The sequence below is a fragment of the Lithobates pipiens genome, unplaced genomic scaffold (genome assembly GCF_037356315.1).
Source record: "Lithobates pipiens isolate NorthernLeopardFrog02 unplaced genomic scaffold, aLitPip1_a1.2 Scaffold_30, whole genome shotgun sequence".
NCBI classification, from domain to species: Eukaryota; Metazoa; Chordata; class Amphibia; order Anura; family Ranidae; genus Lithobates; species Lithobates pipiens.
Genome location: NW_027507791.1, coordinates 16,380,135 through 16,668,492, shown reverse-complemented (window position 1 = coordinate 16,668,492; position 288,358 = coordinate 16,380,135). Strand labels below are relative to the sequence as shown.

At 44.6% G+C, this 288,358-nt stretch overlaps 1 protein-coding gene across 1 annotated transcript; it reads right to left on the bottom strand.

Annotated features, from left to right (window-relative positions):
- Positions 1–149,386: 149,386 nt before the first annotated feature.
- FLRT2 (fibronectin leucine rich transmembrane protein 2) lies at positions 149,387–251,593 on the bottom strand. Its single transcript, XM_077463728.1, has 2 exons — positions 250,905–251,593; positions 149,387–152,151 (listed from the first exon to the last, which is right to left on the bottom strand). Exon 2 carries the CDS (start codon positions 151,733–151,735, stop codon positions 149,738–149,740), a length of 1,998 nt encoding a protein of 665 aa, XP_077319854.1. The 5' UTR covers positions 151,736–152,151; positions 250,905–251,593; the 3' UTR covers positions 149,387–149,737.
- Positions 251,594–288,358: the final 36,765 nt, after the last annotated feature.

The window sequence follows — 288,358 nt, the reverse complement described above, 5'->3', positions numbered from 1 at the left end:
TGTGTGAGCATGCTTGTATGTGCGTGTGTGTGAGCATGCTTGTATGTGCGTGTGAGCATGCTTGTGTGTGCATGTGAGCATGCTTGTGTGTGTGTGAGCATGCTTGTATGTGCGTGTGTGTGAGCATGCTTGTATGTGCGTGTGTGTGTGTGAGCATGCTTGTATGTGTGTGTGTGTGAGCATGCTTGTATGTGTGTGTGTGTGTGTGTGTGTGTGAGCATGTGTGTGTGTGTGTGTGTGTGAGCATGCGTGTGTGTGTGTGAGCATGCATGTGTGCGTGTGTGTGAGCATGCATGTATGTGTGTGTGAGCATGCCTGTATGTGTGTGCGTGAGCATGCTTGTGTGTGTGTGTGAGCATGCATGTATGTGTGTGTGTGAGCATTAATGTATGTGTGTGTGAGCATGCTTGTGTGTGTGAGCATGCTTGTATGTGTGTGAGCATGCATGTATGTGTGTGTGTGTGTGTGTGTGAGCATTCGTTTATGTGTGTGTGTGTGAGCATGCTTGTGTGTGTGTGAGCATGCTCGTGTGTGTGTGTGAGCATGCTCGTGTGTGTGTGTGAGCATGCTTGTATGTGTGCGTGTGAGCATGCTTGTATATGTGTGTGAGCATGCTTGTATGTATGTGTGTGTGTGTGTTCATATATGTATGTGTATGTATGCATGTGTGTGTGCATGTGTTTATCAGTGGCGGTGCATCCAAAAGGGTGCACAGGTTCCACCCCCTCTATGACCAATGGATAGATTCATGCATAGCATAGCAGGAATCTATCCATGGCCACCGCTGCCACCCCCATATTTAGGTGTCTGGTCCCTTTTGGGGTGCAGGGTGCCTGAATTACAGCGGCGGGGGGTGTTTTTGCAGCACCTGATTAGAGCCATGGGCTCTAATAGGCTTCAAAATAGGTGAACTGCGAGCGCCATGCTTGACGCTCACAGTCTACCCAGGTGTGTTAGAAAAGTGAATTAATATTCACTTTCCTAACACTGAACCACCTCTCCACCAATCAGGTGTGCGGGTCTTTTACCCATCACCAGATTGGCTGAAACGATAGGTGCAGCTATTGGACGCCCATCAGGAGGAGAGGACAGGGAGATGAGGATGGCAGTAGCTGCATGGAGGACCCCGCTCATGGCCGTTACCCGCTGCCCCACCAAGACAGGGTAAGTGGCGGGCAGACAGTGAGCGGGTGGTGGGGATTCACAGTGGCAGCATTTGATTGGCACAGTAGCAGCATTTGATGGGTACACTGGCAGCATTTGATGGGCACAGCGGTGGCATTTGATGGGCACATCGGCAGAGTTTGATGGGCACAGTAGTGACATTTGATGGTACAGTGGTGGCATTAGATGGTACAGTGGTGGCGTTTGATGGGCACAGTGGCTGTAATTGATGTTTTTTAAATCGGTTCCTTTATATGCAGCCACCCACTTGGGACTGGGCCCTGGTGTTCCACCATCGGGCTCGGAGAAAAGAGCCCTGTCCGGAGGTCGGGGGGGGGGGGGGGGGGCCCGCCATGGTTTCCTGCATCGGGGCCCTGAAGGTTCTAGTTACGCCACTACCTGTCAGTCTTGAAACAGAAGTAAGGCACCCCCCTGGTAAACCATTGTGCTCAGGGCAGTTTCCCATCCTGCCCAACGCTTGTCCCGACCCTGGGTACAGAAGAAGATGTTTGGAGACTGCAGACATGATACACACATGGTACACACGAGAAGAATGTCCGACAGAAAAAATCAGATGGGAGCTTTTCAATCGTATATTCAGATCGTCTGTGTGTCCCATGGGACTTTTTACATCGAAAATTCTGATGGTCCTAGAAAGAGAACATGTTCTAAATTTTTCCGACTGAACCAATTCCTATCAGGAAAAATCATTTGTCTGTATGCTGTTCCGACCAAAAGCGACGCATGCTCTGAAGCAAGTACGAGATGGAAGCTATTGGCTACTGGCTACATGTTGTACGTCACCGCATTCTCGACGGTCGGACTTTGGTGTGATCGTGTGTACGCAAGACAGTTTCAGTGGAATTCCGTCTGAAAAGCCTTCAGAGTTTATTCCAACCGGAAAACTGGTTGTGTGTACAGGGCATGACAGTTACAAGCAAGACTCCCACAGGCAGCGGCATGATGGGACTTGCAGTTTTGCAACAGCTGGAGGGCCACCAGTTTGAGACCACTGGGAGGAATAGTGTAACACTATAATAATTTGATATCATGAACTACTTTTCTTGGGCTAACTTTATCTTAGCCTAAATGCTTCTTCATAAGCTAACTATGTGCAAACCAAAAAATTTTGTTTTCATTTAGTTCCAGATTTATTTGTTAGATTGATATTTTGTTTCTTTGTATTTGCTTACTTTCTTAGGGATTTGTTTCATATATTTGTTATACCAGATGGACTCAAAAAGTTTTCATAATTCATTATTTTATTTTTGGATCTGAATTTGTTGTGAATAATAGTTTGCGGTTAAAGAGAGGGCAGCCACCGCACACTTAACAACCATGGTTCATCTGCTGTCGGCGGAAGTGGTGGCTGGTGTTTTTTTTGGGGGGGGGGTGGCAAACAAACACCCATCCCCACCTCCCCGCTGTTTTCCGTTAGGTCCGACACTTACCCCATTATGGCGGGTGGCAGGCAGCGTGGTGAAGCAGCTCGGCTCCAAGTCCGCTCCTCCATGGCGTCCAATAGGATCGCCTGTCATTTCAGGCAATCAGGTGACCGGTGTCAAAACCTGCTTCCTGGTTGGCCGAGAGGAGGATCAGTGTTACAACACCGAATATTCATGCGCTGTTGTAACACACCTGGGTGGGCTCGGAGCGCATTCTCTGCAACTCGGGCCCACCCTCTATTAAAGCCTATTAGATCCTCTGGCTCTAATCAGTGCTTCAAAAAAACAGCCCCCCGCATTGGAATCCATGCAGTGGTGTCCTGAAATGGGCAGGACGCATGGATAGGGGAGGCGGTGATGGACAGGGGGAGCGGTGCCTGTGCACCCTTAATGGACGGGCCGCCCTTGGGATTCCCCGTTCACAGCAGAATGTAAACAAAACAGGTGACAGTTACATTTTTTTATTCAGTGTGGGGCTCCCTCCCCAATCTATACCAGGCCCTTCAAGTCTGGTATGGATTTTGAGGGGAACCCTACGCCAAAATTAAAAAAAAAATTGAACAGGGCCCTCCCCAAAATCCATACCAGACCCTTGTATGGACTTCAAGAGGAAGTAAACCCTGATGGATTTTACTTCCTCTTTGTTTCCCTGCAAAGGTAAAGCATAATGGGCTATGCATCCCCTCTTCCACGAAGCGTCCATCTTCCTTCCGGTATCGTTGGCCGGAGCCACAATGACGTCACTCCCGTGCATGTGAGCAATGGTACGCTCAGTGCGCCTGTGCGCTGCTGTCTACGGCACATGTGCCATAGACAGCGGTGCCTGGCTTTTGCAAATATCTCCTAAACCGTGTAGGTTTAGGAGATATTTCTTGCACCTACAGGTAAGCCTTAACCACTTGCCAACCAGCGCACGACAATGTACATCGACAGAATGGCACGGGCAGGCAAATGGGCGTACATGTACGTCCCTTTAAATTTGCCGCCCTGCCATCGGGAGCGCGTCGCCGGCGGCGTGCTCCCGCGCTGGTCAGGACCCCCGTGAGTCCGGTCGCGGGACCCGCGGACTCGATCGCCGCGGGCATCCCCGCGATCGTCTCACGGAGCGGCCGAATGGAGAAGTGCCGTTGTAAACAACATTTCTCCATTCTGCCTAGCAACTAGTGACGCTGATCTCTGCTCCATGTGATTGGAGCAGAGATCAGTGTTCACTAAATGAAAGCCCAACATCCCCACAGTTAGTAACACACCCCTAGGAACACTTAACCCCTACACTGCCACCCACTGGTTAACCCCTTCACTGCCAGTGTCATTTACACAGGAATCACTGCATTTATATAGCAGTGATTACTGTATAAATGACAATGGTCCCAAAAATGTGTCAAAAATGTCCGATGGGTCCCCCACAATGTCGCAGTCACAATAAAAATTGCTGATCGCCGCCATTACTAGTAAAAAAAAATAATAAAAAATTATTAATAAAAATGCTATAAAACTATCCCTATTTTGTAAACGCTATAACTTTTGCGCAAACCAATCAATAATCGCTTATTGCGATATTTTTTACCAAAAATATGTAGAAGAATACGTATCGGCCTAAACTGAGGGAAAAAAATGTTTTTTTATATATTTTTGGGGATATTTATTATAACAAAAAGTAAAAAATAATGCGTTTTTTTCAAAATTGTCGCTCTATTTTTGTTTATAGCGCAAAAAATAAAAACCGCAGGGGTGATCAAATACCACCAAAAGAAAGCTCTATTTGTGGGAAAAAAAGGACGTCAATTTTGTTTGGGAGCCACGTCGCACGACCGCGCAATTGTCAGTTAAAGCAACGCAGTGCCGAATCGCAAAAAGTGGTCTGGTCTTTGACCAGCAAATTGGTCCGGTCTGAAAGTGGTTAATCTAGGCTTACCTGTAGGTAAAAGTGGTCTGTAAGGGTTTACAACCACTTTCAAGGGGAATGACACGCCAAAATGTTTTTAAAAATGGCATGGGGCCCCCCCTAAAATCCATACCACTGCATGTATGGGTACACGGCTGGCTTGCCAATGTTATGCATGTATAGTTCATGTCAGTAATGGGACAACCATCAATTCTGCACATAAAACTATTAAATCGAACTCTTGAGGAGCAACATCAAAAATGCAAAAGACCGTTACGCATTTCTCTCCATCCAGTGCTTATTCATAGAGAATCTTAGCATGTATCTGTTTTTCTAATATGAACATTATAGAAAACCCTTTATCAGTTCTCACAGCAATTAATCCTCTTTCGGATTCAATTTTCCTAAACTCAGCATTTCCTATCGGTAGCCTTAGCTATCGGCGCAGACCGGCACACTGTATCAGAGCAGAGTACCTGTAGCTGCCAATGAAACAAATACTATGCGGCATCAAAACCTGATTTCATCCCACCCCAGGAAACGCGCTCTAATTAATCATGATGAATGTCTATTTGGAACGCCAGCCAGGTCTCCATTAATTCGCACACATTGAACAGAAGCCCTAATTGAAGGCCGCCCATTCCGCAGACCGCTCCGAAGTTTGGAAAGTAATTATAAGATTAAAATAAATTAGGAAGGGAATGTAATGAAGGAAGAAAATCCGATTCAACGCAGAACCGCGCTACGAGCTCCTGCCGCTCAAATGGGACTTGAAAATACATTTATAAAGCTTTAGGGAAAACAAAAACAAAAACTGACACAAAGCAATTATGTTTTATTCTTTACTATAGGGATGTAATTAGTAATTTTTTAATGATTTTTATATTTTTTTTTTTACAAAAAAGGCAAATTTGTGGGTGGACTGAATAAAAATTCCCTTACATAATGTAGTATTTATAAGGAAGATGCATAGTTCTTCATCCACTTAAACTGCAAGTAAATTCGTTTTGTAACAATTAGGCAAAATCAAAGTTCTCTCTACCACTTTCCTGCAAGGTAGAGGTCTCCACGTAGGGGGCCACGAAGTATATTTTACATATATTTGTTAGCTGAAAAAAAATCAGTTTTAAAAATAAACTAGTTCCCCTTTACATCAGGATCCCCATCAGAGTCCCCCCTTACACCAGGGTCCCCATCAGGGTCTCCACTTATATCAGCGTCCACATCAGAGCCCGCTTATATCAAGGTCCCCATCAGACTCCCCATCAGTGCCCCTTTTATATCAGAGTCCCCCTCAGAGCCCCCTTACATCAGGGTCTCTTTCAGTGTTCCCCTTACATCAAGACCCTTATCAGAAACCTCCTTAAATCAGAGTCTATCCTTACATCAGGGTCCTCATTACTTCAGGGTCTCCATCAGAATCCCCCCTTACATGAAGCTCCCCATCAGAAACTCCCTTTTACATCAGTTTTCCCATCAGTGTCCCCCTTATAGCAAGACCCTCATCAAAGTCCCCCTTACATTAGGGTCCCCATCAGAATCCCCCTTATATCAGGGTTCCCATCAGAATACTCTCTTACATCGAGGCCCCAATCAGATTCCCCCTTTTACATCAGGGTTCCCATCAGTGTCCCCCTTATATCAAGACCCTCATCAATGCCCCCCCTTACTTCAAAGTTTCCTCTTATGTTAGGGTTCCTATCAGAGTCCCCCTTACATCAGGGTCCCCATCAGTCTGCCCTTACATGAGAGTCCCAATCAGAGTTCCCCCTTACATCAAGAAACCAATCAAGGTCCTCATCGGAGTTCTACGTGCATTCTAATCAGAGCAACCCATACATTAGGGTCCCTATTACAGTCCCCCTTACATTAGGGTCCCCATCAGAATCCCCCTTACAACAGGGTTCCCATCAGAATACTCTCTTACATTGGGGCCCCCATCAGAATCCTCCTTTTACATCAGGGGTTCCCATCAGTGTCCCCCTTATGTCAAGACCCTCATCAACAGCCCTTACATCAAAATTTCCCCTTACGTTAGGGTTCCCATCAGAGTCCATCTTACATCAGGGTCCCCATCAGAGTCTGCCCTTACATGAGAGTCCCAATCAGAGTCCCCCCTTACATCAAGAAACCAATCAAGTTCCTCATCAGAGTTCTACTTGCATTCCAATCAGAGCAACCCATACATCAGGGTCCCTATTAGAGTCCCCCCTTACATCAGGGTCCTCACCAGAGCTCCGTTAGATCAGAGTCCTAATCAGAATCCTTCCTTACATCAGGGTCCTCATCAGTGTTTTCCCTATATCAAAGCCCTTATCAGAGTCTCCCCTTACATCAGGATCCTCATCAGAGCCTTCCTTACATCAGGATCCCCTTCAGAATACCCCCGTGCAGCAGGGTCCCCATCAATGACCCCCTAATATCAAGGTCCTCATCAGAGTCCTCCTTATATCAAGGTCCTCATCAAAGTACCTATTTCCATCAGGTTGAAGCCAGCCTCTGATGACCTGAATCCCCAGTCTGTGCACATTGAGGATATACCACCAACCCTAGCTGCAGGCCACATAAAATCTTGTAGCGGGCTGGATCCGGCCCACAGGCTGTAGATTGGAGACCCCTGCTCTAAGCAATGTAGCAGATTTCATTTGATTTCAATGTAGCAGATTTCAGTTTGTGATCATTGGTAGAATGTTGAGATCCATGAGCGATATAAGATGCCGCTTCGTCATCGCACCTGCCAACGACCACACAAAGCCGCAAAAAGTGTCTTGAATTTATCCGGCCCATGATACAGAGGAGATGACACATAGCTCTGGTTTATGTCTTGTATGGGGTCACCGAGGAGTTCAGCTGTATCTCCACTCGCCCTTTTTTAATATTTTTTGAGTCGCTGTCTGACAAACGGACAAAAGGAGCGCAAGGGTAACGAGCGTCTGTCCGCACAATGAAATAAAGAAGGAATGTGACAGCCGATCTATCTCCCCTTCATGTCGATGTGACGGATAATTTCCAGGAAGACTCTTCATAATAATACTGCAGAGGAGACAGCTACAGCGGAGATATGACACTCCGTCAGATCCACATATTAGATAAGGCTGGAGCCGGGGAGCCATCACCATGTCCTCTGACTAATGACTTCTTGTAAAATGAACAGACACATCCGATTAGATGACATCAAATGGCCACTGCAGACGGTTCGGAGCGCGCTGTGCGGGCGCCATTACTACGTGCGTGGTGCAGGTTTTTGAGGCAAAGGGGGAAAGTCACAAAGAACCTCATTACCACCATTCCAATGCTTCCATCTTTATTTAGTAATTGTGTCAAAGTTACAATGACATCACACACTTTCACCCCAGTTCTAGTTTTTTTTTGTGCATAGGACATGGAAACAATGTTAAGCTACTCAACTATGCAGGAAAACCTAGGAACTGGGGTGCAGAAAAGTGGCAGCAGGTGCTCTGGACTAATGAATCAAAATGTGAAATATGTGGCTGTAGCAGGAGGGCTGGAGAGCGGTACAATAATATGTGCCTGCAGGCAACTGTGAAGCATGGTGTAGGTTCCTTGCAAGTCTGGGGCTACATTTCTGAAAATGGAATTGGAGATTTGGTCAGGATCAATGGTGTCCTCAATGCTCAGAAATACAGGCAGATACTTCTCCATCATGCCATACATCAGGAAGAAGTGTGATTGGCCCCAAATTTATTCTGCAGCAGGGTAATGACCCCAAACATACAGACAATGGGGGTTATTTACGAAAGGCAAATCCACTTTGCACTGTAAGTACACTTGGAATTGCAGTTGCTCTAAATCTAAGGGGTAGATCTGAAATGAGGGGAAGCTCTGCTGATTTTATCATCCAATCATGTGCAATCTAAAATGCTGTTTTTTATTTTCCTTGCATGTCCCCCTCGGATCTACAGCGACTTTACTTCTAAGTGCACTTGCAGTGCAAAGTGGATTTACCTTTAGTAAATAACCCCCAATGTCATTAGGAACTATCTTCAGCATTAAGGAGAAAAAGGAGTCCTAGAAATGATGGTTTGACCCTACAGAGCCCTGATCTCAGCATCATGGAGTCTGCCCGGGATGATATGAAGGGGGTGAGGCAGTCAGCATTCAGAGAAGATCTCTGGTTTGTTCTCCAAGATGTTTAAAATAGCCTACCTGTCCAGTTCCTTGAAAAACTGTGTGCAAGTGTACAGGGCCGTCTTTAACATTGATTGGACCCTGGGCAAAAATTTTCTTAGGGCCCCCCTCCTCCCATGCAATTTCGCTCTCCATCTTCTCTGAGACATACAATAAATAGCAGCTAGACTTAAAATCAGTTGACTGTATCAGGTCAGGCAGTGATTGCGATCGGTTGCCAGAGGTTACAGCATATTATTACTGCTTACTGACTGGTTGCTAGAGGTTACAGCACTCCTTAAGGCTCACTGATTAGTTGCTAGAGGTTACAGCACATTTCTGCTTGTTGATTGGCTGCTAGAGATTGCTTACAGTAATACTGCTCACTGGTTGCTATAGGTTACAGCACATCTTCTTCTCCCCACAGAGGGGCATGATATACCTATGAATGCTGCCTTTATTTACATATCAATGCAGTTGGCCTCAGCTATTTACATATGAATGCCACTATTTACATGTAAACACAGGTCTGCAGGTGAGTCATCTGTACACAACAATAGGGCAGAGCTGGGCAGCATTAGTAGCAGCACAGGACTAAAACTTCAAGGGACAAGGGAATGTAAACTGGGATAGTTGGCAAATATGAGGCAGCTGCTTTGGGCCCCACAACAATGACAGGGCCCAGGGCAGCTGCCCCTTTTGCCTTGCCTTAAAGACAGCCCTGCAAGTGTACCTAGAAGAATTGATGTTGGTTTGAAGGCAAAGGGTGGTCACACCAAATATTGACTTGATTTGGATTTATTTTCTGTTCATTTACTTACCATTTTGGTAATTTATAAAAATAAATGGTTAACACTTTTATTTATAAAAGCAATCCTAATTTACAGCATTGTTTTTACACCTGCCTAAAATTTTTGCACAGTACTGTATATATAGATAATCTGGAGTGCCCGAGACCCTCAGCCAGCCAGGGAACAGATTTTATTGCACTTTCAAACTCTGCAAAATAAACAGCTGTACTTCAATGTAGGTAACATAAACAGTCCACCATCCAGGTACAAAGCAAGAAAATAGTTCACCGCCAGTACACTAGTCCCACACTGGGGTTTAGGGATCCTGTCTGCTTCAAAGGTACCACAAATGTAGCGGTCCCCTCATAAGGGCTTCTGGTAGTTGTGGTCTGCCTCTAACCCTGCGCAGCCAAGCACACAAATCTTCAGACACTCAGTAGTCAAGAAGCTGTCCTTGTACTTTGTTTTATTGAGGGGATTGTAAGTTGGATGGGTAGATATGGGATGCCCAGTTATGCCCAGATATATAGATATATAGGGTAGATATGGGATGCCCAGTTGATTGTAAATGCAATATAGGGACTGAGAACCATATACACCTCCGGTATATATAAATTCCTCTCTTCCTCCAGCACAAACTTGCTTGAAGCCTATCACTCCCATGACCAGATAGCACTGAATTGGAGGCCTGACACTGAAACAGTCAGGTCCAAAGCAAAAAATGCCCTTTGCAGGCAGGTTTCCGTGGGCCCCTTTGGAGTAGCAAAAATGGTAGCCTTAGTGCTAGTTTCCCACGTGGCTACTGATCCCAGTACCACATCTTCAGGCCCTGCCAGCCCTCCTGGCTACAGTTGCCTCTTTCCACTGCCCGTGCCACCACAGTCCTCTCCACTGGCTCTGCACCCACCCCAGACTGCTTGCACCCAGTCCTCTCAGGCATGCCTCCTAGACTTCCTGACTGTGTGTCACTCACCAGCCCTCTTGGCTGCACCTCCAGCACCAGGTTGCTCCTCCTGGAGACTTGCCTGGCAGTGTTCTCCTGCTGTCCTCTCCTTGTTCCCATACCTCCTGTCCAGGACACCTCTGTGTGTCTTGAGAGGGTCCTGTCTGCACCTGAGCCCAGGCCCAAGGTAACCCCCCCCCCCCCAAACTGAGGAGCTTCCTCAAAGGCCAACGACAGCCTAACACTCCATCTCCAGCTTCCCCCCAAACAAACTCCTCCCCAGTTGGGCTGACCCTGAGTATTTGAGGAGGCCTACCCCCTGCCAATCCAAGTTGGGGATTGGTCAGAGCCTTCAGAATACTCCAGACAGTTCCACTTCACCTCTCCTCCTATCTTTCCAGAAGGTACCATCATGTTCTGGAAATAAATGGGCGGCCTCAGTGATGCTGCTTTGAATCATTCAGCTCTCCCTGGATTTCTGCCAACCCAGAAACAAAAACAAGCAGGCCTAGCTGACAAAAACCTATCTCTCACACCTATCACACTAGAGGGTGCAACACGAAGATATTGAAAGGAGGCATCCAAATATCCAAGGACATTAATGAGGACAGACTGGAGTGAGAGATCCTTAAGACTTTGTGCTGCTGCTATCCCTCGGGTGCTAAACTCAGCGTTGCTCAAGGGGACATAGGGGTTGATTTACCAAAGGCAAATAGACTGTGCACTATGCAAAGTGCGGTTGCTCCAGAGCTTAGTAAATTAGATGAATCTTCACTTTGCAAAGAGTACCCAATCACGTGCAAGGAAAATTAAAAAGTCAGCAGAGCTTCTGCTCATGTTCTAAGCTTTGGAGCAACTGCACCTGCAAAGTGCACACAGCCGATTTGCCTTTAGTAAATCAACCCCATTGTGTCTGGTGTCTTAGGGTATAGCTCAGTCCACTAATTGCTTGTGCAAGAACTCTGCTCAGAACAATAGGAGAACGATTTTTTGTCCTAAAGTCGCTGCTAAAGTTACTGGAGTAGTTACCCTCCCCCTATTCAAGTTCAAGTTCTCCAATAAAGCATCAGACAAGCAAAACTCTAGACTGTTAGGGTCCTTTTACACGGGGCGGATCAGTTCTGATCCGCCCCGTGGATATCCGTTTGCTCAGCGGGGATCACTCCGCCGATCCCCGCTGAGCAGGAATATGACAGGTCTGTCTCTGCACACTGCGCAGGGACGGACCTGTCACAGCGCCGCTCTCCCCTATGGGAGATCGGATGACGACGGACCGCAGTGGCCGTCGTCACCCGATCCGATCCGCAGACGGATGGAAAAATAGCTTTTTCCTCCGTTACACTTTTTCGGATCGGAGCGGGTCGGATGTCAGCGGACATGTCACCGCTGACATCCGACGCTCCATAGAGCTCTATGGAGCACCCGTTCAGGTCCGCCTGAAAAACTGACAGGCGGGCCTGAACGGGACGTTAGTGTGAAAGAGGCCTTAGTTAAGCTAAAGCAGTGACTGCAACTGCATTTAATCACCTCTGCGTTTTTTATTTTTTGCACTATAAACAAAAAAAATAATGTCAATTTTGAAAAAACAAAACAAAAAAAAAACAATATTTTTTACTTTCTGATATAAAACATATCCAATAAAAAATTGTAAAAAATCAAATGTATTCATCTGTTTAGGCCAATATGTATTCTGCTACATATTTTTGGTAAAAAAATAAATAAATCCCAATACACGTAGATATTGATTGGTTTGTGCAAAAATTAAAGTGTCTACAAACTATGGGATATATTTATGGAATTTTTATTTTTTAATTTTTTTTTAGTAGTAATGGCAGTGATCAATCACTTATAGGGGGACTGCGGTGGACAAATTGGACAAAACTGACACTTTTTGGGAACTAGTAAAGCTAATACGATGATCAGTGATAAAAATATGCACTGTCACTGTATTAACTGGCAGGGAAGGGGTTAACATCAGGGGCGATGGGTTAATGGTGTGCCTAGCCAGTGTTTAGGGTAGTGTGGGAGGTGATTTTACTAGGGGAAGGCATGGATCCTAGTCCCTGCTTTACAGAAACACAGGATTTATAGTATAAACAGAAAAGTCAGTGCTACTACCCATACACTACATAGATAGCAGAGCTCCCAGGTGCTCGATCCACAGTCGCTGGCTGAGTAGAGTAATGTAGAAAAAAAATGATCCGCACTCTGGTTATTGCTCATAAAATGTCTTCATTTTATTGAATAGGCACAGTGAACAAACGCAGATTAAATCAGTTGACGCGTTTCAGCCTATAAGGCCTTAGTCATAACCATCACAGGAACCATGCCTCCCTTACTGATAGAACAGCAATCTGCCTTGTTTACATAGACAGACTGCTGTTCTGCCTGTGTACAGAGTGAGCATCAAGTCTCGGTGATCAGCTCCCGCTGTGTAGAATCACAGCGGGAGCAAACCGGTGGTGGCACGCACTTGACCCGCTACCCAGCAGTGCAGGATCAGCCGCCCTGTAGCAGTAAAATTAGTGTAGCACCCTCTAGTTAAGTAGGTGCTAGGATGAGGGTATTCTAGCAGAGTAGGACAATTTAGGCAGGCCTAGCTGGTGGCTAGGCCTGTTTGTTTTTATTCTGGGCTGAGAGGGCTCACAGGTAGCACCACTGTCCCCTCCCTCTTCTTTCTAGAAGGTGCTAGAAGGAGAGGAGCGGTGGAGCTGCCTGGGGTATTTTTAGGAGCCTTGACCAATCCCCAACCTGGATTGGAAGGGGGCAGGCCTCCTTAAATACCCAGGGTCAGCCTAGCTGGGGAGGAGTTGTCGGGTGGAAGAGCTGGAGTGAGAGTGTGGAGGCTGTTGGGGCTCACAGGTAGCTCCCCAGTTTGGGGGGGGAGGGGGGTGTGACCTTGGGTGTAGGCTCGGGTGCATCCAGGAGGAGAGAAGAGATCCTGGAAGAGAGGCACTTGAGAGAGCAAGGAGAGGACAGCAGGAGAGAATACTTCTAAGCCCTTGTACACACGGTCGGACATTCCGACAACCAAATCTGTCGGATTTTGTCCGAAACTGTTGCATACACACGGTCGGACAAAGTTGTCAGAAAATCCGATCGTACTTAACGTGATGGCGTTATTTCATTAGGACGGGACTACGTTCAGGCTAGTAGCCAATAGCTTTGGTCTAGGAATTTGATCTGAGCATGCGTGGCACTTTGTCCGATCGGAATTCTCTACACACGATCGGCCAAAGTCCGATCGGATCATGTTGTCGGAAAATTTTATAGCCCAGCTGGAAAACTTAGTCCGTCGGATATTCCGACGGAAACAGTCCGATGGAGCCCACACACTGTCGGATTATACGACAACATGGTCCTATCGGACATCTGGAGGCGCACCTAACAGTAACCGTCTGCATTAAGTGAAGTGCTGGAGGAGTGAAGGGAAAGAGGTCTTAAGCAAGAGTTGTGCTGGAGAGAAGACTGGAGTGTATATAGAAGTCCCAAGCAAGTTGCACTGAATCTTTTTGGGCATCCCATCATTCCCATTTCCCATCCAAGTTTAATCCCCTCAAATAAAAAAACAAACAAACAAAGCTTATGGACTGTTCTATGTCTCTGAATCCCTGAGAGATGAATTCCAGGCTGGACAGGGTGACAGATCCACCACTACATTCAGAAACTCCTAAGGGGGCATGGCTACACTGCTATAGGGTGGTTAGCAACTGATTATTAAAACCAATTTCAAATAAAATACGCTCACAATGCTTTGAGCATTTATTCTCAGTGTACACAACATAACTTATACAGCCACTGATATGTTATCATATATGGCCGCTATAGTACATACAACCACCGGTGCTAAAAATATGCACTGTCACTGTACTAATGACACTGGGTGGGAAGGGGTTAACATTGGGGTGATCAAAGGGTTAACTGTGTCCCTAGCTTAGAGATGGCAAACCTTGGCACCCTAGCTGTTTTCAAACTACATTTCCAATGATGCTCCACTACACTGCCGAGTGCATGAGCATCATGGGAAATATAGTTCCAAAACATCTGGGGGGCAAAGGTTCACCATCACTGGCCCTAGCTGGTGTTTCAGTGCAGTGGGGGAGGCACTTTTACTAATGAAAGGGATGGATTGGTGTTTCTGCTTTACAGGAACACAGGATCCATGCCTTCTGTACTGACAGAACGGCAATCTGAATGGTTTACACAAGCAGACTGCCATTTTGCCTGTGTACAGAACGATCAGAGGGCTCGGGCGGGCATTGCTGATAAGCATCACTGATAAGCTCCCGCTGTGTACATTCACAACAAGAGCGAGCCGGTGGCGGCAGACAATCACGCTGATACCCGGCAGTGCAGGATCATGTACAGTATCTCACAAAAGTGAGTACACCCCTCACATTTTTGTAAATATTTTATTATAACTTTTCATGTGACAACACTGAAGAAATGACACTTTGCTACAATGTAAAGTAGTGAGTGTACAGCTTGTATAACAGTGTAAATTTGCTGTCCCCTAAAAATAACTCAACACACAGCCATTAATGTCTAAACCGCTGGCAACAAAAGTGAGTATACCCCTAAGTGAAAATGTCCAAATTGGGCCCAAAGTGTCAATATTTTGTGTGGCCACCATTATTTTCCAGCACTGCCTTAACCCTCTTGGGTATGGAGATCACCAGAGCTTCACAGGTTGTCACTGGAGTCCTCTTCCCCTCCTCCATGATGACATCACAGAGCTGGTGGATTTTAGAGACCTTGCGCTCCTCCACCTTTCATTTGAGGATGCCCCGCAGATGCTCAATAGGGTTTAGGTCTGGAGACATGCTTGGTCAGTCCATCACCTTTACCCTTTAGCTCCTTTAGCAAGGCAGTGGTCGTCTTGGAGGTGTGTTTGGGGTCGTTATCATGTTGGAATACGGCCCTGCAGCCCAGTCTCCAAAGGGAAGGGATCATGCTCTGCTTCAGTATGTCACAAGCACATTTGTGAGGTCAGGCACTGATGATGTTGGACGAGAAGGCCTGGCTCACAGTCTCCTCTCTAATTCATCCCAAAGGTGTTCTATCAGGTTGAGGTCAGGACTCTGTGGGCTTTGTGGAATTGGTGGAGGGGGGATTATGGTGTGGGGTTGTTTTTCAGCAGTTGCGCTTGGCCCTCTAGTTCCAGGGAAGGGATCTCTTAGACCCCATTCACACCACACCGCCCTTTGCGTCGGCGGTAAAACGGCGCTATTTTTAGCGGCGTTTTACCGCCAGATTTGTGGCGGATTTGCGGCGCATTTCGGCTGCTAGCGGGGAGCTTTTACCCCCCACTAGTGGCCGCCAAATGGTTAAAACCGCTGGCAATACGCCGCAATAGCGGCATTTTGCCGGCGACATTACAGCGCTGCCCCATTGATTTCAATGGGGAGCAGCGGTGGAGGAGCGGTAAACACACCGCTCCTTCACCGCTCCAAAGAAGCTGCTGGTAGGACTTTTTTCTGGCATCCTGCCAGCGCACCGCTGTAGTGTAAAAGCCCTCGGGGCTTTCACACTACAAACAATGGTGCAGCTTCTTTAGGGCGGATTGCAGGCGCTATTTCTAACGCTATAGCGCCTGCAAAACGCCCTGGTGTAAAAGGGGTGTTAAGGCATCAGCATACCAAGACATTTTGGACAATTCCATGCTGCCAACTTTCCAGCACTGCCTTAACTCTCTTGGGCATGGAGTTCACCAGAGCTTCACAGGTTGCCACTGAAGTCCTCTTCCACTCCTCCATGATGACATCATGGAGTTGGTGGATGTTAGAGACCTTGTGCTCCTCCAACTTCACCACCCACGGATGCTCAATAGGGTTTAGGTCTGGAGACATGCTTGGCCACTCCATCACCTTTACCCTCAGCTTCTTTAGCAAGGCAGTGGTCGTCTTGGAGGTGTGTTTGGGGTTATCATGTTGGAATACTGCTCCGCGGTCCAGTCTCCGAAGGGAGGGGATCATGCTCTGCTTCAGTATGTCACAGTACATATTGGCATTCCTGGTTCCCTCAATGAACTGTAGCTCCCCAGTGTCGGCAGCACTTATGCAACCCCAGACCATGAACTCCCACCACCATGCTTGACTGTAGACAAGACACACTTGTCTTTGTACTCCTCACCTGATTGCCGCCACACACGCTGGACACCATCTGAACCAAATAAGTTTACCTTGGTCTCACTTTTGAGAGATACTGTATATATATATATATATATATATATATATATATATATATATATATATATACAGTGCCTTGTGAAAGTATTCGGCCCCCTTGAACTTTTCAACCTTTTGCCACATTTCAGGCTTCAAACATAAAGATATAAAATTTTTATTTTTTGTGAAGAATCACCAACAAGTGGGACACAATTGTGAAGTGGAACGAAATCTATCGGATTTTTTTAACTTTTTTAACTAATAAAAAAATGAAAAGTGGGGCGTGCAAAATTATTCGGCCCCCTTGTGTTAATACTTTGTAGAGCCACCGTTTGCTGCGATTACAGCTGCAAGTCGCTTGGGGTATGTCTCTATCAGTTTTGCACATCGAGAGACTGAAATTTTTGCCCATTCTTCCTTGCAAAACAGCTCGAGCTCAGTGAGGTTGGATGGAGAGCGTTTGTGAACAGCAGTCTTTCCACAGATTCCGATAGGATTCAGGTCTGGACTTTGACTTGGCCATTCTAACATTCTGGATACGTTTATTTGTGAACCATTCCTTTGTAGATTTTGCTGTATGTTTGGGATCATTGTCTTGTTGGAAGATAAATCTCCGTCCCAGTTTCAGGTCTTTTGCAGACTCCAACAGGTTTTTATCCAGAATGGTCCTGTATTTGGCTGCATCCATCTTCCCCTCAATTTTAACCATCTTCCCTGTCCCTGCTGAAGAAAAGCAGGCCCAAACCATGATGCTGCCACCACCATGTTTGACAGTGGGGATGGTGTGTTGAGGGTGATGAGCTGTGTTGCTTTTACGCCAAACATATCGTTTTGCATTGTGGGCAAAAAGTTGGATTTTGGTTTCATCTGACCAGAGCACCTTCTTCCACATGTTTGGTGTGTCTCCCAGGTGGCTTGTGGCAAACTTTAGACGAGACTTTTTATGGATATCTTTGAGAAATGTCTTTCTTCTTGCCACTCTTCCATAAAGGCCAGATTTGTGCAGTGTACGACTGATTGTTGTCCTATGGGCAGACTCTCCCACCTCAGCTGTAGTTCTCTGCAGTTCATCCAGAGTGATCATGGGCCTCTTGGCTGCATCTCTGATCAGTCTTCTCCTTGTCTGAGCTGAAAGTTTAGAGGGACGGCCAGGTCTTGGTAGATTTGCAGTGGTCGGATACTCCTTCCATTTCAAAATGATCGCTTGCACAGTGCTCCTTGGGATGTTTAAAGCTTGGGAAATCTTTTTGTATTCAAATCCGGCTTTAAACTTCTCCACAACAGTATTACGGACCTGCCTGGTGTGTTCCTTGGTCTTCATGATGCTCTCTGCGCTTTCAACAGAACCCTGAGACTATCACAGAGCAGGTGCATTTATACAGAGACTTGATTACACACAGGTGGATTCTATTTATCACCATCAGCCATTTAGGACAACATTGGATCATTCAGAGATCCTCGCTGAACTTCTGGAGTGAGTTTGCTGCACTGAAAGTAAAGGGGCCGAATAATTTTGCACGCAACACTTTTCAGTTTTTTATTTGCTAAAAAAGTTTAAAATATCCAATAGATTTCGTTCCACTTCACAATTGTGTCCCACTTGTTGGTGATTCTTCACAATAAAATTTTATATCTTTATGTTTGAAGCCTGAAATATGGCAAAAGGTTGAAAAGTTCAAGGGGGCCGAATACTTTCGCAAAGGGACTGTGTATATATATATATATATATATATATATATATATATATATATATATATATATATATATGTGTATGTGTGTGTGTGTGTGTGTGTGTGATCCTGCGCAGCGCGGCCGTCCTGTAGCAGTAAATGTGCTATAGGGCGGTTGGCAAGCCGTTATGCTGAACAGGACAATGCTTTGCTGTTTGATTTATTACAAAATTTGCTGTAATTTTCTTCATTTATTATGTTATTTTTAATATCAGCCTTTCATAGGGAACAGAGCTTCTGAAAAGTCCACCTCATACCGTTAGATTAAACATCTGCTCTGCACTTCAAGGTATGTTCAATAGATTAATAGACTTACTAAAGAAATTAAAAATTATGCCTTGTACTGCTTCCAAATGTGCTGGGATTTTGGCTGTAATAAAGGAACTTCATTTCCTGGTGATGACCTTGTTTAATGTAGCAGATATAAATAATCCGCAGCTTTTTAATTAACTGGAGAGTTGATAAAAATGAGGGAGAGAATTTGCAGTGACTTGTTGACAGGACGCGGCGAGGTATACAAGAATTACGCAGTGGATTATTGGAAGAATGGATGAATATCGTGTCGGAATTGTGGTTCTTATGTACGGTAGGTCATATTTTCTGAGGTCTACGGTGTGAAAATTTATGTGGCCATTGCTGCCAAGTTTTTGGAGTGTTCTTAATATCTGTGAGAGTGCGGCTTGTCTATTCACCCCCCAACTGGTGGCACCACTAAGATAAAAGACGAGGGCTGTAATAAGTGGGACAATGATCGTTTCGGATGGAAATAGCTAATAATTAATATCTCAGGCAGAACTTCAGTCCGAGGCTTTGAAGGTTGAGTGTGAAGTTTGTTGTAACGGAGACGTCCAAACTTTCTAGGTCATCATCCATTCTGAGAATCGAGCCATCCAATTTTTCCTCTTACTATAAAAGATCAGGTTAAAAAAAATATTCATAAATTATATTATTAATAACTGGAGTCCGTCTGTAGTCTTCATAGCATACGTAGGGGAACTACTGTGATGAGCAAATTCAAATTGGTTTGAAAACCAGCCAAAGCAAATTTCAGAGTTCTGTATTTACATGTGGAATTGTGTGAATGGCAGAGAACCATACATTTGGAGGGGGGCATTAGAGTGTAAGCTCCTCTGGTCCAGAGACTGATGTGACTGGCTCAGTGTTTTCTGTAGAACACTATGGAATATGTCAGAGCTATATAAATACAGGATAGTGTGTGACTGTTGTGGGACATTGGAATGTAAGCTCCTCCAGTGCAGAGACTAATGTGGCTGGCTCAGTGTTCTCTGTACAGCACTATGTACATAGGTGTGTGCACAGGGTGTGCCAGGTGTGCCTGGGCACACCCTATTGACTCTGTGCAGCACAGATTTCCCCTGCTGCTTGGCTGCAGATAAAGGGACTGGGGATTCTCTGTCCTCAGTCCTTTTTCTCTGTCTCAAAAGTGAGACATCAGGGGTCTGATATTTCACCAAAGCCCCCCAATGGGGCTCCATAAAAAATAACTGTAAAAAGAAACTATTGTAAAAAACTATTGTAAAAATAAAAAAATAATTAAAAGAAGTATTTTTTTTCAAAAATTTTACTTATCTAGATGGATGCTGCATCTTTCCACCGTGCCTTTGCACTGAGAACTGAGCGATCAAACATCGTCAATGGCTCGGTTCTCTCAGCTACCTGAGCAGAGAGCTGCTGACAGTCACTCAGCAGCTCTCCCGCTCTGCTCCCACCCCTGCACTCACTGGAACGCTGAGCTGTGGAGGGGGCGGGGAGCGGCCATCGCAGGCTCTCAGCAGCTCCCGAGAGGCTAAGATGGGTATCAGTCCAGGCAGCTGGCGAATTCAGACTTTATTGTCGGAATGACGCAGTGCCTGATTCCTGTGATGTCAGCAGAGGGAGGACTTCAGCCCATTCTCTGCCGAAAACAGGTCAGCCAATGGAGCTCAGGCTGGACTTCTCCTTTAAATACTAACTACTAACACCAATCTCTGCCCTACTGACACCATCCATTGCTCTACTTCCACATATACACTATGTCACCAAAAGTATTGGGGCGCCTGCCTTTACATGCACATTAACTTTAATGGCATCCCAGTGTATCGCTGACCCCGTTTGCTACGTGTTACAGCATCTACACATTTCCCCCTGCTCCCAGACATCCATTGGACACACTTCTCAGACAATGAACAGTCTCTTGCTTGTTTTTGTTGTTTTTATTAGGGGATTGAACTTGGTTGGGGAAAAGGGACATGCCCATAGGATGAATATTACTTGGCAGAATAAAAGTAGCTGCGCACTTCTCAGCAGAGTAAGGCCGCGTACACACGCGGGGACTGTTCGCTCAACTTTGTCCGTCAAACAGTTTCAGCAAACAGTCCGCTCAAAATTAGCATGGACGGACTTGCCCACACACGACGAACGAACAGTTTGCTGAAACCGTGCGCGATGACGTGAACGGCACGTACGACGGGACGGAAAATACAACGTCCTATACACTGCATTACAACTTTCGGCGTGTAAATCCTTTCTGAGCATGCGCGGAACTTAGTTTGACGAACAAGCCTACACACGAGGGGACTGTTCGCTGAAACCAAGTTTCAGCGGACAGTTTTTCGGAAATTCCGAAAAACCTTGTTCAGCAAACTGTTCGCTGAAACTGTCCGCTGAAAGCCCACACACGGGCGGACTGTCCGCCGAAACACTGTTCAGCGGACAAAGTTGGGCGAACAGTCCCCGCGTGTGTACGCGGCCTAAAAGTAACTGCTCATATACTTCTTAGTAGAACAAAAGATGGTTGACTCTAAACTTGACAGTCCTTTCCTCAGCACACTTGCTCCAGCACGCTACTTAGGATCATTTACTTCACTGTCCAACTTTAGTCTCCTGTCACACCATCAGCACATGACAAGGCCTCACTCTGAATAAGTCCCAGTGTCTTTACTTGATAGCACTTTGCAGGCCGGGGTCTGCAGTACCCCTTTTTGGTAGCAACCGATTTGATTGAGAAGAATAAATGTACTTGATGGACTAATGATCCCAGCAAGTCCGATTTGCAAATCCTGCCCACCCTCCTGGCTGCAGCGACTTGACACAAAACTCCCACAGTCTCTCCCTCTGGCTCTACACCCAGCTCTTCTGGCATGTCTCTTCCAGAGCTTTCCACTCATCGACACCTGCCCTGGATCCCTCCTGAATGACTTTACTCCGAACATGCTGACCAACTGTCCTTCCAGCTCCTGTTCCAGGACACAAAATTCCCACAGTCTCTCCCTCTGGCTCTACATCCAGATCCTCTGGCATGTCTCTTCCAGAGCTTTCCACTGTGCTTTCCACTCACTGACACCTGCCCTGGATCCCTTCTGAATGACTCTACTCCAGACATGCTGACCAACTGTCCTTCCAGCTCCTGTTCCAGGACACCTCTCCATTACTATGTAAAGAGAGGCTCCCTCCCAGCTCCCGAGCTCCCCGCCTGAGGTACACCCCCCCCCCCCCAGAAAGGGGGTTCCTTCAGACATGACAGTCTAACCCTCCATCATCCAGTTCACCCAGCTGACAACTCCTCCTCCAGCAGGCTGACCCTAGGTATATAAGTAGGAGGCCTGCCCCCTGCCAATCCTAGTTGGGGATTGGACAGGGCTCCCACATGCACCCCATGCCACTCCAGCTCTCTGCCCTGCCCCTTTTCCAGAACCTTCTCTTTAGAAACAGAGGAGGTGCCCAAGAGCTGAGGCACATGTCAGTCACCTACTGCTATACTAAACCACTCCTCTGCCCCCAGATCAAAACAAAAAGGCCTAGCTCACAGCATAGGCCTGCCTAAATTTACCTGCACTGGCAGCTTACACAAAACTTACACCTAGCACCTACCTAGGGTAGTCTTAGTCCATATTGGGTTGGCCCACTCTTTGCAGCTATAACAGCTTCAACTCTTCTGGGAAGGCTGTCCACAAGGTTTAGGAGTGTGTTTATGGGAATGTTTGACCATTCTTCCAGAGGCACATTTGTGAGGTCAGGCACTGATGTGGACGAGAAAGGACACTAATTCATCCCAATGGTGTTCTAAGCTCCTCTGGTGCAGAAATAGATGTGGCTGGCTTAGTGTTCTCTGTACAGCACTGTGGAATATGTCAGAGCTATATAAATGTATATTTGTAATAATAGTGCGTGAATGTTGTTGGACAATAGAGTGTAAGCTTCTCTGATGCAGAGACTGATGTAACTGGTTTACGCCAGATGAAGAAAATAATAGACATAAAATTATTAAGGATTTATGTGTGGCAATGTTGGATTTTTTTGTTTTCATGACAGGTTCCCTTTATTATTCCTCCATTACCCCTTTCAGAGACGGGCTGCATCACTAGAGAAGACCGGGCCTGTGGTTCAGCCTGGCTTTGTCAGGGTAATACAGACTCCTGAATAAACAGGAATGACTTCCTGGGTGCTGTGCATACTAATCACGTCTATACGATCCTCCTGGTGTATGTTTTATGGGCCAGTCTGGATCCATGCACTCCCTCCATAATTAATCGCTTGCTGCAAAGGTCACCATTAATAAAAATGAACTTACAGCTTATTAAGACCCTGGCAGAAGTCATTAGAGCTTCTTTGTCGTGCTGGTGATGTACAATATTCGGGAGGGAGAACCTTCCCCATCTCCTTGTCGGGAAGAAGGACCTTCATAACTTACAGCCATTTATCGCTGAGCGTCAGCCGCACAGAACCCGCCATTACAAGAGGCACGGATTGTCCTGGCGTTCCAGAGGACAAGGCGCTCATTCTGAGGGATGGGGGGGGGGGGGGGATTCTGGGAAAATGAGCTGCCTTCATTTTTGATGCTGGAAGCCCAAGGTGGCGGTTTTTGATGTAAAACACAAATCTTGCTTAGAGTTTAAGCTCTCATGAGCAGGGTCCTCCTAACCCTTTTGTATTGTAACTGCACCGTCCCTTTATATTGTAAAGCGTTGCTGAAGCTGTTGCAACTATATAAATCCTGTGCAATAATAACAACAAATGGAAATAAAAAGTGTATGTGTCCAGGCTGGTTGGACAACAGTTAGAGGATCCCCCCATAACCACTGACCTTGTCTTCAGGTCTCCAACACGAAGACAGGTGCCACATTATGCTTAGGGGCCCCTGCAACTGGATGACTCAGAGTTCCAGTACCACACCGCAGTTCCTGCCGGTGAGAAGGTCCGTTCCAGGCTGGTTGGACAAAAGGTGCAGGATACCTCATGACCGCTGCTCTTGACCCACACAACAAGGCCAATCGCCAACCTCACTCTAACATCTAGGGGTGGATTCAGTGCCAGGACACGGTCACCTAGCACCCAGGGGCAAAGTAGCCAACCTCCCTCCCCCTCATACCAAAATATATTAACATTATGCATCAGCAAAAATCCTCTTCCTCCTCCCAAAAAATATTCAAGCACTAGTCTTCATTCTTACCCCTAAGCATAAATTCCCTTTGCAAGCCAAAATTCTCCCCTTAAAATAATGTCCCTTCTTCCAGTAAAAATCTCCCCTCCCAGCACAAATCCTCCAAATGTGGTGGAGCTTTACTTTGTAATGAATACCCAATCAGGGGCAGGGGTAATAAAAAAAACAGCATATTTGCTTGCACATGATTGGATGATGGAAATTAGCAGAACTTCACCACATTTACTAAGCTCTGGGGGAAATTAGTGCAATTGAACTTGCAGAGTGTGCAGTCTATTTGTCTAGTAAATCTGCCTTTTTAACCAGCAGAAATGGCCCTCCTCAAACAAGATATTGGGCTAAATGTGTAGGTAAATAAGAGGGCCAGAAGCTTTCCTGAGTGGGTTGGATAATAAAACTGGCAGTGCCAACACCCAGGTCAGGGCCTCAGTGAACAGAGAGGACTCCCTTTGTGAAAAAATAATCAGTAGTCTAACAATCTAAGTGGGAGCATAAGAACTACTGCAATCAGCATATAACATTAACCGTAAGTATATAGATGTACACCGATATAGAAATATTTCGAACATTACATAAGAAAAGATTCATAAAAGTACATACATCCAACACACAAACAGGTATTTTCAACAAAGGGCCCAATAGGAGTCCTGGTGTAATTGTGCATTTAAACCTAGGCATATATAGGTATTAATAGAGACACATTCAGTTGCAGATGCCCCTGAGGATAATGTGGCATCTGTCTTTGTGTTAAGGACCTGAAGACAAGATCAATGGTCATGGTCGTATCCTCCAACTGTTGTCCAACTATACTGGAATGGAGCTTTTCACCATCAGGTACTGTGGTGTTGCAGTGAAACCCAGAGTCAGTCAGTTGTAGGGACCCCTATGGATGATATAGTGTCTATTTTTTGTGTTGGAGACCTGAAGACAAGATCAGCAGTCATGGAGGTATCCCCCATCTGTTGTCCAATCAGCCTGGAATGTAGTTTCTCACCGACAGGAACTGTGGTGTACCGCCAGAACCCAGAGTCAGGCAGTTGCAGGGCCTCTGAAGATGACGTGGCATCTGTTTTTATGTTGGAGACCTGAAGACAAGATCAGAGGTCATGAGAACATTATCCGTGTATTGTCCAACATGCCTGGAACAGAGATTCTCACCAGCAGAAACTGTGGTATGGCACTGGAACCCAAAGTCACCCAGTTGCAGGGGCCCCTGAGGATGTGTCTGTCTTTGTGTTGGAGACCTTAAGACAAGATCAGTGATCACGGGGGGTAGCCTCCAACTGTTGTCTAACCAGCCTAGAATGGTGCTTCTCACTGGCAGGAACTGTAGTGTGGCACTGGAACTCAGAGTTAGCTTGTTTCAGGGACCCCTGAGGACGACATGGTGTCTGTTTTTTTTGTTGGAGACCTGAAGACAAAATCAGAGGTCATGGGGTTATCCTCATTCTCACCAGCAGGAACCGTAATGTGGCACTGGAACCCAAAGTCAGCTTGTTGCAGGGGCCCCTGATGAGGTGTCTGTCTTTGTGTTGGAGACCTAAAGACAAGATCAGTGGTCATGGGGTATCTTCCAACTGTTGTCCAACCAGCCTGGAATGGAGCTTCTCACCAGCAGGAACTGTGGTGTGGCACTGGAACTCAGAGCTAGCCTATCTACTTTGCACTTTAGCCCCTCCCTAGTAGTTTATAATAGTCTCTTCTGGCTTGAAGCAAGGTTGAGACTTTCTCACTCTCCTTCCATTTCCTGCTTCTGGGGTTTCAAAGCCAACAACTCAGGGGCAGGAAGTGCCTACATAATAGGGTTGCCACCTTTTCTTCAAGTCAAACCCGAACACTTTAGCGGTGCACAGCAATTTTTTTTATAGTATAAACTATACATATATTTTGCTACTAAATAACATTTCTAATCATATGAAGTTAATAACAAGTTCCCTGTTACATCAGAGACCACAGAGTTCCTCTTTACATCTGAATTCGCAGAGTTCCCTTTCACTGTAAGCGGGGGGGGGGGGCTCTGCAGACTCTGATGTAAGGGAGAACTCTGGGGACTCTGACATAAGGGATGCGCTGGGAACCCTGATCTAAGGGGGAACACTGAGAACTGTGGCCTCTGGTTAAAGGGGAACTCTGATATAAGGGGTGCTCTGAGAACCCTGATTTGCCTTAGTGTACTTACTCAGAGGCAAGAGAGTGAAGGGGGGAGACTTCAATCACAGATAGATGGATGGTGAGATGGATGGTGAGCTCACTCACCTCTTGACAGTCAACACCTCTCATCCAGTTGGATCTGAGGCTGCTGGACTTCAAATTTCTGGCCCAAATTTCCCTTTTCTGAGGCACAGTGCCAGGGATTGGAGTGTGGGCAGACAAAGAGGGGTAGGGGTGGGGGGGGGGGAAGAGGTGCAGATCGAGCCCTCTCTCCTCTCCCGTCTGTATGTGTTTGGGGGGGGTTGTTAATGTTGGCTTTGGGGAGTGTGAAAGAGAGTAACAGACACTCTCAGGTTAGACAACTGCAGCCAGCAAACCTGCTGGGAAGCCATAGGCCAGTCTAAATAATGTGTCCGGGTTGCAGACAGTCTGAAACCCGGACACATGATTCCAAACCCGAACTGTCCGGGTGAATCCTGGACAGGTGGAAACCCTACTACATAATATATTTACAGGCATTTACAAATTCAAAGAGTAGAGGGCAACAGATCCCTACACATGTAACCTAATATTAACCCCTTGATGACCAGAGATCAATGATTCATAGATACCCAGATCAAATTTATCAGAAGCAGTTAAAGAATGAGTAAACCCAACATTTCATATTCCTGATATGTGCCTGCTGTACCATGTACTTGTATGAGAAAGTTTCCTGCTCTCTTTGTATTGCTTCCTTTCTCTGAAATCCCTGGTGTTCCTGCAAGTCCCTCTGCTTATCCTAACAATAACTGCCCACCCTAGGCATGAGAGCACAGCATGGTCAGTTCTCACACTGTGCTGAAACTTAGTGTGAGCTCTCTCATCCAATGATTAGACTCCCCTTCCCCTACACAGCCATTCACTGGGAAGATCAGTGTCATCCCTGAGCTCCTTGTTCAAATGAGAACATAGGATATATGGCCCATGTATATAAAAGGGGGAAAAAATCTAAGTATAATTTTTTTTTTATATCTATACACAAAAGTTTGTCTTTCATTTCTATTTTAAACTGAACGTTGCTGCACAAGGTGAGGGTTCACATAAACTTTAACAATAACTCTCCGCTATGGTTTCATCACTAATAAGGCTTGCAATACTGCTGGAGGCACAGCAGGGTGGTTAAGATGCATTTAATGATATACAGTATGTGCTATAATAGACTACTTTCCAATTTATAGGCCCTATTTTATGATAATTTTATAATAATACTCAGAAATGATATACTTCTGTCTGTTTAATTCTGCTGTTTTATTAATAGTCCTGAATAGAATGATTATTAATACATGATCATCTCCGTAAATGTATTGTTTACAATAATTGGGTAAAGGAAAATCAATATATTGATAACTTTTATACCATGTCAGTGTTTGTGTGTGTATATATACACAGTATCTCACAAAAATGAGTACACCCCTCACATATTTGTAAATTTGAAAATACCTTTTCATGTGACAACACTGAAGAAATGACACTTTGCTACAATGTAAAGTAGTGATTGTACAGCTTGTATAACAGTGTAAATATGCTGTCCCCTCAAAATAACTCAACACACAGCCATTAATGTCTAAACCGCTGGCAGCAAAAGTGAGTACACCCCTATGTGAAAATGTCCAAATTGAGCCCAACGTGTCAATATTTTGTGTGGCCACCATTATTTTCCAGCACTGCCTTAACCCTCTTGGGCATGGAGTTCACTAGAGCTTCACAGGTTGCCACTGGAGTCCTCTTCCCCTCCTCCATGATGATATCACAGAGCTGGTGGATGTGAGAGACCTTGGACTCCTCCATCTTCTGTTTGAGGATGCCCCACAGATGCCCAATAGGGTTTAGATCTGGAGACATGCTTGGCAAGTCCATCACCTTTACCCTCAGCTTCTTTAGCAAGGCAGTTTTAGTCTCGGAGGTGTGTTTGGGGTCGTTGGAATACTGCCCTTTGGCCCAGTCTCCAAAGAGAAGGGATCATGCTCGGCTTCAGTATGTCACAGTACATGTTGGCATTCATGGTTCCCTCAATGATCTGTAGCTCCCCAGTGCCGGCAGCACTCATGCAGCCCCAGACCATGATACTCCCACCACCATGCTTGACTGTAGGCAAGACACACTTGTCTTTGTACTCCTCACCTGGTTGCCGCCACACACGCTTGACACCATCTGAACCAAATACGTTCATCTTGGTCTCATCAGACCACAGGACATGGTTCCAGTAATCCATGATCTTAGTCTGCTTTTTTTCAGCAAACCATTTGCTGGCTTTTTTGTGCATCGTTTTTAGAAGAGGTTTCCTTCTTGGCAGCCATGCAGACCAATTTGATGCAGTGTGTGGTGTATGGTCTGAGCGCTGACAGGCTGACCCCCGACCCCTTCAACCTCTGCAGCAATGCTGGCAGCACTCATATGTCTATTTCCCAAAGACAACCTCTGGATATGACGCTGAGCGCGTGCACTCATTTCTTTGGTTGACCATGGCGAGGCCTGTTCTGAGTAGAACCTGTCCTGTTAAACTGCTGTGTGGTCTTGGGCACCGTGCTGCAGCTCAGTTTCAGGGTCTTGGCAATCTTCTTATAGCTTAGGCCACCTTTATGTAGAGCAAAAATTCTTTTTTTCCTATCCTCAGAGAGTTCTTTGCCATGAGGTGCCATGTTGAACTTCCAGTGACCAGTATGAGAGAGTGAGAGCGATAACACCAAATTTAACACACCTGCTCCCCATTCACATCTAAAACTTTGTAACACTAACGAGTCACATGACACCGGGGAGGGAAAATGGCTAATTGTGCCCAATGTGGACATTTTCACTTAGGGGTGTACTCACTTTTGTTGCCAACGATTTAGACATTAATGGCTGTGTGTTGAGTTATTTTGAGGGGACAGCAAATTTACACTGTTATACAAGCTGTACACTCACTACTTTACATTGTAGCAAAGCGTCATTTCTTCAGTGTTGTCACATGAAAAGATAGAATAAAATATTTACAAATATGTGAGGGGTGTACTCATTTTTGTGAGATATTGTGTATATATATATATATAAGTTGGGAGCATGAAATTGTCGAAAATGTCTTGGTATGCTGACGCCTTAAGAGATCCTTTCACTGGAACTAAAGGACCCAAGCCCAACACCTGAAAATCAACCCCACACCATAATCCCCCCTCCACCAATTCCACAAAGCAAGGTCCATAAAGACATGAATGAGCAAGTTTGGGGTGGGGGAACTTGACTGGCCTGCACAGAGTCCTGACCTCAACCCGATAGAACACCTTTGGGATGAATTAGAGTGGAGACTGCGAGCCAGGCCTTCTCATCCAACATCAGTGCCTGACCTCACAAATGTGCTTCTGGAAGAATTGTCAAACATTCCCATAGACACATTCCTATACCTTGTGGACGGCCTTCCCAAAAGAGTTGAAGCTGTTATAGGTGCAAAGGGTGGGCCAACTCGATATTGAACCCTACAGACTAGGACTGGGATGTTATTAACCACTTGCTGGCGGTGATCCCGAGTCTGGCTCGGGTTGGGATTTCAGTACCATAAGTGGTAACCCCGAGCCAGACTCGGGATCGCATCGCTGGATACAGGGAGAGTTACTTACCTTGTCCCCTGGATCCAGCGATGTCCTCCGCGCTGTGTGATCGAGCTGTCCTCCGCTCTGTTTTTTCTGCCTGGAATTTGGAGATTGTCCATAGCAACCAAAAAGTGTACCTTTATGTGAAAAGTGATTTTAGACCAACTAGAAAACAGCCATAATAAATTATAATCACTTGCAGAACTGAGCGATAGCGATTTGTGGGGAAATTCGTCATCAAACACGAAATCTAATGACAGCGACAATTCTGCAAATGAGCAAATTTCTGTGTTTTTGGATTTGATTACATTATTGAATAATTTTTATTATTATTTATTATATTATAAACTTTTTCATACCCGGGATGTCTACTAGACTCTGGTTTGAACAGATTTAAGAGAGTTATTCCTAAGAATTACAGGACTAAAATATAAAACGCCAAATTTCCATGCAAAATAATTTTACCGCTTTCAGCGCCTAAAATCAGAACTAATCATACCGCCAGGGAGGTTAATGTACCTGTACGTTGCCCCTTAAGACGTGGCATTGTGGGCACGAGCATGCTGGCGGCGGCGTGTTCACACGCGTTGCTGGCGGCCCATGCGCGTGCGTTGCCATCGGCGCGTTTGCGTGCCCCCCGCAAGCTCCGTGAGTGTGATCGCGGGTCCCCCCGACTCAATGTCCACTGGGATACCCGCGATCGTCTCATGGAGAGGAAGAACGGGGAAATGCTGATGTAAACAAGCATCTCCCCATTCTTCCTAGTGACAGGACACTGATCACAGCTCCCTGTGATCGGGAGCAGTGATCAGTGTCGTGACACACGTAGCCCATCCCCCTACAGTTAGAACACATCCCTAGGACACACTTATCCCCTTCAGTGCCCCTCCTCCTTAACCCCTTCACTGGCAGTCACATTTACACAGTAATCAATGCATTTTTAATTGTACTGATTGCTGTATAAATGTGAATGGTCCCAAAAAAGCGCCAAAAGCGTCTGATGTGTCTGCCATAATGTCGCAGTCACGATAAAAATCACAGATCACCACCATCGCTAGTAAAAAAATAATATTAATAAAAATGCCATAAAACTATTCCCTATTTTGTAAACGCTATAACGTTTGCACAAACCAATCAATAAACACTTATTGCGGTTTTTTTTACCAAAAATATGTAGAACAATATGTATCAGCCTAAACTGAGGGGAAAAAAATTATATATTTTTTGGGGATATTTAATATAGCAAAAAGTAAAAAACAAAGCGTTTTCTTCAAAATTGTCGCTATTTTTTTTGTTTATAGCGTAAAAAATAAAAACCACAGAGGTGATCAAATAGCACCAAAAGAAAGTTCTATTTGTGGGAAAAAAAGTACGTGAATTTTGTTTGGGAGTTACGTCGCATGACCGTCAGTTAAATCGACGCAGCGCTCTGGTCTTTGGCCAGCCAAATGGCCGGGGCTGAAGTGATCAAAGTTCATATGCGTTTAAAGGGAGGTGTCCCAATACTTTTGGTAATATATTGCACACACACATATATATATATATATATATATATATATAGATAGATAGATAGATAGATAGATAGATATTATATACAGTACATACTGTATATAATTCATGTGCTTGGATCTATTATATTAAAATGCTTGTTCAGGAATCCAGCGCTGTTCTCACCCAGGCCTGTTCTTCACTGGTCTTCGGGTCCTTGATTCCACCATGCTATCTGTTAGACATGTGCGATTAGTTTCATACAAATTTCCGTAAATTCGTACATTCGGGAGGATCCGAAATACGAATTGCTATGCTTCAGAATTTTGTACGAAACACGAAATTAAATTTCAAATTTCGGATCCAAATTCCATTACAACGGAAACGTGACTGGTGTTTTGTTGACCAATCAGAGGTTTTCTTCTGCTGCAGAGTGAGGGTTGGGAAAATGACCTTTTTTAACCACTTCAATACCGGGCACTTAAACACCTTCCTGCCCAGACCAATTTTGAGCTTTCAGCGCTGTCGCACTTTGAATGACAACTGCGCGGTCATGCTACACTGTACCCAAATGACATTTTTATCATTTTTTTCCCACAAATAGAGCTTTCTTTGGTGGTATTTGATCACCTCTGCGGTTTTTATTTTTTGCTAAACAAATAAAAAAATACCGAAAATTTTGAAAAAAAAATGTTTTTTTTTTGTTTCGGTTTCAAAACTTTGCAAATAAGTAAGTTTTCTCCTTCACTGATGGGCACTGATGGGGTTACACTGATGGGCAATGATAAGGCGGCACTGATGGGCACCGATGAGGTGGCACCAATGAAGTGGCACTGATGAGGTGGCATTGATGGACACCGATATGTGGCACTGATAGGCGGCACTGATGGGTGGCACTGATGGGCGACACGGATGGGCACTGATAGGTGGCACAAATTGGCATGGATAGGTGGCACAGGTGGGCATGGGTTAGGCGGCACAGGTGGGCATGGGTAGGCGGCACAGGTGGGCATGGGTTAGGCGGCACAGGTGGGCATGGGTAGGTGGCACAGGTGGGCATGGGTAGGCGGCACAGGTGGGCATGGGTAGGCACTGATAGGCGGCACAGATGGGAACTGATAGGCGGCATTGTATTATAATATATTGTACAAATGGATGCCAATCAGTGCCAATCAATAATGCATGCCAATCAGTGATGCCCATTGTGGGCACTGATTGGCATCCATTATGGGCACTGATTGGCATCCATTGTGGCACTAATTGGAATCCCTGGTGGTCTAGGGTGGCATACCTTGTCCTTGGCATCCCTGGTGGTCTGGTGGCGTCCCTGGTGGTCCAGTGTGGGCATCCTCGGGGGGCTGTGCTGATAATCGATCAGCACAGACCCCCCCTGTCAGAGGAGCAGCCGATCGGCTCTCCTCTACTCGCGTCTGACAGACGCGAGTGAGGAAAAGCCGATCACCGGCTTTTCCTATTTACACTGTGATCAGCCGTGATTGGACACGGCTGATCACGTGGTAAAGAGTCTCCGTCGGAGACTCTTTACCGAGATCGTAGTTGCCGGGTGTCAGACTGACACCCCGCAACAACGATCGCCGCGATGCGCGCCCCCGGCTCATAATCCTGATCACGTCATATGACGTCCGGTCAGGATTATGAAACCACTTTGCCGCCGTCTATTTGCTATAGGGCGGGCGGCAAGTGGTTAATATGGGAGTGGGAGACCGGTACTGGTAGTCGATGGGAGATTCAGAATCGGACAAAATAAGAATGTCCGTTAATTCCGATTATTCGTTATGATGCAGTTAAAAACCCAGGAAATCAGCACAGCACAGGGATGGTGGGAGCCCCTCATAATGATAAATTCATCATAACGAAGGTTTATAATTGTTAGCTATGAGTAAGCGCTAATTTTAGCGTGAAACGCGTCAGTATTTTTGTTCTGTATTTTTCCCTTTGCTGCTGTGATTTGTGTGATGTGAGGTTATTCATTTGAGAAAATAAAGGCACAATTTACTTTATTCGATCAGGAGTGCGGCTGTCCAGAGTTCTTCCGTTTTCTATCCATTTTGTTACGAAAAGTTAACGAACCTAACGATAATTTGCATTTCGTACGAATCCAAATTTAATTTCGGACACGAATTCCAAAATACAAATTAACGGCTAATCCAAAACGCAACGTAAAGAAACAAAAAAAGTTGGCGCACATGTTGATTTCCCCCCCCCCACAAAAAATCCCCCCCCCCCACAAAAATGTGACTCCTTGATCCCCCCCCATAAAAAATAAAAAAAAATCCCTTTAGGTGTGAAGTTGCGCTTGTGATTACTAAAATTCTGTTAATTTTTTAATTACAAATTGATAGCTTATATTATAATTTATTAAAAGATCAACTCCAAATCATAAAAAATAAAAAATAAAAATTAGGAATTTTGTTGAAAGCAGTCAGACTTTCTAGTTCAGTTTGGGCAATTTTAAATCTCCTTGTGGACCATAAACCTTATTTATTTTCAGTTTTGTTAAAAAAAGAATCAAAAGCTTGATGAATTATATAAATTAAAATAAAATACATTTATTATATACATAAATAATTATATTACTTAATATTAAAATATATTTATATAACATTATAAAATAATATACATGTATTATATACTTACAGTATATAATTCTATTAATTAAAGAAATCTTAATATAACATTATAAAATAAAATACATTTATTATATAATTAGAATTATACTGCTTAAAATTAAAATATATTTCCATAACATTATAAAATAAAATACAATTTTTGTATACTTATAAATTATAATTATATTACTTAAAATTAAAATATATTTATATTACATTATAAAATAAAATTAAATACATGTATTATTTACTAATATAATTTTAATTATATTACTTAAAATTAAAATATATTTATATTACATTACAATTATACAGTAATTATAGAAATCTATAAAATAAATGTATCAAATTCAGTTTAATTTGCAGAGCTTGGGATTTTACCTTGGCAACATTGTATCTACTCCAAGTTGTCGCATCAGATGACTCAATGCACAGATAGCTGAGCCTAGGAATCTTTTTATGCTGCTCTACCTGACTGCCACATACTGTCCAGATTATGGCTCAGTTTATTGTAATGATTAAATACTTTAAATGTGACCTCCGGTGGCTTGCACAGCTGTACGGGCTCCTTTCCTGGACTGACTTACTCAGATTTCACTGCACACTGTGAGCTTCTCACAATGTGCATTAGAAGCTGCAACGAGTATTATACAGCCCACCTCATTTTCTGGCTGGAGGACATCCAGCATTATCTTGCCCTTTCCTCCCCAGCTTGTCCCTGGCCCGCCCCTTTTAGTCATTGGATGAGCACTACATATATATATATATATATATATATATATATATATATACACACTCTGCATCCAGTGTAGCCTATATCTACAGTGCATTCCATGGTGTACTGTTTCTAATACACTTCAGGCGGTGTATTAATATGTATATACAGTCTTGCTAGCACTGCAGCTGCTGTCTTTTCAGCTGGTAGACTCTGCCCCCTTTTGTGAATTTGTGGAATGTGCTGTACCTCAGTGGCAGGTTCCAAAATGCCATTTGCCATTTCTTTTCACGGAAGGCCATTCCAGCTCTCTACCCGCATTTAGAAGGCAATGTTTTGGCCTCGCTGGACAGGGCACTCAGGAGTAAGGTGCATATTACTGCTGACTCATGGTCCAGCAGGCATACCTTTCCTTTACCTTTCCTTCACAGTGAACTGGGTAACTCTGCTGGCAGCTGGGAAGAATGCAGGACAGGGTTCATATTGTTGAAGCTTGTTCTGCCACACGCCTCCAAAATGCTAGTGGTAATTCTGCCACAGCTCTCCCCTCCACTCCCTCCTCTTTTTCTTCCTCTATGGCCTCTTCTGCACATTTGTCCTCTAAACCAGCGGTGCTCCATAAGCATTCAAGGGGCTACGCAAGCAGTCAGGCAAAAAGATGCCATGCAGTGCTTGAGTTGGTCTGCTTAGGGGACAGGAGCCACACTGGGGCAAAGATTCTGTGAGCTCTGCAGGGGCAGGCTCATAGGTGGTTGACGCCACGCCAGCTTCAGCCAGGAATGGTTGTATGCGACAATGGCACCAACATTCTCTCCGCCCTCCGACAGGGACACTTGACCCATATCAGAGGGCGGTTCTTGAGCAGGTACCCAGGCTTAAGGGATCTCCTGAGGCAGGCCAGAAAAGTCTGGTAATTTCCGCCAGTCATACAATGCCAGTCCTTGGCTGGCTGACATTCAAAGGGAATGCAACCTGCCCACCGACCACCTAATTTGTGACATTCCCACCAGGTGGAACTCAATGTTAGCAATGCTGCAACAGCTGCATGTGCAGCAGAGGGCCATCATTGAGTACCTGTGCGAGTATGGCACACGTTTCGCCACACCAGTGGATACTGATCAAGGATGCATGCACTGTCCTGTCACCATTTGAGGAGGCCAAGAAAATGGTGAGCAGCGACAATGCACGCATCAGTGACACTGTCCCTTTTGTCTTCCTGTTGGAGCACACGCTTTGCGGAATTGACAGGGCACTTGTTCCTAGAACATCGGGAGGAAGAGGAGGTCTTCCTTACCTCTCAAGCAGTGGTGGCCCGTGCATTGTGGGCGCATGGGCGCCACCTGCCCTTACACCTCCGCCACGCTTCATATTCATGTGTCCGGCGTCCACATGAAATACTATGGTGGGGATAGGCTGGAGGTGTGTATTTTGAAGCACGTGATTAGAGCCAGAGGCTCTAATAGGCTTCAAAATAGGGTGGGCTTGTCCCAAACCCACCCTGTTGTGTGGTATAGAGAATGAATTTTTGCTATTTTTATACTAACATTTCTCCCTGCCAATCAGCAGCCAGGTCAGTGATTCCTGTCTCCCGATTGGCCAAAGCATTAGGTGATCCTATTGGATGCATAATGCTTTGGCAGTAGAGGAGGCGAGCAGACACAGGAGCTGCAGCCACCGCTTCCCGCTGAGGGGGAGAGCCGCCGAGGAAGAGATGAGAGCCGCCGAGGAAGAGACCTGCCAAGGAGAAGAGCTGCCAAGGAGAAGAGCAGCCGAGGAGAAGAGCCTTCGAGGAGGAGAGCCACCGGTTCCTGCCGAGGAGGAGAGCCCCACCACTCCAGGAGAGGAGCAGTAAGTGCCACCGGATCGGCCCGGGCGTGGGGGGGTTAGTGAAGTGACAGCCGAGCCTGACTGGATTTGATGGTCACAAGTGGGTGCATTTGACAGGCACCAGTGGCTGCATTTGATGGGCACAAGTGGCTGCATATGATGGGGCACATGTGGCTATGTATGATGGGCACAGTGGTTGCATTTGATGGGCACAATGGCTGCATTTGATGGGCACAGTGAGGCTGCAATTGATGGGGGGTTCAGTATTTTTCAGTTTGTCTGTGTCTCCCCAAACATTTTGAGCACCAGCAGATAGTATTCCTGTGGGCCCGCCAAACGCAGAGGATGTAGAGGAGAAGGAGGAGGATTGTGCCAGCATGAACGTGGAGGATAACACTCAGCAGCAACCTTCAAGGGATGGTTTTCAGTCCCCAGAAACCCAAGGAGTTGTACGTGGCTGGGAAGAGGTTGTTACGGATCATGTGATCTTTAGTGACCCAGAGGATTCAGAATCGAATGCCTCTGCAAACTTACACTGCATGGCTTCCCTGATTCTGCAAAGCCTGTGAAAGGACCGTAGGATTCATGGTATCAAGGAGAGGGATCATTACTGGCTGGCAACCCTTTTTGATCCACAAGGTTGCAGAAATCATCCTGCCTTTGCAGAGGGAGCAGAGGAAGAAACATCTTCAGGAGGCCTTGAAGAAAGGTTTGTGCAATGCATTTGCAGACCCTGGGAGGTTACAATTTCCTGGTGCTGGACAACGTGTTGCTGAGGCTTCATTCAGTCAGAGGAAGAGTGGTGGAGAAGGTGGTCGGCTGACCGATGCCTTTAAACTATTTTTCAGTCCTTAACGCCAAGGTCTGATCAGTTTAAGCAACCATCACCAGCGTCTGCATTACATCGTGCAGGAATATCTAGGAGCAAGAGCAGACCTGGAGATCTTTCCAACAGAGCATCCACTGAGTTACTGGGTCTTGAGGATGGACCACTGGCCAGAACTTGCTCAATATGCAGTTGAGCTGGTCAGTAAACTTTTTTTTTTTCCCGTCAGACTAATTAGTCACAGTGTTAACCACATCAGCCTCCAATACATGACTCCGCCTCAAGAGATGATTTTCTCGGCTCTTTGATGGTTGGGTTCATTACTCTTCACATTCTGATGTTGGAGGTCTCGGTCCCGAAAGGTTTCCTCTCTTTAATCCACCTATCAAAACAACAGTTTAATTAGGTTAAGCTGTCTGGCTCTGTGAGACGGTTTATCGGCCTTCTTGCACCTGACACCAAAATTATTAGTCCGACCGACTCTTAAGACAAGTTTTTCTTTTTTTCTTTCTTTCTTTTTAAGTTATGATTTTTTTTTTTCATCTCAATTAAAAACATTTTAAGAAGTGAAAGTCGGAGGCACTCGTAAACCTTTGTGTCTAGGTGCGGGGATTCGTCATTATCTTGAGATTTTTCTACTTCTACTTACAAGGCGGAAAACATAAACTTTTGTAAAGTGCCACGTCCCCGGGGACAGGACCACTTAAACTGCGCGGCTCACCAGTGAGATCGCTGGGACATGTTTGTTAGAAAAGAAAGCAAGCAATTATTTTACAGTCTAACCCAGGGCAATGTTCTTGGTGATCAAAAAAGGAAAAAAAAGCGTGGTGGATTTAATGAGCGGCGTCATTTTTAAAGGGACTCTGGTCTACCAGATCTTCAACAAATATAATACAAAGTATCATTGTGTGTATAAGGCACGGGGACTGAATTACAATTCACAAAGGTCGGGTCAGTAACATCTTCTTCCTGCAGAGGTCCGAATCTCATTTCTGTTCTGTGACTCAGATCCCTTGCATCACGGCTCTGCCCCCCCCCCCCCTTTACATTAGTAGTGTCTGCAGTCTTCTCCTTCACATCACGGCCCCCCTCCTCACATCTCAGCCCTCCTCCTCAAATCGCAGCCCCCCTCCCTTACATCACAGCCCCCCTCCTCACATCACAGCTCCATTACCTCACATCATGGCCCCCCTCCTCAGATCACAGCCCCTTAGCCCCCCTCCCTTACATCACAGCCTCCCTCCCTTACATTGCAGCCCTCCTCCTCAAATCACTGCCCCCTCCCTTACATCACAACCCCCCTCCTCACATCACAGTCACCCCCTACATCACAACTCCCCCCCCCCCCATATCACAGCTTCCCAATTACATCACAGCCTCCCTCCCTTAAATTGCAGCCCTCCTCCTCAAATCACAGCCCCCCTCTCTTACATCACAGCCCTCCTTCTCAAATCACAGCCCCCTCCCTTACATCACAACCCCCCTCCTCACATCACAGTCACCCCCTACATCACAACTCCCCCCCCATATCACAGCTTCCCAATTACATCACAGCCCCTCTCGTATCAAATCCCCCCTTACCTCATCACAGTGCCCTCTACTTCACAGTTTCCCCCTTACATTACAACTCCCTCCTTTAGATCACAGTCCCAACTCATATCAAAGTTTCCCCCTCCTCACATCACAGCTCCCCCTACATCCCCTCTCACATCTCAACCTCTCTCCCTTACATCACAGTCCCCCCTCACATCACAACTCCCCCTCCTCACATCAAAGCCCCCCTCCCCTATATCATAGCTACCCCCTTACATCACAGTGTCCCCCTTACATCACACCCCCACCCTCTCTTTACATCATAGTCTCCCCTCACATCACAGCTTCCCCCTTAAATCACAGCTCCCCTCCTTTACATTACAGTTCCCCTTACATCACAGTACCCCTCATTTTAAAGTTTCCCCCTCCTCACATCACAGCTTCCCCACTTACATCACAACTCCCCTCCCTCACATCACAACCCTCCATCTCACATCACTGCCCCCCTCCCCTATATCATAGCTACCCCCTTACATCACAAACCCCTCCCTTACATCACAGTGTTCCCCTTACATCAAAACCCACCCTCCTTTACATCATAGTCTCCCCTCACATCACAGCTTCCTCCTTAAATCACAGCTTCCCTCCTTTACATCACAGTCCCACTCATTTTAAAGTTTCCCCCTCCTCACATCACAGCTTCCCCACTTACAATACAACTCCCCTCCCTTACACCACGGTTGTCCTCACATCACAACCCTCTATCTCACATCACAACCCCCCCCCTACATCACAGCTCCCCACTTACATCACCCCCCCCCTTATATTACAGTCCCCCTTCACATCACAACTCCATGCCTTACATCACAACCCACCTCACATCACAACTTTCCCCTCCTCACATGAAAACCCCCCTCCTTTACATCATGGTCCCCCCTCACATCACAGATTCCCCCCTTAAATCACTGCTCCCTTCCTTTATATCACAGTTTCCCTCATATCAAAGTTTCCCCCTCCTCACATCACAACTCCTACCTTTCATCTCCACCCCCCTCTCTTACATCACAGCTCTCCCCTTACATCACATTCCCCCTCCCCCTTACATGACAACTCCCCTCCCTTCTATCGCAGTCATCCTCACATAACAACCCCCCTCCCTTACATCAGTCTTCCCTCACATCACAACCCCCCATCTCACATCACAGCACCCCTACATCAAAGCTCCCCCCTTACATCCCAGCCCCCCTCCCTTACATCACAGTCCCCCCTCAAATCAAAGTTTCCACCCTCCGCACATTACAGCTCCTACTACATCACAGCTGCCCCCTTTCATCACAACCCCCTCTCTTACATCACAGTCCCCCCTCACATCACAACTCCCCCCTCCTCACATCACAGCCACCCCCATTACACGGCTTCCCTCTTGTTTCCCCCCTCCTCACATACATCACCCATGCCATCACAGACACCCCCCCCCCCCTTCATCTTACAGCTACACCCCCCTCTTCACATCACTGTTCCCCATTAAAACACCATCCCCCTTGCAATTATGGGTCCCCCCTCCCTTATCAAGGGGCAGGAGATATGGCAGGTCTGTACAAAGGGCAGGAGCTTCCCAACTCTTTATGTTAACCTTGCGTCCTAGTAACCCATCACCCGCTTGTTAATTTGAAAAGTTGGGCAGCTCCTTCTCTCTGTGTATACCTGCCGTAGATTTACCTAACAGCCTAGCTATGGGGGTTCTACACTGAGGGGTTATCTACTAAAGGCAAATAGACTGTGCACTCTGTAAGAGCAGTTGCTCCAGAGCATAGTAAATTAGAAAAAGCTCTGCTGACTTCCATCATCCAATCATGTGCAAGCAAAAAATTAATTTTTGTTTTTTTCCCTTGCATGTGATTGGGTATTCCTTGCAAAGTGGAGAGTTACCTCATGTACTAATCTCTGGAGCCTCTGCACTTGCAAAGTACACAGTCTAGTTGTCTTTAGTAAATTAACCCCAGAATCAATGTGAGTATAAATTGGTAAATGGCTAAGTATGTCTGGACCGCAGCCCAAAAAGGTTGAATTTTTCTTGAACTTAAAGCGTACCTTCCCCCTTTTCATCCCTCTTATCTATTGTGTTGGGTTCTCTTAAAAAACAGACTCATCTGCTCAGAGGATCCAGCATTGTCCTGCAGTGTTCCGCTGTTTGGATGTCAAAGTCTTTATCTCGTACTGCGATCTTGGTCCTCTGTAACTAGCTAGCCTTTCCTGGTCACTGATGACTTGGCAGCTCTGCCTCTGTCCACTCTATGAATGGGCTACCAAAACCTTCTTGGTGACAAGGTTATCTCAGGGGACTGCTGGAGCATGGTATTTCTTTCAGGCCTAGGCCAGCATGGCAGCAAGGTGCAGCAGACGTCATATGGACAAAACACGTTGGGCGGATCTACACTTGTGACATCATATCTGGTGACATCACTTCTGTTACAGTGGAACACATAGCCATATTGGTCAGGAAGTGGTGGTGCCAATGGAAAACTGAAAGGCTAATCTCCATATAAATCGATGTAGGTCTGCAATTGATGTTTTTGAAATTGTTAAGAAAGCATTTTTACTCTGGTTGCATACTTGCAATTTGGAGCTTTCCAATTTTGTGACCGCTGTGACAGCCAACCACAGCGGTCACATGACCCGAATGCCCATCTCCACCTCATGAGTTTTAGGGCTCTTAAAGGACTGGGTGGCGCTCGGTGCAAATGGGTTAATAAGGGGGTCACACCGCATCTGATGAGTGTTACTCTGATGATTTGTTATCTCAGCCCCCCAGCCACTCTGTCTATCACGTGTTCAATATATCTTCTATATCTTTTTAAGCACTAAACTAAAAGACAAAAAATGCAAAGTTGCAGTAAGCAGAGGAAATTGATTGTGTTGTCCAAATGAGTTTACAATCTAAGTGATATAATGGAGAGCAGTGACAGCAATTCCAAATAAACCAAATAGCCTGCAAGATATGCAGTGCCAACAAACAGTGTATGTATTTCATTCCTTACATAAGCAGGACTTAAGGAAACTGCAAATATTTTCCTTAAAGATCCGTTCCTGCTCAATTATCCAGTTCCGTGAGGATTTGCAACAATCGGAGATGTGGCTACAACCTTTCTATTTGCAGCAGCTTTAGATTTGTTTGAACAGAATTACAGGCAGCTGAGATTATTGATAGTCTCGTTAGATGATCGATGTGGCTGAGGGAGATGTCAGTGGACATCCTATTATCACCTTGACTGCGCTAAAAATCCCACAGTGCTCATTGCTGCCAGCCAGCCATCAAAAGGAGCCTCCCTGAGACCTTTTACTGATATTTTCATAAAGACACAAAGTCGGTTGTCGGCTGGCCAACTCTTTATTAGTTGGTTGTCTAATGGCTACCTCTTTTTTGGCTGGTTGTCTGCAAGCCACATCTTTATTGATTGTTTGTTTGTTGCTCGCCTCTTTATTGGTCGGTTGTCTGCTGGCCACCTCTTTATTAGTTGGTTGTCTGCTGGCCAGTGGCCATTTCTTCATTGGTTGGTGTCTGCTGGCCAGTGGCCACCTCTTTATCAGTTGGTCTGCTGGCCACCTCTTTATTGGTTGGTGTCTGCTGGCAAGTGGCCACCTCTTTATCAGTTGGTCTGCTGGCCACCTCTTTATTGGTTGGTGTCTGCTGGCAAGTGGCCACCTCTTTATCAGTTGGCATCTGCTGGCCACCTCTTTATTGGTTGGTTGTCTGCTGGCCAGTGGCCACTTCTTTATTGATTGGTGTCTGATGGCCACCTCTTTATTGGTTGGTTGTCTGCTGGCCAGGGGCCACCTCTTTATTGGTTGGTGTTTGCTGGCCGGCCACCTTTTTTTTGATTGGTGTCTGCAGGCAACCACTTCATTTCTTGATTTCTGCTGGCCACCTCTTTATTAGTTGGTTGTCTGCTCTTTACCTCTTTATTGGTTGGTTGTCAGTTCCCCACCTTTTTATTGGTTCTTGTCTGCTCTACACCTCTTTTTTTGATTGGATGTCTGCTGACCACTTCTTTATTTACTGGTGGTCTACTGGCCATCTCTTTATTAATTAGTTGTCTGCTGGCCACCTCCTTATTAATTAGTTGTCTGCTGGCCACCTCCTTATTAATTAGTTGTCTGCTGGCCACCTCCTTATTAATTAGTTGTATGCTGGCTACCTCTTTATTGGTTGGTCCTCTAATGGCCACCTCTTTATTGGTTGGTTGTCTGTTGGCTACGTTGTTATACATTGTTTTTTTGTTGGCCAACCCTTTATTGGTTGTTTGTCTGCTGGCCACCTCTTTATCTGTTGGTGTCTGCTGGCCACCTGCAAGGGACATGGCATGCACAGACGTGCATTAGCAGGTGCTTGTCTTGCCAAGCATAAGCTAAAGCAGGAACATGCGTACGCACATTAGCGCTAACTGTCAAACGCATATGTGCATGTGCGAAAATACACGCACATGTTAGAAGTTAATGCTGGTGCCAAATAGCCTATATAAAGACTGCAGCTGCACTTCAGATCTGCAGCTTTACCCTGTGTTCTGATCCTGTGTCTGTATCTGATCCAGTATTTGACCCGGCTTTCTGACCACGCTGCTGTTTCCAGTCCTGACCTTTGGCTTGCCTTGACCCTGATTATTCCTGCCTGTCAGCCTGATTTCCTAATGCCAAACCCGGCTTAAACTCCGACCATTCTCTACCTGCTATTTATGATAGACTGATCCTCCGTGTATGACCTGGGTTGTCTGACTCTGCTACAGTCTTCTGCTTCCAGCCCGTGTAGCTCCAGTACTCCCGTTCTGCGTCTACAACATACCTGCATCCGCTGTCCTGCATCCACAGCATACCTGCATCTGCTGTCCCTTCTACCTTCTGCTGCTCAGCAATCCAGTCTGGTCCTGCTACTCATCAGCTGCCACTACCGCTACCAACGGAGGACTTTGCAAGCGTTCTTACCTCACTGTTCTGTTGTGGCCACTGTTGCAACTCCAGTGGTCCTTGAGCCGGGGATGTATGAGAGGTCTCCCTCTACTCGTCAGGCTCTCCCAGATGGTACGTAACCCCACCTCTTTATTGGTTGGTTGTCTGCTCCTTAACTTTTTATTGGTTGGATGACAGCTCCCTACATTTTTATTGGTTGGCTGTCTGCTCCCCACCTCTATTTTGCTTTGTTGTCTACTGGCTTCCTGCCTGTTTGCCGGTTGTCTATTGGTCACCTATCTTTTCCATTTGTTGTCCACTAGCTTACTGCCTGTTGATTGGCTGTCTGCTGTTCATCTCCTTCCTGGGTAATCTCTTCTTAGCCATCTTTACACCCTGCATATGTCATTGCCCATGTGCCTGCTGATTGGTCAGATTTTTTTTTTTTAAAGGGGCTGCAGACAATAGAATTTGTGTGGTTAATGTACAGTATAATTTCATCTCTGTAAGAGCTTGTAGGCAGGTTGAAATGCAGCTGGCCCAGGCTGGCAAAGGGTTAAGCACCTTTGGCCTAGTTCCCAGGCTTTTCATTTTGGCAGGACATCAGGCACTGATGTTGGATGAGAAAGCCTGGCTCACAGTCTCCGCTCTAATTCATCCCAAAGGCGTTCTATCTGTTTGAGGTCAGGATTCTGTGTGGGGCAGTCAAGTTCCTCCACCTCAAAGTCGCTCATCCATGTCTTAATGGACCATGCTTTGTGCACTGGTCCAAATCATTTGGTTGAGGGGGGATGTTATTCGGGGGTTGGCCCCTTAGTTACAGTGAAGAGAACTCTTAAGGTGTCAGCATATCAAGACATTTAGGACAATTTTATGCTCCCAACTTTGAGGGAACAGTTTGGGGATGGCCCCCTTCTGTTCCCTTCCTGTTCCAGTGCACAAAGGAAGATCCATAAAGACATGGATGAGCGAGTTTGGGGTGGAGGAACTTGACTGGCCTGCACAGAGTCCTGACCTCAACCCGATAGAACACCCTTGGGATGAATTAGAGTGGAGACTGCAAGCCTGGCCTTCTCATCCAACATCAGTGCCTGACCTCACAAATGTGCTTCTGGAAGAATGGTCAAACATTCCCATAGACACACTCCTAAACCTTGTGGACAGCCTTCCCAGAAGAGTTGAAGCTGTTATAGCTGCAAAGGGTGGGCCAACTCAATATTGAACCCTACGGACTAAAGCCTTGTACTCACGGTACGGAGATTGTCTGTTGACAGACTGTTGTCCTAAAATCTTACCATTAGTACACTCCTTTTGACAATTGTCCCATTTTCTGCCAACAAATGTTGGATGACAGGCTAGTAAATTTTTGGCGGACAACGGTTTGACGTCCGATTTTCATATGGTCAGTACACAAATCCGTCACACAAAAGTTGAAAGTAGAAACACACATTTGTCACACATGATCGCAATCAATGCTCACCAAACACGACATTAGCAGAAGGGGCCCAAAGGGTGCCACTCAAGAGCTGAAATTCCTCATAGTACGTCACTAGGTTCGTGTTTGTTGCACGACAATTGTATACCATTAGTATGCAAGACAAGATCCTGGCACACGCCCTTTTGACGCTTGATTGGCTAACAATCGTACCATGTGTACGAGGCTTTAGACTGGAATGCCATTAAAGTTCATATGTGTGTAAAGGCAGATGTCCCAATACTTTTGACAATATAGTGTATATATAAAATGCACCGGTATTTTATTTTTTTCTTAAACGTAATCTGGCAAGATGAGAATGATGTTGGCCTCCCCCACCCCTGATATGTGTAGATATGCTACAGGTCTTTGGGTGCGCATTTGTGTGTTTCCCATACAGGAAAACAAGGTTAGTATGGAAATTGAAAGGTTCGTGTGTCTGCACATGTGCAGGACCCAAAGAGCCTTTGACACATCTGCATGCACCAGAATAACAAAAATGGTGGCATAAAAACTAAAGGGGACTGAAGTTCCTCTTTAACCACTTTAAAGTGGAGTTCCGTTTAAAATAAATAAATAAATAAAAGTCAGCAGCTACAAATACTGCACCTGCTGACTTTTAATAATCGGACACTTACCTGTCCCAGGGTCCACCGAGGCGGGGGGATCAAAACCCCACTCGTCTCTCCCTCCGCTCGGCGGCGCCGGCATTGTAACTGTGGGCACCCGGCTGTGGCTTCACAGCTGGGCACCCACTGCACATGCGCAAGCAGCGCCACACGCCATGATTGGCCGTGCAATCATCTGGGACCTGAGACGTGTCACAGATGATTGACAGGAGGGAGGGGCAGAGCTGATCCCCCCTTCCTGCACTGAGGGAAGTGACATCAGGAGCCCAGGCACTGAAGGAGACAGACTATGAGGGGCCCCCTAGCAACAGGCATTTAGCGTTGAGTAAAAAAAAAATGTTTTGTTTTTTTTCCATGCACATTAATGACATTTTTGTTTTAGGGTCAAACTCCACTTTAAGGACCAAAAGGATTTGCCCCCTTAACCACTTAAGCCCCGGACTATTTTTCAGGCCAAAGAGCAGAGCACTTTTTGCGATTCAGCACTGCGTCGCTTTAACTGACAATTGCGCTGTGGTGCGACGTGTCTCCCAAACAAAATTGCCGTCCTTTTTTTCCCACAAATAGAGCTTTCTTTTGGTGGTATTTGATCACCCCTGTGTTTTTTTTTTTTTTTTGCGCTATAAACAAAAAAAGAGCGGCAATTTTGAAAAAAAAATGCATTATTGTTTACATTTTGCTATAATAAATATCCCCCAAAAATATATAAACATTTTTTTTACCTCAGTTTAGGCCGTTACGTATTTTTCTACATATTTTTGGTAAAAAAAATTGCAATAAGCGATTATTGGTTTGCGCAAAAGTTATAGCGTTTACAAAATAGGGGATAGTTTTATTGCATTTTTATTAAAAACATTTTTTTACTAGTAATGGCAGTGATCAGCGATTTGTATCGTGACTGCGACATTATGGCGGACACATCGGACATTTTTGACACATTTTTGGGACCATTGTCATTTATACAGCAATCAGTGCTATACAAATGCACTGATTCCTGTGTAAATGACACTAGCAGTGAAGGGGTTAACCACCAGATGGCAGTGTAGGGGTTATGTGAGCCCTGGGACATGTTTCTAACTGTTGGGGGGGGGGGGGCTGTGTGTGACACATCACTGATCTCTCCTCCGATCACACTGTCACTAGGCAGAACGGGGAGATGCTTGTTTACATTCGTTCCTCCTCCCCGTGAGACGATCGCGGGTATCCCCAAGGCGACCCACGATCGGACTCACGGAGGTCCTGACCGGCACACGTGCGCCGATGGTACAGCGGCAAATTTAAAGGGACGTACCTGTACGCCCATTTGCCTGCCCGTGCCATTCTGTCGACATATATCGGCGTGCGCCGGTTGGCATGTGGTTAATGACCAGTCAATTGTTTGCGATACGGCACTGTGTCTATTTAACTGACAATTGCACGGTCGTGCGATGTTGTACCCAAACAAAATTTATGTCTTTTTTCCCCCACAAATAGAGCTTGGTGATATTTGATCACCTCTGCGGTTTTAATTTTTTGCGCTATAAACAAAAAAAAGAGCGACAATTTTCAAAGAAAAACAATATTTTTTTACTTTTTGCTATAATAAATATCCTCCCCAAAAAAAGTAAAACAAACAAATTTCTTCCTCGGTTTAGGCCAATATGTATTCTTCTACATATTTTTGGTAAAAAGAATCGTAATAAGGGCCGGTTCACACAGCGAGCCGCGGCGAGGCGTCTCCGACTTACCTCGCCGCGACCTGCGGGGAGCTCAGCGGCGACTTGCAGAGGACTTCTGTATAGAAGTCAATGCAAGTCGCCCCCGAAGTCGCCCCAAAGTAGTACAGGAACCTTTTTTCTGAGTCGGAGCGACTCGAGTCGCTCCTCTCAGAACGGTTCCATAGTACAGAACGGGGGCGACTTGCGGGAGCGAGGCGAGGCGAGCCGTGTCGCCTCGCCTCGCTGTGTGAACCGGCCCTAAGAGTATATATTGATTGTTTTACACAAAAGTTATCGCGTCTACAAAATAGGGGATAGATTTATGGCATTCTTCTTATTATTTTTTTACTAGAAATGGCAGCGATCTGCGATTTTTATCGGGATTACGGAGGAAAGATCAGACACTTTTGACACTTTTTTGGGACCAATGACATTCATACAGTGATCAGAGCTAAAAATAGCCACGGATTACTGTGTAAATGGCAGAGAAGGGGTTAACACTAGGGTTGCCACCTTTTCTTCAAGCCAAACCCGAAGACTTTAGTGACACAGGGCACATTTTTATTCGTAGTATACACTATAGGATTATAAAAGATATGGGACACTTAATTAAAGCGGAGGTCCACCCTAAAGTGGACCTTCCGCTCATTAGAATCCTCCCCCCCTCCGGCGCCACAATTGGCACCTTTCAGGGGGGAGGGGGGTGCAGGTATCTGTACAGTACAGGTATCTGCACCCACTTCCGGGATAGCTCTCTGCGGAAAGGGGCGTAGATCTACGCCCCTTTCCGAAAGTCCCCCGCTGCCTGCTGGGAAACACACAGATCCCAGAGGCAGCGGGTCCATCCTTATTGCGCAGCGCGACTCACGCATGCGCAGTAGGGAACCGGGAAATGAAGCCGAAAGGCTCCACTTCCTGATTCCCATACCTAAGATGGCGGCGGCAGCACCCGAGAGACGATTGAGAGATCGGCTTCGGGTTCCGACATCGCGGGCGTGCTGGGCGGGTAAGTGTCACTATTTTAAAAGTCAGCAGCTGCTGTATTTGTAGCTGCTGGCTTTTTTTTAAAAAAAAACGGCGGAACTCCCGGCGGACTCCCGCTTTAAGTATCTTTATTCAGGGAATAACCAAGCCACATGGTTGGATCTTGGCCCTGAATTATCTACTTACCTCTCTATACCTTCCTGGTAACAACCTTTCTTTTACCCTATATTATACCAAATCTCCTCCAACCCTAAACTTTGAAACTACAATTTTTACTATGTATCTAATCCAGTTATTAAACTTTATACATGTTTATCTTTAGCTAAAATGTGTTAAACTAATATATCCCAAATTACATGACTGTTATTATAGTATTCACCTCCTGTTAATATACTGAGAAGCCTCATTTCACACTTTTATACATTCTACTTAAAGTGGTTGTAAACCCTTACAAACCACTTTGACCTACAGGTAAGCCTAGATTAAGGCTTACCTGTAGGTCCAAGCAATATCTCCTAAACCTATATGGTTTAGGAGATATTTGCCCGAAAACGGGCACCGCTGTCTACGGCACATGCGCCGTAGACAGCGGCGCACAGGCGCACTGAGCGCGGCATTCTCCGCGTCCGAGCTGCCGCGCATGTCGGCTCCCGTGCGCATGCGCGGGAGTGACGTAATCGTGGCTTCGCCGAATGACAGCGGCGGAGCTGCGAGACCCCACCAAGAAGATGGATGCGGCGGACTACAGGGGACAGTGGCGACTTTGCTGGTTACTGTGTCAGGTAAGTGACACATAATGGGCTACTATGCGATGCATAGTAGTCCATTATGCTTTGCCTTTGCAGGGAATGAAAGAGGAAGTAAACTCATCAGGGTTTACTTCCACTTTAACTATAAATCTATTGTATGACTCTTTTTATTGCATTATATTCAAGAAAATATTTGAAAAAGAAAAGATATGGAACACCTTTGGGTGCTCCAAGGAGAGTGGTACTAGCTGTAGTGCTTAATCATAGGCTATGATTAAGCACTACAGCTAGTGCAAAACGTCAGCTTTTTCTTTGTTTGTTGTGTTTGTTGGGCTGTGATGTGATCCTTCAATAAAGAAAGGTGTTTTTTCTGAAGAGTGCGGCAGTCCAGAGTTCGTTTTTCATCTAGAGCTGTATAAATATCAGGACTGGATGGACAGAAATAGAAATCCTTTTGACCGTTAAATCAGCTCCTCTATATGTGTTTCTGTGTATTTAGCTGTTTACCTGAAGTTCAGTTTTACCGTTTCCGCTTACAAAATTGATCTACTTAGACATAAAAACCCAGAAATGAAATCTTGAGGTCTTTGAGCATGAAATATCTCGATGTTTGACTCCTTTAATGAGGGGATACAGAACCTTCTACAATGCATACACAAGAGACGAGATGTTTGCAGCAAGACAGATAAAGCAGCAATGTTTTATTTAGATGACGGATCTGTGCGTTGGAGATACCGCGATACACACTGATACAGATCTTCCATTTCACCGCGACGGAGCCGAGCGATACGGCTCACTATTTTAGGAGATGTATATTTTATAAAGGTTATGCATGCATTAAATATGCTCAAACTCCGACTGGGTTCTGAAACCAAGAGAGAAAAGATTCTGAATTTCTAGCGGGAGACAGAAAGAAAAAAAAAAAGGTAAAATTTTGATAAAAGTTCTTGTGCGGGAATATAATAGTCATTCCTGAGCTTTGCATTTTATATCACATTATGACGGTATCTTTACGACCTTCTCTACAGACCCACAAGGTCAACATTAAATACATTGCAGTAATGACTTTGCAGTAAAATGTTGGCTGCTGGTTAAGAATGACTTTCCCCAGTAAAAAAAAAAAGTAAAAAAGAAAAAGAAAAATTTAACTTGGAATAATGTATACAAGTGTGAGATTTATCCAGAAAATGTATTGTGTTAGTGATGTGAACTCAGATGCTGATTGTAACATTGTAACTTTTCTCGTTCAAAAGTTTTTATTTTATTTAAAATAAATTACATTGTAATTTTTCAAATCAAATGATCATTGTTGCCAGTATTTAAAATACATTTCTATAGAAATGTAGATGGTTATTATAGGCCAGTGTGGTGTTCAGTGATGTAAGCAATTGAGTTAAAATAAACAGAGTTACGTAACGCAGTTACTTTAGAGGGTAACGAGTAATCTAACTGATTACTCTTCCCCTCATGGTAACTCAGTTCCCATTACTTGAGCGGCGTTACCGTAATTACATCTACCGCCCGGGAGGCCCCGCCGTGGCTGCGCTGCCTGGACGTTCGTTCCGCCGCGGGCAGGGGGGCTTTTGCCCGCTGAGCTGAGAAGAGGCTGAGACTCAGAGACTGTCTGGACCTCCCCATCCCACCCCATCCCGCCTATCCAGAGAGAGAGAATGTAGGGAGGCGGGGCGGAAGCTGAAAAATGAAGTCAGCTGACACCAATCGAGTGAAGGGGAGGGTCTCTCTCTCTCCCCATGAGGAAAGGCATCCCTGGAGGCATTCAAGTAAGTGACTTATGATTCGAATTGTAGTGCATACCAAGGCCTCCACCACCTCTGCTTCTTACTGATCCCATCCCTACCCACCCACCATCACTTCTACAACAGAGGTGATGGGGGGGGATACGGTAGGGATGAGATCAGTGGGGGTGGGGGATGGGATCAGTAAGAGGCAGAGGTGGTGGTGGGAGAGGATGGCACCACCACCGCTGCCACCCCCCCCAAGTACCACCGCTGCCTGCCACCCCCCCAATTACACCACCGCTGCCACCCCCCCAAGTACCACCGCTGCCACCCCCCCAAGTACTGTACACCACCACCACTGCCACCCCCCCAAGTACCACTGCTGCCACCCCTCAAGTACCACGCTGCCACCCCTCAAGTACCACCACTGCCACCTCCTCGAATACCACCACTGCCACCCCTGTCACAGTTACTTTGCTGAGTAACTAATTACTTTTCCAATGTAAGAACCGAGTTACTAACGCAATTACTTTTTGGGAGAAGTAATTTGTAACTTAACTAATTTGTAACTTAACTAATTACTTTTTTAAAGTAAGATTACCAACACTGGTGCTGTTCGGCTTTCTTCATATTAGGGTCCCAAGTGTGGCCCCTGACATCACCAAAGGTCTGCACAACATTTTTTACAAGAAAAAAACTGTCAGAGATTGCAAGCATGTAGTAGGAGATGTTTAAGGGCTTAGGGCGTACTACTAAAGGTGGTCAGAGATTGCAGACGTGCTACAAGAAATGGTCAGAGACTGCAGAAATGGTACAAGAGATGGTCAGAGACTGTAGACATACTACAAGAAATGGCTAAGGGGGGCTCTCTGGGGACCCTGATGGCTACTACAAGAGTTGATCAGGAACTGCATACATGTTGCAAGAGATGGCTGGAGACTGCAGACAGGCTATAAGGGATAGTCAGAGACTACAGACATACTATAAGGCATAGTCAGAGACTGCAGACATACTATAGAAGATGGTCAGAGGCTACAGACAGACTACAGGTGATGGACAGAGACTGCAGACATACTAAAAGAGATGGTCAGAGACTGCAGACATGTGGTCAGAGACTGCAGACATACTGCAAGAGATGGTCAGAGACTGCAGACATACTGCAAGAGATGGTCAGAGACTGTAGACATACTATAAGGCATGTCCAAATCCGGCCCGCGGGCCAATCGTGGCCCGCGGCCCAGTTTTGAATGGCCCGTCTGGTTATTTGGACATATATATCTTTTGTGGTCCCCGATAATCTCCCAGCGCAGGTGCCACAAAATATGTTTTTTTCCTTCGGAAGGGACAGGGAGGAGGCGGGACCTAGCGCCGAGGCAGGACCTAGCGCCGTTCCTGTTTACGGGCGGCCTCTGTAATAGGAAGTCCTGTCTCCGGTGCTGCCATTGGACGACAGTTCTGTACATCAAAAAAGGCATGATTTTCTATTGAAGAGGCCGCCGTGTAAACAGGAGATTTTCCTTTGGCGCTCGTCAGTGCATTCCTGACAATGGTGCTGCGCTCCTGGCAATGGTGCTGCATTCCTGGCAATGGTGAGGCATTCCTGGAAATGGTGGGGACAATCCTGGAAATGGTGGGGGCATTCCTGGCTATGATAGGGGCATTCCTGGCTATGGTGGGGACATTCCTGGCTATGGTGGGGGCATTCCTGGCTATGGTGATGGCATTCCTTGCTATGGTGGTGGCATTCCTTGCTATGGTGGGGGGCATTCCTGGCTATGGTGCTGCATTCCTGGCTATGGTGCTGCGTTCCTGGCAATGGTGGGGCTACATTCATGGCAATGGTGGATCTGCAGATGGGCACTGATTAGGCTGCATTGATGGGCACTGACCATTATTTTGCTTCACAGTTCTTTATTTAAAGTTAAAAAAAAAATCCTGAAACTTCCCTCTTAAAGTGAAGGTGTGTGCTATACGCCAATAAATACGGTATATCCAAATAATACGCCCAAGCTCATCTCTTCCCCACACACAGCCACAAAGGCAAGATAATTATTGCTGGGCAGTGTATTAGTGCTCGAACTAACACACTTAGACCGAATTTTAACGGTTCAAAGAATGTCAGGCAAAATGGTCGGCCCTGATGCATGTTCACTTCATCAAATCTGACCCTCTTTGAAAAAAGTTTGGACACCCCTGCTATAAGGAATAGTCAGAGACTGCAGGTATACTATAAGAGATGGTCAGAGGCTGCAGATAGACTACAGAAGATGGTCAGAGACTGCAGACACACTGCAAGAGATGGTCAGAGACTGCAGACATGCTATAAGAGATGGTCAGAGACTTCAGGTATACTGCAAGAGATGGCCAGAGGCTGCAAACATATTGCAAGAGATGGTCAGAGACTGCTGCCATACTACAAGAGTTTTAACTAAACTGCAGATATGCTGCATGGGGCAATCAGAGATTGCAGAGACACTACAAGAGATGGTCAGAGATTGCAGACAAACTGCAAGTAATGGTCAGGGGGAAAGTGTAAAGGTATTCCTCGCGCTACTTGGAGTAATGGAGTAATCACAGAAAAAATGATAATGATGGGTAAATCTGCAGCAAAACCTATTAGTGTTCACAATACACACAAAGTGTTAAAAGTGTGTTAAAAGTAATCACTCAAACACATAAATTAAAGTCCACAGAGGGATGCATAAAGTGCAATCCACAAAGGAGTGATTAAAGTGGCAAAGTCTTAAAGTGCAAATAATAATAGTGCCACAAAAAGGTGCAAAAAATAGTGCACAGATGAAGTCACGTGACGTGACGTAACGCGTACAGAGTAGCTGGAATTCCAAAACCTGCAATAAGGTAATAATAAATAAACATGTGCAAATGGCAATTCTCTAAAAAAAAAAAAAAACAACAAAAAAAAACATTGGGGGCTATTTACAAAAGGCAAATCCACTTTGCACTGAAAGTGCACTTGGAAGTGCAGTCACTCTAAATCTAAGGGGTAGATCTGAAATAAGTGGAAGCTCTGCTGGTTTTATCACCCAATCGTGTGCAAGCTAAAATGCTGTTTTCATTTTTCCTTGCATGTCCCCCTCGGATCTACAGAAACTTTACTTCCAAGTGCACTTGCAGTGCAAAGTGGAGTTTCCTTTAGTAAATAACCCCCAAGCAGAATTTAGTGCTATGGGAGAAATCTAGAATTCATAAAATGGTAGACATGTTGGAATAAGGAGTAGACAAAACAGTGACCATAAGTGTCCATACATAACTTCACGAATTGCTTCCTGAAACAACAGTCTCACAGAACTCTCACCTCGTATAATAGAGTAAATCGCATCACTGAAAAAGTTGGACTCTCCACCGCATCCTGTAGGGTCCTTTTCCAGCTCTCATACACTAATAATAGGGCCAGATGAAGTCACGTGACCTGGCGCAGTGGCGTCGCTAGGGGGTGGCTTTTGGGGCTATAGCTTTGAATCTGTGGCTCATAGCCCTGAGTCTCTGCAGGGGTTCCCAAGGGGAGGGGAGGCTCTCTGGGGACTCTGATGTAAGGAGGAGGCTCTCTGGGCACCCTGATGTAAGGGGGAGGCTCTCTGGAGACCCTGGTGTAAGGGGGGACTCTCTGGGGACCCTGATGTAAGGGGGAGGCTCTCTGGAGACCCTGGTGTAAGGGGGGGCTCTCTGGGGACCCTGATGTGAGTGGGGACTCTCTGGGGACCCTGATTTTAAGGGGAAGGCTCTCTGGGGACCCTGATGTAGGGGGGCTCTCTGGGGACCCTGATGCAAGAGGGAGGCTCTCTGGGGACTCTGATGTAAGGGGGAGGCTCTCTGGGGACCCTGATGTAAGGGGGAGGCTCTCTGGAGACCCTGGTGTAAGGGGGGACTCTCTGGGGACCCTGATGTAAGGGGGAGGCTCTCTGGAGACCCTGGTGTAAGGGGGGGCTCTCTGGGGACCCTGATGTGAGTGGGGACTCTCTGGGGACCCTGATTTTAAGGGGAAGGCTCTCTGGGGACCCTGATGTAAGGGGGCTCTCTGGGGACCCTGATGCAAGAGGGAGGCTCTCTGGGGACTCTGATGTAAGGGGGAGGCTCTCTGGGGACCCTGATGTAAGTGGGGGGCTCTCTGGGGGTATACACACATGCATATATTACTGTATATACATGTGTATGCCCGCCCAAGCGTATGACATAACATCAGGGCAGGACTTAGGGTGGTGGGGGCCCCTGGGCTTGAGTAACCCTACCTTCTATACATTACCATATTCATCAGCGTATAACACACGCCGGCGTATAACATGCACCCCAAATTTAGGAGGGAATTTTAAGAAAAAAAACTTTTAGGAATGAAGTTTAAGTAAAAAAAACTTGCATTTAAATGCCCATCAATGCAGTCTTATCAGTGTCCATCTGCAGCCTTGTCCATCCATCTGCAGCCTTGTCCAGTGTCATTGCAGCCTTCTCAGTGTAGCCTTGTCATTTGAAGCCTTGCCCCAGTGTCATTTGCAGCCTTGTCATTCTCAGCTTTGTCATTGCAGTCTTGAAGTTTAAAAATGGCGCCGCCGAGATACAGAGTGCGGTGTAGCTCAGCGGCTCTCGGGTCCTCTCAATGGCTCTTGGCAGCTCTTCGGTCCTCCCAGCGGCTCTCGGGTCCTCTTGCTGAGAGTAGCCGAGTGTACTCGGCTCGACTCACAGTCACGCCCAGTCCCTGTGTTATGTCCATCATAGGGCGGGACTGGGCATGACTGTGAGCGGAGCCGAGCCGAGTACACTCGGCTATGTATCTCGACGGGGCCCCCTATTGGGCAGGGCCCATGGGCTTGAGCCCAGTCAAGCCCAATGGTAAGTCCAGCCCTGCATAACATGTAGGGAGTGGCTGGAATCAGACGTACACCAGAATTGACATGAGAAGGTGCTGAGAACGCCGTTTTTATTGTTCTTGCCTGTTTTTTATGTTTTTTATGTAAGGGTCCACCCTTTGACACCTTAATAAACACACCTATATCCTTTTAACATACTACACCATTGGAGCCATTCTGTTCTTCTCTTTCCCCCACTTTTTTTTTAGCTTGCACATTATTGGATGATAAAATCAGCAGAGCTTCCCCTCAGATCTACAGCGATCTACAGTGACTGCACTTCCCAGTGCACATCCAAGTGCACTTTCAGTGCACTTGTAGTGCAAAGTGGATTTGCCTTTAGTAAACCAACCCCATTGCTTGTTTGTTTTTTTGGAGAATTGCCATTTGTATATGTTCATTTATTATTACCTTATTGTAGGTTTTGGAATATTAATTGGACATTCATGATTATATTTTTTGCACTATTTTGTGGAGCTGTTATTATTTGCACTTTAATACTTTGACAATTTAATCACTCCTTTGTGGATTGCACTTTATTTATGCCTCTGTGGACTGTAATTTATGCGTTTGAGTGATTACTTTTAACACTGTGTGAGATCACTTTATATACTTTAAGTAATAGTCAGGGACTGTAGATGTGTTGCAAAGAATAGTCAGATATTGCAGACATACTACAAGAGTTGGGTCAAAAACTGCAGAAATAATACAAGAGATGATCAGAGACTGCAGATGTACTATAAGAGACGATTCAAGACTGCAGACATGATACAGGAGATGGTCAGAGACTGCAGATGTACTATAAGAGATGATTAGAGACTGCAGACATGATATAGGAGATGGTCAGAGTCTGCAGACATGATACAAGAGATGGTCAGAGACTGCAGACATGGTACAAGAGATGGTCAGAGACTGCAGACATGATACAAGAGATGGTCACAGAGACTGCAGACGTAAGAGATGGTCAGAGACTGCAGATATGATACAGGAGATGGTCAGAGACAGGAGATGATCAGAAACTGCAGACATACTATAAGGGATGATTAGAGACTGCAGACATGAAACAAGAGATGATCAGAGACTGCAGACATGATACAAGAGATGGTCAGAGACTGCAGATATGATACAGGAGATGGTCAGAGACAGGAGATGGTCAGAGACTGCAGACGTACTATAAGGGATGATCAGAGACTGCAGATATGATACAAGAGATGGTCAGAGACTGCAGACATGATACAAGAGATGGTCACAGAGACTTCAGATTACTATAAGAGATGGTCAGAGACTGCAGATATGATACAGGAGATGGTCAGAGACAGGAGATGGTCAGAGACTGCAGACGTACTATAAGGGATGATCAGAGACTGCAGACATGATACAAGAGATGATCAGAGACTGCAGACATGATACAAGAGATGGTCAGAGACTGCAGATATGATACAGGAGATGGTCAGAGACAGGAGATGGTCAGAGACTGCAGACGTACTATAAGGGATGATCAGAGACTGCAGACATGATACAAGAGATGATCAGAGACTGCAGACATGATACAAGAGATGGTCACAGAGACTGCAGACTACTATAAGAGATGGTCAGAGACTGCAGACATGCTAGAGGAGTTGTTGGAGAATGGGGACGTGCTTTACGAGATCAAGGAGACAGGAGACACCTTATATGACAGGGATCTGCAATTAGCGGACCTCCAGCTGTTGCAGAACTACAAGTCCCATGAGGCATAACAAGACTGGCAGCCGCAAGCATGACACCCAGAGGCAGAGGCATGATGGGACTTGTAGTTTTGCAACAGCTGGAGGTCCGCTAATTGCATATCCCTGTTATATGAGATTGCTACAAAACACTGCTAATACAACCCCTGTACAAATCAATGCTTCCAAATGTGTGCTCCCTACATCCCCCTTAAAATGAATTTTGCCAGCTTTGGTATTTCTCTAAGCCAGATCCATGATAAAAGGATACAAAGTACAAAAAAAGAGATGGACAGCACAGAAAAAAGCAACATAATGTCAAAGAAATAAACCCAACCATTTACTAATCAGAAGCCAGGCTAAAGAATATTTTCCATTTACTGGTCTGAGTAAGCACCGAGGTAAGGATGTGATTGGCTGATTAGCAATTTGCGTTACCAAGCCATTGAACAGGTGTAAATGGCTTCAGTAGTAAGAAGAGCCGGCAACACTGTAATCCTTGAAGTGTCGTTTATTGATACATCAGAGTGACAATAAAACAATAAAGTTGACGCGTTTCGGCAATAGCCTTAGGCCGCGTACACACGCGGGGACTGTTCGCTCAACTTTGTCCGTCAAACAGTTTCAGCAAACAGTCCGCTCAAAATTAGCATGGACGGACTTGCCCACACACGACGAACGAACAGTTTGCTGAAACCGTGCGCGATGACGTGAACGGCACGTATGACGGGACTAGAAAACGACGTCCTATACACTGCAATGCAAACTTCGGCGTGTAAATCCTTTCTGAGCATGCGCGGAACTTAGTTTGACGAACAAGCCTACACACGAGGGGACTGTTCGCTGAAACACAGTTTCAGCGGACAGTTTTTCGGAATTTCCGAAAAACCTTGTTCAGCGGACTGTTCGCTGAAACTGTCCGCTGAAAGCCCACACACGAGCGGACTGTCCGCCGAAACACTGTTCAGCGGACAAAGTTGGGCGAACAGTCCCCGCGTGTGTACGCGGCCTAAGTCTTAGCTAAATGGCTTCAAACATGGCGTAAATGGCTTGGGATAAACATAGATCTATAGTCAGACAACAAAGTTAATGGGAAAAAAACCAAACAAAAAAGCAAAAAAAAACAAAAATAAATAAAAAATAAATGGGCAGACTCGATTGTGTGTGTGTGTGTATGCCAAGCTGGTCTCTTTTAAATCTCTATTCGCTGTGTGTATCCAAAAATATTAAAAAGTCTTTACATTCCCTTTAAGTTTAATGGGGTTGGCATATAGAAAATGGAGAAAATGGAGGAATCTGCTCCCCCCCCCCCATACCAGCCAATCACGTTTTTTTTAACCGCGCAGTAAAGTGAATAATGATGTGGGTTTCATCTGTCGTTCCTAGCGCAGACCGAACCTTCAGAGAGATAATAAGGCTGCAAAGTGCAGATTGACTTCCTTTTGAAGAAATATTGTCTTGCCACTTTCGGACAAACCCCCGACTTTCCCGTCTCTCAAATCTGCTTTCAACTCTTCCACTTTGATCTGACAGATAGATTACTTTCAGCAGCCGAATGCAGCAAAAGTCGCCTTTTTTTTTTTTTTTTTTTTATATTGGCCACTGGAAATTGATATAAAGCATAACTTCTACTGCATGGAAAGAGAAAGAGGAGCGAAGAGGAAGAAAAGATTAAAGCTGATGTTTAATCTGCTTATCTATTATGTCTTTCTAGGTTCCTTCTCCACCCACCCCCCCATCAACATGCTAATGACATTTTTAAATGAGACCATTGCATTTTCATCACATGCCTTTGCTTTAGACCCGGTGATGTCAATGCTGGGTCTCTGTGCTTCTTTATGCAATGCAGGCAGATCATGGCTGGTGGGAGGGGCCAGCAGGGGGCGCTGTACATTAGAAATGTGCAATTTGTTTTGTTCCAAATTCGCTTTTTTAACCCCTTGCCACCCAGGCCAATTCTGACATTTCTCTCCTACATGTAAAAATCATAATTTTTTTGCTAGAAAATTACATAGAATCCCCAAACATTATATATATATATATATATATATATATATATATATATATATATATATATTTTTTTTTTTTATCAAAGAACCCAGAGCAAGGATATGCAATTAGCGGACCTCCAGCTGTAGCCAAACTACAAGTCCCATGGCCTCTGCCTCTGGGTGTCATGCTTATGGCTGTCAGAGTCTTGCTATGCCTCATGGGAGTTGTAGTTCTGCAACAGCTGAAGGTATGCTAATTGCATATCCTTGCCCTAGAGAATACAATGGCGGTTATTGCAACCTTTTATCTCGCACGGTATTTGCGCAGAAATTTTTCAAACGCTTTTTTTGGGGGGAAAAAACTGTTTTGTGCTTTAAAAAAAAAAAAACAGTAAAGTTAGCCGAATGTTTTTGTATATTGTGAAAGCTGAGGTTATGCCGAGTAAATAGATACCTAACATGTCATGCTTCAAAATTGCACGCGCTCGTGGAATGGCGCCAAAGTTCGCTACTTAAAAATCCCCATAGGCGACACTTGAAATTTCTTTACTGGTTACATTATTATTATTATTATTATTCAGGATTTATATAGCACCAACAGTTTGCTCAGCGCTTTACAATATGAGGGCAGACAGTACACTTACAATACAAATCAATACAGGAGGGTCTAGAGGGCCCTGCTCGTTAGAGCTTACAATCTAGAAGGGAGGGTCAAGTTGAAACAAAAGGTAATAACTGTGGGGGATGAGCTGATGGAGAAAATGAAAATACAGTTAGGTGTGGGTAGGGTAGGCTTCTCTGAAGAGAAGTGTTTTCAGGGATCGTCTAAAAGCTAATAAAGTAGGAGATAGGCGGACAGATTGGGGTAGGGCATTCCATAGGATTGGAGAGGCTTTGGAAAAGTCCTGGAGGCGAGTATGGGAGGAGGTGATGAGGGAGCTAGAGAGCAGGAGGTCTTCAGAGGTTACATGTTTTGAGTTACAGAGGACGTCTAGGGACAAAATTATTGCTCTCGCTCCAACTTCACGTCGATACCTCACATGGGGACAATGATGCTTATTCAAGAGAAATGCGTCGGGTCTGTATGCTGACCTGCTCACTACCGCTGAATTGTTTATTTTAAGCGCTTGTTGTTACTTGGTGCATGTATTGTACGTGCAATTCCTATACCATTATTTTTAATAAAAACCCCCATATGGAATTATGGTACGTTCCTCCTTTTTTTTTCTTCTTCTTCTTTGCTTCTCTGATGGCGTTGATCCCTACATAATTCGGTATACCTCATATTTATGAGAATGATTTTCTGGAGGTTTGATCTGCATAAAAGAACCTTGGACCCCTGGGATTATACTATTAAGCCTGTTAGACCCACCAAGTGTATGCTCGTGTGTGTCCACGTCCTCTGGTAAGGGACTTGTGCTGTTGGTGGTGGCTCACGTTTGTCACTTACTGGGTTGGACTCTCACAGAACCACTATTGTGTCTTATAGTCACTTATAATTTGATGTCACATATTCATTTGGACACTTTTTGGAACAACGTTTATTGGATCTGGACTTTTTTTCATGAGTTTTTTTTCATGAGTTTAGAGTTTTTTGTGCTGGTTGCTAACATTGGAGTAGCGCGGTATATATATATATATATATTTTAATATATGTAACCTTCTGAATAGAAACTTTGAAAATTTGTAAATTCGAAAATTTGGAAATTCCAAAAATCCGGAAACCCGAAAGTTTGAAAATCTGAAATTATAACTAACAAATAATAACGTAACCACTTGCTGACCAGCCGCTGTCATTATACTGCGGCAGGTCGGCACATTCCCACGAATCGACTGTAGCTATACGTCAGCTACTTTAAGAGCCATAGCAGGCGCACGTCCGCTGCACGGAGGGGGACACGATGCTCATGGCCTGGTCACCACGATGTCCGCTGGTCACGTGCGTTTGCGGGCACGAGAGCCAGAACGGAAATATGTGTGTAAACACACACACATCCCCATTCTGTCAGGAGAGGAGAGACAGATCGTGTGTTCCTACTAAGTAGGAACAACGATCTAGCTCCTCCTCTAGTCAGTCCCATCCCGATACATTTAGAAACACACACGAGGGAACACATTTAACCCCTTGATCACCCCCTAGTCTTAACCCCTTCCCTACCAGTGACATTTACACAACCCTCTGATCCCTCCTGTATTGATTTGCATTGTAAGTGTACTGTCTGTCCTCATGTTGTAAAGTACTACGCAAATTGTTGGTGCTATATAAATCCTGTATAATAATAATAATAATAATTGGTGCATTTTTATAGCACTGATCGCTGCATAATTGTCAACTATGTGTCAAAAGTGTGCGATCTGTCTGCTGCAATGTCGCAGTCCCACTAAAAATCACAGATCGCAGCCATTACTAGTAAAAAAAAAAACATAAAAATGCAGTAAATCTATTCCCTATAACTTTTGCGCAAACCAATCAATATATGCTTATTGCGATTTTTTTCACCAACAATATCTGGAAGAATATATATCGGCTTAACCACTTTCAGACCGGACCAATTTGCTGGTCAAAGACCAGACCACTTTTTGCGATTCGGCACTGCGTCGCTTTAACTGACAATTGCGCGGTCGTGCGACGTGGCTCCCAAACAAAATTGACGTCCTTTTTTTCCCACAAATAGAGATTTCTTTTGGTGGTATTTGATCACCCCTGCGGTTTTTATTTTTTGCACTATAAACAAAAATAGAGCGACAATTTTGAAAAAAACGCATTATTTTTTACTTTTTGTTATAATAAATATCCCCCAAAAATATATAAAAAAACATTTTTTTCCCTCAGTTTAGGCCGATACGTATTCTTCTACATATTTTTGGTTAAAAAAATCGCAATAAGCGATTATTGATTGGTTTGCGCAAAAGTTATAACTTTAACAAAATAGGGATAGTTTTATAGCATTTTTATTAATAATTTTTTATTATTATTTTTTTACTAGTACTGGCGGCGATCAGCGATTTTTATTGTGACTGCGACATTGTGGGGGACCCATCGGAAATTTTTTACACATTTTTGGGACCATTGTCATTTATACAGTAATCACTGCTATACAAATGCAGTGATTCCTGTGTAAATGACACTGGCAGTGAAGGGGTTAACCAGTGGGTGGCAGTGTAGGGGTTAACCAGTGGGTGGCAGTGTAGGGGTTAAGTGTTCCTAGGGGTGTGTTACTAACTGTGGCGGGGGTTGGGCTTTCATTTAGTGAACACTGATCTCTGCTCCAATCACATGGAGCAGAGATCAGCGTCACTAGTTGCTAGGCAGAATGAAGAAATGCTGTTTACAACGGCATTTCTTTATTTGGCCACTCCGTGAGACGATCGCGGGGATACCCGCGGCGATCGAGTCCGCGGGTCCCGCGACCGGACTCACGGGGGTCCCGACCAGCGCGGGAGCGCGCCGCCGGCGGCGCGCTACCGATGGCAGGGTGGCAAATTTAAAGGGACGTACATGTACGCCCATTTGCCTGCCCGTGCCATTCTGTCGACGTACATCGTCGTGTGCTGGTCGGCAAGTGGTTAAACTGAGGAGGAAATTTAGTTTTTTTATATTTTTTGGGAGGAATATTTATTATAGCAAAAAGTAAATAAAATTGTTTTTTTTTTTCCAGTAAGAACCACAGAGGTTATCAAATACCACCAAAAGAAAGCTCTATTTTTAGGGGAAAAAGGGACGACCACGCAATTGTCAGTTAAAGCGCCACAGTGCTGTATTGCAAAAAACGGCCCGGTCATTGAGAGGGAAATTCTTCCAGTCCTTAAGTAGTCAACTATTACTAACTATTAAATAATAGGTATTGGAATTTCCTTTCAAATTTGGCTGTTAGTGAACGTAACGAATATGAATTTATGAAAAGTTACGAATTATCCAAAATTACGAATGCTGTATCTAAAGGAATGGAACGTAACAAATGAATAATAATAATAATAATAATAAAAACTTTTTTTATTATTATTATTTATTATTAATTCATTACGTTCCATTTGTTTAGATGCGGCATTCGTTATTTTGGATAATTTGTAACTTTGGATAAATTCGTATTCGTTATGTTCACTAACAGCCAAATTTGATAGGAAATTCATATGCCTATAATTTAATAGTTAGTTATTATTAGTTAATTAGTAAGCTGTTCTTTTAAAATTTCTTTCTTGTTTTCGGAGTTTCAAATTTTTGACTTTACGAATTTTCAAATTTTTGAATTTACAAATTGCGAACGTATTGGCTGACCCGAAAAAATGAAAAAACAAACAAACAAATGAAATGAAAACTAAAATTTTTTGGTAGTACACATGTCTACTGTACATACCTTCCTGAAAATATCACAGCACTAGACTTTTTTTATAGGGAGGAGTTATGCAAATATCAAAATGGTGGATGTCAGTCTGGAGGTCCTAGGCATACTGTGTTTGCATTCAGACCACCCTATGTAACAACCACATGTGAGGCTGAGCATTCGTGATTGGAAAAACTAAAATCCAATGAATAAAAGGGGTGGGCCAGGGACAGTCAGGTTTGGCAGGATCTAGATGATGCTGGACTTCCTCCAGCCAGGTGGGCTGAGGTGACTTGAGGTGGGCTTTCTCTGACTTTCTGCAGCTTCTAATGCACATTGTGAGAAGCTCACAGTGTGCAGTAAAATCAGAGTTAGCTGTTTCAGTACCCGGTGTAACTAGGAGGAGCCGGTGAAACTGCAAGACTGAAGGGAAGGCTGGAGGTTAGATTTAAAGTCCAACTCCAAAAAGCTTGAAATTGTTTCCTAACAGGAAGTGAACAGAAATCTCTCCAATAGGAAACAGAAGGCAAAAAAAATGACAGGTTAAAACCCTTACTCCATCAAAAAAAAAAAAAATGCCTTTAGTTCTACTTTACCTGTATGACATTTAGCAGGAAATCCAGCAAAGTCTTCATAATATTAGTTATCCAACGAGCCATTATGGCTCCTCCTTTTACCTTCTCTTTTATAATTACCCGTTACTGCAAAGAGAACATCCCGAAAAATAAACATAGTCTATCCTCAGAAGAAAAATTTGGATTAAAAAATTAATCAATTAATCAAATTTAAAAAAAAAGAACAAAAAGGGACAGAATTTTCTCCTCTTTGTAATCTTTTTTTATAACCATGAAAAGTTCTTTGTCATATAGAGAGTTGGACTATATTGGAGGAAAAGCTGAAAAGGTCTTAGCCTAGAAAATTCTGAATGAGCCCCTCACACACTAATACACATATTTCTTGCAGACTTTAGCATCTAAACTGGGTTTCTCGGTTCGCATATCCATGTTCAAGATGACCAACTTTGTCAAAGTCATCCTTCACTAGCCAAGTGTGTAAAAATGATTCCACTCTGGTCAACTTAACTGTGTCAAAGTGATTCTTCACTGGCCAACTGTGTCAAAGTAATCCATCTGTGGCCAGCTATATCAAAATAATTCCTCACTGGCCAACTGTATCAAAGTTATCTCTTTTTGGATAACTGTCCAACTGTATTAAATTGATTCCTCACTAATTAACAGCCTCAAAGTGGCTACTTTCTGTCCAACTGTATCAAAGTGATTCCTCTGTGGCCAACTGTGTCAAAGTTATCCCTCTCTGGCCTACTGTGCCAAAGTGATTTCTCACTGGCCAACTGTGTCGGTCATCGCTCTCTGGCCAACCATGTCAAAGTTTTCCCTCTGTAGCTGTGTCAAAGTGATTCCTTTCTGGCTGGCTACCTGGATCAAAGTCATCCCTCTGTGGCCAACTGTGTCAAAATGATTCCTCACTGGCCAACTGTATCAAAGTGATTCCTCTATGGCCAACTGTGTCAAAATGATTCCTCACTGGCCAACTGTATCAAAGTGATTCCTCTATGGCCAGGTGTGTCAAAATGATTCCTCACTGGCCAACTGTATCAAAGTGATTCCTCTATGGCCAACTGTGTGAAAGTCACCCATATCTGGCCAACTGAGTCAAAGTGATTACTCGATGGCCAACTGTGTCAAAGTCATGCCTTTCTGGCCAACTGCACCACAGTGATCCCTCTGGTCAACTGTATCAAATTGATCCTTTGCTTGCCAACTGTTTCAAAGTGATTTCTCACTGGCCAATGGCATGAAAGTTATCCCTCTGTGGCCAACTGTGTCAAAGTGATTTCTCACTGGCCAATGGCATGAAGGTTATGCCTCTGTGGCCAACTGTGTCAAAGTGATTTCTCACTGGCCAATGGCATGAAAGTTATCCCTCTGTGGCCAACTGTGTCAAAGTGATTTCTCACTGGCCAACTGTATCAGTCATCCCTCTCTGGCCAACTCTGTCAAAGTTATCCCTCTGTAGCTGTGTCAAAGTGATTCCTCACTGGCCAACTGTATTAAAGTGACCTCACTGGCCAATGGCCTCAAAGCGACCCCTTTCTGGTCAACTGTATCAAAGTCAACCCTCTCTGGCCAACTGTGTCAAAGTGATCCCTCTGTGGCCAACTGTGTCAAAGTGAATCCTCACTGACCAGCGGAATCAACGTGATTCCTTTCTGGCTGGCTACCTGGATCAAAGTCATCCCTCTTTGGGCAACTGTGTCAAAATGAATTCTCACTGGCCAACTGTATCAAAGTGATTCCTGTATGGCCAACTGTGTCAAAGTCACCCCTTTCTGGCCAACTGAGTCAAAGTGATTACTCTATGGCCAACTGTGCCAAGGTCATCCCTTTCTGGCCAACTGCACCACAGTGATCACTCTGGTCAATTGTATCAAACTGATTCTTCTCTTGCCAACTGTTTCAAAGTAATTTCTCACTGGCCAACTGCATGAAATCCCTCTCTGCCCATTCGTGTCAAAGGGATCCCTCTCTGGCCCACTGCATCAACTTCACCCCTCTCTGGCCAGTCCCTACTCCACTGTGCTAAATACTTTCTTGCTCATAGCATACTGTATTAGACATAGTGAGCCAACATGGGCAGACAGACATAGTTAGAGGAAAGCTATAGACTCAGGTTTGGTTGCTAACCGGTGCTATGCAATAGGTGTGACCCCAGCCTAGGGTAAAAGACTGATAGCGCCCAAAGGTAGGTTAGGAGGAGCTTGAGGAAAATACTTTCTACAAAATTTGATGAATTTACATGTCATAGACACAAAATAAATCATTATCATATTTTTTTTTTAAAAGGTTTGTTTCTAGGCTGCTCTCTATGTTTGGATATATGGTTTCCCACCGCTCCCTAAGACCATCTGCTCTCAGGACTCCAGGCAGTAAAAATTCTCTGAATGACCCAAATCAAGAGTGCTGCCTGCAATGAAGAAACATTGGATGGCTCCTTGGACTGGAGGCTGCCAGTGGGGATCTCCACACCGATGCCAAACTGTAGATAGGCACTAAGGATGAGTGATGCTCTAACCATTCTGAGCGGTTATCCCGTCACCCAGTATTGGACTGCTCTCCCCAGCCCCCACCTCCTCCCATGCAGAATTCCTCATCTCACGACAGAGCTGGCAACTTTTTAAATAATTTATTTTAACAACTCTGAATGCACAACAAATGTTGGGCGTAACACGAGTTGCATTAAAGTGTAAGTTCAGTTTTGCCAAAAAGCACACCCATGCTGTGCCATATGGGTACAGCAGTCTGGAGTGCTAAACCTACCTTCCAGCCAGGGCTACCTCTCTGTTTAAATAATGTAATCCAAAACTGAATTTAAAAGAAACAAAATTTGAAATGGCATGAGGTGGGACTTTGCATGTGCCTCGGTGGAGTATGAATAATTATTTATAACACAATATAAAAAAAAAAAAAGATATATAAATACTTAGATGGGAATATTTAAAATATTAAAATCTGAATGAAGATACAATTTACATTGACCCAGGTTGTGCGAATCCTGGTATAGAAATTTGAGGATGTGGCCTACGCGTTTCACGGGAACCCCGCTTCGTCAAGGCCTTTTACAACAGCACAAACAGCATGTAAGTATTAAAGATGTCCTAAAGATACAAAATTGTGAAATTAATGGGGGGGGGGGGGGGCGATCCAAGTGCTCAGCTGTGTCCAATCACAGCTGATCACAGTGTAAATAGGAAGTTTTGGTTATCGCAATTTCTCTTTTCACACTGACAGTGCGTGAGTAGAAGAAAGCCGATAAGTGGCTCTCCTGATCAGTGCATTGATTATCAGTGCAGTCCCATCAGCGATGCCTGTTAGTGCCCACCAGTGATGTTCATCTGTGCCCATCGGTGCTGCCTTTCAGTGGCCATCACTGATGACTCTCAGTGCCGTCTATCAGTGCCCATTAGTGCCACCCATCAGTTGCGCTTATTAGTACCACCTATCAGTGCCCATAAAGGCTGTCAATCTGTGCCCATCAGTGCTGCCCATCAGTGCCAATCAGTACTGCATATCAGTGCCCATCAGTGCAGCCTTATTGTGCCCATCAGTGCAGCCTGCAGTACTTATTTACAAAATGTTGTAAAAGAAAAACTTTTTTTTTTTCAAATTTTTTGGTCTTTTTAAGTGAAAAAAGACCAAAAATTATGAAAATAAAAAGTTTTTCTTTTACAACATTTTGTAAAGGCACGGATTGACAACCTTTATGGGCACTGATAGGTGGTATTAATGGGCCACCTAGTAGCAAAAAATAAAAAACTCAGTAGTGATTATATACCATCAAAAGAAAGCTTGATCTATCTAAAAAAAAAAGATAAAAATGTAGTTTGGGTACAGTGTTGCATGACCGCGCAATTGTCCTTCAAAGTGCGACAGCGATGAAAGCTGAAAATTGGCCTGGGCAGGAAGTGGGTGAAAGTGCCCGGTATTGAAGTGGTTAATAGCCACAAAGAATATACACACACTTTTCTGTGTGCACTAAATGCCATTGCACACCACAGATATGACCTTGTAAAAGTAGCGGTGACATCATCATTGGGTTGTACAAAGCCTGTGCAGAGAGCAGAGCTGTGGGAGGGGCCCAGCAGGCTCCACCCAGTACAGAAAATGACAGGAGGGGGCGGAGACCAGACTGGTCACCCTGCAGAAGGAGAGAGAGCCGCAGTGAGCGGTCTTTATTACAGGAAGTCTCACTCTGGATTACTGGACAGATCGAAGAAATACACAAAGCTCACCGAGATTCACAAAAAATACACATGAGGAATGGATGGTATTTATTTATCTAGCTCTTGTTTCCATGTTCATTTATTCTTCCCTCTTTCGGAATGCAGCACATAGGACCAGCCTTGGTTTTGGATGTAAAGGGAACAGTTAATTTTAGTTTATGAACAGATGGTTGGTGCCCCCCCCTCCTCACCCAGCAGCCGGGATACCAGGGGGAGCCAGACAAATTCCACAAGCCGGGTTATAGCTCTAACGAGCGTCGTAAATGACGCCCAATAAATGTAACGTTTTGTTTTTTCCTGCTGATGCAAGCAGCGACTGCGCCGGAGAACGCTGGCCCGGGGGTGTTATGTGAAGGCAGCAGCGGGTTTCTGGTACCTGTAAATGCAGCCCTTGTGCCACCAGAAAATAAAAAAAAATAAAAAAAAGAGGAAATTTTGCCTGGTAGTAAAATGAATCAGCTAATTAAAGTTCTGTTTATTTCAGGTAGCCGACTACCGGCTCTGCTTTTAAAGTGGAGCAACATTTGAAGGATTAAAGATTGAAAAACACCTTCATGTATGGATTCCTTCAAAAGTCCTGGAATAATTTCAATTGACATAAATCACATACCAGCTGAGAGATGAGATCAGGCTTGCAGTGGGCGTGGCTGCTCTGTAAAATGTCATGGTTGCAGGATTATTGTAACTATATTGCCCATCTCCTATAAGAAAGAGAGAAAGAGAGAAATCTAATCTCCGGGCACAAAAACCTTCATTTAGAGTGGTTGAAAACCTCAGACATTAAGGCCGGGTTCACACCGTTGCGATGCGGGAACGCCGCGAATCCGCGGCGTTTTCCCGCATCGCATTACTCCCGCCGGCAGTTCACACTGCCCTATGCGAACAGCTGGGAGTGTCAATGATATGTTAATGACACCCCCAGATCCGTCCGCATATCGCAGTGCGATCTGCCGACTCGCACAGGAATCGGATCGCATGGTGTGAACCCCCATGCGATCCGATTCTGTTGCGGACCAAAAAAAGGGTCCCGTGCGAGTTTGCTGCGGGAGCGATGCGAATTCAGCCATACTATCTGTATGGCTGTACTCGCATCGCTACGGAGATCGGATGTGATTTGCGGTGCGAATCACATCCGGATCTCCCCCCGCAGCAGTGTGAACCCAGCCTAAATATGAACAAATCATTTCCCTCTATAGCAGGGGTCCTCAAACTTTTTAAACAGGGGGCCAGTTCACAGCCCCTCAGACTGTTGGGGGGGCCGGACTATAGTTTGATGGAAATATGAACAAATTCCTATGCACATATCATATTTGTTGTGAAAAAAACCATACAATATTTAAAATAAAAGTATTAGTATTAGTATTTCATAGAATTCCCTCATCACAGACCCCCCTGCCCCTCCCCATCACAGACTCCTCTCCATCACAGATCCCCCATCACAGACTCCTCTCCATCACAGAGGCACCATCATAGACTCCTCTCCATCACAGAGCCCCCCATCACAGACTCCTCTCCATCACAGATCCCCCATCACAGACTCCTCTCCATCACAGAGGCACCATCATAGACTCCTCTCCATCACAGAGCCCCCATCACAGACTCCTCTCCATTACAGATCCCGCCATCACAGACTCCTCTCCATCACAGAGCCCCCATCACAGACTCCTCTCCATCACAGAGCCCCATCACAGACTCCTCTTCATTACAGATCCCGCCATCACAGACTCCTCTCCATCACAGAGCCCCCATCACAGACTCCTCTCCATCACAGAGCCCCCATCACAGACTCCTCTCCATCACAGAGCCCCATCACAGACTCCTCTCCATTACAGATCCCGCCATCACAGACTCCTCTCCATCACAGAGGCAACCATCACAGACTCCTCTCCATCACAGATCCCCCCATCACAGACTTCTCTCCATCACTGAGCCCCCATCACAGATCCCCCATCACAGGCTCCTCTCCATCGCAATTCCCCCATCGCAGATTTCCTATTACAGGCTCCTCTCCATCACAGAACCCCCCATCACAGACTCCTCTCCACCATAGCCCCCCCCATCACAGATTCCTCTCCATCACAGATCCCCCATCACAGACTCCTCTCCATCACAGACCCCCCCATCACAGACTCCTCCCCAACACAGACTCCTCTCCATCACAGGGCCCCATCACAGACTCCTCTCCATCACAGATCTCCCCATCAGAGATCCCCCATCACAGACTCCTCTCCATCACAGAACCCCCCATCACAGACTTCTCTCCATCACTGAGCCCCCTTCACAGATCCACCATCACAGGCTCCTCTCCATCGCAATTCCCCCATCGCAGATTCCCTATTACAGGCTCCTCTCCATCACAGAACCCCCCATCACAGACTCCTCTCCACCATAGACCCCCCCCCCCCATCACAGATTCCTCTCCATCACAGATCCCCCATCACAGACTCCTCTCCATCACAGACCCCCCCTCCCCCATCACAGACTCCTCTCCAACACAGACTACTCTCCATAGTAGAGCCCCTAACACAGATCCCCCAATCAGAGACTCCTCTCCATCACAGATCCCCATCACAGATCCCCATCACAGGCTCCTTTCCATCACAGAGGCCCCATCACAGACTCCTCTCCATCACAGTTCCCCCCATCAGAGACTCCTCTCCATCGCAGATCCCCATCACAGGCTCCTCTCCATCACAGAGCCCCCATCACAGATCCCCCATCACAGGCTTCTCTCCATCACAGATCCCCTATCACATATGCCTCTCCATCATAGATCCCCCATCACAGGCTCCTCTCCATCACAGATTCCCCCATCACAGACTCCTCTCCATCAGCAGAGGCCCCATCACAGACTCCTCTCCATTACATACTCCTCTCCATCACAAACCCCCATCACAGACTCCTCTCCATCACAGAGCCCCTATCACATACTCCTCTCCATCACAGAGCCCCCATCGCAGACTCCTCTCCATCAAAGAGCCCCTATTACATACTCATCTCCATCACAGACTGCTCTCCATCACAGATCCCCCATCACAGACTCCTGTCCATCACAGAGCCCCCATAACAGACTCCTCTCCATCACAGGTCCCTCTATAACAGACTCTTCTTCATCACAGAGCCCCCATCAAAGACTCCTCTCCATCACAAAGCCCCCATCACATACTCCTCTCCATCACAGACTCCTCTCCATCACAGATCCCCCATCACAGACTCCTCTCCATCACAGATCCCTCCATCACAGATTCCTCTCTATCACAGATCCCCCATCACAGACTCCTCTCCATCACAGACCCCCCCATCACAGACTCCTCCCCAACACAGACTCCTCTCCATCACAGGGCCCCATCACAGACTCCTCTCCATCACAGATCTCCCCATCAGAGACTTCTCTTCATCACAGATCCCCATCACTGGCTCCTCTCCATCACAGGCTCCTCTCCATCACAGATCCCCCATCACAGGCTCCTCTCCATCACAGATCCCCCATCACAGACTCCTCTCCATCACAGAACCCCCCATTACAGACTCCTCTCCATCACAGAACCCCCCCATCACAGACTCCTCTCCATCACAGATCCCCCCTTCACAGACTCCTCTCCATCATAGAGCCCCCATCACAGACTCCTCTCTATCACTGAGACCCCCCCCCCATCATCACCACCAGCCGTATGGAGACATGGGGGCACAACAAGCTGCAGCACCGAGCCTTGTCCTGCATCCTTTCGAGGCAAGCAGCGTTACCCAGTGTGCAATATATTGTCCCTGCCCATGCTTGCATGACCACGTGTCAGCAGTAAGGTGGATTTTACGGCTGACTGCCTTGCCCAACAATTCCAGAACATTCCCTTCCACGTGATGGTAGAGAGATGAAATGGCCTTATGTGAAAAGTAGTAGCAACTGGGAACCTGCCATTGTGGTACAGCACATTGTGCGAATTCACGGAAGGCAGAATCCACCAGGCTGAAAGGCAGAAGTTGGAGAGCCAACAGCTTTGACATTCTTGCATTCAGATGCTGGGCATGTGGGTGGCAGGGACTGTATTTTTTTTTCTGCTGCAGCAGATGGGGCAGAGAAATTTGCAGCTACAGTCTACAGCTGGTGGTGAGCTTCTGGCAGATATGCTGCTAGGACCGGGGACACCCTGTGCTATACAATCATCCCTGTCAGTGGAGGCTACTAAAAGGTAATGACTCGGTATAGCAGGGGCAGACTGAAGTGGGTGAGGAGGAGGAGGAGGGACAGATTTGTGCCCCAAGGAGCAAGTGGCTGATGCTATGGTCAAATACCTCAGCTGACTCCTCAATGGCTGTTGTTGGGGCTATGGCAGGAATAGATGTGGACAAGGAGGCAGGTTTATCCATTCTGGAAACTTCAGGGGACTGCACACTTGTCTCTGCTTGTGTGACAGAGGATAAGGAGGATGAAGAAGGTTTAGTAAGCCAGTCCACCACCTCCTCTGCATGCTGTGGCTGGATAACATGGGCAAACTCACTGACTAAACAGAGAAAATGATGCCCTGCCTGAGGACTGACCACCACGTCCACCTTTGCCTGTGGACACATTTGTTGCTCTCCCCCTTACAGTGCCAAGGGAACGTCTTCCCCCCTTGTTGTCCTCCCAGACATTATTTGGAGGGTGGGGGCAGAGCTTATAAGCAAATGTAAAGAAGAAGTTGAAATATGTATGTAGATATACTTTAATCAATGTAAAAAGGTGTTTGTTGCACTTTAATTTGAGTACTCACACTACAAAGACACACTCCACAGATTCACTATAATATACTGCAATATAATGCGCCAAATGTACAGTGATGCACAAAACGATATGGCGTTAAACTGGCAGTAACGCACGCAAAACGATATGGCGTTAAACTGGTAGTAACACACACAGAACTATATGGCGTTAAACTGGCAGTAACGCACACAAAACGATATGGCGTTAAACTGGCAGTAACACACACAGAACTATATGGCATTAAACTGGCTGTAACGCACAGAACTATATGGCATTAAATTGTCAGTAATGCACACAAAACAATATGGAGTTAAACTGACAGTAACGCATGCAAAACTATATGGCGTTAAACTGGCAGTAATGCACACAAAACTATATGGTATTAAACTGGCAGTAACACACACAGAAATAAATGGCGTTAAACTGGCAGTATTTGAATCAAATAGACAGTGTTCAACCATCACTACACTGGCCATAGCTAAATTGTCCCCACTCTAGCTATACACTAATGTAAATATTACTGACACGGTCTCACTACACTACAGTGGAACTATCTGAGCTGTCCCTACTCTTGCTGCACACTATGCAAAGCTGAATGATGGTCCTCCTCACTACACTCACACTATCCCTAGACTGACACTAAACTAATATTCTACACTGACAATTGAAGCAAAATAGCACAGTTTCACTGCTTCAGCCAATCAGGGCTGGCAATGGGCTGTTCAGAGCCGCAATGCATTGTGGTAGGTTCGAGGGGGCAAACAAACGGTGGAACAACCCATTTGTTCGGCTGTTGGCTGAACGACAGAACAACAAAAGTTTGGCCCGAACTTATGCTCGGGCTGAATCGTTCACCCATCTCTAGTAGAGAAGAGAAGATAATGTAGAAAGATTTGTGTATCACCTGAGGCCAGTAACTTCTCTGGGTATATAGAAGGGTTTATAACAACTTTAAATATATTCTCAAAGAGTCAAAAGGTTAAAAATCCATTTTGTGTGCACCTAATGCTTTTGCAAACCCATATAATACCTTGTAAAAGTAGCAGTGACATCATCATTGTGCTGTGCATAGCCTGTACAGGGAGCAGAGCTGTGGGAGGGGCCCAGCAGGCTCCACCCACTACAGCAGAAAAGTACAAAAGGGGGCAGTCACCCTGCACAAAGAGAGAGGGAGCACCAGTGAGTGGTCTTTATTACAGGAAACTCCTGCGCAGGAAAAAAAAATGCTGCATAAAAGAAATACACAAAGGACTCCAAGGGGTCTGTTATAAAATAAATAAAAAAATCAATGTGTGAAAATCTGAATAATCTGTCTAATAAGATAATTTCTTAAGGTTGTCAGCGCCATCTAGTGGCCATAATGCATTATTTTTCTGTTTGTTTGTTTTTTAGGAAGATACCACATTATGGCCACCAGATGGAGCTGGTGATAATAGAAAATATATATATTAGACGGATTATGGGGATTATTTGAGAGGTCTGTGTGAATGCATGAGACATTCACAAAGCCAGTTTCTTTTTTTTATAAATGCATCCACAAGGATCAAGTAACACACGCCTCTTGTAATGAATGTTTAACCCTGATTTTAGCCTTAGGACCTCGGTGTTGATAAGAGCCTTTTTAGTGCTGTGTGACCTGTTTACTTTAAGCCCACTTTAAATTGAGTTTCGTTCCTGTTATACTTTACTTTTAATAAGCTGCCAGCTTAGGCAGGCACCGGAGATGCAGGGGGTCCAGATGGCATCCGTTTTTCCATTAAAATAAAAACATTTAATGAACCTGGAAGCTGGGAATAATTCTGAGCTCAGATTCGAAAAACCAAAACGGTTCTTCACCAAACAAGTGCCGTGCGTAGCACCGAGATCCCGATCCCAGATGTTACTGCGGAGGAAGTAAAATGGGGCGCAGAAGATCTATCATTTGTTTCCATGGATCAAAATGTCTTTTCAGAAATCAACTGAACAGATCTGGAGTGTAAAATATAAATGAATATATACAGTGCTCAGCAGAAATGAGTACACCTCTTTTGAAAAGCAACATTTTAATCAATATATCAATGAACACAAAAACAATTTCCAAAATTATGACAAAACTGAGTTTTAAAGAAGGAGTTAATATAACTTAAATTACAAAATCTTCAGTTTTACATTAGTTGATACAAAAATAAATACACCCCACAACAAAAACAACTCCATCTAGTATTTTGTATGACCTCCATGATTTGTAAGGACAGCACCAAGTCTTCTAGGGATGGAATGAACAAGTTGGTGACATGCAACTTCTATATTTTTCCCCGATTGCTCATCCGTGTTTTTATGGACCTTGCTTTGTGCACTGGTGCGCAGTCATGTTGGAACAGGAAGGGGCCATCCCCAAACTGTCCCCACAAAGATGGGAGCATAAAATTGTCCAAAATGTCTTGGTAATGTTTGACCATTCTTTTCTAGCAAAAAATGTTTTATGCCGCGTACACACAAGCGGATTGTATGGCGTACTTAGTCCGTCATACAATCCGTCGTAGTTTCCACTGAACGGACTTGACCACACACGGATACACAAACAGTCCGTCGAAAGCTTGCGCGATGACGTGTACAGCACGTACGACGGGACTAGAAATAGGAAGTCCAAGACACAGCAAAGCACCCTTCCGCCGTGTAAATCCTTTCCGTCGAACTAGCATACTGACGACCGTATTGTCCGCTGAAACCAAAGTACGACGGACAGATTTTTGGAAAATCCGAAATTCTTAGTACTCCGGACTGCACGCTGAAAAAGTCTGCTGAAGCCCACACACGAGCGGATTGTCCGTTGAAATGTGTTTCAACGGACTAAGTACGTCAAACAGTTCGACCGTGTGTACGCGGCATTACTTTAACTTGTAAACACCAAATCTCAAATCGTGGCTCGGTCCTTAATGTCTAGGTTCTTTGACTGACCGCTGCATCTACGGTCCTCAATGTTTCTTTGTGCTTTTTCAAAAGAACTTGAACAGCACATCTTGAAACCCCAGTCTGCTTTCAAATCTTAATCTGGGGGAAACATTGCTGATGCAGTTTAACTACCTTGTGTCTTGTTGCGGTGCTCAGTCTTGCCATGGTGTATGACCTGTGACATTAAACTGTTTTCCACAACCTAACCTTGCTAGCAGAGTTTGGCTGTTCCTCACCCAGTTTTAAGCCTCCTACACAGCTGTTTCTGTTTCAGTTAATGACTTTCAACCTATATATGACATTGATGATCATTAGCACCTGCTTGGTATAACTAGTTAATCATACACCCAACTCTAAACCTTCAAAATCCCTGACTTTGTGCAAGTGTACAAAGTGTGTAAGTGTAATGCCACATACACACGATTGGACTTTCCGGCAGACTTGGTCCAGTGGACCGGAATCCGTCGGACAATTCGATCATGTATGGGCTCCAACTGACTTTTTTTTCACCAAAAATAAATAAAACATGTTTCAAATCTATCCGACGGATTCAAGTCCGGCGGACTAAAAATCGGGAAAACCGTTCATCTGTGTGCTAGTCCGAAGAACCAAAAACGACGCAAGGGCAGCTATTGCCTACTGGCTATTGAACTTCCTTGTTTAGTCCCGTTTACGTCATCACGTTCAAAACAAACAGACTTTCGAATGGACTTAGTCCGGTCGTGTGTGTTCGAGTCCATTCGTTCAGAAAGTCCATCGGACCTCCAGCCGAAAGTCCGTTGGGAAGACCATCGGACGAAAAAGTCCAGTCGTGTGTACGCGGCATAAGGAATGATGCTGGTTTGGAGGGTGGTCACACCAAATATTTGATTTCGATTTTTCTTCTGTTCGCTCACTTTGCGTTTTGTAAATAATAAAAATAAAAAATGAAATTATATATTTTTGAAGTCATTCCTACTTTACAACATTTCTTTACACCTGCCTAAATGTTTTCACACTACTGTATATATACTGTATATCGACATGTGTCAGAAATACATCTTTGCAATCCAGAAACAACAGAAAAAGCTCAGTGACGCTTTGCAATGATAACGTGAGACCCGTCCAGAAGCCGCCTGTTTACCTGGCTCTCTATTACCAGGCGAGGGGTTTTCTGTCCTCTCCCGGGGAATTAGAGGTCTGATCTCTCCTCCCGTACAGCTCTGAGTTATGTTTAGTCGGATTCGGCTTCCTCTGTAGCCAGCGAGAGGATAATTGGATACCAACTCACAAGGGCTTTTGGCTACCGAGGTACGTTATTACCAGAAAAAAAAGAGACTGCTCATTCTTTAGCGTGCGTTTGGCGGCCAGGGACTGCCTACAGCCAATCAGAGAGCCATTCCTCTGCACGTTGGAAGACTCCGAATTTCACTTAATCCATTCACCTCATCTGGGCAGCAAATTATTATTTTTTCGTTGGTTTAGCTATTGTATCTGAAAGGGCCAGTAGCTGTTATTATTGTATTGGGTTTATACACTTACCAGCCACTTTATCAGATTGCTTGGTAACACAAATTGCTAATCAGCCAATCACACGGCAGCAACTCAGTTTATTTAGGTATCTAGACGTGGTGAAGACAACTTGCTGAAGTTCAAACTGAATATCAGAATGGGGAAGAAAGGGGATTTAAGTGACTTTGAATGTGGCATGGTTGTTGGTGCCAGACAGGCTGGTCTGAGGTTGGGTTTCACACTTATGCGTGATTCGATGCAGGTTTCCCCGCATCCAATTCGCATGACAGAAAAGTGGCGGTTTACACACCTGTGGGGCGGTCCGCATTTGGAAAGGGTCCTGTTCATCTTTGGTTTCAAATCAGGTGCGAATTCAGGCAGAAATTTGGACCTGATTTGCACCTGGACAGGGATGCACTGGACCCCCACTGTGAGTCGTGGCAGCAGAAAATGTTGTATTTAAAAAAGTGCTGAGTACTGGGATTTTGATGCACAACCATCTCTGGGGTTTACCGAGAATGGTCCAAAAAAGAGAAAATATCTAGTGAGCGGCAGTTGTGTGGAGGAAAATGCCTTGTTGATGTCACAATGGGCAGACTGGTTCCAGATGATAGAAAGGCAACAGTAACTCAAGTAACCACTCCTTACAACCAAGGTATGCAGAATACCATCTCTGAATGCACAACACATCGAACCTTGAAGCAGATGGACTACAGCAGCAGAAGACCACACCAGGGGCCACTCCTATCAGCTAAGAACAAGAAACTGATGCCGCATACACACAATCAGAAATTTGGCCAGCAAAAGACCGATGAGAGCTTTTGGTCAGAAATTCCAACCGTGTGTATGCTCCATCGGACTTTTGCTAGCCGAATTCCAGCCAGCAAAAGATTGGGAGCATGTTCTCAATTTTTCAGTCGAAAAAAGTTCCGATCGGAAATTCCGATCGCTGTAGCAATTCCGACGAGCAAAAATTCCTATGCATGCTCGGAAACAATTTGATGCATGCTCGGAAGCATTGAACTTAATTTTCTTGGCTCGTCATAGTGTTGTACGTCACCGCGTTCTTGACGGTCGAAAGTTCAGTGAACTTTTGTGTGACTGTGTGTATGCAAGCCAAGCTTGAGTGGAATGCCATCAGAACAACCATCCTAGATTTTTCTGACTGAAAATCCGCTCGTGTGTACAGGGCATTAGGCAATTTGCACAGGTTCACCAAATTGAACAATAGAAGATCAGAAAAAACGTTGCCTGGTCTGATAAATCTTAATTTCAGCTACGACATTGAGATGGTCGGGTCAGAATTTGGTGTAAACACCATGAAAGCATGGATCCATCCTGCCTTGTATCACTGGTTCAGGTGGATGTCGAGGATATTTTCTTGGCACACTTTGGGCTCCTTAGTACCAATTGAGCATAGTTTAAACATCACGGCCTACCTGAGTATTGTTGCTGACCATGTCCATCCCTTTCTGACTACAGTGTCCCCATCTTCTGATGGCTCCTTCCAGCAGGATATTGCACCATGTCACAAATCTCCAATCATCTCACCACTGGACAATGAGGTCTCTGTACTCCATTGGCCTCCACACTCACCAGATCTCATCCAATAGAGCACCTTTGGAATGTGGTGGAATGGGACATTCTCATTGTGGATGTGCAGCAACAAATCTACAACAACTGCGTGATGTTATAAAGTCATTATCAGTGATGTAAGTAACTCAGTTAAAATAAATGGAGTTAGGTAACGCAGTTACTTTAGAGGGTAACAAGTAATCTAACTGATTTCTCTTCCCCTCATGGTAACTCAGTTCCCATTACTTGGGCAAAGTTACCTCAATTACATCTACTGCCCAGGAGGCCCCGTCTTGGTCGCGCTGCCTGGCCGTTCGTTCCGCTGTGGGGAGGGGGGCTTTCGCCCGCTGAGCTGAGAAGAGGATGAGACTCAGAGAGACTGTCTAGACCGCCCCATCCCAGTCCGCCTATCCAGACAGAGAATGTAGAGAGGTGGGGCGGACACTGAAAAATGAAGTCAGCTGACCAGCTGACACCAATCGAGTGAAGGGGGGGTCTCTCTCTCTCTCTCCCCATGAGGAAAGGCATCCCTGGAGGCATTCAAGTAAGTGACTATTGATTCGAATTGCAGTGCAATCGATCTATACCAAGTTCTCCACCACCTCTGCTTCTTTCTGATCCCATCCCTACCCACCCACCATCACTTCTACAACAGAGGTGATGGGGGGGATAGGGTAAGGATGAGATCAGTGGTGGTGGGGGATGGGATCAGTAAGAGGCAGCGGTGGTGGTAGTGGGAGAGGATGGCATCACCACCGCTGCTACCCCCCCAAGTACCACGCTGCCTGCTACCCCCCTCAATACACCACCGCTGCCACCCCCCAAGTACACCACCACCACTGCCACCTCCCCAAGTACCACCGCTGCCACCCCCCCAAGTACACCACCACAGCCACCCCCCAAGACCCACCGCTGCCACCACCTCAAGTACCACCGCTGCCACCCCTCAAGTACGACTGCTGCCACCCCTCAAGCACCACCACTGCCACCCCCCTCAACATTTGGGTTCAAATAAATACCAAATGTTCTAAAATACTGTATATAGTGTTTTTATTCTTCAATCAGTTAATATAAACATCTTTGATATTAAAGATGTTATAGAACGTAATTGCATTATAGAATATTTAAAAAAAAGTCACAGTTACTTTGCTGAGTAACTAATTACTTTTCCAAAGTAGTATTTGAGTTACTAACGCAATTACTTTTTGAGAGAAGTCATTTGTAACTTAACGAATTACTTTTTAAAGTAAGATGACCAACACTGGTCACTATGGACCAAAATCTCTCAGGAACACCTTCCAACACCTTGTTGAATCTATGCCACGAGGAATGAAGGCGAAAGGGGGTCCAACACGGTACTAGCAAGGTGTACCTAATAAAGTGGCCGGTGAGTGTATAGCACCAACAGTTTGCTCAGCGTTTTACAAAATAAAGGAATACAGTACAGTACAATATAATGGAAGATGGTTAGGGGGGCCCTGCTTTTGAGAGCTTACAATCTAAAAGAGAAGGCCAAGTAATACAAAAGGTAATAATTGTGGGGGATGAGTTGATGGAGAAAGTAAAGTTCAGATGTTAGGTGGAGTTGGATTTCAGGGATTGCCAAAGATGAAAAGAGTAGGGAATAGATGGATACGTTGGAGTAAGGAGCTCCAGAGAATGGGAGAAGCTCTGGAGAAGTCTTGGAGGTGAACATAGAAGGAGGAGATAAGGGGGCTAGAGGGCAGGGGGTCTTGAGAGAGAAATTGGAGTACAAAGTGCCAGAGAATGGGAGAGGCTCTGAAGATGTCCTGGAGGAGATGATAAGGGAGTTAGAGAGCAGGTAAGGAGATAGAAATTGGGATAGGGAGTTCCAGAGGTTAGCAGAGGCTCTGGGGAAATACCCAAAGTGAGCATTGGAAGAGGGGATGAAGGAGACAAAAAGCAAGGTCTTGTGACAGAAGTTGGGGTACAGCATTTGAGAGTATGGAAGAGGCTTGACGATGGGAGACGTGGGAGAAATGCAATGCACTCAGTTTTTTAAAGATTTAGTTTTAGGAATTATGCATTGCTTGCCTGGGGAAGAGATGGCACCAGGATACAGTATGGGAAGAAGACAAGCCAGTGGAGGCAGTGCTATGCTTTGGGCAATGGTCTGCTGATAAGCCTTGGGTCCCACCATTCATGTAACTGTTACTAGACACCTACAGTACCACCTACCTAAACATTGTTAGTGACCAAACAACAATAGAAACAGTATATCCTGATGGCAGTGGCTTCTGCAAGAATGGTTTAAGGAACACAATGAATTTGAGGTGTTGACTTGGCCTCCAAATTCTCCAGATCTAAAATCGGGTATCTATGAGAACTCGTGGAAAAACAAAACGGACGCATGGATGCCGTGCCTCGCAGACATACAGGACTTATTGGAACTACAGCTGATGGCTTGGTGCCAGATACCACAGCATACCTTCAGAGGTTTAGTAGAGTCCATGTCTTGACAGGTCAGGGATGTTTTAGTGGCAAAAGGGGTCCTATTTAATATTAGCCGGGTGGGCATAAAGTTATGGCCGATTGGTGTATATGCTCATTAAAAATATCACTTTACCTTTAGCATTGCAAGTTGAAAAGACTTATGCCCTGTACACAGGGTCGGAAATTCTGACGGATTATATTGTCGGAAAATCCGATCGTGTGTGGGCTTTATCTGACTTTTTCTGTCGGAAATTCCGACGGAAAAAATTTGAGAGTAGGATCTCACATTTTCCGACAAAAAAAATCCGATCTGACTTTTTCTGATCGTTTGTAGAGAATTAGGACAAAGTGCCACGCATGCACAGATCAAATTACGAGACCAAAACTATTGGCTACTAGCCTCAACGTAGTCCCGTCGTAATGAACCAACGTCATCACGTTCCGAACTATTGGATTTTCCTGACAACTTTGTCCGACCCTGTGTATGCAACACCAGTTTTTGGGCAAAATCCATCTGAAAAAATCCGACGTATTTTGTGGTTGGAATTTCCGACCGTGTGTACAAGGCATTAGGTACTCTCTGCTGGCTATCAGACCCACATGCTGGGGAATTGTTGTACTATTTTCACTCCAGTATGATGACAGGTCCTCTGGCCATTCAGGGACAAGTCTACAACTGGTCTATTGATCAGTGCGAACTGTTCTGACAGATTCCAGGGCAAGTGACACCCTACAGTAATCAGAAAGCATCAAAGCCTTCTGGCCCCCCTGCCACCATGTTCTCTAAACTTTATTTCAATCATTTCCTACATGTGAACAAACGTTCCCTTACTGTTTGTGATTGAGGCCAGCTTTGCGGTAGCTTTTGATTATGTATTTTGTACTACAGATATTTCCAGATGTTTCACATGTTCCAGCTTCCTGGAATAACATCAGAACAACACAAAATCTGAGCAGAACCCTCGTCACATATTCAGAGGCCTTCCAGAGGATGACTTTGGCTCTGCGCTCCGACTGCAACAGAATTCTCAATATGCTGCTACATTGATAAAAGTTTTAGATTTTCTGTGTGGAGCAAATAGCTTAAAACTGAACCTCATGTAGATATAAAAGATAAATTAATGTAGCTCTGTATTTATTAATAGATCAATACATTTTTTTGTCAGAGAGATGACTGAAAGCTGAGCGATCACTGAGAACAGAGAGATGATGGAGAGCAGAGAGATGACTGAGAGCTGAGCAGTCACTGAGAGCAGAGAGATGACTGAGAGCAGAGAGATGACTGGTAGCTGAGAGATGACTGAGAGCAGAGAGATGACTGAGAGCTGAGAGATGACTGAAAGCTGAGCGATCACTGAGAACAGAGAGATGACGGAGAGCAGAGAGATGACTGAGAGCTGAGCGGTCACTGAGAGCAGAGAGATGACTGAGAGCAGAGAGATGACTGGTAGCTGAGAGATGACTGAGAGCAGAGAGATGACTGAGAGCAGAGAGATGACTGAGAGCAAAGAGATCACTGAGAGCTGAGCGATCACTGAGAGCAGAGAGATGACTGAGAGCAAAGAGATGACTGAGAGCAAAGAGATGACTGAGAGCAAAGAGATGACTGAGAGCAAAGAGATGGCTGAGAGCAGAGAGATGACTGAGAGAAGAGAGATGACTGAGAGCAAAGTGATGGCTGAGAGCAAAGAGATGACGGAGAGCAGAGAGATGACTGAGAGCTGAGCTATAACTGAGAGCAGAGAGATGACTGAGAGCAGAGAGATGACTGAGAGCAGAGAGATGACTGAGAGCTGAGAGATGACTGAGAGCAAAGAGATGACTGAGAGCTGAAAGATGACTGAGAGCAGAGAGATGACTGAGAGCAGAGAGATGACTGAGAGCAGAGAGATGACTGAGAGCTGAAAGATGACTGAGAGCAGAGAGATGACTGAGAGTAGAGAGATGACTGAGAGCTGAGCTATCACTGAGAGCAGAGAGATGACTGAGAGCAGAGAGATGACTGAGAGCACAGATGACTGAGAGCTGAGAGATGACTGAGAGCAGAGAAATGACTGAGAGCAGAGAGATGACTCAGAGTAGAGAGATGACTGAGAGCTGAGCGATCACTTAGAGCAGAGAGATCACTGAGAGCAAAGAGATCACTGAGAGCTGAGCGATCACTGAGAGCAGAGAGATGACTGAGAGCAGAGAGATGACTGAGAGCAAAGAGATGACTGAGAGCAAAGAGATGACTGAGAGCAGAGAGATGACTGAGAGAAGAGAGATGACTGAGAGCAAAGTGATGGCTGAGAGCAGAGAGATGAAGGAGAGCAGAGAGATGACTGAGAGCTGAGCTATAACTGAGAGCAGAGAGATGACTGAGAGCAGAGAGATGACTGAGAGCAGAGAGATGACTGAGAGCTGAGCGATCACTGAGAGCAGAGAGATGACTGAGAGCAGAGAGATGACTGAGAGATGACTGAGCGCAGAGAGATGACTGAGAGCTGAGAGATTACTGAGAGCTGAGAGATGACTGAGAGCAGAGAGATGACTGAGAGCTGAAAGATGACTGAGAGCTGAGCGATCACTGAGAGCAGAGAGATGACTGAGAGCAGAGAGATGACTGAGAGCAGAGAGATGACTGAGAGCTGAGAGATGACTGAGAGCAGAGAGATGACTGAGAGCTGAGAGATGGCTGAGAGCAGAGACATGACTGAGAGCTGAAAGATGACTGAGAGCAGAGAGATGACTGAGAGCTGAAAGATGACTGAGAGCAGAGAGATCACTGAGAGCAGAGAGATGACTGAGAGCAGAGAGATGAATGAGAGCAGAGAGATGACTGAGAGTAGAGAGATGATGGAGAGCAGAGAGATGACTGAGAGCTGAGAGATGACGGAGAGCAGAGAGATGACTGAGAGTAGAAGGATTATTGAGAGAAGAGAGATCACAGAGAAGAGAGATCACTGAGAGCAGAGAGATCACAGAGAAGAGAGATCACTGAGAGTAGAGAGATCACAGAGAAGAGAGAGATCACTGAGAGCTGAGAGATGATGGAGAGCAGAGAGATGACTGAGAGTAGAAGGATTATTGAGAGAAGAGAGATCACAGAGAAGAGAGATCACTGAGAGCAGAGAGATCACAGAGAAGAGAGAGATCACTGAGAGCAGCAGGATTATGGAGAGTAGAGAGATCACTGAGATCAGATCAGACCATTTCCCTTATTGTATGATTTCTGTATCTCGGTTCTGGTTTCTTTCATTGAGTGTCTCTCCCTCGCCATGCATCAGCGCCCACATTGTGATGACGTCATGTACAGAACTTTTTTCTCCTCTCTCACTCCATGGAAAGGAAGTTGAGGCAATAATCAGTATTTATTTTAGCGGTCCTCTTTATAAAACAAAATGCAATTTATTTTTACTTTTTTGTAGAGTTCTATTTTCTCTGCACGTCTCGCCCTCTGATTTCTCAAACAACAGACGCAGCCTCTAATTTTCTCTGTTTCTTATTCTCATGTTCCCGTCGCCCTCTGATCACCCCCCTCCCCTCCATCTCCACAAATGTGCAGAAAATGTCAGCGTTTGATGGAATTCTTGCTGCCATCTTCCAGTCTAGTTCTGGAGGACGGTAAGATTAATGGACGCCTTGTGTTCACGCTCACGTTTCCGTTCCCCGTGGGGTTCCTCTGCTTACAAAAAGTTAATGGCAAACATAACATATTAATTACGGAGTGTGACTCTCCGCTATAAAAATGTAATTAAACCCCAATTTGGGCTTGAGATCTTCCACTTGGGAGGCTCCGAGAGGATGCCCTCCAATCCCCGACGACATTGCCTTACCTTTCTCAGGCGCAGCCATAATAATCTGTAATTTCCCGAACGCAGACTAATTAAATAGCTGCAGATACTTGGTAACAAATATTTTGCGGTGGAGTCTCTCCGCTGGGAGTACACTGATTTTTTGCATATCCAGAGGCATCGTGTTATTTAAAGGAAACCTGTCTTTGGTCACCATGTTCTGCAGATGCTGGTTGCCCAATTGCTGCAAATCTATAAATTCGGTTGATCTAAAACATTAATGTGGCACAAGCATGCAGCAAGTGAAGACAGAACTCTAACATCAGCATTCCTACATCATTTTCATGACAGGTGTTCCTTAAAGTGGATCCATGGGTAACAGATTTAAGCCCACACAGAACAAACTCACAAGGGTGGTCATGGATGGAATAAAGCTTTAATAAGTGTAGCACCCTGGTTTTTAGGCAGGGTTGCTAGTAAATTTAGTTTGGCAGTAGTTGCCCTGGTTAATTGTTAGTAGACCCACCGATTCCTCCCTAGTTCTGCACTTGCTGCACCTTCTCTCTTCTGTCGCTAGGTGGCATTATGCTGGTGACATTAGATAGACAAGGGCTGCTAGGCCGGAAGCCTGAGACCTATCCCGGAGACATCTGGCTACTAGGTTGTCTGAGGGCCTATCCAGAAGCAGGTGAAGCAGCGCATGGTTGGGACTGCAGGATTGGAGTCAAACAGGGAGTAACGGCCCAGCCAGATGGGGAACCAGTTGGTTGTGGTTGGATGTAGAGGGGTAGAGGGCAAGCTGTCACCACACACTGGGGCGGGAGCGGCGTCGGCGGTAAAGTGCCGCTATTTTTAGCGGCGCTTTACCGTCGTTTTAGCTGCAGTCTGCGGGCGCTAGCGGGGTGGTTTTAACCCCCGCTAGCGGCCGAAAAAGGGTTAAACCCGCCCGCAATGGGTAGGAGCGGTGAATACACCGCTCCTTCACCGCTCCAAAGATGCGGCTAGCAGGACTTTTTTCACCGTCCTGCCAGCGCATCGCTCCAGTGTGAAAGCCCTCCGGCTTTCACACTGGAGTGAAAGGGGCCGGTTTTTTTCAGGCGCTACACAGGCGCTATTTTTAGCGCTGTAACGCCTGAATACCGCCCCAGTGTAAAAGCAGCCTAAGGGACCCTCCACCTTGTCACCAGAAACCACCGTGAGTAAGCTGGAGCCAGTACGAGAGCAGTCTTCTCACCAGCCGTGGACCATGAAGAAGTGGGAAAACTTCATCAAGTGCTAAGCCAGGGAACCAGTGGGACAGAAGAGGTGACGCTTGAGGAGCATCAGTAAGTGCCAAGCCAGGGACCTAGCGGGTTAGCAGGGGTGATGCTTGAGGAGTATCTGTGAGTGCCAATCCAGGGACCCAGCAGGGAAGCGGGGGTGAGGCTTGATGAAGATACCGAGTTATGGAAGTGGAAGAGCTCTGGAGATGCAGTGGCTATTGGATCCAAAATTCTACAGTGAAAGACTAGGAGCTTAGTGAATAAAAGTTTACAGTGAGAGACTGTAGTATAAGAGAAGAACTATTCTCTGTTGTCAATAATTAAGTACAAGTAAGGTTAGAGACTGTTACAAGATTTGTTGCCATAGGAGACAGCAGTCCTACCTATACAGAAGTGGTATCCGGCTGGAGGCCTTCCCCTGTATAGCTGTCTACCTATAAAAGTCTCAGAGACTGGAATTTATCATTGAATCTACCTAAGATGTCCTGGCCCTAACCTGCTCTCCCACAGTTCTGTTAAGAGACAATAAATCTCTTTTGAATTTAAAAAGTGTCTGGCGCCCATCACCCCATCTTGCATTACACCCACCATGCCTTGTAACCCACTCTACAAAGACGAATGTCAGCTATCCTTGACTCTGCAGGCCATCATTAGGCCTTTGGTGGTTCGGGACTAGGCATGAGCTTTGAGTTCGAGTAGAACTCATGTTCGACTAGAACATTGCCTGTTCGCCTGTTTGGCGAGCAGTGAACAATTTGGAGTGTTCGCGGCAAATTTGAAAAGCCGAAAATCTAAAGTGTTAATTTTAAAGGCTAATATACAAGTTATTGTCCTAAAAAAGTGTTTGGGAACCTGGGTCCTGCCCCAGGGGACATGTATCAATGAAAAAATAAGTTTTAAAAACGGCTGTTTTTTCGTGAGCAGTGATTTTAATAATGCTTAAAGTGAAACAATAAAAGTGTAATATTCCTTTAAATTTCGTACCTGGGGGGGTGTCTATAGTATGCCTATGAAGGGGCGCATGTTTCCCGTACTTAGAACTGTCTCTGCACAAAGTGTCATTTCTGCAGGAAAAAAAGTCATTTAAAATCACTCGCGGCTATAATGAATTGTCGGCTCCCCATAATACAGATAACAGTCATTGAAAGTCATTGATTAAAAAAATCCCCCCAAATTCCCCCAAATTCAATTACCAGGCCCTTCAGGTCAAATTTAAAAAAAAAATGACGTGAAGTTCCCCCTAAATATCCATACCAGACCCTTCAGGTCTGGTATGGATTTTAAGGGGAACTCCATGCCAAATAAAAAAAAAAATGACATAGAGTTCACCCGAAAAATCCATACCAGACCCTTTATCCGAGCACGCAACCTAGCAGGCCACAGGAAAAGAAGGGGGGACGAGAGAGTGCCCCCCCTCCTGAACCATACTAGGCCACATGCCCTCAACATTGGGAGGATGCTTTGTGGGTCTGTGACCCCTCAAAGCACCTTGTCCCCATGTTGATGAGGACAAGGGCCTCACCCCCACAACCCTGGCCGGTGGTTGTGGGGGTCTGCAGGCAGGGGGCTTATCAGAATCTGGAAGCCCCCTTTAACAAGGGGACTCCCAGAAACCGCCCCCCCGTTTGAAATGGTAAGGGGGTACTTTTGTACCCCTACCATTTCACAAAGAAAGTGTAAAAGAATGTTAAAAAAGACACACACACCGTTGAAAAATTCCTTTATTAAAAATAAAAAAAATTAAAAAAGATTCCAGTGGGTAATCTACTCTTGCTATCCAGCGGCCGATGATCATCTCTCCGGGTTCCAGCGATGGCTGATCTGATCCACCAACGGGTGATCTCTCCCTCCAGCGCAGCGCAGTCCATCCATCCTCTCTCTCCACTGGTGGAGACACTGCGGGGATCCCGACTGCCTGACATTTCTTATATGAGGAGGGTGACTTTCAACCTTTTTATCTAGTTAGTATTCCTCGTTTGAAGCTGATGAGTGGTCATAATGCAGGAAATTCAGGGATGAAGACGCCCAAACACTATTATTTAACATGATGTAAAACAAGGGCGCTGTAAAGGTGAGTGAGAGTATGAAAACCTGAATATTAACAAAAAACTGTTAAATCTGTTGGAAAAATAAGACTTTTCAGCAACAAACGTCAACCAGGCTTGAAGTGTGCACAATGCTGAGAGTGGTGGTAACAATGTATACAGAAAAAAACCTCAAAAAGTGTTACAGTGTCTCTATTCAGCAGATACAATTATTTATAATGGATCTACAATTTCCCTGGAAGGTGTGATGCCCCTTTAACAGTCTCCCCCACCCAACGTGCCATCAGAGGGAGGTCATTCCAAGGCAGAACACGACGTTGTACTTGTAAGCCACATAATAGCTTATTTCTAATTGAATAAAGCCAGGAGGAAAAAACACACTCAACAGTACAAGATGTTGATGTTTATGTCTCCGGAGAAAGCCGGCAATATTTTTCTCTCATTTTCCATCCCGACGCCATTTTCCAATCTGCAACGTATTAGCAGCTTTCTAAATGTGGAACCCAGCGAGCTTAATGGCGTTGTTGCCTTTTTACCAATTTAGGTAATTCATTATCCCGGAATGAAACAATAAACAGCTATGACATCATTTGAAGTGAAAGCACATTGACTGCAAATTCTTCCTCTGTCTTTGATCTGAAATAATTGTCACCAGGATCAGTGCCACATGGGAATCCTTGGCTGGTTCTGTACCATCAACCAGACTTGGGCAAGAGACTTTGGGGCTCTCCAGGGGGGCTCACAAGAGATCTGACTGCAAATGCCAAAAAATTTATAAATTATAAAAAAAAAAAAAAATAATAATTAATTGGAAATTATTTATGTATAATGAATAATAATAATAATAATATTTATTATTATTTGTATTATTATGCATGGGAATCCTTGGCCAGCTCTGTACCATCAACGGGACTTGGGCAAGAGACTTTGGGAATCTTAAGGGGGCTCACAAGAGACTTGGTGGCAAATGACAAAAAAAAAACAATAATACTTATAATAATAAATTGTAAAATATTTATATATTAAATGGAATGAATAATAATAATAATACATTACTTATATATTACATTATTTATATATTAAATATAATGAATAATAATAAAAAAATGTATTATTGATATTATTACACATGGGAATCCTTGGCCGGATCTGTACCATCGGCAGGACTTGGGCAAGAGGCTTTGGGGACCTCTGGGGGGCTCACAAGAGATCGGACGACAAATGACAAAAAAACAAAAATAACAATTAATTGTAAATTATTTATATAATAAATGTAATAATAATAATAATAATTATTATTATTATTACACAGGCGAATCCTTGGCCGGTTCTGTAACATCAGCGGGACTTTTGCAAGAGGCTTTGGGGTTGGAGCTCGTTGTCATTTGTCGTCGGATCTCTTGTGAGACCTCCAGGGGGCTCACAAGAGATCCGACGACAAATGACAAAAAAACTAAAATAACAATTCATTGTACATTATTTATACAATAAATATAATTATTAATAATAATAATCATCATTATTATTGTTATTATTACACAGGGGAATCCTTGGCTGGTTCTGTAACATGAGCGGGACTTGGGCAAGAGAATTTGGGTATCTCCAGGGGGCTCACAAGAGATCTGATAGCAAATGACAAAAAAAACACAATAATAATAATAATAATAATAATAATAATAATAATACATTGTATATTTATTATATTATTTATATAAAAATATAATTATTAATAATACTAATAATAATTATTATTATTATTATTATTATTACATAGTCTGGTTTAAAAAAAGACACAAGTCCATCCAGTTCCACCCACAGAGAAAAAATAAATAATTATTATTATTTTTATTATTATTACACATGGGAATTCTGTACCATCCGCGGTACTTGGGAAAGAGACTTTGACAAAAAACAATAATAATAATAATAATTCATTGTAAATTAGTGACACCTTAGAGACTAAGTTTGATGATGACCTTGTCCAATATGTCCATGTCCTGGAAGAAGAAAACTCAGCTCTTAAACATACAGTCTCTCAGCATCAACTTCAACAAGAAGACCTGGAGAATAGACAACATCGCCAAAATCTGCGCATACGGGGTGTCCCAGAAACTGTAAATGATAATAACCTTTTATCTTATCTTTTGTGCTTATTCAACACTCTAGCCCCAGATATAGCCGCCATAGATTGGCGCCTTGACAGAGCTCATTGTTCACTGGCCCCAAGACCCCCTGGCTGGAACTAGGCCTGGAGACATAATAGTACGTTTCCACTATTATGAAAGCAAGGAAGCCCTTTCTCTTGCAACTTGCAATAAGTCGCAAATGGAGTACAAGGAGGATAAATTCCATATTTTCAGCGACCTCTCACCTATTAACCTGGAAAAATGGCAAAACCTGTGACCAATTACAACTCATTTGCAAAGTCACCACGTCTCCTATTTCTGGGGTTTCCCTTTCTGCCTAGTGGTCACCAAAGAAGGAGTATAACATGTTCTTTGAGATCTAAAAAAAAGTTATAAATTGATTTGCATTTTAATGAATGAAATAAGTATTTGATCTCCTATCAATCAGCTAGATTTCTGGCTCCCAGGTGTCTTCTATACAAGTAACAAGCTGAGATTAGGAGCACTCTCTTAAAGGGAGTGAGCTTAATCTCAGCTTGTTACCTGTATAAAAGACACCTGTCCACAGAAGCAATCAATCAGATTCCAATCTCTCCACCATGGCCAAGACCAAAGAGCTGTCCAAGGATGTCAGGGACAAGATTGTAGACCTACACAAGGTTGGAATGGGCTACAAGACCAACGCAAAAGCAGCTTGGTGAGAGGGTGACAACAGTTTGATTATTTGCAAATGTAAGAAACACAAAATTACTGTCAATTTCCCTCGATCTGGGGCTTCATACAAGATCGCACCTTGTGGAGTTTCAAAAATCATGATAACAGTGATAAACTATCCCAGAACTACACGGGAGAATCTTGGCAATGATCTCAAGGCAACTGGGATCATAGTCACCAAGAAAACAATTGGTAACACACTACGCAGTGAATTACTGAAATTCTGCAGAGCCCACAAGGTCACGCTGCTCAAAAAAGCACACGTACAAGCCCGTCTGAAGCTCGCTAATGAACATCTGAATGATTCAGAGGAGAACTGAGTGAAAGTGTTGTGGTCAGATGAGACCAAAATCAAGCTCTTTGGCATCGACTCAACTCACCGTGTTTGGAGGAGGAATGCTTCCTATGACACCATCCCCACCATCAACATGGGGGTGGAAACATTATGCATTGAGGGTGTTTTTCTGCTAAGGGGACACGACATCTTCATGGCCCCGCATCAAAGGGATGATGGACAGGGCCATGTACCGTCAAATATTAGGTGAGGACCTCTTTCCCTCAGCCAAAGCATTGAAAATAGGTTGTGGATGGGTATTCCATGACAATGACTCAAAACACATGGCCAAGGCAACAAAGGAGTGGCTCGAGAAGAAGCACATTAAGGTCCTGGAGTGGCCTAGCCAGTCTCCAGACCTTAATCCCATAGAAAATATGTGGAGGGAGCTAAAAGTTTGATTTACCAAACGTCAGTCTCAAAACCCTAATGACTTGCAGATGCAGAGGATCTGCAAAGAGGAATGGGACAAAATCCCTCCTTAGATGTGTGCAACCCTGGCCGCCAACTACAAGAAATGTCTGAACTTTGATTGCCAACAAGGGTTTTGCCACCAAGTATTAAGTCATGTTTTGCAAAGGGGTCAAATACTTATTTCACTCATTAAAATGCAAATCAATTTATAACTTTTTTGAAATGCGTTTTTCTGGATATTTTTGTTGTTTTTCTCTCTCTCACTGTCAAAACCTTCCATTAAAATTATAGACTGACCATTATTTTAACTGACAATTGCACATTTCAACACTGTACCCGAATAAAATATCCCCCCCCCCCCCCCCACACACACAAAATAGAGCTTTATTTTGGTGGTATTTGATCACCTTTGCTGTTTTTATTTTCTGTGCTATAAACAAAAAAAAGAGCGACAATTTTGAAAAAAATATATACTTTTTTTTACTTTAAAACACATCCAATAGAAAAATGTAGAAAAAATGTCTCAATATTTATAAGCTAAAATGTAGTCTGTTGCATATTTTTGGTAATAAAAAAATTCCAATAAGCGTATATTGATTTGTTTGCACAAAAGTTATAGCGTCTACAAAATAGGGGATATGTACTGGAATTTATATTTATTTCACTTTTTTTTTTTTACTAAAAATGGCAGCAACCAGCGACTTATAGTGGGACTGCAGCACTGTGGCGGACAAATAGGACACTAACTGACACTTTTTTTTGGGGACCAGTGACACCAATACAGTGATCAGTGCTAAGAAATATGTGCTGTCAATGTACTAATGACACTGGCTTGGAAGAGGTTAACATTAGGGGCGATCAAAGGGTTAATGTGTCCCTATGGAGTGCTTGCAAACTTTGTGGGAGGTGCTTTAACGCGGGGAAGACAGAGATCCATGTTCCTGCTTAGCAGGAACACAGGCTCTCCATCTTCCCTACTAACAGAACGGTGATCTATCTTGTTTACATAGATGGACCGCCATTCTGCCTCTCTCAGGAATGATCGTCAGGTCCCGGCGGACATCGGGTCACTGGCAGGGCGTGCTCCAGAACCGGAAGCACAGAATCACGTACCTGATTCTGCATACAGGAGCCGCCGCCCCATGGTTAATGTACGCGGGGGGTGGTCGGCAAGAGGTTAACCGCTTCCCGACTGCTGCACGGCGATATATGTCAGCAGTATGGCAGAGGTGGGCAAAAGGGCATAGAGGTACGTCCCCTTTAAGAAGCGGGTCCAGCGATCATGTCATGGAGAGGTAGAACGGGGAGATACCTATGTAAACAAGGCATTTCCCCATTCTGCCTAGTGACATGACAGAGCTCACTGCTCCCTAGGACACACTTAACCCCTTCATCTCCCCCTAGTGGTTAACCCCCTCCCTGCCAATGTCATTTATACAGTAATCAATGCATTTTTATAGCACTGATCGCTGTATAAATAACAATAGTCCCAAAATAGTGTCAAAAGTGTCCTATGTGTCCGCCATAATGTCACAGTCATGATAAAAATCGCAGATCGCCGACATTATTAATAAAAAAAAAATCATAATAAAAATGCCATAAAACTATTCCCTATTTTGTAGACACTATAAATTTTGCGCAAACCAATCAATATACACTTATATTTACTAAAAATATGTAGAAGAATACGTATCGGCTTAAAATGAGGAAAAAAATTGCGTTTTAATATATTTTTGGGGGATATTTATTATAGCAAAAAGTTAAAATATATAATATTGCTTTTTTTCAAAATTGACGTTTTTTTTCCTTTATGGCGCAAATAATAAATACCGCAGAAGTGATCAAATACCACCAAAAGAAAGCTCTATATGTGCGGAAAAAAAGGACGTCAATTTTGTTATGGTACAACGTTGCACGACCGCGCAATTGTCAAAGTGACGTAGTGCCAAATCGCAAAAAGTGCTCTGTTCAGGAAGGGGGCAAATCCTTCTGGGGCTGAAGTCATTAAAAAACAAAAGACTTATTGGCTGGATCACTAAATGAAAATAGAAGAAAGAAAGCCTAAAAAATAAAACAAATGAAACCATCACATACACTAAGAATTGGTAAGCTATCTACTGTAAATCTGCTAGTACATCATGTACAAGTGTGAAGAGATAAAATGGTTATAATATATCTAAAGTTAATGACATTAGTGACCATGTTGGGTGCATCCGTGTATTTATTTTTTATTTTTTATTACACTTTAAGTGTTCTCCTCTTTCTCCCTCCTCTTTCTTTCTGGTCGTTGACGGAAATTATCAGTGTTTTTGGAACTTCCCATTATCTGCCGCCTCTGCTGTGGGAATCAATCTTTTCTTAAGGACTAATAATATTGTTTTCTGCATGCACAAGCATGATATGAGATGCCCAGACTTTGCCGCTATCCTCCCGGGAAATGACGGGACAGGAGACCCCAATTTATTGAGAGGAATATACAGCGCATTGTAATAGGAATGCAAGACCGATCGTGCAGGAAACAGAAAACGTCATTAGAATTCTCCTGTATGTTCTGTAATGAAGGTCCAGGCCTCTGCCGGCTGTTTGCTCCCCCGGGAGGAGTCTGAGCTGTCTCATAGTAGCTGCAAATATTTCAAAAATATTTATTTAAAGCCATTGTGCTGCTCTGCGTATAACAAAGCCACCGACTGTCAGACGTATTCATCTGGGCCGAAACTAGATGTAAATCCTATAGCTCAATGACATCCGGGGGGCATTTAAAACAAACAAACAAACAAAAACAAAAAACTGCAGAGAAATTCTTCCTGTACGCTCTTTCAATGTGAATGCGGGCAAAATAGAATGTTATTAACCACCTGACCCCTAGAAGGTTCCCTTCCTGACCAGGGAATTCTTTTTTTGTATACTAGTAGTGGAGGTGATTAGCGACTTATAATGGGACTGTGATAGACAATTTGACACTTACTGACACTGGGTGGGAAATGACTGACACTGCTAATACTAATACACTGTCACTGTACTAATGACACTAGGGATGGGCTGAACAACCGCCAGGTTCGGTTCGCAGCAGAACATCCGAACAGGCAAAAAATTTGTTCGTACACCGTTAACGTCTATGGGACACGAAAAGTGAAAAATCTAAAGTGCTAATTTTAAGGGTTAACATGCAAGTTATTGTATTAAAAGTGTTTGGGGACCCGGGTCCTGCCCCATGGGACATGTTTCAATGCAAAAAGAAGTTTTAAAAACTGCCCTTTTTTCGGGAGCAGTGATTTTTATAATGATTAAAGTGAAACAATAAAAGTGAAATATTCCTTTAAATTTCGTACCTGGGGGGTGTCTATAGTATGCCTGTAAAGGGGCGCATGTTTTCCGTGTTTAGAACAGTCCCTGCACAAAATTACATTTGTAAAGGAAAAAAAGTAATTTAAAAGTAAAAGCGGTTATAGTGAATTGTCGGTCCCAGCAATACAGATAAAAGTAATTGAAAAAAATGGCATGGGATTCCCCCCCCCCCCCCCCACATAGTCCATTACCAGGCCCTTTGGCTCTGGTATGAATATTAAGGGGAACCCCAAACCAAAATGTAAAAAAAAAATATTGCGTAGGGGTCCCCCCAAATTCCATACCAGGTCCTTCAGGTCTGGTGTGGATATTAAGGGGAACCCTGCGGCAATCTTTTTTTAAAAATGGCATGAGGTCCCCCTCAAAATCCATACCAGACCCTTCAGGTAGCCCCCCAAAGCACCATGTCCCCATGTTGATGGGGACAAAGGCCTCATCCCCACAACCCTTGCCCGGTGGTTGTGGGGGTCTGCGGGCAGGGGGCTTATCGGAATCTGGAAGCCCCCTTTAGCAAGGGGACCCCCAGATCCCACCCCCCTTGTTTGAAATGGTAACGGGTACATTGTATCTGTACCATTTCACAAAAAAAGTGTAAAATTTTTAAAAAACCACAAGACAAACTTTGGGACAAGTCCTTTATTAAAAAAGAAGAAAAGAAAAACATCCCACAAAGTCCTTTCATCTTCTTCTCTCGCTCCGCCGACGGACTGAAAAAAAAAAAACCCTGCACGCAGCCACTGATCCGCCTCCATGGGAGGCAACCGCCGTAATGACCGTTCTCTCAGGTGACAGTTATTTTATAACTGAGGGCGGGGTCACACGGTGACGTACCTGGGTGACCCCGCCCCCTCTGACGCACGGGGACTTTCCAATGGCTTCCCCCGTGGCGTCAGAGGGGGCGGGGCCACCCGTTTATGTAAACGGGTAACTTACATATTAACCCTTAAAATTAGCACTTTTGATTTCTCTCATAGACAATTCATTATAGCCGCAAGTACTTTTAAACGACTATTTTGCCTTTAGAAATGTAATTTTGCTCTCAGATTGTTCTAAACACAGGAAACATGCTCCACTTTACAGGCATACTATAGACATCCCCCAGGTACAAAATTTAAAGGAATATCTCACTTTTAGGCCGCGTACACACGGGCGGACTGTTCGCCCAACCTTGTCCGCTGAACAGTGTTTGGGCGGACAGTCCGCTCGTGTGTGGGCTTTCAGCGGACAGTTTCAGCGGACAGTTGGACGGACAAAGTCTTTCGGAAATTCTGAAAAACTGTCCGCTGAAACCGTGTTTGAGCGAACAGTCCGCCCGTGTGTGGGCCTGTCCGCTGTACTTTCGAAATGAGCGGACTGTTCCCGCTCGGAAAGTCCGCCCATTTCGAGCGCGTGTACAGGTAGGCGGGGCCCGCGAAGGAGACGTCGCGGGCTCCGCCGCCTGGAATGGGCTTAAAGGGGAACCCCAACGCCGAAAAAAATCGGCGTGGGGGTTCCCCCAAAGTCCACACCAGACCCTTGTCCGAGCACGCTACCCGGCCGGCCAGGAAAGGGGGGCGAGCGAGCGCGCCCCCCCTCCTGAGCCGTACCAGGCCGCGTGCCCTCAACATGGGGGGTGCTTATCGGAATCCGGGAGCCCCCTTTAAGAAGGGGGCCCCCGGATACCGGCCCCCCACCCTATGTGAATGAGTATGGGGTACAATGTACCCCTACCCATTCACCTGTGAAATAAAGTACAAAAAAAAACACAACACAGGGGAAAAAATATTTTATTGCACAGCTCCGGGGGTCTTCCGTCTTCGGGGGTCTTCTCGCCGGACTCCTCCGCTATCTGTGTGTAGCTCTTTTACTAGCGGAGGAGTCCGGCTTTCTTCCTCCCCGCCGCCGGCCTCTTCTCCCGACTTCGGGGGTCTTGTCCCCCTCTTCGGTTCTTCTGCCGGGCCACCGCGCCTTCTTGTAGCTCTTTTGCAGGCGGTGGTCCGGTCTTCTGTCGCCGCTGCCTTCCGTTCTTCTGTCGCCGCCTTCGGTTCTTCTGCCGGGCCACCGCGCCTTCTTGTAGCTCTTTTACAGGCGGTGGCCCGGTCTTCTGTCGCCGCTGTCGTCGCCGCCGCCGCCGCCTTCCGTTCTTGTTCTTCTTCTTGTTCTTCTTCTTCTTCCCCAGGAGATGTTGACTCGACGAGCTCTCCGGCCGGAATGCCAGAGCCGCGCTGTGCGGTCACTTATATAGTGACAATGGGGCGGTGTCACATGGTATATGTCACATGGGTTGGTCACATGGGTTGATGTCACATGGGGACTATGACATCGTAAGGGGGCGGGGTCACCATGTGACCAACCCATGTGACATATACCATGTGACACCGCCCCATTGTCACTATATAAGTGACCGCACAGCGCGGCTCTGGCATTCCGGCCGGTTCGGTTTTTGCTAGAACATCCGAACTGTTCGCCCATCCCTAAATGACACTGGCTGGGAAGGGGTTGACATCTATGGTAATAAAGGGGTTAACTGTGGGCTATGTGTAATGTGTGCGGCTTTTACTATTTGATGTGGCTGATTTATTAGCCACATCGCTGCTCTCTGTATAGAACCCTATGTTGTTAGTAAATAGACGTGCAATTTGTTTTATTCCAAATACAAATTCAGACAAATTTTGGGTTATTCGAAGATTCGGATGTATTCGAATCTCCAAATGAAATTGTAACGAATTTCGTTGAAATTTGTCTTCTAACAAATTCCAAATTTTCAGAAAGATTTGAATCGGATATGTAGATGAATGATCGAATGATCCTAATTCTGTGTGAAGAATAGCTGGTTGTTAAGCAGCAGGCCAGGAAGCTGGTCGCCGTGTCCTTAACAACCAATCACTCATCAGCTGTCAGCGGGCTTCCCCGATGACAGTTGAAATATAAACAAAACAATGCTGGCAATCAAAAATCCTGGAAAAAAACAGGCCAACATGTTTTTAGAAAACACGTTGACCCAGCATGCCCGGTCGGTGACGTCACAAGGGGACAGGGTCACCCGCTGACGCCATTGGGTGACTCGACCCCTTAGCTATTTAGGAAATGTCAGATGGAGGAGCAGGCATTCGGCAGGGAGCATTTGGCGAGGTTGGAGGTTTTTTTTTCTCTTTTTTTCAGGTCCAGCGGTGCAGTGGGCGGCATGAAAGGGATCTACATCCGGGGAAATTGTTTTTTTTATTTTTTAATAAAGGAATTGTCAAAGACTAATTTATTGTCTTTATTCAATTTCTACACTTTTTGGTGAATGGGTAAGGGTACTATGTACCCCATAATCGTTCACATAGGGGGGAATCTGCGACCCCCTCTGCCCTAAAGAACCCCCAATGTTGAAGGTATGCTCGCTCATCTCCCCCTACCTTTCCAGGCCTGCCGTGCCGCATGCTCAGATAAGGGTCTGGTATGGATTTTAGGGGGAGAACCCCACACCATTTTTTTTTTGGCATAGGGTTTGGCATGGGGTAACGAAAAACAATGGGAAGCTAATCAACAAAAACTAAATTAGTAGCATAACAAATCTATCCAAAAAAAAAACTAAACACATTTTCCATTGTGCACACAGGGCTCTGTATTATGATTTTCTAAGCGATTCATCAGGTCCCGGCCACAAATCATTGGCTGGGATCTGCTGATGGGATTGTGCTGTACCAAATCACAGCACAGAGGGGCCAACGGGCGACTGGGTGCCCCCCCCCCTCCTGGAAATGCCGAATCATGCACATGTACAAGAACTGGCACAGAGCGCCCACCCCATCGCCGTATTTGTGCAGTCCGCAAGTGGTTAGGGCTATTTTCTCTCCACGTAGAATCTTACTTCATATATATTCATATAGAATGATTCAGTAAATTACTGTACTATAGCCACTAGATGGAGCTGATGATCATAGGAAATATTTATTTCCTATGATCCTCACCTCCATCTAGTGGCCATAATGTGGTATTTTCCTAAAACCACTATTTTTAATGAATGAAAAAGATTCCACTACTAGAGAAAATAGCTTAATAGCATTTTATTTTGCTCCCATTCACACAAAATGAATTATTTACATGCAGTCTCCTAAGATGAAGCATTCTCTGAGTGGACTAGGTGGAGATGTGACATCACCACTCAGCCTTTCCACCTTTTACAATCAGAGAATGTTTAGAATTCATTCGCAATATACAAATTGCACCTGTGCTGAGCGAGCAACTTCCTGCATTCAGTATGCAGCATGGCTGGTGCTCAGCATGGGACCCAGAAGATGGTAGCGATCACTGTAGTAGCTATGCATTCTACAGTGATTTTTAGCTTCTATGGGGATCCCATAGTGATGGCACATACATGCTTACATTGGTCCAAGCCAGACTAATGGTACCTGTGCAGAACAAACAGCTTCCCGTGTTCAGTAAGCAGCAGGGCAGATGCTCAGCATGGAACCAAGAAGCTAGCGGAGATCAGTGGAGTAGTGGTGCTTACTAGATATATTTCCAACTTCCAGAGGGATCCCACAGGTATGGCACATACATAATTAAATAGGTCCAAGCTGGCTGGGACCTCCCTCGTGGCAAAGCACCTTGTTTCCATGTTAATGGGCCTCTTCTCCACAACCCTTACCCAGTGGTTGTGGGGGTCTACAGGAAAGGGGATTATTGGAATCTGGAAGTTCCCTTTAATAATAAGGGGGCCTCCAGATACCACCTTCCCCATGTGAATAAATATAAAGCACATAGTACCGCTACTCATTCACAAAAAAAAGAGTTGTAGTCTAGAAATAAAGACACCCAAACATCTAACAAGTCCTTTACTAAAAAATAAAAATCTCAAAAAAAGTCCCTCATTGTGAATCCATTGTCAATCATGATATTCACTGCTGCTGACTTGCCAGGAAAAAAGAAAACTGACGACCTACGCATATGACCCCCTCAATGGTGTCACTAACTGAATGACAGCTCCTGGAGCTGTCATTGGCTATGAAAATGAAGGGCGGGGATAGCGGCGGCATCATTGCCCAATTTGGCCATGGCCAAATTTGGGCAATGATGTAACGCTCCATTCTCCGTCCATTTGCTTACACGGCCGGTGATTTATTCAGGGCTGGTCCAATGCAACTATGAAAAAATATCCATACCAGAATTTCAGATTTAACCCCTGGCTCCACTGCATTGCTTCTGTGTACACTGTGGACATAACCTCTGCATACGGTAGAAATAAAAAATTTTTCGCCGAACCTCTTAATAAAGAATCTCCCTGTGCCAAGGGTCCAGCATTACTTTCGCTACCCTTGTGTTTTCTCTTCAGCCCACACCTCCATCCCATTGACAAATGGCAATTGCCTCACCTGTTCCCTGGACTCCTCCCTAACCAGAAACAGAATATCAAACAATCCAACAATATTGTTTATAAGATTGAATTGAGCATGATTTAATTTGATTTGACTTAAAGACCAGGCTGAAGGTCCAAGCGCCAAAAATGCAGCATGGTGGACTTGTTTGCTTTGGTGGGAACAGACGCTTGAAGAAGAAGTTCTCATGCATCTGTTGGAAGATGTAAATTGGAATATGCAATTTTCTTTCCAGCAACCACAAGTTGCAGACACGGATTATGTTGGTGGGGGGAATACCTCCAATGAAGCTATTGTGTTCTCCCGTCAAGGTTGGGGTGGAGAGTCCCTTCCCGGGAGAATACAATGATTATTGCTAGTGGCTGGAAATATTCACATGCTAGAAATCCAACATGCTGGTTGTACCCAAGTTGACCGGTGGATTGACTTGAGTACAATCAGCCTGCCTATACATGGATTGAACCAGCCAAGATTCTAACCATCTATGGCTGGATTAATTAAATGATAAAAAAGGGATCCAGTAGAAAGATGTCCTCCACCCACTACTCTCCATGTACTTCTACTGGACATCATGGATTCTGTATGAGCTGTACTGCAGTGATAAATGTGATAGAAGAACACCCTTGGTGAGGATATGAAGTCCTAGTTTTCATGCTACCCTTCCATTAAATGGAGCCTCACCTTAGAAAGGCTCTCAAACTGGAACAGAGTTCTTCTTCAAAACTATTGAGAGTCGTAAGCTTTGATCATTTGCGGAGAATCTTTTGCATATTTTATTTTTCCTGCAGAGAAGAGGAAATTCGTAACATCTGGGTGAAAATCTCATTAAGAATCATTAAAGATGCATCAGTTTGCTGATTTGCCGGTATTTTTAATGTATGAAAAATATAAATCACACAAACAAGGACGCGTTGGGAATAAGGAACGTAGGATAAACAGCAGCATTGTACAAAATGAATACACCAAATCCAATGATCTAAAGTTTCACAAAATGTGTTTTTATAGTAAACATTGGGGATGAGCGAACAGAGCAAAGATCGGCAAACCCGAGAAGAACCAAGAAGATGGCAAGCTTAGCACTAAACCCCATGAAAGTCTCCAGGGGCCGAATCTTGTTATTCTTTTCTGGCTTTTTTCAAGACTAGAATGAAGGGCTATTATTAATAAAGGACACACGTACCTGGGCACTACCATGGGGGAAATTTACCAATGGCAAAAAATGTAAGCATATAGTTTAGCAGGGGACTGGGTCTTTTCATATGACTTGAAGGGCCAAATTAAAAATACACAATACCCTTTAAATAATAGTTTTGGGAGATGCTTTATAAATGCATGTGACGTTAGGGACAAGTACAATGTACTCTTTAAAAAGTTGAATGTTTTGCTTACAGACAGATGTCGGGGATCTGTAATTAACCACCACTAGTACTACCTCCACTAAATGATAAATCCTGAGCTGGCTTGTTTGTAAATAAATTGGCCAAGGTTCCTGGGTGATTCCCTTGACCTATTATGGGCATGACCAAATTTGGTCAATGACATCACCCAGGATCAGTGGCGTACTAACTAGGGGGTGGGGGGTGCGGTCCGCCCCAGGTGCCACACATTAGGGGGGTGTCAGGCGGCTCCCCTGTATGAAACAGTGAGAGTGGGACAGGCTTGGTAGTGCAGCCGATTTGACATGCTGAGCAGGGAGAGGCAGGCAGACCCATTGTCACAATGCTCTCACTCTCTGTTAAATTATAACAGCCCAGTGAGTGAGTACAACCAGGGCTGGACTTACCATTGGGCTTGACTGGGCTCAAGCCCATGGGCCCTGCACAATAGGGGGCCCCGCCGAGATACATAGCCGAGTGTACTCGGCTCCACTCACAGTCACGCCCAGTCCCGCCCTGTGATAGGCATAACACAGGGACTGGGCGTGACTGTGAGCCGAGCCGAGTACACTCGGCTACTCTCAGCTCCGCATGGGACTGCGAGAGGACCCGAGAGCCACCGAGATACACAGGACTCTGTATCTCGGCGGCTCCATTTTTAAACTTCAAGACTGCAATGACAAGGCTGCAAATGACACTGGACAAGGTTGCAAATGGATGGACAAGGCTGCAGATGGACACTGATAAGGCTGCATTGATGGGCATTTGAATGTAAGTTTTTTCCTTAAACTTCCCTCCTAAAAGTTTTTTTCCTTAAAATTCCCTCCTACACTTGGGGTGCGTGTTATATGCCGGCGCGTGTTATACACCGATAAATACGGTAATGTATAGAAGGTAGGGCCAGAAAGTGACTCAAGCCCAGGGGCCCCCATCACCCTAAGTCCTGCCCTGAGTACAACTCCCCCCCCCCCCCTCCACAGAGATGGAAGAGTCTGCATTGGCTCTGCCCCCTCTCTCCCCTGCGTGTCCCATCCATTCTCCGTGCAGCCTGTGTGCTGAGCTGTGCTGCGTCTGAATGGAATGTGGGGGCGGGGACATTTAAACAGTGTGAGCAACCTGGGAACATCCAAGTAAGTTATCAGCACTGTCCCTGTGCCCAGACTCTGCCCTCTCTCTCCCAAATCTCATCCACTCCCCCTCTTTCCCCTGTTGTCCTCCAGAGTCTTTCCATCATGCTCCCCATTGTGTTCCTTTACCAGGGTTTACACTAGTGTGTTCATAGACATTGCATGTGATTCGCACCGAATTGCTGTGCAAATCACATGCAATGTCTGTGCGATGCAAATTGAGCCATACAAACTGTACGGCTGAAATCGCATTTGCACCAAAATGGTGAGAGACCCTTTTTTTGGTCTGCACTGGAATTGGATTGGATGGGTGTTTACACCTATGCAATCCGATTCTTGCACCATTTCACAGTTCTCACTGCGATTTGCAAACCGATCTGGGGATGTCATTAATTTTACATTGAAACCCGTAGCAGCTTGCAAAGGGCAGCGTGAACAGCCAACAAGCAACATGCAATGCAGGAATCTGCAGTGGAATCTCGCCGATTCCTGCATGGCATATATGTGAACCAGGACTCAAGTAGGTTCACACTGATGCGCTGTGGTTCAGTTGCCTCAATTTTCACTACAGTCCCACAGACTTCTATTAGGTTACACATTTTTGCACCATTTTCTGAAAGCGCACCAAATGTCCTCTATACTGAATCTTTCAGAAAACACAGTAAAATTACCCAAGCTAATAGACGTCTGTGGGACTGCAACTAAAAATGAGGATTATATGCAGAAAAACTGCATATACCCCAGCAACGCGACAAACTCCAGGACAGCAGTGTGAACCCAAAGGCTTCAGGATGCTGTGTAATGTAAAGGGGTCCTGAAGTGCAGGGGGTTGTGTAATGTAAAGGGGTCCTGAGGTGCAGGGGGTTGTGTAATGTAAAGGGGTCCTGAGGTGCAGGGGGTTTTGTAATGTAAAGGGGTCCAGAGGTGCAGGGTGCTGTGTAATGTAAAGGGGTCCAGGAGGTGCAGAGGGTTTTGTAATGTAAAGGTATCCTGAGGTGCAGGGGGTTGTGTAATGTAAAGGGGTCCACAGGTGCAGGGTGCTGTGTAATGTAAAGGGGTCCTGAGGTTCCGGGGGCTGTGTAATGTAAATGGGTCCAGAGGTGCAGGGTGCTGTGTAATGTAAAGGGGTCCAAAGGTGCAGAGGGTTTTGTAATGTAAAGGTGTCCTGAGGTGCACAGTGCTGTGTAATGTAACGGGGTCCAGAGGTGCAGAGGGTTTTGTAATGTAAAGGTGTCCTGAGGTGCAGGGTGTTGTGTAATGTAAAGGGGTCTAGAGGTGCAGGGTGCTGTGTAATGTAAAGGGGCCCTGTGGTTCAGGGGGTTGTGTAATGTAAAGGGGTCTAGAGGTGCAGGGGGTTGTGTAATGTAAAGAGGTCCAGAGGTTCACCGGTTTTGTAATGTAAAGGGGTCCAGAGGTGTGTAATGTAAAGGGATCCAGAGCTGCGGGGGGCTGTGCAATGTTAAGGAGTCCAGTTGTGGAGAGGGGGTACAAAGTAGTGACAAAGAGATATTGGGGGATGCAGAGGTATGCAGGGGACACAGTGCAGTGTTTTTACATTTTAAAGTGAGGGGGGGTGCCAGATATAGGAGTCGCCCCGGGTGCCGAATGCTCTAGGTATGCCCTTGCCCAGGATCATGGCCGGTTTGTTCAGGTAGCACTACATCTGCCAAATTACTTATCTTTGGCCAGCTTCTATTTATAAACAATCATGCCGGGAATCCTAATTGATGCCTTTGACCAAATATGGTTATTACTATATTTGGTCAATAATATCACTTGGGATAATCCCCTAGTTTGTTTACAAACAGAAGATGGCCAGAGATCTGTCATTTAGTGGTGGTTAGGGATGAGCTTCGAGTTCGAGTCGAACTCATGTTCTACTTGAACATTGCCTGTTCGCCTGTTCAGCGAACAGTGAACAATTTGGGCTGTTCGCAGCAAATTCGAAAAGCCGGAACACCCTATACAAGTCTATGGGAGAAATCTAAAGTGCTCATTTTAAAGGGTAATATGCAGGTTACTGTCCTAAAAAGTGTTTGGGGACCTGGGTCCTGCCCCAGGGGACATGGATCAATGCAAAAAAAAGTTTTAAAAACGGCCGTTTTTTCAGGAGCAGTGATTTTAATAATGATTAAAGTGAAACAATAAAAGTGTAATATTCCTTTAAATTTCGTAGCTGGGGGGTATCTATAGTATGCCTGTGAAGGGGCGCATGTTTCTGGTGCTTAGAACTGTCCCTGCACAAAGTGTCATTTGTGCAGGAAAAAAAGTCTTTTAAAATCACTTGCGGCTAAATTGTCGGCTCCCCGTAATACAGAGAACACTCAATGAGTGTTCTCTGTATTAGCCGACAATTCATTCATTCATTGATTAAAAAAAAAAAAAAAGCGTGGGGGTTCCCCTAAATTCAATTACCAGGCCCTTCAGGTCTGACATGGATATTAAGGGGAACCCCGTGTCAAATTTAAAAAAAAAATTGACGTGGGGGTCCCCCCAAATATCCATACCAGACCCTTCAGGTCTGATATGGATATTAAGGGGAACCCCCGCATCAAATTTAAAAAAAAATTGACGTGGGGGTCCCCCTAAAAATCCATATCAGACCCTTTATCTGAGCACGCAACCTGGCAGGCCGCAGGAAAAGAGGGGGGGACGAGAGAGCGGCCCCCCCTCCCTCCTGAACCGTACCAGGCCACATACCCTCAACATTGGGAGGATGCTTTGGGGGTCTGTGACCCCTCAAAGCACCTTGTCCCCATGTTGATAAGGACAAGGGCCTCATCCTCACAACCCTGGCCGTTGGTTGTGAGGGTCTGCGGGCGGGGGGCTTATCAGAATCTGGAAGCCCCCTTTAACAAGGGGACCCCCAGATCCCGCCCCCCCCCCCTGTTTTAAATGGTAAGGGGGTACAAAAGTACCCCTACCATTTCACAAAGAAAGTGTCAAAATGGTTAAATAAGACAAACACACTTTTGAAAAATTCCTTTATTAAAAATGAAAAAAATAAAAAAAAGATTCCAGCGGTGCTAATCCACTCTTGCTATCCAGCGACGAATCTCCGGGGTCCAGCGATGGATGATCATATCCAGCGACGGGGGATCTCTCAGTCCAGCGCTGTCCATACATCCTTCTTCTGTCTCCACTCCGGAGACACTGCAGAGAGCCCAGCGCTGACGTTTCTTATATTAGGAGGGCGGGGCCACCCGTCACCTGACCCCGCCCCTCTGACGCTGGAGAGGGAAGCCAGGGGTTCCCCAGTGACGTGTGGGTGACCCCGCCCCCTCTGATGTAACGCAGGTTTCCGTTACATCAGAGGGGGCGGGGTCACCCACACGTCACTGGGGAACCCCTGGCTCCCTTCACCAGCGTCAGAGGCGGCGGGTCAGGTGACGGGTGGCCCCGCCCTCCTAATATAAGAAACGTCAGTGCTGGGCTCTCTGCAGTGTCTCCGGAGTGGAGACAGAAGAAGGATGTATGGACAGCGCTGGACTGAGAGATCCCCCGTCGCTGGATATGATCATCCATCGCTGGACCCCGGAGATCCGTCGCTGGATAGCAAGAGTGGATTAGCACCGCTGGAATCTTTTTTTTATTTTTTTCATTTTTAATAAAGGAATTTTTCAAAAGTGTGTTTGTGTTATTTAACCATTTTGACACTTTCTTTGTGAAATGGTAGGGGTACTTTTGTACCCCCTTACCATTTCAAACAGGGGGGGGGCGGGATCTGGGGGTCCCCTTGTTAAAGGGGGCTTCCAGATTCTGATAAGCCCCCCGCCCGCAGACCCTCACAACCAACGGCCAGGGTTGTGAGGATGAGGCCCTTGTCCTTATCAACATGGGGACAAGGTGCTTTGAGGGGTCACAGACCCCCAAAGCATCCTCCCAATGTTGAGGGTATGTGGCCTGGTACGGTTCAGGAGGGAGGGGGGGCCGCTCTCTCGTCCCCCCCTCTTTTCCTGCGGCCTGCCAGGTTGCGTGCTCGGATAAAGGGTCTGATATGGATTTTTAGGGGGACCCCCACGTCAATTTTTTTTTTAATTTGATGCGGGGTTCCCCTTAATATCCATATCAGACCTGAAGGGTCTGGTATGGATATTTGGGGGGACCCCCACGTCAATTTTTTTTTTTTTTTTGACACGGGGTTCCCCTTAATATCCATGTCAGACCTGAAGGGCCTGGTAATTGAATTTAGGGGAACCCCCACGCTTTTTTTTTTTTTTTTTTAATCAATGAATGAATTAATTGTCGGCTAATACAGAGAACACTCATTGAGTGTTCTCTGTATTACGGAGACCCGACAATTTAGCCGCAAGTGATTTTAAAAGACTTTTTTTCCTGCACAAATGACACTTTGTGCAGGGACAGTTCTAAGCACCAGAAACATGCGCCCCTTCACAGGCATACTATAGATACCCCCCAGCTACGAAATTTAAAGGAATATTACACTTTTATTGTTTCACTTTAATCATTATTAAAATCACTGCTCCTGAAAAAACGGCCGTTTTTAAAACTTTTTTTTGCATTGATCCATGTCCCCTGGGGCAGGACCCGGGTCCCCAAACACTTTTTAGGACAGTAACCTGCATATTACCCTTTAAAATGAGCACTTTAGATTGTGAACGTTCGAGTCCCATAGACTTTAATAGGGTTCTAAAGTTCACACGAAGTTTAGGTCTGTTCGCAGGTTCTGGTGCGAACCGAACAGGGGGGTGTTCGGCTCATCCCTAGTGGTGGTAGTGCTATTGCCACTAAATGACTGATCCGCACCCGATGCTTGCCTACAAACATCAGCCGGAGGTTTGAATATTCCCATCCTGGCAGAACTGCTGGGCAGGGTGGGTTTGAGTCAAAATCATGTTCACCCCAAATCTGAAGCTCATACCCAGCAAACATATAAAAGCTGAGACATTATGTGTTGGAGGACCCCTTCCTTTATCTAAATATCCTCTTTTGAAATACTCTGCACTGCTGGGGGACTCTTCTCCTACTTTTATCCAACTTTCCTCCCCTGAAATGTTCTGTACTGCTGTAGGACTCTGCTCCTTCCCCTATCCAACTCTCCTCTCTGAAATATTCTGTGCTGCTGTGTTTATATCTATTATCCATGATCAGTGGCAGATTGACCACCGATCTAATGGTGTCTGCTATGTCCTGGGGCCAGCGTGACTTGACAGGACCAGTGGCATAATGCCAATTAGCTCTGAAAGGGTGGCATTCCTCTGACTGACAACAAATGTAAGGGTCATTTTCTCCCCACTGACCCCCAATATAATGATGCATTTGTTCCACCAACCACCAATGTAAGGGGAATCCTTCCTCTTACAGAACATAGATGTAAGGGGACACCAATTATATTTGCCACCAGTGTAAGGGGGCACTTCAATGACCATCAATTTAAGAATGACACTTAACTGACCACCAACGTCAGGGGGCACGTAACTGACCAACAATGCAAGAGGGCTCTTAACTGACCACCAATGTAAGGAGACACTTTACTGACCGCAAATGGAAGATAGCTATTTTCTTACTTTCAATGGAAGGGGATCCTTCACTGATAACCAATGGAAGTGGACTCCTCACTGATGACCAATTGAAGGGGACTCTTCACTTCCGACCAATGGAAGGGGACTCTTTACTGAACACTAATGTAAGATGACCCCTCACTCCCCACCAATGGAAGTCATTTCTTCACTGACCACTAATGGAAGAAGTCATTTCTCCACTGAGTCTGCCTGTATTTCCTTTCTGGAGATCATTATTATTTTTCCTTTTAGTTTTGCTAATATTTATGAAAATTGTTATCATATAGAGCAGGAGATGTTAGAAAATTATCTGCCTTCTGTATGAAATATTCAAGCTTTGACGCAATCTTAATTTTTATATTTATTATTACATCTGTAGAATACATATATTGCTGATTTACCATGAGCTGTAGATACATTTTTTTAGCAGAGGTTTCTTGAAAACTAAAAATGATTTCAAATGTTCCTCTTTGGTGAAAAAATGCTTAGAAAGGCTTTCAGCGTTATTTGCTTTGGAGTGGAGGGACCAACAGAGATCTGGTAGTAGTCGCACTGTCCTCATTTTAATAAAATATGCTGGGTTTCAGCTCCTGAATGTGCACAATATCATCAAATAAGTGAACCTTGTAGATGTTTAGCCACACACCAATGACATCACTTCTTCAAGAAAACTTTATTGAGCGATAAACAGAATACAGCATGTCCCCACCCGGTAACCGCACCGCCTTTTATGTGTTTCACCCCATTGGGCTTAGTTGTAGAGACTAAGGCTATGAAATCAGTCAGACCACCACACTAATCTACCATGATCTGTAGATAGCAGATAGATAGTAATTATCAGCAGGGGTTCCTTGAGCCCAGAAAGGGTTAAGTCAAGAGTTCCTCCATGTTAAAACATTTGAGAAAGGCTGGCATAACCTGTAGGTGTTTGGGTTTCTCTTAAAGTGAACCTGTAGGCTCTATGTAAGGTGACACCAGGAGATCCCTCCAAAGTCCTGTTTTCACCTTCCATTTATCTTCAGAGTGTACCTTTTATGAATCTGTGAATACCTTAGAATGTAATGTCATAGGTGTGCACACAGGAATGTAATGTCAAGTCATAGGCATGCACACAGGATGTGCCAGGTGTGCATGGGCACACCATACTCTTTCCATGTAGTGCAGATTCCGCTTGTTTGGACCCCTAAAATGTCACCAAAGCCACCTAATGGGGCTCCTAAAAAAATGTAAACTAAAAAATTGTAAAAAAGAAAAACTACTGACAGCGTCCACTACCCTGCTGACACAAATCTCTGCCCTGTTGACACTGTCCACTGATCTATTGACTCCGCCAGTATATATACACATGCATACACACATATATGTGTTTGAGCTTTGAGGTGCACACCTATGATGCGAGTATTTAGTGCTGTAAAAAAGTATTTGCCCCTTCCTGATTTACATTTTTTTGCATATTTGTGATTCAGATCATCATACAAATTGTAATATTCAACAAAGATAACCCAAGTAAATACAAAATGCAGTTTTTAAAACAAGATTTAATTTATTAACAGGAAAAACTGTCCATACCTGCCTGGCCCTATGTGAAAAAGTAATTGCTAAATTATGAATGAACTGTGATTAACCACATTTTTTGGAAAGCAAAGTTAAATTTCACTTGTCAAACCCAGACCTGATTACTGTCAGTGGAGAACAGGAGAAAAACGCCACTCCAAGTGAGTAGATCCAGGTGCCTGTAGGTGGGTGGGACTAATGTGAAGAAAATGGCTGAACACCAATGTGACGAAAGTCCATTTATTAGCAATTCCATAAAAGTTATATATATATATATATACACATACAGCTGGACTCAGTGACCTTTGTCTTTTGGTCTTCTCTCTCTGATTGTTGTCTTTCCTCTTTGGTGTCTTTAAGGTTTTTTTCCTATGGACCTTTTTTCTTTTGGTCGACCATTTATGTCATCATATGACCAATCAAATAGGTTGATACATATTTTCAACATGATTATTTCTGTTTTGGCTCATAAATTGATCGGATCTTTGGGAGTACTATCTGCATGCCATGGTTGTATCGAATCCCCACATGCAGGTAAGTATATGATTTTTTTTTTTTTTTAACAGAAAGAAGTTTTTTTATTAACAAATCAGTACAGGGGGTCCCCGAGTTACGAACCTCCGACTTACGAACAACTCCTACTTACGAACGGTTGGTGGCGCCGGCAGGCACATTGGCAAACAGCGGAAAACTATGTCGGAAAACAACGAAAAACATTGGAAAATGCCGTTCTGCGCAATGCGTGTCCGAATTACGAACAAATCCGACTTAGAAACAAACAGGCAGCCCCTAACCTGTTCGTAGCTCGGGGACACCCTGTATTACAATATATTCAACAGGTGACATTTAAGTATTTTGCAGTTACAGTGTCAGTCTGAGATATCCATCTTCAGAATTACAGATTCATGATGCCGTTTTCCTAACATTTCTCAATCGGTGAATGCCAAGCATATTCCCGTCTAGTGCCCACCCTCAAGTTCAGTCGGGTATTCAATCGCTTTTCCTCTGGGGAAAGTACATAACAAGTTTGTTAGATCATGTTAAATTCAATCTTCATTTGGTAAGATCGGGCGGCACCCAGTGTGAAAGGGGGGTGGGTGACCCAGGTCGAGCAGGGAGAAATCCTTCACCTGGTCCCCCACCCCCCCTGGTCCCTTACCCACGCGCATCCACCAAAGCCGACCAAACCTTGTCGAATTTAGCTACTGTCTACTCTCGTATGTGAGTTTGTATAGGAGGAACATTATCTCCCTCCTAACATAGAAAAACAAAAAGCGAGAATGTAATGCAGAGCTTAGTATATCTGTCCCCCACCACCTCGCCTAAGTAACTCAGCAGGAGTACCATGGGGTATAGTGGCATCCTAGTCCACCCCATGTCACTAAGCAGCTCCGCTACCCCCTCCCAATATGCTCTGAGCCTTGGGCAATCCCATACCATATGCCAGAATGTCCCTTCCTCAGTCCTACATCTGAGACAATTCGGGTCCAGATGTGGGTATATCCTGGCCATTCTGCGCGGGGTGAAATAAGCCCTATGTATAAATTTGAGCTGTATGAACCTGTCTTTGGCTGCTATCATAGATGGGATGTAGGTGGAAATTGAGTCTTCCCATTCGTCCTCCCCCAGATGTGGGATGTTCTCCTTCCCTTTGCCCATTGAACGGGTGGGTTTAACATCATGGGCTACCGTCAGGTATAGGTACAGAGCGGAAAGGGGTTTTCCCATCACGCTCAAAGTCAACAGTCATTCAATTGAGTCTGGTTCCATAGTTAAATTGTCTGGGAATTGAGCCCTTGTTGCGTGTCTCAGTTGCCAGTATTTAAACTCAAAGAATTTGGGTAAAGAATACTGTCATTCCATTTCACAGAAAGGCATGATTTTGCAATTTGTTATAATATTTTTGAGGTTGGTTATCCCCGTTTGGCCCGTTTGTGAGGGGTCTTATATATATATAGATGCAGTTTGATTTAGCGTAAATAACTTTGGCCTCCCTCCATGCTCTAATAGTTGTCTTCATGAGGACCGTCAAGGGATTGGGGGGCTTTGGGGCCTCTATACACTAGATTGGTCAAGGCCACGTAGGATCCCAGGATGGCCGCCTCAAGTCTTACCGCCAGATTTTGTCTTGGCTGGGAGAACCACCAGCGTACCATGACCAAGACGGCTGCCCAGTAGTACAACAAAAAGTTTGGGAGAGCCAGACTTCCTCCCGACAAGGGAAGATATAATATCTGCTTTGCCATCCTAGGTAGCCTCCCGGCCCAGATAAATGAGGTTAGGACTCCATCCAGGCATCTATGAATGAACTAGGTATGTGGGAAGGGGTGTTATGAAAGAAATATAGAAATTTAGGAAGCACCATTTTGAGCAAGTTGACTCTGCCCACCGGAGTGAGAGGGAGGGTGTGCCAAGCTGTGCACTTGACTGCTAGAAGGGAGAGGAGAGGTTGCACATTCTTCTCTATAAATTTGTGTGTGGTGTTGCTAATCTTAATGCCTAGTGCCTAATGCCTTAATGCCTAGATAGGTAAATTCACCCACCCACTGGAGTGGGGTTCCGGTATCCGCCCTTGGAAGCGAGGGGTGCAACAGAAATAAGACCGACTTGCCCCAGTTCATACAGATGTCAGAGAATCGGCCAAAGTCTTCAAATAGGTCTTGTGCCTTCTGCAGCGATTGTAAGGCATCCGCAAGATAAAGTAGGGTGTCGTCAGCATATAGGGACACCTTTTCTTCTATTGCACTGCCCTTCACCCCTGCTTCAGAGCTCAGATCAATGGCAAGGGGCTCTACTGCCAGAGCGAATAGTCCCGGCCCTAGAGGGCAGCCCTGACGAGTGCCCCTGCCCAAGGGAAAGGTTTCGGGGAGTGTGCCATTCGACCCTTGATCTTGGGCTGGTATAGAGCATCCTCAACCATGTCATGAGCCTCGGTCCGAATCCGAACTTCAACAGGACCCCCCATAGGAACTCCCACTCCACCGGGTCAAAGGCTTTTTCGGCATTGAGTGAAGCCACCACTCCCGCTGACTCCAGCCGTGCCCTATCCATGTGTGGGAAAAGCCTTCTGATGTTGATGTCTGTTCCCTTCCCCGGCATGAACCCGCTTTGGTCTGGATGCACTAAAGCAGTTATGACTGTGTTGAGTCTCATGGCTAACACTTTGGCTAGGAGTTTTGCATCAACATTTATCAATGAGATAGGATGGTAGGAGGAACACAGGGACGGGTCTTTGCCTGGCTTTGGGATCACCACCACCACTGCCTCACTTAGGGAATCTGGGAGCTAATTCAACCTCTGTGCCTCGGTTAACATAGCATGTAGTTTCCCTGTCAACTCTTCAGCATATTGCTTGTAAAACCCAACTGGTATGCCGTCAGGGCCTGGGGACTTACCCGATTGGAGAGTCTTAAGAGCTTTTAATATTTCATCTGTGGTTATGGGGCCATGAAGCATCTCATGATATTTTGCGGTCAGGACCGGGATGTCAATGGGGTCTAGGTAGGAAGTCAATTCGTCAGTTTTGTATGTGGCCTTAGAGCTGTAAAGGCTTCTGTAGAAGGAGACAAAACATTAATTTACCTCGTCAGTGGCATACAGTAGGTCCCCACCAGGTCCTTGTATGCAAGGCACGCACATCCCCCTGATTGTTCCCTTGACAACCAGGCCAGCAGTTTCCCAGATCTTTCCCCCTGGTCGAATATGTGTTGCGTTTGAGCAAGTAGACATTTCCGAGTAAGAGAGGTTCGAATATGAACAGCCTCTTCAGTCAGAGACTGAAGTACGTCATAGTCTCTAGGGTCCTTGGATCTGACAAATTGTGCTTCTTGCAGATCGGCCTTCCTTTCTGCACTAATCAAGTCAGCTCTGCTCTCCCTATGAACCCTGGTTATAATAGTCTGGTACCCCCCTTAATGTATGCTTTGAAATTGCCCCACACCATCAATGCGCTGGCCGAGCCGGGATTGACTTCCCGGTATTCCTGCAGTGCCCCTTTGAAGTGACCATCCACCGCCTCATTAGACACCCAGAACCTAGATAGTCTCCACAAAATATTTTCTGGGGTGGAGGAGACTTCCATCATTGGGTGAAGCGGCACAAGGTCAAATATGCCCCTGGGAAGTATCTCAATGTCCTTTACCTTGGACAAAGCCAGGCCACCCAGATATGCTAGATCGATCCTAGAAGAAGGATCTGTGAGATGCAGAGTGACAGGTGTATGCCCTGGAATGAGGATTCCTCCAGCACCACACATCCGTCAGTCCATACAGCTCTGCCCATTCCGCTAGTCCTGAGTTGGAGTGCCCAATAGCAGACATCCTATCCATGTCCAAGTCAGGAACCATATTGAAGTCTCCCAACAGGGCCATGTGGTTATTGGGAAATTCTGCTATTTTTGAGGTGATCTGGTGTAGAAGAGACATTGATGCTGGAGGGGGCAAATACATTCCTGCTATAACCCATTTCAAAGAACAGATCTGTGCATGGATTATTACCGAATTTATTGACGTATAACATGCACCGGTGTATAACACGCACCCCAAGTTTAGGAGGGAATTTTAAAGAAAAAAACTTTTAGGAGGGAAGTTTAAGCAAAAAAAACTTACATTTAAATGCCCATCAATGCAGCCTTGTCAGTGTCATTTGCAGCCTTGCATTGCAGCCTTGTCAGTCATTTACAGCCTTGTCAGTCATTTGCAGCCTTGCATGTCATTTGCAGCCTTCCATTGCAGCCTTGTCAGTCATTTGCAGCCTTGCATGTCATTTGCAGCCTTCCATTGCAGCCTTGTCAGTCATTTGCAGCCTTATCAGTTTCTTTTGCAGGATTTCCATTTTAAAATGGCGCGGCCCAGCTACAGAGCGGATGTCCTTTGTACCTCAGCAGCGTTCGGTAGCTCTCGGCCCTTCACGGCTATTTCCGGCTATTTTCAGGCACACTCGGCCGTTCTCGGCGGCTTTCGGCATGCGGCCGCCAACAGCGATACGCCGTTAGTGGCGGCTCCCGTGTGCATGCGCGGGAGTGACGTCATCGCTGCTCCGGCACTGTGAGTGGCTGGAGCAGCGATACCCGGAAGGAAGATGGACGCTCTGGGGACAGCGGTGACATCGCTGGCTCCTGTGTCAGGTAAGTGACACATAATGGGCTACTATGCGATGCATAGTAGCCCATTATTCTTTACCTTTGCAGGGAGACAAAGAGGAAGTAAACCCATCAGGGTTTCATGCTGGAAAACCCTCCAATGTGGCTTAATTAAAACAATTCTGCAAAGAAGAGTGGGTCAAAATTCCTCCACAGCAATGTGAAAGACTCATAGCCAGTTATCGAAAAAGATTGATTGCAGTTGTTGCCGCCAAGGGTGGCTCAACCGGTTATTAGGTTTATATATTTAAATATGCAAAAAAATATTAAATCAGGAAGGGGGCAAATACTTTTTCACAGCACTTGAACAATGGAGCTCTGTCATCCGATATTGTTATGTACACTCAGGAGCTGCAACACAGTGTTAGCAGTGTGAGGTCAGGCCATCCTGTAGGGTCTTCTCAGTTCTGCCTTTCAGGGCTACAAAACCCTCTACCTAATAAAACAAAATAAAGGGATAGACATAAACTGTAATCATTGACAAGAGCAACAATTAAATGAAAATATTAATGTACAAAACCTTATTTTTTAGGGTTTATTTTCATTCTACAGAACAGAACAAATCATACCCTGACCTTTTTCATTTTTTATTTTATTTTTTGCCTTTGGGGTAATTCTGTAATATAACTAGGAGGAAATCTCTACAAAGTCAGTGGAATTGCTCTTTTAAGCAGTTATCTTGGAATAGGGGTCCCCATTGTTAGATATTCCTACTCCTGTTTTTTTTTTTAGACAACTGTAAACTTTGAAATTTGTCATCACCAAGACCAGTAGAGAAGGTGAGATGGGAGTTAACATATCTGCTTTACAAGTGTCTTTAACCCCTTCACACCTAAGGTTTTTTCAGGACAAATTGGACTTTCATTGGGTGGTACATACCGGTAATAATGAATATCTCCTGATTGTTTTACTATCAAAGGAAAACTGGCCCAAAATTGTAAAGAAAATATATATTTTTTATACATTTTTAGTGTATTTCATGTTACTACCATAACCTTCCACCAAAGAAAACAAATTGGACTTTCATTGGGTGGTACATGGTAATGAATAGCTCCTGTTTCTTTACTATCAAAGGAAAACTGGGCCAAAATTGTAAAAAATATATATATTTTTTTAAATTTAGTTGTATATTTCATGTTAATACCGTAACCTTCCACCAAAGAAAACCCCCAAATAAATTCTCATGCTCCTGTCCTGACAGTCGCAACGATACCACATATGCGTATGTTCTTTGTTGTTTGTACCCGTAGTACAGCCCAGAAACAACAGTGCACATTTTCTTTTTTTGTCCTACGTAAAACACAGTGACACTAATGCCGCGTACACACGATCGGACTTTCCAGCAGACTTGGTCCAGCGGACTGGAATCCATCGGACAATTCAATCGTGCGTGGGCTCCAGCGGTCTTTTTTTCCCCAAAAGTCAGATGGACCTAGAAATAAAACATGTTTCAAATCTATCCGACAGACTAAAAATCGGAAAAAACATTCGTCTGTGTGCTAGTCCGAAGCACCAAAAACGACACAAGGGCAGCTATTGGCTACTGGCTATTGAACTTCCTTGTTTAGTCCCGTTTACGTCATCACATTCAAAACGAACTGACTTTCGAATGGACTTAGTCCGGTCGTGTGTCGCCAAGTCCGTGTTCAGAAAGTCTGTTGGACCTCTGCTGAAAGTCCGTTGGGAAGACCGTCGGACCTAGTCCGTCGAAAAGTCTGGTCGTGTGTATGCGGCATAACTGACACTGTTAGCCCCTGTACACACGGTCGGTCCACAACCAAATCCATCGGATTCTGCCCATCGGATTTTGTCCGTCGGATCTTGTCCGAAACTGTTGCATACACACGGTCGGACAAAGTTGGCGAAAAATCCGATCTTTCAGAACGTGATGACGTAATTTCGTTACGATGGGACTACGTTCAGGCTAGTAGCCAATAGCTTTGATGTAGGAATTTGATCTGAGCATGCGTGGCACTTGGTCCGATCAAAATTCTCTACACATGATCGGAGTATGTCCGATCGGCCCAGTTGGTCGGGAAATATTTCCAACATGTTGGAAAATTGGGTCCGACGGATATTCCGACAGAATCAGTCCGATGCATATCACACACAGTCGGATTATCCGACGACACGGTCCGATAGGACACATTCCGACGGATTCTCCGACCGTGTGTACAAGGGCATACTAATTACAAAAATAAAATCCTGCCCAAAATATACTGACCCTGACCTTGACCTTTCACCCTTACTTGACATAAACATTAACCCTGGCAACTGACCTAGCTCATGCCTCGATCTAGGTATTTTTTTATTTTGTTTTTATTTTTTACTATATATTCTTTTTTACACATTTTTGTTTTTATTTCTCTCTGCAAGGAGTGGCAAAGATACAATGTATCCTTCCTCTCCATTTACAGAGAGAGAGAAACACAGGGGTGGGTTTCACAGTGACTGATCACTGTGGTAGCCAATCATAGGCTACCACAGCGATCACGTGACCTGGAATCGGGAGCTCCGGGTCCTGGGGCTCTCATGAGACCCCAGTCTCAATGCTGGGAGTGCACAGTGAGGGGTGCTCCCAGCACAAAGGGAGATACGCAAATACGCAGTCCCACGGCAAAAGCCCAGTGCAGTGGGGCCGCATATTTCTGTTATGTCGGCGTCAAGGTGTTAAACTCCAAAAGCAGACAAAAAGTAAATAAAGAATATAAAGATCATCCAGATACCGTGACCTTAAAGTACAATATTCATATGGGACACCAGTTAGCTTAAGGCACCAACACCCCAGATATAAAAGAGAATCTTTATTGGTGCTCACAAAAGTAGATTTGGCTTATAGCCTAAAAAGACCGACCACCTTATTAAAAGCATTTAAAAATGCAAACAGCTACACCATAAAAAAAAAAAAAATCCTCTTATAAAGATCAAACTACTTCATGTAGTTTTCAGATAAAATATAACATCGAAGGTTGTCTTCAACATTTTAATTTATGGGTGCCTGAAATCAAATAAAATAGAGGTAAGTAAATATCAAGGAACTTTGAAAAAAAAAACTTCAAAAGCTTCTTCTGAAGCGGTGCACTGGTAAAAAAAAAAAAAATTAAAAAAAAAAACAAGATCTAAACAGCTCAAAGGGGATCAATATATCTCTTCATACATAACATTCAATGGAGTAGAGTAACCAAAGCATAATCTTTGTGTTTGGTTTGTGTTATATTCACAATTATTTGTAAACCACAGAAAAAGTTATAGAGATATTTTGTAGACCAGGTCTGCATTGACAAAGTTTTGATTCCTTTCTTTAGGCTGGGTTCACACCGCTGCGGGGGGAGAACCGGATGTGATTCGCACAGCAAATCACATCCGATCTCCGTAGCACTGCGAGTTCAGCCATACAGATAGTATGGCTGAACTCGCAGCGGTCCCGCAGCAAACTCGCACAGGACCCTTTTTTGGGTCCGCAACGGAATCGGATCGCATGGGGGTTCACACCATGCGATCCGATTCCTGTGCGAGTCGGCAGATCGCACTGCGATATGCCGACGGATCTGGGGGTGTCATTAACATAACATTGACACCCCCAGCCGTCCGCATAGGGCAGTGTGAACTGCCGGCGGGAGGTGAGCGATGCGGGAAAACGCCACGGATTCGCGGCGTTCCCGCATCGCAATAGTGTGAACCTAGCCTTAATGCAAAATCTGCCTACAAAAGATCTTTCAGACATTTATGCTTCTGTGGATTACAAATTTGTACTCCTCCCATGTGGGCAGTGTATCATGGCTACATATCTGTGCTTGTTCCTCAGTACATGCTTGATACAGGTGACCATATTTCGGTTCTAGTTTCTCTGAAGATGCTTCATAAAGGTGACCATGTTTCTGTACTTGTCCCTTAGAAGATGCTCTATACAGGTGGCTAAATTTCTGTTTTTGTCCCTCAGATGCTCCATACAGGTGGACACATTTCTGTTCTAGTTCCTCTGAAGATGCTTGGTACAAGTGGCCACATTTCTGTTCGTGTTGCTCTGAAGATGCCCCATATATGGTGCCACATTTCTGTTCTAGTTCCTCAGAAGATGCTCCATGCAGGTGGCCACATTTTTGTTCTAGGTTCTCTGAATATGCTCCATACAGATGGCCACATTTCTGTTTTTGTTCCTCTGAAAATGCTCCATACAGGTGGATACATTTCTCTTCTAGTTCCTCAGAAGTAGGGATGAGCCGAACACCCCCCGGTTCGGTTCGCACCAGAACTTTCGAACGGACCCCAAATTCGTACAAACTTTAGAACCCCATTGAAGTCTATGGGACTCGAACGTTCGAAATGAAGAGTGTTAATTTTAACGGCTAATATGCAAGATACTGTCCTAAAAAGGGTTTGGGGACCTGGCTCCTGCCCCAGGGGACATGGGTCAATGCAAAAAAACTTTTAAAAATGGCCGTTTTGGCGGAAACACTGATTTTAATGACGATTAAAGTGAAAAAAAAAGTGAAATATTCCTTTAAATATTGTGCCTGGGGGGTGTCTGTAGTATGCCTGTGAAGTGCCACGTGTTTCCCGTGTTTAGAACAGTCCCTGCACAAAATTACATTTAACAGAAATAACGTCATTTAAAGCTGCTTGCGGTTTTAATGTTATATCTGTTTCCTGCAATATGGTTGAAAATCATTGAGAAAAATGGCATGGGTAGCCCTCCCTGCCCATTACCAGCCCCTTTGGGTCTTGTACGGATATAAAGGGGAACCCCGTACCCATATTAAAAAAAGGAAATACGTGTGGCCCCCAGGCCCTATATACTCAGAACAGCAGTATACAGGCGGTGCAAACAAGACAGGGACTGTGTAGGTTTGTTGTGTTAAGTTGAATCTGTTTGTAATTTTCAACCGGTACATTTTTAAAGTGTAGCTCCAGTCAAAAAAACTATTTTTAAGCTTTTTGGAAAACATAGGGAAGGGTTATCACCCCTGTATAATTTGTTTTGCCGTCCGTCTTTTTCAGAGCATGCAGACAGCACACACAATCTCCTAACACTGACTGCAAGCTCTATTTAAAACGAGCAAGATAGTTAGCTATATAGGTGGATATAGCGGTGTATACTGCGTTCAGAGCACGCAGACAGCATGCACAATCTCTTAACACTGCCTGAAAGCTCTATTTAAAATGAGCAAGATATTTAGCTATATAGGTGGATATAGCGGTGTATACTGCGTTCAGAGCACGCAGACAGCGCGCACAATCTCCTAACACTGACTACAAGCTCTATTATAAAAGATAGATATATCGCTAGATATATAGGTGAATATAGCGGTGTATACTGCGGTCAGGGCACACAGACAACAACCACTACAGAAGAGCAAGAACGAAAAATCGTCTGATAACGATCGGTGTATACTGTGTTGAAGGTACACAGAACACCCACTAACTGCTACAGATGCCAACACACTACACAAGGCTGCCACGCTGGCGGCCTTATATAGTGTGGGGCGTGTACTACACAGCCTGAGCTATGATTGGCCAAAGGGCATCCTGCCTGTGGCCAATCATGACTCTCCTCGCTGCCGGCGCTGTGATTGGCCAAGCATGTGGGGTCACAATGCATGCTTGGCCAATCATGAGCCAGCAATGCACTGCGCCATCGTAGTGCATTGTGGGCCGTGAGCGCCACACGAATTTGGTGCGAACGGCCCATAACGTTCGGAATTCGCCGAACGGGCGAACAGCCGATGTTCGAGTCGAGCGTATGTTCGACTCGAACACGAAGCTCATCCCTACTCAGAAGATTCTTCATACAGCTGGCCACACTTCTGTTATTGTTCCTCTGAAGATCTTCCATACAGGTGTCTACATTTCTGTTCTTTTTCCTCTGAAGATGCTCCATATAGGTGGCTGCATTTCTGTTCTTGTTCCTCAGAACATGATTAATACAGGTGGCCACATCTCGGTTCTAGTTTCTCTGAAAATGCTCCATACAGGTGGAAGCATTTCTGTTCTAGTTCCTCTGAAGATACTCTATATAAGTGGCCGCATTTCTGTTCTTGTTCCTCTGAAGATGCTCCATACAGTTGGCTGCATATCTGTGCTTGTTCCTCAGAACATGATTGATACAGGTGGCCACATTTCGGTTCTAGTTTCTCAGAAAATGCTCCATACAGGTGGAGGCATTTCTGTTCTAGTTCCTCTGAAGATGCTCCAAACAGGCAGCCACATTTCTGTTCTTGTTTCTCGGAAGATGTTCCATAAAGGTGACTATGTTTCTGTTCTTGGCCCTCAGAAGATGCTCTATACAGGTGGCTACATTTCTGTTCTTGTCCCTCAGATGTTCCATACAAGTGGACACATTTCTGTTCTTGTTCCTCTGAAGATGCTCCATACAGATGGCCACTTGTTGCTCTGAAGATGCCCCATATATGGTGCCACATGTCTGTACTAGTTCCTCAGAAGATGCTCCATACAGGTGTACACATTTTTGTTCTAAGTCCACTGAAGATACTACAAACAGGTGCCCACATTTCTGTTCTAGGTCCTCTGAAGATGCTACATGCAGGTTGGCACATTTCTGCTCTTTTTCCTCTTAAGATGCTCCGTACAGGGTGACACATTTCTGTTTGTGTTGCTCTGAAGATGCTCCCATATAGGGTGCCACAATTTTGTTATAATTTCTCAGAAGATGCTCCATACAGGTGTACACATTTCTGTTATAGGTTTTCTAAAGATGCTCTATACAAGTAGCCGAATTTGGTGTTCTTGTTCCTCTGAAGATGCTCCATACAGCCATACAGATGGCTGCATTACTGTGCTTGTTCCTCAGAAGATGCTTCATACAGGTACTAACCTTCCCGTTTTAGTGTCTCTTTTCTGGATGTTCCTGTTTTCGTTTCTCTTTTCTGGTTGAACCCTCCTGTAAAAGATGAATTTGCACCAAGCTGGGACAAGAATGAAACAACCTCCAGGCAATAGCATCTTTACCGGGCAAAAGCCAAGACAGGAGAACCCTTCTAAAAAATTGTTCATAAAATGTACCCCTTCCCTCAGCTCACATTACTGGCTCAACCCTTCACTAATTGGGTGAGACAGAAACACTTTATAATTGTAGCGCAGGGGTTTGCTACCAAAGTTATCATGCTAAGTAATGTATTGTTTCTTAAGCAAGGGATTGGCTCCCTCTATTGACCGCTAAAACTTTACCAGGATCTTTCTTTCTTTTAAGAAGCAAACAACTATGCATTGTGGGGAATGTAGTCTGATGAGGAAGTGACTCATGTTGCTAAATCAGTCTGGGAACTACTGACCCACAATGACAAGTCACAGACCCTCAATGCCAAGTCCCAGAACAGCCTGCTGGGTAAAAAGATAAAAGGACAGGCGTGGCCTGCTTTCGGCCTCTCCGGGCGCCATTCAACAACCAGCAGGGAGGTCTGTGTGTGTGTGTGATTCAAAAGGCTGCGGTCTACGTGGCTCGGAGCGGTATGGCAAGCCTCTGAAGGACTTCAGTGTACAGCCCCGCCAGCTCAGAAAGCGGATCGGTGTGCAGTGCCAGGATATCTGGAAGTCTCCTGCATTTCAGCTATTTCGGAGGAGTGGTACAGCATGGCGGCGCCATCTTTCATCAGACTGAGACATCAGGAGGGGAGCCTGGATGGAGCCTCACAGACTCTAGGTCTATTGTTGTGAGAGGGCACCTGCCCATTTCAGTAGAGTACTGTACATTATTTGCTGAGTGAGTTATGTACAGACTGCTGGTGAGACTTGTAGTCCCACAGAAGTGATTCCACTTACCCAAGGGCCGCATACAGCTGAACTCTAGGATTTGTTATTTCCTGTGCTATAAAGTTAGTACTTTATTACACCCACTGATAAGGAGGAAGTGTTACAAGTGCCCAATATCTTCAGTTAACAGTTACCAGCATATCACTAATTCTATTCATCATTTATTATTATTATTATTTGCTTTCTCTCTGTTTCTCTGTCTGGATTACAAATACTGTAGTTTAAAACTACAGGCTAGCTGAAGATATCTGGATACAAGGAACTATTACCGTATATACTCGAGTATAGGCCGACCCGAATATAAGCCGAGGCCCCCAATTTACCCCCAAAAAACTGGAAAACTTATTGACTCGTGTATAAGCCGAGGGTGAGACATGGCTGTCCATCCCTGTGTGTCCGTCCATCCCTGTGTGTGTGTCCGTCCATCCATCCCTGTGTGTGTGTCCATCCATCCATCCATCCCTGTGTGTGTGTCCGTCCATCCATCCCTGTGTGTGTATCCATCCATCCATCCATCCATCCCTGTGTGTGTGTGTGTGTGTGTGTGTGTGTGTGTGTGTGTATTCATCCATCCATCCATCCCTGTGTGTGTGTGTGTGTGTGTGTGTGTGTGTATCCATCCATCCATCCATCCATCCCTGTGTGTGTGTGTGTGTGTGTGTGTGTGTGTATCCATCCATCCATCCATCCATCCCTGTGTGTGTGTGTGTGTGTGTGTGTGTGTGTGTGTGTGTGTGTGTGTGTGTGTGTCCGTGCAGCCTTGTGTGTGTGTCCAGCCTACCTGTGTCCCAAGCCTCCGTCCCGAGCCGCCGTCGTCCCGAGCCTCCTCCGTCCCGTGCCGTGCCTCCTCCGTCCCGTGCCTCCTCCGTCCCGTCCCGTGCCTCCTCCGTCCCGTGCCGTGCCTCCTCCGTCCCGTGCCGTGCCTCCTCCGTCCCGTGCCTCCTCCGTCCCGTGCCGTGCCGATGGATCGCCGCTCTTCTCGGCGGCCATTCTACAATTCAAAATTCCGCCTCCGCCTGTGATAGGCGGAACACTCAATTTCCCAGCAGCCTGTGTTCCGCCTATCACGGACATCCTCTCATACTCGTCCGTAGTATGAGAATGAGCGGATGTCCGTGATAGGCGGAACACTGACTGCTGGGAAATTCAGTGTTCCGCCTATCACAGGCGGAGGCGGAGAAGGAGGCGCGGCTTTTGAATTTTAATGTCCGCCGTCTGTCTGCTCGATACGCTGATCGAGCAGTCAGACAGCGGCGACTCGAGTATAAGCCGAGGGGGCACTTTCAGCCTCAAAAAAGAGGCTGAAAATCTCGGCTTATACTCGAGTATATACGGTATCATCTTTTACAAAGCGTCACAGTTCTATTTTGAAGTTGGGACACTGAATCACAACCTAGGGGGAGCCCTTGAGTACAGGTTAATTATTGCATTGTGTTATTATATATGTGAAACATTACCTTGCAACTTGGCGTGTGTGTGCTAAGGCTTCAGTGGGAAGGTGTTCAATACAGATCTTTGAGAATATTGAACATTTGTCCCACTGTACCCCTGTCTATATACATATATTCTCTACGTTAATTATTATATCTACAGTTCTTTTCAAATCTGTACTGATTGTTGTCAACTGACATTTACTGTTTGTCACATTGTTCATCATATTTAATATCCACTTTAGTAAACTTTCTGAGTGGTTAATTGCTATTCTGTGTGAGTCTCTATTTACTACCACAACTGGTGAAATGACGGGACCCAGGGCTATAGTAAATATGCTTCATGGCATGTCTGTTTCTTTTTAGGTCTCATGCACACTTGAGATCAAAAACGCCTGTTTTACAGGTATTTTTTTTGTTTTCTGCCTCCAAACGCCCCTCCATGTTTGCCTATGTGTCCATGCACACACAGTCGTTTACAGGAGTTTAGAGGCAGAAGAAAAAAAAAATTGTGTACGTTCAAGAGAGAAGAAGAAAAAAATGCCAAAAAGCGCACCTAAGCATGCGCTAGCATATCTAAACTTGCCTAAGCGCTAGTCATGTTTAGCACGTTTTTTCATTTCAATTGCCAGAATGAATTAATATTTTGGCCAATGAAATAAAGAAACGCCCAAGCGATTGACACGCATAAACAGAAAAACGGGCTTAGGTGCATTTTTAAAGCTACTTGGGTGAAAAGCATTTACAAATGCCCCAGTGTGCATGAAGCTTGATAAATGTTTTAACCACTTGCCGACCGCCGAATGCTGCGTTACGTCCCTACATTGGGGACGGATAGCGTTGTTATGGCAGCAGCTAGGCAGCCGGCCAAACACGCCAGTATCCCCGTGTTTGGCAGGGGGTCGGCTGCATCAGAAAAGTGGTCTCTGCTGCGATTCGCCGCAAGATTACTTTTATCAGTGGCGGGAGAGGGCCCCCGCCGCGATCCGGTGCCCTCCACCGCTTATCGGAGCCGTCGGCAGAGGCGGAGGTGATCGCATCTCCTTGCTAGGTATGGAGACGAGTGAGGGGAAGATGGCCCCCACTCGTCTCCATACCATAGCAGGGCAGAAGCGACATCAAAACATCACTTCCGCCCATACTTCATTTTTTTATGTCATTTTTTCAAAATGACAACATTTATTTTTTTGCATTTAAGTCCAAATATGAGATGTGAGTTCTTTTTGACTCCAGATCTCATATTTAAGAGGTCCTGTCATGCTTTTTTCTATTACAAGGGATGCTTAAATTCCTTGTAATAGGAATAAAAGTGACACCATTTTATTTCTTTTTTTAACCACTTGCTTACTGGGCACTTAAACACCATTCTGCCCAGACCAATTTTCAGCTTTCGGTGCTCTCACAATTTGAATGACAATTACTCAGTCATGCAACACTGTACCCAAATGAATTTTTTGTCCTTTTTTTCCCACAAATAGAGCTTTCTTTTGGTGGTATTTGATCACCTCTGGGGTTTTTATTTTTTGCGCTATAAATGAAAAAAGACCGAAAATTTTGAAAAAAAACGCATATTTCTTTGTTTCTGTGACAAAATTATGCAAATTATTAATTTTTCTTCATAAATTTTGGTCACAATTTATACTGCTACATATCTTTGGTAAAAATAACCCAAATTAGTGGATATTATTTGGTCTTTGTGAAAGTTAGAGCGTCTACAAGCTGTGGTGCGAATCGCACAAAATTGATCACATCTGATGTACTGGTGGCCTATCTCGCTTCTTGTGACCCAAACAAGTCAGAAAAGTACAAATATCCCCCAAATGACCCCTTTTTGGAAAGTAGACATTCCAAGGTATTTAGTAAGAGGCATGGTGAGCTTTTTGATGTTGTCATTTTTTTCCCACAATTCTTTGCAAAATGAAGATTTTTCATTTTTTTTATTTTTCTCCACAAAATTGTCATTGTAATAGGTTATTTCTCTCACGTGGCATGTGTATACCACAAATGACACCCCCCAAAAAATTCTGCTACTCCTCCTGAATATTACAATACCACATGTGTGGGACTTTTTCACAGCCTGGCCACATAGAGAGGCCCAACATGCAGGGAGCGCCATCACGTGTTCTAGAAGCATAAATTACACATCTAACTTGTTGACTATTTATTACACTTTTGAAATACCAGGACAATGACACGTGACACTGATGACAGATGGCACTGATACGTGGCAATGATGACACTTATACGTGGCACTGATGACACGTGGCACTGATGACAGATGGCACTAATATGTGGCACTGATGACAGATGACACTAATATGTGGCACTGATGACACGTGGCACTAATACGTGGCACTGATGACACGTGGCACTAATACGTGGCACTGATGGCACGTGGCACTAATATGTGGCACTGATGACACGTGGCACTAATACGTGGCACTAATACGTGCCACCGGTGACAGATGGCACTAATACGTGGCACCAATGACGCGTGACACTGATGACAGATGGCACTGATAAGTGGCATTGATGACACGTGACACTGACAACAGATGGCACGTGACACTGACAGGTGGCACTGATGACAAATGGCACTGATACATGGCACTGATGACAGATGGCACTATGTGGCACTGACACGTGGCACTGACGACACGTGGCACTGACGACACGTGGCACTGGGGGCAGGTGGCACTGGGGGCAGGTGGCACTGGGGGCAGGTGGCACTGGGGTGGATGGCACTGGGGGCAGGTAGCACTGGGGTGGATGGCACTGGGGGCAGGTAGCACTGGGGTTGATGGCACTGGGGGCAGGTAGCACTGGGGTGGATGGCACTGGGGGCAGGTAGCACTGGGGTGGATGGCACTGGGGGCAGGTAGCACTGGGGTGGATGGCACTGGGGGCAGGTGGCACTGGGGTGGATGGCACTGGGGCAGATGGCACTGGGGCGGATGGCACTGGGGCGGATGGCACTGCTGGGGGTGGATGGCACTGCTAGGGGAGGATGGCACTGCTAGGGGAGGATGGCACTTTATTTTATTTTTTTACTTTTTTTTCTTTCACAGGCAGAACGGCTGCCGCTGCAGCCGTTCATCTCTCCCCTCTCGCACTGTCTGTGCGAGGAAGGAGAGCGGCGCTGAGAGATGATCTCATATGTAAACATATGAGATCATCTCCCATTGGATACGCCGATCACGCTGTAAACGGCCGCTGTGATTGGCCGTTTACAGCGATCTGTGTTTGCCTGTCCCCGGGGGACACGGCGAACACAGAACTTCCGCGATGCGCGCCCGCGGCGGCGCGCATTGCGGAAGTAAACATCACGCCGTCCAGGGACGGCAACCCGGACGAAGGCGCCTGCTCTACTGCCGTCATTCGGCCATAGGGCGGGCGCGAGGAGGTTAAACAGTGTAAAAATAAAAGGTAAAATAATTAAGAAAAAAATAGTTTTTTTTTAAACCCACCCCGTCCCGCCAAGCTCGCGTGCAGAAGCGAACGCATACGCGAGTAGCGCCTGCATATGAAAACGGTGTTCTCCTCCTCTGTATTGCAAAACATGCAACTGGTAGAATTTTTTAAATGTCGCCTATGAAGATGTTTGAGGATAAAAGTTTGTAGCCATTTCACGAGCGGGCGCAATTTTGAAGCGTGACATGTTGGATAATTATCAATTTACTCGGTGTAACATTATCTTTCACAATGTAAAAAAAATCGAGCTAACTTTGCTGTTGTCTTATTTTTTAATTAAAAAAAGTGTATTTTTTCAAAAAAGTGCGCTTGTAAGACCAACTGCACAAATATGTGACAGAAAATATCGCAACGACCGCCATTTTATTCTCTAGGGTGTTAGAAAAAAAAATGTATAATGTTTTGGGGTTTTCTAGCAAAAAACAAAATGTTTTTAACTTGTAAACATTGAGTCTGAAATGAAATAAGTGGTTAATAAGATGGTCTCCTCAGGATGCAATGAAAATTTACTTTTTGTAAGCACTAATAAAGATTTAGATTTGTATTTCTCTTTTATATCTATGGCTATGATGGCTTAAACATACGTTGTGTCCCATATGAATAGCAATAAAAACTTGACGAGGGTCCAACCCTTTCATACTCCTTCCTTAAAAAAAAAAAAAATAGCTATGGTTTTACTTTAACTTTCTGCAAATGGCCTAGTTGTGACGTATTCTCTTGGTATTTGCAGAAAAACTATTATTACATATTTTTTGCATTTTAAAGAAGAATTCCCGGTATGGATATGTTTATTTAGTTACACTGATCCGGCTTGGACCACCGTAATTATGTATATACCATACCTGTGGGATCCATCTAGAAGCTGCAAATCACCGTATTAGACACCACTACTCCAGTGATCTCCATTGGGAGGACATTAGGTCCGCCGATGGGCACAGGCTCCATTCAGAGAAATCTTTGCATTTTCTTATTGAATTCAATGCTTTCTGTGATTGAACAAGGTGGATGTCAAGACTCGTGTCCGGACTTGGGAAACCTGTTGGTGGCACTGTTGTTCCCAGAGCCGAAGGGTGCAGTTCTGGTGGCCACCAGCAGGTGTCTCCCAGCAGCCAGCTTATCCTAGTAATGCAGTTCCAGCTGATACTGGCTTCTGGGAAGGTATTTAATCCCTCACTTGCTTCAGTTTTCTACCTGTGAGCTGTGTCCCTGCCTGATCCTGTGCCGTGTTTCATGTGACCTGTTTCCAGTACCCTGTACCCTGCACCTAGTATTTAGTATCCTGTTCCCTGCATCCAGTACCCTGTACCTAGTATCCTTTTATCCGCATCCAGTACCCTGTACCCTGCACCTAGTATCCAGGATCCTGTTCCAGCATCCAGTCCCCTCTACCCTGTACCCTGCAACTAGTATCCAGTATCCTGTTCCTCACATCCAGTATCCTAAACCTAGTATCCAGTATCCTTTTCCTCACATCCAGTACCCAGTATCCTGCACTTAGTATCTAGCATCCTGTTCCCAGCATCCAGTCCCATCTACCCTGTACCCTGCACCTAGTATCCTGTATCCTGTTTCTCGCATCCAGTATCCTACACCTAGTATCCAGCACCCTGTTCCCCGCATCCAGTACCCTGTACCCTGCACCTAGTATCCAGTATCGTGTTCCCCACATCCAGTACCCTGTACCCTGCACCTACTATCCAGTATCGTATTCCCCGCATCCGGTATCCTACACCTAGTATCCAGAATCCTTTTCCTCGCATCCAGTATCCTGCACTTAGTATCTAGCATCCTGTTCCCAGCATCCAGTCCCCTCTACCCTGTACCCTGCACCTAGTATCCTGTATCCTGTTCCTCGCATCCAGTATCCTACACCTAGTATCCAGTATCGTGTTCCCCGCATCCAGTACCCTGTACCCTGCACCTAGTATCCAGTATCGTGTTCCCCGCATCCAGTACCCCGTACCCTGGTCCTAGTATCCAGTATCCTGTTCCCCACATCCAGTACTCTGTACCCTGGACCTAGTATCCAGCATCCTGTTCACGCATCCAGTCCCCTCTACCCTGTACCCTCACCTAGTATCCAGTATTCTGTTCCCCTCATCCAGTACCCTGTACCCCGTACCCTGCACCTAGTATCCAGTATCTTTTTCCCCGCATCCAGTACCCTGTACCCTGCACCTACTATCCAGTATCGTATTCCCCGCATCCGGTATCCTACACCTAGTATCCAGAATCCTTTTCCTCGCATCCAGTATCCTGCACTTAGTATCTAGCATCCTGTTCCCAGCATCCAGTCCCCTCTACCCTGTACCCTGCACCTAGTATCCTGTATCCTGTTCCTCGCATCCAGTATCCTACACCTAGTATCCAGTATCGTGTTCCCCGCATCCAGTACCCTGTACCCTGCACCTAGTATCCAGTATCGTGTTCCCCGCATCCAGTACCCCGTACCCTGGTCCTAGTATCCAGTATCGTGTTCCCCGCACGTGTTTCCCCTCATCCAGTACCTAGTATCCAGAATTCTGTTCACACATCCTGTCCCCTCTACCATGTACCTAGCATCCAGTATCCTGTTTCCCGCATCCAATACCCTGTACCCTGCACCTAGAATCCAGTATCCTGTTCCCCACATCCAGTACTCTGTATACTGCACCTAGTATCCAGTATCTGCTCCCATCCCCTAGTATCCAGTATCCTGTTCCATCCCCTAGTATCCAGTATCCTGTTCACATCCCCTAGTATCCAGTATCCTGTTCCCCTCATCCAGTACCCTGTACCATGCGCCTAGTATAAAGTATCCTGTTCCCCGCATCTAGTACCTTGTACCCTGTATCTAGTATCCAGTATCTTGTTACCCATATCCAGTACCCTGTGTCCTGCTTCACTCCCCTTGTTCCCAGGACTAATCCCTATTCTGCCCTATTCATGTGAGCTCCCTCTATTTTGTACATAGTGTTTATTTATTAGTCGGGTTGTTGTTCTGGGTTTGCTGCACTACCATGTTTATTTTTCACTTTTGCATTGTTTATTGCTTGATGGTGGGGGAAGAACTTTATTTAGTGTCGGGTCACACTGATGGGTGTGGGATTCGCATTTTGAGCCATGCAAAATAAATGGCTCAAATTGCACTGCAATGAATCACATGTGATTTGAACAGGAGTGTGGCGTAATTCCTGTCTGAATGACTTGTGGTTTTCCACACCGCAATAGAGTGAACTGGGCTTTTTTTTTACTTACCTAGGTAGATACTTTATCTGTCCCCTGCTGAATCTAAGCTGAGAACCGAGCGATCAAAGACCACTGATCACTTGGTTCTCAGAGCTCTGTGAGCAGAGAGCAGGTGACTGTCAGTCACCTGCTCTCTGCTCGGCACGCCAGCACTCACTGGAGCTCTGGGCAGTGGAGGGGACGGGATCGGCCAGCTCAGGCTCTCAGAGTAGGGTGGAGGTCCAAGCACTTGGTCAGATCCGACTTTATTGTCGCGATCTTGCCCGAGCCTGGACTGGCACTGTGATGTCAGATGTGATTTAGCCCGCTGTCTGCTGAAAATGGGTACCAGGAGTGCAGAACGAACTGCAGTCCTGTGATCCACAGAAGAAGTATAGCCAAATGAGCTTCATCATGATTGGTCTGGTTCCTGATTCCCTAAGGTGTAGCCCACTGATCTGCTCATCTCTGCTGGATACATGCTTATGGTATCTTTTACAGTGGGGAGGCGGGTTAATGACATCACACTTTCCATCTCATCCAATCAGAGAACAGTTTGCATTCATTGAGAAAATGCAAAGCATTTTCTGAATGTCACTCATAACCAGTGGCTGGCCACAATGCAGCAGGACAGCTGCTCAGCATGGGAAGCAGAAGCTAATGGAGATCACTGGATCACCACTTTTAACTACAGGCAAGCCTATATGAAGGCTTTATTAAGGCTTACCTGTAGGTGCTTGAAATATCTCCTAAACCTCCACAGTTTAGGAGATATTTACTAAAATGACGAGCGCCGATATCATTGGTGCATGCGCCCTTTAGAAAGGGCACATTGTGCCGTTTCTAATAGGTGTCATGCCCTGACTGGCAGCTTCCGCGCACATACGCGGGAGTGACGTCACGTAACTCTGGCCAGTCACAGAGCTGGAGTTCACGGCCCCAGAAGGAAGAGGTGCGATGATGGACGCTCCTTGCTCCTGGGGACAACGGTGACATTGCGGGCTTTGGTGTCAGGTAAGTGACACATAATGGGCTACTGTGCAATGAATAATAGCCCATTATGCTTTACCTTTGTTTTGCAAGTGTAGCTAACAAATTTAGCTTGCTAGGTGGTAACTAGCCTAGCTGATTGGTAGGGGATTCACTGGCTTTTTTCCTATCTCTGGATTTGATCCACCTCTCTCTTCTATCACTAGGTGGCATTGTTACCGGTGGTAGTAGAATGATAAGAGCATATGGAATCCAGACTAGGAGTGAATAGATTGACAATTGGCAGGGGTCTCTTTGATGTCTTAGCCTGCTGGAAGCGCCTATTTATTCAGGAGGAGTCAGGTGCTCGGGGTTCTGTGCCACCTGGATGGCTGTCTGGGTGTACATGTGTCACAAGGGCTGTCTTAGGCCTATCCCATACCTCCCAACTTTTTGAGATGGGAATGAGGGACACCTATCAGTAAAAGTATGCAGGCATAGGACACACCCCTTGTCACGCCCCCTTAAAGGAGAATTGTACAAAAAAACAAGATTGGATGAACCCACAAGTGCTTTTTTTACCACTACTATTCCTTTATATTGGCTTTTGGAATTTACAAATGCAGCGCTGGAAAACACTTTTTGATAGAGAAAAAGTGCATTTTATATACATCTATACAGATCAGACCAAAATGAGGGACAAATGAGAAAGAATGAGGGACAGTCCCTTGCAATCAGGGCAAGTTGGGAGCTACAGTATGGCCTATCCAGGTTTTAGAGAGGCAGCGCGGGGTTGGGGCTTCAAGCTGGAAGCCCAACCAAGTTGCAGAAGTTCCACTGGATGGGGGAACTGGATCGTTGCCAGCGGTGAGGGAGAAGTAGTTGCCACAAGGGACTACCACTTTTGTCGCCAGGAGCAAGTGATAATAAAGACCAGAGGTAAAAGGAGGAATAGTCAACAGCAAGGCACAATCATTCCTGCTATCAGAGGCCAGTGTATGGAAGTCCGCAGAAGTACCAGAGCAGCCTTTTCACCAGACGTGGATGGTGAAGAAGTGGGAAAGCTTCAGAAGAGTTCCAAGCCAGGGACCAAGCAGGTTGACGTGGGGGAAGCTTGAGGAGTATACTGCGGGCTAGCTGTGGTAGAGCTCGGGGGATCCAGTGATGGACTGTTCAAAGTTGAGTTGCCATAGGAGACAGCAAGTCTACAAATACAGTTGCTGCATCCTACTTAAAGGCCCTCTACCTGTATAGCTGTCTGCCTAATATTTTGCCTCAGAGTCTGCCAGTTACTATTGTATCTGCCTTAGGGTGTCCTGGCCCTAACCCTCTCTCCACCAGTTCTGTTTAAGAGACAATAAATCTCTTTTCTTGCATTCCAAAAAGTGTCTGTTGCCCATGTTTCCAACTTGCAAATGCTACATACACCCACTATGCCTAATAACCCACACTACGAGGAAGGAGGTCAAAATTAGGCCTTTGGAGGTCAGGGAAGCCACTACACAAGGATTTTAGTTTACTGATCCTTACCTGCTTCTGACCAGCAAATATATCGACACAGCAATGCAGCTGCTTTTGAAAACCCATCCAAAAGGTGCAAACGGTCAGGTGGAAGGAGCTAGATGAAGAAATCTCACCGAACGGTGGCAATAAAAATCTATAGGAAGCCATATGGTTATTTCAATTGCCTGTATTCCTTCAAAACTGATAAAGCAGTCTTACATCAGCTAATCCTTAAAGGCAATTAGCTGGGAGGTGCAGAAGACTCTTTAGTCTATGTGACGCCTCGTAGAAATCTCTTCTCTGAGCTCTTACATTTTATACAGGCAATTCGAAAAGCTCAGGCGTGTGGGGAATTGTACTCCCCGGCACTGTATAGCCTGCAGATCAATGTGAAACGTATAAACATTCCGGTTTCATCTGCCAGATGGTATATTACCCGATTGTATGTGCACGGCGTAGAGACGACGCATAATTGTCCAGGAATTAAAACAATAGATTTTAGCGCAGCTGTTTCTCCAGGACCCTGGCGGAGTGATAGAGGGAGAGAAACATGATGGATGATTTGGAGGGATGCGTCGGATCAATGTCATTATTTTGCCGCACGGCCGAACGCGATGAGGGGGCGGGCCATTCCAGAAGTTTCACAAACAATTTTGCGGCAGTTTGTCTTACGAAACGCTGACAGCGGAGCACATGAAACCTGCATTGCATTAATTATTTAGGATATCGCTTTTTAATTAGTAATGCGGGTAAACTTCATCTGAGCGGCAATGTTTTGGGATAAACAAACGCCCCGCTCTTAGGAGCATGGTTATAATGTGGTAAATGATCCTTTGGACAATTATTCTTTTTGCAGCCAGACACTGATTGGAAGACAAGCCGGTAAGAATTAGGACCCATTTGCACATTCTCTGTGCATGTAACACTTGCTGCCGAATTTCAGGGGCATCCATTCTGAATGATATCCCAACAGTAGAAAAAAAAGGGCGATGTCGTGTTCAGTTTTAAGCATTTTAGGGTGCGTCAGAAGCACATTCTTTTTGAAAAAACTGCCTTAACACGACACATATTAATACCCTGCAAAAAATGTAAATGAGCCCTAAAAGCATGTGTGGCTGATCTTTGGCCTTGTGTCAATTACATCCGTTTGACAAGCTGCTGAGATGATTGAGTTTATAAACAGATAGATACATGTGACCTGCAGTTGACCTCCTTCTAACCTGGATTTGACCTTCTAACTTGTAGTTGATTTGTTTCTGACCTCCAGATGACCTCCATCTGACTTGCAGTTGACCTTCTTTCAACCTGCAGCATTTAACCTGCTGACATGCAGATGTTCTGCTTCTAACCTGCAGTTGACCTCATTCTGACAAGCAGTTGACCTCCTTCTATCCTGCATTAACCTCCTGATCTGCAGTAGATTTGTTTCAGCCATTAACCTGCAGTTAACCTCCTTCTAACCTGCAGTTGACCTCCTAACGTTTATTTACATAGTTACACAGTAGGTGAGGTTGAAAAAAGACACAAGTCCATCAAGTTCAACCTATGTGTGTGATTATATGTCAGTATTACATTGTATATCCCTGTATGTTGTGGTCGTTCAGGTGCTTATCTAAGCCCTTGTACACACAGTCGGACATTCCGACCACAAAATCTGTCGGATTTTTTCCGGTGGATTTTGTCCGAAACTGGTGTTGCATACACATGGTCGGACAGAGTTGTCAGAAAATCCGATCGCTTGAAACGTGATGACGTTAGTTCGTTACGACGAGTCTACGTTCAGGCTAGTAGCCAATAGTTTTGGTCTCGTAATTTAATCTGAGCATGTGTGGCACTTTGTCCAATCGGAATTCTCTACAAACGTCCGATCGGATCATTTTCTCGGAAAATTTTATATCCAGCTCTCAAACTTTGTTAGTTGGACATTCCGATGGAAAAAGTCAGATGTATTGGCTGGGTATGGCAGAGTATTGTCAGGGTATTGCAGAGTATTGTCAGGGTATTGCAGAGTATTGTCAGGGTATTGCAGAGTATTGGCAGGGTATTGCAGAGCAATGGCAGGGTATTGCAGAGCATTGGCAGGGTACTGCAGAGTATTGGCAGGGTATTGCAGAGTATTGGCAGGTTATTGGCAGGGTACTGCAGAGTATTGGCAGGGTATTGCAGAGTATTGGCAGGGTATTGGCATGGTATTGCAGAGTATTGGCAGGGTATTGCAGAGTATTGGCAGGGTTTTGCAGAGTATCGGCAGGGTATTGGTAGGCTACTGCAGAGTATTGCAGGGTATTGCAGAGTATTGGCAGGGAATTGCAGAGTATTGGCAGGGAATTGGCAGGGAATTGCAGAGTATTGGCAGGGAATGGAGGGATGGCTGTGACTGAAATTGTCACAGAGCAGCGCTGTGGGCACTACAGATCCATCCCACAGCGCTGCTGCCATCCGATCTCTCCCCTCCACTGTACAGATCTGTATACAGAGGGGAGAGGGGAACCGGCGTCATCATGACGCCGGTTTGTTTACAAGTGATCGCTCCGTCATTTGACAGAGCAATCACATTGTAAACGGCCGACGGGTGTACCAAGAAGGCCGCCGCTCCGGACCTAGACCGAAGCCGCGGCCTTTCCTAAGGCCGAAGCCACGGAGTGCTCCGGATCGCGGCGCGTGACAATTCATTGCGCCCCTAGTGGCGGTAGATGTAATTGCGGCGTTACAGCAATTACATCTACCGCCCCCAGTGATGGTAGATGTAATTGCGGTAACGCCGCCCAAGTAATGGGAACGACGTTAGCACGAGGGGAAGAGTAATCAGTTAGATTACTCGTTACCCTCTAAAGTAACGGCGTTAAGCAACGCCGCTTACTTTAACTCCGTTACTTACATCACTGCTCATGACTGATGCACTTTCTTTGATGCTCATCCAACATCTCAATCTTCCTTCATATAGATCCAGGTTACAGGAAAGTATTTTGTTTTTAATAATGTTAATTTTGTGTGCACTATTACCTGTCACTTTTAAACATTTACTGTTTATAAATGTGACATCACAGCTTATTAAGGAATCACCCAAAAAGTAAGAGACTTCAACTTCATTGCAAATCCAAGATACACTATATGGCCAAAGTTTATGTACACCTGACCATCACACATACTGTATATGAGCTTATGGTCAACCCATTACAAATCCAGAAGCACAAAATCAAGAACTAAAGAACATTGTAGACAACTGTGAACTTTCAACCTTGTGCTAACAGTTTGCAGAAGACCCTTTTCTGTTCCAGCATGACTGTACCCCTATATACAAAGCCAGCTCCATAAAGACATGATTGACCAGTTTTGTGTGGAGGAACTCAAATGATTTAACCGTACTGAACACCATTGGAATGTTGATTGTTAGCCAGGTCTTCTCATCCGACATAACCTGATCTCACAAAGGGAACAAATTCCCACAGACACTCCAAAATTTTGTGGAAAGCCTTCCAGAAAGAACGGAGGACTTCATATTCACATATAGAAAATGGAGGGGGCTTCATATTAATGATCGTGGTTTTGGAATGGAATGACCAACAAGTTATATAGCTGTGAAGGTCAGGTGTCTAGGTGTTTGGCCGTATCATGTATCTAGTTGGGCTGCAAATGTGAACAATCACAATGGATATTAAATAACAATCATTTTGATTCTTAGCCCTTGTACACATGGTCAGAGATCCCGACGGAATGTGTCCGATCAGACCGTTTTGTCGGATATTCCGACTGTGTGTGGTCTACATCAGACTGTTTCCGTCGGAGTATCCGACGGACCAAGTTTTCCAACTTGTTGGTAAAATTTTCCAACAAAATGCTCCGATCGGACATACTCCGATCATGTGTAGAGAATTCAGATCGGACAAAGTGCCACGCATGCTCTGATCAAATTCCTACACCAAAGCTATTAGCTACTAGCGTGAACGTAGTCCCGTCGTAACGAAATAACGTCATCACGTCGGATTTTCCGAAAACTTTGTCCGACCGTGTGTATGCAACAGTTTCGGACAAAATCCGACGGACAAAATCGGACGGATTTGGTTGTCGGAATCTCCGACCATGTGTACAAGGGCTAAGAATTCGATCCTGTGATGGTCATTCACCTCTGGTGATGGTTATCCTCCTAATTCTCAAGTCCAGTTGAAATACCAGTCCCTATCACCTTATATTTTTTTATAACTTCCATAAATAACAAGACGATAGACTAGTACACCAGACCTTTTTTTCTGTCTGTTAAAGTGACCCTGTCATTAATTACATTGAACCTGAACTCTAGGAGTTATTTGAATGGCATACTTTCTGTACATTGGTCCAGCTTTGTACAATGTAAATATATGCATAACTCATTCCTGATAGGCTGTTGGGGAAGATGAAAATCACTGCAGTTGTTGGTGTTACCACAGTGATAGCTGCAATCTTCTAGGTTCCACTGGTGTTCTGTGCAAGTGGCTTCCCCTCAGTACACTTACCAAAGGGGGTCACAGGCTTAGCACCTTTGCTGTTTGGACCAGGTGAGTAGGAGGGGTGGTGGCGCCACATTCTCCACTTCATCCAATAAGAAATTATCTTGTATGTGTTGATAAAAAAAAAAAGTAATTTTGTGAATAGTGGCAGTGCCAAGCAAGCCCAAAAGATTGTGGATATTACTGTAGTAGCATTGACTACTACAAAGATTGCCAGATTCCCCAGGAGCCCCTCAGGTGTATGTATACTTACATTGTGCCAAGCCGAAACAATATAAATATGCAATATGCATAATTCCTGGAGTTGAACTATGAATCTCCAATCCTTGCGAGCAATCCAGCAGGGGTGAAACACGTCAAGGAACGTTGTTTTTTTTTTTTTTATATTATTCACTGCATATGCTTCTTGTTCCAGGAGTGGCTTTTGTGTTCTTATTCTGTTGCTTTATCTGAAACATTCACTTCCCATACAATGGCATGAATGAGCATGACCAGTTAAAAAATAGAACAACCTTTTGGGTGATGTCAGATGGGGGTTATGTCTCTGCTCCTCCTACGATAAAGAGATTTCTCCGCAGTAGATTGTGTTTCTGCTCCTCCCACAATGGGGAGATTTCTCAGCAGTGGTTTGTGTACCCAGCTCCCTCCCACAAGGCTATAATGAAATGTCACAGCTTTATTGGTTATTGAAGAAAATCACCTCTGTGAAGGAGCAGATACACCTTCTGAGTATACATTAGACAAATGTGAGTGACAATGTATGGTGCTTTTATTGTGAAACAAAGTAACATAATTCATAGGACACATCCCCCTTTTTCAATCCTGGCTCCTTAGAGATGGACGCTCTGAGCAATACATTAGGTTTATAGAGTTTAATTCCAAGGACCCTTGGTCTCTATGCAGTTTCACAACACCCAGCCTACAGGACCACAAGCTGCCCTGGTGTCTTCTGCACGATTATAGTCACCGTGATGGCCTCTCCATCGATTTAATATGGATTTATCAGAGACGGGTAAAACCATCACTCAGCTCTGTAATCGTTTTTGGAAGTTGAGGGAACTGCATAAACCTTGTTACTGACAGCCAACATATTATTGAATAGAATGAAGATACCACTTGATAGACACCAAATAAGATATGAATTCTATGCATATGTTAGAAGATCTAATGTATTTTATTAGCCTTTTGCTCCTCATTGGTGTCTACCTGATTGTTATATTTTTATACATCAATCTGTATCATTGTAATCATTTGTATGTCAATATAAGTCACTAACCTGAGTCTGGCAGATGTGTATTCCTCCAACGCTCCTCCAGACTATTTGTGTCAGGGCATTTTTGGCATGACTTCTTTAAGAGGCTTTCCAGACTTGTTACACAAAGTCTACGGTACCTTAGGTTTCCCTGGTTTCTTCTGCACATAGTCACCTTGCTGGACTCTATTTATTATGGAGGAGTCATCAGAGAAGGGTCACACCATCATTCAACTCTCTAATGGTTTTCGGAAGTTGAGGGAACTGTAACTTCTTGTTACTGACAACCAACATATTATTGAACAGGATTAAGCTACAATTTGATAGACACCAAATATGATAGAAATCGTATGCATATTTTAAGAGATCTAATGCATTTTATTAGCCTTCTGCTCCTCATACTATAGGCGTGCTCGGTGTCTATCTGACTGTTTTTATTTTTAACATCAGTGTCATCACTTTCTGCTCCTCGTAGTATAGACATAGTTGGTGTCTACACGATTGTTGTATTTTTACACATTAATGTAATCATCTATATGTTAATATAGGCCACTAACCCGGATCTGGTAGACGTGCATTTCTCTAGCTCTCCTGTGGACTATTTATGACAGGGCATTTATGGCATGACTTCATTAGGAGGCTTTCCGGACAAGTTCCACAAAGTCTACAGGAACACAAGCTGCCCTGGTGTCTTCTGCACAATTATGGTCACCTTGCTGGGATCTCTAAATATTTATTATAAAGGAGTCATCCGAGGAAGTTCACATCATCATTCTCTGTAATGGTTTGTGTAAGTTGAAGGAGCCGGAACATTTTGTTACTGGCAACCATCATATTGTTGAACAGAATGTAGATACGATTTTATAGGCACCAAATATGATATCAATTGTATGCATATTTTGTGCATATTTTAGGGTATCTAATGTATTTTATTAGCCTTCTGTACCTCGCAGTATAGGCATGGTTGGTGTCTACCTGATATTTTTATACAGTGCATCAATGTAATCACCTGTATGGTAATATAGATCCCTATCCCAAGTCTGGCAAATATGTATTACTTCAACTCTCCTCAATACTATTTGTGACAGGGTGTTTTTGGCATGACTTCATTAAGAGGCTTTCCGGACTCGTTACACAAAGTCTACAGGTCCTCAAGTTGCCTTAGTGTCTTCTGCACAGTCATAGTCACCTTACTGGATTCTCTAATTATTTATTATGGAGAAGTCATCAGAGAAGGGTCACACCATCATTCAACTCTGTAATGATTTGCAGGAGTTGAGGGAACCGCAAAACCTTGTTATTGACACACAACATATTATTGAATCGAATGAAGATACCGCTTGATAGACATCAAATAAAATATGAATTATATGCATATTTTAGGAGATCTAATGTATTTTATTAGCATTCTGCTCCTCGTAGCATAGGCTTGTTTGGTGTCTACCTGATTGGTTTCTTTTTATACATCAATGTAATTATCTGTATGTCAAAATAAGGCAAAAAAAATAAAAAATGTGATCGTGTGTGGGCTCTCTCAGACTTTTTCCGACAGAATTTCCAACACACAAAGTTTGAGAGCATGATGTAAAATTTTTCAACAAGAAAATCTCATTATTTAAATTCCAATCGTGTGTAGACAATTCCAATGGACAACGTGCCACGCATGCTCAGAAAAAATTACGAGACAAAACCTATTGGCTACTGGCCCATTTATAGTCCCGTCATACGTGTTGTATATCACCGCATTCTGAATCAACGGATTTTTATGACAACTTTGTGTGACCGTGTGTATGCAAGACAAGTTTGGCCCAAAACCTGTCAGAAAAAATCAGACGAATTTTGTCATTGTAATGTCCGACTGTGTGTACAGGGCATTATAGTCACCTAGTAGGATTCTCTATTTAGGAGTCATCAGAGGAGGGCCACACCATCATTGAACTCTGCAATGGTTTGCAGAAGTTGTTATTGAGAAACAACATAATATTGAACAGAATGAAGATGCAATTTAATAGACACCAAATATAATATAAATCATATGCATTGTTTTAGGAGAATGAATGTGTTTAATTAGGCTTCAGCTCCTCATACTATAGGCATGCTTGGTGTGTACCTGTTAGAATTTTATATATCAGTGTCATCATCTGTATGTCAGCGTAAATCACTAACCCAAGCCTAGCAGATGTGTATGCCTCCAACTTCTCCAGACTATTTACAACAGGTCATTTGTGGCATGACTTCATTAAGAGGCTTTCCAGACTCTGCTAAGTACAGGTTATGATACTGCTACAAATTTTTATGACCACCCTCCTGCCTGGCATCTAACTTTGTTTGCTTTCCATCTAACTTAGAGCAGTTTTATATCAATTGTGATGTAAACTGCAATGTTTACTTTTGTCAAATTTTGTCAATGAATGCCTAGCACAGACATGAGATTTGATAATGATAATTTTAACTATTTTCATTGCTGACTTGCTTTTTTTTTGGAGAAAAAATTGGTTGTCGCTGTATTTAGTAAGACTTCCTCATTCTCCTTGCTCAGTTTGTAGTTCATCAGACCTCATTATCACCACAGAAGATGCCAACAGAGTGCTGTACATCGCTTTCTGAGGCTTAATTCACACCTATGCATTTTTAGTGCTTTTTGCATTTTGTAGAATTGCACTACAGCCCATTTAACATGGTTTCCTATGGAACACGTTCTGTAGAGCAAATCTGCAAAATACAAAAAGCGCAAAAAATGCGTAGGCGTGAATCCAGCCTGAAAACAACATTGCTTCTGAACCATTCTCCCAAAAATGACCACATGTAGGGTTATTGGAAGCACATCAATGGGGGACCAGTAATCTCTGTTCACTTTTCAACTGAGCTGAAGACCCAGGAGAGACGCATAAACTGTGTACGTCATAAAGATTCTGTACCCTAAAAGCTGAGATAAGCAAATATTGTCCAAATACAAGAGGTGTGTGTATTTCAAGAGGCTTGCATCTCAGGAGTATATTTAGAAAAAAAATCTGCATAGTTGTTCCTCCATGAAAAGTATATGTAAATTTGTGCTGTGCAAATGGGACCAAATTGGATGCTTTCAGGCTCTATTATCTGCAGATCGAATGTTATTAAGTGAGGGGGGAAAAAAGTGTGAATAGAGAAAACGCAGCATTTATTTTTTTCTGAACTCTGAAATTACAAAGGTAGTTTTGCAATTTCATAGGAGCTTACATAGTTACAGAGTTAGTAAGGTTGAATAAAGATGCTAGTCCAACCTGAATGTCTACAATTGTCCCTATCCCTGTACATTGCACACTCACATCAGTCCCTACCCTCAAGGAGCCCACAATCCAAAGTCCCCATTCATATACTAGGGCCAATTTTTGGACAGAAGCCAATATAACCTACCTGCATGTCTTTGGAGTGTGGGAGGAAACTGGAGTACCCAGAGGAAACCCACACAGGCACAGGGAGAACATGCAAACTCCAGGCAGGTAGCGTCATGGTTGGGATTCGAACCAGCTCCCCTTTTTACTGCTAGATGAGAGTGCTACCACTACACCACTGTGCCACCCTTAGCTTAGCATTAGAGAAATAGAAACACATAATGATGGTGAATGGGTCCTTTTTCTCATGCTAACATTACATTTTAAACAGTTTTGATATTAAAATATAGGGGGAGATTTACTAAGACCCATGCACACAGAATCTGGTGCAGCTGTGCACAGTAAGTAATCGGCTTCCAGGTTTTATTGTCAAAGTTTAATTGCATGAGCTGAAGATAGCTGATTGGTTTCTATGCACAGCTGCACCAGATTATGTGTGCTCATGTTTTAGTAAATCTCCCCCCATTGTGTCCTTTTAAATATCTTAAGTACTTTTACAGCATGAGAACCTTTGACCTCATTTATCTTGTGAGGTCATTAACAACCTTGAAACCCAAGTCACCTAGATTTTAGGCCAGCACCACACCTTTGCATTGCCATTCATTTTTAATTGACACTACAATGCATGTACATTGCAGTACACCATGATGCATCTTCTGTTTGTTGTAATGTGTTGCAAAATAAAGTACCGAGTCCAGTTCTTGTACATTGTGACCTTTTCAAGAAAACTCGTCATAAAGAATTCAAGAGAAGTCACCACCATCCAATGGCTTCAATGCTTTCGGAGTCACCGATCCACAAAGAACAAGGATGCAGATAAGGACATATGTCCTGAGTCATTCAAAGTTTTAAAGCTTAACTCCAGGGAAAAGAAAGAAAAACCCTTGCAGTGCGAGGGAGGCCCACCAACAGGGTAGCAAGGTACTATTAAGCCCCATACACACTATCAGATTTTCTGCTGATTTTTTCCATCAGATTTACCAAAACCATGTAGTGGAAGGGCCAGCCAGATTGCATACAAATTGAAACTCCTATGGTTTGACCTCATATTATATGGTTTTGGTAAATCTGAAGGAAAGAATCAGCATCAAATCTGATAGTGTGTATGGGGCTTTAGAGTAGTGGTCTCCAAACTACAGCCCACGGGCCAGATGTGGCACTTTGCTTGACTTTATTTGGCCCTTGGGACACTATTCCTCCCACTGACACCAATGATGGGACATCATTCTTTCCACTGACACCAACAGCGGAACATTATTCCTCCCACTGACATAAATGATGGTGCATGATTCCTCCCACTGTCACAAATAATGGGGCACTATTCCTCCCACTGACACAAATAATGGGGCACTATTCCTCCCACTGACACAAATAATGGGGCACTATTCCTCCCACTGTCACAAACTCAATGATGGGGCACTATTCCTCCCATTGACACCAATCATGGGGCACTATTACTCCAGCTGTCACAAACCCAACTATAGGGCACTATCCCTCCCATTGACACCAATCATGGGACACCATTCCTCCCACTGACATCAATGATGGTGCATTATTCCTCCCACTGACACCAATGATGAGACACTATTCCTCCCATTGTCACAAACCCAATGATGGGGCACTATCCCTCCCACTGACATCAATGATGGGGCACTATTCCTTCCGTTGTCTACGAACCCAAAGATGGAGCACTATCCCTCCCATTGACACCAATGATGGGGCACTATTCCTCCCACTGACACTAATGATGAGGCGCTATTCCTACCACTGTCACAAACACAACAATGGGGCACTATCCCTCCCATTGACACCAAGGTTGGGGCACTATTCCTCCCACTGACATCAATGATGGGGCACTATCCCTCCCGCTGTCACAACCCAATTATGGGACACTATTCCTCCCACGGTCACTATCGCTCCCATTGACACCAAGAACGGGGCACCATTCCTCCTCCTACTGACCACAGGCTCTATATAATGTATTTATTCTCATTGATCACCAAAGACTCAAACCTTGTCTACCCCCCATTGATGCTGGGGCATTTACTACTCCTGGTGGCCACAGTCCAGCCCTCCTAAAGTCTGAAAGACAGTAAACCGGGCCCTTTGTTTAAAAAGTTTGGAGACCCCTGCACTAGACTATCCCTTGCTCCCCCAGCACCTGCCCCTCACTTATTCCTTCTGGCTATAGGGTGAGTGCTTGGCATCCTCACTTGCAATGCCGGACAGTTGGTTCTGCATTGTGGATGATGACATCAGAGCTCTGACCGGCTGTCAGGGCGCCGATTGGGGAATAGTTGCATGGAAGGAGGAGTTTGCAAGAGTAAAGGATAGGGGAACAAAGTCATTTTTCCTTCTATCCTAGGCAAAATAAATAAATAAATAATGTAATCCTCGCAGTGCAGGTGGGGAGGGTGGGTGAATTATGGGTGTTTTTTTTTTTTACCTGGAGTTCAGCTTTAGGCCACATTCACACCTAGCGCTCTACGAATGCGTGTTTTCGCACTACAGGCATAGGGCAGCCTATTCATTTCAGTGGACTGCCCTATGCACGATGAATGCTCTAAAGCAGCTGATGTGCGATCTTGCATTTTTTTGCATGTTTTCATGCGACACACATAGGACAGCCTTTTCACTGGGATCCCATATGCCCAACATGTGCGTCAGAGTACCTTATGTACCTTTTTGGACGTGGAGTTTTGCGTGTTTTTTTTTTGTTTTTTTTTACCCGTACTAACAATGAATTCATGTGATGCTGCTACCCATTAAACTTGTAGAATTTGCAGAAGGAGCAACATGTGTGCCAGACTTACAGCCGCAACAACTGTCAGAGAAACACCCAAAATGAATAGATCGGCATTATCGTGTACAAGCTGTAAAAATCTTCTTTATTAAGGCTCCAACAGGAGTATAAATTTTTACACACAGAGAAAAGTTAACGCGTTTCACCATGACTAAAGCTCACCCGGGCTGAAACACGTCAAACGTTTCTCTGTGTGTAAGAATTTACCACTTTCCGCCCAGCCTTTTGTCAAATGACGGATAGGCAGGATCTTTGTCGGTACATGTGGTTGTCATATGATGTCCTCACGGGAACGCACTGCGGCGCGCTCTGACACAGCCGATGACTTATCAATGTACCAGCCCACCGTGGGTACCATGTGATCGCTGTGACCAATCACAGCAGATCACGTGACAAATGCGAACAAGGAATGGCTTCGATTCATGCCATTCTTGTGCACAGCTGTGATCGGTTGCAGTGATTACATGGTGCAGACAGGGCCAATCACAGTCCATCTTTACCGTATGATTAGCTATGGCTAAACACACACTGAATCAACTTCATTTAGTAAAAATGGTTGCTTATGTGAGTTAAATTCACGGGTACAAGCAATCATAATGTGTTAAAAAGAAGAAAATCCTGATCACTTCCTGCGAGTAGTACAATGTTACTATGGTGACACTGTATTGCTCTGGTCACAGTGTGTTACAAAAAAAAAATGTTTAAAAAAAAAAAAACAAACAGTAAGAAAAGAAAAAAGAAAAAAATAATAATATTATTATATTTTTTTTTTACATGCTGTCACCAGTCAGTGTCCCTGATCACCGCCACACCAGTTATATGATGATGCTGTACTGCACTGGTGACAGTATATTAAAAAAAAAAAAATTTAAAAAGTGAAAAAAAAACTAAAATTCTTTAAAATCTTTTAATTTTCATAAAAACTGTGACAAAAAAAAATTACAACATTACAGTCCATTCCTTGGACAGTTTACTTTCCAAAAAAGGGGTCATTGGTGGGGGGGGGGGGGGGATTTTTACTGTCCTGACATTTTCGGCCCTCAAGAATTGAGTCAGTACATCAGGAGTGAACACTTTTCAGGTATACACCATCGTTTCTGGCCTCTACAAATTTCCTACAAACTGAATAGTAATTTGGGTTATTTTCACCAAAGAAATGTAGCAAAATGTAGCAGAATACATTTGGCCTAAATTTATGTAGAAAGATTATTTATTTACAACATTGTATATAAAAAAAAAAAAATTTAATTCTGTATTTTTTAATATGTTTATTTAGCAAAAAATAAAAAACCCAGTGGTGATTAAATACCACCAAAGGAAAGATCCGTCTGCGTGAAAAAAATGATAGAAATTTCAAATGGGTACCGCGTTGCATGACCACGCAATTGTTATTCAGAGGGTGACAGCACTGAAATCTGAGAATTGGCCTGGGCATTGAATAGGGTAAAAGTGTTGGTATTGAAGTGGTCAATAAAGAAGACTTTTAGAGCTTACTTGCCAGAGTATAAAAAATTATACACAGAGAAAAGTTGACGCGTTTCAACATGGGTGAGCTTTTGTCATGATGAAACGCGTCAACTTTTCTCTGTGAACTGTTATCCAACAGGAGTATAAAAATCTCACAGGGAAAAGTTGACGCGTTTCATCCCGGGTGAGCTTTTGTCATGGTGAAACGCATCAACATTTTTCTGTGAGATTTTATACTCCTGTTGATTAATTAAAGTGGATCGTCACCGAAAAGGGGAAGCTCTGCTTGTTTGCATCCCCCCTTCCCCTCTACTGCTACATTTGGCACTTTTTTTGGGGGGGGCAGGTACAGGGCGGTACCCGCTCCCACTTCCAGTCAGATGCGCCGCGGCAATCTGAGGCAGAAATTCGTCCCTGCCCCTCCTTCCACCACAGTCTTCTGGGACACATCACAGGTCCCAGAAGACTATGGGACCATTCACAAAGCACAGTATGACTTGAACATGCTCAGTAGGAAACCTTACTTATGATGTCAACGCCTGCACCTAAAGCTGATTGACGAATCGGTTTAGGTGAGGACATCGCTGGATTCCTGGATAGGTAAGTGTCCCTATATTATAAGTCACCAGCTACAGTATTTGTTGGGTGGAGCCTGGAGCTCCGCTTTAATTAAGATTTTTAGAGCTTGTACACGATGATGCAGATCTATTCATTTTGGATGTGTTTACCCATGTGTTTTGATGACAGCATCCCTCCCTCTGTCTGGAAATGACTGAGGACATATATTTTATCAGTCCCTCTCTTTTCAGCCTCAGTTGCAAAGATGAATGAATTGTAAGTACTCTGAAGCTTCTTGCTCATTCACAAGCTGAAGCATTGTAAACACAGTTTACTATGCTTCGGTGATGAATGGATGCAGGAGGGATTGGTACAGATCCCTCACTGTGTTCATTCAGGAAAGGAAAGGGCCAATAAATTATATATTTACCGGCCCATTCCACCACTCTCTGTCCTGAAACATCCCCCTGTGTGCCCACAGCAGCTGCCGGAGGGGAGGAGGGAAGGCACACAGGGGGGCCCAGAGAGTAGATGGAAGGGGTGCTAGAACCATTCCACGCAGCCGGAGGGAGAAGTTGGCAGCATTGCAGGGGAAGGCAGAAGAGGATTGGTGTCTGCAATAAGACAGTACAGCCTGACCTCCTGCTTAGCAGGTGATTGCCCCCCCCCCCCCCCTTTTGAAGTGATGGGGCCTGGGCCCAGTACAGGAGGGATTGCTGTACTGCCTTATCAGTGACCCTGCAATGTTCCGGATTGAACCTAGCCTAAATCCAGGCACGTAACAGACATCATCCTTCCATACAGAGCCGCTGATAAGGCAGTACAGCCAGCCCTCCTGTACTGGGCCCGGGCCCTATCACTTCAAAAGGGGGGCCCAATCACCTGATGAGCAGGAGGGCCGGCTGTACTGTCTTATTGCAGCCACTGATCCTCTTTAGCCTCCCTTCTCTTCCTCCTTATCCCTCTGCCTACACTGCAGGGAAATTGGTCCTAGCACATGCCCCTCTTCCATCTGTTCTCTGGACCTCCCATTTTCCCCTTTCCCTTGCAGCAGTTCCAGCTTCCCTCCTCTGCTGCTGCGGGCACAAAGGGAGATGTTTCGATTAGAGAGTCCGGGGGCAGGGGCAGATAAATATGTAATTTACTTCCCCTTCCTTTTTCTAAATGAACACAGTGAGCGACCGGTACCAATCACTCACTGTGTCCATTCTTCACTGAAGCCTAGTAAACTGTTTACTATGCTTTAGTTCGTGAATGAGCAGGAAGCCTCCCTCAGAGCATTTTCTATTCATTCGTCTGTGTTGCCGAAGCTGCAAAATAAAGGGATTGATAAATCTATGTCCTCAGTCCCTTTCGGCTTGGAAGAAGGGGCCCGCCAGGTAGGCTGTATGAGGTTCTGTGGTTTCTAACAGCAGCCCTGCTTCCATACGTGAACGATTGTATGACTGAATGCAAAAAAAAAAAAAGACAAAGAAAAAAAGTAACATCCACTTTTGTTATCATGGCAAACTGGTTATTATTGTACAACCCTGTACAATACTTCAGCAATTTTTAAATATTTAAAAAGCAAAGAGTTACAAAACTGTTTGCAATGAACTGGAAATAGAAAAGATAGCACTTTTTTTTTTTTTTTGTTTAAATTCCACTATATAGTACACCGTATAAATTACAGAGTATCCGATGCACAAACGCATCTGCCTAATATCAAATGTAAATTTTTTTTTCTTCGTGTTTTTGTAATCGTATAGAGTCTCTTTAGTCCCGTTTTGTTTCAGCAGAGTCAGTCCTTTGTGTGGCTGCCATGGCCTCGGGTCCCCCCCCCAGAGTCCCTATCACGTGTGACAGTGCTCCAAGTCTGGAACACTGCTATTGTTGCAGTACCTCAAGTTATTGGGGATGTGACAGTCTGTGTAAGTGAGGCCCCCATTCGGGGTGTATATGGGCTGCAGTCTGAAACCTCCTTTAAGGAGCTGGTCATTGTTTAAGGAGACGATCTGGAAGCTGGTCTCCGTCATCTCCAGGATGGAGTTGTCCTTCTTGGTGCCCGCCTCGCAGTAGTCGTCTTTCCGGCGGCCGCGGTTGTATTTCCACTTCTGGGACGTGTAGCGGCCCTTTTTGTGCATGTGCCAGCAGAAGATGCTTAGAAGGACTACAAGTACTATAATGACGGCACCCCCAATTAACCCTGCCAGCAGAAAGGGGGAGCCCAAGCTAGGCGTCGTGGCCTGCTCGTGGCTAGAGGGGCTGTTGCTGCCATTGTTTGGGGAAAAGGCCTTTGTGGTGGCCTCGGCACACACAGTCTCCTCACCCGCCTGGTAGTTGTTAAAAGAATCCAAAGGAACCAAGCAGATCCGATAGGTAGACTTGGGCTCCAGATTCAACAGGTTCCAGTGATGCTTCTCACCATTGACTATTTGTTCATTCACGATCCCTTCCACCAGGCTGTGGCCCATCTTAACCCAAGTCAGCTTGTAGGAGACAACCGTAACAGAGGTCAACCAGCTGAGGTGGATAGCGGTGTCGTTCACAAAGCGAATAGACAGCTGGAGTCGTTCTCGAATGGGTGTGGTTACTTTCTCTATGACTATGATCGTCTGGTCGGGCTCGGTAATGGGAGCAAGCGATGGGGTGGGTGTTGGGACTGCAGGGGTTTCAGTTGGAGTAGGGATAAAAACTGTTGTGGGAGCCGTCGTTGGGGCAGTGGTTGGAGGAGGCTGGGTAACAGGGGGTAAGGCGGGTGTGGTGGTTGGGCAGGACAGCAGGTTTATGTTGAGCTCTCTAACCGCCATACCCCGGAAAAACTCTGGTCCCTGACACATAAATGCACGAACATTGATGGCGGCCGGAAGAGACTTGAGCCACTCGGTAACCCACCTAATGCCGCAATCACAAAGCCAAGGGTTGTTCCGAGCAGTTAACTGTTTTAGGTTCGTTAGGTTATCAAAAACTCCCCTGACCAATCTCTGGAGTCGGTTGTTTGATATATCCAATCTCTCGAGCTTGTGCAGTTTAGCAAAGGCTGACACTGGTATGTGATTAATTTGGTTGTCCTGCAGGTTCAGCTTTACCAAGTAGGTGCCCTGGAGATCATTCGGAGGACTGGTGAGAGAGTTACGTACCATAGAAAACTCCTTCAGCTTGGGTAGATTGCTAAAGGTGCCATCTGCAATACCTTTGTTGGATAGGAGATTGCCATCCAGTATCAAACGTTCCAAGCCGGTCAGGTTTTGGAAGGCTTGGTCTGAAATGGTGGCAATTCGGTTTTCGTCCAGCCTCAACTCTTGCAATACAAAAGGGAGGCCAACCGGCACACTGCTCAAATGGTTCTTTGATAGAAAAAGCAGCTTGAGGCTAACCGCTTCGCGGAAAGCTCCGTCCTCCACCCCTACCGTTGAGATGGAGTTATCGTCTAAGTGCAGCTCTTCCAGTTTTAAAAGCTGTGCTAGTGCCACCCTTGAAATGGTCTGTATGTTGTTTTCTTGGAGGTGAAGCACTCTGACATTCTTGGGAAGGTTCATCGGAAATTCGTCCAATTGGTTGCCGTACAAGTAAACCGTGTGCACCGATTGGACGTTGTGCAGTTCCGCGGGGAATCCAGCATTGTTAATTTGGTTATTGTGGAGGTAGAGCACGGTTACACCCTCCGGAATTCCAAGAGGCACTGAGGTCAAACTCCGCTCGTTACAGTAGACATAGTTCCGGTCACAGCGGCACACCTTTGGACACGCCAATGTTTGGCTCACTTGCATGGAAAGCCCAAGCGAGAACAGAATCCAGGACTTCAAGAAGGACACCCAGTCCTTGGGCCACAAAACTGTCCGAAGGCCCATTTCTGGTTTCCAAAAAATAAAAGGCCCTTGCTAAAATGAGAGGTGCAAAAGCAAACACGAAGTGCAAATCTCAGCATTTAATGTGCTTTTTGTCCGGCCATCTGGCAAGAATAAATCTCATCACAGCCAAAGGTTCCGTAATCCTTTGATGAGCGCACCTCCTGCCATGGATGGCGATACAGTAAGTCTCATTAGCCAGGATTGCACACCGCCCGCAGAAACCCAAGTGCTCATTAATCACTTTTGTAGATTCGGTCTTTGTTTCCACCAGGAAAAGGATAAAGTTCGGGAAACTGAGCAGGCTTTTGGCACAGTGCTTGTTGGGAAGGCGAGCCGTCGTCTTGTCAGAGGAGAGCGCTTTCGGCTTGCGAGAACTCTTTCACCTTTTCTCCTTCAACTTCCAGCTGCGTGACCTGCTGAAGAAAAAGAAAGAACGTGTCAGGAAAACAGAGCCCATAAGAGAGAAACGAATGCATGTCAGTAAATATGAAATGAAATACGTGTCAGGAAACACAGACTCACAGAGCAGAATACTTCACAGAAGGAAAGTGATGGTAAGAAGGGCCCTTCACTCCTAACTAGTGATGGCCGAACGGTTCGCCCGGCGGTCGTTTCGCGGCGAATTTCCGACTTTCGCCGTCCGCGGGTTCGAACGCCTTTTTCCGTCGTTCGCCCCGGCGGACTTACGTGTTTAATGTATACAAGAACTTTAACCTTTCGTGACACGTTTATCATGTGTTACAGGACAACCAATTGAGACATGACAGCTCATGGACACTTGGACATTCCCCCTAACCTATAAATACACCCGATCCGGTGGCCATTTTACATTCTTTCTTCTGTCACTGTAGGGAAAGGATCCTGTGTGGAGTAGGGACAGAGAAAACGCTAGCTATTTGGTACACAAAAGTTCTTTTCAGGACTGGTATAGGTGTTAGGTCAGCAGCCTGAGTTTCTTTTGTCAGTTTAGATAAAGGGACAGAGCGCTGTATGCTGCTATTTTAGGGACAGCTCAGCCAGATTAGTCTTTCTTCATCATCATCATCATCATCATCATTAGCTGTTACTATCAGGTCCACAAAAGAGCTGTTCCAGCTAATCGTTCCAGCCTACTCTTTTTTGCCAATTTGTATAGGGACAGGCAGGAAGCAGTGTGTCAGGCAGTGAGGATAATTTTAAAGACTTGCTGTTACTATTAGTTCCACAAAGGTTCTTTTCAGGACTGGTATCAGTGGTACGGTAATAGGCTTGTACACGTATAATATTCTTTCTTCCAAATATAGAAAGAATATTATACTTGACTGCTGCCCTTCTGCTGCAGTCTGCTAATCATTCACAACTCACTTGTTCCACAAAGCTCTTTATCAGGACTGGTAACTTGGTCTGTCTAGGGTGCTACGGTACATAGGCTTGGGTGCGGTACAGTCTGCTGTTCTGTAAGGACCGCTATCGGTCCACAATACATAGGGTTGCCGTGCACTACTGCTGACCGCTGCCCTATACTGCAGCAGTCCTTCATTGGTATAGGGACTGACGTACAGTCTGCTAATCACTAACACACAACCTGCTTGGTCCACAAAAGTTCTTATAAGGACTGGTAACTTGGTATAGGGTGCTACGGTACATAGGCCTGAGTGCGTTACAGTCTGCTGTTCTGTAAGGACCGCTATCGGTCCACAATACATAGGGTTGCCGTGCACTACTGCTGACCGCTGCCCTATACTGCAGCAGTCCTTCAGCGGTATAGGGACTGACGCACAGTCTGCTAAACACTAACACACAACCTGCTTGGTCCACAAAAGTTTTTATAAGGACTGGTAACTTGGTATAGGGTGCTACGGTACATAGGCCTGAGTGCAGTACAGTCTGCTGTTCTGTAAGGACCGCTATCGGTCCACAATACATAGGGTTGCCGTGCACTACTGCTGACCGCTGCCCTATACTGCAGCAGTCCTTCATTGGTATAGGGACTGACGTACAGTCTGCTAATCACTAACACACAACCTGCTTGGTCCACAAAAGTTCTTATAAGGACTGGTAACTTGGTATAGGGTGCTACGGTACATAGGCCTGAGTGCGTTACAGTCTGCTGTTCTGTAAGGACCGCTATCGGTCCACAATACATAGGGTTGCCGTGCACTACTGCTGACCGCTGCCCTATACTGCAGCAGTCCTTCATTGGTATAGGGACTGACGTACAGTCTGCTAATCACTAACACACAACCTGCTTGTTCCACAAAAGTTCTTATAAGGACTGGTAACTTGGTATAGGGTGCTACGGTACATAGGCTTGAGTGCGGTACAGTCTGCTGTTCTGTAAGGACCGCTATCGGTCCACAATAGATAGGGTTGACGTGCACCACTGCTGACCGCTGCCCTATACTGCAGCAGTCCTTCAGCGGTATAGGGACTGACGTACAGTCTGCTAAACACTAATACACAACCTGCTTGGTCCACAAAAGTTCTTATAAGGACTGGTAACTTGGTATAGGGTGCTACGGTACATAGGCTTGAGTGCGGTACAGTCTGCTGTTCTGTAAGGACCGCTATCGGTCCACAATAGATAGGGTTGACGTGCACCACTGCTGACCGCTGCCCTATACTGCAGCAGTCCTTCAGCGGTATAGGGACTGACGCACAGTCTGCTAAACACTAACACACAACCTGCTTGGTCCACAAAAGTTTTTATAAGGACTGGTAACTTGGTATAGGGTGCTACGGTACATAGGCCTGAGTGCGTTACAGTCTGCTGTTCTGTAAGGACCGCTATCGGTCCACAATACATAGGGTTGCCGTGCACTACTGCTGACCGCTGCCCTATACTGCAGCAGTCCTTCATTGGTATAGGGACTGACGTACAGTCTGCTAATCACTAACACACAACCTGCTTGGTCCACAAAAGTTCTTATAAGGACTGGTAACTTGGTATAGGGTGCTACGGTACATAGGCCTGAGTGCGTTACAGTCTGCTGTTCTGTAAGGACCGCTATCGGTCCACAATACATAGGGTTGCCGTGCACTACTGCTGACCGCTGCCCTATACTGCAGCAGTCCTTCAGCGGTATAGGGACTGACGCACAGTCTGCTAAACACTAACACACAACCTGCTTGGTCCACAAAAGTTCTTATAAGGACTGGTAACTTGGTATAGGGTGCTACGGTACATAGGCCTGAGTGCAGTACAGTCTGCTGTTCTGTAAGGACCGCTATCGGTCCACAATACATAGGGTTGCCGTGCACTACTGCTGACCGCTGCCCTATACTGCAGCAGTCCTTCATTGGTATAGGGACTGACGTACAGTCTGCTAATCACTAACACACAACCTGCTTGTTCCACAAAAGTTCTTATAAGGACTGGTAACTTGGTATAGGGTGCTACGGTACATAGGCTTGAGTGCGGTACAGTCTGCTGTTCTGTAAGGACCGCTATCGGTCCACAATAGATAGGGTTGACGTGCACCACTGCTGACCGCTGCCCTATACTGCAGCAGTCCTTCAGCGGTATAGGGACTGACGTACAGTCTGCTAAACACTAATACACAACCTGCTTGGTCCACAAAAGTTCTTATAAGGACTGGTAACTTGGTATAGGGTGCTACGGTACATAGGCTTGAGTGCGGTACAGTCTGCTGTTCTGTAAGGACCGCTATCGGTCCACAATAGATAGGGTTGACGTGCACCACTGCTGACCGCTGCCCTATACTGCAGCAGTCCTTCAGCGGTATAGGGACTGACGCACAGTCTGCTAAACACTAACACACAACCTGCTTGGTCCACAAAAGTTTTTATAAGGACTGGTAACTTGGTATAGGGTGCTACGGTACATAGGCCTGAGTGCGTTACAGTCTGCTGTTCTGTAAGGACCGCTATCGGTCCACAATACATAGGGTTGCCGTGCACTACTGCTGACCGCTGCCCTATACTGCAGCAGTCCTTCATTGGTATAGGGACTGACGTACAGTCTGCTAATCACTAACACACAACCTGCTTGGTCCACAAAAGTTCTTATAAGGACTGGTAACTTGGTATAGGGTGCTACGGTACATAGGCCTGAGTGCGTTACAGTCTGCTGTTCTGTAAGGACCGCTATCGGTCCACAATACATAGGGTTGCCGTGCACTACTGCTGACCGCTGCCCTATACTGCAGCAGTCCTTCAGCGGTATAGGGACTGACGCACAGTCTGCTAAACACTAACACACAACCTGCTTGGTCCACAAAAGTTCTTATAAGGACTGGTAACTTGGTATAGGGTGCTACGGTACATAGGCTTGAGTGCGGTACAGTCTGCTGTTCTGTAAGGACCGCTATCGGTCCACAATAGATAGGGTTGACGTGCACCACTGCTGACCGCTGCCCTATACTGCAGCAGTCCTTCAGCGGTATAGGGACTGACGTACAGTCTGCTAAACACTAATACACAACCTGCTTGGTCCACAAAAGTTCTTATAAGGACTGGTAACTTGGTATAGGGTGCTACGGTACATAGGCTTGAGTGCGGTACAGTCTGCTGTTCTGTAAGGACCGCTATAGGTCCACAATAGATAGGGTTGACGTGCACCACTGCTGACCGCTCACCTATACTGCAGCAGTCCTTCAGCGGTATAGGGACTAAGAGTTTTGTCACAGGGTCATTTAAAAAATGACATGCAGAGGAAGAGGCAGGCCCTTCCGCAGGGGTGGTAGGGGTAGGGCAGGAGCAACAGGCTTGAGCCAAAGTGGGAAGTTGCAGAAGGTGCGTTCAATTACTTTAAAGGATGCACCAGACTTGGTTGAGTGGCTCGCTCAGCCTTACTCTTCTGCACCCTCCTCATCCTCTCGATCTGCACCCTCTTCTTCACTCTCTGCTATGTGCACCCCCAAAGACACTACCACCAACAACACGACCACCACCACCACCACCACATACCTTCCGCTTGAGTCACTGGAATTATTTTCCGATCCATATCAAGAGGACATTTCTGATGCGCAGCCACTCTTGGTATTGGATCAGGAAGAGGAGGTAGCAACAAGCGCTACTCAGCAGTCTGACGCCAGTACCCAGATCAGCCCAAGGAGGAGGTTGGTCCCCGGTGTTGCTGCCTACTCTACTTATAGCGGTGGGGAAGGTGACGTTGATGATGACGTGTCTAGTGATGTCACGTGGGTGCCCACAAGAGAGGAAGAGGAGGGGAGTTCAGAGGGAGATATGGACCAGCAGATAGGGAGGAGAAGCAGCAATGACTTACATTGCACAGCAGGGACAAAGCAGACTGCAAATGTATCAGGAGCGAGTCATCGACCATGTACGGTCACATCTGGCGCTCCCAGGACACCGGCACATGGCTCCGCAGTGTGGGCTTTTTTTAACGTGTCCGCTGCTGACAATAGCGTTGCCATCTGCAATCTTTGCAGTCAACGCGTTAGTCGCGGTAAGCCCAATACTCACCTAGGGACGACCGCCTTAAGAAGGCACATGAGCAGCCATCACCGAGCCCAGTGGGAGCAACGGAACACACAAAGCCACACTGCAGGCTCTCACCGTCCAGCCTCGTCTTCTACTTCTCCTTCTCCTCTCTCCTCACAATTGTCCTCCACTCCACCTTCCATCACGCCAAGCTCACATTTTTCTGCAAAAAGGCAGGCTTCCGTGGGCCTAATGTTTGAGCGTAAAAAAATGATGACGCCGGATAACCCTCTTGCCCAACGGTTGGCGGCTGGCTTGTCAGAACTCATAGCCCGCCAACTACTGCCATATAAACTGGTGGACTCGGAGGCCTTTCGCAAATTTGTGGCCATTGGAACACCACAATGGAAGGTCCCAGGAAGGAAGTATTTCTCAGAGAAGGGCATCCCAGAGCTATATGGCCATGTTCAGCGGCAAGTGAATGTATCTCTGGCACACAGTGTCGGTGCCAAGATACATCTGACCACAGACACGTGGTCTAGCAAACACGGGCAGGGAAGGTATATCAGTTTTACTGCCCACTGGGTGAACCTTCTGACGGCCGTCAAGCATGTAACCCGTGGCACCCGTGTAGATTTGGTTTTACCGCCACGGATTGCATGCAGGCCTGACTCTTCTTCTCCTCCTCCTACTCCATCCTCCTCCCTCTCCTCCTCAGCTGCCTCCTCCTTTTCCGCTGCTAGCGTCTCTTCCACTGCACCGCCCAAGCTCCCCAGAACCTATTCCACATGCCAGGTGAGACGTTGCCATGCCGTGCTGCGTCTGTTGTGCCTGGAAGCAAAGAGCCACACTGGCCCGGCACTCCTTTCAGCTTTGCGTTCACAGGCAGATGAGTGGCTAACACCGCTCAATTTGACAGTTGGTAAAGTGGTGTGTGACAACGGTGCCAATCTGCTTAGCGCATTGAAACAGGGCAAAATCACGCACGTGCCGTGCATGGCACACGTCTTAAACTTGGTCGTGCAGCGATTCCTTGTCAAATACCCTGGGGTCCAGGACATCTTGCGGCAGGCAAGGAAAATCTCGGCCCATTTCAGAAGATCTTACACGGCCATGGCTCGCCTTGCTGACATTCAGCGGCGACACCATCTGCCGGTCAGACGTCTTATTTGCGATTGCCCGACGCGATGGAACTCAACCTTCTATATGCTTGATAGGCTGCTCCAGCAGAAACGTGCAGTTAACGTCTACCTGTATGAACTCTGCGAAAGAAACGGTTCTGGGGAGCTGGGTTTTTTTTCACCGCGCCAGTGGCTGCTCATGCGCGACACATGCAGACTTCTGCGGCCATTTGAGGAGATCACCAAACTGGTCAGTCGCAGCCATGGCGCCATCAGTGACATGGTACCTTATGCCTTCTTTCTGGAGCGTGCATTGCGTCGTGTCATTGATCAGGCTGTGGAGGAGCAGGAGCGGGAAGATGAGGAAGTCGCAATGCTGGATGAATTCCCAGGGGGGGCTACTCTATCTGAGACAAGTCAACAACAGGAGTCTGATGAGGAGTCAGAGGAGGATGGTGCCGGGGCGGATGAGCAGGAGCAAGAAGAGCATGCTTTAAACCTTTCTGGGATCCCTGTTGTGCGAGGATGGGGAGAGGAGAATGAAGAGGACGACATTATCCTGGATGATGAGCAGGAGCCAGGCCACCACACCGCTTCCACTTTAGTGCAAATGGGGGCCTTCATGCTCCAGTGTTTTAATAGGGACCCCCGTATAAAAAGCATGAGGGTCAAGGACCAGTACTGGGTGGCAACGTACTTAGACCCCCGGTACAAACACAAAATGGCGGAAATGTTACCGCCGTCGCAGAGGGCTGTCAGAATGCAGCACTTCCAGGCCTTGCTTCGAGAAATGCTGCATTCTGCTTTTGCGTGCGCTGGCAGAGGAGCAATTCCCACTCCCAGAGAAGGATTTGCGGGTACCAATCCAACAGCGCCTGCAAGAAGAGGCCGGTTTGAAGATGTGTTGGTGACTTCGGATATGAGGTCATTCTTTCAGCCGACCCATCGACAGGTGTCATCCGGATCCAGCATCAGGGAACGCCTAGACCGTCAGGTGTCCGACTACATTGGGTTAACGGCCGATGTGGACGCTCTGAGGAGTGATGAACCCCTAGACTACTGGGTGGGCAGGCTTGACCTCTGGCCAGAGCTTGCCCAATTTGCAATCGAACTGTTGGCTTGCCCCTCATCCAGTGTCCTGTCCGAAAGGACGTTCAGCGCAGCAGGGGGGATTGTGACCGATAAGCGTACTCGCCTAGCTCACCACAGTGTTAACTACCTCACATTTCTAAAAATGAATGAGGCATGGATCTCGGAGGAATTCAACACATGTGATCAGTAGACCATGTATATGTCTATAAACAATTTTTGGAATCAAGCACACAGACCTTCTTAATTCATTTGGCTCACTTCCCTGACCCAAAAAAGCACACCGTACTATATGCCCCTACCCTCCTCTTTGAAGAGGTTGAGCGGTGTCATATTTCTACTGGGGCTGCTTATTATGAGGGGTTCCCACCATCCCTGTGCTGTGCTGACTTCCTCCTGGGTGTTCTTATTATGAGGGGCTCCCACCATCCCTGTGCTGTGCTGACTTCCTCCTGGGGGTTCTTATTATGAGGGGATCACACCATCCCTGTGCTGTGCTGACTTCCTCCTGGGGCTGCTTACGGTGCTGCTGTCAGCGCTGTATGTCACGGAGCTGCTGTCAGCGCTGTATGTCACGGAGCTGCTGTCAGCGCTGTATGTCACAGAGCTGCTGTCAGCGCTGTATGTCACGGAGCTGCTGTCAGCGCTGTATGTCACGGAGCTGCTGTCAGCGCTGTATGTCACGGAGCTGCTGTCAGCGCTGTATGTCACGGAGCTGCTGTCAGCGCTGTATGTCACGGAGCTGCTGTCAGCGCTGTATGTCACGGAGCTGCTGTCAGCGCTGTATGTCACGGTGCTGCTGTCAGCGCTGTATGTCACGGAGCTGCTGTCAGCGCTGTATGTCACGGAGCTGCTGTCAGTGCTGTATGTCACGGAGCTGCTGTCAGCGCTGTATGTCACGGAGCTGCTGTCAGCGCTGTATGTCACGGAGCTGCTGTCAGCGCTGTATGTCACGGTGCTGCTGTCAGCGCTGTATGTCACGGAGCTGCTGTCAGCGCTGTATGTCACGGAGCTGCTGTCAGCGCTGTATGTCACGGAGCTGCTGTCAGCGCTGTATGTCACGGAGCTGCTGTCAGCGCTGTATGTCACGGAGCTGCTGTCAGCGCTGTATGTCACGGTGCTGATGTCAGTGCTCTGTATTACGGTGCTGCTGTCAGTGCTCTGTATCTCCTGCACCCTCTTGTTTGCCTACCCTGGTCCCTGACCTTCCCTCTCCTCCATTGCCTTCATTAGCTCCATAGTCCTGAATTGTCAGAACAATTTCCCAAATAAAAAAAAAATGCTTGTAGTTATCGATCCCAAATTCACCTCATACATGTATTATGCTATTGTCCAGGTGGTGGGACTACGTGCTACCCCCTAATAATTACCCCGTGGCCGCAAATTCGACCTAAAGGTTTGCGAAATTCGCCTCCCATTGAAGTCAATGGAGCCCGCGGCGAACGGTCGTTTTCGCGAACGTTTGTGTCCGTTCGCGTTTCGCGTTCGCGAAACGTCCCGTCGGAAGTTCGTCCATCACTACTCCTAACTACCTTCTGAAGGTTCTACTTGACTAGGAACTAAACTGCGTCACATACTCTGAAATCACCCCCAACACCCGTAACGTGTAATTTCTACATTTTATGGATTTTCTTACATTTTTCTGTATTATTATATCTCTGACATATACAACGGTGCTGTACACAGAGCCATTTACATTAGTCTCTGTACCAGAGGAGCTTACACTCTAATGTCCCACCACCACACACGATTACTGGTATTAATATATATTATAATACATTTATATAACTCCAACATATACCACAGTGCTGCACAGAGAACACTGAGCCAGTCAAATCAGTCTCTGCACCAGAAGAGCTTACACTCCAATGTCCCACCACAGTCACACATTTTTAGTATCATACATACGGTGTATATAGCTCTGACATATTCTGTAGTGCTGTATAAAATGGGGGGTTGGGGGGTGGAGGAACGAGGGAAGGCAAAATCTAAGCACATTAAATTTGAGTTGTAAACAGTTGCCGGCGCTGCCTGGTGGGGACTCTGGGGAACTGCAGGCACTGCGGGGTTGATGTCAGATACGTTAAAGCCATGTGTAACAAACAAACCCATCTCGTCTAAGCAATGTCCAGCAAGCCATGCGGAAAGGCGGCAGATCACACCGCGCTTCTCCGAGCCCCGCGCCTCCACACTCTTTCGCTGACAGGGACGCGTTCAGCCGATCCCATGCCGATAAATAATTCACCTTTTCTTCCTTCCAATCCGCAGAACACCAGCAGGGGAGATGCCTAACCTATATTTCCAGCGCCACGCTAAACACAGTCTTCAATCCGCAAAAAAAAAAAAAAAAAAAACACTCGCCGGCCAAACCAGACATTTATAGCTCATTGAAGGCTTATAAGCTCGGCCGTATTTTTTTATGATGTTTTTATCCTCTTAGTCATCTTAAATCTTTTTACACTTTTTAAAAAGGGGAGCCGTGTGGTCAAACCTGCCATTTTCTGTCATGGAGGAGTGAAGGAAGCGGCGGGAGGCTCCCGTGTTTATTTGTGAAACGCGTCATTACCGGAAAAGCAGCCCGCAGTCAGAGGAAGGTTAAGTCCCAATGGTAGGATGAAGCCAGTTAAGTGGTGAAAGAGCCAAAAAGGTGAAATCTCCCACAAAAAAATAAAAAATCTATATATTCAACGAGAGTGTTAGGCTTTATTTAAACGTGTGGTTGGAGGAGGTAGAAAAAAAATGAGTGGTTAAGCCACTACCACCCCCCCCCCCCCAAATAGGCAGCAGATGGGGTTGTGTACATGCCGCATTTGCGATGCTTCACACTTGCAGCAAAGTTTACTCAACATGTAGCATGCCCAACAAGCCCGCCGAGCGATACATACTCAAGCAAATGGGGAAGCACCACTAATGCAGTTGCAGGTTTTTAGTGCTGTCTGAGATTTAACCTCTATAAGTGTTCTGATGACCATTGTCACAAAGAAAGGATGTCATGAGAAATCCAAAGTTTTAGCGTTGTCACCAAAACAGGAAATGAGGAAAAAATCACCCAATGGGGATAGCTGTGCTGGTGACAACCATGGGGGGGGGGGGGTCCTTTACATCAGAGAGAAAATAATTCACACTGTGCTACTGCATAGATGGCAACTGTCCCGGATTTGCTGGGACAGTCCCACATCACTTAGCCCTGATGCTGCTACGTCCCGGACCTTGTCCTGGGATCACAGTGTCAGCCTTATTTGAGTTACTGAACATGCACAGTAACTTATTAAGACATTTATTAAACATAAATAGGATGAGCAGTCCACACATAAGAGATGCCATTTCATAACAAGAGATGCCATTTGGGTGGGCCATACTGGCAAGTGGGTGGGAGTGTGTGGGCACGTCCGGTGACTGGTTACAGTTAGGACAGCTCTGGTGACTCTGTCTGGTTTTAAGTCACAGAAACTCGTTCTAGAGCAGTGGCCTCCAAACTTTGGCCTGAGAACCAGATGTGGCCCTTTGCTTGCCCTTATATGGCCCTTGGAGCACTATTCCACCAACTGACACTAATGATGGTGCACCATTTCCCCTACTGGCTCCAGCAATGGGGCACTATTCCTCAAAATAAAACCAATGATGAGGCACTGATACAGAGGCATTTTCTACACCCACTGCCCCCCTAAATCCTGAACGACAGTAAATTGGCCCTTTGCTTGAAAAGTTTGGAGACCCCTGTTCTAGAGCAAGCTGAGATTTTCATTACTAATGTGGCCTCTAAGTGGCACCCTCCCACCAATGTCTATACAGGACTTGACATCGGCACTCAATAAATGATGATGTTGTGTACCAGGCCAAATGGTAGAAGGATATTTTTGGGACATGCGCCAGGGCCTGTAGGAGCATGAATGGTAGAAAAGCATCTTTGGGACATGCCCCGGGACCTGTAGGAGCATGAATGGTGGAAAAACATCTTTGGGACACAAATGGTACAAAGCCCCCTGGCCACAAATGGGGGAGGGGTGACTTTGTGACTCTACAGGCCTCGGGCCATGTCCCAAATGGTAGGAGAACATCTTTGGGACATGCCCTAGGACCTGTAGGAGCATGAATGGTGGAAGGACATCTTTGGGACATGCCTCTGGGCCTGTAGGAGCATGAATGGTAGGAAGGACATCATTGGGACATGGTCTAGGGCTTGTAGGAGCATGAATGATGGAAGGACATCTTTGGATCCTGCCCCAGGGCCTGTAGGAGCATGAATAATAGAAGGACATCTTTGGGACATGTCCTGTGGCCTGTAGGAGCATGAATATTGGAAGGACATCTTTGGGACATGTCCTGTGGCCTGTAGGAGCATGAATGTTGGAAGGACATCTTTGGGACATGTCCTGTGGCCTGTAGGAGCATGAATGTTGGAAGGACATCTTTGGGACATGGCCTGGGGCCTGTAGGAGCATAAATGGTAGAAGGACATCTTTGGCACACAAATGGTAGAAAGCCCCCTGGCCACAAATGGGGAAGGGGTGACTTTGTGCCTCTACAGGCCTCAGGCCATTTCCCAAATGGTAGGAGAACATCTTTGGGACATGTCCTAGGACCTGTAGGAGCATGAATGGTGGAAGGACATCTTTGGGACATGTCCTAGGACCTGTAGGAGCATGAATGGTGGAAGGACATCTTTGGGACATGGCCTGGGGCCTGTAGGAGCATGAATGGTAGAAAGATATCTTTGGGACAAACCCCAATACTTTTAGGAACATGAATGGTGGAAAGATATCTTTGGTACATGCCTCTGGGCCTGTAGGAGCATGAATGATAGAGGGATATCTTTGGGACATTGCTTTGGGGCCTGTATGAGCATGAATGATAGAAGGACATCTTTAGGAAATACCCCAGGGCCTGTAGGAACATGAATGGTGAGAGGGCATCTTTGAGACATGCTCTGAGACCTGTAGGGGCACAAATAGGGGGTGTATTCGAGACATGTCTTAGAGCCTTTGGCATTAGCATGGACAGATACCTACAGCAAAACTTCTGCTGCCCGAAACAAAAAAGAAAAGAATCCTTTAAATGAATTTCAATCTCCTCTCCTCTCTTCCAAGGTACACATTCTGCTCGGCAAGGCCACCATCTAGATCGATCGCAGTGCCAGTAACGTCCCCAAATAATCTGCATTCTATTAAAAGTCTCCCCATCCCCTGACAGTGGAAGCATTAGCGTTGATGGGGTGCCCAGCATGAGGACAGCTTCTTTCCAATTATCTCAGATGACGTGAGCCTGGATAAAGGGACATGCTAACAGGATTACACTTCTAACTCAATTGCGCCCGTCATTGTCGATCCCTCTGAGCCAGTTGAGGCTCATGTCGCCACCGTGCCACCTTGTTTGCCGCACTTTGTAGAGAATGTCAATGTCGTGTGTGGGGAATGTCAATGGTTACCGCTGCATCTGGGTGGTGTTAACCCTTTAATTACTTAAAGCGGTATTAAACCAAAAACAAAAAAGGTGATATATTGTAGCTTACCAATCATTAGATGTGGTGGCTGCATTAGTTTTCTTTTCTCTGTTTTTGTTCCGCTCTGTTAACACCTGGTGATCTGGCCAGTAACGCCTCCTGTATTGAAGCGCCCCCAATCTGGATGAAGGAGCACAAGGGCCACAGCAGACAGCAGCATTGTTGGTCTTGGGGGTGGGAGTGTTAGGTGTACTAGCAAATTTAAATACACTAACAAATTGAAGTCAAACTCCAGCTCACACTATAATCAGTTATAGCCGTTGTTTTTTTTTTCTTTTGGGATAATGACTTTACATAAATAAATAAAACTGATCGTTGTAAGAACCACCTGTCATCGTTATATGGTTTGTCTCTGTAAACTGATATATTCTGCTGGAGAGCTTGTGCTTTTGAAAAACAGCAGACTTGCTGGCTGGCTCACCAGTTGAAAATTAAATGAAAAATGAATGCAGCCGTCACATTTAAGAATTGATAAGGTGCACAGTGATAGCCCGTCCATAAGGGGCGCATGGGCGCTGCCCCCCCCCCCCATCCATGTGTCCGGCATGGATGGGGGGTATTTTTTTAAAGCACGTGATTAAAGCGAGAGGCTTCAAAAAAGGGTGGGCTTGGGGTGCAGAGCACAGCGAAATGAGTCCACCCACTTGTGTGACAATAGAGAATGAATATTCGCTATTATCACACTGGTCAATCAGAAAGTGGGTCCTGAGATCTGTTTTCCGATTGGCCGAAAGGAAAAGCCATCCTATTGACCTATGAGGAAGGAGGAGGAGAAGGAGGATGAGAGAGGAGACGTAGGGCCGAGGAGACGCATGGGAAGCCCGAACGACGAGAGGCGTGACACGGAGAAGGCCGCCGCCATTTTTACCTGCAAGCACAGGGTGAGTGAGCTGGCAACGGGGCTGGAGCAATGGGGCGGGATCTGTGGTCAGGTCCCTCCTCCGCTCCGCCCAACCGATGGAGCACCAGCCGTCACTGAAGCAGCAATATAATAAAACTTTGCTTTTGGATTTAATACCATTTTAAAATAAGCCCTGGTGATCCTGCCATTGTTCCGCCACTTCCTGTAATAGGGTGACAACCCTCTGTCCCCGTCTCCCAAATGTGCTCCTGTGTTGTCACCTTGTCACATGGGCTTCTAAGTAGAGACTATAAGTACTGATTAGACACACATGACGCAGGCGCGGGCCACGGTAATCACCATAAAAAAAAACCGCCCCAAGGAATGTCATGCAGCCAACACTGGAGTGCATACAGAACGTAAGTGGCAGCAAAGAGGCTGCAGGAGATCAGCAGCACAGAGCTGTAACAAAGGCTGTAACAGCAAGCGTCATGAATTTTATATGCAAGGTTTAGCTCACACTGGCGGTGGGCAGTAAAAAAAAAAAAAGGTTGAAAAAGGGCGTGGCAATTTTAACTCAGCAAGTCGTATTTGAGTGGCTAGCGCGTTGCGTTCTGCGACCTGCTTTTGGAGGTGTCGTTGACTCTTAATTGACACCCGCAGCAGATCACAAGAGCGCAGTGCAATTGCTATGCGGGGAGATGAGATGAAGGGAAACGTAGTGATTCCTGTGCGTTTCCCGCACCACATCAGTGTGAACTGAGCCTTAAGGGTACATTACAGCAGTTCTACAAAAAATTTATAAAAACGCACACAAGATAGCGATCTATGGTGCGCGGTATAGGCGCTGCAGTGCGCTACGCTCTGTCATACCATGCGTTGGAGTGCCGTTCCCAGTTAATGGCACCACAGCGATCCCTGCATAGAGCAGGTGCCTTGTCATGCGTTGTCGCAGCACGCAGTAGTGAAAGGGCGCTCAATATGTGCATACATGTTACAATTTTAATTTCCATGTGCGATTCAAACTGCGGCCCTCCAGCTGTTGCAGAACTACAAGTCCCATCATGCCCCTGCTTGCGGGAGTCATGCTTGTAATGGTCAGCCTTGCAATGCCTCATGGGACTTGTAGTTTGGAGGGCCACATTTAGGGTCTCATCCAATCAGAAAGCGTAATATATAAAAACGCAGTCAGGAGACATTTGGGTGTCTGGGTAAGTCAGGGAGGGGGAGGGAGATCAGGGAGGTTGTTCTGTACTACACCCCAGTAAAACCCATAATCGCAGCGGGCGGGGGCTGGGAGCTCAGGCTGCAAATCCAGATCTGCACTACGCCTCCGGGCCGGCACGACACGGCGCTGCAGAGCGTTTCACTCTCCGGGCGGGGGGGGGGGGGGGAGGGAAGGAGGCAGATTCCCTGCTACCGAACAGCCATGGAATTCAGGCAGCTTTCACACCTGAGACAGGCAATTTGGGAATATTTGGCATTTACAAACGCGTTTTCTTTTTTGATCCAAAAATCTATAAATTAGTATCCAACTTTTTTTATTTCCATTTATAGGCGTTTGCGCTAGACATGTGCACTGCTGAAAAATTTGTTTGTTTTCATTTCCATTTCCTTTGTTTTTCGGGCCATTCGTTATGATCGCAATTTGTAAATTCAAAAAAATCGTAAATTGAAAAATTCAAAAACTCATAAATTCAAAAACTCGTAAATTCAAAAACTCGTAAATTCATAAATTAAAAAATTTGTAAATTCAAAAGATGTGTAAATTCGGAAATAACTAATAATAATTAACTATTAAATTATAGGTATTGGCATTTCCTTTCAAATTTGGCTGTTAGTGAACGTAACGAATACGAATTTATCCGTAGCTACAAATGATCCAAAATAGCAAATGCCGCATCTAAACAAATGGAACGGATCAAATGATAAATAGAATAAAAAGTTTTTATTATTATTATTAATAATTTGTTACATTCCATTCGTTTAAGATATGGATTCATCGCTTGGGATAATCTGTAAGTTCGGATAAATTCGAATTTGTTACGTTTACTAACCACCAAATTTGAAAGGAAATTCCGATACCTATAATTTAATAGTTATCTCAGATTTTCGAATTTTCAGAAAAATGTGTTAAACGGGTTAAATAGTAATAATAAAACTTTTTTATTATTATTTATTATTATTATTATTATTATTAATTTGTTACATTCCATTCGTTTAGATATGGATTCATTACTTGGGATAATCCGGGAATCTTTGGATAAATTAAAATTCGTTATATTCACTAACAGCCAAATTTGAAAGGAAATCCAATAACTATAATTTAATAGTTAGTTATTATTTCAGATTTTTGAATTTTAGAATATTCAAAAAAAATTGTAAATTCTAAAAATTTGTAAATTCGAAAATAACTAATAATAATTAACTATTAAATTATAGGTATTGGCATTTCCTTTCAAATTTGGCTGTTAGTGAACGTAACGAATACGAATTTATCCGTAGCTACGAATTATCCAAAATAGCAAATGCCGCATCTAAACAAATGGAACGGATCAAATGATAAATAGAATAAAAAGTTTTTATTATTAATAATAATTTGTTACATTCCATTCGTTTAGATATGGATTCATCGCTTGGGATAATCTGTAACTTCGGATAAATTCGAATTTGTTACGTTCACTAACCACTAAATTTGAAAGGAAATTCCGATACCTATAATTTAATAGTTATCTCAGATTTTCGAATTTTCAGAAAAATTTGTTAAATGGGTTAAATAGTAATAATAAAACTTTTTTATTATTATTAATATTATTATTATTATTATTAATTTGTTACATTCCATTCGTTTAGATACGGATTCATTACTTGGGATAATCCGGGAATCTTTGGATAAATTAAAATTCGTTATATTCACTAACAGCCAAATTTGAAAGAAAATTCCAATAACTATGAAGTTATTATTTCAGATTTTTGAATTTTGGAATAATCAAAAAAAAATTGTTAAATGTCTTTTTGTCGAAATTCGTAAAAAATAAATAATAATAATAATAAAAAAAAGAAAGAATTCGGAACGAAACAGAATGTCTGGTTTGCGCATGTTACAGCACATAAAAAAAAAAAAAAACGCGCCCGACTGCATTCGGTGAAAAGTCTATTTACATTCTTTGCGTGTGAAGGCAGCCCATCAAAATTAACAAGCTGCCAAAACACGCAGTAACACGCGTGCTTTGCCTTAGCGTTCCTTCACTAGACCTGGGGGGGAGGGGAGTAAAACCAGGAGGTAGAGCCGCGGTTATGCTGGCCCCTAACCGCCACCTGAATTAAGTAATGCTCGCCGAATGCGACATGCTGTAAAAAAATTTTGCTGCAGCTGTGGCAAAAAAACCCCCCAAAAAAACAGCAAGTAGCATTCACCCAACGCAACCCATGAAAGTCTATAGGGCCGCGCCACAACCACATGCAACGGCAACGTGATGGTGCAGCATTTATAGGGTTAAATCAGGCAGTGGGGAAAGCATTGTATCGTCTTCTTACAGCCTGTTGAACACCCTCTGAAAAGCGATCTGGCCCAGGTCGCTTTTCAAATGGCCGGCAAAGGCTGCCGCACACGTGAACGAGCCCCTAAGTGCGCATATCATGCCTTGCCGTGCGTTAACGGTCCTGTTATTGCAACACAAAGATACAAAATGGGCCCTAAGCTTCAGATTAGAATCAGGACAGCAAATGTTTTTGCTACAAAGATTTTCTGCGGCCGCCTCGTCGCCTCGTTTTGCTCCTTTATCAGCTCATAAACTGCTCGGCTTTTATGAAGGAGGATTTCATCTGTCATGTCATTAGGAAAACTGACATCACATTTGGCCGGCACGGCTGCCATTTAGGCGTATTTCTCCTAAATCTCCCGACTGCCCAATAATAGGATGGAGGAAACGTCTGAGGGCCACATTTACATTTGGAGATTTTCTGGGTTTACCCCCCTCCCCTCCCCTCTCCTCTCCTCTCCTCCCCTCACCTCCCCTCCTGGATGTAGAAGAACCATCTACATTACATTTAATTCATTAATTGTATTTTAAAATAGACACCTGAATCTGACCTGGTATCAGCCTCTCAGCGTCTCTACACAGCAGCACTCAGACAGAGAGGAAGAAACAGTACAAGGAGCCAATCAGTGCAAGGAGCATCAAGAAGCATACTAATAGGAGGAGAGAGCAGAGCGACAGAGATGAGCTCCTCACTGTGCTGCTTCTCCTTTAACTGGCTAGTCACAGGTTGGGGGCTTGTCCGGGATGACTTGAGTTGGCTGATGCTGCCTCTCAGACTGGGGACATCTAGTGGTGAAAAAAAGTTACTGCACTAGAAAGAAGACTGAAAGAGGGAAAAGCAGCAGAAAGAACCACCCAATCAGTTCATGTGACAGCAAAAAAAGCATGCTGATAGGAGGAGATAGCAGAGTGACAGAGATGATGCTTCTACTTTAACTGACTAGTCACAGGTTGGGGGCCTGTCTGGGATGCTCTTGAGTTGACTAATGCTGCCGCTCAGACAGAAGACATTGAGTGGTGGAAACATTTTTTTACTTCACTGGACACAAGACTGGAAGAGGGAAAAGCAGCAAAAAGAACCAATCAGTTCATGTGACAGCAAAAAGCATGCTTATAGGAGGAGAGAGCAGAGTGCCAAATGAGCTCATCACTTTGCTGCTTCTCCTTTAACTGGTTAGTTTGGGGGCTTGTCCGGGATGACCTTGAGTTGGCTCATGCCTCCCCTCAGACTGAGGACATCTAGTGGTGGGGAAAAAAAACACTGCACTGGGAGGCATGTCCGGGATGACCTGGGCTCAGAGGAGGTGGGTTTAATAATGCTGGACATCAGACTGAAGACATCTAGTGGTGAAAAAGAAGTGCTGCAGGGGAAACAAAAGTTTTTTTTTTAATTTTGTTCTATCCTTTAATGAGCTTTTATTTTATTTTTTATAATTTTTATTTTTTGGATGGTGCTTGTCTGCTTTAACCCCTCGACGCCGGCAAAACGCATATATATGCGGTCCCTCGGCGGGCAGGCCATAATGCGGAGCGGCCGCATATATGCAACCCGGTTAAAACAACTTAACATGCTGAGCGCATTCTCCCATCTAGACGTCAGGGATCAGTAAGCTCCCGATTGGGAGTTTTACAATCATGTGACCACTGTGACAGCCAACCACAACGGTCACATGACCCGAATGCCCACCTTCAACTCCCGGCTTTTAGAACTCTTAAAGGGGTGGGAGTTGGTCATATGTATGGAGTAATATGTATCCAAGAGGTTTAGATACATATTAAAAACAAAACAAAAAAAAAAACACACACGCAATAAAAGCAAACTTTTTAATGATGGAAAGATGTTGAAAACACACACAGCGCCCCCTCTGGCTGATTTCTGATTTCCACATCTGGTTGTAATGAAACTGAACCAAACTGAATTGCCTGTTGCCTTTTAATGGAGACTAAAACTGAACATTTCGACAGCCATTACGCGGGTATGGTCCACTGATGTCACCATCAGGAAACCCGCCTTGGGAAATGCCATGCAGCCATCACTAAAGTGCATGAAGACTGAAAAACAGCTGCAGGAGATCAGCAGCACTGAGGTGTATGGATGACACAATGTAAGAACAAATGTCATTTCTAAAAATTCTTTTATATATTATTAGAGCTTTTTGAAAGTCACAGGTTTAGATGTCTTTACAAAACTTGTTATTGAAGCAAAGTGGCTGCAAAGAGGCCGCGGGAGATCACCAGCACTGAGATGTAACAGAGACAATAAAAGGATTACAAATATAGCAATTGTTTATAATACACAGTGCACAAAGCAAACCAAAATGTCAACCAGATGGGCTTTACAGCTGCTTTAAATAGCCCTTTAAAGCATAACGCCAGCCAAAAATAACAAGATAAACATAAACTAGATTAAAACAACAACCACAAAAAAAAAAACTAACTTTGCTGCATTATTCACCTTCAGTCTATAGCTTACCCCATGCAGTACTTTTTTCTGCCACTAGATGTCCTCAGTTTGATTGGGCAGCATCATTTAACCAAAATGCCCGAAGCTCAGTTCACCAGGGACCCCTTGAGGGCCTTACATGGGCCACATACAGGCAATTTAATTTCACCCACCTACAACCAGATCCGGCATCAGAAACCCACCAGAGGGGGCGTCGTATATGTGTTTATAAAAGCGTTCACTCGCATAGTTTTCTTTTGTTGTTTGTGTGTGTTTTTTATTTTATAATATTTATCTTAAAGCAGACTGCCAACCAAAAAAAACAAGATACAAGTAATAGCCCATTAAAGGATTAAATAAAAAAAAGCTTTTTATCCACTAGATGTCCTCAGTCTGATGGACAGCATCATTCAACTCAAGTTCATCTGGGACATGCACCAACCTGTGACTGGACAGTGAAAGGAGAAGCAGCACAGTGATGAGCTTAGCTCTGTCACACTGCTCTCTCCTCCTATTGGTATGCTTCTTGCTGGCTCTTGTTGCTCCTTGTCAGCACATGAACGGCTCCATGTATTGCTTCTTCCTCTCCCAGTCTGAGCTCTGCTGTGTAGGGACTGCGAGAGGCCAATACCAGGTCAGATTCGTATATTTGCACTGCTTGCTTTTAAAAAATACGATTTATGAATTAAATGTATGGTAGATGGTTACACAACATCCTTGAGAACAGCATCGTTTAACTCAAGGTCATCCCGGACATGCCCCCAACCAGTGAAAGGAGAAGCAGCACAAGGATGAGCTCACCCCTCTGCTCTCTCCTCCTATCAGCATGCTTCTTGTTGTCACATGAACTTATTAGCTCCTTGTGCTGCTTTATCCTCTTCCAGTATGAGCTCTGCCGGGTAGTGACTGTGAAAGGCTGATACCAGGTCAGATTCAGATTTTAACACTGCTTTTAAAAAATACAATTAAAGGATTAAATGCAATGTCCCTCTACATCCAGGAGGACAGCATCATTCAAGGTAATGTCATCCCGGAATGAGCCCCCAACCTTTGACTGGCCAGCACAGTGATGAGCTCATTCCTCTGTCAATCTGCTCTCTCCCCTATCAGCATGCTTCTTGTTGTCACATGAATTAACTAAATATATGCAATGTAGATGGTCCCTCAACAACCAGGGGGGCAGCATCATTTAACTCAAGGCTATCCCGGGTGTGCCCCCAATCTGTGACTGGACAGTGAAAGGAGAAGCAGCAGTGATGAGCTCTCCCCTCCATCAGCCTGTTCTCTCCTCCTTTTAGCGTGCTTCTTGTCACATGAATTAATGAATTAAATGCAATGTAGATGGTCCCTTTACATACAGGAGGACAACATCATTAAACTCAAGGTCATCCCGGACGTGCCCCTAATCTGTGACTGGACATTGAAAGGAGAGGCAGCACATTGATTAGCTAGTCACTCCGTCAATCTGCTTTTACCTCCTTTCAGCATGCTACTTGTTGTCACATGAATTAATGAATTAAATGCAATGTAGATGGTCCCCCTACACCCAGGTGGAGAGCATCATTCAACTCAAGCCCATCCCGGATGAGCCCCCAACCTGTGACTGGACAGTGAAAATAGAAACTGCACAGTAATGAGCTCATCTGCCACTCTGCTCTCTCCCCCTATCAGCATGCTTCTTGTTGTTACATGAACCAACTAGCTTCTTGTGCTGCTTCTTCCCCTCCCAGTCTGAGTTCTGCTGTATAGGGACTGCGAGAGGTGGATACCAGGTCAGATTCACTACTTGTACTACTTACTTTTAAACAATACAATTAGTGAATTAAATGCAATGTAGATGGCCGCTCTACATCCAGGAGGACAGCAACATTCAATGCAAGGTCATCCCGGACGTACCTCCAGCCTGTGACTGGACAGTGAAAGGAGAAGCAGCACAGTGATGAGCTCATCCCTCTGTCAATCTGCTCTCTCCCCCTATCAGCATGCTTCTTGTTGTCACATCAAACTATTAGCTCCTTGTGCTGCTTCTTCCCCTCCCAGTCTGAGCTCTGCTGTACAGGGACTGTGAGAGGTGGATACCAGGTCAGATTCAGGTATTTGCACTACTTACTTTTAAAAAATTCAATTCATGAATTAAATGCAGTGTAGATGGTCCCTCCACATCCAGGACAGCATCATTCAACGCAAGGTCATCTCGGATGTGTCCCTAATCTGTGACTGGACAGTGAAAGAGGCAGCACAGTGATTAGCTAATCCCTCTGTCAATCTGCTCTCTCCTCCTTTCAGCATGCTTCCTGTTGTCACGTGAATTAATGAATTAAATGCAATGTAGATGGTCCCTCTACATCCAGTGGGACAGCATCATTAAACTCAAGGTCATCCCGGACGTGCCCCTAATCTGTGACTGGACATTGAAAGGAGAGGCAGCACATTGATTAGCTAGTCACTCCGTCAATCTGCTTTCACCTCCTTTCAGCATGCTACTTGTTGTCACATGAAATAATGAATTAAATGCAATGTAGATGGTCCCTCTACATCCAGTGGGACAGCATCATTCAACTCAAGCTCACCCCGGATGAGCCCCCAACCTGTGACTGGACAGTGAAAGGAGAAGCAGCACAGTGATGAGCTCATCACTCTGTCAATCTGCTCTCTCCCCCTAACAGCATGCTTCTTATTGTCACATGAAACAATTAGCTCCCTGTGCTGCTTCTTCCCCTCCCAGTCTGAGCTCTGCTGTACAGGGACTGCGGGAGGTGAATACCAGGTCAGATTCAGGTATTTGCACTACTTACTTTAAAAAAATTAAATCAATGAATTACAATGCATGAACTAAATGCAATGTAGATGGTCCCTCTACATCCAGGCGGACAGCATCATTCAACTCAAGCTCATCCCGGATGAGCCCCCAACCTGTGACTGGACAGTGAAAGGAGAAGCAGCATAGTGATAAGCTCATCCCTCTGTCACTACGCTCTCTCCTTCTATCAGCGTGCTTATTGCTGTCACTGGCTCCTTATGCTGTGATTCTCCCTCTTCCAGTCTGAGCTCTGCTGTACATGCACTGCAAGAGGTGGATACCAGGTCAGATTCAGAGTACTAAAAATGTATTGATGCGTCTTTTTTAACCCCTTGGTGTTCAGATTGTCCATGCTGCTGAGACAAGCAGCTGATCTGCCTGAGCGGCAGGAAGGGTGTCGGGTTTGGAATTTCTGTGGTCATTAAAAAAAAAAAAAAAACGCATCGCCGCGGCACGAGCTCATCGCACACCCTGCCCTCCCCACCGCCTCCCCTCCCCGCCGAGGATAAGGTGAGCGAGAGAAGGCCTATTAGCGAACTGCGCTTGTGGTTTTGCTTACACGCTCATAAAAGTGCCATTCCCCCTCCCAATCCACATTTGGAAGCAAATTCCATCCCCGCTTAATAAACAGAGGTCATTAAAAGCTCGGCTTAGGAAAATCGGAATTGTCTGTAAGCACCGCCGCTCGTTTTAAGCAACTGCACAGACAAATGCAATAAGGATTTTATGGCTCCGGAGCCGAATGCGGAATGACAATTTAGATATCACAAGGGCTGCCTGACATTGGATGGGAAGAGCGGGAGCTCAGCGCTCTCCGCCGGGCTCCGCGGGAGGGAATCTTCTCTCTATATTTACTGCGTCTGAAAACACCAGGGCGCTTCGCCGTCTTCTCCGGGAGCCCTCTTAACTCGGCGGGGACTACGAGATGGCGGGTGAACCTGCGGGCACGTTATTATTTTTATTTAATTTTTTTTCAGTTTTTAAAGATATGTATAGAAGACTCATGTTTTTATGTTTTTATGAGTGTGTGCGCTTATGAGGATTGTGAATGACCCCCAGTTATAGCTGCATCTTTTATTTATTTTTTATTTTTCGGTTGGGCCAATTAACCTACCAGCTTGCCTCGTGTGGGAGAAAGGAAAGCGGAGTACTTATAGGAAACCCATACAAGCATATGCAAACTCCATGTAGAGTTCTGTACTGACGCGTTTCAGCTGTATAAAGCTGTACAATCCTCTTTATTCATTCGCAGGGTAAGATTCGCAGATAAAAACGGCACTGACGCATTTCAGCCATATAATTGCAAACTGATGATCAAGCTAGTGCAGTGATGGCGAACCTTGGCACCCCAGATGTTTTGGATCTACATTTCCCATGATGCTCATGCAATCTGCAGTTTAGTTGAGCATCATGGGAAATGTAGTTCCAAAAATCTGGGGTGCCAAGGTTCACCATCACTGGTCTAGTGTGCATGCAAAAGCTGGCACATGGTCACAGGCTGTACAATCCTCCTTATTCATTAATGGGATAAACTTCATATATAAACATCTGACGCATTTCAGCTGTATAAGGCTGCACAATCCTCTTTATTCACTCACATGGTAAGATTCAAAGATAAAAAAAAACAGTGCAGACGCATTTCAGCCGTATAAGGCTATACGATCCTCTTTATTCACTCAAATGGTAAGATTCACAGATTTAAAAAAAAACTGTGCCGACGCATTTCCGCCATATAATAGCAAACTGGACATCGGTCGAGTGTGTATGCAAAATCCGGTGCATGTTCACAGGCTGTACAATCCTCTTTATTCATTCACAGACTCTTATCCCCAAAAACGAATAAACTGCCATCAGCGTGCCTGAGATACAAGATGTGGGACTGTCCCAGCAACCCGGGACATTTGGCATCTATGGATGTGGGGGTTGCAGTTTCTCCTTTTTTTTAATGCCCCAAAAACTTTTAAACTGCCATCCCCGCACGCCTGAATTCCAAGATGTCCTGGATTTGCTGGGACAGTCCCACATCTTGGTCTTCAGGCCTGCTGATGGCAGTTTACAAGTTTTTGGTGGATAAAAAAAAAGGAGCAACTGCAACCACCACATCCATAGATGTCAAATGTCCCGGATTTGCTGGGACAGTCCCACATTTGACATCTATGGATGTGTTGGCTGCAGTCCCTATTTTTCTTATCCCTGTAAACTGCCATCAGCGTGCCTGAGATACAAAATGCGGGACTGTCCCAGCAAATCCAGGATATTTGGCATCTATGGATGTGTTGGCTGCAGTTGCAACTTTTATTATCCCTGTAAACTGCCATCAGCATGCCCGAGATACAAGATGCGGGACTGTCCCAGCAAATCTGGGAACTATGGCATCTATGGATGTTGTGGCTGTATTCGCTACTTTTTTTTATCCCCAAAAACAAGTAAATTGCCATCAGAACTCCTGAGATCCAAGATGCAACACTGTTCCAACAAATCCGGGATATTTAGCATCTATGTATGTGGTGGCTGCAACTGCCACTTTTTTTTTAATCCCAAAAACTAGTAAAACTGCCATCAGCCCTCCTGAGTTCCAAGATGCGGGACTGTCCCGGCAAATCTGGGACATTTTGCATCTACGGATCTGGCGGCTGCATTTAATACTTTTTTATCCCCAAAAATCTCAGCACTCTGAGATACAAGATGCAGGACTTTTCCAGCAAAATCTGGGACATTTGGCATCTATGGATGTGGTGACTGCATTCAATCATTTTTTATCCCCACAAAATGGTAAACTGCCATCAGCGTGTCTGAGATACAAGATGCGGGACTGTCCCAGCAAATCCGGGACATTTGGCATCCCTCAATGTGGTAGCTGCTGACGCTTTTTTTTTCCTTTTACCCTAAGAACTAGTAAACTGCCACATATAAAATATTGTTTTTTGGGTTTATATAAACTTTACAATATCAAACCTTGAAGGGAAACTAAACGAAAAACTTTAGTGGAGAATTGAGATGGATTAGAACCCCTGTTAGGTTATTATTGCTGTCTGATTCATTCTCTCTATTTGTCCTGTTTACCATTATCATCCAAAGTGAAAAAAAAAAGGTTAAATGTGTTTTCCCCAAAACAGGAATAGAGGGGACATTTTCCAAAGGGTGACACTAGTTCTGGTGACATCCAGGGATTCTCTCACTTTGGGGTGATTTCCTCTCACTTCCTGTTTTGTCTATGGGACTGGAAGTAATGGGAGATCTCCAGAATGGGATACAGTCACCAAAAAAAATAAAAAAAAACCTGACAGGGGTTATAACCCTCCTCGACTATCCAAAATAAAAATAAAAGACTTTAGTTGCACTTTAAATAAAATTGTAGCTGATGTACCATCCAATGTCTTCATTGCCAATTAAGAGAATTCACATATTTCACGCACATACTGGGGGCCTTGGGGGCATTCCCTGCCCTTCAGAGGTCTGTGATCCCCAAAAATAAAAACTCTCAGGGTCACATGCAGTACATTGCCTTTTTTTTCAGCATCAAAAACGCATGAAATGCAAGTTAAGTGGTTTCCAATGGCATAGTTCACACCGGTGTAGTCAGTTCCAGGGCTTTCCAGTACCATCAGAAACGCACTGGAACACATAAAAACGCACTGGACCCTATAGTGGGGAAAAAAACAGGAAAAAATAAAAAAAAACTCCTGGAATGCATCCGGAAATGCATCAAAAACGCACCAAAAAAATACACTTTAACACACCAAAAACGCACACACAGAAACGTACCCGGAACAGATCTGGAGTGCGTTTTTATGGTGTGAAGCAGCCCTCGGTGTGTGTTTAGTGAGTCTCACATTTCGTCTTCTGCGGTCAGCTGCGAGCGTAATGCGGTCAGGTGACAGAAATGACTACCATAGCTCAGTCTTTCCGCGGGGCGATATATATACACCCCGGCCTGACGTAAGGAAAGTATTCGCCTTGACACCGAATCCCTGTGGAATCCCAGGACACTGAAGAATCAGTTTCGCACTCGCGGTGAGAGATCGGGGTAACCCGACGCTGGCTGACGGCTCTGGGAAAATTTTTCTTTTTAAAAAAACAAAAAAAAACATATTGATACTTCTCAATGCGGGTTCTACAAAAGTAACAAAAATAGAACGAGCTATTTATACAACCAATAAAAACACTCGCTGAGATTTTTAACGCTCTACTTGTGATGCGGGCGCTGACGGACGCCGTGCGCCAAATTCTTTTTATTTAGAATTACCGTCATGTGTGCCAAATTCTAGTTCACAGCAGCACTTATACTCCAATTCCCCACCACAGTCACACACTATTATCACTGTGCACTTATATAGCTCTGACATTTACCATAGCGCTGTACAGAGAACACTGAGCCAGTGACATCAGTCTCTGCACCAGAGGAGCTTACACTCTAATGTTACACCACAGTCACACGCTATTATTATTATTATACATTTATATAGCTGATATATAAAGCAGTGCTGTACAGAGAACACGGAGCCAGTCACATCAGACTGCACCAAAGGAGCTTACACTCTATTATTATACATTTATTTAGCTCTGATGTATACTGCAGTGCTGTACAGAATGCTCTGAGCCATTTACCTCAGTCTCTGCACCAGAAGAGCTTACACTCTAATTTCCCACCACAGCCACACCCTATTATTATTATTATAGATTTATATCGCTCTGACATATACTGCAGAGAACACTGAGCCATTATGAATCAGTTTCGGGACCAGAGGAGCTTACACTCTAATGTTATCAGACAATCAGGCAACAATCTGAATTTATATAGCTCTCACATATACCGCAGTCCTGTACAGGGAATACAGAGCCAGTCTTTTCCATCTATGCACCAGAGGAGCTTACACTCTAATGTCCCACCACAGTCACACACTATTATTATTACACATTTATATAGCTCTGACATATACCCCAGTGTTGTACACGGAGCACCAAGCCATTTACATGAATCTCCAAACCAGAGGAGCTTACACTCTAACATCCCACCATAGTCACACATTGCTACATTAATATAGCTCTGAGATATACTATAGTGCTGTACAGAGAAAACTGGGGCAACCACAACAGTCTCTGCACCAGAGGAGCTTACACTCTAGTTTCTAACCGCAGTCACGAAGATGGATAGACAAATACATAGATAATATGATATAATAATCTTTATCTAGAATATAAAAATCAATATATAACATAATAATCTATATTAATATAATAATCAATATATAAATATAATATTCTATTTACTGTATAATACAATTTAATATAATATATTATTATAATATTCAAAAATAATATAATAATCTATAAATTATAATAATCTATAAATATAATATAATAATCTATAAATATAATATAATATATAAATTATAATATAATCTATAAATTATAATTTTTCTATAAAATATAATATAATCATCTATATTAATATATTATTCTATATTAATATAATAATCAATATATAAATATAATATTCTATATACAGTATAATACAATTTAATATAATATATTATTATAATATAATATTCTAAAATAATATAAAAATCTATAAATTCTAACATAATAATCTATAAAATATAATAATATAATAATCTATAATAATCTATAATATATAATAATCTATAAATATAATATAATATAATATAATATAACATAATAGAATATTCTAAAAATATATAATAATCTATAAATTATTATATAATATAATAATCTATACAATATAATATATTAATCTATAAATATAATATAATATAATATAACATAATATAATATTCTAAAAATATATAATAATCTATAAAATATAATATAATAATCTATAAAATATAATATAATAATCTATAAAATATAATATATTAATCTATAAATATAATATAATATAACATAATATAATATTCTAAAAATATATAACAATCTATAAATTATTATATAATATATTAATCTATAAATATAATATAATAATCAATATATATATATATATATATATATATATATATATATATATATATATATATATATATACATATATATATACACGCACACACACACACACACACACATACATACACAATATAATATATATACACAACGATAACGATATTGGAATTATTCTTGCTGTATTTATATGGGTGAAGTTCACTTTTGCTGTTAAACGGGAGGATAAATGTCGATGAACCAGTATATACGACTGACACATCGAATGTACAGCGCGCGCCGTCTCTGCGCCGACCCTTAAAATGACAAAGCGTCGTTGTGTCTCTCGGCGGTCGGCATTAATTCTGTCCCATCGCCGGGTTTAACGCCGGCCTTAATCTCGCTCTACGTTAATATATACATAACTGTCTCCCATAATCTTTCGCTGCATTAGAGAGCGCTGAAGAGAGAAAAAAATAAAAAAATTCCCCATTACAAACAGGCTTGGCGGAATGTCATAAAAAGGACATTCATTCTCGCCTGCGCGGCAATTTCACTGCCAAAACCGGCGGCTTACAGAGGATAAAGCCGCTTTCCTCATTGTCAGGCGCTAACGGTTATTGTTGTGTTATGACAGGAAGTGTTAATAAAATTCATAAATGTCACTCCGGGCCTGATATAAGGAGTGTGAGGAGCAGGGGAAGTTCAAATCGGTTCAGCTTTTCTTCTTTTTTTTAATACCCAAACTGCCATTTGGAGGTCGTCTCTGCATAAGACAGGCAGGAATTCTGCATTAATGTTCACAGGACGCAGCCAAGGGAGCAAAACGTATCAGCCCAGGGAAAACTGCTGGTGCATTTGTTCTGTGCGAATGGGTCAAAGTGGAATGCTTTTCTATTTCCTCTATAGGTCGAATGTTATTCATTCATTTAAAAAAAATAGCATGGCTTGGGGGTAATACTCCCTTATGGCCACTAGATGGAGCTGAGGATGAGACTTTTTAGTTTTTTTTGTAAGAACTTCAAAGCCATCTAGTGGCCATAATGCTGTATTTTCTTTAACTGCTGTATTTTTTTTTTTTTAATGAACTAAAAAAAAAAAAAAAAATAATTCGACCTGTAGAGGAAATAAAAGAAGAACACACAAAAACAAATGTACCAGCAGTGTGACTGGACAAATAGCTATATGCCTTTTTATAAATACACCCCCAAATGTAGGAGGCATGAAGCATGATGTGCAGCACAGATCACAGATCAGCACAGTTTCAGTATTACATTGGAAATGTATGAGCTGCGTGGTCATTGGGCAGCATCTCCGCACCAGAGGAGCTTACACTCTTCTGACATATTAATGGCTCAGTGTTCTCTGTACAGCACTGCAGAATATGTCAGCACTATATAAATGTATAATAATAGTTTGTGACTGTATGGGGACTAATGTGATTGGCTCAGTGTTCTCTGTACAGCACTTTTGTATATGTCACAGCTATATAATAGTATAATAATAGTGTGTGACTGTTAGGGGACATTAGAGTGTAAGCTCCTCTGGTGCAGAGACTATGACTGGCTCAGTGTTCTCTGTACAGCACTGCGGTATATGTCAGAGCTATATAAATGTATAATAATAGTGTGTGCAACTTTGGGGGGGGGAGGGGGACCTTAAAGTGTAAGCTCTTCTGCATGTCTGTGGCGGGGGCTTTAGAGTGTAAGCTCCTCTGTCACAGAGACGACTGTGACCTGCTTCAGTGTTCTATGTGCAGCACTACAGAATGTGTGAGAGCTATATAAATGTTCAATAATAATAATAATAGTGTGTGCCTGTGGTGGGGCATTAAAATGTAAGCTCTTCTGCTGCATAACTCTGGTGAGGCTGTAGAGTGTAAGCTCCTCTGGTGCAGAGACTGATGTGACCGGCTCAGTGTTCTCTGTACAGCGCTACAGAATATGTCAGAGATATAAAAATGTATAATAACAGTGTGTGTTTCTGGTGGGGCATTAGAGTGTAAGCTCCTCTGGTGCAGAAATTGATGTGACTGGTTCAGTGTTCTCTGTACAGCACTGCGGTATAGGTCAGAGCTATATACTGTAAATATATAATAATAATAATAATAATAATAATGTGGGACTCTGGAGGGATATTTGAGTGTGAGCTCTTTGTACAGCACTGCGATATAGGTCAGAGCTATATATTGTAAATATATGATAATAATAGTGTGGGACTGTGGTGGGATATTCGAGTGTAAGCTCCTCTGGTGTAGACATGTGCGGTTTGTTTCATTCCCAATTAAAATTCAGACAAATTTTCGTTATTCAGAAATTCAAATGTATCTGAATTTCCAAAGTAGAATAGTACCGAATTTAAACCAATTCCGAAATAACAAATAATCTGAAAGAAAAAAAAACTTTTTTTATTATTTTATATATATATATATATATATATATATATATATATATATATATATATATATATTCCATTCCTTTATTTTCTATTCTATTTTATTATTTTTGGAATTTGGAAAACTATTTGAATTCGAAAACTTTTCAAATTCGAAAATTATTCAAAATTGATTTAAAAACTTTTCGAATCGATTCGAAAACTAACAAACAAAACTAATCCCGAAAACAAAATTAAACAAATGAAACTAATTTAAATAAAATAACGAATCAAAACTAATGTTTTCATTTTTTTGGTTCTGTAGATGTCTAGTACAGAGAACACTGAGCCAGCCACGTCAGTCTCTGCACCAGAAGAGCTCACACTCTAATGTCCCCCCACAGACACACATCATTATTATTATTATTATTATTATAATATGTTTATATAGCTCTGACATATTCCAGAGTGCTGTACAAGGAACACTGAGGCAGTTAAATTAATTTCAGTACCAGAGGAGCTTACACTCTAATGCCGCCACCGCAGTCAAACACTATTATGATTCATATAGCTCTGACATATACCACAGTGCTGTTCACATCAGTCTCCGCACCAGAGGAGCTTATATCCTAATGTATAATAATAGTGTGTGACTAACAATAGTGGGGACATTAGAGTGTAAGCTTCTTGGACACAGAGACTGATGTAATCAGCATCAATCACATATTTATTTGTAAAAAAAAAAAATTGAAAACCATTTATCGTTTTCATTCCACTTCACAATTATGTGCCACTTTGTGTTGGTCTATCACATAAAATCCTAATAAAATACATTTATGTTTTTGGCTGTAACATGACAAATAGTGGAAAATGTCAAGGGGTGTGAATACTTTTTAAAGGCACTGTATATGTCAGAGCTATATAAATGTATAATAATAATAATAATAATAATAAGAGTAATAATAATTATAATAATAAAAATATAATATAATAATAATAATAATAACACTATAATAATAATAATAATAATAGTGATAATAATAATAATAATAATAATAATAATAATAATAATAATAATAATAATAAATTATATAATTATTATTATTATTATTATATTGTGTGACTGTGGTGGGACATTAGAGCGTAAGCTCCTCTGACATAAATGGACATGACTGGCTCAGTGTTCTCTGTACAGCACTATGGTATATGTCAGAGCAATACGAATGTATAAAAATAATAATAATAATAATAGTGTGTGACTGTGGTGGGACATTAGAGTGTCAGCTCCTCTGACGTAGACTGTCGACTGGCTCAGTGTTCTCTGTACAGCACTACAGAATATGTCAGAGCTATATCACTGTAAAATAATAGTGTGTGACTGTGGGGGGGACTTTAGAGTGTAAGTTCCTCTGGTGCAGGGATTGATGTTACTGGCTCAGTGTTCTCTGTACAGCACTGTAGAATATCAGTCTACGCCAGAGGAGCTTACGCTCTAAAGTCCTCACCACAGTCACACACTATTATTTTACAGTGATATAGCTCTGACATATACCGTAGTGCTGTACAGAGAACACTGAGCCAGTCAGGTCAGTCTATGTCAGAGGAGCTTACACTCTAATGTCCCACCGTAGTGCTGTACAGAGAACACTGAGCCAGTCATGTCAGTCTACGTCAGAGGAGCTTACACTCTAATGTCCCATTACAGTCAGACATGCACGCTAATTCCAAAGCCAGTCTACCTGTCGGGAGGACTTTGGATTACAGGAGGAGCCAGTGAACTCCATAGGGAACACACAAGCATGGAGGAAGCATACAAACTCCATGCAGACAATATTAGCATTAGCTTAGACTTCATCATTGTCTTGTTCTTGCCGCAAGGTTTTCAGATCTCACTGTTGGTCTTTAGTATTTGGCCTCCTGTGCCAGGAGAGGGCGCAACATGCTGTGGATCCTTTCAGAAAGTTATGTACAGCACCCTGCTGGCCCCTCCCACCAGCCACGATCTGCCTGCATTGCATAGAGAAGCACCGAGACCTGGCGATGACATCACCGGGTCTAAAAATAAGGTATGCCAGGAAAAAAAACAGAAAAACTTTTTATTTAAAAAAAAATGTCGTTGGCATGTTGTTAGGATGAGGGAGGAACCGGCGGACTCAAAAGATGTAAGCCGATTAAACTTCAGCTTTAAACCGCCGGCGATATCGGAGCGCCGTCAGGCAAAGCGGGGAACCGTCTTGTAATGGAAGTGTCTGGGGCTGAACACGAGGTACACACCTTGATTAATTAGCAGACAGACCTGCCGGCTACGACCTGCCGCAGACCATCTGACAATGGGGCTCTGACAGGCGTTTGTCTGGCGGAGATTTAGCAGGATTAGAGACAATGGGGAGCTGGGCCGGCTCGGAATTCACAGAGCTGTCACCGCCGCTATCACCAGATCAGATAGGAGTGTGATCGACTCCAGCAAGTAATTACATCAGCCTGCGCGCCCCGCGATCCTCTCCGGGGTTCTAGGCGATCAAAGAGCTGCCATGCTGCCTGCAAAAAAAGCACGGGCCGATCTCCAGCCAAAGAATATTAAATCAGCTTTCTATTCAATGATCATTAGTTATTAAGCCAATATAATTACCTAAAAATGTACACTATATTACCAAATGTATTGGGACACCTGCCTTTAGACACACATGAACTTTAATGGCATCCCAGTCTTAGTCCGTAGGGTTCAATATTGAGTTGGCCCACCCTTTGCCGCTATAACGGCTTCAACTCTTCTTGGAAGGCTGTCCACAAGGTTTAGAAGTGTGTCTATGGGAACACATTTGTGAGGCCAGGCACTGATGTTGGATGAGAAGGCCTGGCTCATAGTCTCTGCTCTAATTTATCGGGTGTTCTATCGGGTTGAGGTCAGGACTCTGTGCAGGCCAATCAATTTCCTCCACCCCAGACCCGCTCATCCATGTCTTTATGGACCTTGCTTTGGGCACTGGTCCAAATCATTTGGTGGAGGGGGTTATGGTGTGGGGTTGTTTTTCAGAGGTTGGCCTTGGCCCCTTAGTTCCCATGAAGGGAACTCTTAAAGAAGAGTTCCCCTTAAAAAAAATAAAAATAATTAAAAGTCAGCAGCTACAAATACTGCAGCTGCTGACTTTTAATAATCGGACACCTGTCCCAGGGTCCAGCGATGCGGGGGAACGAAGCCCCACTCATTCCCCCCTCTGCTTGGCAGCGCCGCTATTCTAACTGTGGTCACCCGGCTGTGGCTTCACAGCCGGGTGGCCACAGCGCATGCGCGAGCGGCACCGCGTGCCGTGATTGGCTCCGCAGTCATCTGGAACCTGTCACGTGTCCCAGACAGACTGTCAGGAGGGAGGGGGCAGAGCTGAGTCAAGTGATGTCACCAGTCCAGGCACTGAAGGAGGCAGACTACGAGGGACCCCCTAGCAACAGGCATTTAGAGGTGAGTTAAAAAAAAATCCAAATATTTTTTTTTATTTTTTTTTTTAGGAATTTTGATGATTTTTTTTTTTCTGTGCAACAGCACTTTAAGGTGTCGGCATACCAAGATTGTGCAGGGCAGTCTAGTTCCTCCAGCCCAAACTTGCTCATCCATGTCTTTATGGACCAATACTTTTGGTAATATAGTGTATCTTTGTATTGGGGGCTCATTCACATGATTGCAGTGCGTTAACGCAAGGTCACCTGCATTGCGTTCAAATGAGCACGCTGCTTCAACCACTGGAAGACTAGACTTTTTTCTAGAAGGAGATTCCCCTGATGAAGTCACATGACGACACTCGCCAGGATTGATCGGAAGTGGCGTAGGAGTACAAGCTCACTGCATGTGGATTTTATGCCTGGCAAAAGTCTCTAAATGTCCTTGCCCTTGTACACACGGTCGGAGAATCCGTCGGAATGTGTCCTATCGGACCGTGTTGTCAGATAATCCGACTGTGTGTGGCATGCATCGGGACTGTTTCCGTCGGAATATCCGTCGGACCCAATTTTCCAACATGCTGGAAATATTTTCCGACAAACTGGTCCGATAGGACATACTCCGATCATGTGTAGAGAATTCCGATCGGACAAAGTGCCACGCATGCTCAGATCAAATTCCTACATCAAAGCTATTGGCTACTAGCCTGAACGTAGTCCCATCGTAATGAAATTACGTCATCACGTTCTGAAAGATCGGATTTTTCGACAACTTTGTCCGACCGTGTGTATGCAACGGTTTCGGACAAGATCCGACGGACAAAATCTGACGGATTTGGTTGTCGGAATCTCCGACCGCGTGTACAAGGGCTTAAACTTAGCTATTTTTTAAAATAAAATACTTTGTGAAACTACATCACACTATTGGAGCGCCTTTGTTTACATACCACCACCACGGAGGTGACTAGGAGGGACCCCGGGATTATGTTTAAGAAGGCATTGCTGTATATCCAGTCCTAAGGGCAGCATCCATCACAGAGAGATCCCCAGAGAACAGTTAAGGCCCAAGGATTGTCGATGAGAGTTACTTTATTCAATGCTGTTGCCTTACAGCAGTAAGGTGAGAGACCTGTGAGCACTGAGGTATCATATAAAATATAAGAAGCGACACCAATCACCCACAATCACCATTTGAAATGTGGAAGAATTAGAGCACTTTAAATCACCATCGCACTTTGTCACCACTGGGACTCTATATTTTTAGCCACTTATATTGTCACTTAAAATGTATGGATATTATAGAAGCATCTATTGATGTAGTTACTTTTTATATATCTATTTATGCTTATCATTCACTGTACAGTATATGACTTTTTTATGACTTATATATACACAGTTTATTGTTGACAGTGCAATAGACATTAGTTTAGTTCTGAATACATTTTTTAACAAATTTTGACAAATTAGTTAATTTCCGAATTCTTCAATTTAGGAAATTCCGAATTTCGGAAATCCAGAATTTCAGAAATTCCGAATTTCATAAATTCAACATTTCGGAAATTCTAAATTTCAGAAATTCAAAATTGCGGAAATTCAAAATTTCGGAAATGTAAAAATTCTGAATTTTTGGATTTCAAAATTCAGAATTTTTGGATTTCCAAATTCAGAATTTTTGAATTTCCGAAAAAAGCAAAAAAACAAATGAAACAAAAAACAAATTTTTTGTCAGTACACATGTCTACAGCGCAACATCAACACTATTTTTCATACACTTTAGAGCCACGGATTTTCTTATTGGTGTTTAAGTATTTAATTTTCACTCATTCTTTGTATTATCTTTGTTACAGCGATGATGTCACTGCTACTTTTACAAGGTAATATCTAGGTCTGCAAAGGCATTTGGTGCACACAAAGTGGATTTTTATACTTTGCGGCTTTTGAGGAGTATATTTAAAAATGAAATTTTTTTGTTCTGAGGGGGTTCTGCTTAAAACAGGACCGGGATAAGGAAAGTTGACAATATTAGAAAGTTCAGGGATCTGGAGATTATCGATGTCTGAAATCATTCCCTGGTCGCTGCGTTGCGGAGATGCCCATCTTGTCTATAACTGGCAGAACCCACCGGTGGGATAAAATAGCGCAGGCAGCTGCTGGGCCAGGAACAGCTGAATCCGTCTTTAGTCTTCGGCGTGTTAGATTATCACGTCCAGCGGGCGGACTCGAGTTACTGTATTGGGACCCGGGTGGGGGGGGGGGGGGGGCAGGCGTCACTCAGCGGCTGGAGGCGAAATGCCAGCTCACATGAGGCACTTCATTAGGATAAGTTGTGACTTGGAGATCCAACACCAATTATCACCATTTCCCATCAGGACGGTACAAGGGCCGCTCTGACCACAGCGGGATTTCTTCAATCAGAAACTTTGCATAGAAAAGCCTCTGCTGGACGTGCCGTGGAAGCGTTGTGATGAAGTAGACTGGAGGAAAAAAAAAACACTTGTTCTCATTCTTTATTATTTATGGCTACTGACCTACTGCAGCCTCTTTGCAGCCAATTCCTGCTTACATGTACTCCAGCAATGGTTGCATGACATTTCTTGGGGTGGGTTTCCTGATGGTGGCAACAGTGGACATTGCCCATGCAATGTGTGTTGAAATGGCAACTTGTAGTCAGGGATGGGGCAAGGGGTGGGCAGAAGAGTCACGTGCCCTGGACGCAGTATTAATATGTGAGGAGAGGGGTGCTCTAGCTTCAACTAATTCTCCCATCCTGCGGTTTCCATTTGGGGCCTGCTCAGGGGCCCGGGTGCCCTGTACTGTGCCCTCCTGACCCCCCACCTTTACTGTGCCAACCTGACCCACCCCCCCACCTGTACTGTGCCTTTCTGCCCCCCCCCACCTGTACTGGGCCTTTCTGCCCCCCACTTGTACTGTGCCCTCCTGACCCCCACTTGTACTGTGCCTTTCTGCCCCTCCACTTGTACTGTGCCCTCCTGACCCCCCACCTGTACTGTGCCCCCCTGATCCCCCACCTGTACTGTGCCTTTCTGACTCCCCCCCCCCACTTGTACTGTGCCTTTCTGACTCCCCATCTGTACTGTGCCTTTCTGACCCCCCACCTGTACTGTGACCTCCTGACCCCCACCTGTACTGTGCCCTCCTGACCCCTCACCTGTACTGCGCCTTTCTTCCCCTTCCCACCTGTACTGTGCTTTTCTGCCCCCCCCCCCCCCACTTGTACTGTGCCCTCCTGACCCCCCACCTGTACTGTGCCTTTCTGCCCCGCCCACATCTGTACCCGTGCCTTTCTGCTCCCCCCACCTGTACTGTGCCCTCCTGACCCCCCACCTGTACTGTGCCTTTCTGCTCACACCCACCTATACTGTGCATTTCTGCCCCCCCCCCCCACCTGTACTGTGCCTCTCTGCCCCCCCACACCACCTGTACAGTGCCTTTCTGCCCCCCCCACCATCTGTACTGTGTCTTTCTGCCCCCCACCACCTGTACAGTGCCTTTCTGCCCCCCCCACCATCTGTACTGTGTCTTTCTGTCCCCCCCCCACCTGTACTGTGCCTTTCTGCCCCCCCCCCCACCTGTACTGTGCCCTTCACCAACCAGGGGACATAAGGAGACTAAACTAAACATGAAAAAGTGTTACTAAACCCACCACAGTAAAATCAGTCAGTAAAGCATGCTTCTTATACTCACTGTGGAAACTAAGGGGTTAATCCTCTGCATTGTGTAAAAAGGCCGATAGAACAGAGCCTTGGGGGCACTCTGCACATGCTCAGTTTGAGGTGTATTGCTAGAGTTTTTTTTTGGGAGGGTGCATGTGATCAGCACAGGGCCAATCAGCACTGTCCACACAGAGGATCAGTCTCATAGGACAATCAGAGGAGAATGAAAACTCCTCCTACAAGCTTTAAATCGGACACTGATAGAAGGCACAAGACTGCTATACACTGCTGATGAGAAAATGTATTAACCAGTTTATATTTTCTAAAATAATTGGACTTCCGATGTGTAATGTGGGAGACCATATATAGTTTCTGCAAGGTCCGGGGTTTAGTAACCCCCTAATGGACGGGCCGCCACTGATCGGTAGTAAAGACTAGGGATGACCCGAACGCCCCCCGGTTCGGTTTGCAGCGGAACATGCAAACAGGCAAATAATTCATTCGAACACCGTTAAAGTCTAAGGGACACAAACGTGAAAAATCAAAAGTGCTCATTTTAAAGGCTTATATGAAAGTTATTGTACAAAAAGTGTCTGGGGACCCGGGTCCTGCCCTAGGGGACATGTATCAATGCAAAAAAAAAACGGCCGTTTTTTCAGGAGCAGTGATTTTAATAATGCTTTAAGTGAAACAATAAAAGTGTTATATTCCTTTAAATTTCATACCTGGGGGGTGTCTATAGTATGCCTTTAAAGTGGCGCATGTTTCCCGTGTTTACAACAGTCCGAGTGCAAAATGAAATTTCTAAAGGAAAAAAAGTAATTTAAAAGTACTCGTGGCTATAATTTATTTTCGGTCCCGGAAATACATATAAAAGTCATTGAAAATAATGGCATAGGATTCCCCCACAGTCCATTACCAGGCCCTTTGGGACTGGTATGAATATTAAGGGGAACCCTGAACCAAAATTTCAAAAAAAAAATTGCGTGGGGACCCCCCCAAATTTCATACCAGGCTCTTCAAGTTTGGTATGGACATTAAGGGGTACTCTGTGCCAAAATTTAAAAAAAATGGTGTGGGGACCCCCCCAAATTCCATACCAGGCTCTTAAAGTTTGGTGTGGACATTAAGGGGTACTCTGTGCCAAAATGTAAAAAAAATGGCGTGGGGGGTCCCCCAAAAATCCATACCAGACCCTTATCTGAGCACACAACCTGGCAGGCCGCAGGAAAAAGGGGGGGGACGAGAGGGCGCCCCCCCAACCATACCAGGTTCGGGGGGCGCATAGACTTTTAAAGGGTGGGTGCATAAGGGGGGTGCAATGACTTTTAAAGGGTGTTCCACAGCTTTCGAATTTGCCGTGAACACCCCAAATTGTTCGCTATTCGGCGAACAGGTGAACACTCGATGTTCGAGTCTAACTTACATTTGACTGGAACATCAGGCTTGTCCCTAATAAAGACTTGTCGATTTTTTACCTACAGGCAACTCTATAATAAGTCTTACCTGTAGGTAAAAAATGAATATCTTCCAAACATGCACCTGGATGCAGCCAGTTATGTCACCGGCGTATGCGCTCAAAAGGTCCAGCATACCTTGCCGGAACTGAGGGCTTCCGTGCACCTGCGTGGGAGTGACGTCATCGTGGCTCTAGCCAATCGCATAGCCGTAGCGTGCGAACCCAAAAGAAAGACCGGGGGAAACGTCATTCACTCAGCAGTGATAGCGCGCCGCTGGAAGGCTTCATTCCAAGGTAAGCATTTCATAATGTGCTAGTATGCGATTTTTTTTTAACAGCCGCGGTTTACTATAACTTTAACTCAATGGTGGGAAGAGATGTGGAGTCAAAGATTGTCCATCCAAAGTGCCATAAATCTGAACACTGAAGGACTCAGGATTACTTTCCCCAAAATGGGAATTGCTGGGGGTCTCTGAGCTCTCCCCCCCCCCCCCCCCAAGTTCTATTTTCAGACAACCACATTTCCACCATGAAGGCCATTTACATTTCAAGCAGTAAGCTGAATATTTTAAGTCGGTGATCAATTAATCCACCCCGTCCTTCCCTATCCGACGCACGATACATTTCCACCCTCCTATCTCCGTCCCCCCCCCCATAAAACATTCAGCCCCCCACCGTGAAAAGGAGTCAACATGAGAACAGCACAGGATTATACATTATACATTTCATTTAATCCGCAGATTTCTGCAAAGCAAAAAAAAAAACATGAAAACGCCCGGTTCTTCGCTTCGGATTCAAATGTAATTCAATCACGTGTGTTATTTGTACAGCTCTGCACTTTCCCAAAGTCCCGGAATTGTCATCTGAATATAAGAGTTGCTGAGCTGTCGGATGGATGCGGTGTCGGGGGGGTGAGAGGCGGGATTGGCGGCACTGATCCAAAACGAAGGCCGCCGAGTGGATTAACACCAACGCGGCGTGACTGTTGGAAATCGGTGGAACGTAGCTGCCTCCGATCTGTTTGAGAAGGCTCAGTTTGATTTGTATTTGTGTTCTGGTCCCCAGGGGACAAAATATGTGTAGTCATTTGTCCCATACTTCTAGGTGTAGCCTAGGGCTAGCTGTGCATAGGCGTGCGCACAGAGTGTGTCAGGTGTGCCTGGGCATACCGTAATCACCCCATGTGGTGAAGATTCCCCCTGTTTAGATCACTCATATTTTACCATAGTAAATAATATAATAATAATAAAGATAAAAATTGTCACCGTCCTCCGCCCTACTGACACCATCCACCACCCTACTGTCACCGTCCTCCGCCCTACTGACACTGCCCTCCGCCCTACTGACACCGTCCTCTGCCATACTGACACCGTCCACCACCCTACTGACACCGCCCTCCTGACACCGTCCACCACCCTACTGACACCGCCCTCCGCCCTACTGACACTGCCCTCCGCCCTACTGACACTGCCCTCCGCCCTACTGACACGGCCCTCCGTCCTACTGACACGGCCCTCCGTCCTACTGGCACTGCCCTCCACCCTACTGACACTGCCCTCCGTCCTACTGGCACTGCCCTCCACCCTACTAAGACCTCCCTCTGTCCTACTGACACCGTCCACCGCCCTAATGACACCACCCTCTGCCCTACTGACACCGTCCTCCGCCCTACTGACACCTTCCTACTGACACCGTCCGCCGCCCTACTGACACCGCCCTCTGCCCTACTGACACTGTCCTCCGCCCTACTGACACCTTCCTACTGACACCGTCCGCCGCCCTACTGACACCGTCCGCCTCCCTACTGACACCGTCCACCACCCTACTGACTCCATCCTCCGCCCTACTGACACCGTCCTCCGCCCTACTGACACCGTCCTCTGCCCTACTGACACCACCCTCCACCCTACTGACTCCGCCCTCCACCCTACTGACACCGCCCTCTGTCCTACTGACACCGTCCTCCACCCTACTGACACCGCCCTCCACTCTACTGACTCCGCCCTCCACCCTACTGACCCCGCCCACTGCCCTACTGACACAGTCGGTATACACACACACACGTGTTTGAGCTTTGGGATGCACACCCTAATGTAGGGATGGTGAACCTTGGCACACCAGATGTTTTGGAACTATATTTCCCATGATGCTCAACTCCACTGCAGAGTGCATGAGCATTATGGGAAATGTAGTTCCAAAACATCTGGGGTGCCAAGGTTCCCCATCACTATGGGCCTAATGCGATAGTCTGTGCACACCTATGGCTGTGAGGTCAGACAGAGTGCCCCTCCTCCCTCCATGTCCGACCTACAACGCAGCTAGCAAGGGACAAAGTTCCTTTCATTCCTCATGAAACACTTGTTTAGGTGAGTGCATGGAGAAAAGTGTTATCTGTCAAAGCAGATCTCCTTGCTAGCTGCATTGTTGGGCAGCTGTGGAGGAGGGATGCCCTGTACAAACTACAGTAATAGCTAGCCTTCGCTATCACATAGGAAGAAGGAACAATGTACTTCAAGTACTTTTTTCCCTGGGAAACAGAGCACATTATTAAAGAAACGTGAGAAGGGGTTGGGCAGGATGTTGTTCTCCCTCCATGGCTGTCCGACAACGCCGCTAACAAGGAGACGGCTGCTCTGACAGATAACCCTTTTCTCTGTCTCTATGCACTCACCTGAGACAAGCATCTCACGAGGAATGAAGGGGAAGGGTACTTTTCCGCCAAAATGTTCCGGGCAAGCAGGCAAATGCGAGGAAAGGATGTCAAAGCAGATACGCTATATTACCAAAAGTATTGGGACACCTGCCTTTACGCGCATGTGAGGTTTAATGGCACCCCAATCTTAGTCCGTAGGGTTCAATATTGAGTTGGTTCACCCTTTGCAGCTATACCAGCTTCAACTCTTCTGGGAAGGCCGTCCACAAGGTTTAGGAGTGTGTCTATGGGAATGTTTGACCATTCTTCCAGAAGCGCATTTGTGAGGTCAGGCACTGATGTTGGATGAGAAGGCCTGGCTCGCAGTCTCCACTCTAATTCATCCCAAAGGTGTTGTATCGGGTTGAGGTCAGGACTCTGAGCAGGCCAGTCAATTTCCTCCACCCCAAACTCGCTCATCCGTGTCTTTATGGACCTTGCTTTGTGCACTGGTGGGCAGTCATGTTGGAACAGGAAGGGTCCATCCCCAAACTGTTCCCACAAAGTTGGGCGCATTAAATTGTCCAAAATGTCTTGGTATGCTGTCTCATTAACAGTTCCCTTCACTGGAACTAAGGGGCCAAGTACAACCCATTATAAAACAACCCCACACGAATTTGGGGTGGAGGAACTTGAACCTGATAGAACTCCTTTGGGATGAATGAGAGCGGAGACTACGAGCCAGGCCTTCTCATCCAACATCAGTGCCTGACCTCACAAATGTGCTTCTGGAAGAATGGTCAAAGATTCCCATAGACACACTCCTAAACCTTGTGGACAGCCTTCCCAGAAGAGTTGAAGCTGTTATAGCTGCAAAGGGTGGGCCAACTCAATAATGAACCCTACGGACTAAGACTGGGATGCCATTAAAGTTCATGTGTGTGTAAAGGCAGGTGTCCCAATACTTTTGACAATATAGTGTATATAATATTGGACAATGACATTGATACAACATCAAGGCAGCCATCTAGGAGGTACCCCCCCCCCCCCCCAACCCTGGTCACCAGAATTTACCCACAACTGTACTCTTGCTCCGTCTTCCAGCCCTCCACCTTTTGCTCCGTTTTATTTTCAATCATCATAGTAAAAGATTTTCAACAAAACACTGAAACATTCTCCTCTGCGATTTGCATGTTTGTCAGCGGAGTTTGGGAAAGATAGACGGGATTTGACGCCTCCCCGCCACCAACAATAGAATGATAATCTTCCAGCTCGCATTGTGCTTCGCTCAACGATGAATGGAGCGCTAAGCTTTGCTTTTACCGTTAGTAAATTGCTCCCGGACGTATAAATGACTCGGCACAATGGAGGCGGCGGTCCGCTTTTATGTGGAAAGGTGGTGGGGGAGAGGAGCGCTCTTCAGGTAATTTGAAAACCGCCTTTCACAGAAGAGCCTGTAGAAAGTGGGATTGGAGATGAGCTGGGCATCATTAGACGGCGTTGGACACAATATTCTTTAACGCAAATCTGTATTTGGAGCAAAAAATGTGAAGATGTAATAAGTGTCTGGAATTGGGAACTCTAAGGCAGTCAGGCGTTGCATGAAAAGTCCCCCAACCAACCAACACAGCCACTTGGAATTTCCTATTTCAATTTTGACTTTCTAAAAATCATAATTTTCATATGGTGATGCACACCCCCTCTTGAAAATACTTGTGGGACGGAGGTAGGGAGTTCCTTATACCCCTATTCTCCAGAACATTTGGAGTTTACAGGGTTTCCATTGGCTCTGGCAAGAGAATTTTAATGCTTTAAAAAGGCAATCCTAACAAATCTCTAATAGACATCAATTGTCCCAGATTTGCCGGGACAGTCCCACATTTCCTGGGACAGTTCCACATTTGCCGGGACAGTCCCACATTTGCCGGGACAGTTCCACATTTGCCGGGACAGTTCCACATTTGCCGGGACAGTTCCACATTTGCCGGGACAGTCCCACATTTGCCGGGACAGTTCCACATTTGCCGGGACAGTTCCACATTTGCCGGGACAGTCCCACATTTGCCGGGACAGTTCCACATTTGCCGGGACAGTTCCACATTTGCCGGGACAGTTCCACATTTGCCGGGACAGTCCCACATTTGCCGGGACAGTTCCACATTTGCCGGGACAGTTCCACATTTGCCGGGACAGTTCCACATTTGCCGGGACAGTTCCACATTTGCCGGAACAGTCCCACATTTGCCGGGACAGTTCCACATTTGCCGGGACAGTTCCACATTTGCCAGGACAGTTCCACATTTGCCGGAACAGTCCCACATTTGCCGGGACAGTTCCACATTTGCCGGGACAGTTCCACATTTGCCGGGACAGTTCCACATTTTCCGGAACAGTCCCACATTTGCCGGAACAGTCCCACATTTGCCTGGACAGTCCCACATTTGCCAGGACAGTCCCACATTTGCCGGGACAGTCCCACATTTGCCGGGACAGTTCCACATTTGCCGAGACAGTCCCACATCTGTGTCCCGGACTATGTCCCAAGATTAGGTAATCAACCTCATCTGAGTTATTGCACAATAATTGCAGAGGATCAGGGCCAGGAGTGAGCAGGCTCCATATTCTTTTTTTCCATAAAGATTTTATTAGTTTTCAGAAAAAAGTACAGCAAAATGTAACAAAATAACAATATGACCAAATGAGTGATAGGTTTCAAGACAAATTATTCCAGGCAAAAGATTACACCAGCATGGTATCATAACTGTCAAATGAGTTTGTTTATTATTATTTTGGCAACTATTCCGGGGCCATCTGTTGGGGCATTGGTGTGTTGGGTTGGATTCACCCACTTGTCCACTTCTGTATTCATGGACATGGGGCACGGCTTCAGGTAGTAGTACCCTGACCAAGCACCCTGTCCGTCAGTTGTAGGGTTCAGATTGTGGCAAGTAGAAGAAAAGAGAAGATAGAGAAGGGTAACGGGGGGGGGGGGGGGGTATAGGGTGGGGGGGGCGGGGGGAAACAGGAAGGCTCCATATTCTAAGCCCTTGTACACACGGTCGGAGAATCTGTCGGAATGAGTCTTATCGGACCGTGTCGTCAGATAATCCAACTGTGTGTGGTATGCATCGGACTGATTCCGTCCGAATCTCCGTCCGACCCAATTTTCCAACATGTTGGAAATATTTCCCGACCAACTGGGCCGGACGGATCTAATCCGATCATGTGTAGAGGATTTTCATCGGACCAAGTGCCACGCATGCTCAGATCAAATTCCTACATCAAAGCTATTGGCTACTAGCCTGAATCTAGTCCCATCGTAACGAAATTACGTCATCACGTTCTAAAAGATCGGATTTTTCGCCAACTTGGTCCGACCGTGTGTATGCAACATTTTCGGACACAATCCGTCAGACTCAATCCGACGGGCACAATCCGACGGATTTGGTTGTCGAAATCTCCGACCGTGTGTACAGGGGCTTAGAGGTGAGGCCTGGGTGAGAACAACATGTATAATGAGTATGAAGTTCGGGGTCTGAGTAGAACCAACCCAAAAAGTGGGTGTGATTTGGGTGCACCAACCCAGAAAGATGGCAGATGAAATGCAGACCGTGGATGGGATTAACAGGTCCTAACACACAGTAATTAGACATGTTCACTGCCGGAAACATTTTTTTTTTCAGTTTTATTCATTTTTTTGGGTCATTCATTCTCATCACTATTCATAAATTCAAAAATTCATAAATTTTTGAAAATTTGTAAATTCGTAAATCTGAAAATCCAAAAATCTGGAAATGTGAAAGAAAATCCAAAAATTCAAAATAATAGCTATATATATATATATATATATATATATATATATATATAAATATATATATATATATATATATATATATATATATATATAAAAAAAAAATATATATATATATATATATAAAAAAAAAAAAATTATATATATATATATATATATATATATATATATAAAATAAAAATATATATATACCATATATATATAACACACACACATATATATAATTATAGGTATTGGAATTTCCTTTCAAAATTTGGTTGTTAGTGAACGTAACAAATACGAATTTATCTGAAGTTACGAATTATCCAAAATAATGAATGCTGCATCTAAATAAATGGAACGGAACTAAATAATAATACGTTTTTATCATTATTTATTATTTTTAATTTGTTACCTTCCATTCATTTGAAACGGCATTTGTTGTTTTGGATAAATTCGTATTCGCTACGTTCACTAACAGCCAAATTTGAAAGGAAATTCCTATAATGTAAGTTGGTTATTATTTCAGATTTTAGAATTTTTTTGGGGTTTTCCAATTTATGAATTTTCGAATATTCTAATTTACAAATATTCAGAAAAAATCGGTAAACAGGGTTTTTGTTCATTCGGATGTTTCTGAATTAACAAATTTATCGAAATTCACAAAAAAAAAAAAAAAAAAGAATTTGGAAACAAATCTGCGCACTGGCTCCTCTAAGGGGTTCTAAAAGATGGGTGATGGGCTTATTGACCATGTGATCACTGTGATTGGCTGTCATAGCAGCAGAACAATCAGGAGCTCCTCCCATTGGCTCCCACTTGCTGTTGGTGACAGCTTGGACAGTGAGCTCGCTCTCGGCACAGATTGGACTGATGCCCACATTCACAAATCCTTTAACAATGGCACACCCCACGCATCTGCAGCGATTTTACGCACGTTCCATGCACAGGTGTGAACATTAAAGGACGCTCGCAGAGTTGGAGTAAGAGGCTTGGCAAGGGTCACACCTTGTATGTTGTGCCCAAAACCAACTCGCACACAGAGAAATGCGTTGCCCCTTTAGCATCTTGTGCAACGGTGCCATTCGTTGTTAATGCCTCCCCTGTGCATCCGCTAATGGGCTTGCTTTTTACAAATCACATGGCACGGAACAACTTTGGAAAAGGGTCAGGGACTTCTTGTTCCACCTTTCTTGCTCATTGGGTAGCCCATTGAAATGAATGGGCTGCCCTATACATGACACACAAGGACTCATGCGTGACTCACCGGCCATTTCATTATTTCCAATTACTCGGTACCACAAATTGCCAATTGGCCAATCACACGGCAGCAACTCAATGCATTTAGGCACGTAGACTTGGTGAAGACGACTTGCGGAACTTCAAACTGAGCATCAGAATGGGGAACAAAGGGGATTGAAGTGACTTTGAATGTGGCATGGTTGTTGGTGGCAGACGGGCTGGTCTGAGTATTTCTGTGATTTTCACACACAGCCATCTCTCGGGTTTACAGAGAATGCTGGCAAAGAGAAACTATCCAGTGAGTGGCAGTTGTGTTGAGGAAAATGCCTTGTTCAGGTCAGAGGAGAATGGGCAGACTGGTTGGAGATGATAGAAAGGCAAAAGTAACTCAAATAACCCCTTATTATAACCAAGGTCTGCAGATTGCCATCTCTGAACGCACAACACGTCGAACCTTGAAGCAGATGGGCTACAGCAGCGGAAGACTCTTCGGAGTGCCACTCCTGTAAGCTAAGAATAGGAGGAAACTGAGGCTACAATTGGCACAGGCGCAGCAAAATTGGACAACAGAAGATTGGGAAAATGTTGCCTGGTCTGATGAGTCTGGATTTCAGCTGCGACATTCAGATGGTCGGGTCAGAATTTGGTGTAAACAACATGAAAGCATGGATCCATCCTGCCTTGTATCACCGGTTCAGGCTGGTGGTGGTATAATGGTGTGGGGGGGATATTTTCTTGGCACACTTTGGGCCCCTTAGTACCAATTGATCATGGTTTAAACACCACGGCCTACCTGAGTATTGTTGCTGACCATGTCCATCCCTCTATGACTACAGTGTCCCCATCTTCTGATGGCTCCTTCCAGCAGGATAATGCACCATGTCACAAATCTCCAATCATCTCACCACTGGACAATGAGGTCTCTGTACTCCAATGGCCTCCACACTCACCACATCTCATCCAATAGAGCAGAATTGGGATGTGGTGGAACAGGAGATGATTGGCATCATGGATGTGCAGCCGACAAATCTGCACCAACTGCGTGTTGCTATCATGTCACCATGGAGCAAAATCTCTGAGGAACGTTTCCAACCCCCATTTTGCCTTCATTTTTCATGGCATAGATCAGGGTTCTCAAACTGGCGGCCCTCCAGCTGTTGCGGAACTACATTATTTCTCTGCCTATGGGTTGTTCCACAACAGCTGGAGGGCCGCCAGTTTGAGAACCCTGATCTATGCCATGAAGAATGAAGGCAAAATGGGGGCCAACCTGGTACAAGCGAGGTGTACCTAATAATAAAGTGTCCGGTGAGTGTATACGGGACATACCATGTAACATGGGTGTGCGGGGTTGTCGAGGAGCCCTATACAGGATCACAGTAATGCATTTTCATTGCTTGTCAAGTGTCCCTTTAAGAGTAATGCGAAGAGATTGGCGGAACGCGGCGGTACCCGAGCCGAGCGCGCAGATGAATTATTAATCCCTCCATTACAGCTGAGCGCCGGGAACTCGCGATTGTTCTTGCTTTATTTTATCAGAAGTCAAATTATTCTGCTAATCTCTGTCGGAAAGTGCCAGAAAACAGTTGCTGCGCCCCGAAGGATGGAGTAATTGGAGAGAGCAGATGCAGGCGAGCGCCGAGAGCCCTCCGAAGGCAGATCAGGATCACAAACACGTTTAGGAGATATTACGGCTCTGTGATTCCACATTCCAGATGATGGACGGTATAAAAGGAGAGCGATCGCGCCCAATGAGATCCGCTAATTGACCCTCATTGGGGCTGAGCCCGCCGATCACGTGATCTAAAGAGAGCCTGGCCAAGTCTTCCCTTCAGTCTTGCACAGTTGTAGCGGCTCCCCTCCTGGACTGAAATGGCTTCCTCTGATTTCACCGCACACTGTGAGCTTCTCACAATGTGCATTAGAAGCTGCAGCAAGTCAGACAGACCCCGCCTCATTTCCTGGCTGGAGGACATCCAGCGTCATCTAGCCTGTGCCTTCCAATCCTGACTGTCCCTGGCCCCACCCCTTACATCCTTTTAGGCTTCATTTACACCATGGCGTTTCCAAAAATCAAGGGGCGGAATCGCCGCAAATTACAGGACGCCCCTTACGACCCCCCCTTTACTTTCAATGGCACCCAAGTCGCGATTCTGCAACGATTGATGCTCGATGGATCGCGGTAAAAAAATCGCACAAAAACAGAGCCGTGGGATGCCTGTCACCCCCCAAAACTCCTTTTGGGGGTGACAGGCATCCTGCAATTTTGTTTGCGCAATTTTGCTGCAATTTGTTGGAGCCACAATTGGGGTGCCACTGAAAGGAGATCGGAAGTGAGCCCCGCGATTTGCGGTGATTGGGCAGAATTGCGGCGATTCCTCCCGTGATCCAGAATGCCTGGGTGTGAACGGAGCCTTAATTAGTCTGTAGATGTGAAGGCTTTTTTTCCATGTATTTTGGTGTATTTCTAGTTATCCAAAATGGGGTTAAAGCCCGCCCCTCCCCCTCCAGGGCCGGGGACAAGGGGAGGGCAGGAGGGACATCTTCCTGGGCACTGTGGTATCACGTGAGATGTTGGGGGGGGGGGGGGGTTTGTGTTGGTAGGGGGAATTTGGGCAAGAGGAGGTAAGAATTGTTCTAAGAAGGGAAATTTGGGGGCTTGTCCTAGAAAAAGTGATGGGGGGGGATTTATGTTGGGAGGGGGGAAGGGGGCGATTTGGGGTGTTAGAAGAGGTGATATGGTGGGGGAGGGGATCTGCGTGTGGTGGGGCAATTTGGGCAGCTGGGGGTAAGAATTGTAAGTAAGAATGGGGGTAAGAATTGTTCAAGGAGGGGAAATTTGGAGGCTTGTCCTAGGAAGGGTGATTTTGGGAGGATTTATGTTGGGAGGGGGATGGGGGGATTTGTTCTAGGAGGGGGATTTAGGGTGTTTGTGCTAGAAGAGGTGATATGGTGGGGGGGAGGGGATCTATGTTGTGTGGGGCAATTTGGGCAGCAGGGGGTAAGAATTGTTCTAGAAGGGGAAATTTGGGGGTGGGGGTGTTGTCCTAGGTAATGTGATGGGGGGGATTCATGTTGGGAGGGGGATTGGGGAGCGGGGGGGTGTTGTCCTATGAAAGGTGATTTGGGGGGGATTCATGTTGGGAGGGGGATTGGGGAGCGGGGGGTGTTGTCCTATGAAAGGTGATTTGGGGGGGATTGGGGAGAGGACTTGTGCTAGGAGCGGGATTTGGGGTGTTTGTGCTGGAAGAGGTGATATGGTGGGGGGAGAATCTATGTTGGGTGGCAATTTGGGCAGCAGGGGGTAAGAATTGTTCTAGAAGGGGAAATTTGGGGGGTTGTGCTAAGAAATTTGATTTTTTTTGGGGGGGGCGGGTAATTCGTGTTGACAGGAGGGATGAGGGAAGAGGATTTATTTTTATAAATAAAATATTTTTCTATATTAAATTATAATTTATTTTTAATAACATATTTTACGGTTATTGTTATTAATAATATTACTACTATTAATAATAACGATTAATTATTAATAATATAAATTTTTATTTTTAATATTTTATTTTACACATTAATAATAATAATAAATATTATTAAATATTAATAATAATTATTAATAATAAATAATAATAATATTATTAGTAAATTACTATTTATTTATTTTTGCTGACACATTTGCTGCTCATACCTCTTGGGTGAGGGGCATGTTTGCCCCGGGGTTCTAGATGGCCTTGTCCCGCCACTGCACCCCCTCCTGGTTTTGCACTTATAATTAGAGATCCTCTAGTATTATTATTATTATTATTCACGATTTATATAGCAGTTTACGCAGCGCTTTACAATGTAGAGGGGGGGGGGGGGGCAGCACAACTACAGTACAGTTCAATACAGAAGGGACAGGAGGGCCCTCCAGTACACGAACGATCTGATTGGTGGCCCCTCGGCGCCGTCGCGCTCTTTCGGCGAGGGTTGGGAAAGGAGCCGATTTCTTGGGCATTGCAGACAAATCCCGGCATATCAGGCGGCCTGCGATGTGGAGATATCGGGGGAGGGGAGGGGAAGGTGACCTTGATGAAGAGTCTGGACGCGCGTTTTTCATCAAATTATCAGGTGCCGATAGACGCAAACTCCCGATCCTTTCAGCAAGTCCGACTCGCGGCGAGTTACGTACTCTTTGCATAATGGCCCCCGCGGTAATGACAGCGCCCCCCCCCCCTTACTCCTCCTTTTGTATTTGCGGCTATAAAGCGGGAACAATGATCGCGGTGAAAGAAGTCTGTACAGTCACATCTACACTTTGCTTTTATTGCTGCAAATTACCCGGTCGATCTGCCCGCCAGATACTATTTCCTGCAGTCTTTGTGCTAAAAGGAAAAAAAAAATAAAAAAAGTAAAAACATCACTCGGCGGTAAACGGCGTGCGCGCTCTTGGGGGCGACCTTTTTTAGGATTCTTACGCAATTTAAAATGGAACATCCAGGAATGATCTGTATTGCAGAGTTCCATTGTTCCAGTATGCGGATCTCATACCCGAGGGGGCGCTGGGGAAGACGGAAATCGCTGTAGTAAAGGGTCACCACCTGTCCAGAATTCACCTAGACACTCCGGGTTTTAAATCCTGTGTCCGGGTTTCAAGCAGACTGAAACCCGGACACATTATTTAGACCGGGCTGTGGCTCCCCAAGTAACCTAGCTAATCACACGCAAAAATCTGTTGGCATCCGGGAGCTGCGGGCGGACTGTCTGGGGGCAGGATCGGCATCACGGGGGGAGGGGATGGGGGTAGGGTGATGATGTCATCAAGAGCAATTTGGCCACACCCACTGTTCGCTGTGGCACGCTATGCCCACCGCATTACTACCAAAGGTGTCCCAGGCCGCTAAAGTGTTCCAGTTTGGCTTGAAGGAAAAAGGTGGTAACCCTACTGTAGTAGTTGGCGCCAGTAGTGGCTGGTGGGTTATTTTAAGCACCTCCCCCGTCGGTCGGTGGCACCCCCCCTTCCTCCAGTTACCCCATCTAGGTGGCGGCTCCGGTGTTCTCTCCTCCTCGGCTTCAGCGGCTTCCATCGTGCTGCTCCCTCCCTCCTCCTTGGCGTCCAAGAGGATCGCCTGTCCTTTCAGCCAATCGGGTGACGGGTCTCAAGACCCCGCTACCTGATTGGTTGAGAGGATGATCAGTGTGGCGACAGCAAATAATCCTTTTGCTATTTTCACACAGCGGATGGGCTCGGTTCTCAGTGTTCTGCGCCCCGACCCCACCCTTTTTTGAAGCCTATAAGAGCCTCTGGCTTCAATCACGTGCTTCAACCCCCCCACCCCCCCAATTGGAATCCATGAGTCCGGTGCCCTGTATGTAGATCAGGGGGCTGGACACATGGATGGGGGGGCGGCGCCCATGTGCCCCTGATGGATGAGTGAGCGACCCACTGTGGTCAGTAGGGATGTCATTCAGTCAGTGTCTATTCCTAGGCTGAGATGCCATCGGTCTGCTGCAGGCAGGAGGAGGCATTTCCTCAGTCTCTTTTCCCTCCAGTGCTCCAAACACAGGGATTTACAAAGCTGTGTTAACACTAAACCAGCATATCAGTCCAGGAAGTAGATGGTGACCCTGGATGATGCCCGAACAAAGATGGCGCCGTCCTGCTAGATCGAAAAAGCAGGTGACGGCATTGTCCGGGTGGGGGTTTAGCAGTTCCAAAGTTTTTGGGGGTTTTTTTGCCGCAGCTTTTTTAGGGCTTACATTTATTCAATATATTAAAATTAAACATTTTGTTTTTTTCCCCCATTTTTTTAAAATGGCCTTTATAATTGTTTGCCAATTGATCCCCACAGTATTTTATTTCTACAGTTCCAATAGAGTGGCCCCCAGCAGATCCATGTGGGCCCCCAGCAGATCCATGTGGGCCCCCAGCAGATCCATGTGACCACCATCAGAACCCTTTGGGCCCCCAGCAGATCCATGTGGCCCCCAGATCCATTTGGCCCCTGACCCAATCATGTCAGAGGAATGCAGGATGTAGACGGAGGACACAAAAGGGTTACAGTGTGGAAGAGGAGCTGACAGTCACATGGTGGAGAAATGTACAGAGAGGTTATCTCCTGAAATACCAGAGTGACAGGCCCAGCAAGTCTCTGCATTCCTCTGCCCCTCCCCCAGCTGTCACCCACATCTCATCATCACACCTGACTGCTGCATCTGGGTCATCAGATGACACTGCTGTGCCTGGACACTAGGGGGCGCTCTGCCCCTGGAACACTTCATAGCAAAATGTATAAAAAAATAAAAACATTTACAACCTAAAGATTTACAACCGCCACTGGTAGGAGATACAGGGACTTCCACAGTTATGGAAGAAGTTTTTTCCTAAAATGATTTAATCTACATCATATTATTATTATTATTATTATTATTATTATTATTATTATTATTATTATTATTAATAATAGTATAAATATTAATAATGTTAAACATTATTAATATTACTATAAATAATAATAATAATAATAATACATGTAATGTGATCTTATTATATAATAGTTGTAAATATTGTATTATTTAAAAAAAATTATTAATATTATTATTATTATTATTATTAAATGTATTATTTTTTAAAATAAAATGTTTACAGGTATTTTTACAAATTTTAATAATAATAATAATAATAATAATAATAATAATAATAAATAATACCACATTTAAAAAATATATTACATTTTTTTTTCATAATATCACATTATGTATATTATGTATATTATTATTAAATGTATTATTTATTGAAATAATAAAATATTTACAAATATTATATAATAGTAATCACATTATATATGTATATTATTTTAATTAGTACTATTTTGTAACAATAAATATTACTAATGGATAATAACAATGCATATATATAATATACTGTTTATTATTGCTAATAATAATAAATTATTTATTTTTTTTAAATAAAATATTCACAATTATTAAATATCACTAAATATATTATATTATATATATATATATATATATATATATATATATATATATATATATATATATATATATATATATATATTTGTGACATTGTATAATGTTTCTAAAATGTTATTATTTAAAAAAACTAATATTATTAATAAATGTATTTTTTTTAAATGTTTACAAATATTATATAATAATCACATTATATATTATTATTATTATTTGTAATAATAGCATATATATATATATATATATATATATATATATATATATATATATATATATATATATATATATTATGAATATATGAATTATTATTAATTATTATTAATAATAATAGATTTAGTTAAAAAAAAAATGTTTACAAATATTTTTATATATATATATATATATATATATATATATATATATATATATATATATATATATATATATATATATATTATTTGTAAATATTTTATTATTTTAAAAATAAACCATTTATCATTATTAGCAATACTAATAATAATAATAATAATGTATTTAATAAAATATTTGCTATATTATTATTAATAATTTTATAAATGTGTATAATACAAAATGATAATATTTGTAATATTTGTAAATATTGTATTATTTTAAAAAAATATTATTATTATTACTACTACTACTACAGGTACTAATACAGCGCTGTCAGTTTACACAGTGCTTCACATGTACATATTTTGTACATTCACATCAGTCCCTGCCCTGAAGGAGCTAAGGTCCCTAACTCACATTCATACATACAGTACATATACTAGTAGTAGTGTAATAAACATCACATTATACAATTTATGTAATATATGCATTTTTAAAATGTTTAAAAATATTTTATTAAACAAAAAAATAATTTATATTTAAATAATAATAGTAATGTTATTTATGTTTTTACATATAAATTACTATTATTATTTTTTTTTTTATAATAATAAAGTATTTATAAATATTATTCTATATAGTAGGATTGGGCAGGAAAGTCTAGATGATGGTGGAAGGAAACTCCCAAGCCAGGAAATGAGAGGGGCTGCTCTATGTGACTTGTAGCTTCTACTGCACATTATGAGAAGCTCACAGTGTGCAGTGAAATCCGAGTAAGGCATTTCAGTAAAGGAGATGGTCCGATACAAGAAGACTTTTTGGAAGGCCAAAAGTTCATCTTTCAGCTCATACAGAAGTGAATATTTTCTGCAACATTCGCATACAGATGACCCGTTTGCTGTTTCATATTTCCCTATACAGGTCTGTAGATGCCCCACGTGGTGACTAGCTCCACCTCTGTCCAAGCAGTGCCGTTGCGGAGTGACTGCTGAGATAACAGGATAATCCCCCCCTGGAGGTTGTATTGTGATCTGCGGGTCTGAGCCGACTGATAGACTTACATAGGAGGCTGTTTGTTTTTCATTAATCGGATTATTTCCAGTGAGCGCTCACATTCACACACACCTAGAAATGAACAGACGCAGATTTCTCCTCCAGGAAATGTCACTTTCTGGTCAGGAGCGGTCACATGGAGAATCACATTACATCTATGGGGGGGGCAGAAATCACAGAAATCTCATTGGAAGAATAAATAGTAAATCTGGAGTTTTCATGGCAGCTGTGAAATTGCGTGTTGCACGCTCCAGCGCTCTCCATTCACAGCGAACGCCCGTCATCGCTGCTAAGTGGGGCCGAGTCCTGCGGGCATGTCACCTGATCCCCGGCGCTGTCAATGCCGGTACAGTTTCACATTGCATCCCCGTTCAGAAAAGTAGCATTGAGCCCCCCTCCTCCCACATGAGTGGGGTACTCAGGAATCCGGTCTGGGGGGTGTTGCGTTTCCTTTCTGCGCTGCCTAACAGGAAATGTGGGAAGAGAAAGGAACGCAACACCGCCAGACCGGCTCGGTAACACCGTGGCAGGAAAAATGCTACTTTTCAGACGGGGATGCAAATGTGACACAATAGGGACAGCGCCGGGGATTTCACAGACTAGTCCTGGGAGTCCCAAATCCTGCTAATTATGGGATTAACCAGTTCATCTCCCACACCTCTACACAGCCTATAGAGCCGAGAAATCGCCACATTTCTTCTATAGACCTGAGAAATCGCCACATTTCTCCTATAGACCCGAGAAATCGCCACATTTCTTCTATAGACCCGAGAAATCGCCACATTTCTCCTATAGACCCGAGAAATCGCCACATTTCTCCTATAGACCCGAGAAATCACATCTCTCCTACAGACCCGAGAAATCGCTACATCGCTCCTATAGACCAGAGAAATCGCCACCTCTCTCCTATAGTCCCGAGAAATCGCCACATTTCTCCTATAGACCCGAGAAATCGCCACATTTCTCCTATAGACCCGAGAAATCGCCACATTTCTCCTATAGACCCGAGAAATCACCACATTTCTCCTATAGACCCGAGAAATCGCCACATCTCTCCTATAGACCTGCGAAATCGCCACATCTCTCCTACAGACCCGAGAAATCACCACATCTCTCCTACAGACCCGAGAAATCGCCACATTTCTCCTACAGACCCGAGAAATCGCCACATTTCTCCTACAGACCCGAGAAATCGCCACATTTCTCCTACAGACCCGAGAAATCACTACATTTCTCCTAAAGACCCGAGAAATCGCCACATTTCTCCTAAAGACCCGAGAAATCGCCACATCTCTCCTATAGACCCGAGAAATCGCCACATTTCTCCTAAAGACCCGAGAAATCACCACATCTCTCCTATAGACCCGAGAAATCGCTACATTTCTCCTTTGGGCCTATAGATTTCCACGATAACTCTGTCATTGGTTAAAGTGTAACTAAAGGTGATACTTTTCTCAGTGTTGGATGGGGTGGAGAGGGATTAGAACCCCTGTCAGGTTTTTATTGCCGTCTGTGCACCCCGGTAGGGAGATTCCCCCCTCTCTAGTTGTCCTGTTTTGCCATTATCAATCGTCTCACTTCCCGTTTTGGCAATGGGACAGGAAGTGGAGGCAAGTCTCCCCAATGGGTCATAAAGAAAAATGACAGGGATTCTAACCTAGGGTTAGATAAGATACATGCATTTTGTTTTGTTTTTTCTCTCCTTTTTTTCCTCTCTCTCACCTTCTCCCACTCTTCTCTACCTCCTTTACATTCCCTTCCTCCTTTTTTTCCCCTTTCTCTCTCTCTTCTCCTTTCCTCTTCTCCTTTCTTTTTTTTCCCCTCTCTTTCTCTACCCCCCCCCCCCTTTCCCTCTCTCCCCCTCTCACCTCTCTCCCCTTCAAGTTCTCTCTCTCTCTCCTCCCCTTACATTCTCCCTCCCTTGTCCATTCTCACCCTCTCCTTTTTTTTCTCTTTCTTTCCCCTCTCCTCTTCACATTCCCCCCCCCCCCCCCCCTCTGCTATTCTCACTCTCTCCTCCTTCTCTCTATTTCCTCTGCCCCCTTATGTTCTCTCCCCCTCTCTCTTTTTGTTCTCTCCCCCTCTTCCATTCTCTGTCTCTCTCTTTTTTCCCCCTCTCTCTCCCTTCCCCCTCTCCCCTTACATTCTCTCTCCCCCTCTCCCATTTACCCTCTCTACCCTCTCTCTCTCTCTCTCTCTCACACACCCCTTCTCACTCTTCCACTCACCCTACCCCCTCACTTCCTCTCCCCCCTCTGTTTTCCCTTCTTTCTCTATCCTCCCCCTCTTTATTTCTCTTTCTCACCCCCTCCCCTTCTCCATCTTTCATTCTCTCCCCTTCTCTTCCTCTTTTAAATGTCATCTCTTCCCCACTCCCATTCTCTTTCACTGTCCCTCTCTACCTCTCCCTTTCTCTCTCTTACTGGCTCTCACCCCCTCTCCCATTCTCCTTCTCTCCACTTCCCTCTCTCCCCCATTTTTTTCTCCTGCTCTCCCCCTATCTATCAGCCCCCCACCCTCTCATCCCCCCTCCATCCTCCCCAGCAGTCTCTCACATTACCAGGGATCTCTATTCCAAGGTGACACCTGACACCTATAACTACCATGTTGTACCTGATCAGAAATCGGACCCACAATGCCTTGCTATATGTTGGGCCGATCTCGGTGAGGCTCATTGTTGGCATTGTACACGGCGCCAGGTTGCCATTTCCTGGAACAATAGCTGATAATCCCTTAAGTAAGACACACTGTCAAAAAAACAAGGCAAACGTGTTTCTGGTGGGGAAAAGAAAAGAGCTTACAGTCTAATTCACATAATCCCCTTATAATTAAGATGAGGACTTCAAACGTCGGAGAACGTCGGCACTTGTGTAAGCAAATTCTAAAGGGGGACAGGAGCTGGTGGCGTTCCAAGAGTAATACCAAGCAAACATTACCTGCCTCTACAGTACTACTGAGAGTAATGTCAAGGAGGACCCATCACCGGACAAACATTACCTGGCTCCACAATACATACTACTAAGAGTAACATCATGGAGGACCCATAACCAAGCAAATATTACCTGGCTGTACAATACTGAGAGTAACATCAAGGAGGACCTATCACCAGGCAAACGTTACCTGGCTCTAAAATACTACTGGGAGTAATGTCAAGGAGGACCCATCACCAGGCAAACATTACCTGGCTCTACAAAACTAATGAGAGTAACATCAAGAAGGACCTATCACTGGGCAAACATTCCCTGGCTCTACAATACTAATGAGTTACGTCAAGGAGGACCCATTATTGGGCAAACATTACCTGGCTGTAAAATATTACTGAGAGTAACATCTAGAAGGACCTATCACCATACAAACATTACCCGGTTCTACAATACTACTGGGAGTAACATCCAGGCGAACCCATCACCAGGCAAACATCACCTGGCTCTACAGTATTACTGAAAGTAATGTCAAGGAGGAACTATCACCAGGCAAACATTACCTGGCTCTACAATACTAATGAGCGTATATGTCAAGGGGGACCCATCACTGGGCAAACATAATACTTACCGTCACCAGGTAGGCATTACCAGACCCTGCAATACTCCTGAAAGTAAAGTCAAGGAGGACCCATCATTGGGCATACATTACCTGGCTCTACAATGCTACAGAGAGTAACATCAGGGAGGACCCATCATCGGGCGAAAATTACCTGGCTCTACAATATTACTGAGAGTAATGTCAAGGAGGATCCATCACCAGTCAAACATGGCCTGGCTCTACAATACTGCTGAGAGGAACGTCAAGGAGGATGCATCACCAGGAAAACACTACCTGGCTATACTATGGAGACTGAGTAACGTTAAAGAGGACATGTCAAAGAGCAAACCATACCATTCTCTACAATACTGCTGAGCCTAACTTCAAGGAGGATATGTACATTAGCTGGCTTTACAATGTTACTGAGAGTAATATCAAGGAGGACATGTTACCAGGCAAGAATTTTTGGGCTCTACAATACTCCTGAGGGTTAAGTCAAAGAGGACCCATCACCAGACAGCATTATCTGGCCTAACAATACTCCTGAGAGTAAAGTGAAGAAGGACACATCATCAGTCAAGATTCGCTTTGCAGCAAAACACTACAGAAAGTAACAGAGGACCTGTCACTGGGAAAGCTTCATCTGGTGGTAAAATACTCCTTGAAGGAACATCAAGGAGGACCCGTCACTGGGTCTTACCTGGATAAAAAATTATCTGGGAAGTAACATCAAGGGTTACCTGTCACTGGACAAGAAATACCTGGCTCTGCAATGCTGAGAATAATTGCAAAGAGGACCCGTCAATGTGCAAGCCTTACCCAGAGGTAAAATACTCTGGCAACTAACATCAAGGAGGACCTGTCCAAAGGCAAGTATTGCCTGAAAGTAATGAAAAAGAGGACCTGTCACCAGGCAAGCATTACCTGGCTCCACAACACTCCTAAGCCCTTGTACACACGGTCGGAGAATCTGTCGGAATGAGTCTTATCGGACCGTGTCGTCAGATAATCCGACTGTGTGTGGTATGCATCGGACTGATTTCGTCCGAATCTCCGTCCGACCCAATTTTCCAACATGTTGGAAATATTTCCCGACCAACTGGGCCGGACGGACCTAATCCGATCATGTGTAGAGGATTTTGATCGGACCAAGTGCCACGCATGCTCAGATCAAATTCCTACATCAAAGCTATTGGCTACTATGTATGCAACAGTTTCGGACACAATCCGTCGGACTAAATCCGACGGGCAAAATCCGACGGATTTGGTTGGCAAAATCTCAGACCGTGTGTACGTGGGATAAGAATAACTAGAAGGACCTGTCACTGGGTAGGCTTCACCTAGCAGCACAATATAAAGTAGGGCCTGTCGAGGAGGACCTGTCTTTGGGCAGACATTACCCGGTAGGACCTAAGAATACACTCTATAAACTGCGAGTTTCTCACAATGTGCATTAGAAGCTGTAGCAAGTCAGAGAGAGCCCGCCTCATTTCCTGGCTGGAGGACATTCAGCATCATCTAGTGTAGGCTTTCTGAACCTTTTAATCCTAGAGGAACCCCAAAAATAATTTTCATGTCTCAAGGAACCTTACTAAAACCAAATCATCAGGGCTCAATAGGAACAATGCTCCTTGTATCGGTGGTCAATAGGAAGAATACCCCCCTTATAGACAGCTAAAAAGATATTTGGTGTCATGCTGCTGGCACATTGCACGGTACTGCGGTACCATATGTTCTGACGCAGGCAAACACAGTGCGTTTGCAATCTGTGTTTGGAGTGTTATTAGGATTATATAGACACCCACCTGTATTAATGTGGTGCGGGAAACGCGCGCAGAATGCAGGTTTCCCCGCACCACCTTCCTGTGTGAATGAGCCCTGAAGACTGATACAGTCGGATAAGACAGGTTGGGTCATGTGACGTGCATGGAGCCTCAGACACGGTTGGAGAATGTTCTGTGCGATTATAGGATGTGGTTTCCTTCTGCACTTATGTCTGACGAGGTGAGTGAGGTCAGGAAGAGAGCGCGGAGTGCTGCCGTCCCACTGTGTGCAGCTGGACAGTTCTAAAAATATTCCCCGCGTGACTCGCTTATTACCGCGCTGCCGTAATCCACACCGCGCCGCCCACCTCTCTATTGTACTACTATACAGCCCTGGGGTGGAATGAAACTTGGCTGGGTATATTTTAAATCTTATTATATTTTTAAAATGAAAGCGGTTGTAAGCTAGACATGTGCAATTAGTTTTGTTCCGAATTAGTTTTTTTTTATGAATTTTGACAAATTGTTAATTCAGAAATATCCGAATTAACTACTCCAATACCGGGCACTTACACCCTCTTCCTGCCATTTTTCAGCTTTCAGCGCTGTCACACTTTGAATGACAATTGCGCGGTCATACTACACTGTAACCATGTGAAATTTTTTATCATTTTCTTCATACAAATAGAGCTTTCTTTTGGTGGTATTTAATAACTTCTGGGTTGTTTTTTTTCCTAAAAATAAAAAATAAAAAAAAGAACGAAAATTTTGAAAAAAAAAAAAGTTTCTTAGATTCTGTCAATAAATTTTGTAAATAAGTAATTTTTCTCCTTCACTGATGGGCACCGATTAGGTGGCACTTATGAGGAGGCACTAATATGCCACCATTATGGGCACTGATATGTGGAACTGACGAGCGGCACTGGTGGGCACAGATAGATGGCACTGGCGGGCTGCATTGATGGGGATTGCTGATAGCCAGCACTGACTGGCATCACTTGTGGGCACTGTTTGCTGCCACTTGTGGGCACTGATTGCTGCCACTTGTGGGCAAAGGTGGGCACTGATTGCTGGCAGTGGTGGGCACCTAATTGTAATCAGGGCACTGATTACATCCCTAGATGTCCTCTGTGAGAAGATGCCGCTGATCGGCTCTCCTCTCCTCACACTGTCAGTGTAAGGCGAGGAATGCCGATTACCGGCATCTCCGTGTTTACATATGACCGGCCGTGATTGGACACAGCTGATCACATGGTTAAAGAGCCGTGGCTCTTTACAGAGATCAGGGTCGCGCAGCACGACGCGGCCACTGCGTGCCCGAGAGTGGTTGTTCTGGGAAGCCGTCATATGAAGTCCACCCAGAACAAGAGCCGCACCGTCCAGCCATCATTTGACGGTGGGCGGGCGGCAAATGGTTAATGAAAACCCATTTAACAAATTTTTCTGAACGTTCAGAGTTTGAAAAATTCAGAAATTCAAAAATAAGAATGAAAATCCGAAAATTCAAAAGAAGCAAATTAAAAACAAACTCTTCATTACATACTACTGACCCCTGAACTCTTCATTACATACTACTGACCCCTGAAAACTTCATTACATACTACTGACCCCTGAACACTTCATTACATACTACTGACCCCTGAACTCTTCATTACATACTACTGACCCCTGAACTCTTCATTACATACTACTGACCCCTGAAAACTTCATTACATACTACTGACCCCTGAACACTTTTCATTAAATACTACTGACCCCTGAACTCTTCATTACATACTACTGACCCCTAAACTCTTCAGGCTTCTCTTTATTTGTAACAGTCCCTTGCTATGGTTGCTCTTTAAAAATAGTGTGCTGCATCCTAGCAAACTTTGATCTCCATGGTGTTTAGAACTTCACCTCTCCAGGGTTGCCTTTCCATTGTGTTAGAGCCTCTGCTGGGATTTAATTGCTTGTCTCACTTGCGGCACTGAATAGACCGCCTCACCAATTGATTGACCCTTTTCCCGCAGTTGCTGTCAGGCAGCTATTGCCCTTTTAATGGTGTTTCGCGAGTCTTGAAGAACAGGAAGAATTGATGACACATTTCAGGAGAGAGACAGAGAAGTAGGCGCTGAAAAGTTACCGCAATCAGCAGCTGGCGCGACACCGACCCCCCCCCCCCCCCACTCATCACAAACACTCCTTAGATTACAGAAGCGGGCGAGTTTTATGAGACAAATGCGGGCGATAACATCTCCCAATAGAGAAAATCTCCCGGCGAGAGCTGCGGCAGCAGCGGGGCGCTCAAACAAAAGGTCGTTACCTCCCGCCACATTGCGGGACATCAGTGCATATATAACCTTGAGATACAGAGAGAGACGTCCGCCGGTAAATGAACTGCGCTTATTGAACTCGTATCTGAGACGGCGCTCGGTTATTACAACAATGTTCCTGCAATCTTATCAGAGCCGCCGCACCAGATATTGGATTTGTTGACCATACAACATGGCGGGCAATCAACTCGCCTCCCAAAGCCTTCACATGCTTTTTCCACACATGAACGTGAACGTGTTAAAGCAGAACATTTAAAACAAATGGGATGTCAGCGCAAAAAAACAAAACAAACAACAACAAAAAAACTTCCAATGACTGGACTGGCACCATTTTTGGCAACACAATCGTGCATTTCATTGTGATGTGGTGTGCCTTAGGCCCCATTCACATTTGGCGATTTGGAATCAAGGGCGGAATCCTAACAATTTTGCCCTCATTCCCAAATCGCTTGGCAATCACTGTAAAAGGCGTGAAGTGCGTGTCGCACCCTGATGTTAGGCAGGGTGGCCATTCAATTTATTTGCAAAGTGATAGTTGCCTTGGCCAATTGATGGAAGGTCAATTGATTTCACCCTAATTCTGGAGTTACTGCACTTCTCTCTTCTGTCACTAGGTGGCCGGGTACCTGGTGACATTAGGTAAAACAAGGGCAATGCAAGGTCAGATTAAGAATGAACGGGAGTGTCTCGGCCAATGGGCAGGGGTTTTCTTGGATCCCTTGGCCTGCTGGGAGAGATTTTTTATTTGGGTGGAGTCAGGTGACCGCTGTTCTGTGCCACCTGGATGGCTGTCTGGGTGGACGTATTGCCCTGGGATGCTAGGCCAGAGACCCGAGGCCTATCCCGGGGGCATCTGGCTGCTAGGCTGTCTGAGGGCCTATCCAGAAGCAAGAGAGCAGTGTAGGGTTGAGATTGCGGCTTGCAGTCCAACTGGTAGTAACGGTTCTGGAGAACCTGTCATGGTCAGAGGTAGAGGGGAAGCTGTTGCTGCTAAAGGGCCATCCACCTTATTACCAGGGACCACCGTGAGTAGCTGAAGCAAGTACCGGAGCAGTATTCTCACCAACAAGGGACAGTGAAGAATTGGGAAACTTTAGCAGATGTCAAGCCAGGGAGCCAGCCGGCGTAGATGGCGCTTGCAGAGCAGCCTTGTGCACCAAGCCAGGGACTGAACAGGCGAGCAGAGTGATGCTTGAGAAGTATCTGTGAGTGCCAAGCTAGGGACCCAGCAGGAACACGGGGAGGTGACGCTTGAGGAAGATACTGAGTGAGAAGATTGGAAGAGCTCAGGAGATCCAGTGGCAGTGGTTCAGCGGGTCTAAAGTGATAGACTGGGAGCTCAGTTGAGTGAAGTTCTACAATAGTAGATTGTAGAAGAAATTTGTTACAACTTTTGTAGAAACAGTTCAAGATTGTTGCCATAGGAGACAGTGGTCCTATTCATGCAGACATGGTGTCCGGCTAGATGCCTTTCCCTGCAGGGCTGTCTGTCTAAAGAAATCTTGGAGTCTGCCAATTAACATTATAACTACTTAAGGGTGCCCTGGCCCCAACCTTCTCTCCCACAGTTCTGTTCAAGAGACAATAAATCTCTTTACATTCAAGAAGCGTCTGGCGCCCATTAATCCACTTTGTATTGCACCCACCATGCCTTGCAACCCACTCTACACAGAAGGATTTCGGCTGTCCCTAACCCTGGAGGTCACCATTAGGCCTCAAGGGTCCCGGGACCTTGCTACACACCCCAGACGAAGCCTATGAGGACGAAACGCATCGGAAGGACTCCACTGCCGCCATTTTTATATACATAAAGCGCTTGAAAAACTACTTTTAAATGTAAGTTTGTTACTATTTTAATAAATTTTATCTTATATACGGAATTACGCTATATGGCCTTATTCTTCCATTCCATATGTTCACCGGTTGGAGTTTGGCTTTGCATGTAATTGGAGAGAACCTGATAATATCTATCCGTATTTGGAGGAAATTTACCTGTTGTCATCATAAAAGCGTGTGCAACCCTTTGAATATATGTTCTTTTGGGTCAGAATCATCTGGTAAGCCCACATCTATAGAGGTGGTGGTATCGTTACATGGGTGGCTGCATGCTGCATCCCTATGATTGGATGGTCCGCTTGATATGTAATATCCAACATCACATGTGGGACTCCATTTTCATCCTTTTTTGAAAGGACTTTTCATAATTTCATATTCATGTTTCACTTATTTTTCTCGTTCATATATTGTGTTATTATTGCATTTGGGCACATATAAGTATACTGTATACACTGAAATGGTATGACACTCTTAATTGAATAAGATATACACTTGATGGTATGCTAATCAATGTGATTAATGGTATATGAATCACTATAGTTTCATTTTATTTTTTGCACAAAATTTCCGCACGTAACTGTGATATTTGTGGATAGACGTGGTCACATTTTTAGCGCTACACTTTGTGTAACTCTTTTCCGGGACCTCGCTACACACGTTTGGATGCCATTTATTCTAAATGGCACCCCGAACACGGTGCAATTTTGGCATGAGTGTCACGCAACAGAATAGTGCTGCAATCGCAGAATAACGCCTGCTGCCCACAAATGAGCAGGAGCTTGTTTTAGGTGACAAATGCGCCTAAGACAGCACACTGAAGTCCTGATGTAAGGCTGACTGTGCTGGGGACCCTGATGTAAGGAAGGGGCTCTGATGAGGACCCTAAAGTATAGGGGGATTCTGATGGGGACCCCGAAGTAGGAGGAGGTATGATGGGGATTCCTGATGTATGGTTGTTACGCTGATGCTGACCCTGGTGTAAGGTTGACTGTGATGGGGACCCTGATGTAAGGAAGGGCTCTGATGGGGACCCTGATGTAAGGGAAGGGCTCTGATGGGGACCCTGGTGTAAGGTTGGCTGTGAAAGGGACCCTGATGTAAGGGAAGGGCTCTGATGGGGACCCTGATGTAAGGGAAGGGCTCTGATGGGGACCCTGGTGTAAGGTTGGCTGTAATAGGGACCCTGATGCTGGGGAAGGGCTCTGATGGGGACCCCGGGGTAAGGTTGACTGTGCTGGGGACCCTGATTTAAGAGAAAGGCTCTGATGGGGACCCTGGTGTAAGAAGAGGGTTCTGATGAGGACCCTGGTATAAGGTTAACTCTGATGGGGACCCTGATGTTAAGGGGGGGTGTCTAATGGGGACCCTGGTGTAAAGGGAGAGCTTTGATAGGGACCCGTTATAAGGGAAGGGCTCTGATGGGGACCCTGGTATAAGGGGAGGGCTCTGATGGGGACCCTGGTATAAGAGGAGGGCTCTGATGGGGACCCTGGTATAAGAGGAGGGCCCTGATGGGGACCCTGGTATAAGGGGAGGGCTCTGATGGGGACCCTGGTATAAGGGGAGGGCTCTGATGGGGACCCTGGTATAAGAGGAGGGCCCTGATGGGGACCCTGGTATAAGGGGAGGGCTCTGATGGGGACCCTGGTATAAGAGGAGGGCCCTGATGGGGACCCTGGTATAAGGGGAGGGCTCTGATGGGGACCCTGGTATAAGGGGAGGGCTCTGATGGGGACCCTGGTATAAGGGGAGGGCTCTGATGGGGACCCTGGTATAAGGGGAGGGCTCTGATGGGGACCCTGGTATAAGGGGAGGACTCTCATTTATTTAAGAAGGAGACTATTAGGGACCAGGATTTAAGAAGGGGGCTGTATTCAGGACCCTGATATATAGGCTGACTCTAATAGGCACCTTGATCTAAGGGGGCTCGCATAGGGCCCCTAATATGTAAGGAGGGCTCTATAGAACTCTATAGTGAAATGTTTGGGCTCTATAGAACTCAGAGTGAAAGGTTTGGAAACCCCCTGGTACGTACGGTTATTGGACAGATTATAGATTGGATAGGGAAGTTGTCTCAGCACACTAGTGGATTACTTTTAGTTAGGAAATGACTGTGAATCACATAACACTGTTGTGAGACTCGATCGCTCCCAACCAGTGACATATTGATTTGATTTCAGATACGGTACTTTTACTGCCGCCCCAACACCACCTTCATCCCCGAGAGAGGCAGACAAAGGAAATGTGTTTCCCTCTCTCACAGCCATTAGTGGTTGGTACAGTTTGTTCCACATGACACCATCTCACCCCTCGTCCTTCCAGGGAGCCGCGTGGCGCAGTGCGGTCGGCAGGATTTACCGTCCTTTGTAAGGAATCCAAATTGTAGGAGAAAATTAACAGCAATTACTGCAGAAAGTGCAATTGACACCCAGGGGACTTGTTCGGCAGAAGGGAAGAGTAGAGACTGTGATAATTACCCTGGAAGAGTCACATGCTACAAACTCACAGCCTGTCCAGATAGAGAGCAAGCTCTTGGAGCAGGACTTACGGACTTCTATCAATTAATATAAGTTCAGAGGTCAGTAGTAACACAAAGTTCAGAGGTCAGCAGTAACATAAAGTTTGAGGTCAGTAGTAACACAAAGATCAGTAGTATGTAATGCAGAGGTCAATAGTATATTATGCAGATTTCAAGGGTCAGTAGAAAGGCAATTTTCATAGGTCAGTAGTATACAGCAACGACTTCTTTGATATTTAAACACAGAGTTCAGGGGTCAGGAGTAAGCAACACAGAGTGCAGGAATCACTCCTGACCTTTGAACACCTAACATTGAGTTCAGAGGTCAGTAAGTAATGCAAAGTGCAGGGGTCAATAGTATGTGAAACAGAGTGCAGGGAGCAATAGTGTATGATACAGAATGTAGGGGTCAGGACTAAGTAAACGCAATGTTTAGAGGTCAGTAGTATGCAATGCAGAGTTCTGTGGCATTTAACACAAAGTGCAGGAGTCAGTAGTAAGCAACATAAAGTTCAGAGGTCAGTAGTATGTAATGCGGAGTTCAGAGGTCAGTAGTATGTAATGCGTAGTTTAGAGGTCAGTAGTATGTAATGCGGAGTTCAGAGGTCAGTAGTATGTAATGCGTAGTTCAGAGGTCAGTAGTATGTAATGCGTAGTTCAGAGGTCAGTAGTATGCTATGCAGATTTCGAAGGTCAGTAGTAAGGCAAAGTCCATAGGTCAGTAGTATGCAACACTGATTTCTTTGGTATTTATGTAACACAAAGTGCAGGGGTCAAGAGTAAGTAACACAGAGTTCAGGAATCACTCCTGACCTCTAAACTCCATGTTAGGAAATAAGTATTGCGAAGTGCAGGGGTCAATAGTATGTGATACAGAGTGCAGGGAGCAATGGCGTGTGTGTGTGATACAGAATGCAGGGCTTAGAAGTAAGTAATGCAAAGTACAGGAATCAGTAGTATGTGGTAAAGAGTGTAGGGGTCAAGAGTAAGAAATGCAGAGTTCAAGAATCACTTCTGACCTCTGAACTCCTAACATGGAGTTCAGCGGTCAGAAGTAAGTAATGCAAAATGCAGGGGTCAATAGTATGTGATACAGAGCGCTAGGAGCAATAGTATGCGATACAGAATGTAGTGGTCAGTATTAAGTAACACAAAGTTCAGAGGTCAATGCTAGTATTTAATGCAGAGTTCAGAGGTCAGTAGTATGTTATGTAGATTTCAAGGGTTAGTAGTAAGGCAAAGATCATAGGTCAGTAGTATGCAACACCGACTTCTTTGATATTTAAACACAAAGTTCAGGGGGTCAGGAGTAAGTAATGCAGAGTGCAGGAATCACTCCTGACCTCTGAAATCCATGTTTGTGAGTAAGCAATGTAAAGTGCAGGGGTCAATAGTATGTGATACAGAATGCAGGGGTTAGTCGCAAGTAAGGCAAAGTACAGGAATCAGTAGTATGTGGTAAAGGGTGCGGGGGTCTGTAGTATGTGATACAAAATGCAAAGGTCAGCAGTAGGTAACACAGAGTGCAGAGGTCAGTAATATGTCACACACAGTTAGAAGGTCAGGAGTAAGTTATGCAGAGTGCAGAGGGTTAGTAGTATGTAATGCACTGTGCAGAGGTCTGGAGTGACTAACACACATCTCCACCTTAAAAACAAAAATACCCCCTTCCATAACAAATCTACCTCCCAAAACTAAAAATTGCCCACCGCACAAATTTTTCCATCCTTTTGAAAAAAAATAAAATAAATCCCTGTGGCCCCAATGGTGCAGGGCAAAGTGAAGGAATTTCCTTGGCTGCAATGCCTAATGCTGATCTGTATTGATGGGCAGATTGCAATGGACCTATTGCTGACCACTCTTGCCCTGTGTTTGGTATTGCAGGCCCCCCCCCCTAGCGGAATGAGAAGTGATTGCGCTACGCACACATTATTTTGTGCTTTTTTGGCTACATTATGTGGGAGGGAGTGACCAAGCAACATTATCCCCCATAGATTAAAATACCCAAACAAGTATAGGAAAGCTGTCAGCCAATGAAGACATACTACATTCAGTCTAGCACTGTGAACATGCTTACAGGAGGGGTGAGCACAGGAATGTTGACATATCGGACAATATAGCACAGAAATAATCCTTCACTGCCCAATCAGAGGCTGAAGTTGGGGAGGTGACAGCATGTTCTTTAGCTGTATGAGGCGAAGTAGTGCCACCTTCCTGGTAGTGTGGATTATAAAACAAGCTAAGCAGAATTTTAAATATTTTTCCCATGTTAATCAGTTCCCATATATGTATTGAATGGTGTGTTTTGAAATTTGCCTGGAGTTCAGCTTTAATGTAAAGGTCCATATGTAGTGGAGTGTGAGCAGCAAACCGACTTAACGAAGAACAAAAATAGCGATTGGTTTAAAAAAAAAACCTACAACCCGGCCGATGGCGTGTCCCCTGGCTGAGAACGGCTGGCCGGGCCCATCAACGATCGTGTTTTGTCTGCGTGTCACCTGAAGAGCTTCTGCAAAAGCTGCTCTGTGGCACACGGCGACATGAAGCTGGCAAGCTGTCGGGCCCGGTCAATCTACCCCGGCCGGCTCTTCCATAACGCTGCCAGGCAGCCCCAGAGGGTGCCCGCTTCTCCGCCGAATCATGGGAGGCCTGCGCTTTGATGCGGAACAAACAGTAGCCTGCAGCCTCTCCGCCTGAATGTATGCACAGAAAGCCTCATTAGAGGCACCGAGGGCTCCGAAATGTCAGAGCCACTTAGCACAAGACAAGACGTTTTAACCCATTTTCTGCCAGAGCGCCGCCAAGGACGCAGAGCAGCCGGAGAATGAGCGCTCCGCAGGACAGTAGTGCATGGCGACTTGCTGCTAATTAAAATGAGCTATGCACACAGCCTGGAAATGTTTACTCGTTAAACGAGTCTCCCAACGCAGGTCGTGCGAGCAAAAAAAAAAAAACGCCAGCCGGGATGGCAAGAGATCACCGACGGAGCAACCGGCAGGCTGTGCATGGCGGTGATGTAACTGGATCTTAGAGGGCCAGAAGCTAAGGTGGTCTTCCGCAGTTACAAAAAGATCCTCAGTGAAGTACAATTGTGTCAGCCATGAATGGCCAAAGCAGATATTGAATTTGCAGATAAGGCCTTGAGAGAGAGATAGATAGATATCTATATATATACTCTCTCTAGATCTCTCCCTCTCTCTCACTCTCTCTAGATCTCTCCCTCTCTCTCACTCTCTCTAGCTCTCTTGCTCTATAGATCTCTCCCTCTCTCTCTATATATAGATCTTTCTCTCGCTCTATAGATCGCTCTCGCTCTTTAGATCTCTCTCTCACTCTATGGATCTCTCTCTCACTCTATGGATCTCTCTATCTCGCTATATGGATCTCTCTCTCTCTCTATGGATCTCTCTCTCGCTCTATAGATCTCTCTCTCGCTCTATAGATCTCTCTCGCTCTATAGATCTCTCTCTCGCTCTATAGATCTCTCTCTCGCTCTATAGATCTCTCTCTCTAGATCTCTCTCTCACTCTATAGATCTCTCACTCGCTCTATAGATCTCTCTCTCTATAGATCTCTCTCTCTATAGATCTCTCTCTCTCTCGCTCTATAGATCTCTCTCTCTATAGATCTCTCTCTCGCTCTATAGATCTCTCTCTAGCTCTATAGATCTCTCTCTCTTTCTCGCTCTTTAGATCTCTCTCGCTCTAAAGATCTCTCTCTCGCTCTATAGATCTCTCTCTCTATAGATCTCTCTCTCGCTCTATGGATCTCTCTCTGGATCTATGGATCTCTCTCTGGCTCTATAGATCTCTCTCTCACTCTATAGATCTCTCACTCGCTCTATAGATCTCTCTCTCTATAGATCTCTCTCTCTATAGATCTCTCTCTCTCTCGCTCTATAGATCTCTCTCTCTATAGATCTCTCTCTCGCTCTATAGATCTCTCTCTCGCTCTATAGATCTCTCTCTCTTTCTCGCTCTTTAGATCTCTCTCGCTCTATAGATCTCTCTCTCGCTCTATAGATCTCTCTCTCTATAGATCTCTCTCTCGCTCTATGGATCTCTCTCTGGATCTATGGATCTCTCTCTGGCTCTATGGATCTCTCTCTCGCTCTATGGATCTCTCTCTCGCTCTATGGATCTCTCTCTCGCTCTATGGATCTCTCTCTCTCTCTCTCTATAGATCTCTCTCTCTCTCTATAGATCTCTCTCACTCTATAGATCTCTCCCTCGCTCTATAGATCTCTCTCTCTATAGATCTCTCTCTCTCACTCTATAGATCTCTCTCTCACTCTATAGATCTCTCTCTCTCACTCTATAGATCTCTCTCTCTCACTCTATAGATCTCTCTCTCTCACTCTATAGATCTCTCTCTCTCACTCTATAGATCTCTCTCTCACTCTATAGATCTCTCTCTCTCACTCTATAGATCTCTCTCTCACTCTATAGATCTCTCTCTCTCGTTCTATAGATCTCTTTCTTGCTCTATAGATCTCTCTCTCTCTCTCTCTCTCTCACTCTATAGATCTCTCTCTCTCTATAGATCTCTCTCTTGCTCTATAGATCTCTCTCGCTCTATAGATCTCTCTTGCTCTATAGATCTCTCTCGCTCTATAGATCTGTCTCTTGCTCTATAGATCTCTCTCGCTCTATAGATCTCTCTTGCTCTATAGATCTCTCTCGCTCTATAGATCTCTCTCTCTCTCTCTCTCTCACTCTATAGATCTCTCTCTCTATCTTGCTCTATAGATCTCTCTCTTGCTCTATAGATCTCTCTCTCGCTCTATAGATCTCTCTCGCTCTATAGATCTCTCTCGCTCTATAGATCTCTCTATAGATCTCTTGAATTTTTTTTTTTTATGCTAAACATCTGGCTACCTCATTAATAAATGCATACAGCTGATTTATATTGTCCGATATGTCAACATTCCTGTGCTCACCCCTCCTGTAAGCATGTTCACAGTGCTAGACTGAAAGCAGTATGCCTTTATTGACACCATTATCTTCACCCTCTACACCAGGGGCCTCTAAATTCAGCCTGCGGTCCAAATCCAGATTGCTGCAAGAAGTTGTTTGCCCTCTGATGTAAGAGGGGACTTTGATGGTGGTTAATATTAAGAAGGGCTTTCGACATGGGGGGGGGATGGGGGACTCTGATGGGGACTCTTATGTAAGGAAGACTCTGATTTAAGAGGGACTTTGATGGGGACTCTCATGTAACAGGGGACTCTGTTGTAATTGGAGACTTTTGTTGGGACTCTGTTGTAAAGGGGGACTCTGATATAGCGCGTGCGTTTACACATGTATATGTGCATAAAACTTCTTCTGACCTCCAGAAGGCCAAATATTCAAATAATATCATCTGTTCCCTTAAAGGGTAACTCCACTTTTGTGGGGAGAAAAACAAATAAAATAAAAAAACAAATAAAGAAATAAGAATCGAATGTATACAATTGTGACACAAGTCATCATGTAATTAAATGTTATTAAAAATTCCCTTTCCTTTTCAAGCTGCAGCCACTGTAATTTTCTGAAACATTCTTTCTTGTGTGATTGGCTCGCCAATTCTCCCAGAAGTCTGGACTAAGGTACAAGTCAGGTTTTTGGTATCCCCTGCAAGAAAAATGTCATTTTTGGTGAGATACTCCCAAAGAGAACTCACTTCTAAAGGGATGCAGGCCCAGCAGCTTTCCTCATTAGAGTCCTGCAGGTGCTGCCGCTGGTTGATAATTATGAAACCACTCCCAATAGATTCAGTTTCCTACATGGACACAGACAAACACACAGGGATTTCTTCAGAATAACAAAAGGTAGTTTGTTTTAAAATCCCTGCCATGTACATAGATCACCCAGAGGGGAATGCTTGGAGTGGAGTTACTCTTTAAACGGGCCGCCCTCTGCATGTTTGTTGCACTAAAAAACAAACCAAAAAAAAAAAACTCAGAGACTACATTCCGGCTCTGAGCATTTTTAACCACTAGCCAACCAGCGTATGACGATGTAAATCGGCATAATGGCACGGCTGGGCAAATGGGCGTACGGGTACGTCCCCTTTAAATCACAGCATTGCACACGCCCGCAGCGTACTCCGTGACTGTGCCTGCGGGTCCCGCCAACTCAATGTCCGCCGGGTGCCCGCGATCGTGTTACGGAGCGGAAGAACGGGGAGAGAGTAAACAAGGCATTTCCCCGTTCTGCCTAGTGACATGACAGAGATCACTGCTCCCTGTCATCGGAAGCTGTGATCGCTGTCATGTCCTAGACAGCCCCTCCCCCCCACAGTTAAAATCACTCCCTAGGACACACATAACCCCTTTATCGCCCCCTAGTGTTTAACCTCCTTCCCTGCCAGTGTCATTTATACAGTAATCAGTGCATTTTTATAGCACGGATCTCTGTATAAATGACAATGGTCCCAAAATGGTGTCAAGTGTCTGATGTGTCCGCCATAATATCGCAGTCACGATAAAAATCGCAGATCGCCGCCATTACTAATAAAAAATAATATAATAAAAATGCCATAAATCTATCCCCTATTTTATAGACGCTATAACTTTTGCGTAAACCATTTAATATACGGTTATTGCAATTTTTTTTACCAAAAATATGTAGAAGAATACATATCGGCCTAAACCGAGGAAAAAAATTTCGTGTTTTTTTTTATTTTTTTATTTTTTTGGCGATATTTATTATAGCACAAAGTAAAAAATATTGAGTTTTTTTCAAAATTGTCGCTCTTTTTTTGTTTATAACACAAAAACTAAAAACCGCAGAGGTGATCACCACCAAAAGAAAGCTCTATTTGTGGGAAAAAAAGGATGTCAATTTTGTGCCGAATCGCAAGTGCTCTGGTCGGGGGGGTGTAATTTTGCCGCAATTGTCGTGCGACAATCACATTAAAATTGCATCACATTTAGGGTGCCAAATGTGCGTTGCGCATTACACCTAGCTTTGGAATCGCGATTGCTGTCCACCCCAAGTGTGCACGGGGGGCCCAAAGCCCAAAAAAAAGAAAAATAAATAAATTGTGGTAACACTAGCAACAATATTTGCTTGATGATTAGTACATTTATTCACATCAGGTCGGACTTAAAAGAGGAGGAACTCAGTAAGAAGTGTAACGGAGAGGGTTTCATGAACGCGCCGGTCGTACGGGGCTAAGGGGAGAATCGCGGTTTACCGCGGCGTGGAATGGCGCAACGCCTCTTCTGCTGCTTTCTTCTTCATGCCGTTTCATCCGAGCTTTTCCCCCTCGGGCGTTTCTGCGGGGTGCCTCTTTGTTTAGTCTGCATTGCCAGTTTGTTCTGCTTACAGCAGCAGCACAAGATAAATTATCGGTAAATAATTCAAAAGCCATCCAGAGCACACTAAACCGGCAAGATTATCCCCGTCCTCCACCTCAAAATCACGCCAGATTTCCGAGGAGCGTTATAGATTACACCCACAGTGACCTCAGATGTCCTCCTATTGTAAGTCTTAGACCTGGGGGGGGGGCGACGACAATCTATCTGTCCATGACAGCCATTAATGACATCCTGCACTTACAAATAAGAGGTAAACTCCAATCAAACTGAAAATGAAGCCTTTCTTGGAAAATCGGAGCACAATGTAGCTTCACAAGCAGGGGGGGTCCCAGATAACTTGCTAAAGACAATGGAGTGGACTGGTGAACCTCAGCGATGAGCTGAGGTTCACCAGTCCACCCCAATGTCTTTAGTCAGTGAATGTGGAAATATTGAATTATGGCCACTAGATGGCGCTCACTACTCTAGGAGAAACATATGTTCCTCAGCTCCACCTAGTGGTCACAGTGTGGTATTTTCACCATTCACACATTCAATCTGTAGAGATTTATAGTCGGAAAACATTCTATTTTTCCCCATTCGCAAAATGTTTGCGCACAGCTATGCAATTTAATAAAACAAAAATACATCCCATAGTAATGGGAGGACACACCTAAATTATCCAATCAGGAAAGGCCCTTGCACTACATAGTTGTTGGTAGATCTAAAAGAGGTTGTGCAATCATATAGTAAACATGGGTAGAGAGAGCTTTAGTATGAATGATCAATCTGCCTTGAAAGCTTAAAATGTGATACTGGGAGCGGTTGGAGAAGAAGTTACACAGATTCATAAAGTGCCAGCGACCCTGTGAGGTCCTCTGTGGATTCTGGCTCCAGGAGGTTATAGAGATCATAGACTGAGGCATTCTGAGTACACTTTATAATTTTAACACAGTTGCAGTGTTTGGCTGTATAGTATTAGTAACTCACTGATTGCTTTATGACAGTACTCTGCAAACCTAGGCCATTTGCTAGCTTTTATCCGGCCATTTTTTTCATTGAAACCAGTGAAGAACACTGTTCCTCCCAATGACCCCCAACAATGGGGTCCAATGACACCAATGATGGGGCACAATTCCTCCCAATGACACCAATGATGGGGCACAATTCCTCCCAATGACACCAATGACGGGGCACAATTCCTCCCAAATGACACCAATAATGGGGCACCATTCCTGCCAAATGATGGGGCACAATTCCTCCCAAATGACACCAGTGATGGGGCACTATCCCTCCCAATGATGGGGCACTATTTCTTACAATGATAGGGCCCAATTCCTCCCAAATGACGGGGCACAATTCCTCCCAAATTACACCAACGATGGGGTACTATTTCTCCAAATGATGGGGTACTATTTCTCTCAATGACGGGGCACTATTTCTCCCAATGACACCAACAATGGGGCACAATTCCTCCTATTGACACCAATGATAGGGATTGGTTACTCCCACTGATGCTGGGATATTTTGTACTCCCAGTGGCTATAGTCCGGCCCCCCTAAAGTCTGAGGGACAGTAAACTGTCCCTTTTATTAGAAAGTTTGGAGAACCCTGCTCTACAACATTCAGGTACAGAGGGAGGTCTCCTCATAGTGGAAAATAAGGCCGCTCAGTTAGGACACGCCAAAGACGAGCTCCAGCTGTGGTCCAGCCTTCCTTATTGTGATGTGACCTCTCTGAGCACTACTAAGGCACACAAGACATGTGCCTCAACTTGAATTTGGCGATGATGCAGATGCATAATTGAGCACCTAGAACAAGCATGCGGCTGGTATCACAGTCGGAGTCCTTGGTCTGACACACCTGCACTGGTGGTAAAGGCTGGGATTATCCGCCTGTTTTTACCTCTCATGTGAACTGAGCATGTGCAAGATGCATTGCAGTAACATGTGTTGCAGTACAACGCACATTACTGCAATGCGCTGCATTGGAAAATGTATCAACGTCTGCTGACATTCACTGCACACGGTTGCTTTGATGCTCATTAAGCCCTAATGAACAGTCTCCCCACCAGTTTGAAATGGCCAATAGTTACAAAAAGTCACATTCCACCACAAAGGAAAAGTGTGATGCCTCCTTAGTACTAGCATAGAACAGAATAGGTCCTTCTAAAGCTACCATTCTCAACTAGGGTTCCTCCCAGGTTGCCCAGAGTTCCTTGAACTGATTGACCTCCCATTGGATGGTGCCTGCATAGTTCCCAGGCCGATGAAACTTGGGAGATCCAGCAGCACAACACCAATGATCTTTTTTAGCTGTCTTTAAGGAATTAATTCTACCTAATGACCACCAGTGTAAAGTGGTACATTCTTCCACTGACCACCAATGTAATGTTCATGTTCTGCACTGACCACCAATCTAAAGCTTCCATTCTTCCTACTAACCACCAATGTAAGGATTCCATTGTTCCTAATGACCACCAATTTAAAGGGTCTAGTCTTACTATTGACCACCAATATAAGGGTTCCGCTGTTCCCACTGACCACTAATGTAAGGATTTAATTCTTCCTACTGGCCACCAATGTAAGGGTTCTATTCTCCCCACTGGCCACCAATGTAATGGTTCTATTCTCCCTACTGGCCACCAATGTAAGGGTTCTATTCTCCCTACTGGCCACCAATGTAAGGGTTCTATTCTCCCTACTGGCCACCAATGTAAGGGTTCTAGTCTCCCTACTGGCCACCAATGTAAGGGTTCTATTCTCCCCACTGGCCACCAATGTAATGGTTCTATTCTCCCTACTGGCCACCAATGTAAGGGTTCTATTCTCCCTACTGGCCACCAATGTAAGGGTTCTATTCTCCCTACTGGCCACCAATGTAAGGGTTCTATTCTCCCTACTGGCCACCAATGTAAGGGTTCTATTCTCCCTACTGGCCACCAATGTAATGGTTCTATTCTCCCTACTAGCCACTGATGTAAAGTGTTCTGTTCTGCCCACTGGCCACCAGTGTAAGGGTTCCATTCTGTCCACTGGCCACCAGTGTAAGGGTTCCATTCTTTCTACTGAGTACCAATGTAAGGGTTTCATTCTTCCCACTGGCCACCAACATAAATGCCCTTTTTTCCCCCTTCGACCCCCAATTAATTGGTTTTAGTAAGGGTTCCCAGAGACCTGAACATTATTTTAGGAGTTCCTCTGAGGCAAAAGGGTTGGGAAGTGTTGTTCTAAAATATTTTAATGTCAAATACGAAAAATACATTTTTGTGAATTTAATAGGCTGTTGATGTTGTGGTTTGGGCCCCATACATGTTCACATTGTTGTTTGGGCCCCATACATGTTCATATTGTGGTTCGTTCCCCATACATGTTCATATTGTGGTTTGGGCCCCATACATGTTCATATTGTGGTTCGTTCCCCATACATGTTCATATTGTGGTTCAGTCCCCATACATGTTCATAGTGTGGTTTGGGCCCCATACATGTTCATATTGTGGTTCGTTCCCCATACATGTTCATATTGTGGTTTGGGCCCCATACATGTTCATATTGTGGTTTGGGCCCCATACATGTTCATATTGTGGTTCGTTCCCCATACATGTTCATATTGTGGTTTGGGCCCCATACATGTTCATATTGTGGTTTGGGCCCCATACATGTTCATATTGTGGTTCGTTCCCCATACATGTTCATATTGTGGTTCGGTCCCCATACATGTTCTTATTGCCCTGTACATGTATGACTACATCATGCAGCTATTTTTAGTTCTGCTTCTGTTTCAGATCTTCTTAGGCAGTGGCTAATCAGCTGTATATCCCTGGCAACACAACCCAAGGAAAGTTCTTAAAACAAAGGAAGTCCGACTGCCACACTTCCATTTACATTGGAGGTTTCAATGTGAAGAAACAAGTTTTATTAAAATCATCAAAATATTTGTAAACTTCTCTGGAATACATTGTAGCGATGTCAGTTGGCAATATTTTAATAAGAAAATATATGAGCAGCAACAGAATCAGTAACCCAGGAGGAAGCATTAACCTATTGCTGTCCACTTAACACGGTCTTCTTATGGCGAAAAAAAGAGTGGCTTTAGCGGCCACGCACCGCACACATGCGTCACTGGGCGGCTGTGGTTTCTGCATACCCCTAGCGCAGAGACTGAGCTGTTAAAGTCAGCTCTCACCCCCCACTAAGCCGCGGCTTCCAACCATGTGACCACTGTGACAGCCAATCGCATGGGTTACCTGATCACCGATCCTTTCCGCCCCCTTTTAAAGAGACGCCAAGGTGATAAGGGAGGAGTTAAAGTATATCTAAACCCAAGAACACAAAAAAATAATAATAATAATAATAATAATACGGTGCAGCTTACCAGTCCTTAGATGTGGTGACTGAATTTTCTTTTTTTTTCCAGGCTGAGCACATTTTCTGCAAGTACAGAAAAATAACTATTGATCCTGCCAGAAAGACAACGTCCTTTTATTTTCATATGCACTGAATTGATGTTATCAGCTTTCCAAGATATCCACTGTGAACTACAAAGCACAGCCACAAACCCCCCCCCCCCCAAGAGATGAGGATGTGTAGTCCAAATCAGGGCCTGGCGTGTGACAACGCTTCTCCTCCATAGATACAGTAGGGAGCGTTGCCACCTTAGGGCAGGAAGTGTCAGGATTTTTCTTTTTTTTAAATAATGACCACATACAAGGACTGTTAAGTTGTGTATATATTCCATTTTTATTTTTTGGTTTGGATGCTCTTTAACAGCTTACCGACCATCCCGCACAGATATACTGCGGCAGGGTGGATGTGCTGTGCCAGATCACTGACACTTCCTGGAGTGCGAACACTGCAGACAACCTGCTTCCACTGTGATTGGACACAGCAGGAGCCAATCAGCAGGTACGGCAGATGCGATGTTCGCCGAGACCTGCTGATTGTTCAGAAGAAAGGCGGAATGGCGGTCTGCCTATGTAAACAAGGCAGACCTCTGTTCTGTGGGAGGGGAATGTACTGATCCTGTGTTCCTGCAAAGCATGAACAGGGATCTTTACATTCTCCCAGTCAAAGCACCTCCCTCCCAGGGAACACATTTAATCCTCTGATTTTCCCTGATGTTAACCCCTTCCCTGCCAGTGTCATTAGTACAGTGCGCCAGTGACAGTGCATTTTTTTAACACTGATCACTGTATTAGTGTCACTGGTTCCCAAAAAGTGTCAAAAGTGTCAGTTCGTGTCCGATTTGTCTGCTGCAATATTGCAGTCCCGCTATAAGTCGCTGATCGCCGCAATTACTAGTAAAAATAATAAAAAATAGAAAACATACCATAGTTTGTAGAAACTATCACTTTTGCCCAAACCAATCAATATATGCTTATTAGGACTTTTTTTTATTTTTTTTTACCAAAAACATGTAGCTGAATACATATTAGCTTAAATTCATAAAGAAATTCTATTTTTTTTAACGTTTATTTATTGCATAAAGTAAAAAATGATTTTTTTTTTCTTTTCAAAATGGTCGGTCTTTGTTTATAGCGGAAAAAAAATAAAAATAAATAAAAACACAGAGGTGATCAAATACCACCAAAAGAAAGCTCTATTTGTGGGGAAAAAGACAATTTTATTTGGGTACAGCGTCGCACAACCGCGCAATTGTCAGTTAAAATAACGAGAGCTGAAGTGGTTAAGAAAGATTTGCTTTTTCAATGACAGTCAAACTTTTTGATACATTTTTTCCCTCTTTTATTATTCAAATAAATACAAAGTTGCCATGTTCCACTTTCCTTCTAATGGCAGAGCTGCAGTCACAATACAAATGACCCCCGTGCGCTCGGCGTGCATTGTAGAGCCCCGTCTGTGCTCATTAAATCCACCAAGGCGTTCCAACCCAGGAGCAGCAGACAAAACATCTGCTGAGCTTTGTTTGATCACTCCAACCTTGATGGCTGCGCAGAGCGATGTGTCAAACGATTGGCACGTTTTATTAAACGCTACTCGTGTTAAGCGCGTGATGAGACAGCGATACAGGCGACTATGGAGACTATGAGGCGACAGGTGCGCTTCATCTAATCTTCAATGACGCCCAGACCACCGACATGAATTAACATCATCCAAAAATGTCATTTTTTTTTTCAAATCCAACCCACATTAATGTAGAAGTCTGATACTAGAAAAAAAGATTTGTTCACCAAAATCTCATTTATATCAGATGTGCACCAATGCAGAACAAGTGGCCACTGGCTGAAAGTTTCCACGCTAGCTCTCACTCTACAGCTATAGTATACTATGGTTGTCTGATGGTCGTTTGCTGATGGGGTCCCTGTCTGTTCCATACCGTTTATAAATTGTGAAAGAGATCTTTACACTGCTGATGGAGCAGAGGACACTAACCCTACATTCACACCTACATACCATCCATTTAAGATGGATTCCTATGGTACTAGTTCACACCTATGTGTTTTCTGGCCGGTGCGTTTTTGGAAACGTTTGGGGACTCTTTTCCTGAAATTTGCGGCTAATAGACTTCAATGGAGCTGCACCAGAAACGCAAGTGGTGCATTTTTGATGCGATTTTTTATGTGATTTGCAGCTCTTATTTTACCACTGTATATAGCTGGTTGCTAAGCAGGGTGCCAGGAAGCCGACTGCCACATCCTTAGCAACCAATGAGTCATCAGATGTCAGCGGGGTTCCCTACTGAAAGCTGAATTTGCTGGTAAAAAAATTTCCGTGGAAAAAAAATAACGGCGTGGGGTTCCCCCCAGGTCCATACCAGGCCCTTCAGTATGGAGACAGTTCAAGGAAGAGAAGGTGAGAAGGAGAAGACAGCAGGAAGAGACAGCGGGAAGAGACGGCTAGAGAAGACAGAGCTATTAATAAACGGCATTGTCAAAATCCAGCTCTTGTGTTTTCATTACATTTCACTGCTTTTTTGGTGAATGGGTAGGGATGTACCTGATACCTATTCACATAGAGGAGCAGGATCTGGGCCCCCCCCTTCTTAAAGAGGGCTTCCAGGTTCCGATAAGCCTCCCACCCGCAGACCCTGACAAACACCGGCTAGGGTTGTCGGGAAGAGGCCCTTTGTCCTCAACAACATGGGGACAAGGTGCTTTGGGGTGGGGGGCGCAGAGCCCCCCGCGGCAAAGGCCGCTCGCTCGTCCCCTCCCATTTCTGATCTGCTGGGCGTCATGCTCGGATAAGGGTCTGGTATGGATTTTGGGAGGGGGGGGGCACACCATTTTTTAAAAAAAATTGCCGTTGGGGGTCCCCTCGGAATCAATACTAGACCCGAAGGGCCTAGTAGGGCCTGAAGGAAACCCCACGCTGTTTTTCAGTTTTTTTTTATTCATCTAGGAACCCTGCTGACAGCTGATGACTTATCGGTTGCTAAGGACGCAGTGGTTGGCTTCCTGGCCCCATCCTTAGCAACCAGCTTTATACAGTGTGTTTTACAGTGCGTTTAAAAAAAAAAACATGAAACGCAAAATGCATGAAAACCGCATGCAAATACGCATTAAAAACGCAAAATGCACTGAAAAACGCATCAAGCACAGCCACGTAGATGTGAACCTAGGCTTAGATTTACTAAAACTGGAGCACTCAAAATATGGTGCATGGTAGCCAATCAGCTTCTAACTTCATCTTGTTCAAATAAGCTTTGGTAATAAAACCTAGAAGCTGATTGGTTTTTATGCAGAGTTTGCACTGTCCAACTTTAGTCAATTCCAACCTTTCCATCAGTTCGGGACCAGAAAACTATCTATTACTAAAGGCTCACCTCCACCCCACACTGTTATTTCACTTACTGATAGCTGCTGAAGAGATAAATTGTCTGCTTCGCAAAGAAATTATCTGTTCAAAATAATTATCTACTAAATAAAAAAAATTAAAACAATTTGTTTTTGTTTGTATTTTGTAGATAATTATTGTTGTTATATTTTTTATTATGTTGTAGATATATATATATTTTTTTAAACAGAAAAAGTGACTGCTTGGCAAAAGAAATTATCTGTTAAAAATAATTATCTACAAAATAATTATTTTTTTGATTATTTTGCAGATAGTTATTTTTAACATATACTATCATTTCTTTTGTAGATGATTATTTTTATGTTTTTGTAGATGATAATTTTTATGTTTTTTTTATTATTATTTTGTAGATTCATTTTTTATTATGTTTTTGTTTTGTAGATATATCTACATATAAAATAATAAAAAAATAAATAAAAATAATCTTCAAAATTAAATTTGGAAAATCTATAAAATTACATCATAATAGATTAGACTACAAAAAGGAGGCATATGATGGCAGCATTAGCACTGCAGATTTTTTTTGCTATGGCGTACAGACTAAAAGGGTTAATGGAAGAAATGCAACAACAGTTCAGGATCATTCAAGTGATTATTTTGTTTTTAGGGTTATATTACTGTTAGGCTTATGGTCAGAGGTTAGTGCGAGAGCCCATGTAGATTGCTGCAGTGTGGTAATGCACATTTTGTTGTGCGTTAATTTAAGGCAGCCTATTGAAATCAGTTGCTTGCCAATGTACCTCAGCATGCCGAAAACTGGATTGACCCAATGCAAGAGTTTCATTCTTCTCACTGGCCACTCAATGTAAGGGCTCCATTATTCCCACTGGCCACCCAATTTAAGGGTTCCATTCTTCCCAATGGCCACCCAATGTAAGGGTTCCATTCTTCCCCTTGGTCACCCAATGTAAGGGTTCCATTCTTCGCACTGGCCACCCAATGTAAGAGTTCAGTTTTTCCCACTGGCCACCCAATGTAAGGGTTTCATTCTTCCCACTGGCCAACCAAAGTAAGAACTCCATTCTTCCCACCCAATATAAGGATTCCGTTCTTGTCTCTGGCCACCCAATGTAAGGGTTCTGTTATTGTCCCTGGCCACCTGTTAGAATATTATTCCAAATTCATAATTCGGCACTTATAGGCCTACTAAGACATTTGTTGACATAACACGTGTCTGTGAGAAGAGAACATTTCTCTTACTTTTTTGCACCAAGGGCTCCATTCTTCCTACTGGACACCCAATGTAAGAGTTCCATTTTTCCCACTGGTCACCCAATGTAAGAAAGCCGTTCTTCTCACTGGCCACCAATGTAAGGATCACATTCTTCCCAATAGCCACCAATCTAAATGAATATTCCCCATTGGCCCCCAGTAAATTGTTTTTAGTAGGGGTTCTCTGAGTCCTAAACATTATTTTGGGGGTTCCTCTGTAAAAGAGACATTCTTCCTACTGATCACCACTGTCAGTGGCACATTCTTCATACTGACTACTAATGGCATTTTTTGCCATTGACCCCAGGTATATTGGTTTTAGTAAGGATTTCCCTAGAGCTGAAAATAATTTAAGGGGTTCCTCTGGGGTAAAAAGGTTGAGAAAGGCTAGTCTACAATCATCTTCTGTATCATTACACACACTAAATATTAACTGTGATCCCCTGGTGACATCAAGGGTCACAGCCTGAGGACCCCTATACCTCATTAGTTATGGGAACCATAACAGGTTGGAGAGTCTTGTTTCTCAATTATGGTTGAAGCCAACACTCTGCAGACCCCATTCCAAACCTACTCATACTGTTACAAACTTCCAAAACCAGGCTTCAGCTGGTGGATCTAGCGTATAATAATACCGAGAGCCGAGGAAGTGCCTTCGTGGACTACAAAACCAGAGCCGCTGTAATTTCTGTAGAGGTATTAGCTGCCCAGCCACTGGGATTTGTCCGGCTCAGCAGGTAACATATAGAAGAGAAGCTGAAAAGGTTTTACAGCAATCCTCATTTATAATCGGCTGACATCTATCCACAGAGGAAAGTGGAAAGGGAATTGACAGAACCTTTCCATACAAAATATGGTCATGGCGGACCGCGCTCTGCTCGTACGATGTACGGCGTACACGGCAGCGCTGGTCAGCGCACTGGCTCCTTCTTTATGTATTATTTTTAATAATTCATGGCGTGTGTAGCGCTTCGCTCAGTGACCTGACTGTTTTTGTAATAGAAACGCTCTAGCGTGGATGATTGATCGCACGAAAATCAGATTCATTTATGGCGTTTCATATATTATTTACGTCAGGAATCATCATCGGACTCCTCCAGTGTATAAAACATCCAGGGTTATATTTACAAGAGGCTGCTAGGCCGATGGTGACTGTTTATGTCAACTTAATGAGACGTCAGCGAGGGGAAACTGAATAGGACTGGAGATTATTCATAGAAAGCAAACCCCCGATCACAGCTAGGCAGCATTGCTGCTTAATGTGCTTCTAAAGGCATGGAGGATTTTTACCTTAATGGATTCTCTGCATTAAGGTAAAATAAATAAATAAAACCCTCTCTTGAGCAGCTATCCCCCCCCCCCCCCCCCCACCCCAACTAACACTTAGGCTCCTCTTTCGATCCAGTGCTGTGCCCGTCTGTAGCAGTGGTTGACCTCCCTCTCTCTCTCTCAGAGGCACAAAGACAGCAGCGGAAGTCATTGGCTCCTGCTGCTGTCAATTGAATCCTGTGAATGATGGAGCATGGGGATGGGCCATGCCTGGCTATGTGTGACTATAGACATACGCAACCTGGCTCCGAAGTGAGCCTGCATGAGTGCCCCTATAGCAATCAGCTTTGTGGAGAAATCACTCTAAAAACACCCTCTAGCGTTTCTGTCCGGGGCAAACTTGAGAACGGGCAGATGATTAATGTAGTATTTACTTCTTAGAATCCATCTGCCCTTAGCTCAGGGATGCAGGCCAGGAAAATATGCTTACATGAGAAAACCCCTCCTGAAGACTACTGGGATGTATGACATCATTTGCCAAGGCCGGAAACTAGTAAGTAAAAGTAGAAATGTAAAAAAAAAAAAAAAAAAAGTTCAAAATAAGTATAAAGTATAAATATGATCTATTTTCCCTATCTATTTACTAATTCTGGCAGCATAAGGACTAAATATAGTCAATGTTGATTGAGAGAGTAAAGTTCCACTTTAATGTCTCTGAGTACTACAGAACTCCTCCACTTACGGAGAAGTGGAGAGGGGGAGATGATACCTAGTCCTACTGTAAGGTGACAATACTGCTGCTCCATAGATACAGTGGAGTAGTGAGCTTTGTCGCCGGTGGTAATTTTTTTGGGGGGCAGCAAATAGTAACACACCCCCCCCCCCGGTTGATCGTGCCTGATGCACTTACCCTATCTAAGGTGAGGCGCACTTCTCCAGGGCTTCACAGGGGATGGCTTTCCCTTCCCCTGCTCTCTACAGGCATCGCGGCAGCTTCCGTTTCCTCCCTCCTCTTTGACGGCCAATTGGAAAACGGGTGTCAGACCTGCTTCTGATTGGCTGGATTGAGGATCAGTGTTTCAATAGCAAATATTCATTCGCTGTTGTAACACCTGGGTGGACTTCTGGCGCAATGCTCTGCACCACAAGCCCACCCTATTTTGAAGTCTATTAGAGCCGCTGCCTCTAATCAGGTGCTTAAAAAAAAACAAAAAAAAAAATACCCCCCACTCCTTTAATTCACACGCCCGATGCCCTGAAAGGGGCCAGGCACATGAATAGGGGGTGGTGGTGTCCTGTCAAAACAGCGGCCGTGGATAGAGCATGGGGGTGGGATAGAGGGGGCAGCACTCCAGCGCCCCCCATGGATGGGCTGCCACTGCTTGTCACCCTAGGACATAAAGTGTCTTATTGAACAAAAGATTTAAAAGCACCATTGTTGTGTTCTTTGGGTGGCTATGTTGCCCTACAGGGTTACATGGAACTCATTTATAGCCAGTCTGAATGTGCCAACCTCACAGACAGCCTAGAAGCCTAGTACAGCAAGCCATGGTCCTGTTCCTCCACCAAGGGACAAGGCAGCGCCGATACTTCACTGAGGGTGATCATGTGACTTTTTTGTGAAGTCAGGAATTCCAATCAGTCCAGTGCTCCAATCAAATCAAGTGTGGGTTTGATCTTCTCCAATCAAATAATAAAGGGGAAAAAAAGTCAACTCTCCAGATTAGAATTCTGTTGGAGGTGCAATGTGGCCTACTCAAAAAAACAGGACTGTCCAATGCCAAGAAATCCAACATCACTGTTAATGTTTCCCTTAAAGATCAAGTGATAGCCAAAGAAAAAAGTGGCAATGCTGTCTGTGCATGCCACCCAAAAAAAAAAAAAAAGAATGGGGTGACAGATTTAAAACATAGCAGTAAATACAGTAAGTAACACAATGGGGTTGGTTCACTAAAGGCAAATTCACTTTGCATAACAATTTCAGCAAGCAAAAATGCTGTTTTTTATTTCCTTGCATGTCCCCCTCGGATCTACAGTGACTGCACTTCCAAGTATCTAAATAATACAAAAGGTCAAGGACTTAAAAAAAAGAAAAAAAAGAAGGAAAAGATAAAAAAAAAATTATTAAAAATTTTGCATGAAATTAGAGATGTAGTGGAATTACCTTTTAAAGAAAAAAATAAAAAGTTCCTAATGGTCTATAATTCTAAATTAAATTAAACTTGACTAGAATTATATATTAATTAGATTGTAAGCTCTAATGAGCAGGGCCCTCTGATTCCTCCTGTACTGAAATCGTACTTTGTGCCCTCACACTAAAGCACTGTGCAAACTGTTGGCACTATATAAATCAAATATGTATATATATATATATATATATATATATATATATATATATATATATATATATATATATATATATATATGTGCGCAAAATGGAAAAAGACATATGAGAGTTACCAGGCTGCATGCACCAAAGGTATACAGAAAATGGAAGAGTTTCCCCCGGGGAGATAGATAGATAGATAGATCTATATCTATATAGATCTATATATGTAGATATATATATATATATAAAATATCTATCACAATAGAGGTCCAATAAAGTTACCTTTTAAAGAAAAAAAAAATCTTCAAAATTAAAAATCCCCAACACCGCCACAGCCAAAAAAGAATAGCTTTGCTCAAATAGAAAGAAAAAAATATAGAATTTAGAAAAAAAAAAGAAAAAAACTACTTTAAAAGTGTATGGCAGTAGAGGCACAGTGATTAAAACTCCCCCTCCACTCAGAAAAGCAGTTAATACTCCACAATCTGGTTAATCTCAACTTAATAGCAAGTACAGTCGGCAACAGGAGCAAAGCAATTAAAGCACTCTACAGAGCCCAGGAGTGAAGGGCTGCTTGGGGAGAGGAGCCTCCGCCGCCCCCCCCCCAGCTTCTCCGCTTCAGCTGCAGCTTTGCATTCGGCGGACGCATTTCTCTCTCATTTGCATCTCACGCATACGAATAAGCACTCTATTAATAACATTTGCTCTTTTCTTCACCGCAGCTACATTTCAGACAAGCGACATGACCTTTGATTACAGTTTTTGCATTGCCTCTTAAAAAAAAAAAAAGCAATCCCCTCTAGTTCAAAATAACTTGTACTTACATCAAATAGGTCTCAAATACGCTAATTTCTATGTAAATGAAGTTAAAAACATTCCATATTTTAAGAGCTTTTTAATAATCACATTCCTCGAGCACTTCTGTAATAATGTGGCTGTCTGGCCCGTTTATGGTAAAAATTGCATTTTTTGCGGCAGATTTCACCTGGCTGTGAAGCTCTACACCACAAAAATAAAAAATAAATTAAAAAATTAAAAACAAACTGTAAGCATCGTGGAAAAACACAAAAACAAAAATGAAATAAAATGTTTCCTTATCTATGACATTTATAACACACATGCAAATAATAAATATGAAGTTTCCTTTTCTATCGTATTTACAAAACATACTGAAACAACACATGCAAAAAAAAAAAAAAGAAAGAAAAAGAAAAAAAAAAATCCTTTTCAATCACATTTGCAAAACAGCACAAATGCAGAAAAAAATCTAAAAAAAGAAACAAAATCAAAAAAAGTTTATCTATTACGTTTGCAAAAACATTAGTGTGTTCCCTAGGATGATCACTTTTATGTTGTACAAAAAATATTACTAGGGTTTCTTTCCGTTCACATCTTTGAAAAGCGGGGACGAACGTTCCCGCTACGCAATTTTGTTGAACAATTTGCATGCAATTTTGCATGTCTCATGGGGCCTTCCCATTCACTTGAATGGGCTGCCCCACGCACCTTTATCCTGCTCCTTTTTTGGGCGACAAGCTTCACATGATTTTCAATGGCGCAGCTTGTCGTGCGAAAAATCGCGGTGGAATCGCATCACGCTTGGGGTACCATTAAAGCCCCTTTCACACTTTTGCGACTTGTACTGCGACTTGGGAGGGCAAAGTAGCATAACAAGTCGTACCCCATGATTCCCAATGATAACCATTCATATCGGAGTGACTTCAAGTCACACCAACTTCAAAATAGTCTCTGTACTACTCTGGTCTGACTTTGATGCGAGTTGAGGCCCATAGACGTCAAGTTTACACAGGCATTCCCTGAAATCGTGGCAAAATCGTGGCCGCAAAATTGCGCGACTTTCAAGTCACGGCAGTGTGAAATGGGCCTAAGGCATAATAGCACCCAAACGTGCATTGCGCAGCGATCGCCAGTTGCAGGGAGAATCACTGTAATCCAAATCCTAAGGCTCCATTCACTCTAGTGCAATTTCAGATGCCACTTGAGTCACACAGAATCGCATGACAATGGAAATCTCATTGTTTTTGATGGTTCACCTCAGTGAAACTCAGCACGGTACGATTTTGCAAAAAGGTTCCTGTACTACTTTGGTGCTATTCCAGCACAATTTTGGCCCCGTGGAATATGCAAACCATATCCAAGTTGCACTACATTATCGCACTGAATGTCAGAATAAAGTCTGATCGCAGAAGGGTGAACCTAGTCTAATAAAATGGCAGTGGCACTTTGTGCAACTGTATTTCCACCTTTCTCAGTTGAGACCACCAAATATGATTGTTAGAGTTTGGGCTCTCTAGGGGGCAACAGAGACCGCTTCTGAAAATCATAAACAACACAGTCAACATGTTTCCAACTTTTTTGGGGGAAATTTCTGAGCAGCTGGTATGTGTTTTTTTTATTCTTTTTAGATTATTCAAAATGCCTTGACAGCCACCAGATATGTTTTAGTAGAGCTAATAACTCATCTCCTATCCTTTATATTATGCTTTACTGTGCTAATTATGATCTAAAAGTTATACCTCCACCACCCCACCATCCATCCTTTGGTGATGCTAAAATGTATTTGGTCCTGCCAACATTTTTAATTTAAATTTGAGAGAGGGAGAGAGAGAGAGAAGTCAAAAAAGAGAGAGGCGGACTGAGGGTGAAAAGGAGAGCGAGCAGGAGAGAGAAGGAGAGAGGGGGACAGGGGGAGAAGAAAAGAAAAAGAGGGAGAGAGAGAGAGAGAGAGAGAGAGAGATGGGCAGAGGAACAAAAAGGAGAGACAGAATAAAAAAAAATAAGAGAAAAAAGTGTGGGGGATAGATGAAGGAGAGAGAAAGAAAGAAAGAAAGAAAGAAAGAAAGAAAGAAAGAAAGAAAGAAAGAAAGAAAGAAAGAAAGAAAGAAAGAAAGAAAGAAAGAAAGAAAAAGAAAGAAAGTAAAAAAGGGGAGAAAGAAAGAAAGAGAAAGAAAGTAAAAAAAGGGAGAGAGAAAGAAAGAAAGAAAGAGTAAAAAAGGGGAGAAAGAAAGAAAGAAAGAAAGAAAGAAAGAAAGAAAGAAAGAAAGAAAGAAAGAAAGAAAGAAAGAAAGAAAGAGAAAAGAAAAAAGGGAGAGAGAAAGAAATAGTAAAAAGGGAGAGAGAAAGAAAGGGAGAGAGAAAGAAAGAAAGAGAGAAAGAGTAAAAAAGGGGAGAAAGAAAGAAAGTAAAAAAGGGAGAGAGAAAGAAAGAGAAAGAAAGAGTGAAAAAGGGAGAGAGAGAAAGAAAGAAGAAAGAGAGAGAGAGGAAAAAAGGGAGAGAGAAAGAAAGAGAGAGCGAGAGAAAGAGTAAAAAATTGAGAAAGAAAGAAAGAAAGAAAGAAAGAAAGAAAGAAAGAAAGAAAGAAAGAAAGAAAGAAAGAAAGAAAAAGGGGGAGGGAGAGAGAAAGAAAAGAAAAGGGAAAAAAAGAAGAAAAGAAAGTTGAAGGACAGCAAAAGAGAGAAAGAAAAAGAAAAAAAAGACAGATTGGGGGGGGGGGGAGCTAAGTAAAAAAAGATGGAAGAAGACAGAGAATGAGGTGGATAGTGAAAGACAGAAAAAAAAAAGGTAGGAAAATAGAGAGGAGAGATGTAGAGAGGTGAGGAGAGGAGGGTGGTAGGACACAGAGTGATGGAGAGGAGTGCAGGGTGTCTGCAGAGTATGTGGATTCCACACAAAGGCTGCACAGTTGTCACAGATAGAGGTCAGTAATGCACTGAATATGAATCAGACCAGTACAGGCTGCTCAGTCAGGAGAATTTTTTTCCAGCAAATACCTTCCACTGAGCTCCTAGATCCTGGGACAGGCCGGGCCCCCAACCAGCCAAAAACAAGGCCCCCTCTCTTACATACTTATTTTTATATCATTCCATGATCATCACTGCAGGAAAAGATTATAATGAAGAGTCACAAAGGGGGGCCTGGAGAGGAGGGCTGTCACCCAGCCAATAGAACATCTATGGAGGCACACACTCCTTCCCCACACTCATCTCTGCTGCCTTACAAAGAAGTCGATTTTATATATAGGGGCTCTGCTAAGAAGTGACAGCTGGGAACCTATAGATTCTCTGCAGGAGGATAGCAGGCCTGTCACATTACATACCACACACATACATGTACATTCTGTAGATACACACACACACACATACTACATTCTATACACACGCATTCTATACATATACATATAGCACATTCTATAGATATGCACATACAATTTTTAGTTACACACGTAAATTGAACTGTATGGATTTGCATCTTTATGCAACCATAGAAACTATGTAACCAAACCATGTATGTACTGTATATTCTATAGATATACAGACACAAACATTCTTTAGATGTATGTATATCCAATATACACACATAAACATTTTATAGATGCACACACATACACTCTATAGATATATACATATACAGTTGCTAACCACACACGTACACTCTATAGATATATACATATATATTATATAGATACACACGTACACTATAGGTTTATACTTTCTATAGATACACAAATGTACGTGCATTCTATAGATATACAGACGCAAACATTCTATAGATATGTAGATATACATTCTATAGATATACACACACACACACACACTTTAGGTATACAGTATACATATAAAATCTATATCTACACAAATGTTTGTACATTTTATAGATTATACTCACGCATGTGTAGGTTGAATCGCATGGACTTGCGTCTTTATTCAACCATGTAACCTTATATGTACATTCTATAGATATACACACACTCATCCATTCTTTGCATATACGTCCTATACATATACAGTATATTTTATAGATTATACAAATTTATGCATAGGGTAAACTGGATGAGCCTGTGTCTTTATTGAACCTTACCAACAATGTAACTAAGTAACCATGTATGTACAGTCTATAGATAATACACACACATATATACATTCTAAATATCCTATAGATATGCAAACGTACATCATATATTATATACACACACGCATACACATATATACATACATACACACACACATATATACATACATACATACATACACACACACATACACACAAACATATATACATACATACACACACGTACATACATACACGCATACACACATATACATACATACACACACACACATATATATATATATATATATATATATATATATATATACACATACACACACATACCCTGTTTCCCCTAAAATAAGACCTAGTGTGATTGTGGGTGATAGCTGCAATAAAAGCCCTACCCCCCAAATAAGCCCTAGTTAAAGTCCTTGTAGGTCTTCTTTTCAGAGTAGGGTTTATTTGGGTGGTAGGGCTTATATTGCAGCCAACACCGACAATCACGCTAGGTCTTATTTTAGGGGAAACAGGGTAAACACATATATATATACACATACACACACATATACATACATACACGTACATGCACGCATACATTTAACATGCTTTAACCCCAATCTGGACCGAATCTTGTGATTGAAGTGCCATTTCACCATTGATCCCGGTGTTTGCGTGCCATTAATAATCCCCTATCCCCGGTAAAGCCCCGGTAAACCGCTCACACCTCTTTTTAAAGCTTTTCTTGATTGCATTTTGCCGCCTTAGTGACTAATTCTGCAGAGACGTCAAGCTCCGGGCACCTTTCATACCTCAAGCATTTTTACAAGAAGCAGTTGTTATTCCGCCGAGGATTTGCGCGATTCTCCAGGTTGTCAAAATGTGGTTTGTGTAGCTCAGCTCCTCCGAGGGGGATTATTGATTATGTATTACCAGTCCCCGGAGAACCGGAGGACGGCCGTCACCTGTCTGCCGGTGCCTGATGCCTCCCTGGGGCTGCTTCACGCTTTCGCTTTTCAGAAGGCGCGTATTTCCTCTACGCGGGCTGCTCCGCAGGGGAAGGCAGGCGCCTCTAGTTTCACACCTTTGCGGTTTCGGTTTAATGCTTTTTTTTTGCACATGCATTGATGTGCTTTTTTGATGCACTTTCATGTTGACTGATAAACTATTTAGGATTTTTGCCATATGCTGAAAACGCAGAATAACTCCTATATAATGCATTTTACATACATTTTCATGCATTACTATTGACTCCTATAGGCCTCAAAATGGATCTGAGCTCCTTTTAAAACTATGCTGCGTTGAAGCACAGATGTGAACAGGCTCTAGCTACACCATTGCCTTTGATGACACATGCATTTTAGCGGGTTTTGACGCACATGTTAAAATGCAAATGTGTAAATGGACCCTGTACGGTTAACATACAATGCTATTTATCTCTATGGAAGAAGTGTTTTAATCAAATAAAGCAAAAGCTGCAGTTTGGAGGACTGAGATATGACCAGAGCCACTGACTATAGCGCTGCTATTACATGCATTTAACTGCACTAAAATGAGAAGAAGCCTGACCTTCAGGGTTAAACAATCATTTGAAATACTATTAAATCAGGCAGGACCTTATAATTCATATGTGGTAGAGTTAAAGGTGATTGTACAATCAGATTGTATAGTGTATGGTCAGTCTCGGTCAGACATAAGATTTGTAAATGTATAGTAACAAAAAAGTTCCACTGTGACAAAAGCATCAATATTCCCTTATGTTGTAAAGCGCAGCGGAAACTGTTGGCGCTATATAAATCCTGTATAATAATAATGTATAATAATACCAATCTGTTGATGAAAATTAGGTATAGGTCAGAAATAAAACTGACCATACTAAGCAGTATTGCATGCCCCCAGACCTCAAAGTTATTTGCAGGCAGGCTGGTTGGTTGGTGTCTTATCAACCCTGGGGAGCCCTGAGGGCAGCAGATGCCCCATACTAAACTGTACCAGCTGACACTGGGCTCTGTGCAATATACTGCTGCTGTATATCCACAGGCTTGCCATGCCCTGCGCTCCATAACCCATAATAACCTAATCTGTTCAATTTGTACCACTTAAACATAATGGCAGAATCGCCTTCACAGCCATCAGCCAACAAACATACTGACACTGCCTATAATAGCCCATATGCTCTCCTATTATAAGCCTGTTAACTGAAATTGGGACTTACTGCCTCCTCCAGATTATGGGCAGGCGGCTCCCAGCAACAAAATAGAAATGCTAAACTGGTATCAGATCTGAGGGCGATGGCTGTACAGGGGCACTGATCGATGGCACTTAACACAGCACACTGCAACTGGGACCACTGTGAGGGGGCAGCAATGTGGGGTGTTGATGCCCTGTATATAGGGTGTATAGGCACTGTGTATGTGGTATATGAGCACTGTACATGTGGTGTATATGGTATATGGATACTGCACATATGGGGTTTATGTGGTATATGGCAGAACACATGGCTATATGTAGTATATAGGTACTGTACATGACTGTATGTGGTATCTGGGCACTGTACATGGGGTACATAGGCACAGAACATGGGGTGTATATGGTATATGGGCATTACACATGGCTAAATCTGGGCACTGTACATGGGTGTCGGGGCACTGTACATGGGTGTATGGGGTATATAGGCACTGCACATGGCTATGTGTAGTATATAGATACTGTACATGGGTGTATGTAGTATATAGACACTGCACATTTCTATATCTGTGCACTGTGCATGGGTGTATGTGGTGTATGGGGTATATAGGCACTTTACATGGCTATATGTAGTAAATAGGTACTGTACATAGGTGTATATGGTAAATAGGCATTGCACATGGCTATATCTGGGCACTGTACATGGGTGGATGTGATATATGTGCACTGTACATGGGTGTATGTGGGATATAGGCATACATGGCTATATGTAGTATATAGGTACTGTACATCGGTGTATGTGGTATATATGGGCACTACACGTGGCTGTATCTGGGCATTGTACATGGGTGTATATAGACACTGTACATGGGGTGTATGAGGTACATGGGCACTGTACATTGGGTGTATGAGGTATATGGGCATTGTATATGGGGTGTATGAGGTATATGGGCACTGTACATTGGTGTATGAGGTATATGGGCACTGCACATTGGTGTATGTAGTATATATGCACAGAACATGGGGTGCATGTGGTATATGAACACAGAACATGGGGTGTATGTGGTATTTATGCACAGAACATGGCGTGTATGTGGTATATGAACACTGTACATTGGTGTATGTGGTATATAGGCACTGTACATTGGTGTATGAGGTATATGGGCACTGCACATTGGTGTATGTAGTATATATGCACAGAACATGGGGTGCATGTGGTATATGAACACAGAACATGGGGTGTATGTGGTATTTATGCACAGAACATGGCGTGTATGTGGTATATGAACACTGTACATTGGTGTATGTGGTATATAGGCACTGTACATTGGTGTATGTGGTATATAGGTACAGTACATGGGTGCATATGGGCACAATACATAGGGTGTGTGGTGCATAGGCACAGCCACTGTACACGGTTGTATGTGGCATATGGGCACTGATCATGGGGTATATGAACGTTGCACATAGAGGGTGTATGTGATATATGGGCACTGTACATGGATGTATGTAATATATGGGTACAGTGCATGCAGTGTATGTCATATATGGGAGCTGCATTTGATATTTGGGTACGACACATGGGATATACTATATGTGGTATAAGGACACTGTGCATGAGGTGCATGTAGTGTATGGGCACTGTGCATGAATGAGTGCACTGTGCGTAGGTTGTGCAGTATATGTGTGTTTTATATGTATTGAGGGTGTTATATGTAATGTATTAGGTAGATGCACTGAACAAGACGGAACGTGCATTCGTTGAGTACACTGGGTATAAATGTACAGTATATGGGCACTGTGCATGGGATGCATGTAATGTATGTAAGTGCAGCCTGTATGGTGAGTCTATATACTGCCCATTGGCTGTATGTGTATGGAGTGTGTAGGTGCACCGTACATTGGCATTCTATGAGAGCTTTCTGCCACCATGCAGTAGATCATACATAGATCTGGGGTAAGAAGAGAGAGCAATAGAGCTCCTAGATCCCAGACACTTAGCATACAATTATATATTATATATAAGACAGTGCCTGCCAAACAGCTCCCAGGGCAGAGAAGGTGACAGTGTCAGTATGGTATGTGACTCTGGAGAGGAGTGGCACTGGGTCACAGTGGCTGATGACAGAGAGACATACCTGGCATTTGTGATAACTAGCAGCACCCACTCAGGATGTCTCTGTGTTGTGACAGTGCCAAGTCTGTGTGCTGTCACTGCAAGGACTATGTAGACCTGGGGGGTGATAACAGCAGTACAGAGCCAAGGTCCCTTGATACAATGTATCAATGAAGTCAAACACCATCCAATGATACATTGTAATCAGTATTAGCCCAGGGCTGGGAAGGCATTGCTGTTCTGGGTATGTTGAGTGGCAGCTTCTCTGCAATGGATCAGTGTAGATCTAAGAAAGGGGGGTGATAACAGAGCCCATGAATCTGAAGGGGTGTAATCTGCCAAGAGTGCCCCCCCCCCCATACAGTAATTTTTGTAGCCAGAGCTGCATGGAGAGTGTCTGAGCCTTGGGGTACACAGCTCAGGGGACACATGCTATATAATGGGGTGGACCGCATGACTAAATGCCACCGTTCATTACATACTATATAATGACTGCATATTAATTTTATATCTGATCCAGCCGGTTGAGTGACTGGCTCATTAACTCCATTAAAAAACGGATAAATGTCAGTAATTCCCCAGAACTGGAAAATCTTCTGGTGTGTCAGTGACAGGATAGGGATTGAAGGGGTTAAGTGAACATGAGATGAGGGTGGGTAGTAGATCCCTCCGAATCCCCCCCCCATCGCCTATAGGGTTCTCAGACCTGTCCACAGATAGGCACAGGACAGTGTACCATCCCCCCCCCCCCACCACACACACTAATGTCGGGGTGTCTGTGTCCCCTGGATAGCCCACAGGCTCTGAAGGGTTAATCAGGAGTCAATGTGTCAATCATATAAAGGACAATCTGTGCTGAGTGTTAGGTCTGTGTTCCCATCCAGGCTGAGGGGTCCCCTGTACAGTCCTGTAGGTGTCACCTTTATAATATCATCCTATCTGATCGCTGACATTGATCATTAACCCTGTATACATGTACAGGACCCATGGCTCCATTTGTGGGTAAAATCACCACCTATAGTCCCTTTTACGTCCCATCACTATATGATGGCAGATCCTTCTATACAGGGGTATGTCACCCATATAGTCAGATACACACATTGCCCGTATGTAGTTTCACCCATAGCTGATCATGCTGGGGTGATAACAGCAGTACTTAGCTCCCCCCGACACAATGTATCAATGAAGTCAAACATTCAAGGATACATTGTAACGAATATCTACCCAGGGCTTGATGGGCATCGCTGTATTGCCCCACTTGTTTTAACTATCTGTAGCCCAAATTCAACCTGGTCACCTAGTCTGCCTTACCTTATAGGTCCCCTATACCGCCATTTACCTACAGCAAATCTCACCCTATTAACCCGTATGCTAGCATTGATGCCTACCCTATAGATCCTCTATACTGATACCGATTAATTACAGTATATTTCACCCTACATGTCCTCAATATTGACTGACTTCCTATAGCTCCTCCTATATATCCCATATGTTGACACTGATCGCCTAAAGAACATCTCATCCTATAACCCCCTATACTATAGATACTGACATTGACACCTACAGCATATCCCATAGATCACATATGCTGACCCCCTATATTTCATCCCCTATACTGACATTGATCACCCACAGTATATCTTTCACTATAAATACACATAGACTGACACTGATCACCCACAATATCTCACCCTATAGATCAGATATACTGACAGACATTGATCACCCATAGTATATCTCACCCTACAGTTTCTCTTTACAGACTCTAATTATCTATAGTCTATATCATTCCATAGATCTCTTATACAGATATGGATCCCCTACAGTATATCTCACCCGATAAATCACATATGCTGACATTGATCAGCCACAATCCTTGGCACCCTGTAGATCCCCTATACTGGCATTGATCGCCCACAGTATTTCTCACCCTACAGTTTCCCTGTACTGACTCTGATCACCTACAGTATATCTCACCCTATAGATCTCTTATACTGACATCGATTATCGACAATATGTATCACCCTATCAATCTCTTATAATGACACTGATCACCTACAATATATCTTACCCTATAGATCGACAGTGACCACTCATTGCATTTCTCACCCTATAGATCTCTTATTCTGTTATAATGACATTAATCTCCTACAATATATATCACCCTATAGATCCTCTGTATTATGTTTCGCCTATATAATCTTCTCTGTTCCTTATAGACTAGAGATCTGATACCCCCCATGGAACTATATATATATATATATATATATATATATATATATATATATAAGCAACAGGGATCGCCTGGGATTTAGACACCAGCCAGGAGCATTGATTACAAACAGATCTCAGGGGCAGATCATCTATAGGTCAGGTCAGATACCCCTATTGAAAGGGATTACTTTTAGATCGGGTCCCCCCAGTAAAATCTGATCCCCCATAAGTCAGACCCCCCAGTACCAGATCCCAGTCCCCGATCCCAGTACCCGATCCCAGTCCCCGATCCCAGTCCCCGATCCCAGTACCTGATCCCAGTCCCCGATCCCAGTACCTGATGTGGTGTGGCTCCTCTTCCCGATCTCAGCATAATCCACATACAGATCCCTTCTCCTCCGACCATCCACACAAATCCCGAGAAATCCAGAGAAACTTTATTCGGTGGATCCCGTGTGGCCCCAGATCCAGATCCCGGGATCCTGTCCCCCCCGGGGGATCTCAGCACACACCGGCATCTCCCAGGCTCAGCTCCCAACAATCACATCGCAGCAATTCCACACCGATCCCAACTCCAGATCCCGGATTCCTGCAGAGCCGACCAGCAGCGGATCCCCCCACCCCCCAAAATTCCCGAAGAGCTGATCTCCCTGGGCAGCGGATCTCTTTAAGGCGGACACCCCCCTGCGGGGTCCTGGATCCCTTCAAGTATGACTCCCCGGGGGTACCGGATCCCTTCAAGGCTGACTCTCCTCCGGGGTATACCGGGTCTCTTGTAGGCGGACTCCCCCGGCTCCCCTGCGATCAGCGGCGGACAGTGCGGGCTCACCGAGCAGCCGGTGTGTAAGAGAGAAGAGAAGAGAGCAGAGAGAAGAGAGCTGAGAGCTCCGCTCCGTGTGATCGCAGCTCAGCCCTGCCCGGTCCAACCTCCCAATCCCAGCCAGGCTCAGCACTGCAGACATTAAAAGATTAGGGGCGGGGACATGCAAATCAGCACATGGAATGTGTCACTGCACTTGTCTCTGTGGCCCCTGAGATGTGTCTGAGCCCAGCAAATCCGGCCCCTGCCCCTCCCCCTTCCCCTCCCCCCTCCTGGGAGACCAAACCATACACCTCTGTACACCTACCTCCATCCTAAAACATGTCCACCTACCTCCATCCTCCAACCTGTCCACCTACATCCATCCTAAAACATGTCCACCTACTTCCATCCTCCAACCTGTCCACCTACCTCCATCCTAAAACATGTCCACCTAAGTCCATCCTCCAACCTGTCCACCTACATCCATCCTAAAACATGTCCACCTACCTCCACCCTAAAACATGTCAACCTACCCCCAACCTGACAATCTATCACCATCCTCCAACCTGTCCACCTACCTCCATCCTAAAACATGTCCACCTACCTCCATCCTAAAACATGTCCACCTACCTCCATCCTCCAACCTGACCACCTATCTCCATCCTCCAACCTGTACACCTACCTCCAACCTGACAATTTACCTCCAACATCTCCACAGACCTCCATCCTAATACCTGTCCACCTACCTCCAACCTCACCACCTACCTCCAACCTGACAATCTATCTCCATCCTCCAACCTGTCCACCTATCTCCATCCTCCAAGCTGACAATTTATCTCCATCCTCCAACCCGTCCACAGACCTCCATCCTAATACCTGTCCACCTACCTCCAACCTGACAACCTATCTCCATCCTCAACCCTACCTCTATTCTCCAACCTGTCCACCTATCTCCAACCTATCTCCATTCTTCAACCTGTCTACCTACCTCCAACATGACCTCCATCCTCCTCCCTGTCCACTGTCCTCACTCTCCTCTTTCCCTTTTTTCTCTCCCCCCCCCTCACTATCCTTATCCATCCCCCCTCCCCCCACTATCCTCTTCCCCTCTTTTCTCCCCCCCCCCCCACTATCCTCTTCCTCTTTTCTCTCTCTCTTTCTCTCACCCCAGCCAATCTCCTCTTCTTCAGTGTCTCCCCCTTACTCCCCTCTTTCCCCAATCTCTCCACTTCCTCCCTCTTCTGGCTTTCTCTTTGTCACCTCTTCTCCTCTCTCTTCTTCTCTGTCTCCCCTCACTCTCCTCTTCCCTTCTTCTCTCTCTCTCCCCCTCACTATCCTCTTCTCCTCTTTTCTCTCTCCCCTCATTATTCTCTTCTCCTCTTTTCTCTCCCCCCCTCACTATCCTCTTGCCCTATCACTATCCTCTTCTCCTCTTTTCTCTCCCCCCCCCCCTTACTATCCTCTTCTCCTCTTTTCTTTCTCACCTCACTATCCTCTTCCCCTCATTTCTCTCTTCCCCTCACTATCCTCTTCCCCTTTTTTACCCCCCCCCCCCACTATCTTCCCCCCTATTTTTTCTCTCTCTTTCTCTCTCCCCTCACTCTCCTCATCCCCTCTTCTTTCTCTCCCCCCTTCACTCTCCCTCTCTCTCCCCCACTCTCCCTTTCCCTCTCCCTCCTCACTCTTCTCTTTGCCTCTTCTCTCTCTCTCTCCCCTCACTCTCCTCCTCACCTCTTCTCTCCCTCACTCCTCCTTACTCTCTTCTCCTGTTTTTTCTCCCCCCCCCCCCCCCATCTCCTCTTCCCCTCTTTTCTCTCTCCCTTTCTCCCCCTCGCTCTCCTCTTCCCTTCTTTACTCTCACCCTCCCACTATCACTGTCCTCTTCCCCCCCCCCCCCCACACACACATACACACACTCCTCACCCCCCTCTTCTCCTACACTACACAGTCACCACCCACATTTTTAGGCAGAATGCTTTGGAAGGCAGGCAGCGAAGAGGAGAGAATTCTAGAGGAGCAACTGCAACTGGCAATTAACCCATGGCATGCCAAGGCCGCCTGTGCCACCTCATCTTGCTTCAAGCTATCCATCTACTGCCTGGACTTCCTGCTCTCAGAAAAATCTTACCCTTGCTCCAGCATGGAGGGGGTTACCTGGAGTTGCTCTGGAGCCCTTGCTGGTGGAAAGCACATCATCCATGGCAATGATTGGGGTGAGATCAAGACATTGGAAAGCCTGCAGGGGATAGGCAGGGGCACCCGTCTGCTCCTTCATTACATGGGGTGCTGGGGGCGAGTGTAGTCTGCAGACAGTGTTGGGGCACATTCTTGTCAGCAACCCCCAGCCACCAGAGTTCATTTTGTTTCATTGCAGTACAGTGGGGACATCTGGAGGACCACTGCTTTCTATGGGTCTTATTAAAGAGCACAATTAGGGTCCGTCTGTTGCGTCTGGTTGTTACTATTTAGGGTGGAGTGGTCCTAGCCCAGTACTGGATTTAGGATGTGATCAGATGTCATAAATGTTTTAAGCTGTATATGCATTTTCTGCTTTGTATGGTCTGATAAAACCTTTATTTTTTTTATTTATGTTTTACATTATCATCATCATCATCATCATCATCATCATCATCTTATTTATTTTAAAATTAATTAATATTTTATTTTATTTCATTTTATATTTTATTTTAATTTTTTCATATTTATTACCCCTCTCTAGCTTGTGCGTGCTGAAAACCTGTATTCATTGCGCATATTCCCTCGTGGTTTTGTATCCATTGCCACAACGAGTGTGGGGTCTTCGTGTTCTCTCTGACTTGTGTGCATTCTTCTTGGGTGCTCTGTTCCTCTTCCTACAGAAAAAAAAAAAAAAAATATATATATATATATTTTTATATCTATTCATCTAAACTGTAAACTAAGTTGGAGACTGAGGGCTGTATGTTCTTTGTACAGCACTGTGGAATATGTCAGAGCTATATAAACCAATAAAATGAAAGCAATCACTTACCTTAGCCTCTTTCCCCAAGGAGCTTACGCTCTAATATCCCCCTCCAGGCCATGCCGGAATGCACTCATTGATATAATGAAGCTAATTTTGGTGGACAGTGGTCAACTTATTATGGAGAAAAGGGGGACAAAGTTTATTATAATAATAATGGTTATAATTAATATTATTATTAAAAAAAGTATATATATATATATATATATATATATATATGTATATATATATATATATATATATATATATATATATATATATATATATATGTATATATATATATATATATATATATATGTATATATATATATATATATATATATATATATATATATATATATATATATATATATATATATATATATATATATATGTATGTGTATATATAATGAAATAAATATCTTTGAAAAATGATTCAATAGATAGTGAATTTAGAATGAGACTGTGGATTCTGTCCAATGGATTCTGGATACTCTCAGCTGGCAAACTGAAGGGTAACAAGATAGCCAATCAAACATATGTATTAGTCTATTTTCAACTGTATTTATTTATTTACATGTCATTTTTTTTAAAGACAGTAATCCTAAAAATCAAAGATTTTTTTTTTTTTTTTTTTTTTTTACATTTCACAGGCTTATCCCCTTAAGATCATTCGGGTGCCTATAATAACTACACTGATTAACATTATAACTATTATTTATTGCTGAGTTGGTGAGATTCTAGTAATGATACTTTATATAAGCTTGGGTGACGGTATCAGTGATCGGGCCGGTTGGATCACATTGTACAGATCGTCTCCAGGGCGGGCGGATACTAAAATTAAAACTTGCCAGTTTGCATCCAGTTAACATTTGCAAGTAGCTTATTTTCAGAAGCAGAAACTAAATTCAACCCCTTACGGACCATTTACCGAAGACCTACGATTTTTACAGACCCCCTGCAAATTTTCCGGACAAAGTACTGCATGTGTATAATGTGTTTAATGAATTTCCAATACTGGAAGGATAAATCACAGCTAGGCCCCATAGCCTTTAGATGAAAAAGAGGGGGCGGGGGGGTGGGGTTGGGGGGCATACGGGTTTGGTAGGACCTTGTTGCGGTCCCAGGAGAACACTAGGCATGAAACTCTAGGATGGGTAAAGAGGACTGCCCAATATAAAAGTTCATATCACTTGAGGGTTTACTTAAAATGTTTATTAATCACAAACAACAGAAAAAACAAACAACGTGTTTCGGGGAAATGACTCTCTCTTCCTCGGGGCTGGAACATTGGATATTAATTAGAACAGGGTTGCAGTCTGCAATAGCAAGAAGATCTGACAGTTTTTTTTTACATAGAAACATAGAAAAGTGACAGCAGAAAAAAGACAGAGTAGTCCATTGAGTCTGCCCATTTTTTTTTGTTTGGTTTTAGGTTTGTTGGGGTTTTTTTTTGGGTTGTTTTTTTTTTCCTTAACTTTTTGCCTGAGTATAGATTCATGTTTTTCCCATGTTTGAAGCCATTTACTGTTGACTGTCTCACTACCTCTGCTGGAAGTTTATTCCATGCATCCACTACTCTTTCAGTAAAAGAATACTTCCTATAATTAGTTTTGAACTTTCCTCCAGTTAGTTGGAGGTCATGTTCCCGTGTTCTTGATTTTGGTTTCATATAGAACAAACTGCCCTCCCGAACCTTATTTACCCCCTTCAATTATGTCTCTCCTTTTCCCTTCTTTCCTCCAGACTGTAAATATTAAGTTCATAAAGTTGCTCTCGATAGGTTTTATAAATGGACAAACTAAAAAAAAAAAAAAAAAAATTAAGCCAAAGCACCCCCCATCCCTCTAGCTCGTGCACAGAATCGTGCGCATATGTAAACAGTATTCACACCACACATGTTAGGTATCACTGTGAATGTTAAAGCAAGAGAAATAATAATAATTCTAGCACTAGACCTCCTCTGTAACTAAACAGGTAACCTGTAAAAAATTTTAAAGTGTCAGCCTATGGAGATTTTTAAGTACTGTAGTTTGTCAGAAAAACGCGTGCGCAATTGTCAAGCGCCACATGTTATGTATCTATTTATTTGGCATAACACCATCTTTCACATTTTACATAAAAATTGGAGTATATTTTTTGTTTGTTTTGTTTTTTATTATTCATTAAATTATTTTTTTGCAAAAAAGTTACATTTGCAAAACCGCTGCGTAAAAACCATATGACATAAAAAATTGCAGCAACCCCCCATTTTATTCCCTCTGTTAAAAAAAAAAAAATACAATGTTTAGAAAATATAAGTCATTTTCTAGCAATGAATACTGATTTAAACTTGTAAGCAAAAAGTGCCAGAAAATGCCTGGTCTTCTGACCGAATGGCCAAAAGCGAGGGGTGGAGGAATGAAATGACACAGGAAGCCAAAGGGTGGAATATAAAAATGATTAGATCAAAACTCCAAAAAAGAAACTTCTATTAAAACTTAGACAACGCCAACTACAGCCAGATGACTCCGAGGGGTTGGGAGACTCTTTAATGAGTTTCTAATGACTGAAGACTAATGAAGTCCGGATATGGTTTAGGAATGCACATTCGGCATCAAGTCCCTCGTTAAAGTCCTACTAAAACTCACACGTCACAATATGTCACATCTCATGGACGGTCCTGCCTGTAGTTGATGACGGTCACACAAATACCTGGACATTCCTGGCGTACTTACATCACACTGGACTCTGGACGCTGATGCCGAGAAATAAAAGCCCCTAACAGCTTTATTTTAGATGAAAACTCCAACTGGATGACATCTAGTTTGCTCTGTACACTGTGTACCTAAATTTTTTAATAAAATTTAAATTTTATCTTTTTCATCTTTTGTCATATCTCAAATCTGCTGCAGCCTCTTCGCAGCCACTTCATGTCTACATGCACTCCAGCAATGGTTCCATAGTATTTCTCAGGGCAGGGTTCTCAATGGTGACAACAGTTTACCAGGCCTGGGTAATGTTTGTTGAAATGGTCATTTGTAGTCTCCCCCAGAAGCACGGTTAAAGTGGTTGTATAGGCAAATTTTTGACTTTAACCTACAGGAAAGCCTATAATAAGGCTTACCTGTAGGTAAAAAAATATATCTCCTAAACCTGTACGGTTTAGGAGATATTCCCCTCCCAATGCGCCACTAACTGCATGCGCACAGGGGGTTCTCGGCTGAAAGTCCGGCAGACGCCGGACCCTGCCTGAAAGGAATCTCCCACGCGCAATGTGTGGGAGTGACGATATCGCGGCTCCGGCCACTCACAGCGCCGGAGCCGCGATACCCGGAAGAAACACAGAGGGAACATGTCAGCTCCCTCGGCGTGGATCGGGCCAGATGTCGGGCCCCGTTCTAAGGTAAGTATTTCATAATGAGCTAGTATGCGGTGCATACTAGCTCATTATGTCTTTTCCTTTGCAGGTCAGGAAAAAGAAAAGGCTCTTTATGGTAGGATCACCAGGGAATGTTTTAATGAAAGCTGCATATTTAAAACAACTGAAAATGTCAAATAAATGATGAAGGCTGTTTCACACTGGTGGCCAGGGGTGGTAAAAACAGGTGGCTGAGCCACGATTCTACTGACACTGCCCACTGAAATTTTAACATTACAGCCAGACAGGGCTTTACAGTTCTTTCAATCATGGAGGTCTTAGCATCACATGTGGGTGTTATCTGGATATATACAGCCCGCCTAGGAATGGCCACTCCTCCAGACTGACATCCACCCATCAAAGTATTTTTAAATTTGCATAACTCCTCCCACATAGGTGTGCACAGCCCGTTGCATTAAGGTGTGCACCGGAAAGCTCAAACAGACATGCGATTGTATGTGTGTGTGTGTATAATATATCTATATATATATATATATATATATATATATATATATATATATATATATATAATATATATACCCAGGTATATTTATGGGTGTGTGTATATTCAGCCCTGTGACTGAGCTCTTCATTTTTTTAAATAATTTTTTTATATTTTACATTTTTTGTATTAGGCCCTATTGTTAATGTGCACGGGGTGATTAGGGAGCGCCCGGGCACATCTAGCACACCTTTTGCACACACCTATGTCCTCCCAACAGCCAGCCCACTGCTTGTATCATGACTGAGGGCGGTGGCTATGCACAGCTTCCTGCTGGCCCATCCCACCATCTATGATCTGCCTGCATTGCATAGAGAAGCACGGGAACCCAGTGATGACATTTCAAAGCCTCCATCCACACTGGCACGGCTTTGAAATCGTGCTACTTCTTTGCAATTTCAAAGTGAGATTTGCACCGCCGATTTCATTGCAAGTCTATGCAAGTCGCAATGAAAATGGTAAAAAGTAGATCAAGAACCTTTTTCATAATTGCTGCGAACGGTTCCTTTGCCAGCAAAGGGGCGCGGCGTGTCAAATCGCATAACAAGTCGCACCGGTGTGAACTGGAGCTTAAAAAAATGTAACTAACAAGTTGATAAGGGCGGAAGAAGCAAGGAAGGCAAAATTAAGGCAGATTAAGCTAGTAAATTGGTTGCAACACACACACATAGGCAGCTGGTGAAACTGCTGTTGAGGGCAGGCAGAATGGTATCTGCTTTATAAATATTTGGGAGACGTGATACGCACAGCCTGGACAGCCTTGTGATTGCTGGGTGGATTGATGTCCTGGACATGCCACAGAATGAGTGTTTAAAAGCCCGGCTTGTAGATTACAGAAAAATGAATGATTGCATCTGGATTAATGGATCACTCAGAAGTGACAAGATGAACGCCAGCCGGCTGGGCACTGAAATGCCATAGCGCTAAGCTCACAAAAATCCAATGACAAGGGGGAGGACGGTCCCTCCTGCACCCAACGGCTACCTAGATACCTGTGTATTATTAGATTGTCAGTTTAGGGGGCCAGTCACTCACTATCCTATCTGCCAGATTATAGGGACTAATCTCTCATGATAATATAGAGCAACCAGCTATCCTCTTCCATCACAGTGAGCCAGATGTGTCACCAAGGGGGCTGAAATACACCTACACATCATAACTCTCCATAGACTCTTTGGGAGATTAATATGCACTTCTTCCAATAAGAGGTGAGCCATTGGTTTAAGAAATAGTACACCATGGTGTAAAAGATTATTAGTTATCACTAGAAGGATCACCAACAGGAGGAAGGAGGTCCCGATTCCTCTGTATAGATCTTTAGTTATCACTAGAGGGATCACCAACAGGAAGAAGGAGGTCCTGATTCCTCCATATAGATCTTTACATATCACTAGAGGGATCACCAACAGGAAGAAGGAGGCCCTGATTCCTCCATATAGATCTTTAGATATCACTAGAGGGATCACCAACAGGAGAAAGGAGGTCCTGATTCCTCCATATAGACCTTTAGATATCACTAGGGGGATCACCAACAGTAGAAAGGAGGTCCTGATTCCTCCATATAGATCTTTTCATATCACTAGAGGGATCACCAACAGGAGGAAGGAGGTCCTGATTCCTCCATATAGATCTTTAGATATCAGTAGAGGGATCACCAACAGTAGGGATGAGGTCATGATTCCTCTAGATATTTAGTTTTCATTAGAGGGATAATCTCCAGGAGGAATGAGGTTCTGATAGCCCTATATAGATCTTTAATTATCACTAGAGTGCTACACAGAAGGAGGATCACCAACAGCAGAAGAAAAGAGGTCCGGTCCTGGTCCCTCTATATAGATCTTTAGTTATCACTAGAGGGGTCATCTCCAGGAGAACAGAGTTCCTGATACCCCTATAGAGATCTTAAGTTATCACTATAAGGATCACCAGCAGGAGGAAGGAGCTCTTGATTCCTCTATATAGATCTTTATATCACTAGAGGGATCACCAATAGGAGGAAGGAGGTCCTGATTTTTCTATATAGATCTTTAGTTATCATTAGAGGGATCATCTCCAGGAGGACAGAGGTTCTGATACCCCTATATAGATCTTTAACTATCACTAGAGGGCTACACATCAGGAGGAAAGAGGTTCTGATTCCTCTATATAGCTTTTTAGTTATCATTATAAGGATCACCAGCAGGAGGAAGGAGGCCCTGATCCCTGTATATAGCTGTTTATATCCCTAGATGGATCACCAGCAGGAGGAAGGAGGTTCTGATTCCTCTATATAGATCTTTAGTTATCATTATAAGGATCACCAGCAAGAGGAAGGAGGCCCTGATCCCTCTATATAGCTGTTTATATCCCTAGATGGATCACCAGCAGGAGGAAGGAGGTTCTGATTCCTCTATATAGATCTTTAGTTATCATTATAAGGATCACCAGAAGGTGATTGCTCTGTACATATCTTTATATCACTAGAGGGATCACCAGCAGGAGGAAAGAAGTTTGGATTCCTCTATATAGATCTTTATATTACTAGAGGGATCAGCAGGAGGAGGAAGGAAGTCTGGATTCCTCTATATAGATCTATATAGATCTTTAGTTGGACCTCATTGAGAATGCTGTGTCCAGTTCTAGAGAACTCACAAAAAGATATTAATAAGATACAGTAGGATGAGTCCAGAGACTGGAAATAAAAATGGTGAAAGGTCTGAGAGATAAAACATATTAGGAGAGACTGGAGGAACTTAATATTTACAGTCTTGGAAAGAGGGGACATGATTAAAACCTTTAAATACACAAAGAATGTGAATAAGGATCAAGATTTTCTATATGAAGTCAACATCAAGAAGACAGAAGAAGACAGGGACATGACCTAAAACTAGGAACGTTAAAAATTAACTATAAAAAGTATGATTTTACTGAAAGAGTAGTTGGTGCTTGGAACAGTCTTCCAACAGAGGAAAATAGTCAGTCAACAGTAAGTAAATTTAAACATGCCTGGGACAAACATAGATCTATACTCAGACAGAAAGGTAAAAAAAAAAAACATGAAAAACGCGCCGACTCAATGGACCACGTTGTGTTTTTGGGTGTCACTCTTCTAGGTTTCATCTGCGTTGGCTTTCATAGCATTCTGATAGATCCTAACAGCCTTGGATTTTAATAAGAGAAAAATACATCTGACAGATGATTGTAAGCAGTTATCAGTTGCGGCTCGGAGCATCTTCCACCTACACGAGTGCAGAGAGGACGCGCTTACGGTAAATTAACAACAAACACTTATGAAGCGAGCGCCGGCTGCATCCAGATGTGTGAATCAGCCTCACAATGCCTCTGGACACCTCAGCTATTGTCCTGATTTCACGTTCTCAGGCTTTGTCTGGAGATCAGAGCCGTGCAGAAGCTACAGAGGCTTCTATGAGAGGAAAGGAGGGGAGTGCAGTGCCCCTATGTGAGCACAGGTGGCGCTCTAGCACAGGAAGAGTCCACCGGGGACCAGAAAATTTCTGTACCTTGAGAGCAGTCACTGATATTTGTACTGACTTGGCTCTCAACTAATTGATTTCAGGTCAGTCTGGTTCTAATATATTTTTGTGTTAACCGCTTGGTGACTGTAGAGAAGACAAGGCTATGGAGATTGGATCCAGACCTAAAGAGCTGACAGTTTGGAATACATTAAAATATTACATCAACAGAAATATAGTAAAAAATACTCCAAAAAGTACTATTGGGTTAAAATACAGCCAGTGGCTGCTGTTATCAGTGTTCCTTCCCTGTTGGATTAACTCCACCCAAGGCTGATATTTCAGTTTTTTGGTAGAAATTTGAGCATGAAAGCAACTGACAGTCTCATATCTCTCATGACTCTTTTGGTGAAATCTCTGTGCTGAGTTTCCAATGTCTTCACACCTGCTGTATCCAGGGGTGGACTGACAACTCATGGGGCCCCCAGGCAATAGGAGATTATGGGGCCCCCAAGCAATCAGAGATTATGGGGCCACACAGTATACACAAACACACACAGTATACGATCACACAGTATACACATACATGTACACACAGTATACACAGACATGTTTGTATTGGCTGAGAAGGTACTGGAGAGGTGGGGCAGCTATAATCTCTGGATATTTAGACCAAAAGGATGTCGGTAAGGGACATTTCAGAGACAGATGTAAAAAAAACACAGATTTTTACATACTGTCCCTGGTTTTACTGAGGCTGGCAACCCTGATGGGGCCCCCTAGTGGCATGGGGCCCTCGGACAGTGCCCGAGTGGCCCAATGGTCAGTCCGCCCCTGGCTGTATCCAAAATGAAGGGTTCTCACCATCCCTGTACTGAGCTCCTGGGTCTGCACACCTGCTATGCCCAGTAAGCCCTTGTCCACACGGTCGGACATTCAGACCACAAAATCCGTCTGATTTTTTCAGACGGATTTTGTCCGAAACTGGTGTTGCATACACACGGTCGGACAAAGTTGTCAGAAAATCTGATCGTTCGGAACGTGATGACGTTGGTTCAGGCTAGTAGCCAATAGCTTTGGTCTCATAATATGATCTGAGCATGTGTGGCACTTTGTCCGATCGGAAATTCTCTACAAACGATCGGAAAAAGTCGGATCGGATCATGTTGTGAATATTGGAAAATTTTATATCCAGCTCTCAAACTTTGTTGGTCAGACATTCCAACGGAAAAAGTCAGATGGAGCCCACACACGGTCGGATTATCCGACAACACGGTCCGATCGGACATTTTCCGTCGGAAGAGGGGCTCACACTACCCCTTAAATAAGTTCCCAGGTTTGTACACCTGCTATGTCCATTAAAAGAAGCTCGAACCATCCTTGTACTGAGCTCCCAGCTCTGCACAGCTACGTTGCCCATTATGAGGGGCTGCCACCATTCCTGTGCTGAGTTCAAGGGTCTTCACACCTGCTGTGCCCCCTTGTGGCTCTCACCATCTCTGTGCTGATTTCCCAGGTCTGTACACCTGCTGAGCCCATTATAAGGGGTTCCGACTCTTCTTGTGTTGATATCCCAGATCTGCACATCTACTGTGTCCATTATAAGAGGCTGCCATCATCCCTGTGCTGAGTTTCAAAATCTTCACACCTGCTGCGCCCATTATGAGGGATTCCAGCAATTTGTGGGTTGAGTTTCCAGGTCTGCACAGCTACTGGGCACATTATAAAAGGTTGCCACCATCCCTATGCTGTGTTTCAGGGTCTTCACACCGGCTGTGCCCATTATGAGGGGCTCCCACCATTCCTGTGCTGAATTCCTGGGTCTTTACACCTTCTGCGCCAATTTTGAGAGGTTTTTGGACTAGAATCATGGGTTGTGTTCCAAGGTTTGCACACCTACTGCACTTAAAACAAAGTGTTCCCACCACCCCCGTGCTGAATTCCTGGGTTTGTACACCTTCTGCATTCATTATTAGGGTTTCCGACTATTCCTGGGTTAAGTTCCCAGATCTGCACACCTGCTGTGCCCATTATGAGGGGCTTCCACTATTCCTGTGTTGAATTCCTGGGTCTGTACACCTACTGAACTCATTATGAGGGGTTACCACCATCTCTGTGCTGAATTCCTTGGTCTGTTCACCTGCTGTGTCCATTATGAGGGGTTCCCACCATCCCTATGCTGAATTTCTGGGTCTGTACACCTATTGTGCTCATTATGAGGGGTTCCCATAATCTCTGTGCTAAATTCCTGGGGCTTTTTACCTGTTGTGTCCTATATGAGGGGTTCCCACTATTCATGGGTTAGACTCCCAGGTCTTTACACCTGCGGTGCCCATTATGAGGGGTTCCCACCATCCTTATGCCCAGTTCCTGGCTCTGTACACCTGTTGTGCCCATTACGAGGGTTCCCCACCATCCCTGTGCTGAGTTTTTGGGTCTGTGCGCCTGCTGTGCTCATTATGAGAGGGGTTCCCTTCATCCCTGTGCTGAGCGCCTGAGTCGTTACACCTGCTGCGCTCATTATGATGGTTCACACCAGTGGCGGCCCGTCCATTAGGGGCCCAGGGGCACCACTCCCCCATCCATGCTGCACGCATGGATTTCAATCAGTTTTTTTTTTTGGAGGACGTGATTAGAGCCAGAGTCTCTAACAGGCTACAAAAAAGGGTGGGCTCGGGGGGCGCAGAGCACTGTGACCTGATCCCCCCTATTGTGTGACAATAGCGAATGAAAATTCGCTATTGTCACACTGATTCTCCTACTAGCCAATCCGGAAGCTGTCTGAGACCCATTTCTGGATTGGCCAAAAGGAGAAGCGCTCCAATTGGCATGGGAGGAGGAGAGCAGGGGAAGGGGAAGCTGCCGCCCTTCGCCTGGGTGAAGCGCTGCTGGCCATAGATGGGGTAAGTGCCAGTGCTTCTGATGACCCAACCCCCCCCCCCCCCCAAAAAAAAATGACCACCAGCCGTCACTGGTTCCCACCATCCCTGTGCTGGATTCCTGGATTTGTTCATCTGCTATGCCCATTATAAGGAGTTTTCTATATTTTACGTTTAGTAAAAGTGCAGGGGCACCTGAAACTCCTGGGTGCAGGACACAGCACCATCATAGAAAAATGGATCACCTGCAGGTAAAGATCACTTTAGGAATTAACTTTAGTGCTGCCATTTACCTTTATTTCAGTCCTCAGGCTTCCTTTACTGGTCTATAAAACGCAGACACAACAACAAGCAATAAACCAATTGAACAGAAACCACTTCCCATGATTTCATTCCCGCTCCCCCCTCACTGGTACTGGCCTGTCATAGAGACTGGGAACTGTGGTTGGGGAGTATCAGCACTGAACTGCCAGGAAGGTATGGCAAGCCAACACATGGCTCAGCCCACCAGCACCATTCAAATCAGAACATTCATTTCCCGAGGATTTGACATTTTCCCTAGTTTCAGATGAAAGGGTCTGTCCTATTTTTTTTTTTTTTTTTCGATGTTGCGGAGAAGGCTTGGAATCCCCTTTTTGGCTGACTGTATTTGATTTTTCTTAATCTCCTCTGGGCCTTCCAACCACCACCTCATCAACATGCTAATGATTGTTTTAAATAAAACCTCTTCATTTACATGACATACTATTCATTGCATTTTTATTTTATACCCAATTATATCATCACAGGGTCGTTGTGCTTCTCTATACAATGCAGGCAGATTGTGGCTGGTGGGAGGGGTGCTGTACATGGCTTCCAGACAACATCACAGCACCCTGCCTTAGTACTCCTCTCAAAAGCCGTCAGCTCTGATGCAAGTAATGGGCTGGCTCTTGGGAGGAGTTCAGGGCTGCTGTTAGAATCAGGGGGCCCCATACAGTCTACCTGAAATTCCGAAAGTGACTGAGGACATTATCAGTCCCTTTCTCTGCATCCTCAGCTGCACAAATGAATGAATAGGAAGCACTCTGAGGCTTCCTGCCCATTCACGAACTGAAGCATAGTAAACATAGTTTACTATGCTTTGGTGATGAATGCACAGGAGTGATTGGTACTGATTCATAGCTCCCAACTGTCCCTGATTTTGAGGGACTGTCCTGGATTTGGAGCAATGTCCCTCTGTCCCCCATTCCTCCTCATTTGTCCCTCATTTTGGTCTGATCTATAGAGTTGTATATAAAATGCAGTTTTTGTCTATCAAAAAGTGTTTTCCAGCGCTAAACCTTTCATCTGATTTCTAAATTGCTGTATTTATAAATTCCAAAAGCCAATATAAAGGAATAGTAATGGAAAAAAAAAGCCCTTGTGGGTTTAACTAATCTTGTTTTTTTGTACAATTCCCCTTCAAGGGGGAGTGTCAGGAGGTGTGTCCTATGCCTGCATACTTTTGCTGCTAGGAGTCCCTCATTCCCATCTCAAAAAGTTGAGAGATATGCTGATTGCTCACTGTGCTCATTCAGGAATAGAAGGAGCTGGTTAATTACATATTTACCGGCCCCTTCCCCTATTTTTCATCCTTTAACATCTCCCTGTGTGCCCATAGCAGCTGCCGACAGGAGAGGAGGGAATCCAGCAGTGCTGTGGGGGAAAGGGGCACAAGGGGGTGTCTAGACAGAAAATGGAAGGGGCACATGTTCCAGGACCAATCCCCCTGCAATGCAGCCTGAGGGAGAAAGAGGAGGAGAAGCTGGCGCAGGCGGTGGCAGAAGAGGATCGGTGTCTGCAATAAGACAGTACACAGCCCCCCCCCCCCCCCTTTCAACTGTTGGGACCCGGGCCTAGTATCGGATGGCTGGTTGTTCTGCCTTGTCAGTGACCATGGAGGAGTAATGCAAATATCAAAATGTCTGGATGGGTGGGTTGTCGGTTTGGAGGAGTGGGCGTTCCTAAGCAGGCTGTATTTGCATGTTAGCCTCCATGTGTGATGCTGAACCTCCGTGATCGGAAAAAACAGAAACCGAATGAATGAAAGCGGTGGGCCTGGGACAGTCAAGTGCTAAATGATGCCGGATGGGCTCCAGCAAGGAAAGGAGGCGGGCTCTATTTGACTTGCTGCAGCTTCTAATGCACATTGTGAGAAGCTCACAGTGTGCAGTGAAATCAGAGGAAGCCATTTCAGTCCAGGAGAGCAGCCGGTACACCTGTGCAAGACTGAAGGGAAGGCCGGAGGTCAGATTTAACAGTTGGGGAGATGATTGTAGGAACACCACGGAATATTTAATCAATGAACACAAGTGTGAGCGGCAGCTGTCCTGTCACCGCGCAGATAGTCGGGAATCGGGATGGACGTAGATTGGAAACAGCCGCATATATAAAGAGCTGTCAGATACTTTGTTTTATTATCCATCTTTCTGGAACACAAAGTCATGACTCAGGAGGAAGGATCACACAGAACTCCAACAGATGTTAATGCAATCCAGAGTTCCAAGTGGATACATTGTATAAACATTCTGATTTATGATGTGTGTAAACAAAAGAATAAACAAAAATAAAATAAAGACCTTCTGGTCTTCATTATCGAAATTTCGGGACAGAGCTCCTTAACTGATATGTACTTTAACCAATTCCAGGCTGCAGCCTCTACATTAAAGCTCCTCGGCACACTGGCCCATGCTGACAGTGCCAACCTGCTTTCTACTGTGGGGCTAGTTACACACAGCTATGCATGCTCTAAGGCTATGTTCACACTGCTCTGACACGGAAGTTGCACAAAGCTCTGCGCTCCCCCACCCCAAAGCACCTCTTCCCAGCAACCCTGGGCGGTGGTTGTATTGGTCTGTGGGCAGGGGCTTATTGCAATCTGGAAGACCTTATTTAACAAGGGGGCCCCTAGATCCTGCCCCCCATGTGAAGGACTATGGGGTACATTGTACCCCTACCCATTCACCCAAAACAAATCCGTAGGACAATTCGATCATGTGTGGGCTCCATCAGACATTTGCTGTCCAAAAATCTGACGGACTTTAGAAATAGAACATGTTTCAAATTTTTTTGCCAGAACTCCGCCGGACCCAGTTCTATGTAGAAATCCGCTTGTGTGTATGCTAGTCAGACGGATGAAAACCGACGCTAGGGCAGCTATTGGCTACTGGCTATGAACTTCCTTATTCTAATCTGGTCGCAGGTCATCATGTTTGAATCCGTCTGACTTTGGTGTGATTGTTGGTGGCCAAGTCCATTCATTCAGAAAAGTCAGTCGGAATTCCGCCGAAAGTCCACCAGGGAAGACCGTCGGACCTAGTCCGTCAAAAGTCTGGTGTGTATGCGGCATAAGTGTAGTGTTACATAAAACAAGAGAAGGTTCTTGACAAGTCCTATTAAAAATGAAGAATGTTCCACGTTGTAGCTCCAACGTGTCTTCTTTCTCTGGTTCCACCACCGATGTCTTCTTCCTCCGGTCTTCCCCCTCCGCTGCTGTCTCCTCCCTCCTCTGATCTCTTCTTCCTCCAGTCATGTCTTCTCCCTCTGATCATGTCTTCTGTCACTGCTGGCTTGCTAAAAATGAAAATAAAAATGGCCCTCCCTTGACGTTGGCTCTTGCCGTTGTGTCAACTCTGTTGTCTTCCAGTTCTTATATAGCTATGGGGCGTGGCTTCCATTCAAATCAATGGGCTAAAATTTTGCCCAAGTCAGATAAAAGTAGTGCAGGAACTTTTTTCGCAGCCGGACTGGCCCGAATCGGACTGACCCTAGGTCTGTCCCACTTTCAAAAGGGTTCCTGCACTACTTTGCACTACTTGGGTATGATTTCAGCCCATTGATTTGAATAGAAGTTGCATCCAAGTCGGATTATCATCTTAACTGATCTGACTTGTGGCATGCGAGTTGTGCTCTGAGAATCTTGAAGGAGAACCACGCGCCAAAATGTTTTTAAAAACTGGAGTGGGGTCCCTTCCCCAGTCCAGTATGGATCTTGAAGGGTAACCCCACGGTAAAATAATAATTTAAAAAAAAAAAAGCGTGGGGTTTCCTCTCAAGTCAGACACTAGTCAGACCAATTAAGACGGCTCTCATAGAGAACTTGTGCTCTCGAAGTCAGAGCGTATATCGGACCAGTATGAACCAGCCCTAAATGGAGCGATTTTCAAGAACATCAGTGTTGATGGGGAAACCCCTCCTGAGGAGCTATTGTATTCTCCCAGCTGGGGGGGGGGGGGGGGGGGGGGAGCCATCCCAGCCGGGAGAACACACCGTGGTTATTGCTAGAGCCAAAAGAAGAAAATATTGTTTTCTTTGGTGCTTCATACAAACGAACATAAATGTAATCAAAAATGTATTATTTATTAGGAAAAATGTTAGAAGACAAATCCAGGTAACTACTTGCTGGCCGCGCTATAGCCGAAAGACAGCAGCCCTAATTGCTGGGAGGGCACCAATGGACATCCTTCCAAGCAAGCGCTGTCTTGCGCCTGCGGGTTGCGCACAGCGAGCTCTGTGATCACTGAGTCTATGAGACTCGGCTGATCGCAGATCCGAGTAAAGGGTCGATCCCAGCCCCTTACCACGTGATCAGCTGTCAGCCAATGACACTGATCACGTGATGTAAACAGATGCTCGGTAATCAGTATTTTTTTCCCCTCACGCTGAGAGGAAAAAAAAGCAGATCACCGGCTTCTGTCAGTGGGACATCGGTCCCTCACTCAGAAAGCTGCGGCTGTGCCACCAGTTTCACTTACCAGTGTCTACTGTGCCAACTACCAGTGCCACCTATCAGTACCCACCAGTGCCACCTACCAGTGCCCACAGTGCCACACATCAATGCCCACCCCATGCTGCCAATCAATGCCCATCAGTGTCTAATAATCAGTGTCAAAGATCAGTGTTGCCTATCAGAGTCACCTACCAGTGCCCATCAGTGCCACCCATCAGTGATCATCAGTGCCCATCAGTGCCACCTATCAGTGCCGCTTATCAGTGCCACCTATTAGTGCCCTTCAGTGCCACCTATCAGTGCCCTTCAGTGCCACCCATCAGTGCCACCTCTCAGTGCCATCTATCAGTGCCGCGTCATCAATGCCACCTATCAGTGCCCATTAGTGCCGCCTTATCAGTACCTATCAGTGCCGCCTATCAGTGCCCGGCCGTGCTGCCTATCCGTGCCCATCAGTGCAGCCTCATCAGCACACATCTGTGAAGGAGAAATATTACCTGTTTTCAAACTTTCAAAACAAACTATGAAACAGTTTTTGGTCCCTTTTGGTTTCATTTAGCAAAAAAATCAAAAACCCAGCAGCAATTAAATACCACCAAAAGAAAGCTCTATCTGTGTGAATAAAATGATAAAAATGTCATTTGGGTAAACTGCAGCATGACTGCGCAATTGTCATTCAAAGAGTGACAGCGCTGAAAGCTGAAAATTGGTATGGACAGGAAAGGGGGTTTACATGCCCAGTAAGCAAGTGGTTAAAATAATGTACAGTCTTGACATATTCCTTGTTATCCTTAATTATACAGCAGTATTAAAGTGACAATTCCCAACATGTTTCGCCCGTTCGGCTAGTGGTCATAGCATTATATAAAAAAAAAAAACAAGGTATAAATATCTATAACATTTGTGGTATTACAGTAAATTTTTCACTGTTCGATCCTTGGAACACAATGGCGCTTGTTTGCTGAGCGGAATTTGCAGCTGGAGGAACCTGGAGTGAAAAAGTTGCTTGTTTCGGTTGTGTGTGGTCAGCGAGGGAAACTAATTATCCTAAGAATATATACACAGTGCAATCACAACATTCTACTGTGTGAAAGTACACAAACACCCAGCCCGCAGCCAGGACTGCATAATAAATGTGTTTAACAAGCCATTGACTAGATAAGTAACCTTCCCTGCCTGGGACCTGCCCCACCTGCCTGCTGTTTAGATAAGGTTAACCCATTCCCTGGAAATAACTGTCCCTCTAGAAGTTGCATTGTATTCTGTACAAACACACCGCGGCGGTGAAAAGGCCATTGAGCACTCTCTACGTGACTGCCTCTTAATATATTTCCTCCTATAAAAAAATAAAAATAAAAAAAATGTGAGCATTAAACACTTCAATATCGGGCACTTTTACCCTCTTCCTGCCCAGGCCAATTTTCAGCTTTCAGCGCTGTCACACTTTGAATGACTATTGCGCGGTCATGCAACACTGTGCCCATATGTAATGGTTATCATTTTTTTCTCACAAATAGAGATTTCTTTTGGTGGTATTTAATCACCACTGGGTTTTTTATTTTTTTGCTAAATAAACAAGAAAAAGCGAAAATCTTGAACTAAAAAAACCCACGTTTTTCTTTGTTTCTGTTGAATTCTGCAAATAAATAATCTTTATCATAAATTTAGGTCAAAATGCTATATGCTACAATTGCTACATTTCTTTGGTGAAAATAACCCAAATCAGTGTATATTATTATTATTATTATTAATATTAATATTATACAGGTTTTATATATCGCCAACAGTTTGCGCATCGCTTTACAACATGACGGCAGACATTACAGTTACATTACAATTTGGTACAAGAGGAATCAGAGGGCCCTGCTCGTTAGAGCTTACAATCTAAAAAGGAAGGGTCAATTGATACAAAAGGTAATAGCTGTGGGGGGATGAGTTGATGGAGGAAGTAAAACAGTGTTAGTTAAAAGCAGGATAGGCTTTTTTGAAGAGAAGGGTTTTCAGGGATCGCCTGAAGATGGATAGATTAGGGGATAGTCGGACAGATTGGGGTAGGGAGTTACAAAGGATGGGAGAAGCTCTGGACAATGATCACATGATACTGTCAGCGGGTCGGTACAGTGATTAGTCAGCATAGGCATGCACGCAGGGTGGGCCAGGTGTGCCTGGGCACACCCTATTCACCCCATGTGGGGAAGATTCCCCCTGTTTAGACCCCTGCAAATAGTAAAAAAATAATAATTTTAATACAAATTTAATAAAAAGAAAAAAATTTAAAAAATAATCAAATAGTAAATAAATATATATATAAATATAAATAAATAAATATATATAAATATAAATAAATAAATATATATATATATATATATATATATATATATATATATATATATATATATTTAAAAAATTTGTAAAAAATAAGAAAAAATATAATAATAAAAATGAAAACTACTGTCACCAATCTCTGCCCTACTGACAATGTGTCCATTGCTCTACTGACACAGTATATACATATATATATATATATATATATATATATATATATATATATATATATATATATATATATACACATGCATACACACGCATATGTGTTTGAGCTTTGGGGTGCACAGTCCCTAATGCTATAGGCTGTGCCCACCTAAGACCATCAGCTGTGTCCTGTGTATAAGAGGTGCCGTGGACACAGCCGGTGACAGATTGCATCATTATTTCATACGCAGGACGGGAATTGGTTAAAATATATGTGAACCCTCACCTTGTAAAACAACCCATTAAGTTTAAAATAGAAATGCACTGCAAAATGTTTGTGTATTTTACTTTTATTTTGTGTAAAAAAACAAACAAATTTAAAGTACCTTTTTTAGGGATCGCATGCCTTCTGTCCATAAGGGATTTAGAGAGGTGGGGGTGGAGAAACAGCAGTACACTGATCTTCTCAGTGATTGGCCGTGCAGGGAGGGCGTGTCAATTTTTTTTTCATACACAGCAAGAAGCAGATTGCCATGATAAGTGCAGCAGGCTGGGTACAGCAGGTAGGTACTGCAGGCTGGAGCAACATGCAAGCACTGCCAGGGCTGGTGCAAGGATTTTTGACACCATAGCTGAATCCTCATTTTGCTGCCCCCATTGGCTCCATCCATTTGCCCTGCCCATGTGACAGAAGGCGAGAAGCATCAGCTCTGCTTCCTCTAGCACTGGCTCCAGTGCTGTGCTGTACCTCTAATTACACTATTGGTCGGACTGAGTTAGTTACATGCTGCAGTCTGCAGAGCATACAAACGCGGAGGGAGACCAGTGGCCAGGCGCCCCTAGGCAGCAGTGCGCCCTATGCGGCTGCCTAGTTTGCCTAGTGGTAGCACCGGCCCTGAGCACTGCAGACAGTAGGCTGGGTACAGCAGGCAGGCGGATCACAGCAGACAGGGCAAAACAGGAGGCATAGTCAGGGATGGTAGCAAAGGTCAGAGAGCTGGTGGTCAGTAAGCAGAAGATTAGAGATGTGGTCAGACAAGCCAGGGTTAAACACAGGACAGGAAACAACTGCAGATTTGTGGACAAGCCAAAATCAGAGCCAGGAGAGAAACAAGAGGTATCCAAGAGCAAGCCAGTTTGGTAACGGGTAATCCAGAAGCATAAGCAAAACAGGGTAACAGAAAGCAGGAAGCTGAAGACCGGTCAGCAATGTTCGTGTGTGATAGCCACTCTTTTACAGGCCAGATGGTACCAGAATCTGCTGCACATTGCATGCGCAAGCGTGCCCCCATTCTCCTATATGTGCACGCACATTTCTGTGCAATCGAGCACGGTTATTTGGGAAACTGCCTATTGTACCAGACCTAAGGGCACTTTTCCTCTGGATAGTCTCCTGACACTACAGCAGTTGGTTCTTGGAGCTTAGGTTAGCTCTATCCAGAAGAGTCCCCGGTCTAAGGGGTTCTGTCCCTCTAATGCTGTGAGATTATCACAGTCCCAGCCATAGTTTAGGCTGTAGGGTTTTTTTTCTCTAAAGTCTGGGGTTTCTCTTTTATGGTCTGTAGAAGTACTCTGGAGGATACCCGGTGGAGGCTGGATGGAAGAGGGTCCATTGGTTGATGGTCTGCATCTCCGATTGGTTGATGGTCTGCATCTCTGTCACTAAGACATGCCCATTGGATATCAGAAGATGGCAGCTGATGAATCCGAGGCCAGTGACTACTGACCTGAGACCTGTGCCCTAGAGATTGTATGCAGCTTCAAGCTCTACACAGAGGCAAGTCCAATGCCCCGTACACACAAGCGTATTTTCCGCTCAAGCTTGGCTTGCATACAAAAAGTTCACACAAAAGTTCATCAAGAATGCGGTGGCGAACACCACGATGAGCCGAGAAAATTAAGTTCAATGCTTTCGAGCGTGCGTAGGAATTTTGCGCCTTCAGAATTGTACAGACGATCGGAATTTCCAATCCGAAAATTTTTCCGACCGAAAAATGGAGAACCTGCTCTCAATCTTTCTCTGGCTGGAATTCTGCCAGCAAAAGTCCGATGGAGCATACACATGGTTGGAATTTCTGACCAAAAGCTCACATCCAGGGGCGGACTGACCATTGGGCAACTCGGGCACTGCCCAAGGGCCCCATGCCACTAGGGGGCCCCAACAAGGTTACCTGCCTCAGTAAAACCAGGGACAGTATGTAAAAATGTGTTTTTTTTTTTACATCTGTCTCTGAAATGTCCCTTACCAACATCCTTTTGGTCTAAACATACAAAGATTATAGCTGCCCAACCCCTCCAGTACCTTCTCAGCCAATAGAAACATGTCTGTGTATACTGTGTGATTGTATACTGTGTGGCCCCATAATCTCTGATTGCCTGGGGGCCCCATAATCTCCTATTGCCCAGGGGCCCCATGAGTTGTCAGTCCGCCCCTGCTCACATCCGACTTTTGCTGGCAGAATTTCTGATCGTGTGTACGGGGCTTAAACATTTCTTCTAGCAAGTTGTGAGTTTGTGGAAGTCCTCTGCCAGTATAGTGAGAAGAGTTGGTTCCTTTGGGGTATCCCATGCCTCCCTCATAGCTATCCAAGTCCTACTCAGCAATAAAAATACAAAAGATACCCCTAGGCTGTTTTATTGAGCCAGTGAGAGAGAATGCCATGTGCCTGGCTGTGTGTGCACTAAGTGTGGAATCCAGAGACTATGGGTGTGTGCTAAACTAGGTATGTTATTAAAAAAAAATGATAATTTTTGCTGGATGATTGGCCTAAAAAGCATTTTTAATTATCTTTTTTTTGAGCTGGATGACTTTCACATGTAGATCTAAAAGCAATTAAGTAGAATATAGTTTCTCTTTGAGATGGAAGATCTTCAGCTTTGCCTCTTGACACATGTCTGAACTCAGGAGATGTTCAGAGAGATAATATGAGGCACAATTAGAAGTAATTATTAGGTATAGCGCAGAGGTTGATTAGCATGATGTAGCTCTGAGACCAGAAAGAGAAGATAGTTGGGTATCTGACATGAACACAAGATGCTGGAAAACTCTCTTAGTAGATAAGCCTCGTAGAGTGAGTGGGTCCCGGGCACAAGGCTTCTATACTGCTTTCCATTCTTCCATCTCCTGCTCAGTAATTAATATTTATTTGCTTAGTTATTTTTTAATAGTGTGTTGCATAATAAATATAATTGCAAAACGTTCTTCATTTTTGTGGCGCTTTAACCAATTTTCTACCGGGACAATATTTATTTTTTATTTTTTGCTAAAAACTACTTTAATCACTTTACTTCTTACACCTGTTCACTCCCTATGGACCAGAGCACTTTTTGCAATTGTGCTATGGACCAATAGGCGTGCGCACAGGGTGTGCCAGGTGTGCCAGGGCACATCCTAATCACCCCATGTGGAGCAGATTCCCCCTGTTTAGACCCCTGATATTTCACCAAAGCCTGCTAACAAGACTCATAAATTCTAAAAAATAAATAAATAATATTAATTAAAAAAAAGTAAAAAATAAAATAATAATAAAAAAAAACTACTGACACCTTCACTGCCCTACTGACACCATCCTCTGCTCTACTGACACCATCCACTGCAATACTGACACCATCCACTGCAATACTGACACCATCGACTTCCCTACTGACACCGTCATCAGCTCTACTGACACCATCCACTGCACTACTGACACCATCCACTGCAATACTTACACCGTCCACTAGCTCTACTGACACCATCCACTGCGATACTTACACTGTCCACCGCTCAACTGACACCGTCCACTGCTCTACTGACACCATTCTCTGCTCTACTGACACCGTCCTCTGCTCTACTGACACCGTCCACTACTCTACTGACACCGTCCACTGCTCTACTGACACCATCCTCTGCCCTACTGACACCATCCACTGCTCTACTGACACCATCCACTGCAATACTTACACCGTCCTCTGCTCTACTGACACCGTCCTCTGCTCTACTGACACCATCCACTGCTCTACTGACACCGTCCTCTGCTCTACTGACACCATCCACTGCTCTACTGACACCGTCCATTGCTCTACTGACACAATCCTATGCAATATTGACACCGTCCTCTGCTCTACTGACACCGTCCACTGCCCTACTGACACCGTCCTCTACCCTACTGACACCGTCCACTGCTCTACTGACACCGTCCACTGCTCTACTGACACCATCCTCTACCCTACTGACACCATCCACTGCTCTACTGACACCGTCCTCTGCCCTACTGACACAGTCCACTGCTCTACTGACACTGTCCACTACTCTACTGACACCGTCCATTGCTCTACTGACACAATCCACTGCTCTACTGACACCGTCCTCTGCTCTACTGACACCATCCTCTGCTCTACTGACACAGTCTACTTCCCTACTGACACCGTCTACTGCTCTACTGACACAGTATATATACACGCATATGTGTTTGAGCTTTGGGTGCACACTTTAAGGCCGTAGGCTGTGCACACCTATGTAAGAACCTGTTTATTCAGCAATAACTTTGTCATTACTTAAAGTGTCACTAAACCCACATCATTAAAAATCTATTTAAAAAAAAGGTGTATTCCATGCTGTTCATACTCACCCAGTCACTATGAGATTCGTTTTCTGTATTCTGCAAAATAGCTGGTTGATTCGGCTGCTCTCTATCTCCCCCTTCTGTCCATGTTCCCAATTCAGCTAGGGATTTTGCAGCTGTGGTGGCAGCTCTGCACATGCTCAGTTTTCATTTTCTATGCTGAGCATTTCTTCCTTATCATCACACACCAAGCAGCCCATGTGACTATAGAGTTCCACATGTGGGCGTATACACAGTGGTAAATGACAGCCCACTCCTCCTCCCTCCTCCATGCCCACTAACCAGCTAAACACAATGGGGGCGGGATATTTCATATAGATTAATGGAGGCTTCACCGCCTTCTTATTCTAAGACACAGGCTGGAGGGTTGTGATACAGCCTGTGACTGGTAGAAATACACTCACACCATGTTTTTGCCATAAAATTAGGATTTGATTTCAAATATATATATATATATATATATATATATATATATATATATATATATATATATATATATATATATATATATATATACACATATATGTGTGTGTGTATGATCATCTAGTGTGTGTGTATGATCATCTAGTGTGTGTGTATGATCATTTAGTGTGTGTGTGTGTGTGTGTATGATCATTTAAAACAGTTTATTATGATTAATTATTTATTTTTGCTCTATATTCCAAAGGCAGTTTTTTTTTTATCCTGAACATGTGACTAGCAACTCCTCCTGCTTATGTTTCCCTGCAGACAAGCTGGGAGAGAGCTGGGTCACGTGACAATTGTATATCGATTAGGAAAAAGTTACTTCAATTTATTTTTTATTTTTATTTAAATAATTCCAGAGTCATCATCCACATACAGAAAAAGAATGGGCAATGTAAATTAAACAGTGTGTGTTTAGTATCACTTTAAGATAAGGTAATACATGTATTTTTTAAAGGAAAAACAAGGCTTTTTTTGCAATCCTTAGACAATTAAAAGTAACAATTCGAAAGAAAGACATTTTTTTTTTAGCAGTGTTGGTTTAAAAATAAATAGTGTTACTGCAGATAATAAGTGTGCATTTTACACTGTCATTTGCCCTGTTTAAAATTACATTAAAATGATGATTCTGGTACAAAGCATTACAAAGTTATTCATAAATGAAATAACGTTTTTTAGTTTTTTTTCAGTTTTGTGCTTTTTAAAATGTGAAATGTGTAAGTATATGTTAAATGTGTAAAAATATTAACAAATAAAACAGACAAAAAAAAGTTTAAATAGTAATGGTTATTAAAATAGAAAGGAAAAATAAATAAATAAAAAATCAGCAGGAAAATAATAATTGAATGTATAAGGAGAGTAAAATGTTAATTAGGGTTGATTAGAGTAAACTAACGTTGCGTACACACGACCGGACTTTCCGGCAGACTAGGTCCGAAGGGATTAGTCCATCGAACAATCTGATCATGTGGGCTAGCCCGATCGTTTTTTAAAAAAAAATAAAAAATCAGACGGACCTAGAAATAGAACATGTTTCAAATCTATCTGACGGACTCAATTCCGATGGACTAAAATCGGGAAAACCGTTCGTCTGTGTGCTGGTCAGACAGAGCAAATACGACACAAGGAAAGCTATTGGCTACTGGCTATTGAACTTCCTTGTTTAGTCCCATTTACGTCATCATGTTCAAAACTGATGGACTTAGTCACTTCATGTGTGGCCAAGTCTGTTTGTTCAGAAAGTCCATCGGAACTCCGCCGAAAGTCAATCAGGAAGACCGTCGGACCTAGTCTGCAGGAAAGTCCGGTCATGTGTACACGGCATAAAGCCCCATACACACTATCAGATTTTCTGCTGTTTTTTTTCCTTCAGATTTACCAAAACCATGTAGTGGAAGGGTCTGCCTGATTGCATACACATTGCAACTCCTGAGGTTTGAGCTCATATTATATGGTTTTGTTAAATCTGAAGGAAAAAAAATCAGCAGAAAATCTGATAGTGTGTATGGGGCTTTCAAGTTAATAAGAGGTTAAAGAGATAAATAATTTATAAAAACTTCACCTGGAGATCTAAGTTCAGAATGATACAAAAGTAACACATTTATGTTACTTTGTATATTTGAGGATGGGGCCAGCAGGACATAGAGTGGGGTCAACAGGGTATAGGACAGAGGTCATTAGGGCAGAGGATGTGGTCAGCGGGACATAGGGTGGAGTCAGCAGGACAGGGAGTGGGGCCAGTGGGACATAGAGTGGAGTCAGCAGGGCAAAGGATGGGGTCAGCAGGGTATAGGACAGAGGTCAGTATAGGGCAAAGGATGGAGTCACTGCTGGCAGGGCTCTCAGAAGAGTTGTTCCTTCCCACACTGCCCACAGCTGAGGTTGGATACTTTTTCAGACACAGCCACAATCTGCACAATGTGTAGCTGGTTGTCCTGTGTGATGCTGAGTACAGTAGGGGAATGGGGGGAAGGAACTTACTGATCCTGGCACAGAATCCATGGGGGGGTGGCACACCAACCTCTAGATCCAGCTGTTCTGAACACCACTTCAGCGTGGTCCCCTGGGACTCTACAAAGGGGAAGAGCTCCTGATGGAAGATAGCAGCGGTAAAGCCGCTCAGTAGGCAGTGCCAATGCAGGATGCAGAGTGCCCAGCCCACCATGGCTGAGGAAAGGCACTGGACTGAGGCGGGAACTCCCGAACACCACAGTAGAGGCTTGGGTGGGTGGATGGGGCAGAGGGAAAGGTTAGGGGGACAGGGGCTGACAATCGCAGACACTGGGACACTGGCAGAGGACTAAGAGCTGTTCTGACTGTTTTGGAACAGAGGCAGCTTTTTCATTAGGTAAATTAGATGGCCATGAAGCCTAGATGGCCTTGAAGGCCTTAGCCTAGATGGCCTTGAAGGCCTTAGCCTAGATGGCCTTAGAATGCCATGAAGCCTGCCCTTCTGCTGCCCCCCTGAAAAATTCCATCCAAGGCAAACTCCTTGTTTGCCTTGCGGTAGATCCACCCTGTGGTGTGTGAACCATCCAGTAAACTATTCCTTATGACTCTGCAAAGTGTTTTGTAAGTTTTGGAACTACTTGACGAACTTGGATAAGACTTTGTCCCCTCTACAGCACAAACAGTTTCAGCTCATGAAAAGTATCTGAGAAATTCAAGAAACTTCATTTTCTGATAAGAAGACGAGAGTTGGGAATCCTCTTCCCGTCGTTCTCTTTGCCATCTGGACTGAGCTATTCAGCTTTAAAATGTTCCTGTTTTTTTATTTTTTATTTTCTGTCCTTTGTGGAGTGGCGCAGTTTCCTGGAGGAGTCGTTGTCATGTAAGCCTCCTATTCTTAGCGCCCTCCATTCTTCTCGCCTCTATTTTTACATTTCTCAAAAAGCCACAAAACTACGATTTCCTGCAACATTCAAAATAAACTGAAAACTCCAGCGTGGACGTTTTCTGTGCTGAATTATCCCATTGTGTTCCCCTAAACAACTTTTCATTATATAAACAACACTCGAAGAATATGGTATAACAAAGTAAAAATAATCCAGGATTCGGCTGTCCTCCCGCAGACCGCATGCCGCGGGGACCTGAGAGGGTGTATTACTGTAAGACTTAATCTGGATCATTATAGAGGAACATTATCTGCATTGGCAATTCGTAACAATATACAGGAGGAAGTCAGGCACATAGAGGAAGCTTCAAAGGAGTATAAACGGCAGAATTATTAGCATACCTGAGAACTTTCTATAGTTAGTGAGCCTGAGACTGAGGTGGGGGAGGGGCTTATAGCAGTGCATCCCAAATAGTAAATAATTGAGCTGCAAGTTTGAAAATGACTTGCTAAGCTATTGCTAGACTTGCCAGGCTTCACAAGTTTATTGCACAATTACAGCAAAAGACCACATTGCATGACTCTAGTCAACTTTCCTCCCAAGAAGCAAGCATCTCTTAAAGTGGAGTTCCACCCAATTTTAAGAGGTGGTCTTAAACGAAAAGACCACCTCTCCACCCCTCCTTTTTGGATATTTCAAAAAAAATGTTTTATTTTCTAACTTACCTTTTTTGGAAGTACTAAGAGTACTTCCGATCCAGCCGGGACGCGGCCGAGGACGTCACATCCTCTTCTGTGGCAAGCTCCCCCGTTGTCTTCTGGGACATGTGTGAGTCCCAGAAGACAAGCTGGCCATTCACAAAGCACCACGCGACTTGTGCATGCGCAGTCGGAAACTATAGCTATGAATAAGCACTTATTATAGTGTGAAACGCGTCAGTTTTTTGCCTGTATCACTCTGCTGTGGGGTGTGTTATGTGATCCCCAATTTGCAATAAAAGGCACTAGAAAATATATTTTCTCCGGAGTGCGGCTGTCCTGAGTTTCTTCGTTTGTTCTCATCTGTGCATGCATTAGCCAGCACCTGGGGCTCTTTGTTTCTAGAAGAAAAGCATTTGTCTTAGTGGATCGGCCTGAAGCGGTGGTGCTTTCTGTCAGGGAAATAGGCGCAATCTCACGAGGTACGTTCGTGTTAGCGCGCGTCGGCGCCTACGGAAGCGCAAAGTAGTTTCAAGACGAATGACCGACGCTACGTCTAACCAGGCGGGCATACGCGGTGATGTTACGAATACACAACGTACTCGACGTAGCCGTACGATCGCCCCGACGCGCTCACGACGTAACCTGGGTACCTCGCCTATTTAAACGTTCGCCTGACAGTGCCGCATCACTGGATTATCGTCAGCTCTCCTGTGAACCTGTACCCGTGTTTCCTGTTATCCGACCTCCTGTGTACCGACCCGGCTTGCTTGACCTACTCCTGTTATTCTCCTGGCTCTGACTCCTGGCTTGTACCCGACGTTCCTGGTCTGCTTCCTGCACCCGATCCCGGCTTGTCTTGACCACTCTCTGGACTTCTGCTGCCCACTCTCGGACTTCCTAGCACGGTTGCCCTTAGAGACTTGCTTACCCGGTACCTGACCTCTGCTGCTGCTACCTGGCAACCTGTGCTACTGTGGGCACTGCATCCCTGTGTCAACTTCAGGGTTGTGCTGCACTCGGCCGCAAGGGGAGCCCTCTCAGCATCTCGGCCTCGCTCCAGACGTGACAGTATAATCCAGCCATGTCAGAGGTCGACGGAGGTGACTCCCCAATGGAGGCCATTTTACAAGAACTTACGGCCCTTACTCCAGCTATTCAGGAGCTCCAAGAGAGATATCACTGGCTGAAGGAACGCCTGCAACACCCTCCTGAACCGCCCACGGAACGCTTTTTTGGGGACCGAAGGAAATTCAGATCCTTCAAAAATTCATGTTTTCTCTATTTCTCCCTGCAACCTCAGACCTTTTCTTCAGAAGCGACCAAGGTGGGGTTCACCATTTCACTGCTGAGGGACGATCCCCAGACGTGGGCCCATGGCCTGCTGGAGCAATGCAGCCCTTACGTGGATACTTTGGATCTGTTCTTCGAGGCCATGGCACGCTTGTATGATGACGCTTTTCGGACAGCTACAGCTGAAGCAACCTTGTACGCCCTTCGCCAGGGTGAGCGACCTGCAGAGGACTATACAGTAGTATTCCGTACCCGGAGCTCTGATTCCGGCTGGAACGAAGCAGCACTAAAATATCAATATCGGGTGGGGTTGTCTGAAGCTCTCAAGGACGAGTTAGTCAGATTGGAGATTCCCACCACCCTTGAGGATCTCATCTTACTCACTATCCAGCTCGACAGGCGTCTACGGGAACGCCAGTCTGAACGCACCCGGACTTCTTGTTCCATCCAGGCCCCACCTTCAGCTCGCCCAGCAGTAGCTCCCGTTCTGAGGGGCATGCCCCGTCCCGCTTTAACCTCCGAAGAGAGACTTCATCGCCGACAGGCACACCTTTGTTTTTACTGTGGGGAATCTGAACATTTCATTAACAACTGCCCCACAAGGCCGAATAAACCAGTCCTATGCACTCCATTTCACCTTCAGGTAGCGAAGTCAGCTTCCGCCCACATCACCCTTCCGGTCACATTGATGGTGGCAGGTAGAGGAATTCCTCTACAAGCGATAATTGACTCTGGAGCCTGTAGCTGCTTCCTGGACTTAACCCTGGCTAAGAGTCTGGCTCTCCCACTTAACCTCAAGGAACGGAGACTGACTGTCCATTTGGCCGACGGCTCCTTACCCAGTTCTGGTCATGTCACCAAGGAAACTAGTCCCATCCTGGCGATCACCGATTCAGGTCACCGGGAATTCCTTAAATTTGACGTTCTGAGTTCTCCGATGTTCCCCGTTATCCTAGGGATTCCTTGGCTACAGGCTCACAATCCCCAGATCGATTGGCCCAAAAAGGTGGTATCCTTCACATCTGCCTATTGCCAGCAGCATTGCTTAGATTCCGTACCCCACAACTTGCCCAGTTGTCTGACTGTACAACCCGTACCCAGTCCAGTTCCTCACATACCAGCAGTCTACCAGGAATTCAGAGATGTGTTTGATAAGAAGAAAGCCGATACCCTACCTCCACACCGCCCCTATGACTGCCCCATTGAATTATTACCCGGGGCCCCCATCCCTTTTGGCCGGATATTTCCCCTTTCTGAGACTGAACTTGAGGCTCTGAGACAATACATTGATGAGAACCTGGCCAAAGGATTCATTCGTCCCTCTTCATCCCCTGCCGGAGCAGGCATCTTTTTTGTGGAGAAAAAAGACAAGACTCTAAGACCATGTGTGGACTATAGGGAATTAAATAATATTACCCTGAAAAACCGCTATCCACTTCCGCTCATCCCTGAACTCTTCCAAAGATTCCACACCTCACGTATCTTTACCAAACTCGATCTACGTGGGGCTTACAACCTTGTCCGTATCCGGGAGGGGGACGAGTGGAAGACCGCCTTCAGAACAAGATTTGGACATTTCGAGTACTTAGTCATGCCCTTTGGACTATGTAATGCCCCGGCAACCTTTCAGCATTTCATTAATGACATCTTCCGGGAGCATCTAGACCACTTTGTTGTCGCCTACCTTGACGACATTCTGATTTTTTCAACCTCGCTAGAGCTTCACAGGGTACATGTTAAGAAGGTACTATGTATTCTTAGAACACACGGGTTATATGTTAAAGCCGAGAAGTGTGATTTCGAGAAGGAATCCATTCATTTATTGGGACTCATCATTACCACAGGTGGAATTGCCATGGACCCGCAGAAAGTGAAATCTATCCTGGATTGGCCCGCTCCTTCTGACAAAAGAAGTGTACAGAGATTCATCGGGTTCGCAAACTTTTACCGAAGATTCATAAGGGGCTTCTCCACCATTGTAGCCCCCATCACTCAGACCACTCGCCAACACACCAAGTTCCACTGGTCCCCAGCAGCTCAGTCCGCCTTTGACCAGCTCAAGACCCTCTTTACCACTGCGCCCATCCTGCAGCATCCAGATCCCGCTTTGCCCTACGTGCTAGAAGTTGATGCCTCGGAGGTGGCCACAGGGGCGATCTTATCCCAACGTCAAGGTTCCAAAGCTTTACTGCATCCTGTAGCCTTCTTCTCTCGAAAGATGAGTTCCCCAGAGAGGAACTACGATGTAGGGGATCGGGAACTTCTAGCGATCAAAACCGCTCTTGAAGAATGGAGGTATCTCCTGGAAGGTGCCGCTCACCCCATTCTAATTTTTACGGACCATAAGAACTTAGAGTATCTCCGCACAGCCAAACGTCTGAGACCCCGACAGGCCCGATGTGCTTTGTTCTTTTCAAGATTCAATTTCCACATTACCTACCGCCCAGGATCTAAGAACAGCAAAGCGGATGCTTTATCTCGGATGTTTCCTGATACCCCGGAAGGAGTCCCACCCAGTACAATTTTGTCCCCCCAAAATTTCTTATTGATCCAACCGGATCTAAGGTCTTCTATCGAGCTGGCCACTAGACAATGTACGGAAACTGAAGTTTCTTCCCTGAGAAGCCAAGGAGGGTTTCTATGGCATCGGGACAAGATTTTTGTTCCCCGGCAAGCCAGGTTACTGGTATTAAAGACTTTCCATGACCACCAACTTGCAGGCCACTTTGGAGCCCGGAAGACGACTGACCTTGTACAGCGGTCCCTATGGTGGCCTACTTTAAGGGCTGACTGTAAAGTATATGTTGATTCCTGTACCATCTGCCAACGTAACAAGGGATCTAACACCAGACCCTGGGGTCTGTTAAGGCCACTGCCAGTCCCGGAGAAACCATGGAAAGAAATTTCCATGGATTTTATTGTAGAACTACCTCCCTCTGAAGGGTTTACGACCATTTTGGTGGTAGTAGACCGCCTGTCCAAGATGGCGCATTTTTTGCTGTTAAGAGGGACTCCCTCTGCCCTGGATACGGCAAAAACTTTTATAAAAGAAATTGTCCGGTTACACGGGGTACCTGACAGCATTGTATCGGACAGAGGGGTACAATTCACCTCCAAATTTTGGAAAGAACTGTGTAAATTACTCTCAATTAGAATATGTTTGTCTTCTGCCTATCACCCACAGAGCAACGGTCAGACCGAAAGAACCAACCAAACGTTGGAACAGTACCTGTGATGCTTCTGTTCCTTTTCCCAGGATGATTGGGTTTCCTTGTTACCTTGTGCAGAATTCGCCTATAATAACTCAGTGCACGCCTCTACCAACCAGTCACCTTTCTGGGCAAACTACGGATTCCACCCCTCATTTCTGCCTAATACCATTCCTGAATCGTCTGTCCCGGCAGTTCAAGACAGAGTAAACCTCATTCACTCAAACTACCAAGTACTTCAAGATACCATGAAGAGGGCCCAGGAGGCAGGGCCAGATTAAGAACATCGTGGGCCTGGTGCTGAGGATTTTGATGGGGCCTTTTATAAACAATAAATAAATAAAATGCTAACTATTTTTTGTTATAACAAATTAAATTAAAGAGAGAGAGGGAGGAAGAGAGAGAGAGAGAGAAAGGGGATGAAAGGTGTGAGGGGTAAGGGAGGGAGGATGAGAGAGAAAGGGGGGGATGGGAGAAAGAGGGAATGACATCAACGCAGCCTGGCCAAGGCAAATGACGGAAGGCACAGAACCCAGAAGGAAGAACGGGTGAAGATGGAAGTGCCTGGGCTCCGCCAGACTGATCACAGCACAGCACTGGAGGGCTCAGTCTGACAATTTAAGTGTACCCTAATGGGCTAATATGCTGGGCACACTTGTACATTATGGCATAACCTACCCAAGGGCCTCTAAAAAGTAGTAATGTTAGAAAAGTTTACTACCGCTTTACTATCACCGGAGCCTCTCATGGGGCCCCTACTGACCCTGTGGCCCTTGGGCAGTGCCTAAGTACATGGTTGTCAACATTTCAAAAATATTTTCAGGGACGCTTTTTTTTTACAAGTGCTATATTTAGAGTAGCTGACTCCCCCTATGTTCCTCTATACATCACAATAGTAATTACAAAATAAAATAAGTACTAATAATGGGGCAGAACAAATATGAGGACTGTGAGATTTCCTTTAGTTGAACTGACAAAAGTGCCCATTCTAGAGCTGGTAACATTGAGGAACATATAATTTTAACATATCATTTTAAAGAACAGTTTTTGTGGGTAAGAGGCATAGGGGAGGAGTGTGGATGGTATAAAAGTGGGAAGTATGTGCAGGTGAGGGAGAGGAATGTGGAGGGTCTAACAGTGGGCACTATGTACATGAGAGGAGTGCAGAGGGTATGGCAGAAGGCACTATGTACAGGAGAGGAGTGTGAAGGGTAAGACAGTGGGCAGTATGCACAGCAGAGGAGTGTAGAGGGTATGAAATTGGGCACTATGTATAAGAGAAGAGTGTGGAGGGTATGACAGTGGGCACTATGTACAGGAGAGTAGGACAGTAAGCAGTAATTACAGGAGAGGAGTGTGGAGGGAGGGTATGACGATGGGCACTATGTATAGGAGAGGAGTATGGAGGGTATGAAAGTTAGTAGTATGTACAGGAGTGGAGGGTATGACAGTGGGCACTATGTATAGGAGAGGAGTATGGAGGGTATGATAGTGAGTAGTATGTACAGGAGAGGAGTGTGGAGGGTATGACAGTGGGCACTATGTATAGGAGAGAAGTGTTGGAGGTATGGCAGTGGGCACTATGTATAGGAGAGAAGTGTTGGAGGTATGACAGTGGGCACTATGTATAGGAGAGGAGTGTGGAGGGTATGACAGTGAGTAGTATGTACAGGAGAGGAGTATGGAGGGTATAGCGGTGGGCACTATGTATAGGAGAGGAGTATGGAGGGTATGGCGGTGGGCACTATGTATAGGAGAGGAGTATGGAGGGTATGTCGGTGGGCACTGTATAGGAGAGGAGTGTGAAGGGTACGACAGTGGACACTATGTACAGGAGAGAAGTGTATGACAGCGGGCACTATGTACAGGTGAGGAGTGTGTAGGATATGACAGCGGGCGTTATGTATAGGAGAGAAGTGTGGAGGGTATGACAGTGAGCAGTATGTACAGGAGAGAAGTGTGGAGAGTATGACAGTGGGCACTATGTATAGGAGAGAAGTGTGGAGAGTATGACAGTGGGCACTATGTATAGGAGAGAAGTGTGGAGAGTATGACAGTGGGCACTATGTATAGAAGAGGAGTGTGGAGGGTATGACAGTGGGCACTATGTATAGGAGAGAAGTGTTGGAGGTATGACAGTGGGCACTATGTATATGAGAGGAGTATGGAGGGTATGATAGTGAGTAGTATGTACAGGAGAGGAGTTTGGAGGGTATGACAGTGGGCACTATGTATAGGAGAGAAGTGTTGGAGGTATGGCAGTGGGCACTATGTATAGGAGAGAAGTGTTGGAGGTATGACAGTGGGCACTATGTATAGGAGAGGAGTGTGGAGGGTATGACAGTGAGTAGTATGTACAGGAGAGGAGTATGGAGGGTATAGTAGTGGGCACTATGTATAGGAGAGGAGTATGTAGGGTATGGCGGTGGGCACTGTATAGGAGAAGAGTGTGAAGGGTACGACAGTGGACACTATGTACAGGAGAGAAGTGTATGACAGCGGGCACTATGTACAGGTGAGGAGTGTGTAGGATATGACAGCGGGCGTTATGTATAGGAGAGAAGTGTGGAGGGTATGACAGTGAGCAGTATGTACAGGAGAGAAGTGTGGAGAGTATGACAGTGGGCACTATGTATAGGAGAGAAGTGTGGAAAGTATGACAGTGGGCACTATGTATAGGAGAGAAGTGTGGAGAGTATGACAGTGGGCACTATGTATAGGAGAGAAGTGTGGAAAGTATGACAGTGGGCACTATGTATAGGAGAGAAGTGTGGAGAGTATGACAGTGTGCACTATATATAGGAGAGGATGATGAAGTAATCTGGGAAGGAAAAATGTAAAGGTTTGTTTAGGGACTTGCGTAGTGGTTAAGCGGGCCAGACATGGATTGCAATTACACCAATTAAGCAGAGACCAGCCATAGTCGATCTATGTATGGGCTAGCTGGTTTTACACAAGTCAACCTATTAACCGACTTGAGTGCAACCAGCCTGTCAGGTTTTCCCCAAAACAATGCCAGCTATAGTTAGCAACACTAATCATTGTATTCACTGGCAGAACACAATAACACTGAGGGAGTGATTGCCCCATTCACAGGGCAGCAGGTGAGAGGGTGTGTGGGGACAGGCTGGGGAGAGATACTAGTCAGTCCCTGGGTAGGCACTGGTTAGTAGCCAGATACACACAGGTTACATACGCCAAGATCATTCGAGCGAGAGCAATAATTCTAGCACTAGACCTCCTCTGTAACTCTAAACATGTAACCTGTAAAAAAATGTAAAGCATTGCTTAGTACACAACAAAAAATCGTGATAACTTTAGTGTTTTTTTTAATGAATGAAACGGTTTCTTTCCAACATAAAAAGTTGCAAAGACCACCATTTTATTCCATAGGGTGTCGGCTAAAACAATATATAATGCTTGAGGGTTCTGAGTAATTTTCTAGCATAAA

Excerpts from the sequence above, each read along its gene's own strand:
- FLRT2 (XM_077463728.1), bottom strand. The coding sequence starts at position 151,735 with ATGGGCCTTCGGACAGTTTTGTGGCCCAAGGACTGGGTGTCCTTCTTG.